At 50.5% G+C, this 265,839-nt stretch overlaps 5 protein-coding genes across 10 annotated transcripts; 4 read left to right on the top strand and 1 right to left on the bottom strand.

Moving 5' to 3' along the window:
• Positions 1 to 16,166: 16,166 nt before the first annotated feature.
• CSPG5 (chondroitin sulfate proteoglycan 5) lies at positions 16,167 to 54,103 on the top strand. 4 transcript variants are annotated; one of them, XM_053265138.1, is made up of 5 exons: positions 16,167 to 16,517; positions 18,621 to 20,235; positions 33,334 to 33,522; positions 47,938 to 48,091; positions 53,489 to 54,103. In XM_053265138.1, the coding sequence occupies exons 1-5, from the start codon at positions 16,454 to 16,456 to the stop codon at positions 53,648 to 53,650; spliced, it is 2,184 nt and encodes a 727-aa protein (XP_053121113.1). In that variant the 5' UTR covers positions 16,167 to 16,453; the 3' UTR covers positions 53,651 to 54,103. The 4 variants fall into 4 exon arrangements, with proteins under 4 accessions (XP_053121113.1, XP_053121114.1, XP_053121111.1 ...); XM_053265136.1 differs by lacking the exon at positions 16,167 to 16,517 and adding an exon at positions 17,014 to 17,375; XM_053265137.1 differs by lacking the exon at positions 16,167 to 16,517 and adding an exon at positions 17,016 to 17,375 and having other exon boundaries at positions 47,938 to 48,010.
• Positions 54,104 to 71,509: 17,406 nt separating this feature from the next.
• Positions 71,510 to 81,887, top strand: ELP6 (elongator acetyltransferase complex subunit 6). Its single transcript, XM_053258750.1, has 7 exons — positions 71,510 to 71,714; positions 73,193 to 73,271; positions 74,566 to 74,636; positions 76,531 to 76,658; positions 78,616 to 78,811; positions 80,735 to 80,881; positions 81,490 to 81,887. Exons 1-7 carry the CDS (start codon positions 71,661 to 71,663, stop codon positions 81,616 to 81,618), a joined length of 804 nt encoding a protein of 267 aa, XP_053114725.1. The 5' UTR covers positions 71,510 to 71,660; the 3' UTR covers positions 81,619 to 81,887.
• Positions 81,888 to 91,454: 9,567 nt separating this feature from the next.
• Positions 91,455 to 181,553, top strand: SCAP (SREBF chaperone). Its single transcript, XM_053260251.1, is given in 28 exon segments — positions 91,455 to 91,663; positions 102,170 to 102,263; positions 108,303 to 108,419; positions 109,943 to 110,054; positions 153,741 to 153,970; positions 154,545 to 154,674; positions 155,282 to 155,439; positions 158,011 to 158,231; positions 158,892 to 158,997; positions 159,723 to 159,895; positions 160,564 to 160,690; positions 162,416 to 162,528; positions 163,658 to 163,752; positions 167,050 to 167,148; positions 167,640 to 167,858; positions 168,398 to 168,813; positions 170,069 to 170,263; positions 170,915 to 171,116; positions 172,448 to 172,563; positions 173,161 to 173,482; positions 173,484 to 173,509; positions 173,578 to 173,734; positions 174,833 to 174,918; positions 175,610 to 175,692; positions 176,167 to 176,333; positions 177,517 to 177,597; positions 178,084 to 178,290; positions 179,595 to 181,553. Coding segments are annotated over 24 exon segments (3,867 nt in total). The 5' UTR covers positions 91,455 to 91,663; positions 102,170 to 102,263; positions 108,303 to 108,419; positions 109,943 to 110,054; positions 153,741 to 153,848; the 3' UTR covers positions 179,841 to 181,553.
• A 309-nt stretch (positions 181,554 to 181,862) lies between these two features.
• Positions 181,863 to 231,420, bottom strand: PTPN23 (protein tyrosine phosphatase non-receptor type 23). Of its 3 annotated transcripts, none has more exons than XM_053260248.1 (25): positions 231,132 to 231,420; positions 219,297 to 219,371; positions 218,025 to 218,152; positions 216,186 to 216,262; positions 213,563 to 213,612; positions 212,447 to 212,578; positions 211,570 to 211,650; positions 211,164 to 211,295; positions 210,530 to 210,577; positions 208,254 to 208,310; positions 207,068 to 207,126; positions 206,521 to 206,600; positions 202,171 to 202,285; positions 201,652 to 201,717; positions 200,251 to 200,396; positions 199,185 to 199,505; positions 197,988 to 198,142; positions 196,704 to 196,855; positions 196,077 to 196,256; positions 192,853 to 195,163; positions 191,821 to 192,005; positions 191,325 to 191,429; positions 190,745 to 190,883; positions 184,917 to 185,030; positions 181,863 to 184,436 (listed from the first exon to the last, which is right to left on the bottom strand). In XM_053260248.1, exons 1-25 carry the CDS (start codon positions 231,213 to 231,215, stop codon positions 183,831 to 183,833), a joined length of 5,598 nt encoding a protein of 1,865 aa, XP_053116223.1. In that variant the 5' UTR covers positions 231,216 to 231,420; the 3' UTR covers positions 181,863 to 183,830. The 3 variants fall into 3 exon arrangements, with proteins under 3 accessions (XP_053116223.1, XP_053116224.1, XP_053116225.1); XM_053260249.1 differs by lacking the exon at positions 231,132 to 231,420 and adding an exon at positions 230,067 to 230,695; XM_053260250.1 differs by lacking the exons at positions 218,025 to 218,152; positions 219,297 to 219,371; positions 231,132 to 231,420 and adding an exon at positions 217,747 to 218,018.
• Positions 231,421 to 246,368: 14,948 nt separating this feature from the next.
• Positions 246,369 to 253,514, top strand: LOC128330616 (cyclin-dependent kinase 5 activator 1-like). The gene has a single exon (XM_053263737.1). It carries the CDS (start codon positions 246,385 to 246,387, stop codon positions 247,342 to 247,344), a length of 960 nt encoding a protein of 319 aa, XP_053119712.1. The 5' UTR covers positions 246,369 to 246,384; the 3' UTR covers positions 247,345 to 253,514.
• Positions 253,515 to 265,839: the final 12,325 nt, after the last annotated feature.

The raw sequence follows: 265,839 nt of genomic DNA, 5'->3' as shown, positions 1-265,839 counted from the left end.
TGCACCTTTGAAGAGTGACCTACACCCTCTCTTATCCTGATACCTATCAAGCTGGACTTGGTCGAGAAGGAAGCCACTGCAAAGGGACACTTGGCAAAGAAGATGGAGCTTGGGAGGTGGAAGGGAGCCAGAAAGAGCATCCAGTGGGAGGGGGGAGGGAGAGGGGAGAGAAGGTCAGGTGAGGACGAGGAGCCCGACATTTCTGAAAGGAGAAAAGCCCGTGAAGAAAGGACGGGAAGGGTCTGGATACAGCCATGTGGGGAGGGGGGAGCTCAGAACAAGCACCCTGAACTGCTGGTGTGAAGGACCTGCAGTACGGAAGCTGCAGCAGGCCAGACATAACCCGACTCTGAATCAAGGCTTAGTTAGTGAGGCGTGTAGAAAGACTCTGTTTCGAAGCTGTTGAAAGGGAAGAAGCTACAGGACTTGGAGGTGGTCTGGATGTGTAAAGGAAATGAAAGATGGAGAAGAGTACTTATTGCCTCTTGCAATCCGAGGTGTTAGCAAGGGCCCAAAGCTTAGCGAGAAGTTTTACATGCAGAGGGTCCCAGGTTCAGTTCCTGATATTTAGGGTAGTCAGGCTAGAAATATCTGCACCCAGGTCTTGCTGGTAGAATGGCCACACTCACTCCACCAAACAGCAGTGGTTCGGTGCAGTGGCAGGCTGGCCCCGCCACTTTGGGAAACAGAGCGGGAACCTGCCACACACCTAAATTCATTTCCCAGATCTGTCTGTGCACTGCCAAAAGATTGCATGTAAAAAATACCACCCAATGAATAAAGCGTAAACTAATCCAAAAAAAACAATGTTGACCAGTATACATATCAAATATCCCTTCATTAATCACTTCATTTTTGACAAGGTTTCGCGATATATCCTTGTTTTACAATAAGCTTCATCAGAAGTACATGAACAATTAAATAATACAATTGCGATAAACTTCACAGCTGCTAAATATAAATCACTTCTCCCTGGTGTATGGAATTCTTCATTACTTCTTCCAAACACATTTCTCCAATTTCTCCAAAGGAGTGTGGATTATTTCCAAAAGTTATTAAATTCCTTCAGGAGAGTTTGAAAAAGTCCTTGCAGATGTGAATTGCTACAAAGCACAAACCACACACATTAAATAAAACCTTTTATACAAAATAATGCAAACGACATATATAAACATCAAAGATAATTACCCAATGAGTGCAACAATTCATAAAGCTGCTGCCGAAGCCTTAATCTGTAGCCCTCCACTTTTAGACTTTGTCTTTTACTTTTATCTGATAGATTTCTTAGTGTTTAGTTTTTAATTTATAACTTTTGATTTTCAATTTTCATTCTTTAAAACTTGTTTTAATTGTGGTTTTGGCCTAGTCTTAACTTTTTAACCTTATTAATTTTTATTCTATATTGTATTTTATATTGTATCTTCTTATTCTATATTGTATATATTTTATTCATGTGGTAAGCTGTCCTGAGCAGTAGTGCACTGAAGGGGCAGGGTGCCTGTTTTTAAGAATGATGATATCCAACATGCTGTCAAACCCTTTCCTCCAAGAAGTACTTCTGAGTCTGAGTGGATGCAGTTCTCGAATGTCTTGTCAGAGGAGATGGAGGCATACGGATTCTCTGAACTCTTGTGCTCTGGACATTTGACAGGGCAGTTTTCCTCTTAAGTCAGGTACCTGGCGAAGCTGATTTGTGCCCTACTCCTCAAAAGAGAAATTGACCAAATGACTCATCCTCAGGGAAGGAGCTATTTATTCCTGGTGGTCCTATTGTCCAGTCACACTAAGGCTGTCTGCGCATGCGCAGACCACACCTCGGAACCTTCCAGAACTAATCTAATTTTGGCAGAAACCCTGCCCCCACATAGTATCAGAAGCACTTACCCAACCATTCCTTCAGTCTCCCCCACACACACACACACCGACCGCTGCAGCAGTGACATTGGAGAACCTTCCTGTCACCAGTGCACATGAGAGAGCCTAGAATACCAGAAAAAGAGCTTTGCTTCTTCTAACCCCACTTATTATTATTTAGTGTATTCGGTCTTCCTGTCATCTCATTCTTCTGCCAGTCAGTTTTGCACTTGTTGCCGTTCCCCTTCATGGCCTACGGTTGCTAGGATCAGTTTTAAGCTCTGCAAATCCTGTTGGGGGAAGCTCCCATCCTTGGACGGCCATGCGGAGTGCCTCGCTGATTGATTGATTGATCGATTTTCAGGAGCTTTTTAGTTTAGAAAAAAGACTGCGTGGAGACATGATAGAAGTCTATAAAATCATGCATGGTGTGGAGAGAGAGAAATTCTTCTCCCTCTCAACACTAGAACCAGGGGTCATCCTATGAAATTGATGGCCAGGAAATCTAGGACAACAAACGGAAGTACTTTTTCACACAACACATAATCAGCTTGTGGAATTCTCTGCCACAAGATGTGGGGACAGCCAACAACCTGGATGGCTTTCAGAGGGGTTTGGATAACTTCATGGAGGAGAGGTCTATTGACGGCTACTAGTCAGAGGGCTGTAGACCACCTCCAGCCTCAAAGGCAGGATGCCTCTGAGTACCAGTTGCAGGAGAATAACAGCAGGAGAGAGGGCATGCCCTCAACTCCTACCTATAGGCTTCCCGTGGCATCTGGTGGGCCACTGTGCGAAACAGGATGCTGGACTGGATGGGCCTTGGGCCTGATCCAGCAGGGCTGTTCTGATGTTCTTGATTGACTGATTGAGTTGTCTTGGGGAAGCACGCAAAGTAGACCAGTGCAAGTTCTGCCTTGCCTTTACAAGACAGGTGCACAGAAACCGGGCCTCAAGACTCCCCGCGTCACTTTGGCAATGGACATTACAGGCAAACTCTGTCTTGCGAGACATGCTTGCCCAGCTCAGCACTAAGGAGCCCCTTGTTAGCTTCAGACATGCCAGAACTGCTTGTACCGCCCCAGCCAGTACCGAAGCCCCGCCCCACCCTCACTCCGCCGAAGGAGAAGTTAGAACTATCGATCCTGAGGCACATCAGGCCACTCAACTAAGCCCGGCCAACTAAGGCCATTGTGGCTGCGGATTATAGGAGTTGTAGTCCATCAACATCTGGGGGGCCCAAGGTTGACAATCCCTGCTGGAAGACATGGCCCTAAAGCTGCTGGGTCTGTTCCTGACACTTCCCTCAGCGCTGGTCTTGTGGTAGCAAGCATGACTTGTCCCCTTAGCTAAGTAGGGTCTGCCCTGGATTGCATTTGAATGGGAGACTAGAAGTGTGAGGACTGTAAGATATTCCCCTCAGGGGATGGAGCTGCTCTGGGAAGAGCATCTAGGTTCCAGGTTCCCTCCCTGGCAGCAGCTCCAAGATAGGGCTGAGAGAGATTCCTGCCTGCACCCCTGGAGAAGCCGCTGCCAGTCTGTGAAGACAATACTGAGCTAGGTGGACCAATGGTCTGACTCAGTATATGGCAGCTTCCTATGTTCCTCAGTGGAAGAGCTACTTCTCATCATCATCATCTCCCTGCTGTTTTCTTTATATCTGAAGAAGTGCTGAGCCTCAGTGCTGCTGCTGGGCTCTGCTGGGCTCCCACTCTGGACCTCCTAAGGGGGAGCCACTTGCTCAGGAGAGGAGTGAGCCGGAGCTCCCCCCCCGCCCCCCCTGCCAATATGCCTACCTCCGTGAGGCACTGAGGAGGGGGGGAAAGGCGCAGACAACTGCTAGTACTAATGCTGAGGTTTTAAGAAAAAATACCCTCAAAAAGGCAGGGGAGGGGAGAAGCTTCGTGGAGCCCTTTTGAGGGCAGGGCTTGTGGCGCCTTCTTGGCTGCTGTCCTGGCATCTGTGGGCTCGCTCTTGTGGCTGCCCAAGTGGATCCGGGCCCAGCAGCTGCCTTCCACACCGGCTCCTCCCCTGCCTGGAAGAAGGGAGGCAAAGGGAGCCGTGCCGGATTTAGACCCAAGCTAACGAAGCTCCAGCTTAGGCCCTCACATTATGAGGGGCCTCTGGATACCAGGACATGACTAAATATGTCAAATTGGTTGAAGAATGCAGAAGACGGGCTTGGGGGAGAGGCTCTAGGATTGGGTTCCCTGAGTCTTTAAAGCAGACACTCTTGTTCTGATAAGACCAAACAAGACTACACAAAGTTATCAAAACAGCTTACCTATGAAAATAAATCTCTGCTAACAATAAGACAAAAACCATTCATCAAAAGCCCAACTGCAATAAACCCAGCATAAAACAAGTTATAAACAGCAGGAAAAAAGATGTAAAATATCTTCTGGAATGAAGTGCTCAGCGTTCATCTGAAGAAGAAAAGGGAGGCAGCACTCTTCCCGCTTGACGGATGGGAAACGGAGGTTGTGCCTGAGTGGGTGAGAAGCCGCTGCCAGTCCGTGAAGACAATACTGAGCTAGATAGACCAATGGTCTGACTCAGTATATGGCTGCTTCCTATGTTCCTATGACTCCATGCGAGTGCTGTAAGATAGTCCCCTTAGGGGATGGGGCTGCAGTTCAGTGGTAAAACATCTGCTTGTGTGCAGAAGGTTCCCAATTCAATCCCTGGCAGCATCTCGAGGTAGGGCTGGGACAGACACCTGCCTGAAGCCTTGGAGAGCTGCTGCCAGACTGTGCTGACAATACTGAGCTAGATGGACCTGTGGTCAGATTCGGTATAAGGCAGCTCTCTATGTTCCCTTCTCAACTGTGCCCCCCACCCCAATCCAGATTGCCCTTTCCGGACAGGCTTCCCTAGTGCCCACGCTTGTTGCCTTTCCAGCCCTAAGCAAAGTCCTTTGGATTTCCCCAGCCCTTTCAGCATGTTAGCCAGCTGGCTGTAATTGCCGATTCTGCTGGTTTCATCAGTTTTATTAAGCCTTTATTGTTTCTCCTACATGATTGTTTTGGGGTTTTTACAATTGTTTTATGCTTGATTTTAGTGTTGGGTTTTATTATTAGCTGCTCTGGAAGCTTTCTAGCTGAAAAGTGGCATCAATATTCAAAATCAACCTTCTGCTTTTTGGTTATGGGGAGACTGGGGCAAGGAAGATGTGTGAGAGAGGACCGTCCCTGTTCTCTGCTTAAAACCTCTATTAAATAAAGAAGGCATGTAGAGAACAACATAAGGACAATTCAGCTGGATCAGGCCCAAGACCTATCTCGTCCAGCACCCTTTTTCACACAGTGGCCCACCAGATGTCTCTGAGAAGCCCACAGGCAAGAGTGGAGGAGGACATGCCCTCTCTCTTGTTTCTGCTCCCCTGCAACTGGTATTGAGAGGCATCCTGCCTCTGAGGCTGGAGGTGGCCTAGAGCCCTCACTAGTAGCCATTGATAGATCTGTCCTTCATGAATCTGACTAAGTCCCTTTTCAAAGCCAGTATAAAACCAATTTTTATTATTTCTTATTAATATTTATATTTATATGTAAATACCACTTTCCATTTAAAAGAAGTTTTCAAAACAGTTTCTCTAAAAAGAAGCACAAGGGAGACAAGCACAGCCCTGCAGGATCAGGCCCAAGGAGGCCCATCTAGTCCAGCATCCTGTTTCACACAGTGGCCCACCAGATGCCTCTCGGGAGCCCACAGGCAAGAGGTATGTTCATGCCCTCTCTCCTGCTGTTGCTCCCCTGCAACTGGTATTGAGACGCATCGAGTCTCTGAGGCTAGAGCTGGCCCACAGCCACCAGACTAGCAGCCATTGATAGGCCTGTCCGCCATAAATCTATCTAAGCCCCTCGTAAAGCCATCCAGGCTGTTGACTGTCACCACATCTTGTGGAAGATAATTCCATAGGTTGATTATGTGTTATGTCCTTCCTTTTGTCGATCCTACATTTCTTAGCAATCAGTTTCATGGGATGACCCCTGTTTCTAGCGTTAGAGAGAAAAGAAAATTTCTATCAACTTTCTCCGTACCATGCATGATTTTATAGACCTCTATCATGCCTCCCCTGTCTTTTTTCTAAACTAATAAGCCTCAGGTGTTGTAGCCTTGCTGCTCCTTGAGCCAACTCAAGGAGAGATGGTCTGGAGAGCAGAGCTGGTCTTGTGGTACTTTCCCCCTTAGCTAAGCAGGGTCCACCCTGGTTGCATATAAATGGGAGATCAGAAGTGTGAGCACTGTCAAAGATTCCCCTCAGGGGATGGAGCCGCTCTGGGAAGAGCAGAAGGTTCCCAGTTCCCTCCCTGGCAGTGTGTGTGTGTATGGACAAGATTTTTGTATTAAACCAACAAACTACCAAAGCATACAGTACGTATGGCAGCATCTCCAAGATAGGGCCAAGAGAGACTCCTGCCTGCAACCTTGGAGAAGCCGCTGCCAGTCTGTGAAGACAACACTGAGCTAGATAGACCAATGGTCTGATTCAGTATATGGCAGCTTCCTGTGTTCCTAACTGTTTTGGTCAGATCTTGCCATTGACCAAAGCTGAGCGCCCTGAGCTGTCAGAAGACGCCACTGTCCTCCTAAAGATTTTCTCTCCCTGGCCTAAGCCACTCTCTCTGGCGGCAGGAGAAGCAGAACATTGAAAGAGCCTAAGCTATCATAAGAACACTGTTGTTGTTGTAATTTATTTTATGTATTTATTTGATTTCTATACCGCCCTTCCAAAAATGGCTCAGGGTGGTTTACACAGAGAAATGATAAATAAATAATAAGATGGCTCCCTGTACCCAAACAGCTCACAATCTAAAAATAAACATAAGATGGACACTAGCAACAGTCACTGGAGGTACTGTGCTGAGGGTGGATAGAGCCAGTTACTCTCCCCCTGCTAAATAAAGAGAATAACCACATTAAAAGAGGCCTCTTTGCCAAGTTACCAGGACAAGGCCCATCCAGTCCAGCATCCTGTTTCCCACAGAGGCCCACCAGATACCTCTGAGAAGCCCACAGGCAAGAGGTCTGTGCATGCCCTCTCTCCTGCTGTTGCTCCCCTGCAACTGGTATTTAGAGGCATCCTGCCTTTGAGCCTGGAGGTGGCCCACAGCCCTCTGACTAGTAGCCGTTGATAGACCTCTCCTCCATGAAGTTATCCAAACCCCTCTTAAAGCCATCCAGGTTGTTGGAAGTCACCATATCTAAACTAAAAAGCCCCAGGTGTTGAAACCTTGCCTCATAAGGAAGGTGCTCTAGGCCCTTGATCATCTTGGTTGCCCTCTTCTGCACCTTCTCCACTTCAACAATGTCCTTTTTAAGATGTGGCGACCAGAATTGTACGCAGTACTCCAAGTGTGGTCGCACCATAGTTTTGTATAAGGGCATTAGAATATTAGCCGTTTTATTTTCAATCCCCTTCCTAATGATCCCTAGCATGGAATTGGCCTTTTCCCACAGCTTGCACACATTGAGTCAACACTTTCCATGAACTGTCCACCATGACCCCAAGATCCCTCTCCTGGTCAGTCACAAACAGATCAGACCTCATCAGTCTATGTGGTGAGGGTTCCCCCCCCTCCCGATATGCATCACTGTACACTTGCTAAAATGTAACCACAACTGCCATTTTGTTGCCCACTCACCCAGTTTGAAGATATCCTTTTGAAGGTCCTAACAATCTGTTGTGGATTCCACTATCCTAAATAGTTTGGTGTCATCTGCAAATGTGGCCACTTTGCTGTTTACCCCAACTGCTGGATCATTTATGAACAAGGTAAAGAGCACAGGTCCCAGAACCGATCCCTGGGGACACCACTTCTTACTTCCTTCCATTGTGAAAACTGTCCATTTATTCCCACCCTCTGTTTCCTGCCCTTCAACCAGTTACCGATCCACACATGAACCTGTCCCCTTATCCCATGACTGCTAAGTGTACTCAAGAGCCTTTGGTGGGGAACTTTGTCAAAAGCTTTTTGGAATATCCAAGTATACGATGTCAAGCGGATCACCTTGATCCACATGCCTGTTGAAACTCTCCAAGAACTCCAAAAGGTTCGTGAGGCAATCTTGCCCTTGCAGAAGCCTGGCTGGTTCTCCCTCAGCAGGTTCTCCATTCAGCAGGCAGGGCAGGATGGGAGCTGATGCTCGTGTGAACGAAGAGCACCGAGCACATGGCTGCCTTTCCTCTCTGTGTGAATGCTGAAACCAGCGAAGACTTGTGGTGCCGCCTGTCCATTCCTTCCTTGTTCCCTCCAGGCCTCCCGCATCAGCACTGCTCTCCCATTTTCTGCTTGGCAACGTCCTGTTTGCAGGAGCAAGAGGCCAGTTGGCATAGCCAGTCAATGAATCCCCAATCAGCACTCACCAAGGGGTCAGCAAGCGAGAGCCCACCTCCAGGCAGCCGCCGGGATGAGGGAGGATGGGAGGGCAGCGGCTGTCCCCGATTCAGGGAAAACAATCATGCTGACCTGTTTCCTCTGTCTGGGCAGAGCAAAGAGGCCCTTGTTCTGTGCAAACGGGCAGCAGAGGTGAGGTGGTGCAAAGCTGGCAGGCACACAGTGGGCATTTGGTTGTGCCACACGCTCCCACCGAGAAAAGGCCAGGCTGTGAAATGTGGAAGCCACGAAGCAGCTGCCTACTGAGTCAAGCTGCGGGTCCCTCGAGCTCAGTGTGGTCTACGCAACAGGGGTGCACAGCTCAGAAACAGCCAGGATTTGCTGCGTGGGGGCCAAGAGAAAGGCTCCACACATGAATGGTTAGAATAAAAGTCATCATTAAATATAAATGAAAGCAATTGCTAGTTACTTGCTGGGGTCGGGAGAGAAGAGGAGGCTGCTAGCAATCTTCCCTCTTCCCTGCCCCTCTTACACTTTCCAAGTCTGCAAAGGTGGATCTGCAAAGGGGGCTGACCCCCCACCAGGGCCATGGGGCGAGGCAGCATTTTGCACCTCGCCTCAAGCACCCCCAAACTCTGGGCCACCCCTGAGGCCAGCAAAAAAGTCCCTGCGAGCTGGATCCGGCCCCCAGGCCTTACGTTGTGCAGGCCTAGTCTATATTAACTAGCAGTGGCCTCTGGGATTTCAGAGAGGGCCCATTCCCAGCCTAAGCTTTCCCAGGGGGGTCTTCCCGATGCAAAGCCACTCAGCGAGAGCCCCTCCACATAGGTCCTGACTTGTGGCGTCGGGGCCTGTGGGAGAAATGCAGAGGAGGCGGCAGCTGTGCAGACCTGTTCTTCATGCTCACGTGTCATAGTTGCCGTCTGTCTCCTGTGTGAGCGGAGTGGAAGCTGATGGGCCTGTTCACATTTTCTGGTTAAAAGGCTACATAACCACTCTGGAGCACATGACATTGAGCATGATGGCTTTCCTATCCTGTATGCATGGCTGGGCCCAGGCACTTCCTTTAAGTGGCTTCGTTTTCCGAAATGGGCTCGCTGTGGAGCGCTTGCTCACTGGTGCTCTCTCTCTCGCTCTCGTATCTTATGGGACTATCTGACTCTGCCGCATCAGTTTCTACGATGCTGCTGTGTGGAGACACTCCAGCTTTTTATTCCCTCCCAGATCCAACTACCCATCCCTTTACATCTGGAGAGCTGGTCTTGTGGTAGCAGACATGAATGGTCCCCTTTGCTAAGCAAAGTCCTCCCTGCTTTGCATTTGAATGGGAGACTAGATGTGTGAGCTAGTCTCTTTGAGGGAGGGAGCTGCTCTGAGAAGAGCCCCTGCCTGCTTGCATGCAGAAGGTTCCCAGTTCGCTCCTCGGCCGCTCCAGATAGGGAGAGACTCTTGCTTGTAACCTTGGAGAAGCCGCTGCCAGCCTAGGTAGACCAGGGCTTCTTCCCAACCTGTGGTAGTCCAGATGTTGCTGAACTACAGCTCCCGTCATCCCCAGCCACAATAAATTGGAGCTGTGGATGATGGAAGTTGTAGTTCAGCAACATCTGGACTGCCACGGGTTGGGAAGAAGCCCGGCTATAGACAATACTGAGCTAGGTGGGCCCATGGTCTGACGCAGTATAAGGCAGCTTCCTGCGATTTCTAGACAGTTGGGGAAACTCGTGGTCCGAGAGCCTGAGCTTACAGCATCTCCTTCGGAAAGCGACACAGGGCGCAGACCAGGACATCTCATGACTGGGGAACCCCAAGCGGCACTTTGGACTCCTCAAACCCACAGCTCCAAAGGTGAAGGCCACTGCCGGGAATTGAACTCCCGAGCTGTGGGATGCTGCCGTCCTGTTGCATATACCAGCAGCTCCTCACCTTGCTCACCAGTCGTCCCTGAAACAGGCCTTACCATACGTTGACCACAACTCCCATAACCAACATTGGGGGATCCCTGCTCCAGGGGGCACTGCTACCGCCCACCCACAGGCCCCACAGGATGCAGAGGGAGGCTTGATCATGGCGCCACAGGTGCATGGCCTTTGAGGACCCATGTGTGGCCCTAGAGGGGCTCGCTGGGCTTCTGGCTGCCTTGAGAGCTCCCAGAGGTTCTGGACTTCCCGTGCTGCCCCTCTGCTGATCTTGCTCCAATCCATGGCCCAAGTCTTCAGCCTCCTCCAAGCGGCGTGTTTAACCCTCCTGCCTGCATCTTCTCTCTCTTGGTCTGCGATGCTGGCTCACACCAAGACTTCTTCCCAAGAAGGGCCCTGCTGTGGATGGGGGCTGAGCTCCCCACAGGGACCCTTCTGCCTTGCTTTCCCCTGGGCAGGGAACTCCCTCCTTGCAAGCTGCCTCCTCTCCCTTCCTTCAACCCCCCCCCCCGGCCAGCTCTTCCATATGGGCTTCTTTGGCTTATCCCCTTAATCCTCCTCCCCAACTGTAACCGAGCTGGACGACTGACATCGAGCTGCCTTACGCAGAGTCAGAGCCTTGGTCCTGCTAGGCCCGTCTCGCCTTCTGTGACTGGGAGCCACAGTCCAGGGTCTCAGCAGAGACGGGCAGCCTCTTTCTTGGGTGTATTTTCAACTGGAGGGGCTGGATTTGAACCAGGGGCCTTTGGCTCACAAAGCATGTGGTTGGCCACCAAACGATGGGCTGGTCCTCTTACGTAATGGCATTTGCCCCCATTTATGCTTCCCTCTGTGGGTTGTCCATCTATCTATCTATTTATTTACTTATTATTTTACATTTTATATCCCGCTCTTCCTCCAAGGAGCCCAGAGGGGTGTACTACATACTTAAGTTCCTCCTCACAACAACCCTGTGAAGTAGGTTAGGCTGAGAGAGAAGTGACTGGCCCAGAGTCACCCAGCAAGTCTCATGGCTGAAGGGGGATTTGAACTCGGGTCTCCCTGGTCCTAGTCCAGCACTCTTAACTACTACAGCACGCTGGCTCTTTTCAGAGCACATGCTCCTTGGAAACAGGGTCCTATCTATGCTGCTGATGCAACACTGTGAGGAGAGCTGGTCTTGCCACAGCAAGCACAAATTGTCCCTTTTGCTAAGCAGGATCCACCCTGGTTTGCAGTTGGATGGGAGACGACATGTGTGAACAATGTAAGATATTCTCCTTGGGGAACAGTGCCACTCTGGGAAGAGCACCTAGATGGTTCCAAGTTCCCTCCCTGGCAGCATCTCCAAGATTGGGCTGAGAGAGACTTCTGCCTGTATCCTTGGAGAAGGCTGCTGCCAGTCTGTGTATAGACAATCCTGAGCTGGACCAAGGGTCTGACTCAGTATATGGCAGCTTCCATGTCCCCTGGGAGTATGGCTGTGAAAAGTGGGCCATGTTGGCTCTAGCCAGAGACTCCCCCATGTCACTTATGGCAAAGGGCTCTTTCTTAACCCCACCATGCACCCTCTCTGATGCGAGGCTTTCCAGGACTTCTCCCCTTCAACTGCTTCTCTTAGGGTGTCATTGCTCTTGGCCTGGCATGGGTGGGGCTCCAGACCCTTTGCATGTGAGAAGCGGAGAGATGTCTCTGCCCCAGCTTCAGCTGCTGCTCTCTGCACCAGGCAGGAGGAGGCCCAAGGGACTTCTGACTGCCTTTGGAAGCAGCTGAGGTGCAAGGCAGGTGGAGGGTCCTTGGCATCAGGGGGCCAGGCAGGAGAGGACCACCAGCTGCCTCTCCCCACTCGATCCTTGCTCGACACATGCCACAACAGACTCTGGCTCTTGGTTCTTCACCTCTAGCCCTGTGGCCCTTGCCCTGCGATTAGGAGCCGGATGGGATAACATCCCTGTTCGTCTGGGGTAGGTCCATGAGCCACATTGCTCCCATGGTGGTATTTTTGCAACGGTTCCTCCAAGTTTCTGCCCTTCCTTCTCTGACGCAGGGCTCATCTTTCTTTCCTTGCTCAGCTTCCACATGTGCAGAGTCATGAGGGAAACCATCGCCAGCCCTGGGTACCAGCAGTCTCCATGGACAGGTGAGTGCAGCAATGCAGCAATAGTTGGGGGGGGGGGGGAACCGACAGTGGCAGCTGGGAATGTCGGCGTTGTGGAACAGGCACATGTGCACGGTCTGTATTGTGGGCAGGCATCGTGTGCACACACCACTTCAGCACCTCTGTGCATTTTCCCTGTGCCTGTGTGTACTTTTGCACACAGCAACCTCCACACAATGCCCACCCCACCTCGGGGGTCATGGCCACAAATCAATGGGTTCCTGTGGAGCTTGGGTCCCCCAATGCTGCTGGACTACAACTCCTATCATCCCCAGCCACTGTAGTCCAACAACATCTTGGAATCCAGCCTTGGGAACTCCTGCCACACGCCAAGAGCTGCCCTGGCATAACCGGAGACTCTGCAGGCAGCAAAGTGCCTCTGCGTGGATCCTCTCACAGGGGAAGCTCTTGGCCATCTCTGCTGCAGGAGCACATTGGGATGGGCAACCACAGTTACAGGTTGCCAGATGTCAACTCTGTGTGTGTGTGGGGGGGGGTGAATTCAAAATTCCTGGGTGGGTGGGGGGGGATGGCAGGAAGCCCCTCTTCTCAGTTTCCACGGAACTGCTCTTGGCCACCCATTGCAGGAAGAGCTGAACAAAAGGGCTACCATCTTCCAAGGTTGGCTTGGGACAGGGAAGAATGGGCAGCTGCGCCCCCCGCCCCCCGGGAAGGCTGGCTGGTGGCCTGTGGGGGCAAGGCATGGCTGCCCTCCTGCCAGGTGCGGCAGGGCTTGGCTCACTGGCTGGAGTCCTCCACGGCCCCGGCTCCAGTCCAGAGGGTGATCTGTCTGCAGGGCTGTCTGTGGACACAGTGAGGAAGCCTGTGATGATGAGATGCCACGGGGGGGGGGGGGGGCTGGCATGCCTTGGCTGGTGCCACCTCTCTTGCCCCCGGGGTGCCAAGCAAAGCCCTTGACTGCCCCCCCGGTGCCTTCTTGCCCAGTTGCCCTGCTGCCTGCCTGCCTGCCCGCCTCCTGGCCTCCCCCTCCCCCAGGGCCGGATTAGGGCAACTGATGCCCTCAGCACAGCCCACCAATGGTGCCCCCCCCTCAGCCCCCTCCATTGCTTAACTGACAGGACATTAAGACTCAAGCAAATTACTTATTGATACCTTAATGCTTATTTAAATTTTAAAGTTCTCTTCTAGATTTTTAAGGTAAACCAAAAGAGTTCCACTGTCTATAATTTCTTATAAATAGCCGCAACAGAACGAATGATTGAGAAAAAAATTCCATCTTCAGGGTCAGACATCATAACATACGACCATCTTTTACGTGAAGTTTTGTCAATATTTTGTACTGCTCTTTACAGTAATCTTTTGCAGATCAATGACTTTTTACTTCAGATACATCGTTTAGTAGTTTCTTGAAACTTTAGTCGCTCACTGAGCCAAAGAAAACATTTTTTTAGCAATGCAGAGTAAAGTCGAACACGGCAGATAAAAACAATTACAAAACATCGATTAAAGTTGAGTGTGGCAGTGAAATGCAAGATGACAAAAGAAGTGCAAGGTGACAAATAAGGGAGGCGAAAAGAGAGTTTGAGGAACATTTAGCCAAAAGTATCAAGGAGAATAACAAAAACTTCTTTAAGTACATCAGAAGCAGGAAACCTGCCAGGGAGGCAGTTGGACCATTAGACAATGAGGGAGTGAAAGGGATTATTAAGGAGGATATGGAGGTTGCAGAGAAGCTCAATGAGTTCTTTGCGTCCGTCTTCACGGCAGAGGATACAGAGCATATACCTGTTCCTGAAGCAGACTTTTTGGGGATTGTGGCTAAAGAACTGAGTCAGATAGAAGTGATGAGAGATGATGTTCTAAACTGTCTGGAAAAGCTGAGAACTAACAAATCACCAGGGCCGGATGGCATCCATCCAAGAGTCCTCAAAGAACTCAAATGTGAAATTGCCGACCTCTTTGCCAAAATATATAACTTATCCTTGCAATCAGGCTCTGTACCGGAGGACTGGAAAGTAGCAAATGTAACACTGATTTTCAAAAAGGGATGCAGAGGCGATCCGGGAAATTACAGGCTGGTTAGCTTAATGTCCGTTCCAGGCATATTGATGGAAAACATACTCAAGGAAAAAGTTGTAAAGCACATAGAAGAACAGGCCCTGCTGGGAGTGAGCCAGCATGGCTTCTGCAAAGGTAAATCTTGCCTCACCAACCTTTTGGACCTCTTTGAGAGTGTCAACGAGTGTGTGGATCAAGGTGATCCAGTTGACATTGTCGAAAGCTTTTTGGAAGTCCAGGTAGACTAAGTTCCTCATCAAAGACTCCTAAGAAAACTTAGTGGTCATGGGATAAGGAGACAAGTCCATGTATGGATTGAAAACTGGTTGAAAGACAGGAAACAGAGGGTAGGTATAAATGGAGAGTTTTAACAATGGAGGGAAGTAAGAAGTGTGGCCCCCCCAGGGATCTGTACTGGGACCGGTGCTTTTTAATTTATTCATAAATGATCTAGAAGCAAGGGTAAGCAGTGAGGTGGCCAAATTTGCAGATGGTACCAAACTCTTTTGGGTAGTGAAATCCATAACTGATTGTGAAGAGCTCCAAAAGGATCTCTCCAAACTGGGGGAGTGGGCGGCAAAATGGCAAATGCGGTTCAATGTTAGCAAGTGTAAAGTGATGCACATTGGGACAAAAAAACCCCAACTTCAAGTATATGCTGATGGGATCCGAGCTGTCGGTGACGGACCAGGAGAGGGATCTTGGGGTTGTGGTGGACAGCTCGTTGAAAGTGTCGACTCAATGTGCGGCAGCTGTGAAAAAGGCCAATTCCATGGTAGGGATCATTAGGAAGGGGATTGAAAATAAAATGGCTAATATTATAATGGCCATATACAAAACTATGGTGCAGCCATACCTGGAGTACTGCGTACAATTCTGGTAACCACATCTAAAAAAGGACATTGTAGAACTGGAAAAGGTGCAGAAGAAGGCAACCAAGATGATCAGGGGCCTTGAGCACCTTCCTTATGAGGCAAGGCTACAACACCTGGGCCTATTTAGTTTAGAAAAAAGACAACTGTGGGGAGACACGATAGAGGTCTATAAAATCATGCATGGTGCGGAGAAAGTGGATAGAGGGAAATTCTTCTCCTCTCACATAACTCTAGAACCAGGGGTCATCCCATGAAATTGATTGCCAGGAAATCTAGGACCAACAAAAGGAAGAACTTTTTCACACAATGCATAATCAGCTTGTGGAATTCTCTGTCACAAGATATGGTGACAGCCAACCACCTGGATGGCTTTAAGAGGTGTTTGGATAGCTTCATGGAGGAGAGGTCTATCAACGGCTACTAGTCAGAGGGCTGTGGGCCACCTCCAGCCGCAAAGGCAGGATGCTTCCAGTTGCAGGGGAGTAACAGTGGGAGAGAGGGCCTGCCCTCAGCTCCTGCCTGTGGCTTCCAGTGGCATCTGGTGGGCCATCTGTGAAACAGATGCTGGACTAGATGGGCTTCCTTGGGCCTGATCGCGCAGGGCTGTTCTGATGTTCAGTGAAAGAGTTAAGGGCATGATAGCCAAGGGGCAAACTCTGTGGTGCCCCCCTTCCCTTGATGCCCTAAGCAAGCGCTTGTTTTGCCTTCTGGTTAATCCAGGGCTGCCCTCCCCGCCGGCAGCAGCGCACCCCTCTGCTCTCTGGCGCCGCCCCCGCCCCCCTCCCTCTCCCCTTGCCTGGCCTGCCTTCCCCTAGCAAAGGTGCCAGCCCCTTTTCAAGACCCCCGCCCAGCAACCCGAGTCTAAACTGGGCGGGGGGGGGAGTGTGAGCAAGGAAAGAGCCCGCCCCCCCCCCACCCCAGTGCCAGCCGCCGCCGCGGCAAGCCAAGCAGCTGCAAGAGCGGGGCTGCAAGGGGAGGGGTCCTCTGGCGCGCCCCCCCCCCGCCCCGTTTCCCGCGGGCGCCGTAATCCTCGGCAGAGAAGCGCCTCCTCCTCCTCCTCCTCCTCCTCCCCCCCCCTCCTCGGGCTGGGCCGGGCCAGGCTGGCGCGGCGGGGCGGGCTCTGCTCGGGCTCTTGGCGGCTGGAGGCGGCGGCGGCGGCGGCAGGCGAGGATGGGGCGTCGGGCCGGAGCGGCGTCGGCGGGGCGCTGATCCCGGTCCCGATCCGGCGCAGGGCTTCTGGGCGCGCCATGCGGCGAGGCTGCCGCCGGGGCTGAGCGCGGAGGGGCGGGACGCGGCGGCGCCGATGGTGCAGTGATGGGGCGTCCGCTCGCTCCGGGGGTGGCCGCCTTCCTGCTGGCTCTTGCGGGGTTCCTCGCGGGTAGGTGGTGGCGAGGGAGGGAGGGAGGGGTGGGCTGCCTGCCCTGGAGATGGCGCCCCCCGCCCCAAGCCCCGCTGCTTCGGGTGCTGCTGCTGGCACGATGCCCTTGCCAGACTGAGGCGGGGAGGGGGCTGCAATGGGGGGGGGAGGAACGTGAAGGGGCGCAGTGGGGGGGGGAGATCATCGGTACCCGCCGCAGAAACAGCCCTGGCAGCGGCAACCCCCCCCCCCGCCCACTCCCTAGCAGCTTCGAGGCTGACTGTGACTGTCTGGTCCAAGGAGGGGTGGGGGGATTCCCCCTCTCTCTTTTTGCAAGAGACCAAAAACGCCGGGGAAGGGAGGGGTGGGGTGGGGTGGGGTGGGGGTCTGCTCTGGAAGATGGAAGGGGCGCCTGGCCGAGGGAGGGTCTCCTCTGTCTCCAGGCAGGTCTGGGTGGCAATGAGAGGGCACAGTCGGGGGCTTGGGGGAGGAAGAAGAGGCAGCCGCTTCTCCTTCTCGGGGGGGGGGGCGGCGGCAGGATGGACGGCTCGGAAGCGGGGGGTCCTCTGGCCGGAGTGGCTGGGTGGCTTTTTTCCGGCTAGGCGCTTGTGATGCAAGACACGTGTCTCCGAATCCACACACCCTCCGCTCTGTTCGAGAAGAGGCTCTTTCGAAGGAAGTGCCGGATGATCCCGGGCGCTGGGCTACAGGCAGGCTGCCGGCCACCCGAGGAGGCACGGCTGGCCGCTTCTGCCCTCACCCCTTCCAGCAAAGGGCAAGCGCCTCGGGAGAAGCAGCCTCCTTCCTTTCCACACACATCTGCGCTGCTGCTGCTGCTTTGGATGAAGGATGGCAGAAAATGTCTCTCTAGTCCCTATGGTGACAGTGCCGTAAATAAAGCTGGGGCTGTGTGTGTGTGTGGATCCCTCTGCCCGCTGCTGTCCCTTCCAGATGTGTCAGCCGGGAGCCCAGAGGAGGGGGGTGTGCCCCTGCAGGGAGGGATGCTCTTGGCTCTTGGCACGGCCTTGCTGGAGCCATCCAGCCCAGCACCCGGCGCTTCCCAGTGATGCTCAGCCCGCGAGCCCCCACCCCAGGGCAGGGGTCCCCAGATCTTGTGGCTGGGCTACGGGCCCCATCAGCCCCCAGCCTCAGCAGCCAAAGGGTGGGGCTGATGGTCGCCCCCGACGACAAAACCTAGGGACCCAAGGTTGGGACCCCCTGCCCTGGGGGGGGCTCCTAGGCAGGGTGTGGCGGTGCTGGTGGGCCACAGTGGCCCTCCCCTCCAACTGGGCTGGGTTCCCCTCCCCCTGTATAGACCCACTTCTGCCTGCCTGGTCTTTGGCTTGCACCGTCCAACTGACAGACAGAGGGACTCCCTGCTCCTTCAGCACCTGCGGCCCACCCACCTTGGCTCTGAGCATTTTAGACGCTCTCCCCCCCCCCAGCTTCCCACTTGGGATTTCTCTGGCGCAGTGTCCAGCCTTTGGTTTTGATTCCGTCTCCCTTTGTCAGGAGCCTGTGAAATGGTGTTTCTGGGAGAAGCCTAAGTTGAAATCCTCTGGGTGTGTTAACCAGCCCTTCCTTTGCTCAAGGATTTCTCCCAGACGTTGCAAATGCTGTTCCAGCAGCCAGCCATGCTGTGGAGAGGGAGGAGGCAGCCGGGCCAATTTGGGAAATAGCAGCCCCTCCTCCTTGGAGCCGCCAAGGCAGTTTCCCTGTATTTACACCTCAGTCACTACAACCAGCCACCCCCCCCTCCCCACAACCTCCCCGTGATTAATTCTGCTCTACTACACTTGAAATGAGGGGGAAGCAGAGGAGATGAATCAGAGTGAGAATGTGTGGGAATGAATTGGGAACCGATACCCGTGCTATTTTTGCCACAGTAGCGGTGGCAAAAATAAAACGAGATCTTTTTTGGGTGATAGACCATTTGGTTCCAAATGTCCCCAGGATTGTCAGCGGGGTGGGGGTGGTACGGCGGAGATTTTTGGACAGGCGTTTGGGGAGAGGTGAACTGGGCACAGATGATGTTTGTGTCGAGAAGGATGCCTCTCTGGGCTGGTGTGGCGTGCAGGTCTCCTGGCTAATGCATCCCCCTTGTTCTTGATTTCTTTCCTCCAGCCTCGGAGCCGTATCCGAGATCCCCCAACGCCACCGACGATGTCCGTGGAGCCATCAGGGAGGGGAGCCATCACCAGCAGCAGCAGCAACAGGCCGCTGCAGACAGAGAGTCGCTGGGGAAGCACCGTCCAGGGGGCCCCCCGAGGAATGGCCCCTGGCCAGGGAGAAACGCGTCCACAGCCGAAGCCTCTCAGGCCACTGGAGCAAAGGAATCCCAGCTCAGGACGCCTGCTGTTCTCCCAGATGGCGGCAGAGGAGGAGGAGGAGGCGGAGGCCCTGCCATGGCTGCTGACGGCCCAGCTGCCCGCGGTCCCCCTGCGGCAGGCGGCGTCTCTGTGAGATTCTTCTCCGGTGAAATGGATGAAATGAAAAACGAGTCTGCCCTCTGTTTGAGCTGCCCGGGAGGGACGGGCCAAGGGAGCCCTCAGCCGCAGAAGCCTTTGTTGGGCGACTCCTCCGACAAGGGCCCCATGGAAGCCTTGTCCGTTGTCACCAGCTTTGTTCGGCCCGTCCAGGGTCAGGATGGGACGTGGCAGGGATCTGAGGCAAAGGCAGGCCCGGGGAGCCCGCCCCCTACCCCAGAAGGCCAGGAGGAGGCCGGAAGTGGGGACCCGCGTGCCCAGGCCTCTCCAAAGCAGGGCAGCTTCGCCGAATGGACCGTGATCCCTCCCACCCTGTTGACCACAGAGACCAGCTCGCCAACAGGCCGAGGCCTCAGTTCCGATTCAGCCGAAACAGACCTTCTGCTCGACACCTTTGAGGTTGCTGTGCCGCCATCCCCCACTCTGGGTGCCCCCATTCAGACCTTGGACGAGGCCGGGAGGGTCCAGGACCAAGACTCCGCCCAGAAGGAGGAGCCTTTGGAGTTGTGGGTGGATGCCACTAGCAACTCACCGGCTGAGGGTGCCCAAGGCCTCACTGACCTGACCTGGCTCGATACGGAGGCACCCCAGTTGGGCACCACGCCTCCAGACAAGGCCATGCAGACCTCTAAGCCGTCGTTGGACCCACTGGCCTCTGAAATCATTGACATAGATTACTATGACCTGTATGAGCGGGAGAGTCTGGGTGGAGCCGGCTCTGATTCCACTAAGAGGAAACCTTCGGATGAGAAAGGGATGTCCTGGTCCCTCCACGACCTCTACGACGACTTTACACCCTTTGACGAGTCAGATTTCTACCCCACCACCTCCTTCTATACAGATGGCGACGAGGAGGACTTGGAGGAGCCGGAGGAGGACGAGGAGGAGGAAGAAGGTGGAGGTGGGTTGGCTAGGGAGCTGGAGGACGAGAACGACTATCGGATCCCCACTCCGGCCACCCCCAAAATCCAGACCATGGTCCAGGAAGCGGAATCCACAAGCCGTCGCTATGTGGTCCCCCCTCTGCAGACTTTCATTGTCTCCGGGGGGAACGGTGCAGCCACGCCCCGGCCCCGGCCTGCAGAAATGGGCAGAGACCTGAGCCTGTCTGGCAGCGGTGAGAACGGCACCGAATGCCGAAGCGGCTACATCCGGCACAACAATTCTTGCAAGTCTCTGTGTGACACCTTTCCCAGCTACTGCCACAATGGGGGACAGTGCTATCTGGTAGAGAACCTGGGAGCCTTCTGCAGGTGAGCTGCTACTGTGGGCCTTCCCTGGTAGGAAGGGGGGATGGCTAGTGGGGTCTGGGCCACTTAGGAAGGATGGCGAGGCCCCACGCTAAGTCTACACGTGGGTTCAGAGCAGGAATAGCTGGCGGGCATTGAGGCAGGGGAGAACCTAGTCGCCGAGGCAGAAGCCTATCCTCCCTTTCCTCCATGCCAGCGGGCTTGGGTATTTATTTATTTATTTATTCAATTTTTCTTATATACCGTCTCCTCCAAAGACTCCAGGCGGCAAAAAACAACAATACCAATAATTAATTTACAATTATTTACCCAAGCCTGGCAACATTGAGGAAACAGAAAGGGTGGGGGAGCAGAAAAGCAAGGGCAAAAGTAGAAAGGTTTGGGGGTGGAAGGGGAGAGAAGGCTAGTCTTGTGGGGGGAGAGAAGCGCTAGTCTTGTGGGAGCAAGCATGACTTGTCCCCTTAGCTAAGCAGGGTCCACCCTGGTTGCATATGAATGGGAGACTAGAAGTGTGAGCACTCTAAGATATTCCCTTCAGGGGATGGAGCCGCTCTGAGAAGAGCAGAAGGTTCCAAGTTCCCTCCCTGGCAGCATCACCAAGATAGGGCTGAGAGAGATTCCTGCCTGCAACCCTGGAGAAGCCGTTGCCAGTCTGTGAAGACAACACTGAACTAGATAGACCAATGGCCTGACTCAGTATATGGCAGCTTCCTCTGTTCCTAAGGCAGAAAGCAAAAAACGCCAGAGCAAAAAGCAGGGAGAAAGGCAGGAAGCAGAAAGGAAGGGCAACAGGCAGAAAGAGGGACAGAAGGGAGAAAACAGGGATTGCATCCCATCTGCCACCAAACAAACCAGCTAGTAAAAGATCAGACTTACCAGCAGCCAGGGAATCCTCCAGTGCAGGGAGCTTCCTCAAGCCCCTCCTCCCCTGCCTGCAACTGACTCTTTTGGCCTTCCTGGCTGGAACAGCTGCTACTCAAGCTGCTCCAGCCAATCTGATTCCTAGGGGGCTCCTCCTGGCACTGCCCCCAGGAAGAAGGGAAAAACATATTAAAAATATACTCCCTGAAGCAACCAGGCAGTGCATTTTTAACCCATTGTTTTAGTTTTTCCTGGGGGCAGTGCCAGGAGGAGCCCCCTAGGAATCGGATTGGCTGGAGCAGCTTGAGTAGCAGCTGTTCCAGCCAGGAAGACCAAAACAAGACGTTGCAGGCCGGGGAGGAGGGGCTGGAGGAAGCGCCCTGCTCTGGAGGTCTCCCTGGCTGCTGGTAAGTCCGATCCTTTATTAGCTTGTTTGTTTTTGTTGGGGGTGGGGTGCACTGCTCCTCCTGCCCTTACTGGCCAGCCAACACTGTTTCAGAGGGGGGGATGCTCCCACCCGGACTGTGCCAATGTGGGCCTCCCCTACGGGTGACGGAGGAGGTGCTGATTAGGGTGGATCACACCATTTCAAGCTGTAGGCAGGGGGTACCATTTTGGAACACTGCTTCATGTTTACAAACAAACAAACAACTCCAAACCCTGAAAGTAACGAAACTAGCACATCAAGGAGAAACGGTCCAAACCCAGTCCACTCCCTGCTAAGATTTCCTTCTACTTGCAGGGAGGTTTGGGAGGTTTTTATTTATTTTATTTTGTTTTGTTTTACTTTTTACAAGCAGGAGCATTAAGCATGTGATTCCCTCCCCCCTGCCGTCTGAAGTGGTCCAGTCCATTCCAACACCTCATTGGCAGAGACGGCTTCTGTGCTCATTCATGGTCACATATGTTCAGATACAGCAGATGGAAATTAGTGGAGTCGAGGAGTTCCACCCAGAATTTTAGCTTTTCAGCGATATATTCTCAGAATCCTGTCAAAAGAGGTGGGAGCAGTGTGGGTTTTCTAAAAAGAGGCCTGCAGACCTGCATTGGCTTGAAACACGTCAGGCCTGACAGACTATATTTCCAGAGCATTTTTGAGGTCTCCTTTCTCGCTGTTACAGTCAGGGAGCCCAGCCACCAGCCCTGTGATAAGAGCCTTGCTCCTTAATTCTAGGTGATTGGAGAAGATATTGCAGTGTTTGAGTGGCCAGGGAAATGCACTCTGTACATGCTCAAAGGTACTTTTCTGTGTTAGAGAATATTGCTTCATTTCTGTTTATTTGAGGAGAGTGTGTGGCCAAAGATGGAAAGGGGTGTAACTGAAAGAGAGAGCTGTAGCTAGAAAGAGAATCCAAAGCCAAGATTAACATTTCCTGCAAGGAGCCCGTGCAGGGTCATGGGTTTGGTTGGTTTTTTTGGCCTGTTCTGCTTATATCACTGGGATCCATCCTCTCAAATCAAGATTGCACCTTGAGAGCTGTGATGAGTGGTGAAGTATCACAAGGGTGTGAAATGTCAAGACAGCAGCCGGCGGTGGTGGTGGTAGTAGTAGCGTCTGGGGCCCGGTCTTGTGAGCAATCTCTTTTGTTGTCATAGCTGGGCTGATGGTCCATAAAGCTGCAGTTGCCAAACTTGTGTCCCCAGATGTTGAACTACAACTCCCATCATCCATCGCCAAATGACCTTATGGCAGGGGATGATGGAAGTTGTAGTCTGATAACATCTGGGGACCCAAGTTTGAGAAGCCTTAAGAGGACTGATTGGAGATACAGATTTGGACCACTTTTCTCCCAGCTGCATCATTCCTGCTCTTGAGGGTCAGAGGAATGTGGCACAGAGGGGAGAAACGCCACAAACTCCGTTCCCCTTCATATCGAGGGGGGAATCTTTCACCAAGCCAGACGCAGTCACACATTTTCACACATGCCCTTACATAATTGGTCAGTTAATACTCAATGGCTGGTGACTGAATGTGTGCATAAACTCCAGCTGAAGAGATTTGCTTTGCGGGGGTGATATGAAAGATCTCTCTGTAGAGCCGTATCTGCAATGGCCTATTCACACATGCAGGTCATCACTGGATGAATGTCTGTATGTGAACCAGGCCACAAAGGTATCATCAGCAAAAGGCAGACTCTCGTCATCAGACTCCAACAATGGTGTTGGTTCCTTTTCTCACAACAACCTGTGTCATTAGCATCACCCTGTCGCCTCCCTGCAGCCCTGCAAGGGAGATTTGGGAGGCACGGGTGGGTAAAGTAAAGTGTGCCGTCAAGTTGATTTCGACTCCTGGCGCCCACAAAGCCCTGTAGTTTTATTTTGGTAGAATACAGGAGGGGTTGACCATTGCCTCCTCCCACACAGTATGAGGTGAGGCCTTTCAGCACCTTCCTATATCGCTGCTGCCCACTATAGTACCAGCAGAGATTCGAATCAGCAACCTTCTGCTTGTTAGTCAAGCATTTCCCTGCTGTGCCACTTAAGGGGTATGCAATTTGATTCGACCTCAGATTGATCTGGGTCATAACATAAGAACAGCCCTGCTGGATCAGGCCCAAGGCCCACCCAGTCCAGCATCCTGTTTCACACAGTGGCCCACCAGATTCCTCTGAGAAGGCCACAGGCAAGAGGTGAGGGCATGCCCACTCTTCTGCTGGTGGTCCCCTGCAAGTGGGATTTAGAGGCATCTTGCCTCTGAGGTTGGAGGTGGCCTGTAGCTAGTGGACCTGCCCTCCATGAATTTGTCTAAGCCCCTTTTCAAGCCATCCAAGCTAGTGGCCATTACCACATTCTGTGGCAGAGAATTCCATAGATTGATTATGCACGGTGTGAAAAAGTACTTCCTTTTTTTGGTCCTAAATTTCCTGGCCTTCAGTTTCATGGGATGACCCCTGGTTCTACTGTTGTGAGAGAGGGAGACATATTTCTCTCTGTCCACTCTCTCTACCCAATGCATAATTTTTTACACCTCTATCATGCCTCCCTGTAGTCGCCTCTTTTCCAGACTACGAAGCCTCAGATGCCTTGCTGCATGGAAGGTGCTCCCGGCCCCTGATCATCTTGGTTGCTCTCTTCTGCAACTTTTCCAATGCTACAGTGTCCTTCTTAAGATATGGTGACCAGTGGTGGGGGGCGGCGGTAATTACTTATATGGCAGAGTATTTCAGGAGCTAACTCACTCCCATGACAGCAGAAGTTAACAGGGTCTTGCAAATGATACGCATGGAGACTCATGTGAGGTTAAACTGAACTACTTTATTCAGAAGTCCATGAAGATAGGAAAGACCTATATCCACTGGCTACATGGTGCTCAGTGAGAGATCTAGAAGCATTCTGGGAAGAAGAAGAAGTCAGTCACTCTCAGGAAGTTCCTGGGTGAATTCTATCAATAGAGGGGTCATAGAGGCAGAGATAAACAGGAAAGAGGAGGAGACCCTCACTATCTATCTCTACTCCCGATGCCCTAATTGGTCATTAGGGTTACTGGTGCAAAAGGTTGATGCCATCTGGAGCTCCAACAACCAGAACTGTATGCAGTACTCCAAATGTGGCCACACCATAGATTTGTATAAGGGCATTATAATATTAGCAGTTTCATTTTCATTCCCCTTCCTAATGATTCCAAGCATGGAATTGGCCTTTTTCACAGCTGCCGTGCACTGAGTCAACACTTTCAATGAGCTGTCCACCACAACCCCAAGATCTCTCTCCTGGTCAGTCACTGACAACTTAGACCTTATCAGTGTATATGTGAAGTTGGGTTTTTTTTGCCCCAATATGCATCACTTTACATTTGCTTACGTTGAACCGCATCTGTCATTTTGTCGCCCACACACCCAGTTTGGAGAGCTCTTTTTGGAGCGCCTCACAATCTGTTGTGGATTTCACTACCCTAAATACTTTAGTATCATCTGCAAATTTGGCCACCTCGCTGCTTACCTCAACTTCTAGATCATTTATGAATAAATTAAAAAGCACCAGTCCCAGTACAGATCCCTGGGGGACCCCACTTCTTACTTCCCCCCATTGTGAAAACTCTCTGTCTATCCCAACCCTCTGTTTCCTGTCTTTCAGCCAGTTAGCAATCCACACATGTACCTGTCCCCTTATTCCATGGCTGCTAAGTTTCCTCAGGAGTCTTTGATGAGGAACTTTGTCAAAAGCTTTTTGGAAGTCCAGGTATACGATGTCAACTGGATCACCTTGATCCACACACTCGTTGACACTCTCAAAGAAGTCCAAAAGGTTGGTGAGGCAAGATTTACCTTTGCAGAAGCCATGCTGATTCTTCTTCAGCAAGGCCTGTTTATTTTATTTTATTTATTTATTGTTCAATGTTTATACCGCCTTTCATAATGCATCTCAAGGCATTCTTCTATGTGTTTAGCAATTTTGCCCTTAAGTATGCTTTCCATCAATTTACCTGCCACAGAAGTTAGGCTAACCAGACTGTAGTTTCGCAGATCCCCCCTGGATCCCTTTTTGACATTAGCTACTTTCCAGTCCTCTGGTACAGAGCCTGATTGTAGGGACAAGTTGCATATTTTTGCTAGGAGATCAGCAGTTCCACATCTGAGTTTCTTCTGAACTCATGGGTGGATGTCATCTGACCCTGGCGATTTGTTAATTTTTAGTTTTTCAAGACAGTTTAGAATATCCTCTCTTGTCATCTCAAATTGTCTCATTTCTTCAGTCTGAGAAGATCAAGTCTGGAGCAGGTATATGGTCAGTTTCCTTTGTCATGAAGACAGATGCAAAGAACTCATTTAGCTTCTCTGCAATCTCCTTATCCTCCTTAACAATCCCTTTCATGCCTTCATCATCTAATGGGCCAATCGCCTCCCTGGAAGGTTTTCTGCTTCTGGTATATTTAAATATGTTTTTGTTATTCCCCTTGACACTTCTAGCTCTATGCTCCTCAAAGTCTCTTTTGCATCTTTTGTCTCCTTGCATTTATTTTGCCCAAGTTTATGTTTGTTTCTGTTTTCCTCATTTGGGCAGGCCTTCCAATTTCTGAAGGAAGTCTTCTTCCCTTTTATAGCTTCTCTGACTCTACTTGTATATAAATATTTGTTGTTGTTATGGTTAGCCACTCTGGCATCGTCCTGAACTTTGTCGTACCTTTCCGCTTTCTTGGTATACATTCCAACTGAGCTCCTATTATAGTGGCTTTAAATAACCTCCATGCTTTCTGATTTGACCCTCCTGACTTTCCCTTTCAGCTTCCTTTTAACCAGTCCCCTCATTTTTGAGACTTCCTTGACAATTCCGGGGCGGTCCATCTAACCCTTCCTTGACAATTCAAGGACAATTCAAGGACTTCCTTGACAATTCTCCACTCGCATGTAAGCTGAATTGGATCACACTATGGTCACTGTTCCCCAATGGTTCTACAACTTTGACATCTTGTACCAGGCCCCGGGCTCATTCAGGACAAGGTCACCTTCTCTCTGGTTTGTTCTGAGACCTAAGGCACAGTCATTTAGCATGTCTAGAAATTTGGCCTCCCTGTCAATACCTGCACTTGAATTTTCCCAGTCTGTGTGAGGGTAATTGAAGTCACCATTATTACAGCTCTGCCTCTCTTTGACGCCTCTTTGATTTGCTTCTCCAATTCCGTGTCACTCTCAGCACTTTGATCTGGAGAGCGATAGCACATCCCTAGTAACACATTTCCTTTCAGTCCTCATATTGTCACCCATAATGATTCTGTGGAGGACTCTGGTCTTCCTCGGTTTTCTAGCTTGTTGGACTCTATCCCTTCTTTAATATACTGTGCTACTCCACCTCAAATCCACCCCTCCCTGCCCCTTCGGTAGACTTTGTATCCAGGAATAATAGTGTCCCGCTATTATTGGAAATCCCACCAGGTTTCCATTATGCTCTTTATATCTATATTTTCATTAGCAACTAAGCACTCCTGCTCGCCTATCTTGGCTCGGAGGTTTCTTGCGTTGGTGTATAGATACCTATACATGGAGTCTCTTATCTGGCATGGGCATGTGCTGACTCCCTTACTGTCACTTGAACTTTTTGACCAGCTGTTGTCCTGTGTTTCCGTCTGCTCTGCGCCTGGTTCTGCTCTGTCCCCTTCCGGTTTATCTGAAACGTTTCCACCCTCTCACCTTAGGTGGTGTTGCTTGCCAAATCAGGTACCACCCAGTTCCTGTCAGCAATCCCCCAGGCATCATTTTCAATTTTTTCAATTTTAATGTTTTTTAAATCTATTATGGTTTTTATCTTTTCTATGATTTTTAAATGTTTTATATTTCATATTATTATGTTTTAATTCCATACACTGCCTAGAGATTTCTATATTAGGCGGTATATAAATCCAATCAATCAATCAATCAATCAATCAATCAAAGCTGCTCTGCCAACTTTTTTATTTGAAGCACTGTCTTGGTTCAAGTGGAACTTATATTCTGACTTATACCAAGTCAGAGCCTCGGTCTGTCTAGCTCAGTATTGTCTTCACAGACTGGCAGCGGCTTCTCCAAGGCTGCAGGCAGGAGTCTCTCCTAGCCCTATCTTGGAGACGCTGCCAGAGAAGGAACTTGGAACCTTCTGCGTGCAGATGCTCTTCCCAGAGTGGCCCAGCTCCTAAGGGGGATCCCATCTTACAGTGCTCACATGTGTAGTCGCCCATTCAAATGCAAACCAGGGCAGACCTTTGCAAAGCAGACAAACCATGCTTCCTTCCACAAGACCAGCTCTCCTCTGTATAGCCCCGCCAGAGGCATTTGCTGGATGAAAGAGCCTGTGGTCTGACTGAGCTGGGTACATCAGACTCTTTGGTAGTTCTCAGTTTTTAGCTTTTTCAATAACTTTTAATTTCATACTTTAAAAAAAGGTTATTTTAAAGGTGGTTCTAGCCTGATATTTTGTTCAGCTTTATTTCACACTAGCTGGGCCAGGTACAGAGCATCTGTGCCTCTAGTTCTCCCACCTCCTTCCCACTTGCCTGCCGCCACCGCCGTTTTCTTCCCCACTTGTCCACCGTCGCTGTTTTCTCCCCCCCACACACACACATCTCCCCCGCCTTGCCCGCAAGCCTGTCTGCTGCCACCGCTTTCCTCTTGCTGCCAGCAGCTCGCTTGCAAACTCTCGCGAGAGCAGCCACACATGGGATTAGCGACGGGTACGCCTTAGAATATGATAGACAGATAGATAGAATCTGTTGTATTAATGTTGTGAGCCTCCCCAAGCAGTAGTGGACTGGTGGGGCTAGATAGAAATATTTGAAATAAAAAACAAAGCTTTGGGCTTCCTGAATCACAGCTCAGTCTCTCCCCCCACTATGCTGCAGTTTTTCCAACTCTGACCAAGGTGAGGCAGAGCAAGGCTCTTCTCTCAGCCCCGTGGTGCTTGGGAATGGTGCTGCCATTGGGATGGCATCCTTGTGCTCTCTGGAAACTGGCTGCTTGCTGACCTGAAACACATTGACCCTGGGGGAAGCAGTGCCAACTGTATGCATGCCAGGTGCCAGTCCACCTAGCCACGTCCACCCTTGCCACCTGCCCAAAGAGGTGCAAAGCTGCTAGAGAGGCGGGCTGTGCCCTCCATGGGACCTCTCCCTCCCTGCCTGCCGCCCACTGGAGAAGTGCTCAGAACACGATTCGGCCTCCGAATCGCAGCACAACCCCTTTGAAACTGAGGGCTTCCGTAGCCCCTTTACCCCGAGGTGAGCAGCTCCAGCCCTGCTCCTCCTCCACGTGCTGCCACCACTGTATTCGTAGCACTTCCCACCAGCTCTCAGCCCACCCCGGGAGTGCTCTGCCCCTGCTGCCCCTGCATGACGCCGGCACGCACATGGCCTCCGTGCATGTGTGGCAACCCTGCTGACCACACAGATGGCTGCTGTGCATGTGCGGAGGCAGCTGGGCGGGCGCGCCGCTGGCGGGCGCTGATAGTTGGGTGGGGGGGGTTGCGGGTACGGCAGTGGTGGCAAGCGGAGGAGGAGCAGGGATGGAGCTGCTCTCCTTGGGGGGTTCAAAGGGGCTGTGGAAGCCCTCGGTTTTTAAGGGGTTGTGCTGCGATTCGGACGGCGAATTGCGTTTCGGCACATCCCTGCAGGCACACGAATGCTGCCGCTGCCGCCTGACCTTGTCTTGCTGGGAAAGGCCTTCGAAGGCTCGGCTCGTGTCCGTTGGGTGGGCAGAGGGAGATGTGGCGGGGGGGTGGATTTCCCAGCACCTCCCTGCCCCTCGCAGCACCACGCCAGCTCGGCGGAGCTGGAATTAGGTCAAAGCTCCCTGACAAGACGTGATTCCCAAGTCGCTAATCAGCTCTGGCAGGCCATTGGGGGCGGGGGGGGATCTTACACCAGCCAGTGACGGGCCAGGGCGTGTCCCAAATGCAGAGCACTCTGAAAGCCCCGTGTAGAGTTTCTTTCTGGTGGGAGATGCAGGGCTTGGGCCCCTGTGATCCAGCAAACAAAGGACTGAAGCCTGTGGACATGAGTTCAGATCCCGGCTCAGGAGCCTTGGACTCCTCCATGGCGCTGAAATGCATCTAGGCTTGGCCTGCACAAGCAGCACGACGAGGCGGCCTAGATCTGAGGTGGTGGGGTGGATGATGGAGCTCCTGCAGGCGGGTGGTCCGGTTTGGGCAAGCCCTGCCCAGGTTGCCATCGGCCTGCATGTCTAGCTCATTCCGGGAGAAATGTTTCCCCGATGTCGGTAGCAGCTGGTCCCAAAGAGCCATTGGGGGAGCAAACGGGATTCCGGCAGCCTCTCCTCCCTCCCATCCCTCCTCACCCCGGCATGAACCAGAGCTGTGCCTGACAAATGGCCAACCTGTAGGCAGCACAGCAGTCCTGGACGCTGAGGTAGGATGGGGGAGAGAGGCTACTGGTAGCCAGAGGCTGCTGAGCCTTGTGGACGTCCCCCTGGCTCAATACGACCAGCTGTGACTGCCTGGTGTGCTCCCCCCCCCTTTTTTCTTTTTCTTTTTTTAACTTGCAGGGAGTTTGTATCAGGGCGCTTTTCGAAACAGGACCCCACCAATGCAGGTTCATTGCATGGGGTCTGTGTGTGTGTCTTGGTCGCCCTGGGCTGGTTGCCGGCCATCCCCTCTTTATCTGTAGGGAAGAGATTGATTCAGGTCTAGGGTGCAGGGTCCCCCCACTGCCCATGGAAGATCCAACATGCAGACAGATATGAAGACAGACTCCAGACTTTATTTATTCTAAATAAAGTGTGGTTGTCTTTATTCAGAGGGCTCAAGTTGAAAGAAGGAGAAAGGAGCAAAGACCATCCTTTCTTACAGATTTCATACATTCTTGCAGGCAGATATATTGCATTATATCACACACATTAGCATTCAGCTTGCATATTAAAATGACATTCATGAGCTTGCAAGAAACAGTAACCAGCTCCGAGGACCATGATTAGCAAGTGGCGTAGAAGAAACCCTTTAAAGCAGGGTTTCTTAACCTTGGGCCCCCAGATGATGTTGGACTACAACTCCTATCATCCCCAGATATGGCCTTTGTGGCTGAGGATGATGGGAGTTGTAGTCCAACAACGTCTGGGGGCCCAAGGTTAAGAGACCCTGCTTTAAAGGTTTCTTTCAATTCTAACATTCTGTCATTATATTGAACAAGAAACTGACACATCCTCTGTTTACCAAATTATCTCTAAATTGAATTAAGGTTCCTAAATTGCGAGAAGTGGCTTCCTAACAATCCCAATTAATCCCATCAATAACGATTTATAATTCAATAGATTCCAAAGTACTTTTTGATTCTTGTACATTTTTGCAAGGAATAGAATAATCTTATCTCGACGTTTCCTTCATCCAGCAGTAAAATATTGTCTGATACAAGCTCAGGTTTAAGTAATCTTTCATGCATAATGTAACAGACATAAATGTCCAGCCTCTGGAAAGCCTGTCAGCAAACAAGACCCGAAATGTCTGGCTTTAGGTAACTATCAGAGCGGAAGTGCTTTTATATCACATACAGTTTGAATCCAGATGTGTCCTCCTGGAATGTGTTTGCACCAATTCTAGTGGGACAAGGATCCTATAGCCAGGAGAGAGGAATGGGTCTCGTGTGGGGTGATGTCTAGAGCCTTCCTATGATGATACAGAGGTTCTCAACCTTGAGTTCCCAGATGTTGTCAGACTGCAGTCATCCCCAGCCACCATGGCCAAAGACTCTTTATTGTTGCTGGGGGTCATGGGAGTTGTAGTCCAAAATAAACAAAAATCCGTTGCTTTGGGAGGTGAAAAAGCCTAGTTCACAGGCCTGCTTAGCCACAAAGCTCCACCGAGCCACTTGTATCTTCACCTAGCTTACCTTGCAGGGTTGTTGTGAGGCTCAAGTGAGATTGCTTCGTGTCTACCACCTAGGAGCAACCAGGCCAAATGGGATTTCCCTGCAGCGATGTTGCGGGCAGCACGCTGAGACCAGGCGAGATGCCCTCGGTAGCAGGCCCTGGCGGCATTTCCCGTTCAGCTCCTAAGAGGAACACTCACATTCTGCAGCTGGGAGCTCTGGCTGCATTAGCAACTTCAGAGCAAGCTGCAGAATTGCTGACTTCTTTTTCCCTAGCAAAGCTTCAACGCCCTCAGAATAGGCAGGAATTCAACAGGTGTAACTTTTCCCTAGGAAGCTTTGCCCCTTGGAGAGAGGATAGACCTATCGAACCATTGGTCATGATAGCTAAATAGAACTTGCATGTTCAGAAGCAGTCTACCTCTGCCAGAAACATACAGGGAAGGGGGCTTAACACAGGAAGAGCCTGCTAGAGCAGACCAGAGCGGGTCCATTGGTTAGCCTTTGTTAGGTTGTTTAAAAACTTTTATTATTGTTTGTTTTTAATTGTGCTGTTTTAATCCCATTGGTTGTTATTGTTTTTATTGTAAGCTGCCTCGAGCAGCAGTATGCTGGAGGAGCCGTGTAAAAATGTTCTAAAGGAGCTCCAGACCAGCTTCTTGCTTCTCACGGTGGCGAGCCAGATGACTGTGGGAAGCCCACAAGCACAAGGTCAGCAGCTCATCCCCATTGCTGCTTCCTACCAGCTCTATTCAGAGGTAGCCTGCCTTTGAATGTGGAGGCTCCACATCACCTCCATGACTACTCGCCATTGATAGACTTGCCCTCCATTAAATCTGTCTAATTGGTATGTAAATCCATCTAAGCGGGGGTGGAGGAGAAGCTGGAGGGGCACAGAAGGGGCAAAGTGCTTTTATAGGTATGTGAGCTGTATCCCACATATTTAGTTTCTGAAACAGAAATGGGGGGCAGGTGGAGGGGCAAGCTGCTTGTCGGGGGGGCCTTGCCCCCCCCATGAGTCACCCTTGCATCTAAGTCAATGAGCATCACCACATCTTGTGGCAGTGAGTCCCATAAGCCAGTGGACTCACACTGTGTGAAGAGGCCTTTTCTTGAGTCTGGAGATTGTCGATTGTTCATTGGAAGGCCCTGAGGCTCCTCTGTTGAGAGAAACAGAAAACCTCTCTCCCTCCCTCCACATATTAGTTTCATGTTTTGCTTCTGGCTTTCCTGGAGGCACCCAGTTGCCACTGTAGGAAAGAGGAAGCTGAGCTGCATAGACCTGTGTAGTCCATGGCTTTTCAGATGTCAAGGTAAAGTGTGTTGCCAATTCAGTGTCAACTCCTGGTGCCCACAGAGCCCTGTGGTTCTGTGCAGGAGGGGTTGACCATGGCCTCCTCCCACAGAGCATGAGATGATGATGCCTTTCAGCATCTTCCTATATCGCTGCTGCCCGATATAGTACCAGCAGGGATTTGAACTGGCAGCCTTCCACTTGTTAGTCAAGCATTTCCCTGCTGCGCCACTTAAGGTGACTTTCAGATGTGGATCCCCAGATGTTGTTGGACTGCAACTCCCCCCATCCACAATGGGGACGTTGCCCAGCAACATCTGGGGACCCAAGTCTGAGAGCCCCTGCTGATTAGGAGACACTCCGAGTCTTCGAAAGGTCCACCATCCTGCCTCTGACGATGGCCACCCAGATGTCCTGAGGAAGCAAGGAAGCAGGGCATGGATGCAATGTCTGTCCCTTGTGGTTTGCCTCCAGGGGTATACTGCCTCTGAACAGGGAGGTTCCATTGTTTGCTCTGATGGCTACCTATTTCCACTGGAAGGAGGAGGTTGTGGTGGTGAGGGGATGGGCTCAGGTTGGTCCACTGACAGGGGTCGGGGGAAGAATCCCTTTCGTTTTCCCAGCCTCCTGTTGCTGAGTGGGCCTCGCTTGTCTCCTGTTCCAGGTGCAACACCCAAGATTACATCTGGCACAAAGGGATCCGCTGTGAGTCCATCATCACCGACTTCCAGGTGATGTGTGTGGCTGTGGGCTCGGCTGCCCTGGTCGTCCTGCTGCTCTTCATGATGACCGTCTTTTTTGCCAAGAAACTCTACCTGCTCAAAACGGAGAACAACAAGCTCCGCAAGACCAAGTGAGTTGGGCGGGCTGGGAAGTGGGGCAGAGGCTGGTGGGGGTCCGGGAGAGACACCCCCCCCCATGGGATAGGCACGAGCAGTGGGCACGTGGGGGCAGGAGGCGGGGGAGGAGGCGGCGGGAAGAAGTCTGAGGTGGGGCAGTGGAGAGGAGGCAGGGGCCGCACTTGGGCTCCCACGGCCTTTCCGTTTTCAGGAAGCAGCCATGGGGAGGGCCCAGGGAACCTGGGTTCTAGTCAGTGTCCCCAGGGATCCCCAGGATATACTTGGGAAAGAATGTTTGCCAATACAGCAACAACCAATATTTATATACCACTTTTCAACAAAAGTTTCCAAAGCGGTTTACATCGGGTGATAATAAATAAACAGAACTAGCTGGGCTGGACGCAGAGCTCCTGTGCCTCCAGTTGCCCCGCCCCTGCCTGGCATGCCCGGCTTTCTGGCCAGCCAGCCGGCCACTTCTCACGCCCCCCCCCCCCGCTTTCTGTCAGGCCAGTGGGCCGGCCCGCTTCCTCGCCCCCACCCCACACTTTCTGGCTGGTGGGCCACCGCCTCCTCCCACCCGACCACCCACTCCCAGTAGTGGCCACCAACTCCTGCTGGCTGGGCCGAGTTGGCCCACTGCCTTCTCCCAGCAGCCGGCCTAGCCCGCCATCACCTTCTATTCCCACCGGCTGGCCCGGCCGGCATTCCTATTTCTCCCCCCCTCAATCCTTCCCCATCGCTAATCCTATCCAGAAGCAGCTTGTGAATTCTCGTGAGAGCTGCCACACATGGGATGAGCGACGGGTAGCCCTCGGAGAAATAAATATAGAGATGGCTCCCTGTCCCTGAATGGCTCACAGTCTAAAAAGAAATATAAGACGGATACCAGCAACAGCCACTGGAGGGATGCTGTGCTGGGGCTGGAGAGGGCCGTTTGCTCTCCCCCTGCTCAATAAAGCCACTGTTTAAAAGGTGCCTCTTTCCCCAGTTAGCAGGGCCAATGTGTTGATTATAATGGGAGAGAATATTCCGGAGAGTTATTCTGTCCATTCTGTTGGATGCATTGGCAAACATTCTTTTCCAACTAACCCTTTCTCTGCATGTTGCAGACATGATGCAAAATTGCCCCCCGCCCCCACAGAGGCAGATGGGCAGGGGGGCCCCTGAACCTTTCCCGAAAGCACACGAGGCAGCAATACAGCGACCTAGATATGAAATAGGCCCAGCATCTCATTGCTTTTCTTCAAGTGAAATTACGCACAAAAATAAATTTCTTAACACAGAGGTAGGCAAGCTGGGCTCTCCAGCGGTTGCTGAACTACAACTCCATCATCCCCAGCTTCAGCTGGGGGAGATGGGAGCCGTAGTTCAGCAACCGCTGGAGAGCCCAGCTTGCCTCCTCCCGTTTTAATTTCCTGATTAAAATTCACGCTGCCAGACAACGTGGCTGTGGGGCCCTGGTCTGACCCGCAGGTTTGGCCACCCACCCAAAGTGGGAAGGACCTTTTTCTTGGCCTCAAAGGAACACAAAGACTCCTCAAATTAAAGCACAGAACACCCCCCGCCCGGGGCGGGGGGTGTTCTGTGCTTTAATTTGAGGAGTCTTTGTGTTCCTTTGAGGCCAAGAAAAAGGTCCTTCCCACTTTGGGTGGGTGGCCAAACCTGCGGGTCAGACCAGGGCCCCACAGCCACGTTGTCTGGCAGCGTGAATTTTAATCAGGAAATTAAAACGGGAGGAGGCAAGCTGGGCTCTCCAGCGGTTGCTGAACTACGGCTCCCATCTCCCCCAGCTGAAGCTGGGGATGATGGGAGTTGTAGTTCAGCAACCGCTGGAGAGCCCAGCTTGCCTACCTCTGTGTTAAGAAATTTATTTTTGTGCGTAATTTCACTTGAAGAAAAGCAATGAGATGCTGGGCCTATTTCATATCTAGGTCGCTGTATTGCTGCCTCGTGTGCTTTCGGGAAAGGTTCAGGGGCCCCCTGCCCATCTGCCTCTGTGGGGGCGGGGGGCGGTCTCCCAGAAGGCACAGTCGTTGGGGCACATGAAGTCCCTGCGGCTAGGTGATGCCAGCTCCGTTACAGGGGCTGACCAGCTGTGCGGGGTCCACTCGATGTGGCAAAATACACACCCCGGCCCTGATGCCCAGTTCTGGATTCTCAGATGTGGTTGGACGTCAACTCCCACCACCCTCAGCCATGGGGACGTTTGGTTATTGGCTATTGGTTATTTGGTTATTGGTTTTGCTTTTCGTAAACAACCATCTTAAAAAAGTGTTCAGTGTTAATTTTAAGTGCTCTATGAAGATTTTCAAAGTTCTTCCAATAGCGAAGAGGATTTAAACTCAAACATTTGATTAGGAAGAAAATTCAGCCCTGCACACTTTTTGTGGTTTAGATGTACTCAAACACATTCAAATATTTACATGGCAATTACTTTTATTTTTTAATATATGGCAACCTAGCAGCATACCCATATTCTTACATTGTTGAAATTGAAAGAAAAAATGACCGTACTGAAAACTGTTAATGCATTCATTTTGCCTTCAGTTACTGTGGCTGGGAATGATGGGAGTTGTAGTCCAACAGCATCTGGGGACCGAAGGCTGGGAACCCCTGTCTTCAAGCATGGCTGCTGACCCACAGAAAGCCTAGCTGCCCCCCCCCCCAACACATCATAAGGTCTATCTCTGGTTGTTAGTTTTGATGGCCAAATTGAGCTTCTTTGTTCAGCAGCAGTCAGTCTGCTACTGAATACCAGTTATGGGCAGCAAGAACAGGGCAGACTGTGGCTTTCATCTCCTGCATGTCAACTTCCCAGAGATGCATCTGCTTGGCCCTTGTGGGAAACCGAATGCTCAGCTTGCTTTGGCCTCATCCAGTAGGGCGCTTGTTCTGTTCCCACATACAGCTTTTTCTGGAATCCCGGCTCTAAAACCGGATTGGGCATCTTGCTAGACTAGATGGATTTGGTTTGGTCTGAGCCAAAACTGTTGATAAGAACAGGATTGTCCACGTTTTTATGGACAGAAGCCTAGTACCTTTTACAGATGCGTGTTAGGCAGATATTCAACAGGGGAAGCCTCCACAGTCGCATTCAGCCCTTTACCCGCTGCAAACACACTCCTTTGCGCGCACAAGCACCGTGCGCAGAAGGTGGTGGGTCAAGTCCTTTGGGCATCTCTGCCTCCTAGCACCGTAGTCTGAGTGGGAGCCCTTCTCTGTGGAGGATTCCCTCTCCCTGCCCAAACTTGTGATTTACAGGGGAGCCTCCAGACTGGGAAAGATGCCAGGCGTGTGGGAAAAGATGGAACAGCTTCTGCCTGTCTCGGTGCCTCTCTCCAAGCCGTAAATTTCCTGGGAGCCGTCAGAGGCGGGCGAGAAAGAGGTGAAACAGAGTGGCAGGGCAGGGACGGCTGTATTACGGCGCTGTTCTGTAAATCACTGCAGACCATCCCTCTCACCAGAACGGATGTCAGCGCTGAAGCCAGTGCTAAAGCTAGTGGGCTCCTCGGAAGCCTTAGATGGCTTCTGAGGCAGAACATGTTAGATGCAATGGATTTATTTTTATTTATTTATTGTTAAATTTGTTTATTATTAAATTCATCATTTAAATTTACTTAAATTCATTATTAAATTTATTTGTTGTTAAAGATTTGGTTTGGTCTGAGCCGCCAAAGCTCCCTTTAACATTTTTCTTAGCCATAACAGTTGGTAATAAAACCTTCAGGTTCAGAGGCAGTATACCTTTGAATATCAAGTGCTAGGGACATTCAGTGGAGAATAGCCAGTGCTTCTGTGACCTGTTTGTGGACTTCCCAGAAGTATCTGGTTAGCCACTGTGGGAAGCAGGATGCTGGGTTAGATGGACTTTGGATCGATCTAGCATGGTTCCTCTTATGTTCTTGGTATAGTGGCGAAGCGTTCCCAGTTTAGTAGATCGTGGGAATGACATGGATCTTGATTTCAGCAAAGCGTTTGACAGAGTCTTCCATAATATCCCAGTCAGCCAATGAGTCCCTGGTTCAAATAGGCAGGCTGCGGTCCTTTTCGCCTCTGCAACATAGGGAAGATATTACTGCCCTGCCTTGATGTAAGATTTAGTGAGATAAAGTTTGTGGAACACTCGCTTGGAACACACTTGAGGGAGCCAGTGTGCAGAAGTGAGACTAATACCTGGGAGACCTGGTTCAAATCCCTACCCAGCCACGAAGCTCCAGGAGTGACCCTGGGCCATTTATCGCCTCTCAGCCTAACCTGCCTCACAGAGTTGTTGTGAGGATCAAACTGGAATAAGAAGAGAACCATGTTTACTGCCCTGAGCTCTTTGGTGGAAGGCTGAGATGAATATGTAATAAAGAAACAAATACTATACTAGCTGACCTGGCGCAGAGCATCTGCACCCCTAGTTCTCCCTGTCTCCCCCCCTTCAGCCCCAGTTCATTCCCCCCCTCAGCTAGTTTGCTCTTCGCGGGCAGCCAGCCTGGCTGCCGCTTGCCCTCTGGCGGCCACCTCCTTCCGGCCGCCGCCACTTGCCCTCTGGCGGCCGCCTCCTTTCAACTGCCACCGCTTGCCCTTCACCAGCTGGCCTCAACCCCTCCTGCCCACCCCCCGGCCAGCTGGCACTGCCACCATTTTCTTCCCCGTCCCTGCGGCTAATCGGCAGCTGCTTGCGAACTCTCGCGAGAGCTGCCACACATGGGATTAGCCACAGGTACGTCTTGGAGAAATAAATATATAGATAGATTCTTGCTGCTGCAACTTAGGGCTTCATTGTGTTCGTCCACCATTCAGAATAGCTCCAACGTGGTGACCTGCATGTGTCAAAGGCCTTCCCCTGCAGCAGAAGCAGGCGCCCCTGCAAGGTACCTGCACAAAGGTGCCAATTGTTCAGCTTCGGTGCCCACAAAGCACAGGCATAACACAAAGCTGGGGTTGGGTGGGTAGCCAGTTTCTGAAGAAAGAATGAAGATTTAAAACTATCTTGACCAGCTCAAAAGGCAGGCCAAAACTAACAAGATGAAGTTCGGCAGGGCCAAACACTACGTTCTACATTTGGGTAAGAAACACCCACTAGGATGAGTTTGACCCGGTTAAGCAGCAGTACAGGTGAAAAGAATCTAGGTGTCTTAGTTGGCCCGATGTTGATCATCAGCCAGCTTTGTGATGCAGCTGCTAAAAAGGCAAATGCAGTCCTGGGCTTCATTAACAGAAGCATCATGCCAAGGTCATGAGAAGTCCTAGTTCTGCTTTATTTTGTGTTGATCTTACTTGGAATCCTCTGTCCACTTCTTGACCCTGCATTTTAAGAAGGATGTTGATAAACTGGAATGGGTTCATTGGAGAGCAACTGAGATGGCAAGGGACCTTTCAACCAAGCCCCGTGAGGAACGGTTGAAGGAGCTGGGTCTGTTTAGCCTGGAGAAGAGAAGGCTAAGGGGAGACAAGATAGGAAGCTGCCATATACTGAGTCAGACTGTTGGTCTATCTAGCTCAGTGTTGTCTTCACAGACTGGCAGCGGCTTCTCCAAGGTTGCAGGCAGGAATCTCTCTCAGCCCTATCTTGGAGATGCTGCCAAGGAGGGAACTTGGAACCTTCTGCTCTCCCCAGAGTGGCTCCATCCCCTGAGGGGAATATCTTACAGGGCTCACACATCATGTCTCCCATTCAAATGCAACCAGGGCAGACCCTGCTTTGCTAAGGGGACAAGACCAGCTCTCCTCTTCAAGGACCAATCAAAGATCAATAACCATCTTCAAGTATCTGAAGAGCTGTCCCACTGGAGGAGGAGGAGGAGCGGGCTTGTTCTCTGTTGCAGGACTAGAACTGAGGAGGTATAAGCAATCAGATTTACGCTAGACATGAGGATGAGTTTCCTAACTGTAAGAGTGGTTTGGCAGGGAAGCAGCCTGCCTCACGCGGTGGTGGGCTCTCCTCCTTCACTGGACATCCGTCTTCCGGGGTGCTGCTGTAGCTGCTTCCGGCACTGAGCAGCGGGATTGGACTAGTAGATCTCCAAGGGTCTCTTCCCACTCGGATCTTGTACGATTCTATACGTTGAGTAATCAAGTGATGGGATAAACATGCATGTACGAATGGACCTTTAGTGTTTATGTTGCGTTTGCCAGAGCGCTGAAAGTGCTTTGCTGTATCCTGGCCGTGCCTACACCAGTCTTGTAAGGGAGGCCAGTGGTATTGGGCTGCACTTGGGCCCTCTCCTTCCCCTCCCCTCCCTGTTCTTTCTGGCTCCTGACCAGGCAACAGCAGCAAGGTTGCCCTGCTGAAGACATCCCTCCTTGCAGCTCAGCCGCAGCTCATTCTAGGGGGGGGGCGTGCCCAGAGGAGGGACAGCAGCGGCCTCTGGCTCCCAGCAGCTCCAGTGGCTGCTCCTCCCCCCCATCCCGCCCTGGATCCAGAGGCAGCTCCTGTGCCTCATCTGGCAGCACCTTCCTGGATCCTTCGTATGGGCGGCTGCTGCTGCTGACAGAGATCCCCTGTCATGGCTGGGGGTGGTGAGAGCCGGAGCCCAACAGCATCTGGGCCCCGAGATGGAGCCTCCCTGCCCGAGGGGGTGAGCGGTGCGTCCTCTTTGTGGAAGGAGAGTCCGAGTCGCCCGGGCTGGGCACACAAGGCGTGGCCCCTCCAAACCCTTTGCTTCTCCCCAAAGGCAAAGCGGAGGGGTTGCCTTGAAGGACGGCCCGGAGGAGCAGCGCACGGTGCAGCCAGGGTGCTGGGTGCAGCCCTTCTGCAGGAGGCCCCAGCGGCAGAGAGCCGCCTGCCGGTCAGCCCCACCCCTGCGATTACCAGCCTGGCAACCCCACGTAACCCCTCCGAGCATCTGGACGGGGCTGAGGCGAGAGAGCCTGCTCTGCTCTGCTCTGCTCTGCTCTGCAGCGCGAAATGGGAAAGCCCTCTTTGGATTCCCGCGCAGACAGCAGCCCCTCCTGGGCCCTCGCAGGCCAGGTCCCTAATGAGCAGTCAGTTCCTGTTTGCAAAGTGCCGCCCGTAATTACCAAGGAGTGTCTGGCTCTGCTTGCTCCCCAGCGTCCCCCAGCAAGGGCAAGCCCGGTTCCCAGGGCTCCAGCACCACGACAGGATGCCTCTGAGTCCCAGCAGCAGGAGGGAGGGCCGGCCCCTTTCCACTCCCGCCTGTAGGCTCCTTCCAGCGGCATCTGGTGGGCCACTGGGTGAAACGGGAGGCTGGACTGGATGGGCCGTAGTGGGCCTGATCCAGCAGGGCTGTGCTGATGTCTTTATGTCATGTTCCCCAGGCCTCCAGGGTGCCATCAGGCAGCTCAGGAAGGGCAGGCCCTTTCAGGGTGTGGGTGGCATCCTGGCAAAGACACTGAGCTGCCGCTGGGGAAGGCCTGGGCTGGAGCTTTCCCTCTGCCACAACCTCACGCAGGGGGAAGTCACTCCTCGCAGTGCCAAACCCACGTCTGCAATATGGGGATGAGGATACTTAGGGTTGTGCTCAGCAGGGGGCCCCAGATGCTGTTGGACTCCAACTCTCACCGGCCTCTGCCACAGCGGCTGGGGTGCTGGGCGTTGTAGTCCACCAGCATCGGGGGAATACAAGGCGGAGGTCCCCGGGCTTAGCATGCCTCCCTGCTTCCACTCCTTACAACAGCCCTGCGACGTAGGCTAGGCTGAGAGCGAGAGAGTGACTCGCTCTAGCTTCCTGCCTGGGCAGGGATTTGAATCCAGACCTCCGTCCAGCATTCTGTCTGCTACTCTACTCTGGTGCCCACCTTGCAGAACAAATGATGCACCGCAGATTTGCTCACTTGGCAGAACTGAAAGAGGATGCCCAGTGTTGCTTTTCTTGGCACATAATGTGGGCTGCTTGGGGTGGAATTGCCACTTGTCTGGCCGGGAGGCCCGCGAATTTGACTCACAGCCGTTGATAGGCCAAGCTGCTCCCAATTGGTCTAATCCCTGTTAATAGGCCTCTCTGCTCGTGCCTTCACTGCATCTTGTGGCCATGGAATCCCATAAGCTCATTACCTGCCTTGCGTGAGGACGGATTCCTTTGGTTGGTCCAACTCCTGTGCCAGCTGCTCGCCAAATCATGGGATGACCCTGAGCCAGATCTGAGCCTTTCTTGAGAAAGCCAGATGATAATCTTGCTTTATTCCCTGCTCTGCACCACTCAGCTTTCCGTAGACATCCATCATGTCAGGAGCAACCAAGCTCCAGGCAGGCCTGCTTTCCGTCACAGGGGCTCCAGCCCGCCACCCAGACGGAGCCCAGAAAGGTGCCCAGCTCCTCTGTCCACCCGGAGGGAGGCAGGCGTTGCCTTCCAGCTCAGCCACCCCTCCCTGCTCTCCTGGGCTCCACTCAGATCCTTGGAGTGTTTCCGCACGGATGGTTTCCTCCTGGGCAAGAGCCAGGGGTGTAGCTAGAGCAGAGGGGGCCCATGTTCATCCCTCTCTCTGGCAGCCCCCCAAAGTGAGGGAGATAATGAAGAAAATGGGGAGGGGTGGAGCTGGAGGGCCCTCAGGAGTTGGGGGCCTGTGTTCTTTGAACCCTTTCATACAATTATAGCTACGCCCCTGGCAAGAGCCCCTGGAATGGACGGCACAACCGTCTACGTCCCCCTGGGACGGGCACGAGATGGTGCTCATCAGTTGCAGCTTCCTGCCTCCCACCTTCCAGCCCTTCATGGCACCCCAAATGCAGCGCCTGAAGAAGTGACCGGCCCAACCGCCAGCTTCTTTTTCTCGAGCCTTGTCCCTTCCCGAGCAGCAGCAGCTTATTTCATTCATTCATTCAGTTTCTATACCGCCCTTCTCAAAAATGTCTCAGGGCAGTTTACACAGAGAAATAACAAATAAATTGCTTGTCCTAATGAGTCCAAGGGGGCGCCAAACGCGGCTGCTCCTCTCTCTCCCAGCCTGCCCGAGACTCACACTGCCTGCAGGCTGGCCATTTGTCAGAGCAGCTCTACCTGATGAATAGCCAGCCTGCAGGCAGCATGGCTCTTGGGCAGGGCAGAAGGAGAGCAGGGGCAGCTGCACTTCCTTTGGCATCTCCCCTCCCCGGGGGGCCATTAGGTGGAGCTGCTTCTGTTCCAGAGCATGTCCTTTGGAGCAACAACTTCTAGCTCATTTCTCTGGAGTAATCCTCCTCGGTCCTCCATCTCTTTTGCCCCGGATCATGTTGCCCAGCTCTGCATGCTCCTTGCCACCCAGCTGAATCCTCCCCACCCACCCCGGAACTCATCGTCCAAGTGGCAGGGAATCCAAGCTGCAGGGCTTTGGGGGCTGGCCATCCGAGCTGCAGAGAACTGCTCCCCAGCCATTTGGAAGCGGCGATGGGGAGGGAGGGAGGGAGGGAGGCCGCCCGGAGGCCTGGGATGCCCCACAGCCGCTCTTCCCAAGTGCCTGGAGCCCCTTTCTGCTGCCGGGGTCATGGGAGGAGGGCCCCCTGCCTGCCTCTCCGCCATTCTGGGCTGGCCCTCCCCCCCCCCCCCCCCGCCGCCTGCCAGCTGCTAAGAGATGCAAATGAGCTGGGCCCCAGAGCCCGCCTGAGTGGGCAGCCACAAAGCCCCCCCCCACTTCACCCCTTCGAGAGCTTTGTGGAGAAGAGACCTCAGCAGCTGCCTCTCCCCAGGGGGGCCCCTTCGCCTGGCAACAGCAGAGGGCTCATTGTCCTTGGGTGGGGGTGGGAGGCGTGGGGTGGGGGGTGGGAGGATTCCAGCACTTGGCATCTTCTGGGCCACAGGTCACGGGAGGGGAGGGGGCTGAAGCAGCCTGGCCCCCCAGCTCCTCAGAACTGCCTGGTTAGCTTTGACCAAAGGCCCCGCTAACCCAGCTTGCCTGTTTCTGGCAGTGCCAGGCAGCCCACAAGCAGAGCCACCTCAAATTCCATCACTGACATCCAGACTAACATTGCATGCCCTGAAAATATTCCCTGCATGCACCAGAGGTGGGGGTGGTTTTTGCTGACCTCGCCTTCCCTCCGCAGCTGCCGGTGCCTCCTGAAAATGTCTCTGAAGGTTCTGCAGCCAACTGCATACAATACACTGATTGATTGATTAATTAATCAAATGTGCATACCGTCCCAAACTTCCATCTCTGGGCAGTTTGCATCAACATTAAACACGTAAAAGAAAACACACACCACCTTAGGACAATTTAGAATCACAGTCAAATTAAAAGCTTGGGTGAAGAAATAAGTCTTTAGGGACTTCTAAAAAGTTTTCCGAGATGGGGAGGCTCTTATTTCAGCAGGGAGCGCATTCCAGAACTTTGGGGCAGCAGCGGAGAACACCCTTCCCTGTGTGGCCACCAGACGAGCCGGTGGCAACTGCAGACGAACCTCTCCGGATGATCTTAATGGGCGATGAGGCTCATAGTAAAGAAGGCATACTCTTAATTGCCCAGGGCCTAAGCTGTTTAGGGCTTTATGGGTTATAACCAGCACCTTGTATTTTGCCCGGGAACTTATCTGCAGCCAGTGTAGTTCTTTTAGTATAGGAGTAACATGGTTTCTCCAAGATGACGCAGAGACCAGCCTGGCTGCCGCATTCTGGACCAACTATGGTTTTTGGACTACATACAAAGGCAGCCCCTCAGAGCACATTGCAGTAGTCAAGTACGGAGGTTACCAGGATATATACCACTGTTCTGAGGTCGTTTATCTCAAGAAATGGATGCAGCTGGCATATTAGCCGAAGCTGATATAAAGCACTTCTGGCCACCACCTCAACCTGAGATACTAGGGAGAGGATCCAGAAGCACTCGCAGATTGTTTCTGGGGAAGTGTGACTCCATCCAGAACTGGCAGATCAAAATTGTCTCCTAAGTTCTGACCCCGCACAATAAGTACCTCCATCTTATCTGGATTCAGTCTCAGTTTATTATCCCTCATCCAGCCCATTACTGCCTCCAGGCAGGCATATAGGAAGGTTATACCTTCTCCTGATGATGTTGACATGGAAAAATAGATTTGGATGCCATCGACATACAACAACCTGCACCAAATCTGATGATCTCTCCCAGTGGTTTCATGTAGATGTTAAGAAGCACTGGAGACAGCATGAAGCCCTGGAGGATGCCATTCAAAAGTTCATATTTTGAACAACAGTCTCCAAGCATCACCATCTGGAATCTGCCCAAAAGGTAGGAGCAGAACCACTGCAAAGCAGTGCCTCCCACTCCTAACCCTCTCAGATTCTCCAGAAGGATACTATGATCGACAGTATTGAAAACCGCCGAGAGATCCAGAAGGGCCAACAATCTCACACTCCCTCTGTCCTTTCCTAATTGGAGATCATCCATCAGGCCGATCAAGGCAGACTCCACCCCATATCCCACCCGAAAGCCAGTTTGAAATGGGTCTAGATAATCAGTTTTCTCCCAAGACTGCCTGGAGCTGAGAGGCCACCACCCTCTCAATTACCTTGCCCAGCCATGGGAGGTTGGAGACAGGCCTGTAATTGCTCAACTCCGAGGGATTCAATGCAGGCTTCTTCAAAAGAGTAAGAAACATTCTTCTCACAACGGAATAAATGCTGCTGGCCTACCCACTCTTGGAGGGGGCTTCCTGAGAAGTTTGAGCCCCAGCATCTCTGGGAAGGGGTTTGAGAGAATCCCCTCCCCCCACAGAGTCAAGATACAAATGCCCAAGGTGGCTTCTGGAGTGATCAGTTTCTGGGCTGGGCTCAGGGGTTGGCATAGTTGGGCTACTGGCAAGGTGCACACCCCAGCTGGGGGTGCACTAGCTCCTCCTAGAGCGATGTGACCATCCATGCTCTGAGTTTCTGCCCATCTCCCTGGCCTCTCCAAGGGCACAGCCAGGAACAGGAAGACAGACCAGAAGGACCAACTGCCTGCACTCACCTTGAGTCCCGCTTTGGGTGATCGTGTGGATTGGGCCCAGCGGCAGCCGAGTGCCATCAAATGGTAGCAGAGACAGTGGCAAAGAGGATGTGGGCCATCTCAGGGAGAAGGGCAGCCCACCAAGGACATCTTTCCCAAGCCCCACCCCAAAATCTGCAGCCAGCACTCCCCAGTTTTGTGTTGGGTGCTTTGTCCACAAGGAAACATGTTATGGTTTAAAATGTCGGTGTTTCCCAGGCTTGTGAAGGTGGGGGACTTCAATGTTCACTTCGGGACCAATTTGCACAGGGCGGCTCAGGAGTTCACAGCAGCCATGACAACTATGGGCCTATCCCAAGCGGTCTTTCACTTTGATCAGGTGGGTGTTCCGTGAGTGGGAACTCCTGTGATTTCCCCATTGTCGTGGACAATCCGGTTAAGGTTGAACTCACAATCACGTTCCATCTCCACAGGGGTGAGGATGGTCCACCCGAAAAGGCTGTTGGATCCAATAGGATTCCAAGAAGTCTTGAAGGATTTAGTGTTGCCTCTGCCGGTGATCCTGATGATGCCCTGGTGGAGAATTGCAACAGCAAACTCACCAGGGCAGTAGACATGATCGCTCCTAAGTGTCCTCTTTGACCCACTTCGAAACTGGCCCCTTGGTATACAGAAGATCTACAGGGGCTGAAGCGGCAAGGTAGACTGGAGTGCAAATGGAGGAAGACTCAATTTGAATCCAAAAGATTATGACATACAGTAGAGTGCATTTAAAGACCTATGCTCTAGCAGTACATGTGGCAAAGAAGCGATTCTTTTCTGCCCGTATTGTGTCTGCAAGCTCACACCCAGAGGAGTTGTTTAGGGTTGTGAGAGGGCTAGTACATGACCTTCCTTGCTTGAATCAGAATTTGGAACCATCAATTACCCGCTGTGGCTTTTTCACAAATTCTTTGTGGACAAAATCCCTCGTATTTGGGCCGACTTGACTTGGAACCCACAATTACTGCAGTGTCTAATGTGAAGGTGTCCAGCAACAGCTCTTTTGTGGTTAGGCTGGATCTGTTTCAGTGTCTGACTCCTAAGGATGTGGATGAGCTGCTTGGAGCGGTGCGGCCGACCACCTGTTCTCTTGACCCTTGTCCGACATGGCTTGGCTTATACTATCTGGCAGGCAGCGGGGTTATTGTAGAAGGCCTGGCAGAGATTATAAGTGCTTCTCTAAGGGAGGGAAGGATGCCTCCTTATCTAGATGTGTACATGAAAGGCCTCTTCTGGTTTTTCTATGCTTGTGCCTCAGGGGTAGCCCACTGGGAGTAAATAATGCCAATACACACACACACACACACAGTATCACATTTCTTAAGGCAAGCTACGTTATTATCATTCCAAATTAAAACAAATTCTATTAAAATAAATTATAATTTTAATCAAAATTTTAATCAGAAAGAATAAAAGGATAACACACATGATTGATTTGGTAGATCAGAGCAAAAGGTTTGGCAGAGGCTTTCCCTAAAAGGCAGTTCTCCTGCACACACCCCACTGAAATAAAATTCATTGTTTGCTGGTAAGTGAGCGCTAGGCTCTCTGCACCTGCTCAGAGGCACTCTCCTCTGATTTCTTCACATATTCTGGCACTGGAAAGAGGTGGAACAGAGTTGGTCTTGTGGTAGCAAGCAAGCATAAATCCCCCCTTGGCTAAGCAGGGTCTGCCTTGGTTTGCATTTGGATGAGAGACTGCATGTGTGAATGCTGTAAAATATTCCCCTCTGGGGATGGGGACATAGCTCAGTGGAGAGCAGAAGGCTTTAGGTTCACTCCCTGGCAGCATCTCCAGGTAGGGCTGGGAAAGGCTCCTGCCTGAAACCTTGGGAGAGCCTCTGCCAGTCGGTGTAGAACAATACTGAGCTAGATGGACTAATAGTTTGTGGAAGGACCATAGCTCAGTAGTAGAACATCTGATTTGCATGCAGAAGGTGCCTGGCAGCATCTCCAGGTAGGACACGATTTTTTTTTATAGGAGAAGATTTTTTTTACTGAACCAACAAACTACCAAAGCATACAGTACGTTTCCAAAGCACAATTATATACAAAGTGGTTGTACATGATATATCTACAAAGATTTACACACAAGGATTTGGAAACCCACAAGGTTATGAAGTATATGCAGGTAGTAGTGTAACTCGGGGGTGGGGGATTTCAAGGCACATCAGGTAATCGGGGGGGGGGGTTACGTCCGACGTCCATTTCCACAATTTGTCCCCTTGCTGTTTAGAAGAGATACTCTTGTCTTTTTACACATAACCATACAAACTTTTCCTGAAGAGATTTACTGTCTCATCCGCGTGAAGCCCTGCCTTTAACCATGGAGAGCTGCTGCCAGTCAGTGTAGACCAATACTGAGCTTCCTCGGTTTTGCACGTCAAGCTCCAGGGAGTGCTGGCTCTTGTGGAGACGTGTGTAGTGTGTAGAAGGAATGGCTTGGTTGTGTTTCCCGTCAGCTTCTGATTGTGCTCTCTCTCTCTCTGTCTCTCTCTGTCTCTCTCTCTCTCCCCGCTCCCCACCTCTCCCGGTTTGTTGTCTCTTCTCCTCCCTGCCGGCAGATACCGAACTCCCTCCGAGCTCCACAATGACAACTTCTCGCTGTCCACCATTGCTGAGGGCTCCCACCCAAATGTAAGGAAATTTTGCGACACCCCGTGTAACCTCTCCCCTCATGCCCGTGCATTGGCTTACTATGATAACATTATCTGTCAGGTAACTCGTCTTCTTCACGTCTCCCCCTTCTGCATGCCTCAGCCTCCCCCCCCCGCCTCTCACCCATCCCTCCCTGCCTGCCTGCTTCTGAGCATGCGCGACCCGGTGCTTTGCTGATGCCCACCAGCCCTGGGGACTGAAAGAAGGGTGGGGGGGTCGGGTGGTCCAGGGCAGGGGCGCTGTGGGGGACCTGGAAGAGCTGCTGGGCTCACCCTCCCCTCTCGGTCAGGACATTCAGTTGCAAAATTCAATTGTTAAATTCCACCCAAGAATAATTACACAGGTTTTTATTTCTTTAAGACCTTCAAATTTATTGCATTAAAAACAGATGATAAAACTTGTCAAAACGTTGTTCGAAGCATAATAAAAACAGACGTTTCAGCATCAGACGCCAGCCTGAGTGTTGTTTCTACTTCTTCTTCATCCACCAAAGAAGTAGGAACAACACTCAGGCTGGTATCTGATGCCGAAACGTCTGCTTTTATTATGCTTCTAACAACGCTTTTACAAGTTTTATCATCTGTTTTTATGCAATAAATTTGAAGGTTTTAAAGAAAAACTTGGGAGTCCTTTTTAAATATGCATATTGCATCGTCAGCTTACCAATTTAGACATTTTATTATTACAACAAAATTATGTACCGCTCTTCAACAAAAAGGTTCTCAAAGTGGCTGACAGAGCAAAGAAATAAGCTGGTTGCCTGTCCCCAAAAGACCCGCCATCTGAAACGGAACATGAGGCAGAGGAGAGACAGCCGCAACGGCCCCTGGAGGGATAGTCTCTCAGGCAGCGGTTCCCAGCCGGTGGAGCTCCAGATGTTGCCGGACTACAACTCCCATCATCCTCAGCTCAGTGCATTGTGAGGGGGTGAGGGGAGTTGTAGTCCAGCAACATCTGGAGTGCCACCAGTTGGGAACCGCTGCTCTAGTATGATAATGCCGAAGGCAGAAGCAGCAGAGAGCCGGGTGAGGCCGGGCGCTCCCTCCCCATCATGCTCTGTGCTGGAAGAGGTTGTGGAGGAGGGAGGCACCTGACATGATGTGGGGCTCTGAGCCATTCACTGGGGGGGCCTGTGCTGCATGGGCCGCCCCCTGATGACACCCCTCACACAGGGCGACGTGGGAGCTGCCCGACTGAGTTGTCCCATTGAACCCCACCCGACCTGGTCTAGTCTGAGACTCCGCAGAGGTGGTGATGGTCTGCCTCCCAGTAAACCACAGGCTTTCCCCCATCTTTGGCGACACCAGTGCCCATGAAAGGGACCGTTTCTTCCCACCCTTCCTTCCAGGAGCTTGGGGGAGGTCATACTTGAGTAGGGTACCCTCCCATGCCGTTATCCTCCCAGCAACCCTGTGAGGTAGGCCAGGCTGGCCCAAGGTCCTCAGTGGGCTTCACTGCGTGGGCGTTGTTTCAAGCCTGGGTTTTCCTGTTCAGCAGCCTAACACGGGGGTCCTTGCAACTTTGGGTCCCCAGATGTTGTTGGACTCCAGCTCCCTTCAGCACCACCATCGCCAGCCACAACGGCCAAAAGGCATATGGTTCCTCTTCCTGTCAGAGCTTGCTGGATTCATAGCTGCTGAAATCGCTAGCGCGCTTCACGTGGATGACCCAGACCGAGACAGTGGTGGCAAAACAGGAGGACCTGAGAGGCCAGTTGGCTTCGTCTCTCTGTCTCCTGTACTGTTCTGAGGCTGCTCTTAGGAACAGAAACCAGGACGGCACTTTTGAGTAAGAGGCAGTTCGAGAAAAGCTCTTGGGCATCCCCGTGTCCTGAGGGTGTTCTGTGATGGCAAAGTGTACAACATTCAGAACCCAAAGTCTGGGGGTGATGCGAGTCCAACCGCATCCGGGCTGCAAGGTTGTGAGGACCTCTGATCTAAGCCCTGTCCCCCACGGGCTCTCTTCCACAACCCTGAAGAGCCCACAGCTTTAAATCTGTGGCCAACCCAAAAGTGGGCCAGTGGGAAGAAACCCTGGGTCCCAAGGAGAAGCCCCCAGCGCCAGTGGTCCTGGGCAGCCCCCTGCAAGAATGCTGCATGGCTCTGGAAGCAAGCCATCTTTTCCACCAGAGCTTGTTGGCTTGGCCCTCTGAGCAGAGGATGGGCTTGCCGTTGACCCAGGAGTGGGGAGGGGGTCTTAGCCCAGTACTCTGCTCCTTGCCGGAACAGCACGTGGGCAGCCAGGAGGCCGTTGAACTCCTTGTTTGGGGTTATGGCTTTGAGGATTTAGGAGGACCTAAGGATCTGGTCCATGGGAGGGGAGCTGGTCTTGTGGTAAGGGCAAAGTGTGCCGTCAAGTCAATCTCAACTCCTGGAGCCCATAGACTAGCCCTGTGGTTTTCTTTGGTAGAATACAGGAGGGGTTGACCATGGCCTCCTCCCATGGAGCATGAGATGATGCCTTTCAGCATCTTCCTATAGCGCTGCTGCCCAATATAGTACCAGTGGGGATTTGAACCGGCAACCTTCTGCTTGTTAATCAAGCATTTCCCCACTGCGCCACTTAAGTCTTGTGGTAGCAAGCATGAATTGTCCTGTTTGCTAAGCAGGGTCCATCCTGGTTTGCATTTGAATGGGAGACTACATGTGTGAGCACTGTAAAATATTCCTCTGAGGGGAGGGGGCTGCTTTGGGAAGCTTGCTTGCATGCAGAAGGTTCCAAGTCCCCTCCCTGGCAGCATCTCCAAGAGAGGACTGAGAGAGACTCCTGCCTGCAACTTTGGAGAAGCCGCTGCCAGTCTGTGCAGACAATACTGAGGTGGATTGATCAATGGCCTGACTCGGTATGAAGCAGCTTCCGATGCTCCTATGATGGCCCTGGGCAGCAGCAACTGCTGATTCTTGATTACATAAAGGCCCCTCTGGGGAGTCCCCACTGAGCTTTGTCTTTGTCCCCATCTAGGGCCTGAGCAGAGGGGCTGATCCTTGCTCTCCTGCCTAGATGTCCCTTGCTGAGCCAGGAAAGCTTGGGGAGGGACTGTGGGTCGCCCCATCAACCCCCCCTCCCTTGCCCGGCACTGCTGTTGCTTTGCGCTTGCCTGATCAATGTGTCCCACCCCCACCCCTCCTCCTCCCCCCGCTGGCCTCTCTCCCCACCCTGCTGTGTCCATCCTCACATGGGCCTCGCCCAGCTTGTCTGCCCTGGCGTTTGTCTGTCTGCGTGGGACCGTCCACTCACACGTCTGGCTTGCAGCGGCAGTGCTGATGGGGAATTGGGGGGGGAGGGTTGGAGCTGGAGGGGTGCTGGGCTGCCTTGCTGGCCCCCTGCTCCACTGCTGGGGAGGTGCTGGGGAGAACAACTGGAGAGTGCAAGAGCATGTGCAGAGTGCCAGTAACACTCTGGGGCATGAACAGGCCTCCCAGACTGTGGTCTGAGCCAGCCAGAGTTGTTTGTTTATCTTGTCTGGTCTGAATGTATCTATGGTCATCTCGGTCCACCCAATGCCCTCAGAGCAGTTGACAATGGAATACGAACCATACACATTTACAGTATCAAAATCAGCACCGGAAGCATCGTCAAGACCCCAGTTTTGATTATTAGGTGGACTTCTCTGGAAATGTTTATACATGAGTTTAATCCGTGCACAAATAAGTGCATCTCAGCCACCACAGAAATAAACTTCAGCAGCCCACTTGGTCTTCCAAGGGGTCTCTCTCCAAATCCCTTAAGAAACAAACAAAAAATGTCTTAACCCGGGGTTCCCGATTTTGGGTCCCCTGATGTTGTTGGACTACAACTCCCATCATCCACAGCCACAATGGCTAAAGGCCATGATGATGACTCCCAGCATCTAACATCTGGATATAATCCAACAGCATTTGGGCACACTAAGATATAGATGTTATAACTTTTTAAATTATTATTAGAATGGTTTTTAATAATAATAATAATAATAATAATAATAATAATAATAATAATAATAATAATAATAATAAATTAATAAAGTTCACAAAGTAGTTTACATAACAGAAGGAAGAAGAAACTGAGACAAGTGCCGGAGATCACAGGACTGATACATCAGGTGTTTGGGATTCTGGTTTGTGTCTGAGCCCAATTCAAGGAGCTGCTGATACCCTTCAGAATCCAAAATGATGTAGGATTCGGGTGTTTTAGGTCCCACATTCTCTTGCCTGGTCCTGCCTGGCCACTCAGACTTTCCAGGAAGGCCCTGCTCTGCATCCCACACTAGCTGAAGTTTGGTGAGTCCATGGAACGGAGTCTTCTCTGCTGTGGGGCCCTGCCTCTGGAACTCCCTGCCTCAAGAAGCTGGTTATGGTCCCCTCCCTGATGACATTCCAGCACCTGAGCCAAGGCCACAGCGCTGGGAATCGGAATGACTTCCCTAACAGCAATACTGAATTAGCCCTGCATTGTGTTCGTATCTTCTTACATTTTTGTACTTTTAGAATGTTTTCAAGTGATGTGGAAATGGATGCAGCTCAGAGATAGAGCTCCTGAGTTACGAGCAACTGATGGTCCCAGGTTCAAACCCTGGCAGCATCTCCAGGGAAGTCTGGGAAAGACCCTCCTCCGACTGTATCCCCGGAGAGCCACAGCCAATCTAGACGCCCCTGAGCTCAGCTGACCAAGTGTCTGGCTCAGTATAAGGCAGCTTCCTCTGTTCTGTGCTGGATCCAGTTAAGCAATTTTCTGCCCCGTTGGAATCTCTCTTTGCGGATGGGGCTGCAGCTTGAAGACAGAGCCCCTGGTTTGCTTGCAGAAGGTCCCAGGTTCATTCCCTGGCAGCATCTCCGGGAAGGACTGGGAGAGACTCCTGCCTGGAACCTTGGAGAGAGCAGCTGCCAGTCAGAGTAGACAGTCCTGAACCAGATGGCCCAAGGGAGTGACTCCGTAGAAGGCAGCCTCAAATGATTTATCATTGTTTTAGTGCAAATATTGCAAGCAGCTGTAAGTGCTTCTTAAAATGGAACAGAAAGTGCAGGGACATTAATTTTTAGTGGTATCGTTTGCTCATTTTAATATCCTTTCTTGATTGCATGCTATTTTGAAGGCTTTTGCTGGAAAGCAGCCTACAAATTTAAAATATATAAATTAATTAGCACACTGTTTTGATAAATAAAATAGGAATAACCATTGGGCCTTTTTGCCTGCCCCGTTTGGCAGCTTAATTTATGTGACCATTGCAGTCATACCAACCCTTCCTCCAAAGAGATTCCCGGGACATGTTACCCTCACAACAACCTTGCGAGGTAGGCTACACTGCCAAATGCCAGCTTGCCCAGGCCACCCAGCGCGCTTCAGGGCTTAGCAGGGATTTCGGCGCCGGCCGCCCCCGTCCCAGCCAGCCTTCTGCCGCTGCCCCACACGAGCTCTTTCCCTGCTCATCCTTGCCGCAAGCCTGACTCCTTTTCTCTCCCCAAACCTCCCCCCGTTTAGGACGACCCCAGTGCCCCTCACAAGCTCCAGGACCCCTTGAAATCCTGCCTCAAAGAAGAGGAGCCCTTTAACATCCAGAACTCCATGTCGCCCAAGCTGGACAACGGCAAAGGGGACCCCGAGGACGCCGAGGTGAATTGTCTGCAGAACAACCTGACATGAAGCACCAGGCGGCCGGGTGGTGGGGCGGTGGGGAGTGCCTGGAGAACATTCTCGCAAAAGAGCACGAGAGCCTTTTCCTATTGTACAACGCTCATTCCTTGTCATGGTTGGTTCTGTTTCCTTCCCCGACTTCATAGCATGCTATGGTGTGTTTTGTACAGAAAACAAAAACAAAAAGAAATAATAATCCACAAGAAGACGACTCCAAGTGTCCCTCGATGAATCGTGTGCGTTGGGTTGTTCGGTATGTCCCCGTCTGTATCTTGCCTGGGTTTGCCCCCTCCCCCTCCCCCTCCCCTCCCCTTTCACCACTGTTATTTCTAAACCTTTGCTGTTATTCAACTGACTTTTTGTTTTGGTACTTTTATCCTGCCTTTTTTGAGAAACAAGTTTAAAAATGTGAAAAAAATTAAAGACCTTGAAATTAAAGAAACAACATTTTTTTAAAGTTAAGCCACTGCAGTGTGTCTCTTGCTGGATGTCAGGGCTGCGGGTCAGGCGGGCAAAAGGCTCCCTGGTGCTGAACAGATGGGCCACGATGAGGGGGCCGAGAAAGGCAGGCCTGGAAAAGGATGCAGGTGAGGTGGCAGGTCAGCTGACGAACAGGTGCAGGCAGTCTGGAAACTGTTGGGTCTTCACATGGAAGACAAACTGGCCAGCCTGAGGAGCTGGTATGGCTGAGGAGGTGTATAGTGCCGGTTGAGACTCCCATTGGTCCCGTCTGTTATCTGACCACTGCCGAATCAGTAGCTGCAGTACCGCCTTTGGCCAGTGGCACCGGCGGTGCCCAAGTGCAGCAGGCAACAAAATCGGCCACCCCATTTGCAGGATGTAAAGTAGAGGAGAGGAATATGACATTGGTTGAGGGGGCTGAAGGGAGAAATATTTATTGGTGGCAACAGTGCTCTGGAAACAGTGGTATCCTGGCAGGCAGCTGCCATTTTTCTCCAGAATGCTGCTCAGGAGGGCCTTGTGCCATCACCTGAGATCATAGTTCTGGGAAGGCAATGACGATGGGCAGGCACTGGGCGGGGGGCGGGGGCGGGCGGGGAACACTGCCATGCCTGCAAACAGGTGGTAAGTAAAGTAAAGCGTGCTGTTGAGTCGGTGTCAACTCCTGGCGCCCACAGAGCCCTGTGGTTGTCTTGGGTAGAGTACAGGAGGGGTTGACCATGGCCTCCTCCCGTGTAGTATGAGATGATGATGCCTTTCAGCATCTTCCTGTATCGCTGCTGCCTGATATAGGTGTTTCCCTTAGTCTGGGAAACATGCCAGTGGGGATTTGAACCGGCAACCTTCTGCTTGTTAGTCAAGCCTTTCCCTGCTGTGCCACTTAAGGTGGTCGCCACATGAAATAAGGTGAAGTGGGGGAAATTTCAGAGTCCCAAGAGTTCAAACCAAACTCAGCCTGGAAAAGAGGGTACTAGGGTCTGGGGCTGACAGGTTCAAGACCCACCCACCCACCCTCATGTTTTCCACTACAACGTAGATTATTTTGCCTCTATGGCATTGTAAAGACCTGGAGGGGCCTGAGCCAGACAAAGTGAGGCACACATTGTGACTTGATGGCCCTGGCGTGGCCCTTGCTGAAGCAAAGAGGCTTCTTTTAAGTGGATGATACTCTTCTATTTAGTGTGGGGGCAGAGAGCTGGCCGTATCCATCCCTAGCACAGCATCTCTCTAGTGGCTGTTGCTGGTGTCTGCCTTATGTTTCTTTTCAGATTGTGGGCCCTTTTGGGAACCATCTTAATGAATTAAGCTGTAAACGGCTTTGAGAACGTTTGTTGAGAAGCTCTATAGAAATAGTGTCAGCAGCGCAGCATTTAAGTGGGGCTAACGTTCTCCGGATCCAGATGCCCCATCACAAAACACTTCCCTCTCCAACTGGAAGTGTAGACGTGCATTTCTGTCTTGCATTCTTTGTGTGAACAGAAGTGGCCTTGGGCTTCAGGTGTCGTCCTGTGCTCAAGCACATGCATTGCTATGCAGCTTCCTGAGACCCCCAGTGTCTGTCTGAAAAACCACCCCGCCCCAGGTGCTTGGCCCTTAAGGCTGCATGGAGAGGCTTGAGCCAGCTGTGCTTGGCATCTCGGAGCCAGGCGGACTGCTGAGCCTACTTGTCAGGGGGAGGGGGCTACGCGTCCCTCTTTGCCCCCCTTTCATTCCTAGAAAGACATTTTGCAACACCAGCAGTTTCCACAAATAGGTGTGATTTGCATAGTTTTATGCAGGTAATCTTATTCTGCCTTTCTTGCCGATATTTATTTTGCTTAGTATGGAATTTTGGGAGTGGGGGGGAGGGAAGAAAGGTACCCAGCATGGATGGCATGCTCCTGTGCTGAAACGGCTCGGGCTGAAGCACAGCACGGCTGCACTTCAACTTGCATCATTAAAGGGAAAAGATAAGAAGGCCAGGTGGCACAGACATCCCATAAACCAAAATAACATTTACTTCCATCCTTTGCACTTGCTGACCTCTAGGGAAGCGGGGGTGGGGGTGGGCTGCAGCTGTGGCTGGTCCTTTTCTCCCAGCGCCCTTTTCCTTGCTAATCATTTCTGCATTTGTGCTAAGGTAGCTGTGGTGGTTTCTGTGATGAGCAAGAGAGATGAGCGGATTGAATTGATACCTGGAATGCGTCTATCACAAATTGGGGTGGGGGAGGGAAACCCCTAGAGCATGTGGGACCTCCCAGTCATTGCCATATCCTCTACAGGCTTCCAGATAGCTCAACAGCGATCAGACACGAGATGCAATTTTAATACAGGGCAGCTGGAAGCTGCAGATAATGGGGTGCCAGTTCTTCATAAGCACCAGTTGCACTCACGTCAGGGAGCCAGACCGAAGTCTGTGTGACTCCAAAGCCTTGTTGCTGCTGACAACAAGGTCAGAGCTCATGCGATGGAACAGTCTTCCAAACAAACAAATCTCTTTCAAGCAGAAAGCTAGCCTCTCACGAAGAAAGCGAGTCCCTTTCTCCCGGATGTCTCGTTTTCTATGTGCAGAGAGCTAGAGAAGAGAGCTGGTCTTATGGTCGCAAGCATGAATTGTCCCCTTTGCTAGGCAGAGTCCATCCTGGTTTGCACTCCAATGGGAGGTGACATGTGTGAGCACGGTAAGGGAGGGGGCCGCTCTGGGAAGAGCACCTGCCTGCTTGCATGCAGAAGGTTCCAGGTTCCCTCCCTGGCAGCATCTCCAAGATAAGGCTGAGGGAGAACCTTGGAGAAGCCGCTGCCAGTCTGTGTGGACAATACTGAGCCAGATGGACCAAGGGTCTGACTCACTATAAGGCAGGCAGCTTCCGATGTTCCAAGGCCTAAGAGGAGCACTGGAATCAGGACTCTGGACAGCGCCCTTGTGCTGCTTTTTCTCCTTCTCCTGTCAAGCACCAAACCGGCTTGGCTTCTGCAAGTTGTTGGTGAGTCTACTGAAGCAGGGTCGGTATTTCCTGTTGTGTGTACAGACTAGAACGTGGGTGCAAGGACAAAGCCTTCCAAGCCGCTGGTGCTCCTTGGTGGTCCAATGCCTTTTGCTCAGTCCCCCTCCAGGCATTCACAGTCAGTCTTCTGGGCAGAAACCCAAGTCATCCCCGCTGTGTGCTGTGCAGCTCGAGGCAGACCATCTCCGTGCTGAAGAACGGTTGGAAATGCTGTGCAAGGTAAGTGCTGCTTTCAAGGTTCTTCTTCACACCAAGCAGCCAACCAGCACAACCATCTCCCAGAAGGGTGCCCATGATGTTGCAGGGGGAAACCATCACGGAGAGGCTTGTGGCATTTGGTGGCATCCGTTTCTGTGGGCCAGAGCCTCAAGGCCTCTGACCAGCTGGACCCTAGCCTGCAAATGCTTATGCCATCACAAATGTGTTAGTTTTAAAGATGCCAGAGGACTTTCTGGTGAGAACAATCAGTCCTACAGGGCAATTAAGAGACTAGCAGGATCCAGACAGCTCAAGCAAGTAAACCAAGGTACATATCAGGGTATTGTGAGCAACAGCGTTCCCTCTAAGAGGGAATTCCAGATGTGGTTGACTACAACTCCCATAATTCCCAGCCAAAGGTCATCACAGCTGGGGATGTTGGGAGTTGTCAACAACATCTGGAATTCCCTCTTAGAGGGAAAGGTGGTGAGCAGCCGCAAATTCCCTGTTCTCATAGCCAAGTTGCTGGGTTTCACACGGGTCCCTCATCTGCTTCAAACTGGCTGCAGCCAGCAACGCATCTTGAACCCGGGGTTGGGAAGGGTGTTGGAGAGGATCTAGCCTGCCCACCATCACCCGCCTCTGGCCAGAGGAGCAAATTGCAGACGACCATTCGAGGGCACTTCCTTGTACCAGAGTGGCAGCTTCCTGCCCCTACAAAAGCTCCTGGGCCAGGGCTGTTCACTGGTTTGATGGGCTATAGATTTCCGCCTCTCCCTCTGCCCAGCTGCACCCAACTCCCATCATCCCCAGGCCAAGTGGCGTGGTGATGGGAGTTGTAGGCCGACAGCGGCAAGGGGGCCGAAGTTGAGCAGTCTTGGTCTAACACAAAGAAACCTCAGGTAAAGGAATTCTCCTTTTGCTGAGCCTGCTTTATAGAAGTCATTCTTAGATTGCCAGCTCTTGCAGCCAGAACCCCAGGTCAGTCAAAATGGAGTGCTGGGTTAAAACCAGAATGTTGTGCACACCCTATATATAGTGTATCTGAAGCAGTTTTGAATTGGTTTAACTCCTGGGGTTGGCTTCCTCTCATGTAACTCTAGGAAGCTCGGTTCTGAGAAGCGATTAAACCACCACACCACAAAGGGATGGGGTGAAAATGTGCATCCTTTGCATGTGAGGGATGGAAAGAGGGTGGCAGTGGGTATGGCAGAGAAGCCCATGGTTTGATTGTCTTGCGGGTGATTCCAGCGGGCTAAACCCAGCCTAGCAACAACAACAGGCTTGTGACAAGGAGGTGAAGGATGTCGGGGGTCTCACAGCAGCACAGCTAGGAAGAGGCACATCTGGAATTCTTTGCCATGGGGTGTGGTGCTGGCCACCAGTGTGGATGTCTTTAAAAGGGGCTTAGACAGATTCATGGTGGACAGGTCTATCAATGGCTACTAGTCGGAGGGCTATAGGCCACTTCCAGCCTCTGAGTACCAGTTGCAGGGGAGTAACAGCAGGAGAGAGGGCATGCCCTGCATCTGGTGGGCCACTGTGTGAAACAGGGTGCTGGACTAGATGGGCTTCCTTGGGCCTGATCCAGCAGGGCCGTTCTGATGTTCTTATGAGGCAAACGGACCTTATGACTCTCCTTCTGCTTCCCATGTACAAGGCCAACATTTCTGCTACAGGCTGTCTGCGCTGCTGGTGATTGGAGAGGTACAGCCCCTACCTCTGCAAAAAGTGTGCAAGGGAGCCTACACACAGTTCTTGGGGTACATGTGCCGCTTCCACACAGGTACTTCCAAATGGGTCTGGGAGAGACCTTACTGAGAGACAAAAGGACTCCCCCCAACCCTGGTTGTGTTTGCTGAGAGCAGGCCGTCCGCCTGGGTGTGGGAACGCAAAGGCTGTTGCCTGGCCTTGCCATCCATCACTGCGCTCGCATCCCAGGATGAAGTAAGCCTGGCCTTGGTGAAGAAGGTGCCTCCTCCTCCTCCTCCTCCTCCTCCTGCTGCGAATGGCTCTCCAGGCCTTTGTGAGGCTTCCAGGCATTCCGGCAAGAAGCAACGGTGCGAGGGCAGACAGTTTGACCCATTTCTGTGGCTCCTTCTGGGTCTGGTTGCAGCTTTTTGCTTCTGGGAATCCCACGCCGGTGACTGTGCCAAGGAGGGAAAGCGGGTTGAACGGCCTAGCAGAGGAGGCAGGCACTGCCCTTCCAGTGTGTGTGTTCTCTCTCTCTCTCTCTCACACACACACACACACACAGGAGGGGAGAGAGCAGATTCAAAGGCTTTAGGACAGATTCTGAATCTCTTTCGGCAAAGCCAAATGCAGACCTTTAAGGTGAGCCGAAAGGAGCAGCTAGAGCTACGGTGGTGAGCTGATCCGCTAATTCAGGCAGGGGTTGCCAGTTGTTGGACTACAGTGCCTATCATCTCCAGCCACAATGGCCAAATGGGATGATGGGAGTTGTAATTCAGCAACATCTGGGGACCCTTATTGGCCAAGCCTGAGTTAAGGGGGTGGCGTCGTGTATGTGTTAGACATCGGAAGAGTCCTGCTGGATCAGGCTCAAGGCCTATGAAGTTCAGCATCTGTAAGTGCTATTGCTATATATGCTTCAGATCAGTCAGAAGACTTTTTCCAAACTATTATTTTTATTGTTAAATGTATATACTGCCTTTCATTAAAACAATCCCAAGGCAGTTTATAGCAGAATTTAAAAACAAGATTGTACTAATTTTTAATACAGGTATTTTTTGAAAACTGCAGGTGGTAAGAGCTGTTTTAAAAGAGGCCTGGCCTCTCCTGTCTGGAACAGAATGCCTCTCCTAAGAAGAAGAAAGCTGCTGATAGAGGCATCCTACTCACCGGCTGACAGCTCCTATGATGACATGGAGAATGAAGGTCTCAGGGAAGGAGGACGCTCCTTCCCTCCCTCCGTTATAGCGGCAGACTGCAGCCCCCCCAGCAGGCCTTCTCCCCCCTTCTCCTGCCTGCACAGTTGTGAGAGCTTGTCACAAGCCCGTGACATCTCCGGCTGTGCACTGAGTCGTTTCAATGAGCTGTCCCCCATGACCCCAAGAGTCACTGACAGCTCAGATCTTGGGGTCGTGCGGGACAGCTTGTTGAAAGAGTCCACTCAATGTGCAGCAGCTGTGAAAAAGGCCAATTCCATGCTAGGGATCATTAGGAAGGGGACTGAAAATAAAATAAAATATTATCATGCTCTTATACAAAACGATGGTGTGGCCACACCTGGAGTACTGTCTACAATTCTGGTCCCCACATCCAAAAAGGACATTGTAGAATTTGAAAAGGTGTAGAAGAGGGCAACCAAGATGATCAGGGGCCTGGAGCACCTTCCTTATGAAGCATTTTAGTTTGGAAAAGAGGCAACTACAGAGAGACATGATAGAGGTTTTATAAAATTATGCATTGAGTAGTGTGCACAGAGAGAAATTTTTCTCCCTCTCTCAGAACACTCAAACCAGGGGTTCATCTCATGAAACCTAGGTCATAAAATGTAGAACCAACAAAAGGAAGTGCTTTTTCACACAGTGCATAGATAAATCTACGGAATTCTCTTCCATGGGTTGTGGTGATGGCCACTTGCTTGAATGGCTTTAAGAGGAGCTTAGAGGGATTCATGGAGGACAAGTCTATCAATGGCTAGTAGTCTGAGGGCTATTGGCCACCTCTAGCCTCAGAGGCAAGGAGCATCTAAATACCAGTTGCAGGGAAGCAACAGCAGGAGAGAGGGCATGCCCACATCCACCGCTTCCCTGTGGGCTCCCCAGAGGCATCTGGTGGGCCACTGTGGGAAACAAGATGCTGAACTTCATAGGCCTTGAGCCTGATCCAGCAGGACTCTTCCGATGTCTAACACATACTCGACAGCACCCCCTTAACTCAGGCTTGGCCAATAATATTTTCTGGGTGGAGATGGCTTGGCGTGCCATCACTGCCCCAGACAATCCACGCCCCCGCCCCCTGTCCCACAGGGGCTGTTGAGTTTTTAAACAAGTCAGAGTCCAGATTTTTGGCATTGTGTCTGCTTTGGCCCGTCAATAGCTTTTTTAAAAAGGATGAGACACACTCGTGGAGGAGGATAGATCTGTCCATGTTTATTCACCATAATTGCGAGATGGAGCCTCCATGTACAGCAGAAGTATACCGTGGATGCTGGGAACAAGCGAGGCGGTGGCTGGCTATCTCCACCACACTCTCCTGCTGGAGAGCTTCGTCTGACTCAGCAGGGCTCTGCTTCTTTTCTGAAGCACAGGCTCTCTCTCTCTCCTATGTATGTGAGACCCCACGCCTGTCTTGGCAGCGTCTCGGGGGCTCCCGGGCACTGAGCAGGCCCTCCCCTGGTTCGCTTCAGCAGGGTGGCTGCATCTGGGTCCTCTGCTGGGGTCTGCTTCTCCCCATCTTGCCCACCCAGCTTCCAGGCCTCTCCCTGGGTCACGAAGGTGGCATCGAGCAACCGGCTGCATTTCCTGTTGGGGATGAGCAGAGCCAGACACTTCAGCAGCCCTCCCTCCCTCCCTCCCTCCCTGCATCTCTAGGCCCAGGGCCCCACACAGTGCTTTGGAGAGAGGGCAGCGGGGGAACCAAGGTGTCCCCTTTCCTTCCATTGTTCCCCAACAGAGCCACCAAAGCATGCGGTGTGTGCCTCCTTTGCTACCAGCAGCGGCCTGTCCAGGAGGGCTCCAATGAAGCGCAGAGGCCTTTCCTCCTCGGCAGCCCAACTGGGCCTATTCCCCCCCCCCGCCCCATGTCAACGAGAGCCACGCTGCCTGCAGGCTGGTCATTCATCAGGTGGAGCTGTGTTCCTGTTAATGCAAGGACAGGGCAGGATGGGAGAGGTGAAATCCAGCTGGTGGGAAACAGCGGTAGCTGTGCCTCGTTTGGCAGCCCTGGCTCGTTAGGGTGAGCTGCTGCGGTTCACGACACATTCGAGAAGAGCATGAGTCCGAACCTGCATGAGGATCAGCGGAGGGGAAGAATGTGGTGGCACCTTAGAGACCAGCTGGGTTACGAGGGGGTAGGCAGAAGCCTGCCGGGTCAGATGCAGAAGGCGGACAGATGTCGTGGATCCAGGGGTTTCTCACGTGCCTTGCCCCTCCAGAACGAAGCACTCCTGGCAGCTACTTCCATAGGTTTGCGGGGGGGGGGCAAACCCCCAAGAGAGCTTTGCAAGCACAGAGTGTGAGCGGGAAGCAGGCCCGGTGGGGGGTCCGGAGTGTCCCTCCATGTTTGCAGAAGCTCGCTCATCAGCTTCCTCTTGGCTAGTTTGCATGGGATGAATGGGCTGGCCAGTCAGCCTGGCAAGGCGTGCTTTGTGAGAAGGAAGTTGAATCGCTTTTCAATGGCAAGGCTATTAAATTCCAATGCTTGGTTAGCTGGCCAAGGAAGGGGGGGGGGGAGTTGTCTGTTTGTGTGAGAGGCCCACGGCTGGCAGAGAGAAGAAGGGTGGAGGGAGGGGAGGGGGTGGGGATCTGGCATACAAACCAGGTCTGCCTGTCTGTGTCGCTTTTCTCTCTGGCACACAGAGCCGGATCAAAGCCATCAGCCTCCAGACAAGAGGCCATTCTTCTCCCTGGCTGGTTCTTCTGGAGCTAAGCCCCAGGGAGGGGGGAGGGAAAGCAGCGAAAAGGAAGGGGAAGGGGTCAAAGGGTCAGCTCCCCTCCCTTCCTCCCTTCCATGGCATCAGGTGAGCAGAACGGAGGAATTCAAACCCCCCCCTCCCGCCCGCATGGCAGGCAGCCACTCCAGGGGAAGGCGCTCCATTTCGGATGCAAATGGACTTGCACTTTGTCAACAGGGCGATGACGAAGCATGTGGGAATTCTCCAGCATGAATGGTGAGAGCGGATGGACCACAGCTTCTCCTTTGTCACGAGTGGGGTGGGGGGGTTGCCATGTGGAGGCAAGTGGCGCCATTTTGGAGCGCACCTCTTGTGCAGGCAGATGAGTGACGCCAGGGATGCTGCTCCCCACGGTGACTGACTGGGTCATCACATCCTGGGCTCAAAAGCGTTGGGCTCAAAGACGCTTCTGGGGTGAGGGAGTATCTCTCGTGGCATCCCTAGGCTGTATGGCCTAGCAGAGGGGTTGCCCCCTTGGGTCCCCCTGATGAGACTGGACTACAACTCACAACGGCCAAAGGACTTCTTTGCATCTGGGGCGATGACCTGGTTTTGCAGTCAGGCCTGTGGGGATGGGAGCGACCCAAGTCCACATCTCTGCACAGCCATCGACATGCCCTGCAGCCCTGAGTGTGTGACCCAACTGCATAGTTTAAAAGCACTTCACATCACGAGTCAAGCTCTGGCAGGTACCGCGAGGCTTCACCTGCCCCTGGGACAATTGCAGCTGGCCCAGCACACACACAATCAAGCCTCACTTGCTGGGCAGATGGCAAGACCCACACAGGCCAGAGTCCTGGCCAGGGGTCCACAAACGTGTCCACCTGTGTGGCAACTATAACTCTGCTGACTTGAACTCTGCTGACCAACAGTATGCTTTTGAAATCTCCCCCCCCCCCACACACACAGCCTGCTGTTCCTCCTTCAGAAAATGAAATCAATGCATCTTGCAGGATAGCAGGTCCCCCAAAAGGAAGCTCTTATTATGCCTCTGTGGAGCAGGAAGTGGGGGGGGGGGTGGGGAGCTGAGCCTCTCTGGCCACTGGAAACAGAGCCTGGCTACCCAGCCTAGATGCCTGCTGCTGGCCATGCCAACTTTTCCCCCCAGACTGAGTGCTGGGCTCCTCTGCCTCCCTTCGCAGCAGCATCCCGGAAGAACAGCCTTGGGGTGTGTGCACAAGTTTAGGGTGAGAATCCTGCCCCACCTTTGGACACCATGACCCTGTACCTGGCTGTCCACCTTCCTCTGCTGCAGCTTCACCTCCCCAGGTGTCATTTTTGACAGCTTGGTTAGGGACTACCTCAAGCCTCTCTTGAAGTGCAAACACCATTCAAGACTGAACAGCCACCCCAGGGGAGAGGAAAGGCCTTCAGGCTTTTCTGGGCTATATGCGGAGAGGGGAAGGCCTTTTGTGTGAGCGTCCCTCCTGCAGCAGCAGAAGCAGCAGCAGCAGCCCTGCAGAAAGACCTCCTTCCCACTGCTTAGCATGCTCTTGCTGAGTGCTGGGCTTGGCCGTGACCCGCTGCCAGTGGGGAGATTTCTTTCAGTGGGCCCCTCCTCCACACGGTGCGCAGACTAAGGGGGTGTTGCTGGGTGGTTGCTGCTGGCCCACACACCTCAGCGGGAGCCTCAGTCTCAGCACAAGCCCCCTCTTTTCATAGACTTCTACTCACCGTTCTCACAGGTGACGTAGCAGCTCTCATGCAATGCAGCGCTTCAGCGGTGGTGTCTCCCCTAGCGAGGATGACATGACACTCACTGTCCTCCCTGGAGAGGCTCTTCTTGGTTTGTCTGAGTGTGGGGAGGAGAGCTGGTCTTGTGCTAGCCAGCATGGATGGTCCACTTTGCTAAGTAGGGTCCACCTTGGTTTGCATTTGGACGGGTGACCACACATGAGCTCTGCAAGATATTGCCCTTAAGAGATGGGGCTGCTCTGGGGAGAGCACCTGCCTGCTTGCATGCAGAAGGTCCCAAGTTCCCTCCCTGGCAGCATCTCCATGTAGGGCTGGGAAAGACCCCTGGAGGGGGAGGGGAAGAGCTAGCCTTGTGGTAGCAAGCATACATTGCTCCCTTTGCTAAGCAGGGTCTGATCTGGTTTGCATCTACAAATACGATGAATATTTATATATCCCTTTTCAACAAAAGTCCCCAAAGCGGTTTGTATAGATATAAATCAATTTGTTTAAATGGCTCCCTGCCCCATTTGAATGGGATACTACATGTGCGAGCCCTGTAAGATATAGGGGGCTGGGGCTGCTCCGAGAAGAGCATCTACATGCTTGCCTTTAGAAGGCTCCAAGTTCCCTCCCTGGCAGCATCTTCAACAAGACAGGGTTGAGAGAAGCTGCTGCCAGTCTGTGTAGACAATACTGAGCTGGATGGACCAAGGCTCTGACTCGGTAGAAGGCAGCTTCCTGCATCTCTTGTGGGAAGAGCATTTCTTAGCGCAATCTTCCTGGCTTTACAGAATCCCTGTGGTCTTAAATGCAGCTGGACTCAACTGCATTCACTAAGAACAAGCAGGATGGTTCTAGGTCCCGCCCCCCAAGAGAAATGGGACAGCATCCCACCACTACCCCACTTGGAGAGTCAAATATCATGTGAGTCTTGCCTGCCTGTCTGGGTCTCTTTCCTCCTCCTTGAATGTCCTCCCATTTCCAGCTCCCCAAACCATCTGTTGGCCTCTGGTGCCCCCTGGTGGAATACAAAAGCACAAGCCTTTCTAGACCAGGCCAAGGGTCAGCTCAGCCAGCCATGATCTTCTTCCCAGCAGCAGGGTCTGGCCAGCGGCTTCTTTGCATGGTGCAAAGTAGGGCATGGCAGCAAGAGCCCTCCCCTTTTGTTTGACTCAGGCATCTGCTGATCAGAGGTATACTGCCTCTGGATATGGAGGTTCCGTAAAGCCATTATGACTAATAGCCAATTGGTCTGTCCTCCTCAATGAATTTGATTAATTCCCTTTCAAAAGCCAGATGAGCCAGGATAGCTTGTGTCCCGCCCCCACTTTTTAAATCAGAGGTCCTTTTAAATATTTTAAAACTATCACCATCCCCCCCAGTTTAATTTTCTTTGTAGACAATGAGTTTCAACTGGAGGGAGTTACATCACACCAATCCCCAATAAAATAAAGACGATTGTAAAGCACATATTAACGCATCGCAGGCAAACGCTTGGAGCGTGGCCCTGCTTTGCACATAGAGGGCCAAGCTGGTTCAACTCCTCCTGGCAGCATTTCTAGGCAGGATGATCAAATTCCCTGCATGGGCTTCCGCAGGACTTTCCCTGGGGTGGGGTGAGGCCGGGCAAAGTCTGCTGCAGTCCTATACCCACCTCCCTGGGAGTACGCGGCAGTGAATTCAGTGGGCCTGGCTCAATGCAGGGGAGGGGCAATCCCCCCAGCCCTGGCCACTGCCCCGGACACCCACGAATGTGGAATTTTGTCCTCTTCCTCCAGCAGGTGGCTCGAAGAACTTCTGCTTGGAGTGTGTGGGGACTGTTTTGCTGTGCAAACGGAGCTTGTCTGACCCCAGGAGGCCCACACTGGCAGGACACCTTGCAAGTGCTTGAAGGGTGAGGAAGCGTTTGGCCGGACGAGGGCCCAAGCACAGGAGAGCAGCCGTCTCAGTGCCCTGGTTGCAGGCAATGCTCTGCCTAGCAGTCGGACTTTGGGATCTGCCTGATAATCCTGTGGGAGAGCAACGGTCAGGAAGGCAGAGCAGCTGAGCGGGTCTCCTCATGAGTCAGTGACAGGGGAGGCTGGGAAGAGAAGCAGGAGACAGGAAGGGAGGAGATGGTTCCTGATGCTCCCACTGCCTGCAGGCATAACAGGAAGGAAAAGGAAGAGGAGGGTTGGAGTCCTTCAGCTGTGGTGCCTGGTTTAGACTCCCCACCCCGCCCCGCTGCAGGAAACTCTGTTGGGGAAAGCCTCAGACAGAGCTAGCTGTCAGCACATGCAGCTGGTAAGACCAGAGCTTCATTGACTCTGGGCAGCAGATCCCATAACCAAGAATGCTGAGAGCAGGGCTGGGCAAACTTGGCCCTTCAGCTGTTGTGGAACTACAGTTCCCAACGTCCCCAGCCACAATTTATTGGCTTAGATAAAGGGCCTAGAGCAGGGCTGCTCAGCCTTGCCCCCCTCCTCCTGCAGAGGTTGGCCTACGATTCCCATAACCCCTGGCTATTGGCCAAGGTGGCTGGGGATGATGGGAGTTTTAGTTCAAATACAGCTGCGGGGCCCAAGCAGAGCAGGCCTCGCTTAGAGCACTGGGATAGTGACAAGTAGGGATGTGCCCGGGACCGGGCGGGGGGGAGTTGACTTTAAGGACAGGGGAGGGTGCACTTACCCCTCCCTCTGCTCCCCCCCCCGGTGCTCTGTTTGCAAAGAGACCGTCGGGGCAGCAGTGCACCTCCCTGCCGCCCCGTTGCCTTCTCAATGCCTACGTCACTGGAAGTACCCAACACGCCTGCGCCCATCGGGTAAGTGCACAGGTCCGCCGGGTACTTCTGGTGATGGAGGGACCAGGGAGGCAACAGGGCAGCACGGAGGTATGCTGCTGCCCATGGGGCACCAGTGGGGGGGGAGTGGAGGGAGGCGTCAGCGCACCCTCCCCCACCCTAAGAGTCAACCCCCAGCCTTCGAACCAGTGGAACCGCCAGTCGCCAAACTGGTTTGGGCCTCCAGAATGGTCCCATGCAGATCCCTAATTGATGGGACCTGAAGTCTGATATTCCGTTTGGGAACGGAGAATTCCTTGGGAGTAAGCAAGCTTCTGAGGCCACAAAAGCCTCTTCTCCCTCCCCACTCCCCCCCACCCAAGAAACCTCCTAAACTAAACGTTTGGAGTGTGGGAAATGTTGTGCTTGCATTTCTAAGTAGTCCTGAATTTTTAAATGGTTTTCAACTATTGTTAGGGGTCCTTTTTGAAATAAAGTGTGCAGAGGGGGGAACTACAGTAAACTCAGGGTTCCTCTTTTGTTGGAGGATAAAACCCATGCTGGATTGGGTGTATGGAGTTTCTTCTCTGCTGAGATCAGGTTGGATGGTAATGTTATCATTGTTATTGTTATGATTATTAATTCAATTTCTGTACCGCCCTTCCAAAAATGGCTCAGGGCAGTTTACAGAGAGAAATAATAAATAAATAAGATGGAACCCTGTCCCCAAAGGGTTCACATTCTAAAACGAAACATAAGATAGACACCAGCAACAGTCACTGGAGGGATGCTGTGCTGGGGGTGGACAGGGCCAGTTACTCTCCCCCTGCTAAATAAAGAGAATCCCCATGTTAAAAGGTGCCTCTTTGCCAAGTTAGCATGTTGATCTCTGGACACCAGGAGACAAGACAGAGAACTCGCTGCTTCCCCCGCGTTCTTTTCTCCTTGGAGCAAATGTTCCCTCCAGCTGAGGTTGTCTTTTTGTCCCCTTATTCAATGGCTGATTCTTGCAGGAGGGTTCCATAGCAGCCCTTTTCCAAACTTGTTTTCTTGCAGCCCACTTGAAGGCAATTGCTCATCCCCACAACCCCAAAGAATTGATTTTTGTAAGAATATTGGTAAAACTCTGAGAAGCCCACAGGCAAGAGGTGAGGGCAGGCTTTGTGAGCGTTCTCAAGTATGGCTCACAGTGGGACCTCTTCTGTCCACTAGAGGCATGATGAGATGTTAAAAGCTCTGTCTTCGTCGGTCTGAGTCAGTTAGACTTGTGCAGTTGCTGCTGAAGGCTGGTGCCTGTTGTTTGGGCATGCTGTTCTACATGTCAGCAGAGGCACTCTAACCCCCGGACCTTGGGGTGCTGGTTTGTGGCCTCCAAGGTCCAGGGGGGCCTTTAAATTTATTTTAAAATAAATTTTATTTTATTACATTTTATATCCCGCTCTTCCTCCAAGGAGCCCAGAGCGGTGTACTACATACTTCAGTTTCTCTTTCACAACAACCCTGTGAAGTAGGCTAGGCTGAGAGAGAAGTGACTGGCCCAGAGTCACCCAGCAAGTCTCATGGCTGAAGGGGGATTTGAACTCGGGTCTCCCCGGTCCTAGTCCAGCACTCTAACCACTATAGGGTGCATTCTCCTCCAGCGGCAGGCAACAGCTGGGACAAGGGGCAAAGGATGCACATTAGGACGTCCAGACAGGGAGGACGCTGAACGCTACGGAGGGCTTGACACAGGACTGCCGTTCGCAGCAGCTGCCTCCGTCCCATCAAGCGCAGTTCTGCTCTCGGTGGCCAAAGGCAGGCTCTTAAAAGTTATAAAAAGCTCCCAGGTCTGCCAGGCTGGTTGAATAAGAGGCCTCTCTTTTTAAGAATATTTGTCTACCTCCCCAAACTCGTGTCTCGGGATTCAGTTAAACCAAAATTAAAACATCAAACCCAGTTTCAAACCACAAGTCACGTTAAAAGGCTTGAGCAAAGAAGGGTGTCTTGGGTGTCTTTGAAAAAGTTATCAGAAATGAGGCGGCTCTTATTTCGGCAGGGAGCGCGTTCCAAAGCTGCAGGGCAGCAACAGAGGAGGCCCCTCCCTGAGTAACCCCCAGACAAGCCGGTGGCAACTGCAGCTGGAACTTCTCCAAAGGGTCTCAAATGGGAGGAGTGCCAAATGTGTCTCTTGCCACTGTGGCTAGAAATAACAGGTACGAAAGTGCCTAGGCAGCCACCTAATAGCACAGCAAGGAAACGACCTGATTATCAAGCCAGAGGTTGCCGGTTCGAATCCCCACTGGTATGTCTCCCAGACTATGGGAAACACCTATATCGGGCAGCAGTGGTAGCAGAAGATGCTGAAAGGCATCATCATCTCACACTGCGTGGGAAGAGGTAATGGTCAACCCCTCCTGTATTCTACCAAAGACAACCACGGGGCTCTGTGGGCACCAGGAATCAAAATCGACTTGAGGGCACACTTTGCCTTTATGTGCCTAGGCATAAGACCGTTAAGAACGTAAGAAGAGCCCTGCTGGATCAGGCCCAAGGAAGCCTTCTAGTCCAGCATCCTGTCTCCCACAGTGGCCCACCAGATGCCCCTGAGAAGCCCACAGGCAAGAGGCGAAGGCATGCCCTCTCTCCTATTGCTACCCCCCTGCAACTGGTATTTAGAGGCATCTTGCCTCTGATGCTGGAGGTGGCCTAGAGCCTCCAGACTCTAGTCGGGGGGAGACTGCCATCCTATACCCACTTACCTGGAAGTGAGCCCCATTGAATTAAATGGGACTGGCTCAGTCGGGGGGGGGAGTGCTCCCTCTTGCCCCCCCCCCCGAAGCCCATGGACCCTTTGTCTGGAAGTCTGGGGAGCTCCTGCCAACCAGTCTGGCCCGAGAGGGCCCCAGTTGCTGGACTACAACTCCCATCATTCTCAGTCACAATGGCCAAACAAGAGTTGTAGTCCAACCGCTGGTGATCCCAAGGTTGGGAACCCCAGCGTAGACAGTCCTGAGCTAGAAGGACCAATGGAAGAAGCAGCCAGCAACCAGTTCAGAAGCAGCCAGCTTCATATTTTCATGGGAGCTGGCTAGCTGGAGCATCACTCCTGCCCGTCCAAAGCCACTGGTGCATTTTAGTCTACGGAGGAGACCCTGTTCTGGGCTCCATCAGCACTGGAGGTGCAGCTGGTTGCCCGATAGGACGGAGCCCTTCTTGCTGCTGATGCCCACTCTGTGGAATTCTCCTGTGCAGGAGACCCAGCGGCCCCCGGTCCTTTGTGCCCTTGGGAGTGGGTTCAAAATGAGGTTGTGCTGAATGATTTTCAGGACGGCATCCTTGGATCATGCAGGTGGGCCAAGGAGAGAACTGATCTGCGAGGGGAGAGCTGGTCTTGTGGTAGCGAGCATGAATTTCCCCTCTATTAAGCAGGGTCCACCCTGGTTTGCATTTGAATGGGAGACGACGTGTGTGAGCACTGTGAGATATTCCCCTCAGGGGGTGGGGCCACTCTGGGAAGAGCTTCTGAGGTTCCAGGCCCCTTTCCTGACAGCATCTCCAAGAGAGGGCTGAGAAAGACTCCTGCCTGCAACCTTGGAGAAGCCGCTGCCAGTCTCTGCAGACAATGCTGAGCTAGATAGACCAAGAGTCTGACTCGGTATATGGCAGTTTCTTACGTTCCTATCAACAATGTTCATTGTTGCTGCTGCTTTGGTATCTTCTGATTACTGTTGTCATGATGGTGGTGACTGCATTGAAAGTCCTAGGAAAAAGCTGGATATAAATATCTGAATATCATAAATACATAAAGCAATGATTTAGCATTTCCTAAACATAATGCAGGTGGCTCAGAACACTAAACAGCTACAAAAATAATGCACTGAAACGGGTTCCCAGCCTTGGGTCCCCAGATGTTGTAGGACTACAACACCCATCATCCCCCGGGCTTCAGGGATTGTGGCTGGGGATGATGGGAGTTGCAGTCCGACGCCATCCGGGGATCTGGCTTAGGCTAATGGGCGAGCATTAAGCGCTGCGCGGCTACACTCCTCTGGTCTTAAGAAGACTCTTACAGCCTAATTTCCAGCCCGCCCACCTGTCTTTTCCACAGAGGTAAAATAACGATAGAGTTATGGCTTCTGCTAAGCGCTCGCCCGCACTGCTAACAAGTCAGCAGCGGGACGGACGCACAGCGCACGCGCAGTACGCCAACGCGCCTCTCTAGCCTTCTGTCTTCGCTAGCTGTTAAGATTCCGAAAGCCGCGCGCAAGCACTAAAGCGGCTTTTTTAAATGCCCCTCGGCGGACGCCGTAGCACCGAGAGATGTTTGCGGAGCTGAACGAACTGCTCGGCGACTCCATCGGCAAGCCCGAGGAGGTGAGGCAGCAGGGCGGATGCTGGAAGGCCGCGGCCTCCTTGGGCTCCGGTCCCGCGGAGGGAGGAAGCTGAGGAAGAGGCGGGCTGTGCCAGCCAAGAGGCAGCGCGCGTGCGCGTTGCATGCTGGGACTTACAGTGCTCGCTCTCGCGCGGGATGGAGATGAGTTGCATGCTGGGAGTTGTAGTTCGCCTGTACTCTGTGTGTGTGTGATAGAGTAGCGGTTGCACAAGCCAAAAAGAGACACATGGCAATGGCCACTGTTTGAAAAAGGGTTGCACAAAGACAGTGGGATGTATTCGAAGCACTGGAGGAAATGTGTGTGTGTGTGTGTGTGCTTGCGCATGCGGAATTCCCTGACCAAAGCTGCGGAATTCCCCGACCGAACCACGAACGATAAGGCCCATTCACGCGTTATGTTCCCGAACTTCCCTCCTACAAGAAGTGTTACAGTCATTCACGTGTTATGCTGAACGCAGGTACAGAAGTACACTTCCTATCTGTGCCACGCATCTGAAGGGCCTTCCTCCAAGTTCACTTTTAAAATGAACACAGGGACAGTCATTCACACAAACACGTGCATGAGTGAGTATACAGACATCTGTGCTTCGTACAGCATAATATCTGAATTGGGCGATAGAGACATGCCATTTTTAAAGATAGGTTCTGAACCTCTCCTACACTACCAGAAAAATAAAAAACCCTAGAAAACTCCTTTCATTTACCAGATAATGTGGGGGAAAACTCCCATTAGAAAAGCATGTGGAATGATGCCTTCCAACAAACTTTGGCAGTTTTATCGGGTACTCTTAGAGACAGAAAGTCTGGACTTTTACAGAATGATAAAGAACAAAACAAGCAATATTGTTTGGGTTCACTGCAGTGCATTTCAGTCCATGTTGGATTTCCATGAAACACGTTTCACAACTTGAAAAACACGAATTTCTCACTAGATATCTTTTATTTCATTCAGTCTCTTAGAATTTGTATTTTTAAGGATTCTTGGCAGCAACACTATTACATCCCAAAACAAAGTTATTCTGGTCATCAACTACCAAGGAGCGAAGGGAGTGTGCATGGTTGGTTTGTGGTACAGGAGGAATCCAATTAAAGCACTGAACAGGTAGCCACACAAGTCTTCTTTTGATCCTAGAAGGATGCAGTTAAAAGCAAAACAAAAAAATCCTTTATTTTTCATAGTTATTTAAATATTTAATTTTATGCAATGCATATGCAAAAAGAAGATCCAGGGGGAGGCAACCTAAGGTTCATCAGCTGATGGACTAAATTATGACTTGGGATGATGGAAGTTGTAGTCCAACCACAGCTGGAGAGTCTTGGGTCAACACCTTCTGGTCTGTTTTTGCATGAATTGTGGACATGCTGGGACTGCATCTGTTGAACTATATGTGGCACCTGCATTTGCTGACTTTGATTTTTCCATATCCTGCCTTCTTTCATCTTCCCTTTTGTCTCCCAGGGCCAGCTGACCCTGCTGTGTGCCACCAAGACAGATGCCAGCTTCCTGGTCCACCATTTCCTCTCTTTTTATTTGAAAGGTATGCATGGAGGCAGTACTTCCTTTTGTGTATTTCTTGGGTAGATTGCGCCAAGCTAGGGGAAAACAAGATCCAGATCCCTTTAAAAACAGCATCTGGCCTGTCTTGACTTGGCTGGGTGGCAGCGTGTGTTTGTGTGTCATCTGGATGCCAGCTTTGGAGAAGAATTGAGAGACGCTTCCGCTGGAGGGCGGGGCGGGGGGAAGCAAGCAAGGCAGAGCGGTTTAGTGCACAGGCAGCTGGGAGTCAGGCAGGAAGTTGGGAGGCGTTTCATGGGTCACTTTGCCTAGACCTGAGCTCTGTTGGGCCACAGTGTCCCCAGGGGTTCTTAACCTTGGGTCCCCAGATGTTGTTGGACTACAGTTCCCATTATCCCATGATGGGAGTTGCAGTCCAACAACATCTGGGGACCCAAGGTTAAGTACACCCAGTCGAGACATTTTAAAACACACAGGCCATGCCTGCAAGAGGCTACGGCATTTGAGCCAAGTTCCTCCTCTTCCTCCTCTTTGTGGTTTGCAGCCATGTTACTCTAGTTGTGGACTACTCTGCCCTCACTTACCCTTGGCTAGGACATAAGGAGCTGCACAGAGCACTGGTCTCTCGCTCTCATCCAGTATTTTGTGACTCACCTGCTAGCATCTCAGCATTGCCTCGAGCAGACGCCCCCCCCCCCCCCCCCCCCGCTGCTCCTGAACCACTGATATTTTAACTGGAGATGCCAGGGACAGCATATGGGACTCCTTGTATTCAAAGCATGGTCGGTTACCAAGAGCTGTGGCCCCTCCTTTGTTCCATGGCAGGAAAAAAAATAGTTCCAGATTTTAAACATTATTTTGGAACAGAGCATAAGGTTTGAGGAAAGAATAGGAATAAACTTGTCTTGCATTGAACTTGTGATGTGCTAAATAGAGAGTCAGTATGGTGTAGTGGTTAGGGCAGTGGGGACCAGGGAGATGCAAGTTTAAATCCATGCTCAGACAAGACGTTGACTGGGAGAGTGGTCCAAGAGAGAATGACTGGCCCAAGGTCAATTCCACAAGGGAATAATACTGCATTCTGCTCTGAGCTCCTTGGAGAAATGGTATGCTAAAAATGTAATAAATTTGAGTCTTTGCAAAGAGTGCGAGGAAACTTTGAATGTATTTGACAGTGAAAAAAGCAAAAAGATTCCAATTATTGGAGAGGATTTTCAAAGCATTGGTTTGCTTCTTGTTGCTTTTATATTGTAATTGCCCTTGATGATGGGAACACCTAATCAAAAGGAGATTTGTGTCTTTCTCCTTTTTCTCAGCTGGCTGTAAAGTCTGTTTTGTGGCCATTGTGCAGTCCTTCAGTCACTACAGCATCGTGGCCCAAAAGCTGGTAAGCCACCAAGATTATTAGAAGGGGAGTAGCTTTCTTCTTAGGAACATAGGAAGCTGCCATATACTGAGTCAGACCATTGGTCTATCTAGCTCAGTATTGTCTTCACAGACTGGCAGCGGCTTTTCCAAGGTTGCAGGCAGGAGTCACTCTCAGCCCTCTCTTGGAGATGCTGCCAGGGAGGGAACTTGAAGCCTTCTGCTCTTCCCAGAGTGGCTCCATCCCCTGAGGGGAATATCTTACAGTGCTCACACTTCTAGTCTCCCGTTCAAATGCAACCATTGTGGACCCTGCTTACTAGGGGGACAAGTCATGCTTGTAATGACAAGACCGGCTCTCCTCTTCTTGTTATACCTTCCTTCCCTACAAAGGGAAGAATTCTTGCCTTGATGTTATGGGATGGAAAGAGAAGTGCTGGATTTGATTGTTGCCTGTAGGCCCTCCAACAAGCCTAGAGAGGGTGATCTTGTGCTAGGTTTCTCTAAATGAGAAATCAGTGGAGTTTTGGCTGTGACTGCCTTCCATGTTAAGAGACAGGAATCTTTGTCTCCTGTGACTGTACGTGCAGTATGTCTATCATATCAGATGGCAATCTCTTTAAAAAACCAGACTTGATGTTTGCAAAAGAGGCTGGATTTCCTCTCCATGGCATGTCTTTCAATTCTAATCCCTTCTCTTATGCCCCTCGTAACATGATTTGTCTCTCTCCCTCCAAAACTATTGCCAGTTCTGCCACAACATGGAATAAAACCAGGAAATGAAGACCGATCATGAAAAGGCAGGACACATTTAAATCAATAAAACCAAAGGAATTGGCTTAAAATGCCCTGGTGTGATTTGTCTTCCTTTTTATGGGAAAAAAAAATCAAAATCAAATTTGTGGGGTGAGGGGGACTCCACTTGTCTGGTGTGAGCTTTCATGCAAAATGCTTTAAACGGCAGCCTGTATGGCTGTGTGAACACCCCAAAGAATTGCTATTGGCCGCTAGCTTGTATGGCTTTAAAAGGGGCTTAGATAAATTCATGGTGGGTAAGTCTATTCATGGCTACTAGCCTGGTGGCTATAGGCCAGCCTCGGAGGCAAGATGCCTCTAAATTCCAATTGCAGGGGAGCAACAGCAGGAGAGAGGGCATGCCCTCACCTCTCACCTGTGAGTTTCTCCTCAGAGGATTGGATGGACCTTGGGCCTGATCCAGCAGGGCTGGATCAGTTGAGTGCATTTCAGTTGAGTGCATTTCTAAAACATATTTTGTAATACACTGAAATTTCAACTGCTGCCTTAAGGTTTAAAAAGGGGCGTTAAGTAGAAATGTCACATTCCAAGTTTTGGCTTTTTAAAAAGTTAACAAAAACATCAGAACAGCCCTGCTGGATCAGGCCCAAGGCCCATCTAGTCCAGCATCCTGTTTCCTGCAGTGACTCACCAGATGCCTCTGAGAAGCCCATAGGCAAGCGGCAAGGACATGCCCTCTGTCCTGCTGTCGCTCCCTTGCAACTGGTATTCAGAGGCATCTTGCCTCTAAGGCTGGAGGCGGCTTATAGCCGTCAGAATAGTAGTCATCGATAGACCTGTCCTCTATGAAAGTGAAAATTGAAAGTGTTTTTCCTAAGCCCACTTTTAACTTTTAACAAAGCCAAAACAGTGTAAACATTTTTTGTAAAAAAGAAACTCCCCCCAGTGGCTATCCTTTGGGGCCTGTACATGGCCCCGCAGGGTGCTGTTCAGAGCACAACGCTGGTGTATTGTACTTGCACTCAACCCCTCCAGGTGGCCGGCACAGTGGTGGCGGATGGGGAAGGCAAGCCCAGCCAAGGAGGATTCCCTGGAGGCTCCTGAAATGGATGCTCTGCATTCCACAGAGGGCCGGATCTAACCCCCTCCTCTTTCCCCAGGGAGTTGGTCTGGCTGCAGCCAAAGAACGAGGGCAGCTTGTGTTCTTGGAAGGGCTGAAATCCTCCTGTGACCTCTTGATGAGTGGGCAGCAACAGCCAGCGGGACCCAGTCCTTTCCAGTTCATCAGGTAACCACACGGGGTGCCCCAGGGGTTGCTGTGCCTGAGGCGGGGTGCTAAGTGCTGCCTTGCCCCACAGCTGGTGTGGGCCAGCCCTCTTTCAGCACCAACCTTTGCAAGCGCTGGGAGTGGCACCGGGGGTGGGGAGGAGGGGAGGTTGCCAGCAGCCACCTCTTCTACACTCTTGTGACTTGCATGCTTTGCAGGGAGTGTGAAAAAAGGCATTCCTTGCAAGGCGCAGGTGAGTCCTAGAGAACTGCTCTGGTGGTGGGAGGGTGTGTGCGTGTGTGTGTGTGTGCGCGTGCGCGTGCGCGCGCATGCATGTGTATCCAGCTCGAGTCCCAATAATCCCTTTCTAGAGGCGACCACCTCACCCTTCCTCATAAAAGGGCCGCCCCGTAACAATATATGCTCCAGCTGTGCCTGTTTGCTAGGGACTATCTCTGTTGCCTTAATAAATTGCTGTCCCTAGATTTGCTTTTTTGGGACTGCCTTGACCAGCTGCAGGTGGTCCGTGAGATGGCTTAATTGGGGGTGATCAGGGGTGGGGCATTAAGGGCCTTTCTACTGCACTCCCATAATTCATGCACAAAGAACTTGTCGGACATGGTAAGTGGGAAGTCTGCTTATATCTACTTGGTTATCCTGTAACCTTGGGGTTCCCAACCTCAGGTCCCCAGGTATTGCTGGCATGCAAGCAGTGTTCCCTCTAACAGGGTTTCCCAGATGTTGTTGACTACAACTCCCATAATGCCCAAGCAAAAGCCATTGCAGCGGGGGATTCTGGGAGTTGTAGTCAACAAGATCTGGGTATCCCTGTTAGAGGGAACACTGCATACAAACCCCATCCCAAACCATAATCTTCAAAGGCCATTGCAGCTGGGGGTGATAGTTGTCGTTGTCCAACAACATCTGGGTACACATGGCTGTAAACCCCCGCTTTAAGCAGCTGTTTATGCTCTTAGTCAGGATGGTTAAGAGGCAGTGAAGGGGTGAATTTTTTGATGGAGCAATAATTCTGTGTTGTGTTGGTGGTTGTGAACACAGATCCACAGGATGGTAGGTTTTTATGGATTAACTGAACCTGACTAGAAGGCTGGGATCTTCTGCAATGAAAGTTATTGTACAATATCTTATAATCTGACATGCTCATAAACAAAATTATTTTGAAATGACATCAGTTGCAGGCCGACTAGCTCTCTGGCCTGTGATCTATTTCTGATGCAACTGTCGGTGAGAGCTAGTCTTGTGGTAGCAAACATGAGTTGTCCCCTCTGCTAAGCAGGGTCCACCTTGGTTTGTATTTGCATGGGAGGCTACATGTGAGTGCTGGATGGGGCTGCTCTGGGAAGAGCACCTGTATGCTTGGATGCAGAAGGCTCCAAGTTTCCTCCCTGGGATCTCCAGATAGGGCTAAGAGAGACTCCTGCCTGCAACCTGGGAGAAGCCGCTGCCAGCCAGTGTAGACAATACTGAGCTAGGATCCTAGGAAGCTGCCATATACCAAGTCAGACCATTCGTCCATCTAGCTCCGTATTGTCTGTGGTAGCAGTGGCTTCTCCGAGTTTGCAGGCAAGAGTCTCTCTCAGCCCTATCTTGGAGATGCTGCCAGGGAAGGAACTTGGAGCCTTCTAAAGGCAAGCACGTAGATGCTCTTCCCAGAGCGTTTCCATCCCCTCAGGGGAATATCTTACAGTGCTCACATATGTAGTTTCCTATTCATATGCAACCAGGGCAGACCCTGCTTAGCAAAGGGGACAAGTCATGCTGCCTACCACCAGACCAGCTAGATAGACCAAGGGTCTAACTCAGTATAAGGCAGCTTCCTGTGGTGGCTTAGGCTGCCTACTGTAGTACCTCCTGACAGTGGTGGGTCAAGAGCAAATCAACGGGCAGACCCTGGTCCCACCCCCAAACCTTGGACCTTAGCATGCTCACTTTGTCTCCCTCCCTCTGTTCCTTGCAGTGGCGATGGCTCCAACCTGAAGGCCCTGTACGAGTTCGTCCGGACAGCCCTGTGCCCTGCGGCTGGTGACAGCTCCTGGAAATGCCCTGTGCTTATTGTGGACAGCCTCAGTGTCTTGCTGAGCCTAGGGCTAAGGCCAGTGGATGTGCTGGATTTCATCCATTATTGCCGAGTCACGGTGAACTCGCAGCTGAAGGTATCGCAGCGGCAGCAGCAGCAGTTTGGTCGTTCTTTGGTCAGGTCTTGCTGATCTTCAACCGGTTCAACTGGTGTCCTTTGCCATTGTACTGCTGCCGTGCAAATATTTGAGCAGAATGTAGATTCCCCCGCTCCAAGCCGACACACGCATATGTGCACAGAAACAGGGCATGTGCTTCCACAGGGCCCTCTCTCTGGCTTCCTCCTGCTGGGATACTCCTCAGCCAACCCCTTGCTCCTGTCCAAGCCTTTCTTCCACCTATTATTGGGCCTTCCCACCTCCCCCTCTTTCCCACTCTGACCCAGCTCTCTCTCTTTGTTCCGTTTCCACCCAGCTGCACATATAGCTCTCCAGGGAGGAGAGCTGGTCTTGGGGTAGTGGGATTGAGTTGTCTCACTTGCTAAGCAGGGTCTGCCTTGGTTTGCATTTGGATGGGTGACTACATGTGAGGGCTGTAAGATATTCCCCCCGCTTTGGGTGATGGGGCCGTAGCTCCGTGGCAGAGCGCCTGCTTTGCATGCAGAAGGTCTCAGGTTCACTCCTTGGCAGGTAGGCTGGGAGAGACTATTGCCTGAAACCTTGGAGAGCTGCTGCCAGTCAGTGTAGACAAGACTGAGCTAGATGGACCGATGGTCTGACTCTGTAGGAGGCAGCTTCCTGGTCTCGAATGGTACTCTTTCATAAATTACTCTCTAGTGACATAGGTCTCCAGTGTGTCAGCACAGCTGCAGTGGTGCAACTTCGTACTTGTGCTAGGACTACTGTTGCAGCACCTTGTGCTTGGCCAGTCTTGCCGGTTCCCAAACCCAAGTGGGATGAGGTCTCTTCCAGGAACGCTGGCCCCAGTGCTGCTATCTGAGATGGGTTTCTGATGCCTCTGTGGTTTCACAGGCCTGGCACAGGTAAACTGGCACGTGTGGTGGTGAGGTAAGGACTAGTAGCATTGGTTGCCAAGTGGCTGTGAGTCCCACAGCATTGGTTTCTGCCATATGGGTCCCGCAGCAGAGAAAGACCTGATCCTCATAACCCCCAGTTTAATTTTAGGCAGCAAGGGAATATGGAGCAGGGAAGAGACAATATACCTCACGGGCCAAACCAGATGAGATGACAGTGTGACGATCAGATTTCCCGTCTCTTTAAATTTTGGCAAACAGCAGCAATGGGAGGCTCTGATCCAGACTGGGACTGCATTGCTGGGATATATTTCTATTAATGCTTTCTTCCACTACCGTGCTGTTTCCCCCCACCCCAATGGAAATTTCATCACAATCCATCGTTTGCTTTGTTAGGAAAAACTGCTGTGTGCAGCATCTGTTTATGTGTTATTCCTAATGAGGTAAATAGCAGCGGGCTGGGGCAGGATTCATCAGGAAGGGGTCCCCAACTTGTTTGTTTGTCGCTGGGAATGATGGGAGTTATAGTTCAGCAATGTCTGGAGCACCACAGTTTGGGAACCTCTGCAGTAGAGGAAGAAGGTTAAGCCCCCCTCGCCTAGTACATTCATCCGGACTTTGAACCCCACCCCTCGATAACTGCTATTTGCCAAAGTTTTTAAAAGATGGGAGATCTGGTGGCAGATCTGTCTCATCTAGTCCAGCTCTAAACTAGTAGTGTTAAAGTCTGTTAAAGGTGATAAGCTGGATAGATTCTTGACTTATCATCATGGAAAAACCCAGTAAACAGAGTGTGGTGCCACCAGTTAGAAGGGCTAAGAAACCATGTACAAGTAGCATTAGTGAATAAAATGAAGACACCTGGGCCTGGTGGCTTGTCTGTTAACTATTATAAACAATTTAGATCCCAGACAGAAACAGAAACTGCTAATTAGGGAACTGGGTGTCTTGCTGGCACCCTCAGATCTGCTCTGGAAGCAGGGCTGAACTGTCACCATGTCCCTAATTGTGGTACTTTTTGGCTTAGGGGAACATAGTGGTGATGGTGCACAGCAGCGATGATTCGGAGGACGCGGAAAACGAGCTGCTTGTGAAGTCGCTTCGTTACCAGAGCACCCGGATCCTGTGGGCAGAAGGACTGGTGACTGGGTTCTGTAAGGACATTCACGGGCAGGTGAGTAGCCTTGCTTCTCCTGGGGCATCTACATTGTGTTTCTATATTTCCATTTTGTATTTTTGTCTCGCTTTCCAGTCAATGGAATGAAAAACAATTAAAACCCTCAACATTAAAACCAGGTGTGTTATAGCAGTGTGTGGCAGTCACTGAAAATGGACACTTGTATGGCTTGCTTCGGATCTCTCTAGCTCAGGGGCCCTAGCGGCCGTTAGAGGCACGACAAGGGGGGTGGCAAATGAGCCTCAGATGTGGCTCGTTCCTGCTCTCCTCTCCTCTCTGGCTGCCATGTTCTGCCTTGTCTTGTCTGCCTTGGGGTTAACCCTTGACACGCACACTTGTGCACCCAGAGTTAACCTCATGACAGGCAAGACAAGGCAGAGTGTGGTAGCCAGTGTGGGGAGAGGAGAGCAGAAATGAGCTTCACATGCAGATCATTTAGCATCACACCCGTACCGGCTCCTGCTGCTCGGGGTTCTCGACCTTAGGTCCCTAGTGTTGTTGATGCCTGAGGTAGTGGGGGTGATTGCTGGTTGTATTTTCTCTCTCGTTAAGAGGAGAGCTAAAGTTTGAAAGTTGAAAGCACCCTTCTCCTTTCTTTGCTGTAGTTAACAATCATCCAGCAGAGCCCCGTGGAGAAGAAAGCTGAGAAGGACCGTCGGCGTGTTTTCCAGTACAAGATCCAGGACAAGAATGTCACGTTTTTTGCCAGGGGGATGTCAGCAGCTGTTTTGTGACATTTGAGGAGGGACAATCTTTCAAAAATGCTTGATCAGAGATGGACAAAGGAGCCTCTGGATGAAGCAAGCTTTTGCAGGGGTGATGTGATAACTGTACAGTTCTAACACAAACCAGGGCACCGATTCCCCGCTGCAGTCCTGTATCCAATCACAAGCAAATGATTTGATCTGAACTGTTTTGTGGGCAACCCAGGTAACAAAGAGATTTCTACAAATGTCTCAAATAAAAGTAGCTTATGATGAAACCAACATAGCTGACTTCCTGTGGTGGATGGTCCAGCACTCGATGATATTGGTAAGGTTGTTAGCTCTGCAATAACAGTTTTGGCATCTGGTCACTGGCTGAAGGTAGAGCTTGGTGGGTCAGGAAGTAGAATCTATACAATATGAATATGATGAATATTTATATATTGCTTTTCAGCAAAAGTTCCCAAAGCAGTTTTACATAGTTATAAAATAAATAAATATAATGTCTCCCTGTCCCCAAAGGGCTCATAATCTAAAAAAGAAACATAAGATAAACACCAGCTGTGCTGGAGGGATGCTATGCTGGGGATGGATAGGGCCAGTTGCTCTCCCCCTGCTAAATAAAAAGAATCAGCTCTTTTACAGTGACTCTCTACTAGCACCTTTTTACAGAAAGGTAAAACACTACCTTATGCATACAGTTGTTGAATGCCTCCAAGCTCACATGACTGCTTCCTTTCGTAGCATGAGATAAGCCGTCTAGGTGGAGTAAGTGATAATTCCAAATAACAGAACAGATATCGTTACCATCAGTCGGAAAACATTGTTGTCTGCAGAAAAATGCTTCCTGTTGCCAGTTTCCACCAAACCTTAACAGTCTTCCATCGCTGAGCAGTGTGCCATCTGCACATCATAGAAGACCGCTCAAGATCAGAACTCAGTCCAGCCTACAGATATGCCACAGCCATGCTTGGGCCAAGTTGCCCACATGCACTACACAGGCAAAGAATCAAGCATGTAGGGAACACGAGCACGCCCTCCCTTCTCATCATAACAAGGCTGGATTAGTTTCAGTCTGTTGCAGTAACAACACAATCTTGCAGCACCTTATAGCACAGACTGTGAACATTATAGCACAGGCTGTGAAAACAGACTGTGTTTGTGTAGAAATAACTCCCACCGTGTTCAGTGGGGCTTATTCCCAGGTAAGTGTGTTTAGGATACAGCCTGAAAGACTTAACATAATAAGCGCCTTGCGGGAGCCGGCCCAAGGCCTGTCGAGTCCAGTTCCATCCCTGGGGTTTCCAGCTTAAAAAGGCTGGGTAGAAGGCGATGGAAGAGGCTCTCCTGCCTGGGACCCAGGAGTAGCGACGACGAAGACAGGCCCGTGTAGGAGCTCAGATCTGGCAGGGCAGTGCCTGTCTGGAGTCTGAGGCCTCCCATCCATCTGACCTGCTTGAGAGGTACTGCCACGTCCCGTGTGTGAGAGGATTCAGCAAGGGGCAGAGCCCACTACAAACCTCTCTAGGTTGATATATGCTGATCTTGGGGATGGTGCCTCCCCCAACTCTTGCTCCTGCTGCTGGTGACTGGGTGGGGGCTCTTGCACTGCTCAGCTCTGGAAACCGACAACAGGAAGCATATTGTTCTGCAGATGAAGACGATTCTGGCTGCTAGTAATGTTCTGTTGCTCTTGCGTGAATTTGGAGGCAGGGGTGGTGTGGGCTGTGGATGCAAGCAGCACAAGGTTTGAGACTCAGATGCAACAATCATTATCTCATTTCTGTATCACTGGAACAATTATAGAGAGATTAGCAGTCTCTTTTATTCCCCAAAGAGGCCTAAGGCATTGCTGGTCTTGTGCAACTATTTCTTCAGGCTCCCTCACTCTGTGGGCAGCAGCTTCTCTTGACTATAATGAAATCCACCTTAACATAGGAAGCTGCTTTATACCGTGTCAGACCATTGGTCTATCTAGCTCAGTATTGTTTATACCCACCATCTTGCTTGTCATCCTTTGCTCTGTGCCAATTATCTCTCTCTCTCAGGTGTACTCGTCTCTAATCCCTTGTGAGAGTTTGCAAGCAGCTTCCAGATAGCGATGGGGATGGGTGGGAGGGGACAAAATGGTGGTGGTGGCGGCGGCGGCGGCAGCCAGCCGGCCAGCAAAAAACCCAATAGCGGCGGGCAGGCAAAGGCAGGCAGGGGGAAGATGACAACGGCAGCAGCGGGTGGGTGGGGGAAACAGCGGTGGGTGGGGGAATGGTGACAGCAGGTGGGGGGCAGCGAACTAGCACCGCAGATGCTCTGCACCCAGCCCAGCTAGTTTGATTTAAATTACCTCCTGAAGCTATTAACTGCAGAGGGGGAAACTTGATGTCCCTGAAATCACAACTTTGGGAGGCTGGGCTGTTTGGCTTAGAGCTGTGGCAGGAGGGGAAAGGGATAGACCACCCTGCTGCAGCCCTGATACAAATGGCCTCTTCCCACCCAGCGGGCTGCTTTTTGAAAAGGAAAATGTTGGTAGTTTCAGTCAAGGAACTCCCATGCCATGTCTAGGCTGACCCTTAAAGGACACCAGGGATTGGCAGCCTCAGGTCCCCAGATATGGCTGGGCTAGAACTTCCACTTTCCTCCACTCACTATGTCCAAAGGCTGGGGATGACAGGAAATGTAGTCCATCATCATTTGAGGACTCAGGGTTTCAAACCACTGAAGCAGAATTGCTGGCATAGATAATTAATAAGTTATAAACCGCTTTGTAACGCAGTTTGGAAACGTTTGTTAAAAAGCAGTATATAAGTTGTTGTTGTTATGATAGCTTCGATCAATCAATCAAGTGCCATCAAGTTGGTTTCGACTCCTAGTGACCACATAGATAGATTCTCTCCAGGATGATCTGTCTCCAACCTGGCCTTTAAAGCCATTCATTGCTGTTGTAATTGAGTCCATCCACCTTGCTGCTGGTCGTCCTCTTCTTCTCCTTCTTTCAACTTTTCCCAGCGTTATAGACTTCTCAAGGGAGCTGGGTTTTCGCATAATGTGTCCGAAGTATGGTAGTTTGAGCCTGGTCATTTGTGCCTCGAATGAAAAATCCTGGATTGATTCGTTCTGTGTTTGTTTGTTTTCCTGGCTGTCCATGGTATCCTCAAAAGTCTTCTCCAGCACAAAGTTCAAAAGTGTCAATGTTTTTTCTGTCTTGCTTCGAAGTCCAGCTTTCGCATCCATAGAGTGTCATGGGGAAAACCATTGTCCAAACTATTCTAATCTTTGTAGGTGTAGACACGTCACGACATCTAAATATCCTTTCCAACGTCTTCATTGCAGCCCTACCAAGTGCTAGTCTGCAGCATATTTCTTCAATGCTGGATCCTTTACTGTTGATGGTCAATCCTAAAAGGTTCATGTATGCTTATTTCCTGAAGCTCTTACTAGTAAGAAGGGCAGTGATGCTAAAGCTTCTTGCAGACAGAGAAGCTAGTTCAAAGCAGGAGCACAGATCTTCATCAGGTTAATATAGTCATAATATAACATGATACATATTTACTGAGTACAACAGGCATTGTACAGAAGGCATACGACAGCAGGCCCTGCTCCAAGAGACTTTCATCTAATATAGACAACGGATACAGAACATCTTTAAGAAATGGAGGGAGAAGAAGAGGATACTGCAGATGTGGCAGGCTTGGCAGGATGCAGAGGAGAGTCGAAGAAGGAATGTCCTCTGAATAGTCAGGATGCGGGCTTGCAGCCTGATCTTGTGCATGTGTTTTGGGAGTTGCCTCATGCAAACAGACTGAGTTTGCAGCTTCATTCAGTAGGAGTCTCATGCTGGGGTCTACACAGAGGTGCACCTAAATAATTTTGGAGCCTAGACCTAAAGGCCTGTTGCCCGCCCGTTCCCCCCGCCCCACCGCCCTGACACGTGAGTTCTTGAGGGCCCAAAGAGCAACTGAATTCACAAGAATGTAAAGAAGTAAAACAAGTATATTTATGCAAAGATGCATTAGCAGAAAAGTTTCAACATGCAACTTAACATAGTCCCATCCCACATATTTCTTCCCATCCCATATATTTATTTCTCCACTCCCCACTGTCTCTAAGGAGTACACTTTTTAAGTGATCCAGAAAGGGTGAATGAAGAGTGGGGGAGAGAAACTGACCAGCTTGAAACTCCTGCTTTCTGCATCTGCAGAGTTGATCCAGCAGAGCTCAGCTGATCCAGCTCTTCTGAGCTCTTTCTCACCCACCCCCCCGCCACTCCAAGACCCCAGCCAACAGCATAACATAGGAACATAGGAAGCTGCCATATACTGAGTCAGACCCTTGGTCTATCTAGCTCAGTATTGTCTACCCAGACTGGCAGCAGCTTCTCCAAGGCTGCAAACAGGAATCTCTCTCAGCCCTATCTTGGAGATGCCGGGGAGGGAACTTGGAACATGAGAACTCAGTACTTCAACACCCACCCACCCCCACACACAAAAAAAGCACCCAGAAAACAGACCCTAGCAGCAGAAGCAACAGAGCCCTCCCGGAGTTGCAGTTTGCTCTCCCTCTTTCTCCTCTCCCCGTACCCTCCATTCCAAGACTCCAACCAACAACAGCATAACATGTAGCCATGAGAACTGGCTGCAGGAGAATGTCCCTTCTCCAGGTCCTGAGAAGACAGGAGGGCAGGCAGCTTGAATTGTCATCTAGGATTGGTCACAATGTTCTCCTATATGAAGATGGCCATGCTGTTGTTGCTGATTTTGGAGAATCTAGATTTCTGCAGTCTCTGGATGAAGACAATATGACAAAACGACCTGGGGTTTGCTGTTTTCTTTTTGTTGTTCATTATTACTATCAAATTTATATGAAAATCCAGCCTCAGAAAAATTAGAAAGATTAGAATTTTCTTTTGCCAGAGTACTTGCTATTGTCTAATGACTGTTCAGCTTTGTTTCTTTTGTATGTCATGTTTTGGTAGACTGCTTGAGACAAGCAGTTCTAGCAACCAAGATTACTGGGTACAAATTGTTCTCTCTGCTTTACATTCGCAAATGCATTTCAAGTCTGCATCAGTAATTATTGTTTGTATTTGCTTCTCATGAGAACATTTGCAGTTCAGGATCGTCTGGTATCTGTTATGGGTGAACTCGCTCTTGCTTGCCTTGGAATTGGCTCCGTTTCCCCAACATTTCTAAGATTTTCAGAAAACTTCTTCCTTTTTACTGAGCATTCTGAGAAAGTTCAGAATGTTGTCAGACATAGGAGATCTTCCCCCAGCTCTCCTTGCTGGTCTTGCCCTTTCCCAAACAACTTATCCTTCTGAAGTGGGAAGGGAAGCAGCAGTAGGGAGAGCTGGCTTGCAAAGGTGAAGACCTTGGAAGCCTCATCCTTCATGACTGAATGCACGGGGCATCTATTGCCTCCACTAATGGTGCATGGGAACTGTAGTCCCTGATGTAACCTAGCCAATTCATTGAAGCAGGAGTAATTGGAAACTTAAAATTCCCATGCATCCTAGGCCATCCAGATCGTAAGGATAAAGCTATCATCACCAATGAGCTCTCCCATCACTGATTTCCTCTCCACATTTCTATGCAAGTTTAAGTTTGCTTGGTGAATTGGTGGAGTTGCCTGGATGGCTTGAGCCCATTACAAACTGGATCCAAATTTAAGTGGAGTTGTGGCCTAAGCTCACGAGGAGAAAACTTTTGAATTTGCCATTACAAGACAGTCCCTAGCATTCCAATCTACAGCACATCACTACATTCAGACTGTACATTTGGCCCTTTCTAGACAGAAATAGCCTGGCCACAGTGATCCCTGCTCTGGTAACCTCCAGACTGGGCTGTTGTAATGTGCTCTATGTGGGGCTGCCCCTGAAGACAGTTCGGAGGCTGCAACTAGTGCAGAATGCAGCAGCAAGTCTGCTGATGGGCACTTCTGGCCAGATGCACATCACGCTGGTCTTAAAGGAACTGCACGGGTTGCCAATTTGCCACTGAGCCCAATTCAAGGTTTTAACACTGACTTATAAAGCCCTGAACAACCTGGCCCCCAAATACCTGAAGGAATGCCTTCTCCCATATAGACCTGCCTGTCAGTTAAGATCTATAGGAGAGGACCTCTTGGTAGTGCCACCATTGTCAGCAGTTAAAGGGCACGTGAGAGGGCTTTCTCTGTGGTGGCCCCTCGGTTGCAGAATGCCCTCCCCTCTGAGGGGCGCCAAGCTCAGACATTGTGTACATTCAGGAGGATGGTGAAGACAGACCTCTTCACCCTGGCCTTTGACTAGAGATGCAGTGGTCCTTCCCCTCTCAGGCACTGTATTTTTTTTACTGTATTTTTGATTTGATAATGTTGTATTTTAATTATGTTTTATATTGGTTTTATTGTAGCCCGCTCTGAGACCTTTGGATATAGGGCAGGCTAGAAATGCAAATAACAACCACCACCCCTGCGCGGCCCCTTCGGGATCTACACTACGGCTGGTGCTGCGTTCGCGGTGCAGCCAAGAGCGGCTCTTCCAGGCCTAAGGCAAGGAGGAGCTGCTCCTGGCCACGTCGCAAACGCAGCGCTGACTATTTAACTCCTGAAGGGGCCATGCGGCCCCACGCAACCCCTTCAGGAGCTACTAGGCTGTCGCTGCGCTTGCTAAACTAAGGCTGGTGCTGCGTTTGTGGCACAGCCAGGAGCGGCTCTTCCCTGCCTTTAAGGCAAGGAGGAGCTGCTCCTGGCCACGCTGCGAATGCAGCAGCCACTTAACTCCCGGATGGGGGCCACACAGCCCCCGCTTGGGAGCTAAACCAGCACCCTTGCGTTTGATGTCAGATGCAGGGGGTGTGTCCGGGCCGGGCGAGGCGCGGCCCCTGATTGGGCATGGCCTGGGTTCTTTGAACCCGTTCACCCAATGGTAGCTCCACCCCTGCCTCTGTGCCTACAATCTTGAGGGGGAAAGGTGGCCACGAGAGGGAGAGAGACTAGAACCCCCTTTGATGTTTGTACTAGGAGGATGGAAATAGTTGTGTCTTAGCAACTACTTGTTTTTAACCATTTTAATCCTGATTTGCTTTCAAATCTCTTATTTATTTTTTCTCTGTAAACCACTTTGCGAACTTTTTTGTTGTTGAAAAGTGGTATTTAAATCTCAACAAAATAGTCCAGAACAGCATCTATAAAGCAGTGAACACACAAAGTTTATGTACTGATTGTTCTGGATTGGCTTCCACTTTAGAACACGCCAGAGGCCAGCTGATGCACAAGAAAAACACGGGGGCTCAAAAACCTGATTTGCAGCAGCTGCTTCCTGTGCATGTCCTAGGATCACTGATGGCTTCAGTATTTGTTCTTGCTGCTTTTATGCAGGTATTCTGTCTTCTTAACAGGCTGTTCTTTCTTGCCTCTTATCCACATGGTTCTTTGGCAGCAGTAAGGTTATATATATACATAAACACGCACACACACCCTGCAGGAGGACAAGTTGTTATTACAGTAAGTCCCTCGACCTACGAACTACTCGACAACCAACGTTTTCGACTTACGAACGACAAAAAAGACCGGAAGTAGTTGGCAGTTTAGATTTGGCTTCCTCGACTTATGAATTTTTAGATGCGGTTTCCTTGACTTACGAATGTTTCCAGACCTCCGTGGGTGTGCTTTTCGACCTACGAAAATTTCGACTTACGAACGTCCGTTCGGAACGGATTAACTACGTAAGTCGAGGGACCACTGTATTATGATGTTACTGTAGCTTTATTTATATAAACGGTTTACAAGCAGCAACAAGGCTGATGCAGTGAACCAACCAGTAACTTCCTGCAACTGATAACTGATAGCAATTGGATCAACCTAGTCTGTAAGGTCTCTCAGTGGTGCATTGACGGCTGTCGTAATTGAGTCCATCCATCTTGCTGCTGGTCGTCCTCTTCTTCTCTTGCCTTCCACTTTCCCCAGCTTTATGGACTTCTCAAGGGAGCTGGGTCTTCGCAGAATGTGTCCGAAGTAGGATAGTTTGAGCCTGGTCATTTGTGCCTCGAGTGGAAATTCTGGATTGATTTGTTCTATGATCCATTGGTTTGCTTTCCTGGCTGTCTACAGATTATGAAACCTCAATCAAAAAAACGGGTTGATAGAACAAGCGAATGCAGTGGAAAAGACTAGTACATGTACTCAATGAACAGTATAATCAGTCCATATATTCAAACATCACTATCACCTAGTTCAGGCTAGTGAGAACAGCCATATATATTGTTTTCAATTTCATAAAGTCACATCAAGTGACAAATAATCATAAGATATCACGGAGTGTAAATACAAAAATAAGGCAGGAGAAATACAATGTGGAAGAGTAGTAGTCAATATAGTACACTCATTCCAGATCCAGAAACTTGAACAGCTGACTCAGAAGGATGTATTCCAGATTCAAAACCTTGAACAAATGACTGAGATGAGTATGTTAAAATTTCCAGAATGCATGGGAATAGTCCTTGAAAATTGCCTAGGTATCAGTTTTGGGGTTTTTTGCCATTGTTTCCTCATGAAGGACTGAACATAATTCTTCAAGACTTTCCTCAAGGTTGAAACCTTATTCCAGTTTCTGGATCTGGAATGAGTGTACTATAACCCCTTCGTTACTTCAGTGACCCATGAGGATTATTATCAAGGATATCAAGGAAACTATCAAGGATACATCAGAAATTTTACCCTCTGGGTCTACATAGGAGCTTGGTTTCTCCCCTGTGTACATTTATTTTTTCTAGCCTATATTTGGCTCAATGTAATGGGTTATATTGACTACTACTCTTCCACATTGTATGTACTTCTGCCTTATTTTTGTATTTACACTTTGTGATATCTTATGATTATTTGTCTCGATGTGACTTTATGAAATTGAAAACAATATATGGCTGTTCTCACTAACCTGAACTAGGTGATAGTGATGTTTGAATATATGGACTGATTATACTGTTCATTGAGTACGTGTACTAGTCTTTTCCACTGCATTCGCTTGTTCTATCAACATGTTTTTTTGATTGAGGTTTCTTGATTTTACGTGTATCCCTTTTTGCATTGTGAATGTCCACAGATTATAGCAGATTTTCAAGACGTGCTGTCTACATCCACCAGGCTTGGCTAGCCTGAGGACCTCCAGATGTTACTGGACTACTGCTCCCATAATCCCTGGCTATATTGGCCATTGTGGCTGGGGGTGATGAGAGCTGTAATCCCTGTTGAGGAAAAAGGCACCTTTTAAAAGTGGTGATTCTCTTTGTTGAGTAGGAGGAGAGCAACTGGCCCTCTCCATCCCCAGCACAGCATCCCTCCAGTGGCTGTTGCTAGTGTCTTATGTTTCTTTTTTAGATTGTAAGCCCTTTGGGGACAGGGAGCCATGCTATTTATATCTATCTATGCAAACCGCTTTGGGAACTTTTGTTGAAAAGCCGTATAGAAATATTAGTCGTCGTCCAACGCTAAAGAGCAGGGGTGGCCAAGCTGAAGTTCTCCCGCAGTTACTGGACTACAACTCCCATCATCCCCAGTTGCAATAAATTGTGACAAGAGCGGGGCGATGGGAGTTGTAGTCCAACAAGAGCAGGCGCCCCTCAGCTTGGCCATCTCTCCCTCTCGCCCACCAACCACCTGGCAGCGGCGGCGGCGGCAGGTGGGCAGCGCCCCCCGCGGCGGCTGCTGAGGCAGGCGGCCTCCAGCGCGAGGCCAAAGCGGTGGGCGGCGGCGCCGCCAACCGGCTCAGCTTTGGAGACGCCCCCAAGTCGGCAGTGGCACAGGCTGTGTTTCTAGGGGGCCGGCCAGGTGGCGGGCGGGGAATTCCTAGGGCGCATGCGCACGGGGAAAAACCCACCCAGGAGGGGGCGTGGCTTGGCGCGGCCCGAGGGAGCACGCGAGCCGATGTGGGGTGCGCGCGCAGGGGAAAGGGGAAAGGGCGTTCGGGGCAGGCGCGAGGAAGAGGAGGAGCACGAGGCGGCACCACCGGTGGCGCGCCGGGCGGCCGGGCATCAAAACACACCACGCCGCCGCCACCACCACCGCGGAACACGGCCGCCGCCGCCGCCGCTTTCCCGTAGAGCAGGTGAGAGGCCCGCGCGGCGCGCCAGGGGAGGCCGGGGGTTGTCAGGGCCGGAGGGAGGAGGAGGAGGAGGAGGAGGAGAAGCCGCCCCGCCAGCAGCCGGTTCCTGTCAGGGAGCGGCCGGTCCGAAGGAGCCCGCAGCCGGCCACGACCGAGAGCTGCCCTGCCTGCAGGCTGGCCATTCGTCAGGCAGAGAGCGGCCGTGGCTAGCGGTTCACCTGCCGCAGGCTTGGCCAGTTGTCAGGCTGGCTCTTGCGGCCGAGAGGCGGCGCGGTCCACCTGCGGGCTGCCGGCGTCAGGCTGTCTGTCCGTCAGGTAGAGCTGCGCGGCTCTCGGGTGGGGGGGGCAGCAGCCCCCCTGAGCTGCCTCCTTGGGCTCCCCCTTCCTGGCTGGTGAGGGCCAGCCTGCCCGGGGTGCCCTGAGAGGAGGGGAGAGCGCGAGGGGCTGAGGCTGCCCGTCAGGCGACGCCTCCTGCTTCCTCCTCCTCGGGTGTTCGTGTCGCCCTTTCCGCGGCAGATCCCTCCGGCGAGCATCCCTGGAGGCCCCTTCCATCGTGCAGTGGGCTTAAGCAAGCCCATGGGGCCTGGAGGAGGAGGCCAGGATGTGGCTGCCCAGAGAAGGGAGGCGGCGGCGGCAGCAGCCACAGCCACATCCTGGAGGGCTCATTGATCAGCCCCCTTTCCCGCCTGCTCTTGCCTCTCGGGAGCGGAAGGCTGTGTCTGTGGCTCGTTCCCTGTTCCCTTCCCTGCAACAACCCTGTGTGGCAGCGGTGGCTGTTTTGGGACTACTGCTCCCATCATCCCCAGTCCCTGCAAATCAGGAGGTAGACAAATGGGAGCAGGTTCAGAGGAGGGCAGCGGACATGTTTGGGGGTCTGGAAAACAAGCCCTGCAAGGCAAAACTGAAGGCTAGCCATCTTTAGCCTGATGATAAATTGTGGCTGAGGATGATGGGAGTTATAGTCCAACAACACCTGGAGAGTCTCAAGTTGGCCACCCCGGTTATAGAGTATGGCTGTAGTCATTCGCCTTGTTCACACACTATGCTCAATACTTGTACAATTGGTGTGCAGTGTATACGGATATAGAGCTGTAAGTACAGTTATTCATGTATTAATGGTGAGTGCAGGTACAGCAGCACATTGTATCCTGTATTTCAGGGGGCCTGTATCTGGATCTATTTTTAAAACAAGTTGTTCTGGTAAGAACTAATCTGCCTAATTTCTTTTCACTATAATCTTAATTGATAATTACCATCCTCACAGGTTAGCCCACTTACACCTCAAATGTTCACACGTCCGCCATCTTGAATTGGGGTGTATGGGACCATCACAGATTACGCTGTTAAGGTGTCCCTACAGTGGTAGCAAATTTGGTTCAAATCAGTTAGGCAGTTTAAAAGGTGAAGTGTGCCGTCAAGTCGATTTCAACTCCTGGCGCCTACAGAGCCTTGTGGTTTTCTTTGGTAGAATACAGGAGGGGTTTACCATTGGCTCTTCCCGCACTGTATGAGATGATGCCTTTCAGCATCTTCCTGTATCACTGCTGCCCGATATAGTACCAGCGGGGATTTGAACTGGCAACCTTCCCTGCTGCACCACTTAAGGTAGCCTATAAGTAAGTAAGTTTATTTATTTATTTATTTAACACATTTCTATACCGCCCTAACCCAAGGTCTCAGGGCGGTTCACAACAACAAATACTAAAAACAATTTAAAACAAATAATAAACAATCAAAAGTTTTAAAAATTTAAAAGTTAAAAAGCTAAAAAGTTAAAAAGTTTGGGTAAAAAGATGAGTCTTTAAATCCCTTTTAAAAGCCACTAGAGATGGGGAGACTCTTATTCTCCCGGGAAGTGCATTCCAAAGTCTCGGGGCGACAACAGAGAAGGCCCGTCCCTGGGTGGCCACCAAACGACATGAAGGTAGCCACAGACGAGCCTCCCCTGATGAACGTAGTGGACGATGGGGATCATGCAGAAGAAGACGCTCTCTTAAATACCGTGGGCCTAAGCTGTTTAGGGCTTTATAGGTTATAACCAGCACTTTGTATTTTGCCCGGAAACCTATCGGCAGCCAGTGCAACTCCTGTAATATAGGAGTAATATGGTCTCTTCGAGATGACCCGGAGACCAACCTGGCTGCCGCATTTTGTTCTAATTGTAGTTTCTGGACTATGTACAAAGGCAGCCCCACATAGAGCGCATTGCAGTAATCAAGTCTGGAGGTTACCAGCAAGTGTACTACTGTTTTGAGATCATGAGCTTCAAGAAACGGACGCAGCTGGCGTATCAACCGAAGCTGATAGAAAGCGCTTCTGGCCACTGCCTCAACCTGGGAAACCAGGGAGAGGTGTGGATCCAGAAGCACTCCCAGACTGTGTACCTGTTCCTTCTGAGGAAGTGTGACCCCATCTAGAACAGGTAGATCAATATCGCTTAATAATAATAAACAACTATTTGTTAGCTGCCCCATAACAATTATTTTCTGAGCGGTTCAAGTACAGAATCTGACACCGTAGCTCACGTGAGTTCCAATTAGTGCAGAATAATTTTTCTCATGACTTGTAAGCAATAGTTCTATTCATGCAAATCCTAAAATCGCATTTGCCTTTTTTTTTTTGCAGCTGCATTTCTGTACTTAGTCATGTTCAGCTTGTGTGCTACTCCATTATATGTATCCCCCATTCCATATCTCTGCATTTTATTATATTGCCAGCGTATACAACTTTGTGTCTATTGAATTACATTTTGTTTTAGCCCAGTATTCTGTTCTATCAAGGTTACTTTGAATTTGATTTCTAAGGTGTTAGCCAAATGTGGTATAGTGGTTAGAGTGCTGGACCAGGACCCGGGGAGACTGGAGTTCAAATCTCCATTCAGCCATCATACTTGCTGGGGGACTCTGAGTCAGTCACCTCTCTCTCAGCCTAACCTACTTCACAGGGTTGTTGTGAGGAGAAACTCAAGTATGTAGTACAGCGCTCTGGGCTCCTTGGAGGAAGAGCCGAATATAAATGCTGGTGTTTTTTTGTTTTCTTTTTTTAAACCCTCTCCTTGTTTGGGGTCATCTGCATACTTTGGGTTAAGGCCCATTGAGCATAGTGGACTTTACTTCTGAGTTGTAAGAAGACTTAGGAAGAGGTGGAGAGATTATCTGTTGAGAGAATTTACAGAGTTTAGGTGGTCTCCTACCTCTTCTGGCTAATAGCTCCTTTGCCAAAGAGCTCAGGAGACTCCCCTCAAGCTTTCTGTGACTTTCCCCCCTGGAAGTGATATAAAGACACAAGCATCTTCATAGAGGTGCTGTTTATATCTAATAGGACACAAATTATTTCATTAAGCAGATGGAAAGTACATTTTGGGCTTTTTGGCAATACACCTCCACCCTTGCGTCATTGCAGGTTTCACCATCAGAGTTTCCTATTGCATGTGTGATTAAATACATTCCCTGTAACCATATGAGTCAGCCACCAATGAATAAGGAGAAACCTGGCTCTTCAGGAGTATTGGTGAGATGGGGGCGGGGAGGGGGAGAATCTACATGACATGATCACTGTCAGCTTTGAAAATAAAGAGTTGGGATTTCCCCTGAGCACTTGTTTTGTTTGTCATTTTATGCTTTCCTGTCTGATGTTGTTAAGATTAATCTGAGAGTGGCTCATAAAGTGATATTTGTACATTTTCTAAATTGATTTCGCTGTCTTGTATTTTTATGGGCTTTGAGAGGCATATTAGGCTTTTTGTTGGAGGAAAGACAACGAAGGAAAGAAGGTGGAGTCAGTATCTGCTGGATGTCGCTGATGGTATCCATAATTATGTTGCCCATTGAATAACATGCAAATGTTTGTCTTTGAAATACATTTGCATCATTTTGTCTTGAGGCAGACATTATAAAAGTACTGATAGTTCCTGTTCTGAGATATATATATTTATTTATTTATTATAACATTTCTATACTGCCCAAAACTTGTGTCTCTGGGTGGTTTACAATTATAATTTAAAACATCAAATCCCTTAACAATTAAAATCATTTAAAACATTAAAAATTTTAAAACATTTAAGACCCAGTATTTAAAAAGAAAAGAAAAAGGTTTTGTCTTTTCTTTTTAGAACCATAGATCTAATTAAAAGCCAGGGTGAATAAATGCGTCTTCAGTGCCTTTTTAAAAGTTGCCAGAGATGAGGAGGCTCTTATCTCAACAGGGAGCGCATTCCAAAGTCCAGGGGCTGCAATGGAGAAGGCCCCATTCCTGAGTAGCCGCCAGGCGTGTTGGTGGCACCTGCAGATGAACCTCTGCAGATGATCTTAACAGGCAGTGGGTCTCATGGCGAAGAGGACGCTATGAACCTGCAGCTTGTAGACATGCAAAATATTCTCAAGAAGTAGTAATACAAGTCTGAGCTGGTTTGTGGGCAAGAAGAGAAGTTAATGTTGGCCGAGTTTGTTAGTGGTTCTTTAGTAATTAAGAGAACGTAATGTATACCTTCTGGTATCTAGGGAGTATATATTTGGAGCTGTTGCACTGCTAACCAAGCTGCTAAACTCATGGAAGTTGAGTTGCATGTATTTATCATAGCTTTTAATGTGCAGTTGCTCCTTGTAGCTCCTAACTTGTTAAAACTTTATTTTGATTATCAGTCACATCAGATTTACAGGAATAAAAAGCTGAGAATTCTTAAACATCTCACTTTATAATCCACTATCAATTATACTCACCAGTTAATATATGTATAAAAAATGAGGATGATAATAAGTTCTAATAATGAACTTTGCTGTTTATCCATTTTATGATTTGTCCATATGCCTTATATATATTAGAATAATAGGGAATATTTTCCTGCCCAAGGAATATTGAATCAAATCTTTTGAGTCCTGAATATTTTGTTTAATTTATATACTGCCTGATTCCAAAGGCTCTAGAATATGGGAGTTTATTTGTCACTGAAGTTGAGGAAGGATAACCATCTCTCAAGAAAAAAACTTTATACGTTGAGTTCATGGCCCACAGCACCTTTCTTGTCAACCTGCTTCAGCCTCAGTCCCCTGTGAATTCCTGTCTTCTACCATGACAACACACTAACTTTATAAGTTAGGACTGATTGTAGAAAAGATTACCTGGTTCAGCAAGTGATACAGTTAGCTAGTTCCTTTGAAATTAGATAAATTAGTTTGTCTCTAGCATTTAGCTTGTTTCACTGAAAGCCTTTTAAACCACTGTTACTTTTTAGCTGGGCGGTTGATACCTAATCTTGTGTAAGACTTGGCTGTCTAGTACGGTGTTCACATCCAGGGTGGATTTGATTTAAATCAAACTGATTTAAATCATGATTTAAATCACTAGCAGGGTGGATAAAAATAAAAAAAATCCAATTTAAATCAAAATGGATTTTTTTTATTTAAATCATTTTTTAATTTAAATTGGGTTTTTTTGATTTAAATCGGATTTATTTTTATTTTTATCCACCCTGCTAGTGATTTAAATCGTGATTTAAATCGTGATTTAAATCAGTTTGATTTAAATCAGATCCACCCTGTTCACATCTAGTATTTTTCCGGTGGAACCCTGGAATAATTATACCGTATCTACCTGACAAGGGGAGGAGCCAAGATGGTGGCGGAGGTTTCAGAGCCTCAGTCTTAAATAACTAATTTTGTTTCCTGAGAAGCAATCGGTCTTTAAAAAGAATCTCCACTGCCTACTTGGGAGACTCCCGGCAGCCTCTGTGGTGATTATCCAGCTTTTGAAAGAGCAGAAAGTGGATAAGGGACTGTTATTCTCATGGAAATTGTAGCAAATCAATGTTAACAGCAAAAACATTGCTGTCTTTGAAGTTATCACTTCGGTGAATAGGAAAGTGGACCTATTAATGACATCTTTTGAAAATTTTACTCGGAAGTACTTGGCAGAGACAGACTCTGTAACTAAGTCTTCAGTTCCTAGTTTCAGCAAGGCAGCAGGCTCAGATAAGCAATGAAAACAATGGCTCTGACCTTGGATTTTGGCCAGCCTGGAGCTGGAAGAGCTGCAGCTACAAACTAATCAGACATTGCAGTTAAATCAGGTTATGCTTTATGTCTGAATAATATCAACAGAAATCGTTGGCATTCTCACAGAGAAATAATTGGTTCACTGAACCAGCTCTTGAGATGTGGGCCTCAATTTATTGATCTCATTGCCACCAATTGGCTACCTAGCCCTCCAGCAGCGAAGAGAGTTCTGTTAACTTTTAATCAAGCCACTATTCCACATATACTGTTAAAGATGCAATTCTTCTTGCATGCATTCCAAATTGCACCTGACCAAGTATTCCGCAACATGACTGTAAGGCCATTCTTCCATCAAGCCAGCTCAAATCCAATACCTGTGACTATAGATAAGCAGCCTGGTACGGACTCTGTTGCTATTTCTTATCAGTCCTCAGCCTTCTCAGAGGCTGGAGAAGAATAACATACTAAGAAATCAGCTCTGGCACACAGCCACCATAAAGGACTTGAATGTTTCAATGGAGGAACATCTGATTCCTCTGAAATATTGCCAAGAAATGAACAAGATGGGATTATAGGAATGCTTGAGAGCCTCAAGAATACACTGACCTCCCTACACTCTCAGCATGTGTCTCTTCTCGAGAATTAGTCAAAAGTGTGTTATTGATAACCTACAATTGATACAAGAACAAAGTGACTCTCGTGCTCTCTCCACTCAGAACCTTGAGTTTATCTAACTTAACAGCTCCTCAGCCCACTAGATGGCTTTGGTTCAACTAGCTGAACAATAGAGTATTAACCCTCTGGTAGCAAGTGCCCAAGAGCTGGAAGACCTGGTACAGTGGAAGACCTGGTACAGTGGAAGACCTGGTACAGTGGAAGACCTGGTACAGTGGAGCTCTCCACTTCTCCCAACAGGAAGATAGGCTGCCAGTATATCCTGTTGTAGAAAGAGGCACTTGCATGGAAGACCCCAACTTGCTAGCAGCTTCAAACCCTACTGATTGTCAGAAGATCCTGGTTCCATGAAAGCTGTCTCCTGGAATATTACTGGTTGGTGGAATAAGTTTGTGGATAATAATTTTGAACAATATCTGAAAAACTGTCAATCTGAAAAACATACGTCATCTTTTTGCAGGAGACATGGTGCCAGGATACTACTACATACTTACAGGGGTTCGGCAGTTTTGCTCTACTAGCTATCTATCAGACAGGGTTCCCATGGGAGAGAGCAAGTGGAGGGCTATTAACATTAATCTTAGTGGAGCTTGAGGGAGATGTTAACCAAAGGGATTGGTTTGCTAGTGAGTATATGCAGGCAGTTCATATAGCTAGCAAATACCTGGGATCCATTCTTTGCTTTTATGTATATTTCCCTCTGGGTTGGAATTCCAATTTGTGGCTCCAGGTCTGGTCCTCCTTACAAACTTTGTTGGGGAAAGTTGAGCAACTGCTGCCAGGTACTGACATTCTACTAGTTGGTGATTTCAATGCTCAGGTTGTCCAGAATATAAATAGTTTTATTAATAAGACACAGACTAGTTTAGCGGACGTGGTATCTCACCTGGGCCTCCTTAGATAAGTTGCTGAATAAGTATAGGTTTTCCCTCCTGAATCTGGCTTTCAGATTTGGACTTTACAGTCTTCATGGTACTGACTATGAAAACTCTCTTGGATTCTATGCTTTTTAAAGTGCTAATGGTGCCAGTGTTCTAGATGACATTTTGGAATCTGATATTCCATTCACAGGTTCACTATTTTGACATACGTAATAGATCAGAGAGTGGCCATCTGCCCTTGGACATGACCTTTTCTGCATGTACCGTGCCCCCGCCCTCTGTAACATACTATAAATTAGAGGGCCTTACCCAAGGTAAACACCTTAAATGGAGTACTGCTCTTAATGAGAAGATCAAAACTTTGTTAAACTCTCAGCAGTTGCTGAAGCAGAGTTAACTTGCAATACTATCCAACTCGGACCTTTGATATTTTTTTGGAAATGATTTCTATAATAAACCTCCAGTTGACCACAGTAGGTCAAACTCGGAGGGGCCATACAAGGAAGGGCTGGTTTACCAGGAATGTAGGCTTAAGAGACAAGCCTTGTGCCAACTCCAGACCAGAGTTAGGGTGGAAAGATCTGACCCTTCAATCCAATCATTAATACAGTTCCGCTCTCAAGACAAGCAGTTTTTGTATGATAAAGATCCATGGAGCGAGCTGAGTCTGTATAATCCAGAAAAATGATAGGAAGCTGAGAATTGGTGGCAATAGGCATTCAACCCTCTCAGATGCACATATCCCAGCTGAGACCTGGTTTCAGTACTTCGCTGCCATCTATGGTAGCACTCTAAATGAGACAAATTATGAGTACCCAGTTCCTGAATTTGGCCCCCTTCCAGAGCGGCTTGCAATCACAGCGCTAGAGTGCAAGCAGTTGATTGGCGCCTTGACTCTGGGGAAAGCCCCTGGAGAGGACTTGGTGTCTCCTGAGCAGGGTAGATTTGATTTAAATCAAACTGATTTAAATCACGATTTAAATCACGATTTAAATCACTAGCAGGGTGGATAAAAATAAAAAAAATCCAATTTAAATTAAAAAATCAGATTTTTTTGATTTAAATCAGATTTTTTTGATTTAAATTGGATTTTTTTTATTTTTATCCACCCTGCTAGTGATTTAAATTGTGATTTAAATCAGTTTGATTTAAATCAAATCCACCCTGCTCCTGAGGTATTTTAATTGAATGCCCACTGGTGGATTCCCATTTTAGTGAGGGTTTTCTCAAACTGATAACACCTTTGTGGTCTCCCAAACTGGAAACAGGTATTATTTATCCAATATACAAAAATGGTAATAAGCAGAAGCCTTCTAATTTCTGTCCAATCAGCCTCCTGGATGTATCCTCCAAATTATACACTTGGCACCTTTTAAACAAGTTGGAGGATTGAGCAGATATGACAAAATTGTTTCACCCAGAGCAGGCAGGCTTCCGTAGGGGTCACAACACAATAGATTATTGTATCACTTTGAAGACCTTGATCCAGAAATATGTTAATGGTCATAAAACAGCTTTATGTTGTGTGTGTTGACTTTTCGTCAGCTTTTGACTCTGTTGATCTAGATTGTGGGAAAAGTTTAGGAGGACTGACATTGACAGATGGCTCCTCAGGTTACTGATTGAACTGCACTCTAATCTGACGGCCAGGGTGAAAGTGGGCAGACAAGGATTGCTATCTGACCTCTTTTATTAAACAGAGGAGTCAAACAGGGCTACCTTTTAATTTTTTTATATCAATGATAGAGTACAGGCCATGGAGTCTCAGAAATTCTTCTCCCCCTCACTTAATGGGCACAAAGTCTCAATCTTGATGTATGCTGATGACATGGCACTTATATCTTGTGTCGAGATTGGGTTTTAAAGAATGCCGGTCTAAGAATGGAGGCAGGGCTGCCCTCAGTCTGTTAAGAGTCCATCTGATACTACCAAAATATTCTAAGAAACTTCACCTTCCAGAAGAGCAGCTAGTTAAATCATGCTAATGGCACTACCAAGAGGGGAATCAGTGGGCAGGTATGCTATCCCATATTCTGCAAATATATTCTCTGCTTCCACTTGGAGGAACTTAAGTCCAGGGGTAGAGAAAAACAATCTGTGATTGGCTCCTTGAGCCAGATTCCAACCAAGATGTGGTCCAACATTCAAGGTTCTGCCTATAGTATCCTCACTTCAAGAAAAACAGATCCACTTTGCAGTATCTACTCAACCTCACCAGCACACACTGCTAAGGACAGCATTTACCAGTTTAAATTTTCAAACCATGCCCTCAGCATATCTTGAGGGTAGATTTCACATCGTTCTTGTGGAACAGTGCCTCTCTCCCATGGCCAGGAGCAAGTGGAGGACATTGGACATTACCTCCTACAGAGCTCCTTTTATGGAACAAGAGAAAAACACACTAGGTCAGATCATGGATAAATTCACAGGTTCTGGAACATACAGGTGAAACTTGGAAAATTAGAATATCGTGCAAAAGTCCATTAATTTCAGTAATGCAAATTAAAAGGTGAAACTGATATATGAGACAGACGCATTACATGCAAAGCGAGAGAAGTCAAGCCTTAATTTGTTATAATTGTGATGATCATGGCCAATCAAGCACAGTACACTGTATACTTTTCAGAGGTCCGATATTGTTCTTTTCTTCAATCCTTGTCTTCTTGGTTCCATGTAATATTCTAATTTTCTGAGATTGTGGATTTGGGGTTTTCATGAGCTGTACGCCATGATCATCACAATTATAACAAATTAAGGCTTGACTTATCTCGCTTTGCATGTAATGCGTCTGTCTCATATATCAGTTTCACCTTTTAATTTGCATTGCTGAAATTAATGGACTTTTGCACGATATTCTAATTTTCCGAGTTTCACCTGTATGTTAATTACTTGCTGGCGAATGTGTTTCCTTATGTTAGTAGTTATCAAGCAGCCATTTTTGCTTTTTTGTCTTTTAAAATTAGGAAGAGAACTGTACCTGCTACTAGCCCTGCTACATGTATGGCTAAGTTGTCATCCCAGGACTGGCTCTCTTATTTGAGGTGTAACTACAGTTAGGTATTTAGGATTATATCTTTCTTTATTTTCATTCATATTGTTTAGCTAGTTATGTGTTTTACTGTCTTATGTCTTTCTTTAAGCATGGTGTATTGGCTATTATGTTTTATATTTTATTATGCTTTAATATAGAAAGTATAGAAATCAATCAATCAAACAAACAAATAAACAAAATATGTGTTATAACCCATGGTTAAAACAGTGAACTTGCTTACCCGAATCGAAGGAGACTCTGTATTTAAGATGACCCCCCTTAAAAAGTAGAGGTTAAATACAGGTTATACAGGAACAGGATTCTGAATTTAAGACCTGATTAAAAAAAAAAGTGAGGGAAAACCTAGTCTTGGATTCAGGTAAATACAGTACATGCTGATATCTGGGTTTTTTAGTGGTGGTGGACAAAACCTTTTCTTTCTTTTTAAAGTAAAGTGTTAGGTATTTAAACAATACTTTCAGAGTCTTTAAGACAGAGTGATATCTACATGTAATAAATATTAAAGTATGATGGGAATAAAAAGGCCCAAGGCCCAAAATGAAGTAGCTAGTTATGAGGTAGAATGATGTCTTGGGTTATGGAAAGGAGAGGTAGGGCTCTACAAATTCGTGTCACCAGCTCACCACGGTGCCTGGAAATTTAAGCATGGCACCTGAGCCACACAATAGGACACAAACGGGAGAAGGCAAGCAAGGAAGGGGTGGGTTGCTCTCTCCTTCTCCTACTTCTGCCTGTCCATTGCTTGGATGGCAGACAATGAACAAATGTGAACATGAGGAGGAGGAGGGGTCAAACAAGGCAGGGAGTTCATTTCCCCATGAACAAAGGACATTGTTGGGGGTAAGCAGTGAATCTGCTCCTACCTCCACAGAATGTGTGTGTGTGGGTGGTGTTGGCTGACTGGACACCATGCTGGTGTGACCACGAAAATAATGGAGCTGTAATGGACACACACAAAACTATGGAGGAGGGAGGAAGAGAGCTGGTCTCATGGTAGCAAGCATGAATTATCCCCTTTGCTAAGCAGGGTCTGCCCTAGTTTGTATCTGAATGGGACCACTCTGGGAAGAGCATCTGCATGCTTGCTTCATGCAGAAGATTCCAAGTTCCCTCCCTGGCACCTACAAGATAGGGCTGAGAGAGTCTCCTGCTTTGGAGAAGCTGCTGCCAGTCTGTGTAGACAGTACTGAACTAGAAGGACCCATTATATGGCAGCTTCCTATGTAAGGGATGTCTGTGGAATAAACACCTGAAATCTTGAAGTATGATGGCCCCTAAATTTTGTTACTGGCTCCTAGATCCGAAGAAAATGTGTTGAAGCCTGGGGAAAGCTACTGTATGTTATACTGTGAAATTGTGGAAAGTAATATAAAATGCAAATACATCTTGTATGAAATATATTTTTTAAAGCAATCAAGCAGTCCTTATCCTTGGATGCTTATTGCAAGCCAAATATGAATTGGCAGTAATGCAAGAAGAGCCAGCAGTGATTCCCACAGCTGCAGCAATACTTATCTTGTGGGCCACTGTGTGAAACAGAATGCTGGACTAGATGGGCCTTGGACCTGATCCAGCAGGACTGTTCTTATGGTCTTATACTTCAAGTACCTGCAACTGCAGGAGTTGCTGCTGGCCGTAACTTAGTTCACAAGTTGCATTTGTCTATGTCAGTGCAGGGCAATGGAAGGCTGGGACTGCAAAGTAGAAAACAACTATTGTGTGAGTGAATGAATGTAATGTAGAGGGGCAAATGAAAAGGCAGACCAACACTGAAATACTATATTCCTCTGTGTTCCTTTGGAGTCAATGAGGGAAGCCCCATTATTTGCTGGTCCAGAGGCCAATGTTGTCATTCCTTCTGATACAAATGACAAAGAACTTCTTCATCATTTTCAAGACTCTTGTCCAGTGAAATTCCCACCCAAATTAAAAACAAATCCCCCAGGCTTTATGCACATTGTTTTCTCTAACCGATACCTTCTTTACCATCTTTATGAGGCTAGGCTACAGCATCTGGTACTCTTTCCTTTGGAAAAGAGGTGACTAAGAGGAGACATGATAAAAGTGTATAAAATTATGCATGGAGTACAGAAATTGAACAGAGAAATTTTTCTCCCTCTCTCACACTAGAACCAGGGGTCATCCCATGAAACCAGGGTGGATTTGATTTAAATCAAACTGATTTAAATCACGATTTAAATCATGATTTAAATCACTAGCAGGGTGGATAAAAATAAAAAAAATCCGATTTAAATTAAAAAATCTGATTTTTTTGATTTAAATTGGATTTTTTTTAATTTTTATCCACCCTGCTAGTGATTTAAATCGTGATTTAAATCAGTTTGATTTAAATCAAATCCACCCTGGATGAAACTGAAAGTTGGGAAATTTAGGACTGACAAGAAGTACTTTTGCACATAGCACATAATTAATCTATTGAATTCTTCGCCATGGGATGTGGTGATGGCCATCAGCTTGGACAGTTTCAAAAGCTTAGACAAATTCATGGAGGACAGGTCTGTCAATGATTGCTAGTCTAGTGGCTGTGGGCCACCTCCAGCCTCAGAGGCATGATGCCTCTCAATACCAGTTGCAAGGGAGCAACAGCAAAAGAGAGTGCATTCCCTCACTTCTTTCCTGTGGGTTCCCCAAAGGCATCTGGTGGGCCACTGTGTGAAACAGGATGCTGAACTAGATAGGCCTTGGGCCTGATCCAGCAGGGTTGTTCTTATGTTCACTCCCATTGCTCTTGGACACAGGGTAGAAGTACACATTATTTTGACAAATGTCTGCTCTCAAACCTGCATTTGCCAAAGAAATGCAGTGGGAGAGGAGAACATTTGCTGGGGGAAATTTGTAGACAAAATGAGGGATGTTTAACCTCTTCTCATTCCTGCCGACTCTCCTCTAGATAGGCTTGCTTTCAATTTTGGAGCCAAATTGGGTTAAACACCCCACCCCAGTGCCCCTGCATTATGAGACAGATGGGGGGGTGGAGTCAGCATTCCCTCTAACAGGGATTCCCAGATGTTGTTCACTACAACTCCCAGCATCTCCAGCTGCAATGGCCTTTGGCTGGGGATTCTGGGAGTTGTAGTCAACAACATCTGGGAATCCCTGTTAGAAGGAAAAGTGGTTGGAATCCACATCATAAGAACAGCCCTGCTGGATCAGGCCCAAGGAAGCCCATCTAGTCCAGCATCCTGTTTCACACAGTGGCCTACCAGATGCCACAGGAACAAGCCTACAGGCAGGAGTTGAGGGCATGCCTTCTCTTCTGCTGTTACTCTCCTGCAGCTGGTACTCAGAGGCATCCTGCCTTTCAGGCTGGAGTTGGCCTATAGCCCTCCGACTAGTAGCCGTTGATAGACCTCTCCTCCATGAAGTTATTCAAACCCCTCTTAAAGCCATCCAGGGTGTTGGCTGTCACATTTTGTGGCAGAGAATTACTAGGCACATCAGCTTAGTAATATGTAGTTCTGCCTTGTAATGTAATTTTTTAGTTCATAATTTGATAGTAGGATGGCAGAAATACCTTAATTATGGGGGCTTTTAATGGGTGTTATGAAAGCTGATCCATAATATATGGGTCACACAGCAATTCAAACAGATCGCATTTACTTTAACTCTTATTTCTAGCCAAGATTGTACTCTCAGATTATATTTAGTATTAATTACTTCAAAAGTGAAATGTTTATATACAGGGTTCCATTAACAGGTAATTATTATTGTATCTCTGAGAAGTATTGTGGCTATTCCATGGCCTCTTGGCATGGAAAGGGTAGATATGGAGGATGTGGCAATTGAAAAGGGTGCTGTTAAAATACCCGTGGTGAGACACTTCCAGTTCTGGTTGTGCACCAGTGATAAAGAGCTGGTGTAAAGCATCCTGCCATGATGGTTCCTAGAATTCCTTGTTGCAGAGTTCATTTGCAGTCTTGCAAAGAGTCTAAGCAGAATAATGACATAATGAGACTTACTTTTCATCAAGGCTGTTCCCTTCAGTAATCACTTGAGCTCAAGAGTGAGGAGGAGAAGGGTGGCTTAGTATGGTGGCAGCTGAAGTTGTTGGGAGCTCTGGCATGGGCGACACTACCAGGAGATTTGCTTATGACTTCTAAGAACCAAGACTCTGTAGGAGATGCTGTAATATGCATGCTGAAATAATTAATTTTTATAAAGACAAATATCTGTTAGATTTGGTTGCTGAGCCAAGAGCATAATAAGGGAAATGAAAGGCAGGAAAGTCTGTAGTTTTTGTGTTTAGCTATTAAGCACAAATTTCATTATGAGCTTATTAAATGAGCTTGTACCTTGCCAGGTATCTTTCGCCTCCATCTGCTGTGTAAGTACTTGAATGTATGAAGCTTCTTATACACTCTATTCCTGCATGCCTTCTCCAGGCTGGCAGCAGCTCTCCAAGGGAAACACCAAAGGAGATCCATCCATTTTACTAAGTCCTTGGATGGAGTTCTATGGTTGATTATGGGCACATGTGCACATTTTCTTTATCATTCCATCACTTCATTGTATGTCTTTCCCCCTTCATAGTGGTGGAATTTAGGAACCTCGATTAGCTGTACTCATTAACATTATGAAAGCCTTTTCAGTATGGTATATTAAAATGTCATGTTATGAGAGCAAATTTCCACCCTTATCTGCTTCCACTCACAGCAAACTTCCACCCTTTCTTCAAGCATGACAAAAGTGGTATAGTTCAAATAATAAACAGCATGCAGTGAACTTAATTCATGGAAATGGAGATGTGCATGTTGTACAAATCTCTGTATCAGTTGCTTATCTAAAATATCATAAGAACAGCCTTGCTGGATCAGGCCCAAGGCTGATCTAGTCCAGCATCCTGTTTCACACAGTGGCCTACCAGATGCTGCTGGAAGCCTACAGGCAGGAGTTGAGGGCATGCCCTCTCTCCTGCTGTTACTCTCCTGCAACAGGTACTCAGAGGCATCCTGCATTTGAAGCCGGAGGTGTCCTATAGTCCTCTGACTAGTAGCCATTGATAGACCTCTCCTCCATGAAGTGATCCAAGCTATCCAGGTTGTTGGCTGTCACCACATCTTATGGCAGAGAATTCCACAAGTTGATTATGTAGTGTGAAAAAGTACCTCTGTTTTCTGGTCCTAAATTTCCTGGCAATCAGTTTCATGGGATGACCCCTGGTTCTAGTGTTATGGGAGAGGGAGAAGAATTTCTCTCTCCACTTTCTCCCCACCATGCATGAATTGATAGACCTCTATTATGTCTACCCACAGTCGTCTTTTTTCTAAACTAAATAACCCCAGGTATTGTAGCCTTGCCTCATAAGGAAGGTGCTCTAGGCCCCTGATCATCTTGGTTGCCCTCTTCTGCACATTTTCCAGTTCTACAATGTCTTTTTTTAGTTGTGGTGACCAGAATTGTACACAGTACTCCAGGTGTGGCCCCACCATAGTTTTGTATAAGAGCATTATAATATTAGCAGTTATAATGCTCTCATTCTCAACATCAGAATGAGTATGTTGGGATTGAGGAGTAAGTAGCTCTGTCAAACAGCTAGCATAGAGGATGCTGGTTCTTCCGAAACAACTGTGGTTCTGGCATGGAACTGATATAGCATCCCTTTGTCTTAGTTTACATGTCAAAAATGAAAACCCTTTGTGAAACCTCTTGGTGCCTGTTCCTGAGACTGTAGCAGCAAATGATGACATTAAAAGATGTGGGAGAAACATCTAGCTATCTGGAGTGAGTAGAATCAAGCCCCAGCAGCAATTAGCTGGGAATGCTTCCCTGTTGCTTCACTGGTGGCATTTTGTTAATCATGGACAGGACAGGCCTGACATCACTGGTAAGGTCTAAATTGGAGAAATTCTGCATAGGTCTGTACCCCCACCTTTGTCTAGTTAAAATATTGTAACTGGAAAATGTGGTTGTCAATAAAATATGCTATTTCCATCTGCCAAGTAGACTAAAGCTGTAGAAAATGTGTTCACTGTCAAAACTGTGTGGGTGTCTGCTATCCCAAGTAGTATTGTGTTTCTTTTTAGATGTTTGGCCATGACAGAAATGTAGCTGTAGGTCAACAAAAACTTGTTCAGTGCAATGGAGCTGCTCATCATCATGGGAAGGGTTGTTGATTAATCAGAGCATACATCTGAGATGAGGTGAGTGACTCAGAAAAGGCCTTTTCAGTCATGGTGCCTCATCTGTGGAATGTTCTTCCCCCTGAGGCTTGCCTTGAACTCTGATGCTCATGTCTTTACAGTGCCAGACCAAGGCCTTTTTTGTTTTCCCAGACTTTTAACATCTGATGAGTGCATTAACCTCTTCCCCCCCCCCCCCCGGTTTTTACTTGGCTGTGTTAATGCATGTTTCATGTGTTTTGAAAGATAGCTATATCCAAGTAATAGTAGTAGTAGTAGTAGTAAATGGAAAAAACTAATGCACACAAAAGCAGGCAAACAGTACTAGACCATGGCTTGCCTGTTCTGCATTGGTAAATCATGGCTTGGTGTGATGCTTGAATATAGCCAAGCTGAGTTCAGGGATTTCTGGAGTTCCTCAATGAGAAACTATAATGTGGATAAATTAAAGTGGATAAGCTTCTCTGGAAAGGGGTCAGTTTGCCCCTTAATTAAAAGTTTAATTAAGCTTGCCCACCACCAGCCCATTTCCCCTGCCATGAAAAATTGACGGAGACCGTTGAGTTGTTCTGAGGCATCTCTCCATTCAAGCAGAGAGATTATGAGGCCCAAAGGACCTGCAATGCAACCCCCCCCCCCCCCCCGTAATGCAGGAAGTCTCTGGCAGTCAAGGTAATCTAGAATGAGATCCTTGATTGTACCCTGAAAACCACTACTTTAAAGAAGTCAACAGCTATGCAGTTTGATAGGCATTAACCTTCAGCACAGGACAAGAGCTACTCTTACAGATACTGTGTTCTGTTACAGCTTGCTGATTTGGAGTGCATCATTGTGTGTGGCTGTGGTCTGGGGACTGTTGCTGCTTTAATTCAAGAAGTTCTCTTCTGAGAACTAAGATTGAAGGCTAGTTTCAATGCTGAATGGTAGTCTTGACTGACAAACCTCTCACTCATGTAGAGTCTACTTGCTAGCTACTAGCCCTTCTCCATAATCCTACATGGTCAGTGCAGCTGTACCGAAGGGCAAAAGGAGCTGAGTCTTCATGTGGAAACCTTTTAAGTAACCTCCCATATGCTGGGTTTAGTGCAAGAAAATGTGGTGGTTTGCAAAGAACAAGCACGCCATAACTGTAATTTGAGTACTGCACAAAAATGTTGGCTTTTGTTTTAAAAGTGTTCCTTGGCAGCGGTGTGTGTGTGTGTGTATGTGCAAAGCAAGCATTTCTTTGGAAGTAAACCCTTTCCCTTTGTGTGAGAGTGGGGTCTGGAACCTGCTGCTTATCTCGCCCATCCATGTTTGCTGCCAATACCTTTTAGCCTCTAGAACAGAGGATGTAATTTGAGGTGTCTTTTGCATCATCCTCAAGGTATAGGGAAGACTAATTCCCCAATGCTTGTTGTGCAATAGCTGAATTAATAAACCAGGAGAGGCTCAATATAGTAATTCAGATGTTGAGAACTTGACAGCTGCCTTTGTTTTTACAACAGTAGATGCAATGGGCAATGAATTCCTGCTGTTAATGATGTACCGCTGCTTTCCTGCAGAGACTACCCCTGGAAGTCTAAAGCAGTGCGAGTTTGGCATGAAGTCTTATTTGCTTAATGATAGAGGAATGCAAAATAGCTCAGAGCCTTCCAGGAAAGCCAGCATGAAAAGGTCAGTACAGGTGAGATTCAGCATATAACTGCTTCCCTTTGATCAATAAAAGAACTAGTGAGAATTTACTTTCCAATGTATGATTCATTCCTTATTGAAAGGGAGAGCCCCACCTTCTTTCTTCTCCCCTTTTTTATCCTGCAAGGCCAACCACCTGATATGTGCCAAGTGGGCCTTGCTTTCTCTTTGGGTGAAGACATTTATTTGCATGATTTTTTTCACATTCATGGAAATGGTAGGCTGTTTGTCCTTTTTAAAGACCTTTGGAACTTGAAGGATCTGGATGCTGCCAGAAGACAGTATTGCTCATAATCTGAATAGAAACAGGTGACTGGTTGAACAGTTAGCTAGCGTATGGCACAGTATAGCCTAAATGATCCTGTGCCCACTTACCTTCCCCCCACCACTTGGTTTAAAGTGCCCACTAAACCAGGGAAAACTCAAGAGAGCAGTTGGTTCAACTGTGTAAGTATTTTACCCTGTCAGTAAAGTAGTTAATGCCAAAGTGACGTTTGAACAGAATCTGATTTTTGAAAATGTGATTATTTAGTAAAACAAGGTCTATGGATTGTTCTCTTTGTGGAACTTTGGAATTTGGTTTGGTTTGCAATGAATAAACATCATTTAACTATTGATTGCTGTGGTAGAGGAGGTAATGGAACAGTTAACTGGAAAAAATTGAATAATTTTTCTATCAGAGGCAGATTCCTCCCCCCCCCGACCCAAATGGTGGTATTGCTTGAGCTCCTATAACTAATTACAATTGGTTCCTAATATTGCTTGCGCATAGAAAGGTTTCTCTTTTTGTATGGCGGCTTTTAAAAAATTTCCTCCGTTCTGCCTATAAGTAGTTGTTTTGTTTTGGGATTTAGTAAAGGTGCATTGTGGTGGTGTTGGGAATATCTGTGCAATCTCCATGTGTTACCTACAAATAACGCAATCTAGAAAAAAGTTCTTCGTAGAAGAGTTGGGGCTTGTTCATTTTCTGACTTGATGCATATGAATGCGCCATCACAGACTACCATTTTAATATCCTCTCAAACACAAATTCTTCTAAATTGAGTCAGCTCACATGTTCAGTACATGAGCGGTCCTGCTGAATAGGACCAGAGGTCCATCTAGTTGTGCATCCTGTTTCGCACAGTGGCCTCGCCACTGGAAGCCGCAGGCAGGAGTTGAGGGCATGCCTTCTCTCCTGCTGGTACTCAGAGGCATCCTGCGTTTCAGGCTGGAGGTGGCCCACAGGCCTCCGACTAGTAGCCGTTGACAGACCTCTCCTCCATGAAGTCATCCAAACCCTTCTTAAAGCCATCCAGGTTGTTGGCTGTCACCACATCTTGTGGCAGAGAATTCCACAAGTGGGTTATGCGTTGTGTATCTAGTTCAAAATGGTACTCTAGGTGTGTTTCATTGATAGAAATGAGTGGTTGTTGTGGGTGTTCTGTTGCAGGCAGCTTGCTAGGGCATTTTGAAAGTCAGTATTCCCCGAAGATGAGTAAAAATTCAAAATGCTTATGGTTATAATCAATTGGACAATAAATAGTCTGCACAGCTTCAGCTTTTTCCCTTTTTAAAGTTTTCATCTGCTTTCTTTCTCCTCTGCCTCTTAGGAACATAGGAACATAGGAAGCTGTCAGACCATTGGTCTATCTAGCTCAGTATTGTCTTCACAGACTGGCAGCGGCTTCTCCAAGGTTGCAGGCAGGAATCTCTCTCAGCCCTCTCTTGAAGAAGCCAGGGCGGGAACTTGGAATCTTCTGCTCTTCCCAGAGAGGCTCCAATCCCCTAAGAGGAATATCTCACAGTACTCACATTTCTAGTTTCCCATTCATATGCAACCAGGTGGACCCTGCTTACCTAAGGGGACAAGTCCTGCTTGCTATCACAACAAGACCAGCTCTTCTTTTCCTGTCCTCCTGACCTTCTAAACTATAACTAGAGACAGGGTATCCTGCAAAAAGCAAGCGACAGATCCCTGATTTTTTGCTAAGTCAGACTTTGCAGACTGCACTGGACCTCTAGTATAATTGCTTCATTCATGAGTTTCCTGTAGGAAGGATTCGGTCTTCAGTTGGCCTTTGTGTGTGTCTACGTTTTGCAAGGGCACAGTTCTTCCCATGGGAATATGGAAGGAGAACAGTAGCATGTTGGTGCTACTGAGTTCACTCTGTAATGGACTTAAAGGGGGGTTATTGTTCAATGAACATTCTTGCTTTCCAAAACAGAACATTTTCTCCAAGAAAGTGACCTGTTTAGCCATTTCCCATTGGAGCCAGTCTGAAGCTGAGTGTCCATGAACACCCCCTCCCCTGCCCAGCTATGCTAATTGGGATCTTGCTAGTTGCATTGCTTTTTATCACTTTCTGTTGGTGGCTTGGAGACCTCTTATGTGCTACAAGAGAAGCTGTTGCTGAAGATGATGCATCATTGGTCTAGTGTTGTAAACGAGGGGGAGTTTGGGTTTCTAAAAAATTATCTGAAACTTGTGTGGTTATTGTTCCACCAACGTGGGTTTAAACCATTCCCAGGTTGCTCTGAGACATGCAAGACGAGGAGCAAGGGATGCCTGTGCTAGAGGCTCTGATGCAGGGGATATGGGGAGAGTTGAATTTTTGGCTCTGATCTATGCTTTGATGGATATTTACCACTTTAAAGGTTTATCTGCAACTGCTAAGTAGTATTAACTACATTTTAGTAAAATAACGGCTTGCTTTTATAACTATAGTTAGAACTGCTTTTGTGAAAGAAGTTGAAACTACTTCAAAATAACTAATTACAAATTCCAATTATTTTGAAATCATTTTAACTATTCCTCCCTGTTGATGACTAAAATGTTTGCTGGGTCAAATAAAAGTTGAATGGGTCAAATAAAATAGTTTACTGAAATTTAAGTACTCTATAGACATCTACTCAAACTTTAGTCAGATAATTTACTCAGAGTAATCTTCTCTGAGAAAAATTTGTTATGGGGCGGCTAACAAGTAAAGTTTATCTTCTGTCTTGCTTAGTTGCTTTTCCTCCTGTAAGTAGTGAAAGCAAATTTATCAAATTTGTACACCACCCCAAACTTTCGTCTCTGGGTGGTTAACAATAGCATAAAACCAGTTAAAAACATATACAAAAAACTTAAAACAATTTAACAATTTAAAAAATAAACCAGAGATTAAAACCCCCAAAATCTAGGAAGCTGAGAAAGCTTGAGCAAAAAGATGGGTTTTCAGGTGTTTTTAAAAAATTGCCAGAGATGAGGAGGATCGTATCTCAGCAGGGAGCGCATTACACCATCTCGGGGCAGTGACCGAGAAGGCCTGTCTCTGTGTAGCCACCAAACGAGTTGGTGGTAACTGGAGACAGACCTCCTCAGATGACCTCAATGGGCGGTGGGGCTTGTAGTGAAGAAGACGCTCTCTTACATTTAATTATTATTTATTTATTCTATAGATACCCAGGGCCTAAGCCGTTTAGGGCTTTATAAGTTATAACTAGCACTTCGTATTTTGTCCGGAAACCTATTGGCAGCCAGTGTAACTCCATCAGTAAAGGAGTAACATGGTCTCTCCGAGATGACCCAGAGACCAACCTGGCTGCCGCATTCTGAACCAACTGAAGTTTCCGGACTATGTACAAAGGCAGCCCCATGTAGAGTGCATTACAGAAGTCAAGTCTGGAGGTTATCAACAGATGCACCACTGTTTTGAGGTTGTTGATCTCGAGAAACGGGCGCAGCTGGTGTATCAGCCGGAGCTGATAAAAAGCACCCCTGGCCACCGCCTCAACCTTAAAAACGAGGGAGAGGTGTGATTCCAGAAGTACCCCCAGACTGCGAACCTGTTCCTTTTGGGGAAGTGTGACCCTATCTAGAACAGGGAGATCAAAATTGTCTCTGGAGTTCTGACCATGCACAATAAGTATCTCCATCTTATCTGGATTCAGCTTCAGTTTATTCTCCCTCATCCAGCCCATTACTGCTTCCAGGAAGGCATTTAGAGAGGATATGCCAGCTCCTGAAGAAGTTGACATGGAGAAGTAGATTTGGGTGTCATTAGCGTACTGGTAACACCCAGCTCCAAATCCCCTGATGATCTCTCCCAGTGGTTTCATGTAGATGTTAAAAAGCATTGGAGAAAGTACGGAGCCTTGAGGGACACCATACTTAAGCTCAGATTTTGAAGAGCAACAGTCTCCAATCGACACCATCTGGAATCTATCCTAGAGGTAGGAGTGGAACCACTGTAAAACAGTGCCTCCCACCCCCAACACTCTCAGACGTTCCAGAAGGATACTATGGTCGATATTATCGAAAGCCGCCGAGAGATCCAAAAGGACCTATGGAGTCACACGTCCTCTGTCAATTGCCAGTTGGAGATCATCCATCAGGCCGACCAAGGCAGTCTCCACCCCATAGCCCGCCCAAAAACCAGTTTGAAATGGGTCTAGATAATGGTTTCCTCCAAGACCGCCTGGAGCTGAGAGGCCACCACCCTCTCAATTACCTTGCCCATCCATGGGAGGTTGGAAACAGGTCTATAGTTGCTCAACTCTGCGGGATCTAATTCAGACTTCTTTAGAAGAAGTCTAATGATTGCCTCCTTAAGACAAGGAGGCATCCTGCCCTCCCTTAGAGAAGCATTTATGATTTGCACCAGGTTGTGTACAACAACCTCCCTGCTAGATAGAACAAGCCATATCGGACAAGGGTCAAAAGAACAAGTGCAAGCCTCCCCCAAGCGCCCCCGTGCAACTGCTCTTCCTGGGCCAGCTAAACTATTCCAGCAGTGCCCTTAGAAATGCTACATATTGAGCATATACAAAACAAATAAGCAAATATATATTTATACCAATTTTGAAGGAAGTGTTCTGGCTTCCAGTTTACTTGCAGGTACAATTCAAGGTGCTGGTTGTTACCTTTAAAACTCTGAATGGTTTGGGCCTTAGATTCACTCATGTGAACCTGCAAGATCCATGTGTGGATGCTTGTGCAATTGTGCATGTGTGACCGGGCCTTTTCTGTGGCTGCCCCCAGATTGTAGAATTCCCCCCCTCGAGGAGCTGAACTGCATCCTCTCCTCCTGCAGGCTTTTGAAAACTCTCCTTTTTATTACACCTTTGGGCAGGGTGACTGATAGTTAATTACATCTTCTGTTTCATATCTGGTTTAATTTTAGTGGCTGCTGGTAATTTTAATTCTTGTGTGTTAATTGCTTTAACTTAATGTTTAATATGTTATGATGTTTGAAGATGCTGTACACTTCCTTGGAATGCCAGAGCAAAAGGCACTCCAATATTTTATTTATTGCAACAAGCACATAAATGCTTCTTTAGTGTTAATTTTTCCTTGTGGCTGAGTGAAATTTTTGATTAAGTGTCGTCAAGTTGGTGTTGACTCTTAGCGACCACATAGATAGATAGATTCTCTCCAGAATGATCTGTCTTCAACTTGGCCTTTAAGGTCTCTCAGTGGCAGGGTGGATTTGATTTAAATCAAACTGATTTAAATCACGATTTAAATCACGATTTAAATCACTAGCAGGGTGGATAAAAATCAAAAAAATCTGATTTAAATCGGATTTTTTTGATTTAAATCGGATTTTTTTATTTTTATCCACCCTGCTAGTGATTTAAATCATGATTTAAATCAGTTTGATTTAAATCAAATCCACCCTGCTCAGTGGTGCATTCATTGCTGTCGTAACCAAGTCGTAACCTTGCTGCTGTCGTAACCTTGCTGCTGGTCGTCCTCTTCTTCTCTTTCCTTCCACTTTTCCCAGCATTATGGACTTTTCAAGGGAGCTGGGTTTTCACATAATGTGTCCGTATGATAGTTTGAGCACGGTTTATTTGTGCCTCGAGAGAAAATTCTGGGTTGCTTTGTTCTATGATCCATTGGTCTGTTCTCCTGACTGTCCATGGTATCCTCAAAAGTCTTCTCCAGCACCCAAGTTCAAAAGCGCCAATACTTTTTCTGTCTTGCTTCTTCAAAGTCCAGCTTTCACATCTATAGTGTCTCACGGGAAAAACCATTGTCCAAATGATTCTAATCTTTGTAGGTATAGACATGTCACTGCATCTAAATATCCTTTCCAAGGCCTTCACTGCAACCCTACCAAGTGCTAGTCTGCAGCGTAGTTCTTGACTGCTGGATCCTTTACTGTTGATGGTCAATCCTAAAAAGTAGAAGCTATCCACCACTTCAGTGTCTTCATTGTCGATTCTGAGGTTGGTTGCTGTCCCTGTTGTCATTAGTTAATCATCTTTACATAAAGACATGAGTGAAATTACATGAATTTACATGAGTGAAATTAGTTAACTACTGTTTTGTCACCTCCATAATTTAACTTTGTTCTCCTTCACTGCCAGCTGCTTATCTTATTCAGTATTGTCCTATGTAGGTCTGCTCAGATGTAATCCCCATTTACTTCAACAGAACTTTGTCTTGTCTGGCCTGCTTTTGTGTCTGGCTAGTCTTGGTACTTTTCTACAGGATATGCTGTTTTATCTAGATTGGATTGAAACTCCAGTAGGTGCTATATTCCATGTAGGCAGAAACTTCCACTTGTATAAATCCCTGTCTTCTCTTGGTCTGGTGGGGTGTTGGACCTCACAACAGATTTATAAGTGGTTGGGCTATTTTAAAATTGCAACACCTGAGAAGGGCCTTCTGTAGTTTTTGTTTCCCAGTACACTTTAGTAAGGTAGTGTGTGTTCTAGTATTTGGCTGAAAACGGGTCTCGTATGTACTTGTATTTAATCTGTCTAAATGGTTGAGTTAGGGTGAGTATTCTCAAAGTTAAATGGCTTAATAAGGAGCTATGCTGGTCTAAAATAATTCTATCCATCTGTATGTCATGGACGTTCTTTGTGAGCAGTAGTAGAAACATTTTGAAAACTGGACAGTATGTGTGCTACTGGTGTGTTTGCAAATCAAACTGGGAAAAGATTTGAAGAAGTCATTGTATGCTCTGGAACTCCAGAATCCAAAAACAATGTTGTCTTCAAATAGAGCTGAACTAAGAGAGGTTTCCTGCTGGTCTTTACAAGACAGGGAATGATGGTTCTCTTTTAGAGAGTATTTGTTCAATGAACATTGCTACTGCATTAAGATGAATTGCTTTTTAAAAATCCTTGCCTCATGTTGGTTGATAACATTATGTGGTGGTATATAATGGCTGCTATGATGATTTTATTTTGAACTGTGCTGAGTGCAGCTGTGAAGCAGTATATAAATTAGATGAAGGATGTAAGACACTTTGCTCAAGTCTTCTGAAACGTTGTACCTTGTCTCACACATGTCAAACTGTCTCACACATGTCAAACTGTTCACATTCAGGCAGGTATTCAAGGTAGTCAGTCAGGTGGCCTTCTCCTTTGTCACTAATTGAAAGCTGAACATTCTACTCATCATTATATGCAGTGTTAAATCTTCATAACTGAGGAAAAATGAATTGTGAGAAACGTTAAAAGGAGCACACTATACAGTCCAGCAATGCCTGGCACATACAGGATTAAACCAGTATTGAATACAAGCCTGCACTCTATCTATCTATCTATTTATTTTTGCATTTATATACTGCCTTTCGTTAAAGACAACCCCAAGGCGGTTTACAAAAGTTAAAACATACAATAAAAACATCAAGCTAAAAAGTGTGTGTGTGTGTGTGTGTGTGTGTGTGTGTGTGTGTGTGTATATATATATATATACATATACATATACATATATATATATATATATATATATATATATATATATATATATGACGCCCTAATTTTTGTTTTGCTTATAGTCCCATTTAATATTTATAGGTTGTTGAAGTTGTACACCTTCCCTATTCCAGAGAATTTGCAGGTAAAATGTAAACCTGGTCTCGTCCTAGTTTCTCCCTCCAGGGTACTCTATTGAGGAGCAAGGGAGGAGATGTGGGCGTGGAGGTGTAGTGGCTGTGGTCTATAAGAACAGTATCTCCCTTGCCAGGATTCCTGTCAAAGTGTCTGACCATACTGAATATATGTACTTAAGTTTGGGGGCCAGGGATAGACTGGGACTTCTGTTGGTGTACCAATCGCCCTGCTGCCCAACAGAGTCCCTAACTGAGCTAATGGACTTGGTCTCGGGCTTGGCATTGGAGTCTCCCAGGCTTGTGCTGGGCAACTTTAATGTTCACTTTGGGACCAGTTTGTCTGGGGTGGCTCAGTTGTTCATAGCGGCCATGATGGCTATGGGCCTATCCCAAGTGGTCTCAGGACTGATGCATATTGCTTGTCACACGTTTGATCTGGTCTTTCATTCTGAACAGAGTGGTGTTCCATGGGTGAGGACTCCAGTGATTTCCCCATTGTCATGGATGGACCACCATCTGGTTAAGGTTGGACTCACAACCACATTCCACCTCTGCAGGGGTGGGGTGCCCATTAGGATGGTCTGCCCGAGAAGGTTATTGGATCCAATAGGATTCCGAGAAGCCTTGGAGGGATTTAATGTTGGCTCTGCTGGTGACCCTGTTGACACTCTCGTGGGGAATTGGAATAGTCAACTCACCAGGGCAGTGGACACGATCACTCATAAGCGTCTTCTCCGACCCGCTTTGAAACTGGTCCCTTGGTATATGGAAGAACTACAGGGGCTGAAGTGGCGAGGTATATGTCTAGAGCACAAGTGGAGAAAGACTCGATTCAAATCTGACAGATTATTACCAGGGTGGATTTGATTTAAATCACTAGCAGGGTGGATAAAAATTAAAAAAAATCCGATTTAAATAAAAAAAATCTGATTTAAATAAAAAAAATCTGATTTTTTTGATTTAAATCAGATTTTTTTGATTTAAATTGGATTTTTTTTATTTTTATCCACCCTGCTAGTGATTTAAATCGTGATTTAAATCGTGATTTAAATCAGTTTGATTTAAATCAAATCCACCCTGATTATTACATAAGAGTGCATCTATGCTCAGGTGATACATGTGGCAAAGAAGTGATTCTTTTCATCCCTTATCGTGTCCACAAGTTCACGTCCGGTGGGGTTGTGAAGGTGCTAATGTGTGCCCCTTCCCTCTTGAATCAGTACTTGGAACCAGCAATTACTCGCTGTGACGTTTTTAATGAGTTTTTTGTGGACAAAATCTCTTGTATTCAGGCCGACTTAGATTCAAACTCCACAATTGTTAGAGTCTGATGCCAAGGTGTCCAGCAGCTGCTCTTATGTGATGACCCTGGATCAATTTTAGTTTGTGACTTCTGAGGATGTGGACAAATTGCTTGGAATGGTGCAGCCTACCACCTGTCTTCTTGAACCTTGCCGAACATGGCTTATACTGTCTGGCAGGGAGGCTGTTGTAGAGGGCCTGGTAGAGATTATAAATGCTTCTCTGAGGGAAGGCAGGATGCCTCCTTGTCTGAAGGAGGCAATCATTAGACCACTTCTGAAGAAGCCTGCCTTGGATCCCTCAGAGTTAAGCAACTACAGGCCTGTTTCCAACCTTCCATGGCTGAGCAAGGTAATTGAAAAGCTGGTGGCCTCCCAGCTCCAGACGGTCTTGGAGGAAACTGATAATCTAGACCTATTTCAAACTGGCTTTCGGGATGGAGACTGGCCCTTGGTCGACCTGCTGATCTCCAATTGGGAATTGACAGAGGGAGTGTGACTCTGTTGGTCCTTTTGGATCTCTCGGCGGCTTTCAATACTGTCAACCACAGTATCCTTCTGGAACATCCAAGGGGATTGGGGGTGGGAGGTACTGCTTTACAGTGGTTCCACTCCTACCTCATTGGCAGATTCCAGATTGTGTCCTTTGGAGACTGTTGTTCTTCAAAATCTGAACTTTCCTGTGGTGTCCCTCAGGGCTCCATATTGTCTCCATTGTTGTTTAGCATCTACATGAAACCTCTGGGAGAGATCATCAGGAGATTTGGTGCAGGGTGTTATCATATCAGTATGCTGATGACATCCAAATCTACTTCTCCATGTCAACCTCATCGGTAGAAGGCATAACCTCCCTAAATGCCTTCTTAGAGACAGTAATGGTTTGGATGAGGGATAACAAACTGAGGTTGAATCCAGATAAGATGGAGGTACTTATTGTGCGGGGTTGGAACTCGGGAGACGATATTGATCTGCTGGTTCTGGATGGGGTCACGCTCCCCTGGAAGGAACAGGTACATAGTCTGGGGTTGCTTCTGGATCTGAACATTTCCCTGGTTTCTCAGGTTGAGGTGGTGGCCAGAGGTGCTTTTTATCAGCTTCGGCTGATACTCCAGCTGCGTCTGTTTGTTGAGATGAACAACCTCAAAATGGTGGTACATCTGCTGGTAACCTCTAGGCTGGATTACTGCAATGCACTCTGTGTGGGGCTGCCTTTGTACGTAGTCCGGAAACTGCAGTTGGTCCTGAATGTGGCAGCCAGGCTGGGCTCTGGATCATCTAGGAGCGACCATATCACTCGTGTGTTGAAAGAATTATACTGGCTGCCGATACGTTTCCAGGCAAATGTATCGGTTATTACCTATAAAGCCCCAAACAGCTTAGGCCCTGGGTATTTAAGAGAACATCTTCTTTACCAAGAGCCCCACCGAACATCTAGAGAGGTTCGCCTGCAGTTGCCGCCAACTCACTTGGTGGCTACTTGGTGCCTTCTCTGTAGCTGCCCCTGGACTTTGGAATGCGCTCCCTGTTAAGAGAGCCTCCTCATCTCTGGCAACTTTTTAAAAGGAGCTGATGACACACTTATTCACCTGGGCTTTTAATTAGATTCATCATTTAAATTTTAATGTTGGTTTTAAATGATTTTAATGTTGGTGTGTTTAATGTTTAAATGATTTTAATTGTTTAATTTGTTTAGTTTTGATTTTAACTGTTAATTGATTTTAATTGATTTTATTTGTTGTAAACTGCCCTGAGCCATTTTTGGAAGGGTGGTATATAAATAAATAAAAATAATATTATAGGTGCAGATTTCTCAAGTGTGAAACCGGAAGCATTCTGTGTTTAAGCTGTCAAGCGTATATATGCCAGAGTACATCCCTGTACATGCTGGCTTTCTGCACCTAATTGTGAATTATGAGCTACCTTAGAATGTTAACTTCTAAAATCTCTTGGGGACAGCTAGAAATATTCTTCTGTTTGTAGAGAAAGGGAAACATATCATACTGAAAACAAATAATTTAATTGTTATGACATGGAGCCTTATCTGGCCCTTGTTGATGTAAATAATTTTGGGTAATGCCCTTTATTACCAGCAAGGATAAGACAGACCAATATTTTGTTGATATTTGAACTATGGGATCTCCTGTATCCAGCTGCCATGCTTTCCCTCAGTAGACCATATTAGTTTAGTTGAGTTGGATAGCAAGGTAATTTAATTCATATGGAATAAAGCAGTATGTTGCTTGGTCAGCATTATTGTTGGCAGCATGTAGACTGCTAGCAAGCTAAAGAATTATGAAAAGCTGTAATTGTGATTAAAATGAAGTAGAAAAGTACACTCTTGGACTGTACTAGTTATAGTACTGTAGTTGTAGTACTGAAGCTTTTCCATGATGGTGCTAAAGTACACTTGGTATGTGCACACAGATAGTCAACTCTGTATAATGGGTTCGTTTCTTATCTGGTAAAATAAATTCATGTCCAAGCTATGCACCACCTCAAATCTGAAAGCGGGGAGGGAGAACATTGGTCAGTTCCTTGAACACCCCCCACCCCATCCTGAAGTTCTTTGGGTTGTCGCTGGAGAATGTGCTTTGTTGGTGGAAATGCTTGCTGACATTCAATAACTAACTAAACATATTAATCGTAAGGTTGATGACATTTGCTTATTTAGATATGCATTACATTTCCCATTTGGTCTCTTTGAGAGCTCAACAATCTTTTCAACATGAAGAATTTAACCAACAATCATGCTTTTTAGGCTGCCGTCTGAGCACTTTTACTAGGGAGAAAGTCCCAATGAACATTATGGACCTTCTAAGTAAGCATGCATATCAATCCTTTTAAGTAGTGTTGGTGAATTACTGCATGGAATTTTTGGCCAGGCATACATGCCTCCCCCACCCTTCGATGCCCCCAAAGATGTCCAAGTTGCTACCAGGTGAGCTGCTCTGGGGAGGGCATTCCAAATATAGGGGGTGCCTTGACCAAGAAGGCCCCCTCTCCAGGCATCTCGCCTGCCTAAGTTGAGGCATTAAGGAACACAGAGGAGGGCCTCTGATAAAGAATGTAAAGCTCAGGCAGGTTCCTGTGGGAGAAAGTAATAACCTGGCTCCAAACCATTTAGGGTCTTGTAATGACCAGAGCTTTGAATCTTGCCTGGAAATTGACCAGAAGCCAGTTTAGCTGTTTGAGCACTGATGAGATGTTTCCCAGTCTGTTATCTAGGAGCTGCGCTCTATATTTATGGAAGTTGTCAAAGGCACCTCAAGCAAAATGTTAGTGTTGCTTAGGCCTGAGGTTGCCAGAGCATGGATGACCTTGGCTAGGCTATGTTCCTCCCAGGAAAAGGTCACAGCTAGTGCACCAGCCTTAGCTGATAGAAGGTAAGGATGTGCCCAAACCAGTTCAGAGGTCCGGTGTTCAAGCCGGTTTGGTGGCGGGGGCGGGGGGGATTACCTTTAAGGGACTGGGAGGATGCTCTTAAACCCCCCCCCCCATGTTTTCCTCACCAGCACTCTCACCAAAATCACTGGTGTGTGGTGGCAGCATACCTCCTTGCCACCCCGACGTGCGTGTATTGGGCACTTCCAGTTTGACGCTGACCAGGGCGGCAAGGAGGTATGCTGCCGTGCCACATCAGCAGTTTTGGCGAGAATGCCGGTGGGGAAACACCAGTCTCTTCCTTTAGTCAGAATGAAACCCTGCCCCAAAGAAGTTAAGCCCCCATCTTCCTGGTCCAGCAAGCAGCCTACTAAAAGAACATCCATTTTAGCTGGATTGAGCTTCAGTTTCTTGGCATTCATTCCATTACTGTCAATTCCACATACTGTTCAGCACATCCACTCCCTCACCTGAATCCAGTGAAAAGAGAAGTAGAGTTGGGTGCCGTCAGCATAATGATGGCACCCCACTTCAGATTTCCAGATGACAATACTCAGTGGTTTCATGTATATGTTGAAAAGCATGGGAGTCAAGCTGGAAGCCTAAGAACAGAGATCTGTGCCATAAGGTTGTTAGTAAAATGTTTAAGCATATCTGGATGGTGCATGGTTTGGTTGATCACTCAGTCTCAACCATTGTGTATGATGTCTTTGTAGTGTTGGCACGCCTCTCCATCTGCAGCTAGAATTCAGGATTGTTGTGTTTTTCATCCCATCCATACTGGGTGATGCTAGCTACATAGAGGCCACTGAAAAGAACTCAGGATGAATAGAGTACAGAATCTGCAGCTGAAAGCACACTGTCGATTTACCCAGAAAGAGTTACTTGAGCTCAAAAGGTTGGGACCTTATCAGCCAGTGCTGAAACATGCCCGTTATCCAAGCAGCGAGAGTAAAAACCAGCTTTACCACACATACAGAACAATTGAGTGACTGTGTGGCTGCCCTTCCAAAAATGTACTGTTCTGCTTTCCATGTCTGATCTTTGGTGGGGAGACAGCTTGGATACACAATGGAGTGACTGATCTGATACACCAGGCTCACAAAATTAAAATATACGAGTCCTCTAGTCTCCACCTGGACAGTGCAGTGAATCTGACAATGCTGGAAGCAGTGAACGCTACAGTGATGCAGCTGGCAAAATGACAGTGCAGCAATAAGGAAGCACAATGAAGCAGCAGAAATGAATCGGTATGTCCTTTCAAGGTTGATCGATTGTATGCGTTTCTGTGGCCTGTCAGAACTTCCATTACAGGGACTTGACAAAATGCCTTCACCAGGAATGTTTCAGCAGGTAGTGAATTTTGTGTCCAATATGGATAGTGCTGTGCAGAAGCAATTGGAAATATCAACTTTGTTCAAAGATACTTTAGGACATTTACAAAATGAGCTTCTCGGTTGCATTCTGAAGGTAACAAGGAAAGCTATCATCGAGGAGCTGAGAACCACTGAGTTTGTAGCAATACAAGTCCATGATATGTCAGATGTGTCGAGTACTTGCCAGTTGGTGCTAGTTTTTCGATACATCAGTGAGGATTGCAAAGTTGTTGAACGATATTTCAGTTTTCTCCACTTGGCAGTTGCTTGTCCAGATTCCTTTGCGATTGCTGTGCTTCAGCAGTTACATGAGGTGTTCCCAGCTGTGAGTGACAAACAGAAAGTGATTTGCCTAAACTGTGATTGTGCTGGTGTGATGGGTGGAGAGACTGGAAGGGTCCAAAAGAAAGTAAAAGAAAACTACCCCAGTGCACACTTTTATGGCCACCACCTAAACAGAATAATACAACAAGCAGTTTGAAAAATACCAGGTGAGACTCTTTGCATATGTGTCTGCAGTTAAAGCATTTTCCTCTCAAAATCCAGAGGCGGTTGGAATTTTGGAGACTGTAATGCATAGCAGAGGACTGATACCTCCCTGTTAATAATGCTCATGAGTGGACAGCAGAAATGATCAGTCAGCACAAGGAGGATCTGTTGAAGTGTTTTGAGACCATTTCATATGAATGTGAATTTGACTCGGAACACAGTCAATACACTCAAAATACTTCAAGATTGTGATTTCCTTTGGTTTTTTTATGATATTATGCCTCACATTGATGTGCTATCTAAACAGCAATGGAATGTTGATGCATTGGACATTGAGAGAATGACTGCTGATTTCTTCTCCAATATCAATAACGTGCAGAAATGTATTAAAGACATACTCGTAAGGTTGCCCGAAGGACTGGAACTTTGAAAATGCAGAGGGGCCATACAGCCAGCCCTAGAAGCAGGAGCAAATGAAGTGTGTGGCATCATGTTAGCTCATGTTAAGGAACAATTTGCATTCACTCGCCATCTTTCCTACACAAGATTAATGCATAATGACCTGCTTGTCCAGTTGACTGTCAGTTTCCACAAGGACCTTTTACTGAGGTGGTGAACTCATATCCAGTGCTCAACAAAGAAAAATTGTGTGCTGAACTTACCGTTGTATATGGGGCAAAAATATTTCATTAACCTCATGGTGTGTTGCCACGGTTACGGTTGTTGATGGAGGAAAACATCCAGGATGTTTTGCCAGTGTGTTAGTAATATTGCAGATTCTCATAACTACTCCTATGGTGACAGCTGAGCCTGAGTGATGCTTCTCCACTATAAGCAGGATACAATCTTTTCTACAAGACAAAACGAGTGCAGAACAGCTTGGTGGTTTAGCTATGCTGTGCTTGGAGGGAGGAGTCATAAAGAATATTGAGGACTTGGATGATAAAACCATAGATGAGCTTGCTGCTCAGTAAGAAGGTCAGAAAACCTTGCTATACACAATCTAGACTAAAGTGGGTTATACTTCCACATTTTTGTTGACCAGGTTGTTAATCCTAGCAGGGTAGATTTGATTTAAATCAAATTGATTTAAATAACTAGTCAGTAAGACTATATTTAAATCGGGTTTTTTAAACATAAAGACTCATTCTTGCTGGTATAATCTTAATATCTACAACCATATGAAGGTTTCATTTTTAGTCCTCTTATAGATAGAAAAATTGCCCAAAATAATCTTACAGAAACCTCTGGAAGAGCATGACATTGTGAATGGATTAATGGAATTCATTTACCAAAAAATTTCATATATACAGCCTCATGCTACATAATTAAAAACTAATCCTTATTTTGTGATGAATAACCTGTGCACTATAATGTATCTTAAATAGAAATTTATCTTTAGATAGATTTTTCCTCTCAAAGCATTTTATTTAAAAAATCCGATTTAAATTAAAAAAACTGATTTTTAAATTTTTTTTATTCACCCTAGATCCTAGGCTTATGTGTCTTGTGACAGTAAGTATGATGATGTTTGGCAGGAAAGAGGTTGAGGCAGCTCTGGTGGTCTAGGACATCTGTATACAAGTAGACTTCCAAGGAGCTAGCCCACACAGGACAATATGCTGAAAATATAACATCTCAATCACCATGCCTTAGTTTGTCTAAAGTATTGGGTTTATTCTTAAAATATTGAAATTCAATATCTGCTGATATGCAATGATGGTTTTGAGTTATAGTGTATACAGGTTAGCAGAATTACTGAATGTAAGGGACTGATGCTCCCTCCTTACAAAACGTACCTCGTAAAAGACTAAAGAAAATGGGCAAAGGCAACTTCTACTGATATTGCTTGAATTCTTCATTCCCATTTGAAGCAAGACTCAGACAATGGTCCAAAGATATGATGTGATTCTGCTGCTGAAGCTAAGCTGTAAACAGTGTGCTGTTTGAATGAGAGACTGCCTAGAAACTGTATGTAAGCAGCTCTGAAAATCTCAGAGGAATAGCATCATATAAAAGCAGGGATCCATAATTCTCTTTGCCATGGTTAACCTAGTTTCTTCAGGGCAGGTACATGGTACTGCAGGAGGGCTAAAGTAACTTTGATATTTCTTTGGGCTAGTTATGAGTTAAACAGATCTGGACCAGTTACTCTCTATGTACTGTGCCAAGCTCAGAAGCATAGTGATACACAGCAGCCTTGTAACATCCCTAGCTTCTGTGAGCGTCCAAGATCTGTTGAACAGGCCATGATCCATGTTTCATCAGTTAAGGAGATTGTCCCAACAAGCAGTAGGGCCTCTTCAGTTCTGGCCCCTAAGCTGTGGAATTCCCTCTCTAGTTGCCATAGCTCTTATTTTCTGGAGGGGAGTAAAGGACTTATTCATTTCCCTGTGCAATCTGTTGGATTGCACTGTCAGTTTTGGAGTTTTGATACTGTACCATTGTTTATCTGCTATTTTTCTAGACTTTGTAGTTACTGGTCCAATTTTACGTAATTGTGTTTGATATTTTTAATTGTTAGTAAATTGCTCTGAGAACCATTATGATTGAAAAATGATGTGTTACTATTGTAAGCAAATAATTTTAAAACTGCTGCTATGACCACCATTAAAGGAATAAGAAGAAACTGGTGAGCCACTGTGTGAAACAGGATGAGAGCTTTGGGCCTGATCCAGCAGGGCTGTTCTTATGAATAGATCTTTAAGGGGTGACCACTTCTGTACATGGATATGATATAGTAATTGATCTGTAAATATCGTGGGCTGGTATGTTGTAATGGATTTGGATCTGGGAGACCCAAGTTCAAATATCACTTCTGTCTTGCACTGAGCTGTTGGGGAAATTCATCATCTCTTTGGCTTAGTTCGTCATCTGTACATCCTGGGTAATAGCAAGATAGTTGCAAGATAAATACTATAAATTGCCAAAAGAAGAAAAAGTACAGTATGAATTGGTAGCTTTTGTTCCATGTTCCTAGCATTCCATAGAAACTTGAGATTTCTCAGGGAAGGGTCTGTAAAAGTGGGCAAAGTCCCCTAAAAGGCAGCACATCCACCGCTACTGATCTTCCTCTATAGGGTTGTAGGGCTCATTCTTTGGTGCAATATCAGTCTATATGGGGCAGTTTGTACTGAGCCATATGCCCTAAAACTTCTGCCAGAAGTCTCTACTCCACCCAGGGGTCCTGTGGCCATTGTACAAGAGTCTCTATCAGCCCAAGTGTAGAGAGGGGAACTTGAGCATAGTAATTTTGAGAGATCTTTCAGATCTGTTAAAGTAGTAAAAGGAATGTATTTGTAAAAATCAGTACTTCTGTAAGTAAGCAAGTATAGCTTGGTTCATTCATAATATGCTGTGTTGTAGCCATATACTGAGTCAGACCATAGGTCTGTCTATCTCAGTATTTTCTACACAGACCGGCAGTGGCTTCTCCCAGGTTGCAGGCAGGATTCTCTCTCAGCTCTATCTTGGAGATGCTGCCAGGGAGAGAACTTGGAACCTAGATACTCTTCCTAGAGTGGCTCCATCCTCTAGGGGAGTGCTCACACTTCTAGTCTCCCATTCATATGCAACCAGGGTGGACTCTGTTTAGCTAAGGGGACAATGCATGCTTGCTACCACAAGACCAGCTCTCCTCTCCCTCCACATAAAAGGGAGTCCTCCGACTGTGTTTCCACATCAAAGGAATTTGTCTGGGATCTCACTTAGGCCAACTCACCGGATGCTTTGTGGAACTGGTCTGGCTGTTTAGACTATATCTTCTTACTAGTTGTGCCCACAGCACTGTGTAATAAAGTCTTAGACAGCTCAACAGTCAGCATCACAGCAATACTAAAAATTATCAAATTTTCATGAATTAAGTTTTCACTTGAGGCCTGAAATGGTTTAGTAGGGGCCTGCAGAGCCTCTCTCAAGAGGTTCTTATACAGCCAATTAAAGAATTCTATGTAAACCATGTCACAATTAAGTTAGCCCTGAGAGGAAGTATCTGGAATAAGATCCTTCCACCAGGTTTCAACATACACAGGATTTACATGTGGAATAATAGGCTCTAATCTCTGAAACATCAACTACAGTATAAATGTATTGCCAAAGCAGTTTCCCCCCACTAAGCATAGTGGCCTAGCCTGTTTATTCCCAGGCTTGCTGCTTGTGTACATTACATAATAAACACAGTGTAAATATGTTCTTGATTTGTATGTACTTCACTAAATGTCTTGTTCAAAGTCTTTCATATTTTGTGAAAAATGACTTAAGTCACTGTGGTCTCTTGGATGTCAAACTAGGAACATAGGAAGCTGCCTTCTGCCAACTCAGACCATTGGTCCATCTAGCTCAGTATTGTGTACACAAACTGGCAGTGGCTTCTCAAAGGTTACAGGCAGAAGTCTCTCTCAACCCTATCTGGAGATGCTAGGGAGGGAACTTGGAACCTTCTGCGTGCAGGTGTTCTTTCCAGAGTGTCCCCCTCCCCTAAGGGGAATATCTTACAGTGCTCACACATGTAGCCTCCCATTCAAATGAAAACCACAATGAAACCTGCTTAGAAAGGGGACAGCTCATGCTAGCTACCACAAGATCAGCTCTCTTCCCATTTGCAGTGGTGTTTGCTTAATCTGATAATGAATCAGTAACTTCCTAAAGAGTTAGAAGTAAGTGGACACTTCTTGCAGTGAAGAGAAGTCAGTAATGGGGCTTCTTCGACGTGGTCTCTGTGCTTTACACGAATGGGCTTTGCACCTGTGCAGAGACCACATCGGAGCTTCCAAGCTAGAGAACTGCTTTTTGGTGGTAGCCCCACCCCCTCGGTATATAGACGGCTGCGCGGGTTTCCCTCTCCAGTCTTTCTTCGTCCGCAATCGAAGACACATCGTGAGCTCTTCCTTGCTAGACGCTTTGCAAGTACTGCATTCTCCTTCCCTCTTTTCTCCTCATTTTTAGTTCAGTACTTCCCTTCTTTAGCGTTTTTATTTCACTTAGTTTCGTTTTCCACCTTGTTGTGGCCTTTGGGCCCGGCGTCCTGCGGATCCTATGCCTCCGCTTCTCTGCATTTACCTTCTTCAGCCTATGGCAAAAACTACAAAATTTAAGCAGTGTGGTCGCTGCAAATCCAAGATCCCTTCGACCGACGGCCACAAACTCTGCCTTTTTTGCCTTGGTGAGTCACATAAAGTTGGCTCTTGCATACACTCCGTGGCCTTTACCAAGTAGGCGCGCAAGAATCGGGCCTCTCGGCTTCATTCTTGGTTTTGGGAACAGTCGTTCCAACCTACGGGCTTGGACAAACTGTCAACCATGCAGGGTTTGTCCAACACCTCTCCTGCAGCCCTGGGCTTACAGTCCGTTTCTGTCCCTCCGGGAGACTCGGCAACTACCCCCAAGGTGAATGTGCCCGTCGATACCGAAGGGTTCGGTGGCAGTGTCGATCTCGACGGCGGCCTTGATTGAACCGCGTTCTGCCCAGCCGTCCAAAAAGGAAGTGAAAGAAGGACCATTGTGTCCCTTCTGAACCTCCAGCAAAAAAGCACAGGTTGATGCACGATACTGAACATCGATCCTGAACTCTACACACTGAAACGGTCTTAGATACCGAAATCGTTTACGACTCCAGCCCACACGATCCCGTGTACGAGTCCGACCATGACTCTCAGCCTGAGGAGCTCCCTCCCGAACAACCATGCCACTGGACCAACCGGGAGTTGGAAGCTGCTCTCGACGAGTGCTATGCCAGACAAGTCGAGGAAGAGGCTGACTACTTCTACGCTCATCAAGAGGTTCACCAACGCCATCGGGCCTCCACGGCTGCAGAGCTGCCCCTTCGACGTTCAGCCTTCCCTCGCTCCTCTATACTGACCTTCTCGGCCATGGCTCCGCTCCCGAACCCACCTTCGGGATCAACAACTTTGCCTCCTCCCCCCCCTCCCCGGACCACATCTCTTCTACCTCCATGGGTTCTACCCAGAAACTTGCTGGTGCAGGCAGCCATGGCTACTATTGCTCCCAACTCGAGGCCAATGCCTCAACTCCGGATTCGACCCCTTCAACCTCTGGTATCGACCGACTCGTCGGACTCGTCTTCGGACGAAGAGGGCCCCGAATCCTCCTCATCCGATCGGATATCTCTGGGCTCTTCACCCCCTTCTTTATTGTTGGACCCGAGACCCTGCTCCCCGTTGGAGGACTTCCGTGTTTATACAGACTTTGTCTCACGTATGGCAGCTTCCCTTGGAGTCCAGCTGGCTCAGGGAGACAAATCTGAGCCTGACCCTCATTTTCAATTAATCGAGGAGGACGCCCACCTGTCGGTATCGTTACCGTTGAACCCATCCATTCTTAAAGTTGCCAAAACCTGGTGGATCAAACCGTCCTCACTCCCACAGACTTCTAAACGGCTGGACTCTTTTTACAAGGTTCATGCCTCCATGGAACAAGATGATTCCTTCTTAAAACAGCATCCTTCTACGGATTCGATTGTGGTCGAATCCTCCCTTTCCAAATTCCGGGGCTATGCCTCTTCCACCCCACCCAACAGAGAGGAAAAGAAATTAGACGGGTTTGGAAGACGATTATACTCAATTGCTTCTTTATTGACCAGAATCACAAACTACCAGGCATACTATGCCAAGTATCAATCCTTTCTTTGGGACCATGTTGCTCCTTTCTTAGACCACTTTCTGGAAGAACGGGCCCCGGCCAAGGTCTTCCTTCGGGAGGCCACACAGGTCTCTAAACAAGAACTGCATGCAATCCGCCACTCCACGGAAGGGGCTGCCAAAGTAATGGCAACTTCTGCCACCATGCTTGGCTTAGATCTTCGGGTCTCACGCCCCATGCCAGGTCCAGAGTCGAGGATCTGCCCTTCGATGGCTCATCCCTATTTGGAGAGAAAACGGATGATACTCTTCAGAAGGTACAGAAACTGAGTAATACAGCCCGTTCCATGGGCCTTCAACATTCCTCAACCTGCCACTGTAAATCTCAAAAATGGCAACACCAATCATATACTCTAAACAACAGTACTATCAACCCCAGGACAAGTCCTTTTGCTCCAACAGATATCAACCTTACAGAAAGTGCTCCAACTTCACCTGATCCAAAATGCAGCTCCAGTCCAAAGGATCCTAACCCACAGGCAAGGGACAATGACTTGCACCCTCTGCCCCGCTGGGGAACCAGGCTCTCCCCCGTCATTGTAGTAAGGATGGGTTATGCCATAGAGTTTGCATCAACCCCTCCATACAACCCTCCATTGTCCACTCCACCCACCCTGGCTCTCCTGCAGGAGGTTGACTCTCTACTCTCCAAATCTGCAATAGAATTGGTTCACAATCCACACACCCCGGGATTCCATTCCCGATACTTTATTGTTCCCAAACCGGACGGCTCCCTTCGCCCTATCCTGGATCTCCGGGAACTCAACTCTTACATCACCTACCGCAGGTTCTGTATGGTCATGCTTCCTACAATCATCTCCCTTCTGCAAAAGAACCATTGGTTCGTTTCCATTGATCTCAAGGATGCATATTACCACATCGCTATCAGACCTCAGCATTGTCATTTCCTCCACTTTCAAATAGTGCACAACACTTACCAGTTCTGCGCACTCCCTTTCGGACTGGCATCTGCACCCCGGGTGTTCACCAAATGCATGGCGGCGGTGGTAGCAGCCCTGCAACTACAAAATATTCAAATTTTTCCATCACTCGACAATTGGCTCTTGGTGGCTCATGACCCACAATCCCTCCTCAGAGACCTTCACTCGGTCATCACCCTCCTCTCCAATCTGGGCCTGCAAGTGAACTACGACAAATCAAAGCTCACACCCTCCAAAACCATAGAATTCCTGGGGATCCTCTTCGACTCCGTGCAATCCAAGATCTTCCTTCCCCGACGCAGAACCCAGGCCATCCTGGACTTGTCGGCCCACCTACTCTACCACCCTACCCAATCAGCACGCACTGTGCAGTGCCTGCTAGGACATACAGCTTCCACCATCCATGTCCTCCCTCATGCCAGGCTACGAGCTAGATCTCTCCAGCACTGGTTTCTCTCCGTATTCTCTCCCCATGAGGACTCCCTCGCCGTCAAACTGTTGTTTCCGCCTCCGGTTCTGCGTTTCCTTCTATGGTGGACGGACAAGGCCAACCTCATCGTTGACTCCCCCTTCCATCCTCCCCGTCCGGCCCTCCTACTCACCATGGATGCATCCCTGGGCGGTTGGGGTGCCCATGCCAGCAATCACAACATCCACGACATCTGGACTCCGGCAGAAGCCTCCCATCATATCAGTTATCTTGAGCTCTTAGCGATATTCAAAGCCTTGAAGGCCTTCCTTCCCCTGATACGGGGCTCTCATGTCCTCGTCCAGACGGACAATACTACTGCCAAAGCTTACCTGAACAAGCAGGGCAGCATCTCTTCCACCTCCCTCCTGTTCCTGTCCATGGACCTATGGCTTTGGTGCATTCACCATGATATCACGCCCCTGGCGGTTCACATACAAGGACAGGACAATGTCACGGCAGACAGGCTCAACAGGACTCCAACAACGTCCCACAAGTGGCAGCGACACCCCCCCATGCTCCACTCCCTATTCCGCCGTTGGTTCCTCCCAGATATAGACCTCTTCGCATCAGAAGCAAATGCGCATTGCCGCCAGTATTGTTCCCTGGACCTCCCGCGATGCATCCTCATCGCCCCGTGGTGGCCCAGGCGACCCTGGTTTTCCCAACTCCTTCGTCTATCCAACCATCAATATCACCGCTTCCTGGACATCCCTCACCACCTCTTCATGCAGAACAGTCGCCTTCTCCATCCAGACCTGCAGCGTCTCCACCTCACAGCCTGGCACATAGTCTCGCCCTCCTGGCGGACCTGCTACGAATAGTCCAAGCCTCGCGCAAACCCTCCACAGTCTCCTCTTACTCTCACAAGTGGACCCGCTTTTTAGCCTATCTACAAGACAAAGGCATTCCCCTGCGCTCTGTTTCTGTGGAACATAGCTGTACCTACTTGTTTTCTCTCAAGCAAACCGGACCTAAAATCCCATCATTGAGGGTCCACCTGGCAGCCATAGTGGCTAACTCCCCTGCCTCCACACCCTTGTGGTTCCAGCACCCCACTGTCAAGCGTTTCCTTAAAGGTCTCACTCACCTTTATCCGGACCCTCCAGTCATGGCTCCAGCTTGGGACCTGACCTTGGTCCTCTCTTCACTGATGAACACTCCCTTCGAACCCATGGCTACAATTTCTCTCAACCTTCTTTCCTGTAAAGTGGGCTTCCTCACGGCTATCACCTTGGCCAGACGGGTCAGTGAACTCAGGGCTCTTAAAGTTGACCCCCCTTACCTCACTTTCCACAAGGAAAAGGTCATCCTACGGCTGGACATTGCCTTTCGTCCAAAAGTGGTCACTTCATTCCACTGCTCCCAACCCATCTTCTTACCTGCATTCTTCGCTGAGCCGACAACAGCGGCCGAATGCTGTCTCCACACCTTAGACGTCCGAAGGGCCCTTTTACGTCGACCGCACCTCTGCCTTCCGGACCTCCAATTCTCTCTTTGTGCTCCACTCTGGCCCTAACAAGGGCAAACAAGCCTCTGCACAGACTATATCCAGATGGGTGGTCCGCACCATCTCCCTGGCATACCTGATCGCCAAAAAGCCGCCTCTGCTCTCTCTTAAAGCACATTCGACAAGGGCGGTTGCAACATCTACTGCCTTTGACAGATCCATTCCTCTAGATGTCGTCTGCCAGGCGGCTACGTGGGCATCTAAGCACTCCTTCATACACCATTACGCCCTGGATGTCCAAGCCAGAAAAGACACGGCGTTTGGCAGGGTGGTGCTACAATCCATTTTTGCCTGATCCCGCCTCCAGGTGAGCGGGGCACGGGTGCAGCTTGCTATTCGCCCATTCGTGTAAAGCACAGAGACCATGTCGAAGAATGACAGGTTGCTTACCTGTAACTTGGGTTCTTCTAGTGGCCATCTGTGCTCTTACACGCCCACCCATCCTCCCCTCTTCTCATGTCTTTTCTGCTAGTCTCTTTCAGATTGCGGACTCAGAAGACTGGAGAGGGAAGACCGTGCAGCCGCCTATATACCAAGGGGGCAGGGCTACCGCCAAAAAGCAGTTCTTAAGCTTGGAAGCTCCGATGTGGTCTCTGTGCAGGCATAAAGCCCATTCGTGTAAGAGCACAGATGACCACTAGAACAACCCAAGCTACAGGTAAGCAACCTGTCGTTTTCAGGGCTCCACACTGGGGTCCAGCACCGTTTAACTCAGGGTGGATTTGATTTAAATCAAACTGATTTAAATCACTAGCAGGGTGGATAAAAATAAAAAAAATCCGATTTAAATTAAAAAATCCAATTTTTTTGATTTAAATCGGATTTTTTTGATTTAAATCAGATTTTTTTGATTTTTATTCACCCTGCTAGTGATTTAAATTGTGATTTAAATCGTGATTTAAATCACTTTGATTTAAATCAAATCCACCCTGGTTTAACTTCAGTGTGTTGGAATCAGGGTGAGTAGCCAAGTTAACAAGTGATGGTGAAAACCCAAGCAAACTCCTTGAAGAATTCCAAAAGAAGTTGTCTAAGCTGAGTGAATGGGCAGTAAAATAGAAAATGAATTTCAAGGTAAGGGGTTATCTGTATGCTATTTCTGAAAGAGCTTGGAACTTTATGATCCTTCTGTATGCATAACCAGAGCATCTGTGGATGAGTCGGAGGTACTAGCAGATTCATGATGACCTGCAGATATTTCAGTGTTTTTTTTAAAAATGCAGGGGGGAAAATATAAGAGAGCTAAAAAACCCAAACGGCTTCTATGAAAGTCAATTGGTTGGAATGTTTGTGTGCTCAGAGTGCAGTTAAGATGAACAGGTGGGCAGAGCTAATGGAACTCCATGGAAGAGTGCGGGGGTGAAGGAGGGTTTGAACAAAAAGAGTAGGGAACTTCTTGGCTGGAAGAACTGTCCATCAAGACCATTGCATCTGCTTCTGAGGAGGAAACGTTTCCTGAACAGAGAAATTCTTTTGTTTTCTTACCAGCCATTTCACAGCTTTATGTTTCTGAAGGGGAAGGGGTTTGACACACTTAAACTTTTTTTGTGTGTGTGGGGTTAACTTTCTGAAATAAAGTAAAAACTGTGAATGTATGAGCTCTCTTGAGGAAGTTGCTCACTGAATCTGTTAATCTGCTGCTCACTGTATACGCTCATGTGTGTACACATAGTCATATAATAAACTAATAATGTTCAGCATTAGGTCTAACCTATTCCCTCTTTCCCTTTTCCCTGTTCCCTTTCCCTCTTTACAACCTCAGCAAATATTGAAAACGCCCCCCCCATGGAGGTAGCTAATAACCTTTCAGTTTCTCTCTCCTGGGACAGATATTAAGGGGTATTCCAAAGATAATCTCTCTTTTCTATCAGCAGCTTAATTTCCAGGACAGGTAGTAAAAGCTGGAACAGAAAAGGCTGCAATTGATCTATCTATCTATATAATTCTCCTGGGTGTGCCTTTCGAACGTGCGTCCCGGCAGCCCAGCTGATTGGCTGGGCTGCAGGGGTGCCTGATTGGGTAAGGCGCACCCAGGAGAACCAGTGGGCCAGGCTGTGGGCGGCCATGGTGGCCGCGGAGCTGAGGTGGTGGCGGGCCCGGCCGGGCGAGGCGAAGCGACAGCGGCGGGCCCGGGCAAAGCCGCAGGCCTCGGCCGGCAGCCTGGGCAAGAGGGTGGGGGAGAGGAGGTCGGCTGCAGAGGCCAGCAAGCAGCGGCAGCGGCAACGGTGGGGGGGTGGGGTGGGGAGAGGTAGCTGGCTCCAAAGAGCGCACAGATGCTCTGTGTGGGGTTGGCTTGTTCTAAATAAAACTGAGACAAACCGTGAAAGGTGTTAGGAAAACTGAAAACATTTTAGATGCAAAATCCTTCTATTCTTCTTCTTCTATTAACCCCTTCCCAATCAGAATCTATTTGAAACAGAATGGGCTGTATTGTATCATTTTACAAATAATATTTGAAACAGAACAGGCTGTATTGTATCACTTTACAAATAATAATTATGCAAACTGTGTCATGTTTTAGAGACACAGAACAATAAAATGTTATTAACCCTTTCCCAGCCATAACCTTTTTTGCATTCCTAGCCAAACCCATGCTTTGACAAAACAGAGATCAGAATGACTGAGTCTAAGGCATCGGACACAGATTCGCATGCCACACAAGACTGGATGGGGTTGATGGAATGAGCCACAAAACTTCTACAAAATCTGTTTCCATATTTGTTCAGAGTGATTAGCTATATTGGGGTAGGGAGGAGAAGACTCATTCCATTTTTTCTCTCTCTCTCTCTGTGTTGGTGATGGTGGTTGTTAAAACTTTATTTTGGATGAGAAGGTATTAATCATGTTTTTTAAAATATATATTAAAACAAATTTACAATGCTAAATAATATTGATCCAAACAAAACATAAAGAGCAAAACATAATACAACAAAACCCAATTCATCAATCCATCCACACTCTCATATTGTCTAGGGTAGGAAAATAGCCATAATTTTCCAGATTAGTGTAAAGAATAAAATCTGATCAAATTAACATTAAAAATAATTATTTGTAGTCTGGTTTGAACAGGACCGAATAATATGGGCTAGCTTTTCTGAGATCACAATATGCCATAGGTTCTTGTTCCAGATGTCCAGCAACATAGTTTGATTTTTCCAATGTTTGGCTATAGCTTACCTGGTAGCAGTTGCCATCAACACTTCTTCTTCTTCTTTTTTTTTTTGATGTCACACCTGTATTGACTCCCAAAAATACATTTACTAATGCTAGCTGGGGGCATAATCCTGTTTTCTGGTTTGTAATCCTGCATATCTCTGTGAATACCTCTGTCCAAAAGCACACTAGGAGAGGTCGACCAAAGATGGAAATAGGTTCCCTGCATCCTGCAACCACTCCAGCAAAGCGGAGAGCAGTCTTTGGGGATGTATGCTATTTTTACTGGGGTCAGGTACTATCTATGGAAAACTTTGAGAAAGTTCTCCTTAATTTGAAGGCTGAAGAGGAAGTAACTGGCTTCCATTTCCATATGTTCATCCACTCCTGATCTTTGATTTCCTGTTGGAAGTCATTTTCCCAAGATGATTTAAGGCTAGGCAGTGGGTTAAATGTGTGCTTTATAATCAAATCATAATTTAAAAAGCATACTTTTTGAGAGTGTCCGGGACTTCCAAAAGCAGTACTTCAAATTTTGTTAGTTGTCTGTTAGTTTGTGCTGTTGTTTCTGGGGTGAATATAAAAGATCTGCACTGTAAAAGATGTATCCACGTACAGTGTAGAGGACTCAACATTTCCCCATAGCCTCTAGATAGATAGGTTTTCTCTGCTGGTAAAAGTTACTTAATCTGGCAACTTCTAAATCAGTAGCTTCTATCAGTCAAGGAAATGTAAACAAATCTAACACATATTGATTAAAACATTAAATTGACCCATTACCAGCTGTTAACTCGTGAAACTTTAAGGCTGAATGAAAAGGAGTTTTAGTGCTGCTATCCCCCGCCCCCCACTGCCACCGAACAATCCAGGAAAAGGGTTGGGGGTGGGGATTGCATATACAGTAAGATCCATGTTAGAGTAGGCACTCCTGTCTTTCACCATGCTCAGCCACTGGTTCAAATAACACATGCACACCAGGGATATACTGCAACGTTTTGTGGATTCAGACACAATGCTAAATCAGAACTTCTCAAACTTGGTTCTGCAGCTGATGATGGACTAAAACTGCCATCATGTGCTAAATGATGATCTAGCATTGCAAGAAAAATCAGGAACACACCTTGAGTTCACATGCTTTGCTTTTGTATCTGAGCCTGGCAAACCAGGATTCTAAACAATGGTTTGGTTCTGGTTGGTGGGCAAACTATAGTTTATGTAAGCCTTACAGTGGTACAGGGATCCTTCAGATGTTGCTGGACTATAACTCCCAGCATCCCCACTCACAATAAATTGTAGCTGGGGATGCTGGGAGTTGTAGTTCAACACCTGGAGGGCCCCAGGTTGGGAACCACTGATTAGGGGTGTGCCTGGATCCATTCCGCTGCTAGCGGGTGTGTTCCCTTAAGGGCGGGGGGGACGTACCCCGCCCGCCACATTTCTCCCACCACCGCTCTGTTATAGCAAAGCCCCTTGGGGTGGCAGTGTACATCTTTGCTTCCCCGTTGCCCTCATCAGCTGGAAGTGGCTGGAAGTACTGGGCATGCGTGTGTCCAGTGCGTGTGTACGCGACGGGTGCATGCGTGCCCAGTACTGCCAGCCCCTTCTGGCAGGGAGGTACGCTGCCGCCCTGAGGGGCTTTGCTACAATGAAGTGCCGGCGGGGGAAATGTAGCGGGAGGAGTAAGTGCACCCTCCCCTGTCCTCAAGGGAACGCCACTGCCACCAGAACACCGAAATGGCCCGGTGGCCGAAACACCTCGGAGGCCTCTATAATGGCCTCCAAAACGTTTCAGGCTCAAGTCTACCACTGATGAAAGCTATGGTATACCGGGTTCTGACAAAACAACAAACAGTTGTTAGCTGTGAACGAAGATTAGGGTTTTCTGATCTCTGCACTCAAGGGGGAAGGGGAGGAAGCTTGTGCCTGCTAGTTCTTGTCCTGTCTGAATAGCTTCTAAATGTAAATGAATGCAAGGTGGTGGTGGTGGTGGGGGACCCTAACTTTACATATGAATTGATGGGGTCTAAAGTGGCTGTGACTGATTAGGAAAGGGATCCTTGGGCTTGTTTGTGGTCACTTAGCTCAGTGAAAATGTCAACTTGATATGTGGCAACTGTGAAAAAGGCCTAAAGGTTAATAAGGAAGGGGCTGAAAATAAAATCATAGAATGCTTTTATGCTGGGCTGCATTTGGAAGATGGAGCAGTTCTGTTTTTTCCTTATCAAAAAGGGTGTGTGAGAATTGGAAAAGGTGTGGGAAAGAATAAATAAAACAACCAAGGAGTTGGAACACTTTCTCTACAAGGAAAGGAAGTAGCAGGAACATACCTTTATTTTTGTGTGGGTTTTAGGCATTTCAGAAATGTGAAAGGAACACATTCAGAATATTTCCTCTGCTAAAAATCTTGGAGTCACCTACTGTTTATTTCCTAAGCCTTTTTTTGAAAATGCTGAGAGAGTTCCTGGTGCTATTTCTGAAAACTGCTGGATTGCCTCTGTTGAGACTTTCCTTAATATAAACTTCCCTGGTCAGGAAGAAGAAGCACCCAGAGTGGAGGATCTATTGCCACCTTCTTGAGGGAGCCGAGTTATGTAGCAATATGGAAATCCGTGAAAGGCAGAGTCGCCTAAATGCCATGAGCTATAATAGAGCCCACTGGATTTATACAGATGGCTATCAGTGACTACACAGAAAAGATAAATTCTTGTGCACATGTGACTCCACACTCCAGGTCAGAAGGTTGCTTTCTTGGCCTTCAGACAAAAGTGGTCTGTGAAATTTCTATACTCCACTGAAACTACTATGCATTTATCTGTAGGACTGTCCCCCACCCCCATCCACTTCCTTTCCTAAGTTCTGTATACATTTTCTTCACATTTTCTTCACTCAGGCCCTATCTGTGCATTATGCTTAATAAAAATTTAATAAAAATATTAAGCAGTTCATTATGCTTAATAAAAAATATCTACTTTAAGTTCCGCTCAGGTGTGTGGGCCTTGGTAGACTTCCAAGGGATAGTAGCTGCAGAGCAGGCACTGAGAGCAACTCTCCGTGGCCTTACCATGTTTGTGTGGAAGGCACTACCCAGTGACTGCTCTTGGCTAGCCTTAGAGGCTGTGAGGGGAGGGTCTTTATCCCATTTTAGTTATGACTCCAAGCAGTCTTGCTTGGGAATGAGCTCCATTGTGAACTCAGTGGAACTTTGTTTCACTGAGTTGGTAGGTGCAAAGTTGGGCAGTGTGTTGTTGCTACTTCAGGTCTACTTCAGGCTCCCCCTTGTTCTCAGTCCTCATGTGTAGCCCATTCTCTCTCGGGGCGATAGCCCACCTGTCCTCACCACTTGTCTGGAACCGTGGTCGATAAGTTTTGCTAGCAGAAAATATAATCAGCTTTCCCTTATTAGGGAAATGTAATTGGGATAAGAATGACTGTGCAGGATGCTTTCTGGTCTCCATGGTTGTCTTTGCCCTTTCTGTTAACTTTGGGCTCCTAGGAGTTAGAACTGGGATATGGTGATGGCCAGTGGGACTCCCTAAGCTGCCTCAGCACTGGTATCACACTGGCTTGCCATGATGGTGAATCTTTGTTCCAATTCCTTTGGCTATAAGCCTTTTGTAAGCTGTTACGGCTCTGAGCCCTTTATGAGCCAAGTAAAAAGCTGCAAGCCGATACTGATTTATGACATAACAGCCTTGGAGTTTATCTTGTCTAAATGTGGACTAGAGCACAGCTGAAAAGGTCAGTGTCAATGTCTTCATGATCCAATCAAAAGTCTTAAACTGAGCTTCATCACTTCTGTTTTCTTGCCATTTTGCAAGATCTTATCCGAGTTTATGAGCTGCCCTTCAAAGCTACCCAAGGTGCATGTTATCTCCAATTTCCTAGTATTTCCCTAATCAGCATCTAAACTCTTGGTATTGAATATGACTTCATCAAGCTCTGGATGACCTTAGACATGTTACTGCAGGGTCTTTCAAATCTTCACAAATAATGTAGATCAATAGCAGATATGGTGTTAAGCGAGGGGGAGCTTTGCTTCTGAATTCCTTCCTGATTGGGCATCTACAAATACACTGGCCAGCTTGCCAATGGCAAGTGTCTCCAGCCCTCTGTCGAGCAGGACACCCAGCACCACACAGAGGTCTCTTTCCCACTGCCATTTTGGAGAAGATAAAAAATAGCAGGCATCCTTTCTGAGCAGTTGGAGAGGGCTTACCCTCTCCATCTCTCAGAGCAAAGGACAGAAGACTCGCCTTTCTCTCAAGCCCTCTGCCTGTGTGCCAGAAAAGGACCTGAGGGAAAGAGAGGGGATTGGTGGTGTCCACAAATAGTGGCTGTTCAGTGAGCTAAGCCTGCCTTTGTGGACCCCTATTCCTGATGCATTTTGTGTGACTGGATATGATTGTGATTCTGTGACATTACCTCATATGTATTTCCCCACACCTCCTTCAGTGAATCCATGGAAATCATGGATCGTTGCCAGATATAGCAATACTCCGCAATTTACTTCTGTGTGAAAAGAAGAGAGGCAGCTTTCTCAAGTGAGGGGGCTCTCTGACACTGAGCAGCTGGAGAGCAACTAGCCCTGTGCATCATCCCAGCACACCGTCCCTCCCAGTGGCTGTTGCTCCTGTGTTTCTTTTTGACTGGGACTTGCCCTTTTGAGACAGGGAGCATTTTTTGATTCCTTTTGCTTCTTTTTTGTTAAGCAGTTTATACATAGATAGTCGTAATAAAATATTGGAAAATTCAGTATGGGAGTGTTGATTTTTACAGAACAAATAGAGTTGTAGGAACATTTTTTTTTTAAAGGGAGGAGTATGTCTCCCTGCACTATGTTACTGATTCACTGTGGAGAAGCTTAGGAATAGTTTGTCCTACTCCTCCCTGATTGTCCTGGCACTCATATGAAGAAGCACAGCTTTGTGTGTCACAGCTCATTAATTTTTTGCTCTCCAACACTGGACTTTACATGCACACGCACATACAAGCCAGAAAAACCTCACCCCAACCATCCCTATATTATAGTCCTGGATTCCGTTCTCTGTAGAGTGATGATACCTGGATTAGGTAATTTGGAGGTGTGGACATCAGTTCCCTTGCAAATCCGTGTGCAGTCATGTACAAAAGCTAGGAGCTTTGGAACTTGCTCAGTGACTTCGCTTGTCGTCTGCACAGGCTGTGGCACGAGACAATGTGGATGACAACACTTATTTTCCCCTGAGTAGGAGATCCTCAGATAGGGTGATGTACTGCACATGCTCGAGACAGAACTGGAATCACGTGACTTGATTGAAGGCATGGTTACCACCCAGTCCCAGTTCCAGTTCTGTCTCGCTCGGGATAGGACCTGGTTGGAGAGAGCTCTGGTCATTAGGTATTTCCTTCTCTCTTTTTTGATCATTGTCTCACTCCTACTGCCTTATTTATCTCCTGTATTCTCTTCCCTGACTTGTGTGCAAGGGTGGGAAGTAAGCAGGTCTCTATTCAGTCTCCAAAAAACTTTTCCAAAGCAAACTTTTTTATTTCCAATTCTAATTGGGCTCCAAATTTACCTTTTTACTTTGCTATGGAGGCGTCTCACGCCGAGGACTTAATGCAGGGCTCCCTATCTGAGAGCTCTCAGCTACCGCGGCTGTTAGCTCACAGCGATTTGTTGGCTCAGCCTGCTGCTTCGGCAGTTTGTTCTGCAGCAACTACTTCCCCGCCTGCTGTGCTGCCGGGCATTGCGGCTCCGCCGCCATTTTCAGATGCTCCCGATCAGTCCCGCTCCTCAAAACCCGCCGAGCAATGGTCGGGTAAGGCTGTTAAGAAGTCTAAACACCTAAATGACCAGCCCTCCGTGCATAAAAAGAAGAAGGTTATTATTCCATCCTATTCCTGGTACCGAAGAAGGACAGCTCCTGGAGGGCGGTGCTAGATCTCAAGGCGTTCAACCACTTTGTGAAGAAAAAGAAATTCCGGATGGAATCTCTCCGTACTATAAAGGAAGCAGTGAGAGAGGGAGACTTTCTAGCCTCAGTGGATCTCTCGGAGGCATACTTACATGTCCTCATCAGTCCCTCAGACCGGAAATTTCTTCGCTTTCTATACAACGGGGACCACTATCAATATCGGGCCCTCCCCTTCGGCCTGGCATCGGCCCTGAGAGTCTTCACAAAGCTGATGATCTCCCTGATCTCCTCCCTTCGTCTCCAGGGGGTGGGGCTCCACCTGTACCTGGACGACATCCTACTCAGAGCGCCCTCCAAAGGTCAGGCGACCAGGGATGTTCAGACGACCCTCCAGACCCTGCGCGACCACGGGTTCATCATCAATCTACAGAAGAGTCACCTCGTTCCTTCGCAACAGCTGGTTCATTTAGGGGCACTCTTCAACACTGCTCAGAACACTATCTCCCTTCCACAGGAACGCAGGGCTCGCATTGTCAAACAGCCACGCCCTCTCCTAAACAAACAACGGGAAGACATCATGACGTTGGCCCAAGTCCTAGGCTCCATGAATGCCTGTATGGATTGCACCCCCTGGGCAAGGTGGCATTCCCGACCACTTCAATGGCTTCTCCTTCCATAGCAGGACCACATCATGGGGAGCCAGAAACAACTGATTCCTCTAACACAGGCCGTCAAGGACTCTTTCCTATGGTGGCTATCTCCTGCCCTCCACCGGGGAATGCATCTGACAGAGCCCAGCAGAATTGTGGTCACGACCGACGCCAGTCAGAGCGGATGGGGAGCACATTGCCGGGGTCAGGTCGTACAGGACTCGGGGACAGACTCAGAGAGAGTTCTCCCCATAAACTGGCTGGAGCTTCGAGCGGCCCCCCTGGCTCTGTACCACTTTCAACACATACTCCAAGGTCGTCACGTGTTGTTACAGACAGACAACATCACTGTGAAGGCGCACATCAATCGGCAAGGGGGGACCAGATCTCCCTCCCTGATGACAGAGGCCGACCTCCTACTCGCCTGGGCGGAACTCAATCTTCAATCTCTCATCGCCGAACACCTCAAGGGCGACCACAACGAAGTCGCGGATTGGCTCAGCAGGGAGGCATTGGATCTGGGGGAGTGGTCTCTACACCCGGAGGTCTTTCAGCAGATCTCCCGACTTCTGGGGGTTCCAGTAGTCGACCTTTTTACGGCTCCGGGCAACAACCAACTTCCCCGCTTCTTCGCAAGGTACCACTCTCCTCTCGCGGAAGCAATAGATGCCCTACACTCTCCCTGGCCGGAAGCCCTCCTTTACGCTTTTCCTCCCATTCCAATCATTATGAAGGTCCTCCACAAGCTCCGGCTAGAAAGGAAGGAGCTAATCCTAATAGCCCCTTACTGGCCCCGCCACCCGTGGTTTTCCGACCTTCTGAGTCTAGCAGCAGCCCCTCCGTGGCACCTACCCAACCGCCCGGACCTACTGCACCAAGGGCCGGTCCTCCATCCAGATCCAAACTGGCTATGTCTAACCGCATGGAAATTGAACGCACGAAGCTCGCGGCCATAGGTTACTCCAAGGACGTCCAGGACACCATCTTAGCCTCCAGAAGGCCTTCTATGATACGCATATACCAGTCCACCTGGTCAGCTTTTCTTCGCTGGTCTCTCGCCTGTGACAAGGATCCCATGGAAGCAGGGGTCTCAGAAGTCCTAGAGTTCTTACAGGCGGGCCTTCGCATGAAACTTCGTCCCAGTACCCTCAGAAGACAGGCTTCTGCGTTGGCATCTATCCTTCAGCTTTCTCAAAGCACAACGGGAACTACTCATCTGCACCCCCATTTATCCAGATTCCTGCGGGGAGCTACCAACCTGGGTCCTCCCCCCATCCGTCGCTTCCCCTCTTGGAGCTTGAATCGGACCCTCAACGCCCTCACCAAGGAACCATTCGAGCCAATCGTTTCAATTCCGTTAAGGACTCTCTCATTCAAAGTTGCCTTCTTGGTGGCCGTGACCTCGGACCGCAGGGTCTCAGAGCTGGCTGCTCTGTCGGTTCGCAAGGAATTCTGCACCTTCAGCACTGACTCAGTTATCCTCCGACCGGACCCCACCTTCCTCCCCAAAGTCAACTCCTCCTTTCATAGAGAACAGGTGTTGGTCCTCCCCTCCTTTTGTCCAAATCCAGTGCACCCTAAAGAGAAGCTCTGGCACAAACTTGACGTGCGCAGGGCATTACAAATGTACATTCAACGCACTCGAGACATTCGCCGGGCCGACACTCTTTTCATTTCTTTCCGTACTACCAATCTGGGTGACCGGGTCTCCAAATCCACTCTAGCCAGTTGGATTAGATCTTGTATTCACATGGTGTATACAGCCCTTCATCTCACTCCTCCTGGTGGGGTTACCGCCCACTCCACTAGAAGTGCCGCCACCTCATCTGCCTTTTCTGCTCATATCCCCCTCTCAGAAATCTGCAGAGCTGCCACTTGGTCCTCGTCCACTCCATTCATCAAACACTATAAAATTCCAGATTTTTCTCAGGACCAGGCGGCGTTTGGTCGCACCGTTCTCCAGCAAGTGGTGTAGACACATCCTCCCATCCCGGATCCTGGTAGCTGCTTGGACATGTCCCTATCTGAGGATCTCCTACTCAGGGGAAAAAGAGACATTGGTCTTAACGTGAAGGTTCTTTTTCCCTGAAGTAGGAGATCCTCAGCCCCGCCCGGATGTGTGTCTGGGTTGGGGCGTAGTCTGACTGGTGTATTCAATACCCTAATTCGTTCTCCATGGGAGGGGCCTCTCTGGGAATGTTGAAGAGCCTGCTCCCAGGGTTCCACAGCTCTTTCCTTTATCTAGCCCTCTCAGGGCACGCTGTTCATGTTTTTTCCTTCATTAGTGTCGCTACCTCTTTCTTGTGTATTCTTAAAGTTGCTTTTATTTAGATTGAGCTCTCTCCAACGAATCCATCATGCCTCGCTCATCAGTCCTGGAACTGGGACTGGGTGGTAACCACGCCTTCAATCAAGTCACGTGATTCCAGTTCTGTCTCGAGCATGTGCAGTACATCACCCTATCTGAGGATCTCCTACTTCAGGGAAAAGAACCTTCACGGTAAGACCAATGTCTCTTTTCCCAGCCTTCACTGCCTGGTATCTTTTAAATAAACTTGCTTAGCTTATTGATAATGAACATGGTGAGTGATCTGCCTCTGGTGCCAGGTGCACACAAGGGGTTGAAGCAATCTCCTGGAATCCTCAGCATGCGTTCCTTGGTTTTCCTGTAACTGCATGTATTTTTTCTCCTCCCCCTCCCCACCTCCTTGGTTGCCATCTCAAGGCTGCTTTTGTGTTACTGTTTGGGGTAAATTCCTTGCATTCAAGGTTGGGGATTATTTTGTTAAGATTTTAACACCCCATTTGGCATAACCTCCTCCCTGTTGTACTTTTATTGAGCCCTTCTCCTTACATGAAGTGTGAATATTTCAACTGACCCCAAGCCTCCTTTGTTTGCTATTCAAGGCCAGGCTGTTCAGTGTTACCTCTGCTGAAGTCAAGGAAATGGGCAGTGGGCCAGACAAGGTCTTTCCTCCTCCTGGGCTTGTTAACACTCTGTCTTGGGCTTTCCTCTTCTTGACAGGAGTGTCAGGTCCAGCTCGTGCACAGTTGAAGGCATGGCTCCACTAGGAAAGGGACTGAAGGCTTTTAAAATCATGCAAGGTGTGGAGAAAATGGAGGATTTCCTCCTTTCATGACACTAGAATCCAGAGTCACACCATGAATGGATTGTCAAGAAATTCTGAACAAAGAAAAGGAAGCTCTTCTTCACACAGGTCACAATCAATTTATGGAATTCATTGCCACAGGATGTGGTGGCAGTGGCTGCTGGCTTCAGAGTGGCTCTAAAGAGAATAAGGCAAATTCACGGAATCTAGGTCTAAATAGGAAGCTGCCTTCTTTGTGTGTGTGTGTGTGTGTGTGTGTGTGTGTGTGTGTGTACACTGTGTATATATATCGGTTACTGTAGACAGTGTTGTCTATTAATGACAATACCACGAGAGCATAATGGAACTTCGATGATCAGAAGCAGTATGCCCCTGAATGCCAGTTGCTGGGGAGCAAGACTGTGGGCTTCATGCCCTGCTTGTGGGCTTTCCAGAAGCATCTGGCTGGCAGCTGTGGGGCACAGGATGCTGGGCTAGATGGGTTTTTGGTTTGACCTGGTCGGGCTGCTCTTATGTTATGGGGTTGGAGGCAGGGAAGGCGAGGCTGAGACAGAGCAAGGCAGTTGCTAATGGCGGGCAGAGCAGAGTCCCTTCATTGCTTAGACTAGTGAGCTAGTTTGATCCAGAAGCTTTTACAGGTGGCCCTTGTTATCTGTGGTCCCAGCACCCACAGTTTTGTGTATCCCGTGGTCAGGTAATGTAGACCTGACCTTGCTATATAGAGTTTGAAAAATAGTAAAAAATTTGCTTATCCACGGTTCCTGGGTGGCCAGAAATGACCACTGGGGTTATTTCCGGCTCTGTTTGCTGAATGGAGCCATTTTGTGGCTTTCCCTTTGTTGTGAGCTATACCTGGTTTCGCACTCTGTACATGCTCAGAGGGAAAGAGGCAAAGTCACATCATACACAAACTGAATTGGTTCTTGGAGATGGTGACCATGTAGGATCTGGGCGCGCAAACAGACACACACTCAGAAAGTTCAATGGGCTTTATTATAAAAAGTTGCTCATCAGGATAAAATAATCCACATTAAAAACATGTTTCCGATTCAAAGTGTAGTGTAATGTGCCTAACTAACATATGTGTGTGCAATCAGTAATTACAGATATCTAATAATCTAACAAATCCTAAATAAAACATTTAGAGAGAAGCAGAGAAAGGAGGAGGAAGGGGGGGGCTTAGGAAGGGGGTAGCAGTGATTAGTAGGAAGGAGGGAAGAGGGATCCAAGGCTTGTGAAGGCAGCATATTACCAGGATCAGAGGCTTGAGAGTGGTGGGGCTTTCAGCTGAAGGAGAGAAGCTTTTGGCTGGAGACAGGAGCTCTTGGATCAAGCATGCAGTTTGCTCAGAGCACGGCTGAGAGTCAGAGCACCATGGCTGGGGAAGTCTTGACTTCTCACTGCGCAGCAGAAGTCACAAACAGTCCCTTCTCCCATGGAAAGAGTTCCTGCCTCTCACCCCGTGGCTTGGGCAGCAAACCCTTGGATTGTTCATGAGCAGATCTTGCTTGTAGGCACAAGATTGCTTGTAGGCAAGAGACTGCCACTTCTCTGTCCAGTAAGCTATTCTTTATAGTTGTATCTTCCTTTGATCTCCCATCACCTTTCCTGGGTTCCAAAAGGTGACAACTTGCTGTTACCTTCTGGATAATGTCTTTTTAATTATTCAGGCAGTCCAGGGAGATCTTAATCCCATCTTCTGTTAGCTGCTATCTTGAGGAGGGGACATTGCCCAAGGAAAATCTGCCTCTCTGAGCTGCAAATGGGCATCTTCTCTTGTCCCCAGATTTGGGCCTGGTCCCAGAAGGTGTTAGTAAAAGGACTAAATCTACAGGTGTTCTCCTAGGGTGGAATTTCTATAGATGGCAACTGAGTAATCCCCTTTGGGCATAGCAGAGCAATCATTGACAAAGATTAACATAGACTTCTTGCAACAGGAAAGGGGAGATCAGCCCCTGGCCTCTTCCACAGACATTATCTGATAGTGAGTTACATTTTAGCATATTGATTAGCTCAAGCCTAGCCCTTGTGTTTCTGTGAGTGCCCATTTCACAATACAATGCTCGATTGCCTCCTCCTTCACAGAGCAGTACATGAGGCAGGCAAGAGACCTGGGTGTCAGTTCACCTTGAGTTCAGGTATTTAATTGAACTCTTATAAAATGGAGTCAGACACAGGCCTGAATTCCATATAATATAATGGAGCCAGCGTGGTGTAGTGGTTAGAGTGCTGCACTAGGACCGGGGAGACCTGAGTTCAAATCCCCATTCAGCCATGAAACTTGCTGGGTGACTCTGGGCCAGTCACTTCTCTCTCAGCCTAACCTACTTCACAGGGTTGTTGGGAAAGAGAAACTCAAGTATGTAGTACACCGCTCTGGGCTCCTTGGAGGAAGAGCGGGATATAAATGCAGTAATAACAACAATAATAATAAATAATAGGTATGGTATCTCTGGGTCTAATGTTGGGGCGGCGGCGTCTCCAACACCTTCAAAACAAATCTCCCTCTGTGACTTTTTGTGGAAAATCTGCAAAATTGAGTGGGTTGGTGGGACATTGCTGGGCAGCTGGAGACTGGAGAACATGGTACAGCCATTTATTTCTCTTGTTTTTGCCTTTTAAAGCCCCCTTTTAGCCCTTTTCCCACCTCCAGGAACCTAACCACTCAATTCCCATTGCCTCAAGGTCTCATTATCTGCAGTTGTAGGTGAGAACGGAACCCCTGTGAATAATTAGGGCCACCTGTATACAGGCACTACCACATGATCCATTTTGGCCTGTTGCTGTGATGAGGCTTGCTTGCCCTTCTAAGTGGCTTACTGGTCCTCTCCTCTTGGAGCTTGGGGTTAGCACATGTGAATTTCTACCAAGCATCCTTTAAGAGCTACAAAAGGTCCTAAATCTTTTTCAAAGTATCATTCATAATTCCATAGACATGGTAAAGTCATGAGCTTGGGCCTATGGCTTAGCAATAGAGCATCTGCTTTGCACACAGAAGGTCCCAGGTTCAATCCCTGGTAGCATTCCCAAGTAGGGCTGGGAAAGGCTCCTGCCTTAAACCTTGGGAGAGCCACTGCCAGTCAGTGTAGACATCACTGAGCTAGATGGACCAGTGGTCTGATTTGGGTGTAAGGCATTTTCTTACGCACCTAACCAGGAAAATCCCAAATTTTGAAAGAGGAAGAGGAGAAAGAAGAAAGAGGAAGGAGGAAGAAGAAAGAAGGCTGAAGCGGAGCGTTTATAAGGAAGAAGGAAAAGAAGCAAAGCACCAAATGATCCTCAGTAAAGCTGCCTTTTTATGCTGCAAACTCCCCATATTTCTTTTGTCTCTGGAAAGGAGACAAAAGAAATATGTGGAAATTGCAGCATAAAAAGGCAGCTTTACTGAGGATCATTTGGTGCTTTGCTCTTTTTCTTTCTTCCTCATACCCTTTAAGAACCTTAATTTTTATATGCAACCTTTTCCTTGGCTGCTGTAGCTTTTATTAGGTTCACTAATCCTGGATAGATCCAGATATCTGTCTGGATTAACTGACTGAGAAATGTAAATGTGTTGCAATATCACTTCTTGTTCTAAAATTCAAATAAATGTATAGCCTGCTTTTATACATTAAGATGTACACAAAGTAGCTTACGCATATTTTGAAACCAGACATTAAAGTCACAGGAGCTCAGTGGGCAGTCATTTTTATGCCACGGTGTTTTCCACAGTTTTCTTGGATTCTGGGAAAGGGAGATGAGGTGTACAGACATTCCAGATTCTCAGTAGATCTCTGTCAAGTGTATACACCCTTTCTTTTAGGGTGCATTGAGGCGATCCAGGGGCGATCTGGGAAATTACAGGCCAGTTAGCATAATGTCTGTTCCAGGCAAATTGATGGAAAGCATTCTCAAGGATAAAATTGTAAAGCACATAGAACAGGCCCTGCCCTGAGTGAACCAGCATGGCTTCTGCAAAGGTAAATCTTGCCTCACCAACCTTTTGGACTTCTTTGAGAGTGTCAGCAAGTGTGTGGATCAAGGTGATCCAGTTGACATAGTATACCTGGACTTCCAAAAAGCTTTGGACAAAGTTCCTCATCAAAGACTCCTGAGGAAACTTGGCAGTCATGGGATAAGGGGTCAAGTACACGTGTGGATTGCTAAATGGTTGAAAGACAGGAAACAGAGGATAGGGATAAATGGAGAGTTTTCACAATGGAGAGAAGTAAGAAGTGGGATCCCCCAGGGATCTGTACTCGAACTGGTGCTTTTAAATTTATTCATAAATGATCTAGAGGTAGGGGTAAGCAGTGAGATGGCCAAATTTGCAGATGATACCAAACTCTTTTGGGTAGTGAAATCCAAAAAAGATTGTGAGCAGCTCCAAAAGGATCTCTCTAAAGTGGGTGAGTGGGCGACAAAATGGAAAATGTGTTTCAGTGTTGTCAAGTGTAAAGTGATGCACATTGGGATGAAAAACCCCAACTTCAAGTATATGCTGATGGGATCTGAGCTGTCAATGACTGACCAGGAGAGGGATCTTGGGGTTGTGGTGGACAGCTCGTTGAAAGTGTCGACTGACCAGGAGTGTTGACTGACCAGGAGTGTTGACTGACCAGGAGGGTTGACTGACCAGGAGAGGGATCTTGGGGTTGTGGTGGACAGCTCGTTGAAAGTGTCGACTCAATGTGTGGCAGCTATGAAAAAGGCCAATTCCATGCTAGAGATCATTAGGAAGGGCATTGAAAATAAAACGGCTAATATTATAATGCCCTTAAACAAAACTATGGTGTGGCCATACCTGGAGTACTGCGTACAATTCTGGTCACCACATCTAAAGAAGGACATTGTAGAACTGGAAAAGGTGCAGAAGAAGGCAACCAAGATGATTAGGGGCCTAGAGCACCTTCCTTATGAGGCTAGGCTACAACACATGGGGCTGTTTAGTAGGGGGAAAAGACGACTGCGGGGAGACATGATAGACATCTATAAGATCATGTATGGTGTGGAGAAATTCTTCTCCCTCTCACATAACACTAGAACCAGGAGTCATCCCATGAAATTGATTGCCAGGAAATCTAGGACTAACAAACGGAAGTACTTAGACAAATTGATGGAGGACAGGTCTATCAATGGCTACTAGTCTGATGGCTAAAGACTGCTCCTGGTTCTACTCTGTCTCTTTCTGGTTTGAAAAGTTTGCAGCCTTGCTCCATAAGGGGATTTGTTTGCCAAACCACATACCACTCAGTTCATGTTGGCAGTCCCCCAGGTATAATTCTAAAAGCTGCTCTGTGATCTTTTTGATTTTAAGTGCCAGAAGTCTGGCTCGGTCTTGGTTCAAGTGGAGCACATCCCTTTTGTACAGGCTTTGCTTCCCCAAAAATGTATCCCAGTGCCTAACAAATCTGAATCTCTCCTCCCAGCACCACAGTCTCATCCATGCATTGAGACCCCCTCAGCTCCACCTGTCTCGCTGGCCCTGCGTGTGGAACAGGTCACACTTCAGAGAATACTACCCTGGGGGTTCTGGACTTCAATGTGCTACTTAGCAGCCTACATTTGGCTTCCAGGACCTCCCGACTGCATTTCCCAACTATGCAGCTGACTCCTCCTCTAACATCTTGTGTAGATGCTGCGTGACACCTGCAACCTTTGCACCAGGCAGGCAAGTCACTGTGTGTTCGGCACGTGGGTTGCAACCCATCTCTCAGTGCTGCTAATGATTAAATCAGCCACTGCTAGGAGGCCCCCAACCCCCAGAGAAGTATCCTCTGAGCAAGAGGATATGCATGCATTAGTCAAGGAAGGGATCCCTTCTAAAAGAGCATTTCCCTCTTCCTCAACCTGATGCCATCCTTCCCTGCGACCTTCATTCTCCATTCTTCATTCTTTTACCACTGCGCCACCAGAGCCCCTGGTGGCGCAGTGGTAAAACTGCCGCCCTGTAACCAGAAGGTTACAAGTTCGATCCTGACCAGGGGCTCAAGGTTGACTCAGCCTTCCATCCTTCCGAGGTCGGTAAAATGAGTACCCAGAATGTTGGGGGCAATATGCTAAATCATTGTAAACCGCTTAGAGAGCTTCGGCTATAGAGCGGTATATAAATGTAAGTGCTATTGCTATTGCTATGACATCAGGGGAGCTGTAGGCCTGGGAGTGGGATGCCTCTATCACGCCCCTTAGGGGTGTGATCCATATACCTCTCTGCCTCCATGAACTTCTCCAGGTCAGCCATCTTGGCTTTGAGGGAACGAACTTGTTCCCTGAGAGCTAGGAGCTCTTTGCTCTGAGCTCACACCCCCAACTTCTGTCTCTCAAGCATATAGTTATACATGCAACACTCCCATGCAATACACTGGGAAGCACCCTCCCCTGCATTCTACTTTCATAACTGGTTTTATTGGCTATTTAGACTGTATGAAGCTTGTTTACTGAAAGCTAGGTCTTAGCTGCTGTTGTCAGCTAATTAAAGGTTTTAAGCTCTGTCCACCAAGAAAAGTACAGAAGTGGGGTAGTCCTCATCTTCTCATCATACTGGGTGTCTCCTTTGTGATAAAGCAGGAACACTTGTGTGCCTCCCCACACACTTCCTGGCCCCATGCTAAAAACCTTTGATATCAGTTCTCAAACTCCTGTTCACAAAGCTCTGGGTAGCAAAGTTCCCCTGTTCTGAGCCTTGTCTTCTCAAGAGCTGTTTCCAAACCAGATGCAAAGGAGCAACAGCAGGAGAGGGAATGCCCTCACCTCTTGCCTGTGGGCTTCCCAGAGGCATCTGGTGAGCCACTGTGGAACAGGATGCTGGACTAGATGGGCCTTGGGCCTGATCCAGCAGGGTTATTCTTATGTAATGGTACCGTATCTCGTGTAAAGCAGGTCTGCAGCAATTTGCCTGTTTCCATCATGTATTCATGTGCCATCTTTTCCCCCTTCCTCCAGACTTTTGTCTTGCAGATAGTGCCTTTTCTAATGTGCTGCTCATGATAGGCTCCCCTGAACCCCTGCTGACACATTCCGGGATGGCAGCTAGCTGATGGGCAGCTGAGGATGACCTTGACTGACAGACTGCGTGAGAAGATATCACGGGCGTTCTACAACCATGGGCTGTTGTGTGCTTCCTACCCTATTCCAATCATCCTCTTCACTGGCCTCTGTGTCCTGGCTTGCTGGTAAGGACTCCCTTGCAAAATGTCAGTTGGTATGTGGCTGGGCACAATGGCCTCATTGGGCCAGGGATGCGAGGAGATGGGGAAGAGTGTTAGGGAAGTCCAAATTCCTTGGGTTAATTCAGGCAAGGTTTTAGTCACATAAAGCTTTTGATTTTATGCCATGTCCCAATCTAGAAAAGTCCAGGACATTTCTCATTTGGCAAGGGCTAAACTAGAGTAGAAAAAGATATGATGGGCTGGAAATCAGGGATAACCTTTAGCTTAACAACCAAGAACTTTTCCTAACTGTAAGAGCTGTTTAGCAATGCTTTAAAGGGATTGTGGAATCTCTTTCCTTGGAGTTCTAAGTAAAGGAGATAAAGGTCTCTCAAAACAGCATGTACCACTTAAAAAAGAAGCAGCTATGGACCATTTATTTATGCACACATACATAATTGCCTTTTGCTGGGTGGTCCCAATACACCTTTGGTGTAAGATTTCCCATCATGAGGCAGCAGGAAGGACTAGGGGTTTTTTGGTCAACTGTAGTTGAGCCTACCTGAAAGGGTCATGTTCTCTGTTTTCTGCCTTGCAGCTATCCATTGCTGAAACTCCCCTTACCCGGCACTGGACCTGTGGAATATACCACCTCTGTGAAGGACTACTCTCAGCCTCCAGCCTCCCCTGCCCACCAGCAAGGAGAGCCAAACGAGAGGCCTGACTGGGTATGCCTTCCAAAAACACCTCAGACGGAAGGGTTTCTTTGAAACAAAGAGGGGCTTGATAGTATTTGGAGCTTGCTTGGCTGTTTTCAGTTGCAATGGCAGGAGAGAACTGACCACCATTCAGAGATTCGTACTCTTTTATTGCAAACACCCATGATAGCTCTTTAGTTTCCTACTCCTGCTTTTGGACTTTATGCTACACTGTTCCTGATGCCTGGAGCACTTCTGCCCCATTCGTTAAGCCATTTCTCTTTTCTCCTTTAAATCCCTCTTCAAAAACCCCTTCCATTTCCTGAGCTATCATGGCCCCCTCTTTTTCTCCTGTGCTGCTTGCTACCACTTAAATCTCCTCTGTGCTCTCTCTGCTGCATTTTGGAGAGATGAGTGCCTGTGCCATGGAGAACAGTGCTAGAGAATGTGTCACGTTGCAACCCCTTACAAGAAGGACAGGAGCCTTCAAGACTGAGAGGCTGGGATAAAGTTTTTTAAGCTATTAGCACATTGAAAATACTCTATGGAAAATCAAGCACTGCTACTTGCTGAAGAGCTCTGCTCTGTCCACTGAGATTTCAATCTTCCAACATGAATTTCTCTCTCCCTCTCCCAGTATACCGGTGCTCCTGTCGCCTACATCCAGCAGGTCTTAGTGAAAGCCACCGTCTCTCCATGGCCCAATAACTTCCTGGCTGTTGATGTGTTCCGGTCACCGCTCTCCCGCGTGTTCCAGCTAGTGGAGGAGATCAGAAATCACGTCCTGCGAGACGGGTAGGTTGACCTGAATCAGAGATGAAGATGGGCTAGCCAACCTTTGGCTTGGCTTGTTAATCTTTGCACCTAGTACTCCAGCAGGACTTCAGAACAGCATTCTCTGTTTAGAATGTGACTCTGTGTAGGTGGCTGCTTATATGCAGGATTGTACCTGTTCTGCATATGAAGAGCTTCACCATGCAAATAGAAAATCTAATATTAGGTGCAGATTCAGCATCCTGACACAGGTTTCCTGGTTCTTGGGGTGTCATCTTGGCTCTCTTGTCTTTGCCAAGAGCTTCCATTGGTCAGAGAGAGTGGCTTTGGTTCCCTGCCCTGCTCCCTTTCCCAAGGCTACTAATTTCAGATATGCTTGAGTCCCAGGCTTCTCTTCGTTCCAAATGTTGTTATGAAAACCTGGACTTTGGAAGTTGTATAAACAACACTTAATAACTGAATTTATTTAATCTGTGGGGATTTATTTAATACTTGGGGCAGGATTTGGAACATGCAGCCCAACATACGCCAGATAGAAATTGTTGACTGTGTGCCCATTATTGTTGACTGTGTGCCCATAAATGTTCTTATCAAATGTTATTGCTTTATACCTTTTTTGCTGAATGCAATGCATTTGCACCAATGCTTGTTCTGTAGGAAGAGCAGGCTGTACTTCCTCTGCCTGGAAGGCAGGAAAGTAGCTCAACTTTGTGCTAAATAAAACTGCTTGGGACATTGACAAGCTGTTGCATTGCAGAACCAGCCTTCATTCTGCAAAGCAACAACTATCAACGCCTTTGATTCAGAGCTGTGATAGCCTCTGGACTGTTGGCACCTCCAGGCCATGTCCTGGTGTCTGATCCATGTTCTGTATGGTCAGTCCACATGCCTTGTATCTGCGGTTGATGCAAAATCCTGCAGAGTGTACATGGTCATATGTATTTCATACACGATGAAAAAGGGCTTTTTCTTAGGTGCTGTCTTCATTGGGCTGTGTTTACAGACTTGCGAAGTGTTACAGACAGTTCCTGCAGCTGCTAGCAGACCCTGGGTTTATGCAGAAGTTGACTGTCCTGTGCCAGCATATGTCTGTCTCTACCTTTGACAGTCCATCGTCTTCCCCAGAAATCTTGGTAGCAGTTTTGCCTGTCTGCAGAGCAGAGTGGGCAAGAAAGGGAGAACCATGAGACATGGAAGAGGTGGTGCACCTAAAATGGAAAGGCTGGGAGTTTCAGGGAAATGTGGTTAGTGACGTAAAATGGGTTTTGTGAATGATGAGGGGTCAGGATATCACATCAGGACTGCAAATGAATTCAAGTTTTAAAGTGCCGGTTATTACCTTCAAAGCCCTGAATGGCTTAGGTCCGGGTTACCTGAGAGAGTGTCTTTCTCTACAAGATCCCTACTGCTCATTAAGATCATCGGGAGGAGTCTGTCTTCAGTTACCACTTGTTCATCTGGCGGCGACCTGGATTGGGCCTTCTCGGTTGTCGCCCCTAGGTTGTGGAACGGGCTCCCCAAGGACATGAGAGGGACTATCTGCCTTGGAGGCCTTCAAGAAAGCCTTAAAGAACCCCTTTTAGCCTGGCTTTTAATAATATCTAGTTTAATTTTAATCTGGTTTAATTTTTTTTTAATTTTAATTGTTCTATTAGTGTCTTTTATTTTAATGTAAACCACCCTGAGCCACTTTAGGAAGGGCAGTATATGAATGAATGAATGAAGACATTCTCTGCTGCTTCAGAGGTCAGACCTTGGTCTCATGGGCTGGCTATAGGAGGGTAGATTTCAGTTGAACATCAGAAACTTTTTAATGGTAAGAACAGTTCCTGGAACCAGTTCCCTGGGGTAGGAGTGGGCCCTCCTCCCTCACTGAATGTTTTCAAGCAGATGCTGGACAGCCATCTCTTGGGGATGCTCTGGTTCTTGATTTCCTGCGGGGCTGGACTCTGTGGTCTACAAGAGCCCCTCCCACTCTATGATTCTATGGTTGCAGCAAAATATGAGGAAAATCACTTTAGTGGAGGATTTTGAAATGGTCCTAGAGGAGAGAGAGGGCAGGAGGGGAAGGTCAGTGAGGGGGAATTGGCCAGAGCGTTGACATGGGTTTTTGGTAGTAGATATTGAGCTTATAAACTTTGCACAGGCCCTAAAGGGTGAGGATGAGTGGAAACCAAACTGGCAACTTGTCACTTAAAAGAGCTGACAGCTACTGATGAAAAATGGATGTCATGCCCTTGGTCGCTTGTTGAAAGGCTGGAGGCGTTGTGAATGGAATTCCAGTCTGTTCCATGGAGCTCAGTGATAAGAGTGTACACAAATGTGTACACCATGATAAGAGTGTGTGCAAAAGGTCCCTGGCATTTCCTGGCAGATCTCGGTTCAATCTGTGTCTGAAACCCAGAAACATTACTGCTAGTCAGTGTAGACAATACTGAGCTAGATGGGCCAATAGTCTGACTTCGTATAAAGCAGCTGCCTGACTGTGTTCACTTGATAGACTGAAGCTCTTGATTCTCTCTCCCTCTCTCTCTCTCTCTCTCTCTCTCTCTCTCTCTCTCTCTCTCTCTCTCTCTCTCTCTCATTTTTCAGCTCCAGTATCAAAAGTTTGGAAGAAATCTGCCTTCAGGTGACAGATCTCCTGCCCAACTTAAAGAAGCTTCGGGGCCTTCTTCCTGAACATGGTTGCCTGCTGTTGTCTCCAGGCAATTTCTGGCAGAATGACCGGGAGCGCTTCAGTGCTGACTCTGATATCATTAAAACCATCCACCAGCATGAACCAAAGACATTGCAGACATCAGCTACCCCCAAAGGTAGGAGGGCTTGAGTGGCAGGCAGTTAGCAGTGGCATTAGCTCTGAAATGTCGGGTGGTTCAACTCGGTGGCTCTCCTCACTACTTCTTAATAAGGCCAAACTGAAAAGGGATTAACTTGCTTTAGTGTGCCTGGACAGATCAACTCTCTACTGGCAATATTCTTCCCTGATCAAGTGAAAGAGGGTGATCTGAAAGAAGGGAAGCAGCTTTCTCTGGTGTCAAGAACAGGATCCTGACATCAGCTAGATGAAAGACCCCCCACAGTCTCCCAGTTATTTTTGTCTGCTGGGACAGAAAGTAGAATTCCAAGCCTGCTGGCTAGAGAGCCTCTTCTGGGTGAAGATAATGGCGTCTTGCTCCCATTTATCTGGCAATGTACAAATCCCTGCAGTGCTTTATTTACTCTCTCTCTTTAACAAGGGTACCTTGAAACTAAAATGGAACCAGATATGAAGACATGCTTAACCTAAATTCTTTTTACAAGCTTATTTTCTTATTGCAAGCTTTAAATGAGATTTTTTCTCATGGCTATAAAAATGCATTGGGGGTGGCGGGGTGGGGCAGATTGTTTCTCTTTTGTTCTTAGGTAAGAGCCATTATTTCCTCCCCAGCCATGTAACTTTCAGACCTCACCGTGTGCTCCTCCCATTTTCTCAGATCTGCTGTTTGGAGTCCCAGGGAAATACAGTGGGGTGAATTTGTACAACAGGAAGCGAGTGGTAACCTACACCATCACACTGGGTCTCCAGCACTATGATTCCAGGTAGGGTCTGAGGGAGATTCCGTTCAGATGCTCAGGATACATTGCCTGCGTCTCGGGGAAACGCTGCTTCCATTTTGGCTCTCCTTGTTCCTTCTCTGACCTCTCGTGCTGTGTTTTGGCACTCGGAGGGCTGCCAGAATCTTAACATCTGTCCAGTGTCACCACCACATAGTCAGGTGTGTGCCATGTTTAGGTCTTTTTTGAACAACATACCTGCAGAACCTGTTTGTGTGCATGCCTGCATTTTGAGGCACAACTGAAGACCAGGAACATTGAGCAGGAATCTAGTTGGGCAACACCAAACTTCTTCTGGCCGTTGCACCCCTCACAAAAAAAAAGCACATACACCATTGTACGCCACATTTACCCTGCAGTTTTTGAAAAAGTGAGCATTACTCTTTTATCTTCTCTTCTTTTTTCTGTTCTTTCCCAGGTGTACATTGCATGTACATGCTGGAGGAATGTGTGATTGGCTGGCCATGGTTCTCACATCATGCACCCATACTTGAAATAAAATGTTTGAGCATTATATTGTAATCTGTAGAGTCATGTAGTGTAATGTACCCATTGATTTTGTAATGTGTGAAGTGGCATTAGGTGTGTGGGGAAACCTGCTATCCAGACCTGCTTGGAAGCATCACTGGGGAGCTCTTTGTGGTTCCCAGTGTCCTGCTAGAGCTATGGAGCACTTTCCCTAGCAGGGCCTCCTTTGTTTTCCATGGTAGGCTCCTCTCCAGCCTCCGCTCCCGCCTCAAGCTGCTGCACCCCAGCCCCAACTGCACTCTGCGGGAGGAGCAGATTGTCCACGTCCACTTCAAGGAGGAGATTGGCATCGCTGAGCTGATCCCTCTCGTCACCACCTACATTATCCTCTTTGCCTACATCTACTTCTCCACGCGTAAGTTTGAGGGCCCGGCAAACTCCACCCGTGAGCTTCAGGCAGGGCTTGGGGTGAGGAGGGAGCCAGTTGGAAGTGTTGGATTAGGAAGGGGAAGACCTGGGTTCAAATCCCTCTTCACCTGCCAGTTCACTGGCTGACCCTGAGCCTGCCTCATGCTCTCGGCCCAGCCTACCTCACAGGGTTATTTTAAGATTGAAGTGGGTTGGGGAAGAGCCATGGAAGAGCCCTGAGCTCTTTGGAGGAAAGATGAGAGAAAGGAAATCAGTAAACAGTTTTTTGGGGAATGTTTCTTCCTAGCTGACACTGGAAGAGACACCGTTACTTTTAACCGGCAGGGCCACATTTGGAATGTCTGTGGCCATGTTCTGGAGCCTTGAAAAAGCTCCGCTCAGCTCTGGCATTGGAGAGGGGACACAAAGTCCTCCTTGTGCCCCATCTGGCAGAGGGGTGCACTGTGCATTCTAGGAATAACCGGCTCTTCTTCAGTCCTGAGTGTGCTGCTCTGGATACACAAACATGCATAGACATGCCCACGTGTGCCACTGCATGGCCTCTCGTTGCCTGCTCTCCTTGGCTGAGGAGGAGTGCAGGAGCTCTGCCTCTGTGGCTTTGGAGCTGTCTGCCTCCGTCTGATGGCAGCAAGGGCTTTGTTTTCTCTCCCATAGGCAAGATCGACATGGTGAAATCCAAGTGGGGCTTAGCGCTGGCTGCAGTTGTGACGGTCCTCAGCTCTCTGCTCATGTCGGTCGGCCTGTGCACGCTCTTTGGCCTGACACCGACTCTCAATGGCGGGTATGTCTTTAAAGCTGAGCTGACTGGCAGAAGGCTGTTCCGTGTGGCTTTCTCCTTCCTGTTCAGACTGTAGAAGCTGTCCCTCTTGATGCTGTCTTAATCACCTCCTTTCTGAACAGTCTCTATGTCTTCCTGGTGGGCCTGTCTTGTCCTTCCCCTGGGATGAATTTGAGCGCCCTCTTTAAGTTGAAAATCTTCATCCGTTGCATACATACGTCTCAAAATGGGAATGCAACAAACACATATGTAAGCACACGTAGCACACAGGCACATATTTACTTTTCATATTTGTATACCACCTGATATATACATCTCTAGATGGTGTACACAATCCAAATTCTAATATAAAAACAAAAACAATAAAACATTTTTACAGAATAACAACAGTTAAAATAATTTCACAGAATAAAAACATGTAAACAGTTTAAAATTTATTAAAAGCCTGAGAAAACAGGTGTGTCATAAGGGTCTTTTAAACAGCCACTAGAGATGAGGAAGCTCTTATTTTGACAGAGAGTGCATTCCAAAGCCCTGGGGCAGCCACAGAGAAGGCTGGTCCTGAGTCGCCACCAGACAATCCGGTGGCAACCATAACCGGACCTCCCCAGATGATCTTTATAGGCCCCAGAGTTCATGACAAAGAAGGCGGTCTCTTAAATAATCTGGATCTAAACCATTCAGAGCTTTAGATCCAGCACTTTGTATTTTGCTTGGAAACATATATACTGTAGTAGTCGTCGTAGTGGTCATCATATGGATCCTGGCTCTGCTTCCTTGAAAAATAGTGGTGACAAAGGGGTATACAGTGGGGTGGATGCCCTTCAGAGGCCCCCCTCCAGACCACGGAGCGTTCTTGCTGCCACTGCTGCTCTGAGTAGATAGGGGTCTGTGGCTCCCAGTGTTTGGAACTTTAGTGGCACTGGCTGTTAAGCATTGGGAGGACAATGATATATCCAGTTTTTAAAAATCAAATATAATGAAATATATGGCAAAGGATATTAACCCATATCCATCAATATCTATACTCGGAACCTGTTGAATTTGGCTTTCATTGCAGTAAACTCTGTTTCCACTAATTCTGAGCTTAAGCAGGAATTGTATTTTGAGAAGGAATCAGATCGTCATCGAGCTTAATGTAACTAAGGGGTGAAAGGAAGAGGAGGACCCACCTCAGGAACTAGCCAACAAGGTTTCTTCTAAGGGGCCCTCAGTTCTCTGCCCCCCCCCCCGCCCCCAGCCTGTCCTTCATCAAATCCTTGCAGCAGCATCTTGTGCAAGCAGCCAGGACAGTTATGCAAATGTAGGAGAGCTTTGCTGCTTCTCTCCCAGCGACCTTTCCTTTGTAGCAGCACAAGGCAGCCATCTCCAGGGTGAGGACTGGGTTTCCTTCACATGACTGGTGGGGCTGGGGCTCTTTGGGTCCATGCCCCATGGACTGGGAGCTCAGCTGCCTCCTTTGCTCTTCTGGCTGCTTGTGTGGGAATGGTGATGTCAGCAGCTGAAGTATGTCTTGACAGATTTACAAGTGTGCATGTCAGACCTGCCTTCTTTAAAATAGTTACTTTGCAATAAAACCAGTCATGACCTGAATTACTCTGTATTCTTTGGGAGGGGTTGCAACTAGATTCTGAGGCAGGTCACTTTCTGATGGGTTTGCCCTCCCAAGCAATTGCTGACCAGAGTTTCTCATGCTGGGCTTTGTTCTTGTTTCTGTTTTCCCCTCAGAGAGATTTTCCCTTACCTTGTGGTCGTAATTGGCCTGGAGAATGTGTTGGTTCTCACCAAATCTGTTGTTTCCACACCAGTTGACCTGGAAGTGAAGCTGAGGATTGCACAAGGTATGTGGAACCGGGGCTTGTGTTGGTCCACTTAGCCCAGTAGTGTCTGCTCTGACTGGCAGTGAACATAAGAACAGCCCTGCTGGATCAGGCCCAAGGAGGCGCATCTAGTCCAGCATCCTGTTTCACACAGTGACCCACCAGATGCCACTGGGGAGCCCACAGGCAAGAGCTGAGGGACATGCCCTCTCTCCTGCGGTTGCTCCCCTGCATCTGGTATTCAGAGGCATCCTGCCTCTGAGTCTGGAGGTGGCCTATAGCCACCAGACTAGTAGCCGTTGATAGCAGTCTTCCATGTGGGTTGCCAAGATCTTTCCCAGGCCTCCTGCCCAAGGTGCTTCTGACTGGGGATATCAGAGGTCATTTTCCACCATGCAAAGCAAGGACTCTGCCCCCTTCCTTGCTGTTGAGGACTCGTCTTCCAGTAATCGCTGTTGCTCTTAAGGGAGTGGTGTGACGGCTCCAGTGTGTGCTTTGGGTGGCCTGCTGGAAGGGGAAAACTGCTTCCTCATATTGACAGTAAACAGAAGAAGGAACATATTGAGTTCTCTATTGGGGTAATTTGAGGATGGGTGAGAAACATTGCCCAGTTCTGTCTCCTAGTCCAGTCAAGAGACACACTGGTGGAGACCAGAGACACCCTCATGGAATGCAGGCCCTTCAAGGAAGAAGCTTTGAGAAATGGGTCTGCAGTTTGAGTCTGGTTGGGGATGGGGCTGTAGCTCATTAGCAGAGTATGTGCTTTGAGTGCAGGAGGTCCCAGGTTCTGGCCTGGGTTCTTCCATGATGAGCTGGGAAAGACCCCTCTCTAAAACCTTGGCGAGTCAGTTTGTTTGTTTAAATTTTGTTTAACACATTTCTATACCGCCCAAAACTCACGTCTGAGTTTGGAGAGTCCTGAGCTAGCTGAATCAATGATCTGGCCTCAGTAGCATGCAGCTTTATGTGGATACAAACAAACAAGCCCCACCACTGCCACCTTTTAAACATGCTTGCGTGTTTGTTGGGCACCCAGCACTGCAGGTTGTTGCAGTGTAGTGGGGAAAGACCCAGCAGCCTTTGCCCTGATCACTGCCGGGGATCTCGCCTTAACTTTGCCTCTGTCCATGTCCCTCCTTGTTTCTTCCAGGCTTGAGCAATGAGAGCTGGTCCATTATGAAGAACATGGCCACGGAGCTGGGGATTATTCTGATTGGTTACTTCACCCTCGTCCCGGCCATCCAGGTACCTGGTGGAGTTGCATGCTGAGTTCTTGTGGAGCCAGAGTGGGGCTGGGCATGGATGCTTGGGGCCATGGATGGAAATGGCTCACCCCTCCCAAGGCATCTCACCTCACTTCCTGACTGTCCGCCCCCTATGCTGGCACCTCACTCACCCCCTCCCTCCTGCGATATGTTGCCAATAATTTTTTTGTTGGATTCAGATCTGGCAACGATCAGTCAAACACCTGCAGTCCTGAGAGGCCTTCCAGATGAGTTCCCCCTTAGAGACTGTCTGGAGGGGTGATGGCTGATGCAGAACGAGGCAGCCTTCCTTTGGCGGGAACTGGCCCTTGAAGTCAAGATCTTCAGGCCCAGATTGCTGCCTGCCCTGCCTTTACAGCGATAGCGCCTGCGACCTAAAACATGGCATAGTACAGGTTCCTGATCTGTGTGTTCCTCATCTGTGTCCTTGCTGGTGAATGGCACAGCAGAGATAATCAGCTGCCTGTCTGTTCCTGAGTCCTAGGGAGCAGCTCAGGACTGTGACCCTGGCCCACTGTGCTGCTGCAGCAGCAGCAGCAGCAGGTGCCAGTGGAATGGCCTGCCCTTCCCCAGCATTGCCTTGGGTCCTCTGTTCTTGATGCCCAGAAAGAGCTGGAGCCTGCAGAAAGCAGAAGCTCACTGTGCTTGTCAGAAGGCAAAGGAGCAGCTGAGCAGTGCTGCCGGTGGGGAAAGGGATTCCATGCCCTGCAGCGCTCCTTGCTCTTCCTCAGGACTCACTTACGCAGCTCAACTGTGGATCCATCCATCCATTCATTATTTACGTTTTTATGCTTCCTAACCCAGATGGTTCTCATCAATAAACACCAAATAACCCATTTAAAAATCAATGAAGGCCAGGCTTTTAAAAAGATGTCTTTAGGCTAGAAGAACATTTTCTGTAAAGGGGGGCAATGTCTACGTGTTTCCGAGCACTTACTGTCCACCCTTGACTCCACCGGTCTGTGTGGCCTTTGTGTGGTCTGTGTGGCAGAAGGCTTGGCAGTCGGAGCAATGCCCAGAAGAGCCCACGGCCTCTCTTGTCCCGCACTCCGTTTCTTGCCAGTGGTTGGCCTTGGGGGGCCCAGGCTCACATCTGTGTGGGTGACACTGCTTGGCCTTAGGCAGCCTGGTGCCTCTCAGCTTCCGCTTCCCATGGGCCAGATGCAAATTGTAATGGCCTGAAGCACAAATGTGAGGATCTGCAGAACTGAGCTTGAGAAGTACTTTGAATGTTTCGAGCGATGCATACATGCTTCGCTAAAACACGATCATGAATAAATAGCGGGTAGGCCAGGAGTCTCTCCAAACTGGAGAAGTTGGTGACAAAATGGCAAATGTGGTTCAATATCAGCAAGTGCAAAGTGGTGCATATTGGGGCAAAAAACCCCAACTCCCCATATATGCTGATGGGGTCTGAGCTGTCAGTGACTGACCAGGATTGATCTTGGGGTCATGGTGGACAGCTCGTTGAACGGGTCGACTCAGTGCGTGGCAGCTGTGAAGAAGGCCGACTCCATGCTAAGGATCATTGGGAAGGGGGTTGAAAATAAAAAGGCTAGTATTATAATGCCCTTATGCAAATCTATGGTGCGACCACATTTGGAGTATTGAGTACAGTTCTGGTCAACATACCTAAAAAGGGGCATTGTAGAATTGGAGAAGGTGCAGAAGAGGGTAACCAAGATGATTAGGGGCCTGGAGCACCTTCCTTATGAGGCAAGGCTATAACACCTGGGGCTTGTTAATTTGGGAAAGAGGCGACTATGGAGAGATATGATAGAGGTGTATAAAATTATGCATGGTGTGGAGAGAATGAATAGAGAATTTTTTCTCCGTCTCTTATAACACTAGAACCAGGGGTTATCCCATGAAACTGGTTGCCAAGAAATTTAGGACCAACAAAAGGAAGTGCTTTTTCACACAATGCATATTTAACCTTTGAGATTCTCTGCCACAAGATGTGGTGACAGCCACCAGCCTGGATGGCTTTAAAAAGGGCTTAGATAAATTTATGGAGGACAGGTCTATCAATGGCTACTAGTGTGGTGGCTATAGGGCACCTCCAGCCTCAGGGGCAAGATGCCTCTGAAAACCCATTGCAGGGGAGCAAAGCAGGGCCTGCCCTCACCTCTTGCCTGTGGGCTTCTCAGAGGCATCTGGTGGGCCCTTGTGTGAATCAAGATGCTGGACTAGAGAGGCTTCCTTGGGCCTGATCCAGCAGGGCTGTTGTGATGCAGGAGTCAGACCTATCTTCATTATGTGGGTTACGTAGGAAGCTGCCTTCTACCGAGTCAGACCCTTGGTCCATCTAGCTCAGCATTGTCTACACTGACTGGCAGCGACTCTCTGAGGTTTTCAGAGGAGCCTTTCTCAGCCCTCGCTGGAGGTGCTGCCAGTCCCAGCTCGACTGAACCCCCCAGGGCTTTCCTCCATGCGAGGCAGATGCTCTTCCATTGAGCTGCAGTCCTTCCCTGAGGTTCCTGGAAGTTCCACTTCAGTAAGAGCCGAGTTGGGACAGTGCAAGTGGCACTGACATAAGCCCTTTGTCCAACCTCTGCAGAGCAGGGCTTAATTAAAAGCAACATCATCTGTGGTCATGGAATGAATAATTGGGGAATACCTGCCTGGAGCAGCTGTCTAAGCACTCTCTTGTCTTGGTCCGGAAAAGACAAGGGCAGGATATTGAAGTCTGTTGAGGAGCTTGATGCTGAGCCCCAGAAGCACTCGGGAGAGCGCTCTGTGGGGAGGCTGGGGCCTCTGTCTCTGTGCCTCCCTTTTGCCAAAGTCATCAAGTGGATGCCGTGGGTCTTTGCAGGGTGCGTGGGCCTTTCTCACAGGCTGTGTTCCCCTGATGCCTAGCCTAGTTGTGCTCGCCAGCTAATGCTCAGAGTGCAGTCACTCACCCCACCCCCAGATCCCGGCAAAGGATGTTTCATGCCCACCCCCCTGGCCCCATAGATAGATGCTTCCTGCCAAGCCTCGGAGCTTGAGGGGGCCATCCAGTGATTGGCCTGCTGCTCTTGCCTGTATCAGGAAACAGCCCTCTCTTTCCCTCCTGCTGCTGCTGCTGCTGCTGCTGCTGCTGCTCTTAGTGGGTGAGACGCACTGAGCACCTTTGGAATGAATGCCTTCCAGTAGCCCCAAGCGGAGCAGTCCCCCCCCCCCCAAGACCAAGGGATTCTGTGTTGCCTGCTCTGGGGCGGCTCTTGCTGATAGGAGCGTGGTGGGACGGAGCCCTTCCCGTTCCAGCCCAACCCCCCCGTCTTGCCTCTTGCAGGAATTCTGCCTTTTTGCAGTGGTTGGCCTGGTGTCTGACTTCTTCCTCCAGATGCTCTTCTTCACCACCGTCCTGTCCATTGACATTCGCCGAATGGAGGTAAAAGGCAGGCTGGGCTGTTGAGCCAATGCGCAAGCCCTTGTACGCAGGGCTGGGTCGTCCTGGCTGGCACGAGCGGGCTGAGGAAGGAAGCGCTCGGGGCATCCGGTGCCCCCTGCTTCCGGGGGTGGGGGGTGTGCATCTTTGGGCTGGGGAGTGAGTGTTGTGGAGTCCATTGGGCTCAGAGGAGCAGGGGCTGGAAGAGACGGAGCTCTGAAGGCCAGGGCAGGGCCCCGTTGTGTGCCTGTGACCAAGACTGGCACCTGTCACTGGGAGCAGCGTGCCAAGCACAAGCTCTTTGGGCCTGGGGAGCCCGACTCAGCCTTGCAAGGTGGGAGGGCCGCCTCCAGAATCCTCTGGCTTCCCTGCCTCTAGGCATGGTGGAAAGAAGGCCCCTGTGGACTGCAGCTCTGGCCCCTGCCACGCGGGGCCTTCCCTCAGGAGTGGGGTCCTAAGCCCCCCCCCCCGCCCGGCTTTCCTTCTCTTGGCAGCTTGCTGACCTGAACAAGCGGCTCCCGGCTGAAGCCTGCATGCCTCCCACCAAGCCGGTGAGCCACTCCCAGCGGTATGAGCGCCAGCCGGCCATGCGGCCTGCCACCCCCCACACCATCACCCTTCAGCCCTCGTCCTTGAGGAATCTGCGCCTGCCCAAGCGCCTGCGGGTGATCTACTTCTTTGCCAGGACCCGGCTGGCACAGCGGCTCATCATGGTATGTTCTGAGAGTGTCGTGTTGTGAGGTTGCCTTTGGGCTTGCAAGCAGGTGGGAGATCATCCACCCTCTGCCTGGGAAATGGCTGCTGAGGAGGCGGCCTCTGCCTTCCCTCCTGCTGCTGCTGGTGCTTTTGCCAGCAGGAGGAGACAGAGCTGTCTAGCACGGGAAGAGGGTATCCGTTGCATGGCTTGCACCTCCCACTTGCTCCACGTAGACAGGGCTTGTGGCAATCCACTGTTTTCCAAGAATGCCGTGGGAGGTGGACTCTCACCCAGTTTTGCTCCTGCTAGCAGCTTGGCAAGAGTTCCTGCTCTCCTAGCACTCTCCTTCTCACCAGGAACGTGTGCATAATGGGCATCCTCCGTCCACTGTCTAGAAAGAACCCTTCGCGATCAGTTGAATGCTATTTTCTCTCCGGTATGAGGCTGAGAATTTCTGGTGTCCTTGAAGGCTCCTGGAGTTAGAATGTGATGATTTTCCACCTGGAGGCCTTGCGTGCTGGGGGAGTCTACATGTAACCTGCCTCTTCCTTGCAGACTGGAACAGTAGTTTGGATCGGCATCCTGGTCTACACGGACCCTGCAGGCCTCCGGCCCTACCTGGCCTCGCAAGTCACGGAGCAGAGCCCGCTGGGCGAGGCTGGGCTGCCGGCCATGCCTGTCCCCGGGGAGGTCCTTCCCACTGGCGACGCCAAGCTGTCCCTCTCGGTCTTCCCTTCGGACCCAGTGCAGCAGCTGTCGGAGAACCAGACGCTGGATTCTCTGAACAGGCAGGAGGTGGGGCACCATGCCAAGGCTGAGGAGCAAGAGAGGCGGGTAAGCAGCGGGCAGCCGGAGCTGGGCCCCAAGGCGGAAGTGACGTGGGGAACAGAGGACGAAGAAATCTGGAGGAAGCTCTCCTTCCGGCACTGGCCATCTCTCTTCAGCTACTACAACATCACTCTGGCCAAAAGGTTAGTTGGGTGGAGAGAGCGCTGGGGGTCTCCTCCACTGGTGGGGCAAACCTGTCTCTTGCTTTCTTGGGTGGGCTGCTTTGCCAAAAGAGGGGGCGGGATTGGAGTGGCCCAGATCTCCTCCTTGATGTCGTGTGTCTGTTTGGCCACTGGTTCCTCAAGCTTGCAAGGAGCTTTGCGGGCATTGTCAGGCCGTTGCAGCTGCTCCCTGTTCTAAGGACAGCAGACCTGGCTGTCATCACCCCTGTCTTGTTCACATCGAAGGCTGATGAACCGGGGGGGGGGGGCTCTGCGTGGGACTCTCCTTGAGAAGTGTCCAGAAGGCAGCAGCTGAGCTGCTCTCAGGAGCCCTCAACGCCCCTGTGGCACCACTTGCGTGAGCTCCTGGGTTGTTCCTGAGCGAGATGCCGGCTGTTCTGTGAGAGCCTGAAATGTTTTAGGACCAAGGCACTGCGGAAGGAGAGCCGGTCTTGTAGTAGCAAGAGAATTGTCCCCTTTGCAAAGCAGGGTCTTAGCAACATTTTAAAATAAAAGATATAAATGACGCTGGACCCCACCTTACTCTCTCTGTGAGCAAGCAAGGGCAGGCTGGAGCGAGTGTGGACAGCAGCTCCCATCATGACCTTCTGCCACTGTGGCTGGAGATGATAGGAGCTGTAGGCCAACCACATCTGGGACCCAAGGCTGAGAACCCTTGTGACAAGGGATGGCTTTTTCCAAGGGGATGTCAATCTTCAGTCAGCACCGTTGAGCACATCAACTAGCGTGAAGGCCTGTTGCCCCCCGCTTTCTGCCCTCCTCCAATGGGGAGGAGAGCTGGTCTTGTGGCAGCTAGCATGGATTGGACCCTTTGCTAAGCTGGGCCCACCCTGGTTTGCATTTGAATGGGAGAGTACATGTGTGAGCACTGTGAGATATTCCCGTTAGGGGAGGGGGCTGCTCTGGGAACGAGCACCTGCATGTAGAAGGTTCCCAGTTCCCTCCCTGGCAGCAGCTCCAAGATAGAACTGAGAGAGACTCCTGCCTGCAACCTTGGAGAAGCTGCTGCCAGTCTGGGTAGACCATGCTGAGCTAGATGGACCAAGGATCGCTACCCTTGCAAGCACAGACTCTGAAGCTTAGCTTGCTCCAGCTTGGCGTGGCTCCCTCTGTTTCCCCCCTCTGAAGGCGGTGCAGCAGGACGGTCTGATCAGGTGACCTCTTCCTCTGCCCAAGCTTTTTCTCGGCTTGCTCCTCATTGCCGTCCCCCCCCCAGGTACATCAGCATCCTCCCGGTGATCCCAGTCACTCTGTACCTGAATCCGCAAGAGGCCTTAGAAGCGCGCCACCCCCAGGAGGCCAGTCGCTACCACCCCTTCTTCCACCTGGGCGGTGGGAAATCGGAGCAGGCAGACCAGCTGGCAGAAGGGGCTGCCAGGTCCCAAGGACACCGGGACCTCACGCTCTACAAGTAAGAGACGATGCGGCTGATTGGTCGGGAGGGGCAGGGGACGGGAGTCGGGGGGGTTGGTGAGAGAGCAGCGAGGGGGGCCGCTAGCGCCCCCCGTGGCCTCTGAGCTTTGGCCAGGCACAGCATGTGTGCTTCCAAGTGGGGCTGCCCTGCCACAGCACCAGTGGAAAAAGTCCGCCTGCTGTGTTGTGGACTGGAGCGTGCCAGACCTCTGGGGTCACCACTGCACTGGCGGTTGAGGGAGCTGGAGTTGGGCAGAGACTGGGGCTGGCAGGTGGGCACCTCAGGATGGCAACGCAAGGCAGTTGGATCCTGGGACTGCAGGGGTAGAGCTCCGGCTTGGCTTGGCTTGGCACAGAGGAGGCTTCTGCTGTTGTCCTCTCAGTAGGGCTGCCAAGGGCCTTGGAGAGCCGCCACAGGCACAGAGGACGGGCAGCAGCACGGGACCAGCAGGACCCGTTTTCTTGACTCGGCAGCTCCGTCCAGCTCCTGCTCTCCTGGGCCCTCCATCCTCTGCTGGTGGGATTTCTGGACGCGCCAGCTGAGTGGCCCCACTCTGGCCACTGACCGCTCCTTGGAGCAGTGGTGCCTTAGGCCAGGGGGCTGGCCTGGGAGGTGTGGCAAGTGGCTGTCTCCTCTGCTTCCCACCAGGGTTGCTGCCTTGGGCTTGGCCTCTGGGATCCTTCTGGTCCTCTTGCTCTTCTGCCTCTACAAAGTCTTGTGCCCCAAAAACTACGGGCAGAACGGGCTCTCCCACAGCCGGAGGAGGAGGGGGGACCTGCCCTGCGATGACTACGGCTACTCCCCGCCTGAGACGGAGATCATTCCTCTGGTCCTCAGAGGCCACCTCATGGTAAGATCTCAGAGGGGAAGCCTGGTGGGGACAGAGCCTCTGTGTGCGAATGTGCAGGAAACCTTGGGACGCGCAGGACTGTCCGCCTCCTTCGCGCCTGGACTTCTGTGTCTCCCTCAGTCCCCTCACCTCTTTCCAGCTTGCTGCAGCAGCAAAAAAAAACCCTTCTCCCATTGCTCTGAACACGTGATGCCCCCTCCTGGATCCCTCCCCTGCCTTTCCGCCTGCTTTTGGATTCTGCACCGGCTCCCCTTCCTTGCCTTCTAGACCCTCTGTGGCCTCTCCCCCGCCCATTTTTCCTGATATATTTGTTCAGCTCCACCCCCCACCCCCCAGCCATCCAGAGGGATCCTGCTCCCTCAAACGACTCCATCCTTCCTGCCCCCTGTGCTTGGAACGGCTTCCAAGAAGATCTCTGAAATGCCACCTCTGATGGGCTTCAAGTCCCTCCTCTGGACTCACCTCTTCTGTGAAGCCTTTGGCCCATCCCCTGACGCAGGGCCTCTCAACCTTGCATCCCCAGATTTTAATGGACTACAACTCCCATCAACTGTGTGATGGGAGTTGTAGTCCATTAATGCCTGGGGGCCCGAGTTTGGGAATCTCTGCCTTTCTGTAACTAAGCCTGAGTGCATGTAGCTGAAGGAGTGGCATCTGCTTCCACTTCCCTGCTGCCTCCTGGTGTCTCTTTTTTTGACTGTGAACACTTTGCTGCAGTGACTCCTCATTTCTTGGGAAGTGCCTTGCACACACAAGGTGCTGTATGAATTATATGCTGTGCCCCATCTTCCGCAATCTGAATTTGGGTAAGAGAAATTATGCAGAGCAGATAACATCTGCATAAGATTCCATTATGTTGCTTAAGATTCAGAACTTCAGCTTTCAGAACGGACTCTTCTACCGTCTGTTTGCTTGCTTGCTTGCTTGCTTGCTTTTGGCAGCTGCCTTGGGCAACGTTTTTGTTGAGGTGGGGTGTATACTCACTAAATAAATGAGCATCCTAGAAGGGCCAGGCAAGGCTGGGGAAGGAACTTCATGGTGCCCTTGTGGGGCCCTTTGGCCCCTGGGAATCTTTCTTAATCCATGGTGGGGATTCTGAGCCTCCATGGGTTGCCGCCCACAAGCTTTTTCCACAGCCATCAGGATAAGAAATTTGGAAGACTTCTTGAAACAACAACCAAGCCTAATGCGGCGATGCCTGGATGGGCTGGTAGGCCTGCTGTGGGAGTTCCCTGCTGACTGACACCCGCTCTGCCCAGTCAGGGCCTCGTGCAGGACCCTCTCCAGGAGCTCCCATCGGCTGCTCACCGTGACCTCCTCTTCTTCCTCAGGACATTGAGTGCCTGGCTAGCGATGGGATGCTGCTTGTCAGCTGCTGCTTGGTGGGACAGATCCGGGTGTGGGACGCTCAGACCGGCGACTGCCTCACAGTCATCCCGAAGCAAGGGTAGGTACCCCCTCCCATTCCTCCCATGTGTGGGGCTGGCCTCAGGGGCTGGCCTTGGGAATGCGCAAGAGCCCCGGTGGAATTCCAGGCTCTTCTTGGCTTCAGACAAGGTTTCCCTCCCTTGCCATCTTGTTGCTGGGTCATACATCAGGCAGAATCGCTTAACGAACCCATTCCAGTGCTTGTGGTGAGCCCGGGTTCAAGTCCCTATGCTCAGAAGACCCCCCTGAGTAGCCCTGTAGAAGTTTCTCTCAGCCTCAGTTATCCTGCTTGTAGAATGGGAATATTGACCGTCCACTGACAAGCGCCTTGTCCAGCAGAATGGGCTCTAGAAATGTTGACTAATAAAAGGCTGCTCTGGACTGCCGGGAGGAGGTGTCTCCTCTGACTTCTGTGCAAGAGTAGCTGGTCCTTCCCTTGTGAAGTAATATTCCCTTGTGTCTAATATTCGCACGTGTGGCCACTAACTTGGGAAGAAGTTGTGAATGGCCGTGGCTCCTGGCAGAGCCCTGCTGCGTCCCAAGGGGACCTGCCTCCCCTGCCCTCTCCAGCCGAGGTGCTGGGCTCCGTCAGTCATGCTGTGCTGCTGCGTTTCAGGCTGCGCCGAGACAACAGCGGGCTCTTTGATTACCAGGACTGCAGGGATCCCGGCCCAGACGGCAGCAGCGGGCTGGACAACCCCTTCGAGGGCAGCCACCCCTTCAAGAGGGCCCGGAGCCCACCTCAGCCCCCGCTCTTCCTGGACCAGCCGGACCTCAGCTCCCTCATTGACACCAACTTCTCCGAGCAGGCCAAGGCGGCCGTCCCGGAGCCTCGCCACCGCTCCGCCTGCAGCCGGCAGAAGGAGTCGGGCTACGACTTCAGCAGCTTAGTGGAGAAGGTCTATGAAGAGCAGAGCGCCGCCAACTGCACGAACTTCTCCGGCTTCTCTGCCCCCCACGGACAGGTGGCCTTCGGCTCCAGGACTGGGGGGGCCAGGTCCCCCGGCTATGGGGGCGAGGAGATCCAGTGCAGCCCCCGCAGGAGCAGCCTGGGGGACGAGCCTTGTGTGGGGGGGCTGGACAAGAGCTCTCCTCTGCCCTCCTGGGGCGGCGACCTGGAAAGCTCCATCTGGAGCTTGGAGCTGCAGGGGAACCTCATCGCGGCTGGCCGGAGCAACGGGAGGCTGGAGGTGAGGAAGGGGGAGGCTCTGGGGCGGGCTCACCGGCTGAGCGGCCTCCTGGCTGCAGAGCCAAGGGTGGGGAAATGCTCTCCCCAAGCGAGTGGCTGGCATAGGCCAAGGCACAGGAGGAGCCACTCCAAAGAGCAAGGGAATGGGAAGCCAGCGCCGAAGGGAGGAAAGGACCACTGGCCCAGTTCCAGTCCCAGCCGAGGCACCATTTCTTTACTGGTCAGATTTCTATCCCGCCTGATATATGTCTCTTTAGGCGGTATACGTAATCCCAAATACAACAAATATAAAACAGAATAAAACCAAACAGTTCAGAATTAATTTTAATTAAGCCTGAGAAAATAGGTGCATTGTAAGGGTCTTCTTTTTAAAAGCAGTCGGAGGTGGAGAGGCTCTTATTGCAAAATGGTCTTTGGAAATGTGTCTTCAGTTCCTGCCCACCTCAGAGAAAAGGGGTGCAGAGAATCCCACAAAGACATTCCGTCCGCCTTGCAAAGGGACAAACGTGGATGTTTAGGAGCAAACCTGGGAACTTGTCGCAAACGCAGTTGCACAATCAGCTGTTGGAAATAACGCCACCAATGGCTCAGCTGCGTCTGTGCCAGTCCCCATATGTGCGCAAAAGCACTCTTGTGCAGCTGTCCGTTCTGTTTGTGCACAGCGTTCCGTCTGCCTCGTGTGTCAGCCAATAGTTTCAGGCCAAGAAAGTTTGGAGGAGGGCCCGGAGCTCTGATTGGTGGAGCCCCTGCTTTGTCTGCAGAAGTTCCCAAGGCCGCCAGTCAAAAAGGGTCTCTCGGAGTTGGGCTGGGGAGGGGCCTCTGGCTCACTCGGGCCTTGGGCGAGAGTGGAGGAGAAGAGCTCCCATGGCCTGACTCGGCGCAGAAGCCAGTTGAGTGAGGGCTGTGGCTTCGCGTCCGACCATCCTGTGGCAGCTCTCCCAGAAGAACACTTCTGAGGGACCCCATGACGCTGGGTCAGTTCTTGGCCCGGTCAAGCTGACGGGTCTCTAGGGAACTTCGGGAGACACACACACACACACACACCTACCTTTTGGGGAAAGAGACTTCACTTTGCCCTCCCCCCCTTTCTGTCCTCCAGGTGTGGGATGCCATCGAGGGCACCCTGAGGTGCAGCAGTGAAGATGGCCAGTCGGGCATCACCTCCCTTGTCTTCCTGAACAGCAGGTAAATTCCCCCCCACTGCCCCCCTCCAGGAGGTTTCTTTCCGGGCCGGGCCTTTCTGGCAGGGCAGCACAACTTCGGCCCTCCTGGGGGTGGTGCTGGGGGTTATGGGAGTTGTAGTCCAAGAGCAGCTGGAGGGCCACAGTGGGGCAGCCCTGCTTGAAAGGATGGCGTTGCCCGCAGCCGTGGGCCAGAGTAGGATCCCAGTTCCCTGGGCGGAGGAGGGGCTGCGGGCTCTCCTTCCTGCCTGCAGGCTGATGGGGGCCAGCAGTAGCTCCCTTCAGAGGTTGGCGAGAAGAGATGCCTGCCTGCCTGCCTGTACTGCTTTTGGCCCCCTCTCCAAGAAGGGTCTCCAGGTCCTCTCTGGCTCTCCACAAGGCCGCTCCTGATCTCAGAGCCCCACCTGTCTTGGCCAGGCAGCCCCACCTTCTCTACTGGGACTTTTCCTCCTCCCGAGACGGATTTGATTGCCCCACTGTGGGGATTCTAGGACAGTTTCTATAGTTGCCCGTTTCCTGGGTAGCCTGACCCCTCCCCAGTCTAAGGTGGATGGTGGGCCCCAGGCTGCGGGAGGAGGGGGATGTTTTGGTCCTCTCCCCTCTTTGGGCCATGTGGAAAAGGTGGGGCTGGGTGGGTCCACGCGAAGCACAAGTGATCACGTCTGTGTGTCTTCCTTCCTTCCCCGCTTGCCAAGGGTTGTGGTGGCCAGGCTAAACGGCTCCCTGGATTTCTACTCCTTGAAGACTCGGGCCTCCTTGGATCGCCTGCAGTTCCCAGGTGAGAGGGCAGCCCCCTGCCGGGTGCAGGCAGAAGCTCCTTGCTTGCACCCCTCCAAGACCAGACCCGGCTCTGCTCGGCCTCCCGTTCTCCTCCCTTTTGTGGTCCTGAGCTAGGCAGGGCTGAAGCACTTGGCTGGAAGGAGCTCCTGGCTGGCTCCCCCAGCCCTGGGCAGGCAGAGATGGGAGGGGCTTCTGGGGATGTGGCGGCAACAGGACCTGAGGAAGAAGCTTCTGCTCAGCCTCTTTGACCCACCAGCCTGCCTGCCTTTGAGCCTCCCCGGCGCTGCCCCCAGTCCTTGCCCCCCCCCCCCCCGCAATCAATCCATATTCTTGAAGTGGAAGTATTGCAGAGCAAGCCAGCGGGCAAAAGGGGGCACAGCCAGGTGTGTTCCTTGCATTTCGGAGTGCCCGGGCTTGCGGGGTCTGAGCTGCCATGTCTCCGCCCCCCCCCCCCACCTTGTTTCCTCCCCAGGAACTCCAGGCAGGAGTAGCCTCCCCTCCTCTCCCATGTACAGCAGCAATGATGTCATCACGTGTCAGCTGACCCACACGGTGACATGCGCTCATCAGAAGCCAATCACGGCCCTGAAGGCTGCAGCGGGCCGGCTGGTCACGGGGAGCCAGGACCACACGTTGCGAGTGAGTAAGGGAGAGAGGGACGGGTCCTGCACACTGCCCCCTCGCTCCCTCAGCCTGTGGGGCTGCCTCGGCCCGTGCCAGCCACCCTCAGCCCCATCCTGGCTTCACACTGGCCCTGCCCTGCTTGTGGGCTGGCCGCAGCTCCAGGTCTGTCAACCAGTGAGAGGGGCTGGCTCAAGAGGGCGTTGCCGTAGGAGGAACGGCCTGGCCTTGAGCGGGGCCTGGCTTGCTGAGGCCGAGCACGTGGGGAAGACGGAGACCACCTGTGTCCGAGGAGGAAGCTGCTGAAGGTAGACTGAGAGACTGGGGAGGTATGGGGGGAAGAGAGAGAAAAGGTGCTGTCCTGTGCAGGGGCAAAGGGGAACCCGAGCCCGACCTGTCTGTGTGCCCTTCCCGAGAGAGGTTTCCTCCAGCCCTCTCAAGGAGGGGTTCTCAAACCTGGGTCCCCAGATGTCTTTGGACTACAACTCCCATCATGCCCAGTCCCTTGCTGGCTCGGTATTCTGAGGGCCCTGGGCGCTTTTGTCTATCTAACGATCTGTCAGGGAACTTCTTCCTTGGAGATAAAGACTCTCTTACTCAGTGGCGAAATTCCGCTCCATTGCTGGTAGAATTTGGACCACTCGGCTGCGTGGCGGGACGGGGGGGATGGTTTGGATGTATTTTCTGATTGTGCTGCTGTTTGATGTATTTGTTTTGCTGGTCAGTTGACCGAATAAAGATAGAAGCAAAGTAAGTAAATCCTGCCCAGCCACAGTGGCCAAAGGTCTTGATGGAGTTGCCCAACAACATCTGGGGAGCCAGGATGGAGAATCCCTGCTGTCAAGCACAGCTGCTCACCCCCAGGCAGGCCCCGGAGCAAGCCCTCTGGGGAAGCCAAGAGCCTGGCCCTGGCCTCTGCCCGCCTGGCGCCACGGCTGCAGCCCCTCCTGAGCCCATGGAGGCCCTTTGCTTCTGCCGCCGCCGCCCCCATAGGGTCAAAGGCTCCCTCCAGCTCAGGAGCGGCTTGGGGCTGCTCTCCCAGCCCGGCCTGCCTGCCCGCCTGTCTCTGGGAGTCCTAGCCCTGGAGGGAGCTCCCTTGCGGGTGCTTCTCTCCACAGTGGAGGGAGGGAGCGAGGTTGTGTGCCGCCTTCTGCACAGACTCCTCTCTCACTGCTGGCCCTGCTGCCTCTTCCACACTCAGGTGTATCGCCTGGAAGATTCGTGCTGCCTCTTTACGCTGCAAGGCCATTCGGGAGCCATCACAGCAGTCTACGTTGACCAGGTAGGAGGTGGTCCAAGTGCCCACCAGGCTAACAAGAGGTACCCTGGATTAATAATCTGGCTGCTGTTCATTCCAGTCGGGCGTCTAAGATGGACTGGGCGTGGATTCCAGCCGAGCACTGACCATTCCCGTTGCTTCTGGCCCTTGGCGCCAAGCACCGAAGCAGCACTTCTGTGTTTGGAGAGCCAGTCTACAGGGCCCTGCACCGGGACGGAATTGCAGCCCCCACCGCTAACCGTGGATTCAAATGGGAGAGGAACGTCTCCTCAGTTCCCCTTTCCTCAGATTTGGCAGGGGGGACTGGAGGAACCCCTCCAGTGAGGGACCTGCCACCCAGCCTCCCTCTGTTTGTTCTCCACCGGTGTTGTTTGGCTGGCCTGTCCTTTTACATGGAGGCAAACATGTTCTGCCTTCCGTCCCGGCCCCCGTCCTCAGCAGAGCCACGCTGGGTCCTGGGATGCGAGCGACTTGCCCTTTGCCTTTCAGACCATGGCGCTCGCAAGTGGGGGCCAGGATGGGGCCATCTGCCTCTGGGACATGCTGACGGGGAGCAGAGTGAGCCACATGTACGCCCACCGTGGGGATGTCACCTCTTTGACCTGCACGACTACCTGCGTGATCAGCAGCGGCTTGGACGACGTCATCAGCATCTGGGACCGCAGCTCGGGGATCAAGCACTATTCCATTCAGCAGGTGCGTGGCCGGGAGCGCCTCCCTCCTCTGCTGGGCCTTTGGGGGCCCCTCTGTGGTCCTGCTGTGCGGGTGTCAGGAGAGGCAGCAGTGGCGGGGGGAGGGCGATGATGCAGGAGAGAAGTCGGGCTTGCTGTTGCTGCTGCGCATGCCCTGCGAGAGCCGCTCAGCTAGGCTGCTGTCATCTCCGGGGGGAGGGCTGGCCTTGGAGTGAGCGTGGAAGTTTCAGGTCATCCAGAAGGTGGCAGCTAGACGAGCTGCTGGCATGGACTGCTAGGAGAGGTCTTAAGGAAAGAGAGCTGGTCTGGTGGGAGCAAGCATGAATTGCCCACTTTGCTAAACAGGGTCTGCCCTGGTTTGCATTTGGAGGGGAGACTACACGTGAGCACTGCAAGGTATTCCCTTTAAGGGATGGGACCGCTCTGGGAAGAGCACCTGCCTGCTTGCTTGCAGAAGGCTCCAAGTTCCCTCCCTGGCATCATCTCCAGATAGGGCTGAGAGAGACTCCGGCCTGGAACCCTGCAGAAGCCACTGCCTGCCTGGGAAGACAATATGACCAGTGGTCTGACTCAGTATAAGGCAGCTTCCTATGTTCCCATGAGATTGTAGCCCCCATGTTGCAAGAGCTCAGCCTGTTACCCATTGGTTTCTCGGCCAAATTCAAGGTGCTGGTTCTTGCTTTTTCCGAAGCGGAGGGAGTGTCTCCTCCTCCTGGAGGTCCCCTCCCTGTTCCCTGAGGCCTAGCGACACAGGACTTGTTGCAAATGCCACCTTTGGCAGAGGTTGGGTCCGTTGCAATATTTGCTGGAGCTCCCTTCGGTAGCAGCACTGTGTGTCTAGAACGGAGCATCTGGAATTGAGCAGGCACCTCTCTTAGGCCTGTTTAAAACATTAGTTAGGATCTCCCTCTTTAAACAGGCTTGAATCTTAAGTTTTGGTGGTTTCTGCTTTGAAACATGAATTCTGTGTTTTAGGCCAGAAGTAACCACCCCTTCCCGTGGCCTGTGCTGTTGCCCCTCTCCCTACTCTGAATTTTATGCTAGGGAAGTGCTTTGCTAGTCTCTTGTTCTAATGTCTGACTCCTGTATTTGGAGAGCCAACTTAGAGGTACTTGATGGACTTGCATCTGCTGTGCTGTGCTGGTCTAGGACCGTAACAATCTACTTACTCAAACTTGAGGTGTGGTGTGTGTCAGGCAGACATGTGGGTGCAACCTGTGGCCTAGATGTCAGCCTGCTGTGACCCCCCAGGAAGAGGTGTGGTGCTCAGCTGTGTTCCTCCCCGCCCCCCTCTTGCTCTCCGCACAGGACATGGGCTGTGGGGCCAGCCTGGGCGTGATCTCTGATAACCTGCTGGTGACCGGAGGGCAGGGCTGCGTTTCCTTCTGGGACATCGGCTACGGTGACCTGCTGCAGACCGTTTACCTGGGCAAGAGCAACGAGTCGCAGCCTGCCCGGCAGATCCTGGTGCTGGAGAACGCGGCTATCGTCTGCAACTTTGGAAGCGAACTCAGCCTGGTCTATGTACCCTCTGTGCTGGAGAAGCGAGACTGAAGGGGTGGGGTTCTGGCGGCATGTGGGGCAAGGGCCCCCTCCCACCAGCTGCTTTTTCTAGTGGCACTGGGCAGGGGTCAGGCATCCTGGGTCTCTTGGCGTTGCAAGGAGTCTCCCACCCCAGGAGGAAAGCAGCCACCATCTCTCTCTCTCTCGCTCAGCAGTGCTTTTTCTCTTCCTTTGGGGTAAAGAGGGGTGTTGAAACTTCGAGGGCTGGCAGGAGTCTTGGGTTGGTCTCATTTCCCTCCTGCAGGGAAGGGACTTGAGCAGCAGGGGCTTCTGGGGGGAGAGGCGGGGAGCAAGGCTGGCCTCTTGGGTCTGGTCCAGTCCAGCTCTCCACTCACGCTTGGTTATTTTGAGGGGGGGGGGCAGCTGAGCTTAGAGGAAGGGGCTGCAGAGGGCGGCTGCATTGGAGCAGTTTGCTCTGGCTGTTCTCCTTGCAGGCGCTTCGTAAGCTGGTAGCCAGCGGGGATTGCCCTGGCCCTGGTGTGTGCGGGAGGGAGAGGCGATAGGCCCTGCCTGTGCTGAAGCTGGCCCTGCGCACCACCACGGGAAAGAGCTGCCGCTTCCACACACACGCGCGCACCGTGTCAGCCCCGCCTCTGCTCCATCCTGCGGTCCTGGACTGCACAGTTCTGAGGGAAGGGAAATGGGGAGACCTTGTGGCTTGAGCCTGTCGCTGGTGCAGATTCGACCCCAAGCAGCCTCCCGGGGGGTGAGGCGAGACGGCTGAGCTGGGCAAACGGCCCTGCAGCCTCTTCCCTCCTCGCCGGGAGCAGCGCCGGACTTCGGGCCGTCTGCCTAAGGCCCTGCTTCCTCCCTGCCCGCCCGCCCGCCGGCAGCCGGCCAGCCTGTTGTGCTCGCTGCCCTATTTATGTGTGTGCTGTGTACATAGTTATTTATTGAGACGTGTGAGCGGAGGGGCAGGGAGGGCTGGCAGCTGGGAACGCACCCCAGCTGTGGCCCAGAGCGGGGACCAAGAGAAGCCGGGAGCAAAGAAGAGGAGGGGGAGAGGCTCTGCTGCCGTGGCACAAGCAAGAGGCCCTGCAGCGCGGCAGCCCTTGAGTGCAGAGAGGGCCGGTCTGGTCCCCCTGCATGTTCGGGGCGGCAGGGGCGAGCGCCGCTGCCGCCTCTTGCTCAGGCCAGCTTTTCATACACTACACAGCTGCCAGGAGGCAGTGGCTTTGCCTGCCCTCTCTCAAGCAGTCAGGCGGGGAACAGAGATCTGCACCAGAGGGCTGGAAAGGGGAGATTTAACTGACAGAACAAAGCGGGGCGGGGGGGAGAGCAGCTAGAACAATTGGAAAGGTGGGGTTTTTTAAAATTTAAAGCCATTGACTATGTAGTTAATGTTTTGTGTTTAATTTAATGCCTTTTATTGTAGGGAGCACTGTAGCCTACTAAAGGATGCTTTGGGATTAACCTGCTGTATTCCCTGCCTCAGTTCCCCAAGTGGAGTAGTGCTCTGCTGCTCCGGGGTGGGGGCACACTACTGTATACAACGCTGGCCCGTGAATGCCCGCGGCTGGCCCTCAACCCCACCCCACCCCTTTCGGCTTGTTCGTGTCCACACCATGCCGCAGGTGGCCTTAGCTCTACTGTGCCCTTTGGATGGTGCGGTGGAAGCTGCTTTTGTACCAGATTGTGTTTTATATATCTATCTATATATATAATGCATACAGGGACAGAGGCATTAAAAGAGATCTAACGTGAGGCCTTGCTTGTGTTTCTGAGGGAAGGGGCCAATCCCTCCTGGCACCCAAGGGGGGCAGACAGCCCAACAGTGGACCCAGTGGCCTTGACCATGAATCCACGAATGAAACAGCTTCCACCGTCCTTACAAATCTGATTCTTTCTCCTGCCTGGTAATCCTGTGGGAGCTGTGGCAAAACACAAGACCAAGCCACCAGTGTGGTGGTGGTGGTGCTGTACTTCGCCTCCAGGGACCTGGCCCGTGGCCAAGAGGAACAGCAGCAAAGGAGCCGCAAACCCCCCTCCACGTTAAGAGAAATCCAGCAACCGTTCTGCTTCCAGTGCCCAGTTTATTTTAGTAGCAAAGAGCTGGAAAAAGTTGGCTCTGAATTAGAGTAAATCAACACACAGGAAGATAATGTTACACTTTTGTACAAAAAAAAGTAGAGCCCAGAAACCCACCAGGCGCTTCCTCCCCTACCCCCTCCTAAGGGCCAAGTGTTGTGTGGCTTTTCCTGCGGCGGGGGCGGGGAAGACCCCCCCAGGCCAGGTTCCGATCCTGTCAAGGAGAGAGATACCATAGTTTCAACTGTCTTTACCCAGCGGTGCTCATGGTGGCCGCCCTCTCCCTCCGTCACTGCTGCAGGCTCTGTACAGGGACGGTCCTGAGGCCTCCAGCTGCAGGGGGAGCACGGAGAGCCCCACCCCTTCGCTTGTCAGCACACAATATCCTTTTGTCCAGCACTTCTGGAAGAAGGACCAACCCCACTGGAGAGTCAGCTTGGCAACCAGAGAATCCTGCCACCAATTCTAGGGGGAATACGTAGGGCAACGCACGCACACCCCCTTGCTGTTAAAGGGTTGGATGCACAACTGCTGGGTGTCCCTCAACTAGCATCAGCTTGGAAGGCAAATCCATCACTGCAGCCCTTGAGCTAGCTCCACAACGGTGGGGCAGCAGCAGCTAAGTACAGCTCTGGCCAAGCTGAATGGGCACTGCGCAGCCAGCAAGATGGAGGCGCTGTGCCTTTGACCAGCAGCTAACACACTTGGCCCGCCAGCTGCTGCTGAACGACAACTCCCATCATTCCCAGCCACCACTTGTTGATGGATGATGGGCATTGTAGTCCAACAGCTGGAAGGCCACATGGTTCCCAGTTACCCCCGCCCCCAACACAGCACTTGGCCACCATTCGGTCATTTATCCAACAGCAGACACTGCAGCCGGGGGTCTGCCAACCCACCTCGGAGGCAGCAAACTCTCACAGAGCAGCAAGTGTGAGACATCAGGGCAGGCCCACGGTGCCCTGGCCCCAGAGGCAGCGCCAGTCTGCACAGCTCCCACACACCCAGGGCCAGGCGGGGAGCCTAAGTCCCATCATGCCTGCTCAGAACAGAAAGTAAAGGGGGGAGGTGACGACCCAACTCGTTCAGAAAAGGACCACCCCTTTGCCCAGTTCCCAGGTGTTATGAGGTGGCCGCGGTAGTCACCGCCTCCACCAGCAGCAAGTTCCTAAAGTGCAAGCACTTCATGCCTGAATGACCCCACCGCCTAGGGGGGCGGAAGAAAGGGGCCCAGGTGTGGGCCTTGGTGGGAGGAGGCCTGGGCCCAGAGCTAGGCTGGCAGAGTTCTGCTCCAAAACCCCTGCAGCAAAGGCCAGGATACAGGTCAGCCACATTAGGCTCTAACTCGGGGGTGTCCAACTGCAGCCTTCCAGCTGTCGTTGGCCTACAACTCCCATCATCCCTGGCTGCTGGCCACTGGGGTTAAGAAGAGTGGGGGTTGTGGGCCACCAACAGCTGGAGGGCTGCCGTCTGACACTCCTGCTCTAACCCTTCACTGTCCCAAGTAACCCTGGCTGTGAGCAAAAGAGGAGAGAGAGAGAGAGAGAGAAGAACGCGCCTCTCCAGCTTCCCTCAGCAAACCCATTTCCCATCCCATGAGGGAGAGAGCCGACCCTCCCCACCACAACCCTGCTGGCTTGACCAGGTCACAACTGGATGTGCTTAAAGGTGGGAGGGGAGAGAGCACAGCCGCCTGCCCAAAAGCCTCGTCACAGGCAACTAGGCAGCCCAAGCCTTTGGGGACCTGCTCAGAGCTGGGGGTGGGAGCTGTTCCTCATGCAGCAGAGGCATCTGGGCTGTGGTCCTATGGGGAAGGGGGGGGCTGCGTGCTGAGGAACGCGAGCCAGTCGCCTCCCCCAGCAAAGCTCTGGGCCTTGCAGTAGAGCGGGGGGGGGGGGGGGGGCTGGGGAGCGTCTGGAGAGTCCCAGGACCTCCATCCCTTGGCTGGTCTTCTCATGTCTTGTTGAGTGTCCAGAGCGGGTCGAGCATGCTCAGGGGGTCATCAGTGGGCCGGGCTCCCCGCAGGCCCTCCCCGTTCTGGGGATGCAGGAAGCTCTGCTTGCTGGTCTTGTGCCTGCCCTTGAGAGAGCTGTCCAGGGTGAAGGCCTCCGGCGTCATGGAAGCCAGGAGCTCCAGGGAGGACGAGGAAGGGGCCACGGTCAGGGCAGAGGGCTCTCCGCTGGGAAGTGGCTGAAGCCTCTGGCCTTCTTCTTCCACCTCCTCCTCCTCCACATGGTTGCTGCTCTCTGCCACGGAAGCAACTGCAGCCTCAGGCACTGGGGTGGCCGCTGGTGGGGAGAGGGGCTGGGGCGCCTCCTCGCTGGTGGGACAGCCGTGATCGGCAAAGGCAGGCTGAGGCAGGTTAGCGGGTGGTGCCTGAAACATGTGGGCATTGGCTGTGGTGCTCAGTGCTGGGAACTCCAGCTGCTGCCCATTCGCAGAGGACTCTGCACCTCCCACGGCCGGTCGGATGCTCAGCTTGGCAATGGTGGCCTGGATGGAGCTGATCGGCATGTCTCCTCCCAGGACCAGGTCCTGTGGGTCCTGATGGACATACGGCTGGAGAGGGAGGAAAGCAAGAGCAACTGAGCAGTCCCTGCCCACTCGACAAGATGCTTCTGCCTCACTGCTTCCCAGGGATGGAAGACCAAGGCCTCATTCTCCAAGCCCCTCCAACAGAACTGTCACAACAGAGCCAAGGGTTGGGGTGAAGCTCAGTGGGAGAGCCCAGGTTCACGCCCTGGCAGCAGCTCCAGCCAGCATGGGGGGGGGGGACGACCCCTTTCTTCCCGAAACCCCAGGGAGCCCTCACCAGCCAGTCTAGACCACCCTGAGCTAGATGGGCCAAGGCCCTGACCCAGCAGGAATCCGCCTTCTGCTCTCCTGTTCCCCCCACTAAACGGGGAGGTGGCAGAGGTCGCACCTCCTTGGAAACCACTCCCCAGAGGTGAGGGGTGGAAGAGGCCACCCAGCCACCCTTCTCCTCCCCAAACCCCCAATTATGATGGCTGCAGCCAGAAAGCTCCAAAGGTCCCCCACCTTCTGGGCAGTGATGCTGGCAGGTTTGCCGGCGGATGGTGCGGTGACCCCGTGTCTCTGCAGCACCTGCTTGGCGTGCTTGAGGACCGACTCGTAGCAGAACTTGAGGTGAAGCTGGAAGAGAAGCAGCCAGTGAGGGCCTCTGGCCCGGGGCCCGTGGACTTCTCCCCCCCCCATAGATGGAGGGCAAAGGGAGCATTGGTTACTCACTGTGAAGGCTACTTCTTACTGCTGCATCCAAGGGCGTCTCACGTGTGGGTTATGCTCCTCCATGTGACTCTAGAGGCAGGACTATGTCAATTAGCTTCGGCTTTTTAAGGCTGGGAGGAGCAGGACCCCTCCAGTTCTTTTAGGCCTAGAGGCAAAGAGTACCTCTACGAAGAAAAGCTATATACACGACTGGTAATTAAGTGCAAACGAACTAACTGGAACTACTTATGGAACAAGAGGGGAAATGTCCTCTTGCTTTAAAAAGACAACATGCAGGAGCAGGACAATAAAAAGAAGTGGTACCCTCAGCAGACCCCTGTAGGGCAGGTGCCGGTGCTGCAGGGCAGGTCGAGATGCCCTTGGATGCAGCAGCAAGAAGCCGACTTCACAGTGAGGAAGCAATGCTCCATTCTCGGCTGCTGCAGCCCAAAGGCGTCTCACGTGTGGGCACATACCACAGCCCTAGCCCAACCAGGGAGACTGCCCGCTGCCTACTCTGAAGGGAGAACCTGCTGGAGGACTCGCCTCCCAAAAGCTGCTTGGGCAGAGGCAAAGGCATCCAATTTGTAGTGCCTAGTAAAGGTAGACAGAGTTCACCAGGTGGCTGCCCTGCAAATGTCCTGTTCAGGGGCGTTCATAGAGAAAGCCGCGGACGTAGCTGCAGCCCTAGTTGGCAGGGCAAACACTTTAGTGGGTGGCCTGAGGTCCTGGGACTCCTAAGCTAGAGCTATGGATGCCTTGAGCCATCTAGACAAGATGGCGGGAGTGAGGGCACGGCCCATGGTTCGTGGTAAGGAGGAAACAAAAAGGGATTCCGTAGACCTAATGTGCTTAGTGCATTTTTTAACACTCACTCTCTCTCTCTCAGTCAAGCTGGTGCCGGGTGAACTGGCTTAGGGCACAAAGAGGGAAGAATAACGTCCTGAGACATGTGGAAGGGAGATGCTACTTTGGATGGGAAAAAGGGTCTGGGATAAGCTTAACTAAGTCCGCAGAAAAGACACACAAAGATGACAAGGCCCGGAGTTCAGAAACCCTACAGGCTGAGATAATAGAAGTGAGAAAAACTAGTTTGAAAGAGACTAGGCGTAGCGGATGGTAGCTACTGGTTCAAAGGGAGGACCCTGGGGTGCCTTCAGGACTGTCTGTAGGCATCACATAGAAAAGCAATGCATCACCAGAGGGGAGGGGAGAGTGGTGACTCTCAGGAAACATCTCGGGGGGGGGGAGGGGGGTAACGTTGAATGGATCGCTTAGAGGTCCCTGATATCAGCCCCACAAAGACGATGGCCTGGAGTTTCAAGGTGTTCACAGAGAGTCCTTGGTCTGAGCTGTCCTGAAGAAACTGTAGGGGGTGAGTCATGTGGCCATCCCCGTGGTATCCTGTGTTGTGTAGACCATCGCAGGAAGGCCCACCACATATATTGATAAATTCTGTTAGTGGAGGATCATCTGGCAGCGAGCATTGTGTTAAGCACCTTGGCCGAGTAGCCGTGTTGTTTCAAGATGTGCTGCTCAGTTTCCACATGGCTAGCCTTAACCAGCCTGGATCTGGGTGACACACTGGGCCCTGACGAAACAGGTCTGGTGAGGCTGGGAGCAGCAGGTGTGCTTCCGTGGCTAGGTTGGCAAGTTCTGCGAACCATGGTCTTCTTGGCCAGAACGGAGCAACTAAGATGATCTGTGCTTTGTGGAGCTTGACTTGGAGCACCCAAGCCAGGAGAGGCGTAGGAAGAAAGGTGTATAGGAGACCTGTTGGCCATGGCAATGATAGTGTGTCCACCTTCTCCACTTGTTGGCAGGGGAATCTGGAGAAGAAGCGAGAGAAGAAATATACACTGCATGGTGGTGTGAAGAGATCCACCACCGGCTGGCCGAAGTGAGTTATCAGATGGAACATTATTGGGTTCAATTGCCACTCTCCTGGAAGGAGATCCGATCAATTGAGCCAGTCTGCCACCGGACCATCTCCACCTGCAGAGATCTTGACCGGGTTCCCCCTTGACAATTTACATACGTCTTGGCCGTAGTGTTCGTGTGTATGAGGACATGGTGATGGAGAACGATGGACTGGAACTTCCAGAGCACCATGTGGATCGCCCTGAGCTCCAGCCAGTTGATGCTGTGTTGATGCTCTCCACTGACCACCTGCCTTGGGTCAACTGCTGGAGACAATGGAGAGGCTGGCGGCCATGGCCACAATGACCCTTGGCGATTCTAGGAATTATTTTCCTACTGAGGATGTGGGACAGTGACCCACCAATGCAGTGATTGTAGAACTGGTCGAGGCAGGGTCACCCGTCTGTTAGCCTTCACTGCAATCTCTGGGTGGAAGGGCAGGGGGAACCACTGGAGGGGCCTCAGGCGAAAGCGTGCCCATGGAACTTACTCCAGACTCGCCATCATCAGACCCAGAAGCCTGGAGAGAGAGAGAAGAGTAAGCGACCTCTTTACCAGAGCTTGGTGCATCTCGGCCTCCAGTGTGCATCTGCGTTCCACTAGCAGGAACAATTTGTCTTGTATGTCTGTGAGGACCCAGAGGGGAAGAAGTTGGTGTGCCGGGCTCAATTGGCTCTTTTCCCTGTTGATCAGGAAGCCATGATTCTCGAGCACCTGTAGAGTAGACTGTAGGTTTTGTTGGGCTGCCTGTGTTGACGGAGACTTTATGAGACGATCGTCTAGGTAAGCATAAATCCTCACACCTTGGAGGCGGAGATGCACAATCACCGGGGACAGGATCTTTGTGAATATGCGTGGGGCTGAAGACAGGCTGAATGGGAGAGCTCTGTACTGATAATGGACTCCTGTGTAGAGGAAATGGAACAAGTGGCGGCTGTTTTGGTGCATAGGTATGTGTAAGTACAGCTTCTTGAGGTCTAGAGGCGAGCAGGTCTAAGTGTTGTGGTGCTTCTGCAATCTACCTAACACAGAACTTCCTCCTGCGCACAAAGCAGTTTCGGTGTTTTAGGTCCAGCACCGCCCTCTGGGAGCCGTCCTTTTTGGGCACTGTGAAGATTATGGAGTAAATGCCTGTGCCTTGTTGTTCTAGTGGGACCAGCAATATGGCCCCGATTGCCAACAGGTGCTCCCTGCAAACCTAGGTGTTTCTGCTGACGGCGGGAGGTTGGAGTGGGAAGGAAACAGCGAGGGGAGACTTGGTCAGTTCTATGGAGTAGCCCTCCTTTACAGTGGTGAGATCCCAAAGGTCTGAGGTGGTGGCCTCTCAGACGTGCCAGTGTGAAGAGAGGCATGCCAGTTGTTTAGATTGCTTGGCTTGGGTATTGAAGGTTGCCCTGCTACCAAAACAATGCCTGAGCTGATCTAGATCTGGCCCAGTAGGAGTGCTGTGACCGGAAGGCCCTGCCCCCAAAGGGTGACCTAAAGGGATGAAAAGACTTGGGTGTGGTCTTGCTTCCGTGACAAGGATGACATGGCCTTTTTATCCCTTGACTCCACTAAGATGTCCTTTAGGGCCTCAATCCCAAACAATTTCCACCCATCAAAGGGGACAGCAGTAAGGTTGGTTTGGGAGGCCACATCCACATGCCAGCATTTCAGCCATAAACTGTGTCTGCCCACCACGGAGGCCGTGGCTGCCTGGGACGCAAATTGGAGCGAGTCCAGCGTAGCATCCGCCATAAACTTCAAAAGTGTTTTCCACAACCTCATTGGGTCAGAGGGAGGTTCCTGAATCAAGTCATCCAGCCAGATTAATGACGTTCTCGCTACCACAGAGGCAGCTGCAGCAGCTCTCGTTGACAATGCTGTGGAATCATGAGCCAGTGTCATGGCCCCTTCCATACGTCTGTCTGCGGGACCTTTTAGGGTAGACTCCCCGTCCCTAGTCAGGACCGAACCTGAGATAATAGCCATGACAGGGGCATCTGTGGGTGTGTGTGTTGAAAATCTCCCCCCCACTTCCTGTTGGAATGCATACAGCTTGTTTGCTATAGTATTAGCCATTTCTGAGGTAGTGGAAACTGTCCATTCACTTTTTGCTGCTTCCACAAATTGTTTAGGAATTGGCGGGGGCGTATTACTTGGCTTTGAACCAGGGAACACCAACACACTTTTACTCCGTGGTTCAGATTACTGAGATGCAGGGGGTTAAGCCCCAGGGTGTGCACCGTCTTTGCCATAAGCGGGGCCAAAGTCTATGGACTGAAAATGTCTCTGTGGTGCCTCTGAGCTCTCAGGTTCTTCCCCATCCGACCATCCTCCCTCTTCTCTTGGTTGATCAGAATCACCGCCCCCAAAAGGGTCTGCAGGGAGATCTGCAGTGTCTGGTGAGGTGGGTTCCTCATCAAGTGGAATCAGGGGATCAGATTGCCTGGGGTTTTTTTCTGGTGGTCTTGGGGGTGTGTGCAGTGGGGAGTTCGCCTGTCTCCCTCGGCAGTGGGCCTCTAGGTCTGGGGGAGCCTGGGTCAGAGTTCAGATGAAGGCACACTTTTATCCTTTTTCAACTTAGACTGTTGGCTTTCTTAACATGTTTAGCTTTTTCTTCCCTTTTTTAGAGGCTGGTGTCTCTGAGACTGAAGAAGAAGTGGCAGAGGGGAAGGAGGAAGCCCGCTTGGACCACTTGCTCTTTTTAGACCTTAGTTGGTCATATTTTTCACTCGCTGGGGTAGACTGAGTGTGGAAGCCCCTAAGGGACCCGGGGCAGGGGAAGAAACAGAACTGGAAGGCCCAACTTGGGCTGGGCTCACCAGTTAGGAAGATGCTGCCGTTGCTGTACTCCTGGTCACAACAGTGTGTGCTGCTGCCACTCTAGACGTCACTGGCCCACTCCTGCACCTTCGGGCACCGTGACTATCTTTTGAGCCCCCATTTTCCTCTGGGGCTGCTGCTGCAGGCCATAGCCAGATTTTTTTTTGGGGGGGGGGGCTTTGTCTGTGCACCCCGCAAGGCTTCTCAGAGCATGCGGGGATGCAGCCACGGATGGCGGGCTGCGCACAGAGCTGGCGGGAAGCAGCAGCGAGGTCAGTGCCTGGGTTGCTTCCCTGCCCTCCAAAATGGCGGCAATGGCTGCTTCTTGCTCTGGAACGCTACTCATCAGCTCAGTTTGGAGGGCGCTGAGTGTTCCAGGAACTCTGTTGTGCCACTGAGCAGACCAATGAATGGGAACTCGGGCGGGTTCCCGGCTGCTCAAATGGCCTTCGGAAGGCCCCGTTGCTCTTTGCCTTTTGGTACCCTGACGTGGAGTAGCCTGGCTGCTCTTTCCACGCAGCTAAAAGAGCAGGAAAAACAAGTGGTAGCAGAGTGGGGGAAACAAAAGTAGAAAGGCAAACTGGGGGGGGGTGGTGGTGGTTTGTTTTTTGTTTTTTAAGACTAAGAACTAATATAAAGAAGGGAAACAGAAGAGATAAAATTCAAGCTAGAAGCCGAGAAGAGAACAGTTAGAGCCACACAGGACTAGAAGAACTGGAAGAGTCCTGCCCCTCCCAGCCTTAAAAAGCCGAAGCTAATCTGCATAGTCCTGCCTCTAGAATCACGCGGAGGAGCATAAGCCACACGTGAGACGCCCTTGGACTGCAGCAGCAGCAGCAGCGGATACCAGGGGCTTCAGGCCCCTCCCACAACCTAGGGCTACCTCCCCCCCCCTCCGCCCCCAGCAGTACCTTCTCCTGCAGCATGTGCTTCCTCTGCTGCCGGATCCGCTTCACCAGCTGGGCCAGGTCTGGGATGCTGTTCCCGGCCTCCACCTCCTGCAGGGCTGCGTACAACAGGCAGAAAGCGCCCGTGCGGCCCACACCAGAGCTGTTGGGGAGGCAGAAGCCAGACAAGGAGCTGACGTCGTGTGTCGTGTGCGCCCTCGCGCTCTCTGCACGCACACGCAACCACCCACCTCACTCTGGTTCTTTGCCGTCACACAGCTACTTTATCAAACACACGGGCATGATATCCACTAGCTTGGAGGACTTGCGAAGGCATATCAATGGAGGAGAGATGTCTCCATCCCATATTGGCCCTAACAGTTAAGAATAAATCCTCCACACCCAGCAGCAGTGTGCCTGCAATTACCAGATGCTGGGGGCAACCACCACCCGGTCTGTCTTGGGGGCTTCCGGAGGCACCTGGTTTCCCACTTCTGGAGAGAAAGTGCTGCACCCAACGGGCTCTTGTCTGGCCCAGGAGAGTCCCGGAGCCCGCACTGACCCTTCGGGCGCAGCTGCTGAAGGGCCCTCCTGCTGGTGTTACCTGCAGTGGACAACGATGGGCGTGTGAAGAGGGCGCTGGTGGAGGTAGTGGCTGTGCACCTCTTGGATGAAGCGGAGCAGGTCCCCCTTGCTGTCAGGAAGGCCCCTGCAGGAAGGAAGGAACAGGGGGTGTCAGTGACTGTGTCTCCAAGGAGCTGCAGACAGCATGAGATCTGGCCAGGGTGTTCTACCTCAGGGCGAGCAGCTGCACTTGGGATGCCCTCAGCTAACTACTTCAGGGGTTCTCAGGCAGGGGATGACGGGAGTTGTAGTACAGCGACATCTGGGGACCCAAGTTGGAGAACCCCTGAGCTCCTCAGGCACCGGACCCAAGTGGCTGAAGAGGAACGAAGACTTTGCTCTGGTGCCATAAGCAGCTCCATCCCCCAATCCCAGCTGGCTTCACAGGGAGAGGGGCACAGCCAGGCCCCCCCCTCTCCCCCTGCCCCCCCCCCCGCCACCCTCTGTCCAGGGAGTCAAAAGAGAAAGCCACCTACAGCTCTGGCCAGGAGGAGAACTGCAGGTGGGTAATGGTGCGCTTCAAGCTCTGGTGGCGGAACTGCAGCGTGACGACCCTCTCCAGGTGGGTCGGGGTGGCCTTCAGGCTGGTGAGCACCAGGGTGATCGGGCCGTGGACCATGGGCTGGCCCCGCTCGGTGGGGAAGTAGCGGACTACCTTTTGCTGCACGAGACGTGGGGAGGAAGACACAGGAGGGTCAGGAGAGCCCAGGCAGGCCTGCAAGCTGAAGGGCAACAGGCAGCCAGGATTCCAGAGGACGAGCGGAGGCGGCCCAAGGCAGGAGGACCCTCCCCAGAAGAGCACCCTGCATCTGAGCATGCCCAGCCAGGCCTCCTGAGCCAAGGGGGAGAGCCCTGCCCTGGAGAGTCTCTGTGGGCGTTTCTCTAGCACATGGAAAGGCACCTGCACAAACCACAGATGGGACCTGCAGAAGGGTGTGCAGCTGCACAAGGCAAGGCGCAAGTCTTCCAGGGCTTTCTAGAAGGCCACACAGGAAGATGCACATCTGTGGGAATGCACAGACTACCCACCCCAAGAAGGGCTACAGGTTAAATGATGGCTGAGACTGCAGGAGCGGGTGCATCTCACGGGACCCTCCATGAATCTCACCTCGTGTTTTTCAAAGGGGTTAAGTTGCTAGGCCTTATGGCGGGGGTGGGGGGTGGGAGAAAACAAGAGGGGGTAAAGGCAACCGTCTATCTATGTGGTCGCTAAGAGTCGTCACTGACTTGGTGGCACCTAATCAAAGGCGGCATCTGCCAATAACAGCACAATCCCCCGGGAAGACCCTCAAGGCGAGTCCCCTGAAATGAAATGGATGGTCTCAAGAGCCTGTCCTTGCGTGACGACAGGCAAAGGACATGGCTTGTGCCTCAGACAAGGATGGTCCCCAGTAGCTTATGCCAAAGAAGAAAGACTCCTACAAACGGAAGGAGGCGAAGTTCAGGAAAGAGCCACCAAGACACGCGTGGCTCCTCGAGAGATCCGGCAGCTGCTCTGCCCTTCCTACCTTCTCCATCTCCTGCTCCGAGACCAGCATGACGATCACCGACACCTTCTGCTCGTAGATCATGAGCCAGAAGTCGGAGGCGGTGCCCACCAGCGGGGCCTGGGTGGCGATGATGGTGGGGCAGTAGGAGGAGAGGTCTTCGATCTGGCTGGCGTTGATGTAATCATCCTTGCCCGAATGCAGGACAATGCGGTTCTTGTCGTAGGGCATGAAGTCCTGGTGCCGGTTCTTCATGGAGTAGCAGCGGGCAATGGCGATGGAGAGCTGCCGGGCGTCCTTCTCCTGGGCCTCTTGCAGCTCCTTCCAGAGGCTGTCCAGCTCGCTGGCACCGCCTGCGCAGGCCGGCTTCTCCAGCCCGGCCACCACGTCCTGGAAGCGCCCCAGCTCCGAGAGCAGCCTCCGGAGGTGCTCCGGCTTCTCGTAGGGGTCGTTCTCAATCAGCTGCACCGCCTTGGGCTTGAGGCCGTCCTTGGCGTCGGCCTTGGTTGGCTGCAGGAGGGGCTGGCTGACCGAGGGCTTGGCCCCCCCGTGCTGGCTCTCGGGGCTCGAGGACAAGAGGTCGTCGGTGGAGGAGCTCTGCCGGTGGAACTGGGCCTCGGAGGAGCCCTGCCCGAGCGGGGGAGCAGAGCCGGGGGCCAAGGAGGCTGGCGGGAGCGGGCCCGCCGGGCAAGGCCCGGAGGAAGGCAGGAGCGAGGGAGGCGGGATGCTGAGCGACGGCTGAGGCGACGGGGCTGGGGAGGGCAAGGCCGCCCCCGGCACCCCCACCCCGCCTGGCAGCTGGGGCAGGGCCGGGCTGGGCGCGGGCGGGACGTGGTGAGGAATGGGCTGGCTCCCGGGGGGAGGCTGAGGGCCTCCCAGGCCCATGGGAGCCCCGGGAGGTATCTGGGTTGTAGCTGGGCCTGGGGGCCTGCCGGGGGGCACAGAGCCAAAGGCAACTTGGGCGGTGGGGGCGAGCGAGGGGTGCAGGGGCAGCGGCTGAGCTGGCCCCATCATGCCTACCGAGATGCTGGGCCCCCTAGCCCCCGTGGTGGGGAAGGCCAAGGCCCCGGAGTGTGGAGGGAGAGCCAGGTGGGGGGGCGTGTCCTGGACAGGCATGGGGTAGTGGGGGGCTCCAAGCTGACCAGCCAGCTGCCCTTGACCGGGGGGCTGAGCAGGAACTTGGCTAAGAACCGTCTGTGGGCCGGAAAGCTGGGCTGTGAAGTGGGGGGGCTGGAAGGTCGGCTGCTGAGGGATCTGGGCCTGGGAGAGGAAGCGAGGCGGGAAGGGCTGGGGGGCCGGCGGGGGCCGAACCTGCCTGTCCAGGGCCGGCTGGAGGTGCCCGTGCGGGGAGAAGCCCTGGGGGGGCTGAGCAGCTGAGAAAGGAGGCGTGGCCCCCCCCTGCGGCATGAAGGGACGGGCACCGCCTGCCTGGCTGTAGGGGAACTGGACCGTTGGCCCTTGGGGGCCCCCCAGGAAGCTTCCCTGAGGAGGAAGCGGCCCCGACCAGTGAGGGAGTGGGCTGGCCAGGCCTCTGGGGGCGCTGCAGCTGGAGATGGGGGCCTGGATGCTGTCCACAGTGGTGGTGGCTGGCCGGACTACTTGGGTGTGGGAAGGGAAGCTGCTGGTGCCAAACTGGTTGGGAGCCAGGGGAGGGGGCCGGACGTTCAGGGGGGCATGGGGGCCGACAGGCAGTGCCCCACTGGTAGGGGCCAGCTGCCCCATGCCATAAACGGCCCCTGGGGCGGAGATGGACATTGGGAGGTGTTGCGGGGAAGTTCTCTGCGGAGGCAATTGGGGCCTGGGGTAGGCAGGCTGCAGGGGGGCCACGCCGGGGCCCTGGAGGAGAGCCCCCGGAGGGTAGACCAGGGAAGGAGCCGAGCTGAGAGGAGGCATGGCCAGTTGAGGGGCGGACGCCGGAGGGGGCCCGGAGCCCACCGGGAAGGGGCCTGGTCCGGAGCTGCCGGGGAGTCTGGCTGGGGGGTAGTGCCTGGGCATGAAGGGGCCCGGGCCAAAGGGAGGCCTGGGCAGGCCCGCCATGGGCAGCTGCAGAGGGCTGCTCGCTGCGCCGCCAGCCTCGGGGCCTGGGGCTCCTCGCAGGCCAGGGCCGGCCAGGGCAGGGTCCATCCCGAGAGCGGCCAGGGCGTCGGCAGGCAGCTGGGCCAGGTGAGCGGCCAGCACCTCGGGCGGCAAGCTGCGCAGCTCCTCGGGCAGGTCGGCCAGGGAGAGGGCGCTGAGGGACAGCCGAGCGGCAGCCGGGTCCAGCTCCAGGGCCGTCTTAGGAAGCGCCGGCTTGGGGGTGGTGGGCCTGGGCGGGGGCCTCTTCTTCAGCTCCCTGCCAGGACAAGAGCAGAGCCAGCAGGCCTGTGAGCAGGAGGGCAGCCCGGGAGCTCACCCCCCCACCGGCAGGGACCCCGCCCCCAGCCCCCCTCCACAGGGCCTCCCTCGGGAGCCTCCTCATCCCCGACCCTCCCTGGCAAGGAGGGAGCCGCACCTGAGCGGCCAGCTGCTCTCCAGCCAAGGCAGCCTAGCGAGCGGGCGCAAGCCAATCACAGGCGCTTCTCCATTCAATCCCTAATCCATCCATACTGGCAGCCAGTGTAGCTGTTTTCAAAGAGGTATGATGATATGGTCTCTGCGAGAAGGCCCGGAGACCGAGCTGGCTGCTGCAGTGGAACGAACGGAAGTTTCCCAACCATTTACAAAGGCCTTGTCTTGAAGACCTTCATGGCCAACCCTTCCCCCAAAGAGATCGGGGCCGTGCACAGGTCTTCCCCACTTCATCTTGCAAGCAAGGTGGGGTGTGGTGGGGGGAGGCTTGCTCAAGGCTCTTGGTGAGTTCACAGCACAAGCGCGTTGAGCTTGTTGGTTTGTAGCTGCCTGAGCAGCCCCTCTCAGGGATGGGCCAACACGACTGTCTCCGGCTGGTCAATAGGGTACCTGGCTGCCATCATATTCTATCCGTAGGGGCCAATCTGAAGTGGTAGCTGAATGCCAGAGGTTCTCAAGCTTGGGTCTCCAGATGTTGTTGGACTGCAACTCCCAGCACCCCCAGCCTTTGGCCACTGCAGCTGGGAATGATGGGAGTTGCAGTCCAACTACATCTGGGGTCCCAAGCTTGAGGACCCCTGCTGTAAGCCGCTTAGGAGACTGTTGTTGAAACACACGACAGACCAGCAGAAACCCAGCCCGCCAGCTCTGAGCCCGCCCTCCTCCCCGATGCCCAGCCGCAGAGAGAGGCCACCTACTTCTCCAAAATCTGCTGCCTGGCTGCTTCTGCTCCTTGGGAGGCCCCCCGGGCTTTCTCCAGCAGCTTGGCCACTTTGTTCTCCAGGTCAGCGTAGAAATCCTTCCCTTCCTGGGACTTCTTCATCAGGTCCTCATACGCTTCGTAGGAAGCCACCAGGGTCTGCAAGGTGGTGTTCCACCTGAGGGAGGGAAGGCAGGCACGTCAGACAGGGAGGGGCTCACTGGGTGCATGGAGGCCACCCAGCCAGGAGACCTGGAGAGCTCAGCCAAGGAGGGACCTTGCTGCCTGAGGAGCTGCAGACTTTGTTGGCCTTTTCCCGGGGGCTGCCCAGGATGGTCCTCGGACACTGGCCAGTCCTGCTCCTAGAAATACCCCCCTCCCCCAAACACACTTCCTTGCAAAGGGGAGCAGTTCCTGGGGAGGGGGGAGCACATGCTGGAGAAAGGGGCTGATGGTTCTAGCCTGCTGGGCCAGCCCGAGAACCTGGCATTTTTGAGCCCAGGACTACTTTGGTGCCCTGCCCACCTCACGGAGTTCCACTGTTCGTTTAGTAACCCGCACACCCTTCAGTTAACAACCCCGTGGATGCTACAGATGCCTGAAGCCCTTCCCTGCTGCCACTCACTTGTGCTCCACCTCGGCCAGAATCTTGCGCACAGCCGCGTACTTGACATTGGCCTCCGTCAGGGCTTTGAGGATGTTCTCCTGGGCAGCCAGGTTCTGCTCCAGGTAGACCTTGATCTGGTCATACTTCTTCAGCTGCTCTTCAAAGAGTTTCTGCCACAATGAAGAGAAGCTTAAAAATGAATAAACCCAGCAGGGGGACCCGTGAGGAATTTCTGGGCACTGGGAGAAAGAGAGGCCAGCCGATCAGTAAGATGGACTGTTGGTAGCCATGTTGGCTATCTGAGGTTTCCCCCAAGAACAAGGAGGAACATTGGGTGTGTTTTTTATTCAGACCCTATCTACACTACAGACTTAAGTTGGGGCAACCATCTCAGCATCTTGCTCTGCAAGGAATCCTGGGAAATTGCAGTTGTGCAGAAGGGTCTGGTCTGAGAGAAGAGCAATGCCCTCCCGAGATTAGAGTTTCCCAGCGCTGTTTTTTGGTGTGGGAGCAGACTATATTATGCTAAAGCCAGCACACATTTGGAATGTAACTGTTTTCTTAAATGGCTTGCAGGTCCCTAGCATATGCTGATTATGTGGTCTGGAAGTGAGAACGGGGAGAAAAGGAGCATTTGGATCACTCGCCACTGTCTCCTCTCTCTGTCTGCGTAAGGTCACTGCAACCATGTGTCCATCCAACTGACAGAGAAAGGAAGCACACACCAACATTTGCTTGAACTGATGGTGAGTCTGCGAGAGTCAGCACAACTGCGACTAGAACCAGACCCAGAGATACTGCCGCTGGTTTGTTAACTGGATTTTGAAAACAGTGGACTCAAAAGACTCTCCAGGGCAGGGCCAGAAGGTGCCAAGATATGACTCAGCAGCCATTCCTTTATTCCCAGCATGCCTCAGGCAGCCACAAATGGAAGGAGGAGGAAGCCTTCCCAGCCCATTTTACTGTTGCTCCAATACACTCTCCTTGGGGATCGAAGACCATGACACTGAAAGAGCCAGCTGGTATGACAGAAGAAATAATCTGAGCTACCCCAGAGCCCTTGGTGGAAATACAAACGCACTGCTGATTATCCCCCCACTCCACACAGAGGCACTCTAGCCCCTGGACCTTGGGGAGCAAAATGCAGGGGGGGCCTCATGATGGGGTGGGTGGGTGTGTCTCGCAGCAAGGGCAGTCCAGGCACCAGTTTTGCCTAGGTGTGCCCCTGCCCCCTCCCATCAACTCTGTCCCACCACACCCCTCTCTCCAGATTGCAGGTAAAGGAAATCGCCAGTAGCTCACCTTCATCTCAGATCGGTCTGTTGTCACCAGGGAAGTGGTGATGTCATCCTTCTGGATCATCTCACGCAGCTGCTGCTCCAAGGACAGCCGCTGGTCCTTCATCTCCTGCACTTTGGCCAGGATGCGCTTCAGGTTCTGCAGCACCTGCTTGTCCTCTATGGGGCAAGACGCAGCTGGTCAATGGCAGCTGGAAACTCTCCCCAATACCCCCATTCCTAACATCAGGTGTACACAGCAAAAGCAACATGGGTAGAAACGATGGATTAGAGTCATGCCAGCTTGATACAGGGGCCAAAAGCGAAGGGACCCAAAACACACAGTGAAAGGATTCGGGAATCTTCCTGGCTAGCCATGCCTCCACAACACAAAAGCTAGAGCTTCCCATGGAACAGAGTGGAGGTAAAGTTTCATTTTAATGTGCTTTAAAGGGTGCTGGATGTGACTTTGTAGGGGCTCTGTGACCCCTGCTAACTGGGCAAAGAGGCGCCTTTTAACGTGGTGATTCTCTTTATTTAGCAGGGGGAGAGTAACTGGCCCGATCCACCCCCAGCACAGTACTTCCAGTGGCTGTTGCTGGTGGGTGTCTTATGTTTCTTTTTTGAATGTGAGCCCTTTGGGGACAGGGAGCCATCTTATTTGTTTGTTATCTCTCTTTGTAAGCCGCCCTGAGCCATTTTTGGAAGGGCGGTATAGAAATCGAATTAATAATAACAACAACAACACACAAACACAAGATTCTGCACCAAGGCCAGCTGAATCCTGCAACTTGCATAAATACACTGCGCACACAGACATAGGTTGATAATGTTTCCTGTTTTGCATAATATCTTCACTTCGGCTAGGAATGGGGAAGACAAGGAAACTTCTGAATCATCACCACCACCCTATGTGCCCGTGGACTTCACAACACAAAGCCTAGAAGCTTAAAACTGAAGGGAGTTGAGATTCTTAAGAAACTGTGCTCTGCATTCAGTGGCATATTATGGGCTCCCCCCTCCCCACACCCACACCCAAACTATAGCACGCACGCACGCACACCCCCACACACGCCACTCGTCATCACTAGAAGGGAAACAATCCTGTCAGGGGATTCTCCCAATTTAGAAGAACCACCACCACTGTGGAGCCTAACAAGGCCGAGAATCGGTGTGCCCGGGAATGAGAAGAGGAGGCAGCAGCGATGGGTGTGCGTCTCACCTTCTGTCAGGCTGGGGGCGGGGAGGGCGGCTCGCACTTGCTCCAAAGGCCCGCTGAGAAGCCTCAGGTTGCTGATGTGGAGGTTCATGGCCTTGTGCAGCTCCGTGTTGGTGAAGCTGGCCTTCTCGTGCACCTCCATGTACTTGGCCCACTCCTTGGCCACCTCCCCCAGGCCAGCGGAGGGGCTGGGAGGGGCCTCCTGCTGCAGGGGGAGCTTCCCCAGGGCCTCCTGCAGCTTCTGCTCCTGGGCTTTGTCTTCATCGAGGACTTCCTTGATCTCATTCAGAGACGCTTCCACATCTGTGAAGACTCCAGAAAGCACTGGATAGGGCGGGGTGGGGGGAGGAAGAGGTGTCAGGGTGGAGAGCCAATGGTGGCAGAGGCACGGCTGAGCTTCTGAGCAGCAGCGAGGGGACTGGAGAGGCTGCCAAGCAGCACAGGCGGGCTCCCCCTCCCTTCTGGGAAGCCCTCACACACACAGGAGGAGGAGGGGCTGGAATCAAGGCCTGTCTGGAAGCCCAGCCCCACGTTCAGGGAGCCCCCTTTTCTCCAGCCAGATGACACTTGCAGAGAGCAGCCCGTGCCAAACACAGGCCAAGTTTTGCAGCAACAGATTCTGCCCCCTCTGGCTAGAACCACAGAAAGGAAGGGACTCTTTTTCCTGGAATTCGGGTTCCCAATCTTGGGTCCCCAGAAGATGTTGGCATTGTATCTGGGGATGATGGGTGCTGTAGTCCAACATTTGGAGGCTCAAGGTTGGGAATCCTTCCTGCACACCACCACCATATTCACAAGTGTCATATATAAGCTATGGCATGACAAAAAATTGCTCAAAACCCAGAGGCTTTTAGACAGTTATATAAATCCCCACCCCCAAAGGAGGAGGAAGAGGAAGGGGGGGAGGGGGAGGAGGGTGCGGTTCTTCAATAACAAATTCTGTTATCAAAAATCTCCAAACTGCTTCCCTCATCAGCTTTCAGAGGTTCACTCTTAACATCTGAGAACTCTTAAGAAAAATATTGAACCCCAAACACCTCTGTTTGAGACCTGGACACTGACTGCTCACCCTGCATGGACTGGATGAGGTTTTTCACAGTCTCTGGGCGCACGCTGAGTGCTGCACATTTTTCCATCAAGATCGGGGGAATGTGGTTATACATGTCCAGGTTGTCAACCGTTTCAGGGTCCAGCTGCAGGGAGTCCATGAACTGCCTACAAACAGAGATAGTCATCAGGAGAGGGGCCACACCAGTCTGCAGGCTCCACCATCCATTGCCCAACCATTAATGGATATCCTGCACTGAATGTTTCAGCACCACGGACAGCATCAAATACCTACAGCAGGCTCTACTTAAGGATTCCAGCACTAGAGAAACCCGTAGAGACCCTGCAGAGCTGCATTTCCAATTCACACAGAACCAGATGGGATTCCCACCCTCTTGGCTGGTGAAAGCCAGGATATAACACTCCCTTGTTATTATATTCCCCCGGCCTAATTTTATGCAACACGTCTTCTGGCAGAAAAGAAATCTATCACACACAAGGTAACTAAATTTTGTGCAGCCGCTGATAAGATCCACCAACAATTAATTTCTACCCTTTAGATCTTGCCATGAAACATCTGCTCTGTTGGTGTACTGTATGATCGATTTCTTATCTGAATGTTGTATAATTGGTTGTGTTTATGTCTATGATCATATTAAAGCTTTCAAAGCCAGCCCAGTGACGTGGGCTCTTTCTCTAGCCGGAATCAGCAATAATACTCTTCCCTTTAATCCAGCAAATGCCAGCAAGCCAGGACTCTGCATCTCCCAAGGCTTCAGTGTGGCTTCCCCAGTCATCCAGCCCACCCTCTCTCTCCCCAGCACCTCTCTCCCACACACCCCCAACCACCTGATGGCTAGAACTTGGAAGCTTCGCATACATGTAGTTTATACGGAATGATGACCCATCCTCAAATACAAGTCAATCACTTGTGGCTGAAGTCATAATGTGACAAACATCCATGTACAAGTCAGCCCTTCCCTTTCGATGGAGTGGGATGATGCTCCCAGTCCTGGACATCCTTCATTTGGAAGAGAGCAGTGGGGCAGGAGCGTTTCCAATGAGCGCCCCCTGGTGCAAAGCAGGAGCCGCCTCCAGCAGATCAACCTGCACAAAGCACAGGCGCACCGCAGAGCCAAAGCCCCCCTGAGTGACTCATGCACACAAGTCAAAGCCCAGACGGCAAGAGGGAGGCAGGAGGCCTCCAGCGTCATGGCCAGCTTGATCCCAAAATACAGGAACCAGTCGTATGTGGAAAGACAGCTGAGCAGGACAAGTGCACTAAAGCTCCAGGTCCCCTGGCAGGCTACCACTTTCCTGGGGGTGCCATCAGAGGCAACTGAACACCCCATGAGACAACCATGACCTGTGAGCAAAGGCATAGCCCTTGACACCCCCAATCTGCCTCTCATTGCATACGTACTCCAGGACTTCGTTCTTTGAGTCGATCTTGGCCATTACTTCTCTCAGCAGCTTGGCCTTCTCTTCACTGAGAAAAGAAGGATGATGAACATTTTAGTATCAAGATACAGCTTCCGGAAAAGGCCCCTCCACACTAGAGGCCCCAAGCAGCTGTTGTAGCCCTCTGGTGTGGTGAGGCTCTGCTACTCCATCAGACCCAAGGATACCCACTTTCACGGCATGCCTCACCCATGTGGCATATCCCAGCTTCTGGACATCACGGCCTTGCTCCCACAAACATGAAACCAGTGCTGACCCAAAGCAACTCCTCCTCTCGAGAATGGTTTACCCAAACCCAGACTTGCCAAGGAATCTCCCTTCTCCCACCCTCTCACCACAACCAGTTCAACTGACCTCAGCACTTTGGCCAGTTCAACTGACCAAAAGGCAGCCACCCACCTTCTGCCCATCAGCTGGTCGGCCAAACAGCTTCCCAGCATGCAAAGCTGCCTGAGGTCAGGCAGTGTGATCGACAACTTGCCTGTAGAGAGAAGATGCCTCGTGAGCAGCCATGGGAACCAGCTTGGCAAAAATATCCGGGCCGGTCACGGCTGGGTCTGTGGGGTTGACGGGAAGGGCCTTGACCAGTGGGGCACCTGGGGGCAAGATGACAGCCTGTTAAGGAGACACTGAGAGGCCCCCCCAGAGGGCTCCTGGGACGAGCTTCCGAAACTGCTGTTGTGCCAGCAGGAAGACTGAAGTTGGACTAGGATGGGGAATCTTGCATTTTCTGAATCATTTTGAGTAACTTACTTTTCCTACTTTATTTTGAGGAAGGCACAACTTGCTAGCCTGGCATAATACTGAGAAGAGCTTTAGGGAAACATGAGCTGTTCTTGCAGAACAGTTTAAAATGGGAATAAGTCGAGATGCAGGAGTCCAGTTGTCATATCAGGCCCCAGAAGGCCCATCTAGTCCAGCATCCTGTGTCACACAGTGGCCTACCAGATGCCGCTGGAAGCCACAGGCAGGAGTTGAGGGCATGCCCTCCCTCCTACTTTTGCTCCCCTGCAACTGGTACTCAGAGGCATCCTGCCTTTGAGGCTGGAGGTGGCCTGTAGCCCTCAGACTAGTAGCCATTGATAGACCTCTCCTTCATGAAGTTACCCAAACCCTTCTTAAAGCCATCCAGGTTGTTGGATGTCACCACATCTTGTGGCAGAGAATTCCACAAGCGGGTTTTCAGTGGGATCCCCAGAAATGGTAAACACCGTTTCCTACCACATTTGAAAGAGCTCCAGTGACTGGCAAGGCTCTCATAAACATTTAGCTTTTCTGCTCTCGTCACCCCATCCCCCGCCCTGCTCATTCTTAAGGATATACTGCAACAATACTGTAGCCCACTTTTCCTACATGTTGCTATATTATTTATTTATTTATTATTTGATTTCTATACCACCCTTCCAAAAATGGCTCAGGGCAGTTTGCATTAAAACAAAAACAAATAAAATCAATTAACAGTTAAAATAAAAAACTATAAAAACAATATAAAACCAATTAGTGATTAAAATATTTAAAACAGTTTAAAAACCCTAGAAAACCAGGCAGAACATTTACAGTTTAAAAACCCTGGAGGGCCAGGCCAAACAGATTAAGGGCTTTCCTGAAGGCCAATATTGAATTAAGATTACGGATTTTTGCAGGAAGTACATATCACAACCCAGGAGCAGCTACAGAGAAGGCCCACCTTTGAGTTGCCACCAGATGTATTGGTGGTAACTGGAGACAGACCTCCTCAGATGACTCTAACGTGCAGTGGGGATCATACAGAAGGTGCTCTCTAAGGTAACCCTGACCCAAGCCGTCAGCAGCCAGCGTAACAGTTTTAAAACAGGCATAATATAGTCTCTCCCCTAGGTTGCCCCAGAGAACAATCTGGCTGCTGCATTTTGAACTAACTGAAGTTTCCGAACTACGTACAAAGGCAAGTCCCATGTGGAGCGCATTGCAGTAGTCAAGCCTGGAGGTTACCAGCTGATGCACCACTGTTTTGAGGCTATCCTCTTCAAGGAATGGATGCAGCTGTCGAATCAGCCAAAGCTGATAGAAAGCGCTCTTGGCCATAGCCTCCACCTGAGATACCAGAGTGAGGCCTGGGTCCAGGAGTACTCCCAAGCTGCGTGCCTGCTCCTTCTTGGGGAGTGCAACCCCATCCACCATAGGGAGATCTAACTCATCCCTCAAATTATGATTCCCCACAATGAGCACCTCCGTCTTGCTTGTATTCAGTTTCAATTTGTTATCCCTCATCCAGCCCATTTCTGCCTATAGGCAGGCATTTAGGGAGTGAATGCCATTTCCTGATGATGATGATGATGATGATGATGAAATGAAGAAGTAGATTTGGGTGTCATCAGCATACTGATAACACCCAGCACCAGAACTCCTGATGACCTCACCCAGCGATTTTATGTAGATATTAAAAATCATTGGTGGAATGGAGCCCTGAGGGACTCCATATAACAGCTTCTGTTTTGAGAAGCAACTGTCACCAAACTCCACCATCTCCAATCTACCCGAGAGATAGGAGTAGAACCACTGCAAAGCAGTGACCCCTATCCCCAACTCCCACAGGTGATCCAGAGGATACCATGATTGATGGTATCAAACACCGTTGAGAGATCCAGAAGAACCAGCAGAGTCTCACTCACTCTGTTGATTGCCCGGTAGAGGTCATCCATTCAGCCAACCAAGGCTGTCTCAACCCCATATCCAGCTCTAAAGCCAGTCTGAAATGGTTCTATACAATCAAGGCTGACACAAGTATTTAAACAAACAACTAAACGAGTGAGCAAAACATTTCCTAGTTGGGCAAGGACCTTGTCAACTGGACAGTCAATGCTTTTGGTAATTCTTCGTCCAATTTTTCAAAACTGGCATACAGAACAGGTGTGGCCACCCTACTGGCTTGCATGATCTACTTTACCTTTCACCAGAACCCCAAGAACCACCATCTGAGAGCTGGTCTTATGGTAGCAAGCATGAGTTGCTCCTTTTGCTAAGCAAGGTCTGCCTTGGTTTGCATTTGGATGGGTAATTACACGTGATCACTGTAAGATATTCCCCTTAGAGGATAGGGCCGCTCTGGGAAGAGCATCTGCATGCTTACATGCAGCAGGTCCCAGCCTCCCTCCCTGGCATCTCCGAGAGGGCTGAGAGAGATTCCTGTCTCTAACCTTGGAGAAGCCACTGCCAGTCTGTGTAGACAATACTGAGCTAGATGGACCATGGGTCTGACTCTGTATAAGGCAGCCTCCTATGTTCCTAGTAGCCAAGGCAGCAGGGAGCCAGGTGCAAAATGGAGGTGGATACAACTCTGAACCACATCTCAAGAGCCATACATTAGGATGACCTCATAAGAACAACCCTGCTGGATCAGGCCCAGGGCCCATCCAGTCCAGCATCCTTTTTTCACACAGTGGCCTGCCAGATGCCGCAGGAAGCCTACAGGCAAGAGGTGAGGGCATGCCCTCCTTCCTGCTGTTGTGCCCCTGCAACTGGTATTCAGAGGCATCTTGCCTCTGAGGCTAGAGGTGGCCTATATAGCCAGATTAGTAGCCACTGATAGATCTGTCCTCCATGAATTTGCCCAAGCTCCTCTTAAAAGCCTTCTAAGCTAGTGCCCATCACCATATCCCATGGCAGAGAGTTCTGTGGGATTACAATATCTTAGAGAGCAGCTTCTTCTACACAATCCACACTGCACATTAAGGTCATCTGAGGAGGTCCGCCTCCAGTTACCGCTGGTTCGTCTGGTGGCAACTCAGAGCTGGGCCTTCTCTGTAGCTGCCCCGTGGCTGTGGAATGCACTCCAGTAGAAATCAGGTGAGCCCTTAAAACCTATCTGTTTGACCTGGCCTTCCAGGGTTTCTAATTTGTTTAAATTGTTTTTAATTGCTGTAAATGTTCAGTCTGGTTCTCCAGGGTTTTTAACTGTTTTAATTGTTAATTTTATCAGGATGGGGTATGACCAAGCAATACGGGTCATCAAAGAGCATGCATTTGCTATAGACATGCAAGAAGAGTCAGCTAAGCTGCCCAGAGGGATTTATAAAGGTAATCAGTTTTCAGACGTAAAACCTGCTGAATACCTAATCAGCTTAACAGCAGCAAAATTCAGAAGAGCCATGACCCTTGCGCGGCTAAATGGACTCCCCACTGCAGATCTAGAGGAGAAGTTCAAGAAACTACCATACTCAGCCCACCTCTGCCCTTGCAGCTCGGGAGATATAGAAACAACTGCACACGTATTACTTTGCACATTCTACAAGGATGTTCGAATCAATTTTATTTCCTCGTTTTTAATGGAATTTCCTGGCCACACTGATGAGTTTTATTTAAATTACTTGCTGTCAAATTTTAAAGACACAGTGTCTTGGAATGTGGCCAGGTTTTGCTATGTAGTCTGTAAAATCCGTCAGGAACTCACAATTTGATTATTGTTGGCAGTTGCTGTTTGATTATTATTGCTGGTCAATGACCGAAATAAAGCTATCTATCTTAACTATTAATTAGTTTTAGGCTGTTTTTATAGTTTTGTTTTTAATTGTTAATTGAGTTTAATTGTTTTATTTTGATGTAAACCGCCCTGAGCCATTTTTGGAAGGGCAGTATATAAATCAAATCAATCAATAAAATTCCCATCACCCCAAGTCACAGTGGCCTTTAGGGAAAGATGAGGGTTTTCCAACATGGTCTGGGGACCCAACTTTGAGAACACCTGCACTATGCTGAAAAGGGCCTTCCATCTGCCTCTTGTAATGCTGCTCCCCTGCTCAAGACATGCAGGCAGAGAAGGCCCAGGGGTAGCTACAGAGTCCACCAACTTTACCTTTCACTGACTGCAAAGTATCCAGGGCAGGGACAGCTTCATGGTAGATGAAGTCATTGTCCTTTTTGGCAGAGCTGTACCTGAACAGTGAAAAGAAACCAAAAGGCCACAGCTGAGGGGAGACACCTTCAGCAGGCTGATGCACGACTTGGGTGGTCCAGAGAAAAAATTCACAACCATCAGCTTTACAGAAGGTTCAAACAGTCCATAGATACCAATGCTGCCCATTTTCTGGAAGGCAAGTTTAAGGATCCTGCACCCCTGGATCTAAAGGAATTGCAGCCACAATCAATACAATGGACAGAGTGCAAAGAGACTGCTGGATAAGACCTCAATGAAGCCAGACTTGGGGAGCAGGGTCAGCAAGCAGTACCCCCGAGCCCCAAATCATTTGGAATGACTTGAAAATTTTTACACATGGGAACAAAATAGATGGCGCCAGGCCCACAATTATCCTTGCTTGCAATGTGGGTTCTCTTGGTGCAGCATTAGGAAGTTGGGAAGGAGAAGCAAGAAGACAGAGCACAAGCAACCAGCACAGACTCACTTTCCTCCAATGACATCCATGGTAAACCTGAGAGCCTCCTGCACAGTTTCCGGCTGACCCTAAAAGAAGAAATGTTATATTTTTAAACACACACACACCCCTACCTACCTACTTTATTGAACAGAGATCCTTCTACAGATATCAGGCCTGGAGGGCAGATGGACAATCCCTGTGATTTGGTGAAAAAGGGCCCACACAATACTAGGAATTAGAAATCAGAAGTTGGTTCAGGACATTTAAAAAGTCCTTCTTCACCCAGCACATAATTAATCTATGGAATCTGCTGCCACAAGATGTGGTGATGAGGACCAGATGGCTTTAAAATGGGGTTGGACACATTCATGGAGAGGCTGGCTACCAACCACTACTAGCTCCAACAGTTAAATGGAACATTCAGCTGCAGGAGGCAGGACACCTCTGGGTTTGGGGAAGGACCATAGCTCAGTGGGAAAGCATCTGCTTTGCATGCAGTGGATCTCAGACAACATCTCCAGATAGAGCTGAGGAAGACCTGTCTGAAACCTGGAAAGTGGCTATTAATTGGTGTAGTGCTAGATGGACCAATGGCCTGACTCAATACGGCAACTTCCTATGTGAGGACACCAGCTGCTGGATGGCAGTAGGTGGAGAAGGCCCTTCCTACACTGCTTGTGGGCAGCCCAACATGGGGTTGGATCAGCATGCAGACAAAAATGGCCCAATCCCACATGCCCCCCACCTCTGCCTCCTCCCTGATCTGACATTTACAACTCAGTAATTTTTAAAATTAGTAGATTTGCATGTTTATCTGAGAGCCTGGAAGTGTTCACTGCAAATTCATTGTTAGTTCATTGGGCACTGCAATGTCATTACTAGTTTTAAGATTTCTCTTTGCAAAACACTGCTTTTTTGCTTCTCCCCCACTCTCAAGAGGGGTAGGTATGCCCAAATACAAAAAAATGTGTGTCAACTGAAGGTGGCGGGGAGGACAGAGCATTTCCCTAGTCTTCACAGTTATGAGGAAAAGCTTTGGTATTCGGAGTCAGTTCCCCAGGTCAGTTTGACAATGCAAGTTGTCACAATAAAAAGATTTATAAACATCCACTTGGCTTCTGCAAACTCTGGATGTTGTGGCCACAGAACCCAGGATTTCAGAAGTGCAGAATTCCATACGGACTACCTTTTAAAGTGAAAGAAAGAGCAGTACCTTGGCCAGTTTGATGGCTTCATTGAGTTTATCCAGAGCACTCTGAAAGTAGATGACCTGCAAGAGAGGTAGAGGTCAAACCTCTTTATTTAGCAAGGGGAGAACAACTGGCCATTTCCATCTCTAGCACAGAATCCCTCCAGCAGCTGTTGCTGGTGTCTACCTTTCTTTTTAAAATTGTGATATATAAATATTTGCCATATTCGTAAACCAACCAGAGACTTTTTCAAGCCACCTGGCTGAAAATGGAAAGTAATAGAATGGGCCAGGCAAATGCTCACACAAATAGCCCAAAATGCAGTGGGGCCTTCTAGGGAGAGAAAGCCAAGACTGCTTTTGCCAACCAGAGAGAAAACCACACTCCCTTACTCTCACTGGGACGCTGAACACAGGATTTATCAGTAATGAACAAAAAAACATTCCTCCAATTCAGTTAAAAGAAAGCCACGACTTTAGGAAAAAATACAGTAATTCTTTCAAGGCAAGAAAGGCCATTTTCTACAGCTGATATTACACTGTGGAGGAGAAACCTATATCCTTGGTTTGAACTGAACCAGGGTTTGCAGAGCTCAAGGAAGACCTTCCTGAAATAGTGAGTGGCTGCTTAGGGAAGAGCAAGGTCCACCTGGGTCAGTCTCAGCCAAGCCCACAATTTATTTCTTGGTAAGGCCAAAGAGGTAGAATGTTGGCAGTCCCCACCGCTCTTCCCCAATCACATTAGCTGTAGGAACCACAGGAATATCGGAAGCTGCCATATACTGAGTCAGACCACTGGTCTATCTAGCTCAGTATTGTCTTCACAGACTGGCAGCAGCATCTCCAAGGTTGCAGGCAGGAGTCTCTCTCAGCCCTATCTTGGAGATGCTGCCAGGGAGGGGACTTGGAACCTAGATACTCTTCCCAGAGCGGCTCAGTCTCCTGAGGGGGAATATCTTGCAGTGCTCACACTTCTAGCCTCCCATTCACTTGCAAACAAGGGTGGACCCTGCTTAGCTAAGGGGACAGGTCATGCTTGCGACCACAAGACCAGCTCTCTTCCCCAGCTCAGCCGTAGAGCATCTGCTTTGCATGCAGAAGGCCTCAGGTCAATCCCTCACAGCATCTCCTGCCAGGGCTGGGAGAGACTCCTGCCTGAAACCCTGGAGGGCTGCTGCCAGTCAGTGTGGACAGTACTGAGCTAGATAGACCAAGGGTCTGACTCAGTCTTAGGCAGCATCATCTCTGCTCACATGAACCCTCCCTCGCTATCTGAAGTGGGACAGCCCAGACATAGGCTTACATTTTCCTCCAACAAGCAGCATTTAAAAAAAAAGACTCCATACCAGAATAATGTTGCAAAAAGAGAGAATACATGCAATCAACTAATGTCTTACTGGAGACTCTCTCCTGGGCCTCACGTGAGTGGATCATTTGTGGTATAGAACTGACACAAGCCTGATTAATGGATATTCTGCACTAAATGGCTCAGCACCATGGACAGCATCCAGTACCCATCCCAGCCTCTCCCCTCCAGCCTCAATCAGGACACCTCCCATCGCCTCCGAATCCCTGTACAAAACTTCCTTTTCTTCCCATTAGAGCTTTCCTGAACAACGGTACCCTTGCTTGTTCTCACTGTCTGCCACCAACTCATGTTTGCCATCTCACGTTTTCTTCCCTTTGCAACACTAAAGCCTGCCCTCTTCCGTCAGCTGCCATACTTGAGACTGAAAGATAAAGAGCCCTGACTGCAAAGTTCCTAAAAAGGATGAGTGACTGGGCAGCTGGTCCTACAGGGGATCCATTTTTAAGTCCTAATTAAGCGACCTATTGAACATCACTTTTGCCAACAGCTAAAATCTCCTGAAGTGGAATGTACGCCCCTCTCCTCTTTGCAGAGCCCCCACCCCTTTGAGGATCCAAAGCTTCCCCTTCCTCCTCCTCCAGTATGCCCCCAATGGTGTCAACCAAGAGCAGGCCAAGTTTGGGGTGCTTTCAAAAGCAATGCATGACATGATTGTGCACAGCCAAAATTCCCCTGGGCACTTCCAAAGCCTTGGGCACACTCCGGAAGGAGCCCTTTGGATCTGGGCCAATTTCCCCAGCACCTCATCTCCTACACGGATTTTGTTCATGCCTCTTAAGTCAGTCTTGAGAATTCTCTCTCCTCCATGAAATCCGGCCAGACCTCAATGGCCAGGAGGCACGCCCTTCCCGGCATCAACGGCAGCCTGCAGAGTTGGTTCCCCACCCATTCCAGACAGACCTGGCCTTCAGAAGGCATCGGTTCTACTCACCCTTTCCCCGTACTTCTGCTGCTCCTCTGCCTGCTTACCCATGTGCAACTGTAGGGAAAGAAGAGCAGGGGCACAAATGGACAGAGTGGACTGATCCCAGTCATGTTCTGCCTTCTTTCTACTCTGCCTCCTTTCCTTTCTTGTCACTCTGCCTGAGAATTTTCACACTGCCACGCACTCCAACCTCTCCACTGAAATCACTGGAAGTGATCAGTGCCAAAAAGCAAGACTGAAGAAGTCTATGAAAGCATCCTCCCAGACATCTTTATAAGTTAGGGTGGGTTGGTGGAACTGGCGTTCCGAGGAAGGGCATGGCAAACACACCAACACACCTTATGCCTTGAACATCAGCAGAGCACCAAGCTGCACTCCATCCCAGCAAGAGCAGAGACAACCCAGACAATGGGGAGTCCCACCTTCGATGCTTCAGCACCAACCAAAAGGTCCGGGGGTGGGGTGGGAGCCTCGGAACAAGAACAGCCCGCCAGTGCAGGACCCAGCCACCATCCCTGGCAACCCCCTCTAGGTGAGGCTGGGAAAGACCCTGCTCTGTCTGAGAGCTGCTGTCAGTCAGTACTGACCGAGGTGGGCCAAGGGTCTGACTCCGCAGCAGGCAGCTTCATCGGACACTCACATGGGCCACAGCTGCAAAATAGTAGATCTTCATCTGCACCAGCTTCTTCCAGTCCTTCTGGATCTTCCCCAGCAGGGAGGCTGTTTCTGAGTTCTCCAAAGCCCGACAAGCTTCTTTGTAGTAATCCACCACCTTGAGAAGGGAGAGCAGAGTCAAATGGAAAGAATGCCTGAAGCCTTGCAGGTTTGGGAGAGGGGTGGTTGGTGTGTGTGTGTGTGTGTGTGTGTGACTCCGTGTGGGCAGAGCAAACTTGAGGAACAAATGTTAGGCCTTACTTGGGGCAGCAGTCGCCCAATCTGCTCACCACAAACAGTTGGAAGCCTTCAACCGTTGACCCATTCGAGCTACTGGAATATTTTCTCACTCCATTTTCAGACACTTCAATTGGGTTGCCTGAACTGCTTACCTGGGCACTGATTCTGGCCACAAGGAAGCTCTTTCGATTGTCCAGCATCGACTTCTCTAGGAGGCACTCCTGAGCTTGGCCCTTTGGGGATAAAGAAGAAAGGCAATGTGGACAGAGTTTGTCCACAGGACGACAAAGGGGGATTATGGGTTATTAAACCTAACCCAGCAGAAGGAATCCTTCCTAAAGCAATCCTTTTCCTAAAGCAGAAAAACTGCTCTCAGCTCCAGAGAGAACATTGATCCCAAGGTCTGATGTGACTCAGAGGTCACCCCCAACAACCCCACCTAAAAAGATCCCCTTCTTTCCATGGATAATGAAGATTCCACAGCACAGTTCTTCTGTCAACAGCTGTCTATACTGGTGGGACATGCATCCAGATGTTCACCCTAAACCCTTTTGGCTGCAGCTTCAACCACAGAAAACATCGAGGTCAACCAAATTCCCACCCTCCTTTGGATGACACTCGAATCTGAAGCACGTTCTCTGCCCCTCTTCACCTAACACTGCAGGACAAGTGACTTCAAAAGGAAGGAAAGCCCTTCCTCTTCATTCTACCCACCCAGCACTGTGTATACTGATGGCACTGGCTAAATGATCAATACCAGTATCTCACGCAGTTTGTAGTCTGCCCTTCTGCTAGCAATGACACCACTCAAAGATCCTCACTCGTGCAGGTTTGTTGACAGAAGGGGAAAAGCATTGTCCCACCTGAAAGCTTGCAGCTTCCCCTTCCACCAACAGAGAGGTCGCATGGCCTCTCTTGGATCTGGCTTCCAGAGGCAGGCAGGCAGGCAACAGGTCCGGAGGCCAGTTCCTGCTGCAGAGAGGGTGGGCTGTGCCCAGGGAAACCCCCTGCCCTCCCCCTTCTTCTTACCAGCATGAGGTTGATGTTGAGGTTAAGGATCTGGTGGCTCATGTCCACGCTGTAGGAATGAGGAAAATGGTCCCGCAGGTACGTGAACGCGCCGGCTGCACACTGGAAGTGGGTGCAGGAGACCTTCATGCCCTACAAGGCAACAGCTTATTTATTATTATTCACTTATTCATTCGATTTCTATGCCGCCCTTCCAAAAATGGCTCAGGGCGGTTTACACAGAGAAATAATAAACAAATAAGATGGCTCCCTGTCCCCAAAGGGCTCACAACCTAAAAAGAAAGAAAAGACAGACACCAGCAACAGTCGCTGGAAGTTCTGTGCTGGGGGTGGACAGGGCCAGTTACTCTCCCCCTGCTCAATAAAGAGAATCACCACCTTAAAAGGGGCCTCTTTGCCCAGTTAGCAGAGGTTGGGGGGTGGGGTGGGGGGAGAGCGGTTTTGGAAAAGAGAACCTTCAAAGGCCAGGCCAAGGGATCCTCGTGCATAAGAACCCTAACCCATGCCCACAGGCACGTGCCTGACTGGACACAAAGGGGTCCCTCCCAAGCCCAGTGCTCCAGCTGGCCCCCCTCCGGATCTCCCACACCAAACGGAGTGTGCCAGTCATGGGCAGCAGCGGCCCACTGGGGGACCGCTGGTTCCATGCGCATCCGTAGCCACTGGCTTGTTTGGTGGCAACTTGGGACTGGGCCTTCTCTGTGGCTGCCCCTTTGACGCTCCCTGTCAAAATAAGAGTTTCTCCATCTCTGGCTGCTTTTAAAAAGACCCTCAAGATGTACCGGCTTTCTCAGGCTTTTAGTCAAAATTAATTTAACACTATTTATTCTCTAGAACTGTTTTTGTTTTTATTCTGTTTTTATGCCTGTTGTACATAATTTCAAATACACCACCTAAGGATACACATCAGGTACTATATAAAGATGAATAAATAAAAATAGTCAGCCGACTCGCACTCCACTTGGCCTTTCCACAGGGCTGAACAGGAAGTGGCCGTGTCAAGCCTCCAGTCTTTTCTGCCAGCCTGGCCACCTCCTTGCCCACTCCTCCTCCTCCTCCTCCTCCTCCTCCTCGCTCTGCTGGCCTTTCCCTCCCAGCCCAAGACAGGTGCCTTACCTCCTCAGACACCCTTTTGTCCATCGCCCCGAGCATGGAGTGCAAGGCACCTGGGGAGCAGAAAGGAGGAAAGCGTGAGGGTCAGCAGCACCCCTCTGGCCTAGAGCTGGACGCCCCAGACCAATGGAAAGGACACCCCGTCACAGGGCTTCAGGCCCCCTTTGGGCACGCCGCACACCACACACCTTGGGGACATGCAAGCTGAGGGCAGGGGAGAGGGATGGCGGCGGCTGCTGCCGCCGCTGCCGCCGCCACCACCACCACCGGGCTCTTCCACAGCAGGCCCAACTCTGCAAGGCCCAAGAAGGCAGAAGGCAACGATACCACAGAGATGTTCTGAACCCTGGCTCTAATGTTCACTCTCCAACATTTGTGCTCTCAGAATTAGGAGAGGGATGGGAAGAGAACCAAGTACGTCGTTTGTGTTGTGATTACAGGCAAACCTCACTATTTGCGGACCCAACACCCATAGTTCCACGTATCCGCGATCGGGTAACTGACACCCGACCTCAGCATAAGGGGGGAGGGTTAATTTCCGTGAATCTGTGGTGTCCGGAAATGACCTCAGAGGTCATTTCTGACAACCATTTTCAGAAAAGGAGCCATTTTGCATAAAAATGTGGGAATTCAGGCCTGCGGGGTGGGGGTGGGGGGCATTCCTGGGCAGCTGGAGACCCACAGAGCATGGTAGGGCATTTCCCACCTATTTTTGCCCATTTCCCCAGCCTCCAGGAACCGAAACCACCCCATTCCCATTCCCTTAGTGCCCTGTTCTCTGTGGCTCTGCTGTCCGCGGTTGTAGTGGAGAAAATAATCCACGTGGATAACGGGGCTCACCTGCAAGGGGAGCAACAGCCGCTAGAAACATTTGGACCGGCGATTGGGGGAGCTGTGATTGGGGGGTTGCCCTCCTTTGTTCGCGCAAGCCACCCAGACTTAATGGCGAGTGTGAGCCTTGTGGGGACAGAGGTGGCTACTGAGGAAATGGCTGGAAGCGATCCAAACCTCCAAGGCATCAGCTGGCAAAAGCCTCCTCGTAACTCGAAAGCACGAATATGGTCCTACCCAACCAAAGCGGACGCAGGAAGGGTTATTCCCGTGCACTTGGTTGGTTTCGGGGGTGGCACAGAGAGGCTGGACCGCGTCCGGCCAGAGCCAGGCCTTTCCAGATTGGACCTCGAGGCCAAGCCTTCCTTCCAGGCAGACCCGCCGGGAGGCAGCTGCTCCTCCCGCTCCCCACAAAGCTTCCCCTCACAAGCACAGGCCCTCGAGGGAATGACTGCCCCCCCCCCCGGTCATGCTGAGGGCCCGGCCAAATCTGCAGCAGCCGGGAGAGACAGTGGCGCAATTGTCTCCGGTGTTGACACAAAGGGCTCCCTGCGGCCCAGTCGGCTCGGCCGTGGCTCCCCCAGCAGCAGGCTCAGAGCCAGCAAGGTCGGCTCTGACATCTCCTCCCCCGCACCATTTCTCTGTGGAAAGTCACAAGAAAGTAAATGTGTGCCTTTTCCAACTTGAAGGGTGAGGAGACGCAACAAGCTGTAACTGAAAAGCAAGCCAATTCCCCATCAGAGCCTCCGCAGCAGCAGCAGCAGCAGCAGAAGAAGAAATCTGCCTCAAGCACAGACAGGCCAGCTGAGGGCGGGTTCCTGGCCCTCAGTTAGTCGAGAACCCCACGTGGCTAAGCAGGGCAGTGGCCTTAGACAGCAGCAGTGGTGGTGGTGCTGGGTGTGCTGGGCGGCACTTTGGGGCACCTGCAAGACCTCAGGTAGTGACAGTCTTGCAGTTTAGCCATCTCAAAACAACACAGAGGCCCAAAGCCAGTCAGGGACTCGGCTAGAAAGACCGCTGCAGCTGGAAGGACAGGACGGCTTCTTGTAGCCAAGACTGTGCACACGAACATTCCTGTCTCTGACTTTCTGCCCTCTCCGACCCCGCCACTCGCATGCGCACACGCACACGCACACACCCCAGGGCAGCCAGGCTTTGTGGTCACCACCAGCTCTGCTGTATTTCAAATGCCCCCAAAGCACAGCACAAGGTCCATCTGTTGCTTTGTGGTGGAGCGGGGCGGGGGGAGCCCCCAGAATAAGATGACATTATAAATATTTACTTACTGCTTTTCAACAAGTTCACAAAGCTTGTAGAAAAAGAAATAAGATGGTTTCTTGTCCCCAAAGGGACAAAGGGGCCATTAAAAAAAAAAAAAGAACTGCATATCCCGGCACACAACAAGCTGCAGTCGAGTTGCTCCCCACAGCCCTCTGCACGGACCACAGGAAGTGGTACCACAGGAAGTTGACTTGGCCTGGTGACTGGCACCTCAGCCAAGTCAATATTGGTGGCCCCTGGCTGCAGCCTCCGGACAGCTTTTGAGGGTTGCTGCACTGAGAGCACAGAAGCGAAATCTAGCCTCATGGGCCACGGAAGCACCAATGATGGTCGCCCAGTCAGCTGAAGAGGCCTGCAGCCTCTTGGCTAAGCCAAAACAGGAAGAGGCCGCTCTCGCCATCAGTGCCAAAATACTTCCTGCTGAACAAACCTGTTTGGGTCCCATGTGCCACAGGATGCTTCCTCTAAAACCCCAGGGCACCTGTCTACCCCTAGATGGCTCAAAAGGCCTTACCTAGGTTATACAGGATGCAGGCCTGCTCATACTTGATGTCCTCGTGAGTCACGGTCTTGCCGGAGAAGATCTCAGTCCTGCAAACAGAGGGGGCCATTTTGGTGGCTGGCTGGAACGTGGCCCCTTTCCCAGGCAAGGCCCCCCAACACAGCCTGGATTTAAGCGCCAAATGTCTCCCATTCCAGGAACCTCTTGCCTGAGGCACAGGGAGCGTAACTACACTGGTGAAATCAAATCACAGAATTGCCTGTCTTGGATGATCACAACAGAAACATGCAGGTTTGCCCCCCTTGCAGATCTTGTGCCCACATGAAGCCTGGAAGAGGAAGCAGACAATGTGCTGCTTGTTTCCTCATTCACTCACTCTCAGTTTTCACTCAAGATGCCTTTCCCTCAAGCCTGCACATCTCAAAATCAGCTTCAAGTTGCTAGCCCTCACAGAGGCCTGCCCACTGCCTCCACCCCGACTACACGGCTCCTCCTCATCTCCGACGCCCTCCCCACTCCCTGCGCCAAGCACACTGGGCTGCCCCTGGCTGCCACACGGAGGCTGGCTGCTTCCTACCCGAGCGGCTCCTCAGCCCCATCTCGAGCCACGCAGCTTCCTCTCTTCCTCCAAGCCTCTTCTGAACACCCAGCTGCCCTGCAAAGCTTTTCTGGGATCCCCACAGGCTCAGTTTCCCCAGGCCTTTCCCAATGTGTTCGAAGTGGGGCTGTCCTTGGAATGCATGCGGAAATGATTGGGGGTGCAGAACGTGGCTGCCAGATTGATCTCTGGGACTGCTTGCAGCACACGTATTACTCCAGGCTTGTTTCCGGGTACGAGTCAAGGTGCTGGTTACTACCTTTAAAGCCCTCAATGGCTTGGGCCCCGGATACCTGAGGTACTGTCTGCTCCCAACTGGATCTGCTCACCTGACTAGATTGGCTGGGAGGGCCATGCTGCGTGTGCCAACACCTGCTGAGGCCCGTTTGTGGAACACATGGGACAGGGCCTTCTCAGTTGCTGCCCCCAGGATGTGGAACCCGCTCTCAGCTGGGATCTGCATGGCTCCCTTCTCCCCCAGCCTTTAGGGGGAAAGTGAAGACTGCCCTTTTTTATCCAGGCTTTTGGCCAGTCAGCTGTCCCTTGCTCTTTTTAAACTTTTAGCTGTACTGGTTCTGTTATGTTTTTATTAAATTGTTTTATCTTGTTGTTAACCGCCCTGGGGTCTTGGGACAAAGCGTGGCATATAGATATAAATAAAATATCCCTTCATCTTGCTATATCAGCTGCGGTGGCGCAGTGGGGAAGAAGCTTGCCTAGGGAGCAAGAGGCTGTTAGTTCAAATCCCCACTGGTGTGCTTCCCAAACTGTGCCTAGTAAATATATATTTGCAGTTGCCTATATCGGACAACAGCGATGGAGGAAGGTGCTGGAGGCGGATATGGCAAAGGCATCATCTCATACTGCGTGGGAGAAAGGCAATGGTCCACCCCTCCTGTATTCGACCCAGAAAACCACATGGCTCGACACCGACTCAAACACGGCACAATCTTTCCTTTTTCATTTGGCTGTTACTTTGTGAAGTCGTGTCTTCTCCATCCACCTCTGAGCGGTCTGCCTCTCTGGGCAGGGACGGCATCCCTCCTGCATTCTGGGCAGAATCCTAGCATACTGCAAGAGCTGGTGAAGCAGAAGGAGCGGGGCTCCGCCCCATCTCGTGGTGCAGGATGAGCCAGGCCCCCTTGGCCAATCCGACAGCCTGAAGGTCACCCAAAAGCTTCTGGGGAGAGGTGGAGGGCCAGGCTGGCCCCTCACTCCTCCGCCAGCCCTCCCCCCCCCGACTGCTCTCTTACCAGGTGATGGGGACAGCGGCCTCGTGCTCCGCCCCCATGGGGATGCGGCTCTGCAGGTAGTGAAGTTGGCCAAAGTACTTCCGCAAGATGCTGCAGCCTTCAAAGTCCCTGGGCACATTCACAGCATTCTAGAGGGAGAAAGGGAAGCCACGGCATGCAGCTGGTGCTGGGAAGGAACACCGCTCTGGACTGGGGGGCCAAGAGGGCTGGAGGAGGACATCCAGCCACTTAACAACACCCCCACGGTGGAAAGTGCTCCACTGCTCAGATCTAACATTGTCACAGACACTAGCCAATAGCAACCACACTCCACACAGCAATCCAAACATGGAGCCAGCGTGGTGTGGTGGCTAGAGTGCCGGACTAAGGCTGGGGAGACCCGAGTTCAAATCCCCATTCAGCCATGAAACTAGCTGGGTGACTCTGGGCCAGTCACTCCCTCTCAGCCTAACCTACTTCACAGGGTTGTTATTGTGAGGAGAAACCTAAGGATGTAGTACACCGCTCTGGGCTCCTTGGAGGAAGAGCGGGATATAAAATGTAAAAATAAATAAAATAAAAATAAACAAACATGAGTGCCGCTTGAGAAGTATTATAGTCTGCTAGATGCAAACTGCATGGAGAGAACCTGACTATTCCTTCCATCAAGGCCCACTTAATGGGCAGAGGTCAGGTTTGTGGGCCAGGCTCCTTTCTCTTGCAGTAGCTGGCCAACTACTGGCTTCTCCTTCCATGTCTCTGCATTAGGGATGTGCACGAACTGGTTCGGAGGCCATGTTAGAGGCCTCCGAACCGGTTCGGAACCGGACCAGTCCGGCACTGGGGGGGTCGGTCTACCTTTAAGGGCGGGAGGGGGGGTAGAATTTACCCTTTCTGCCGCTCTTCCCCCTCCGGCGCTGCATTTAAGTAAATGCGACCACGCATGCGCCCATCGCGGTGCGCACGCGCCTGCATGCATGCTTGGTCGCATTTACTCGACTTCTGGGCAACGACAGGGGCAGGGGCGGCAGGGAGGAACGCTGCCGCCCCCAAAACTTCAATCTTAAATGCAGCGCCAGAGGGGGAAGAGTGGTGGGCGGGGTACGTTCTACCCCCCGCCCTTAAAGGTAGAGCCCCCTCAGTGCCGGACCGCACCGCGGTGGTTCCGTGCACACCACTACTCTGCATCGCCCACCCTGCATGGTCTATTGTCAAGGCTCCCCTGGGCAGAGCCCCCCTTCATGCCAGGTGCTGAGGCTCAACTCCCACCAGGAGAACGGTGGAGATGCTCACCTGCCTGAGCTGCTCCAGCTTTTTCAGCTCCTCGTTGTAGTTCTCTGGGTTCTCACCATAGTTCTTCAGAACAAACTGGAGAAAGAAATGGGGAAAGGAAAAGTTACAGCTTACACCAGGAGAGTCACGTCTAGGAAACTGCTTTCTACCGAGTCAGACCCCTGGTCCACCTAGCTCAGGGCCGTCAGCACGGACTGGCAGCAGCTTTCCAGGGTTTCAGAGAGGGGTATTTCACAGCCCTATCTGGAGATGCTGCCAGGGAGAGAACCTGGGATCTTCTACACGCAAGGCATGTGCTCTAACACTGGCTCTTCCCCACCTATGACCTTGGAGGACAGCAGCTGCCAAGCATCTTATTTTGCTGGCAGAGAAGGGAGGTCCAGAATTCTCCTCTCCCTGCCCTGCATCTGGATTCAGATACAAGCAACTGTCCCAGCTTTGTATGGCATATCCAGAAATGTACAATGGCTGTGCTCCTCAGAAACACACATGCTACTAAAATATAGTAACTACACACCTGCCTGCCCACAACTAGCTTCAACACTGTTCCATGCAGCTTCATTTAGCAATTCTTGATCATTCTGGATCCAAGAATCGGCTCTCAGAGGAGAATGAGGGCCTTGCAGAATGAGGGCCTCACACCTTCATACAGAGCACCCATGGGGTGGTTTTGATAAGACTGCCTCTCCTCCCCCCCACCTCCCGCCATCTGAGCCTGTCCACAGTCCAAGATCATCTGAGGAAGCCCTCCTCAGAGGGATGCTTGAGGGACACGTGTGAGGGGACCTCCTTCTTCCTCGCTAGACCATGGCTAGGGGACTGCTGGACCTGAGAGATCCGTCTCACCTGCAGCGGCTGCTGCGGCTTCTGCCAAGATGCCTTTAAAACTGAGGTGGTTTTTGGTTTTTTGTGTATCACCTTGCTCATGTTACCTGCTGTCATTTCTCACTTGTTTTAGACTGTAATTTGGACCGTATTGTTTTATGCAATTTCCATATGGCCCTATCCAGCCCCAGCACAGCAGCCCTCTGGTGGCTGTTGCTACACAGGACTATGACCCAGTCCCAGCTCATCTCCTCCCACTGTGTGGGTGAGGCTTTATTACCTAGAGAATCCTCCCCATCCAGAGCTGAGAGCAGGATGCCTTTCAGCACTGACCAGCATAGGACTCTTTGTACCTGAAGGACAGGGACAGGACAGAACCTGCCAGCCAACACCAGAAGGATGCTGGGACAAGCACCTCTCCTTTCGGGACACAGCAATCCATAGTGGCAATCTAATTCCATTCTCTGGCCTTACTGTCTCCCTTCGAGAATAATTAGGATAATTATCACTCTCTGCCACTGATGGCTCAGGATGAAACAAACGGAGTCACTGCTGCTGGTCTTGTGGTAACAAGCATGAATTGTCTCCTTTGCTAAGCAGGGTCTGCCCTGGTTCACATTTGAATGGGAGACTGCATGTGTGAACACTGTAAGGTATTCCTCTTCAGGGATGGGGCCACCTGGGAAGAGCATCTGCATGCAGAAGGTTCCGAGTTCCCTCCCTGGCATAGGCCTGGGAGAGACTCTTGCCTGTAATCTTGGAGAAGCCGCTGCCAGTCTGTGAAGACAATACTGAGCTAGATGGACCAAGGGTCTGACTCGGTATATGGCAGCTTCCTATGTTCCTTCCTGTGCACGGGATTGGACATGCACCGAGAGTCAGGGCTCACCTGTAAGTAAACCCTGTAACAAGATTTCAGTTTCTGGGTGAGCTGAACTTTCTGATACTACAATTATTTATTTACTACAGATATTTATATACCACTTTTCAACAAAGGTTTCCAAAGCGGTTTACACAGAGAAATAAATGATGGGTCCCTGTCCCCAAATGGCTCACAGTCTAAAAAGAAACATAAAAGAGACCCCAGCAACTGCCACTGGAGGGATGCTGTGCTGGGGACGGAGAGGGCCAGTTGCTCTCCCCCTGCTCAATCAAGAGAATCACCATTTTAAAAAGGCTTCTCTTTGCCCAGTTAGCAGAGGATACATACCTGCTATCCCTGCTAACACGTACAGGTGATACCGGCATATTGTACAGTATGTACAGGTGAGACATACTTGTATGAGGCAGGGAGAGAGAGGCAATATTGCCTTAGTCACATGCCTTTGGAGGCCTAGGAATGCTCAGCCCCTTCTAGGGAGGGTTTTGCCACTTTACCCCCCAGGAATCCTATATAGGGAGAGTGGGTTGTCACACATTAAAATAAAGTGGATGGTGGCAGCCTACCTGGGAATCCCTTAAAGTCAAGGATTCACCCCAGTGAACACCCCCCTCCTCCTCCTCATGTTTCCATAAACTGACCAGCAAGGTGTTTCTCTGAGGGCTGAACACCTATGAGCTCTCAGAAGGAACCTTGGCTATTCTTCCCAAGCAGTCAACATCTACACCAGACTTGAGTTCTTGTTAGGGCAGCTACAGAAAATCAGCTCTGTATGTGCTCGTGCAGAGCATTTCCATCCTGGAGAGGCCCTAGCACCAAATGCGGCTGGGCTACTTAGCCAGGCACAGCCACAAGGCACGGGAACATAGCAAGAGGCAAGCCACAGGTAAGCTGGAGAAGGCTGTGGGGGTGGGGGTGTCCGGTCAGGTCCCTTTACTAAGCCTGCATGCCCAAGACCTTTCTAGAAGGTCTTGTCCAAGCCTGAACAGCTCTTATGGTCCCAGACACCATTTGAGGAAATGACCCTCCCCTCCTGTAGCTGGCACTCACCGCTTTCCATCCTTATGAATACTACAAGCAAATTCTAGGCCCAATTCAAAGCATGGCTGGTGACCTCCCGAGCCCTAAGTAACTGGGAACAAGGAGACCTGAAAGATCGCATCCTCCTGTATGGTCCTGGCCACCCAACAAGATCAGCTGAGGAGACTCTATCCTGCCCTCATCCAACACAAGGACAGTGAAGACACCAGAGAGGGCCTCTCTGCTACATCACCCCCGTTGAGGCACCCAGTTCACACATGTGTATTTCTGCAGGCCTTTGATTCAACTCATGACTGATTCACTCTGACTGTCGTCCCCCCGCCCCACCCCGGTTCTTTATATGCTGGGATTTCATCTGCAGTTGCTTTTTATGCTGTTTTTTAGCTTCTTGTTGTGCTTCTCTATTGTAAGCCGCCTCTGGGGGTGCATTTTCCTGACACCAATTTTATAAATGCATCCTCCCAACTCTTCCTCCTGAGCAGCCAAGTGTTGTCAAGCCCTACTCTTCTCCAAGGGAAAGCCTTTGCTCCTTGTGTGGCCTTCGAGGCTTTTCACCCCCCGGGTGGCTTCCTAGTGCAGCTTCCTCACTTTGCCAACATCCTCCAGGTGCTGGCAGGCTGGGCCGGAAAGGCCAGTCCTGCCTCATTCCTTGCTCAGAGCCAGACGCAGGTGTGTCGTGATCCAGAGAAGAGGCCTCATTCAAGGGAGAAAGAGCCCAACTCAGGCTTCCAGGGAAGCTGCCCGTTGCTTAGAGCGCACTTAAATTAGCAATGGACTCTGCAGTGCTTACTCTGATCACCTCGCAAAACAAGTCACTCCAGTGCCCTTTTCACAGATGGGAAACGGAGGCCGAAACATAACTGCATTGATTGGCAACGGAAGCAGAGCTTTAAGTGCAGAGCCAGCACTGACGCAGGACCACATCCGCACTGCAACGGAGCCCCACGGAGCTGGCTGGATGCGTCCTTTGGGGCACAGGGGGATCCACGCCCTGTTGCAGAGTGCACACAACTGGAGCGGGGCTGGGGAGAGCTGTATCCTCAAGAGCACCAGAAACCAACTGCAGCGATGGGGTACTAATCATCTGCACAACTCCACGCGCTTCAAAGCAATCTGTTGTCCAGCCATGCTGAAAACCAACCCTGCAAACACCCCAGTGGGCCAGCTGGGCCAGGCTCTGGCATGGACCTAGCATTTGTTTGCCACCTTGATCAATTGCATAAGAGGCAGGAGAGAAAAACGTTGGTATATGCAGACAGATGGAGGCGAGGACTGGACGGGCCGTACTTCGGGGGAAAGCACACACCTTGCATGGAGAAGATCCCCGTTTCAATCTCTGGCAGCATCTCCAGGTAGAGCTGGGAAAGACAAACCCCAGAGAGCCGCTGCCAATCGGGGCAGACAATACCGAGTGAGGGGGGCCAAGGCGCTGACTCACTAGAAGGCAGCTTCCAATTAGGGATGTGCACAAACGGGCTCGGTGCTCCTTTTCTGGTTCAAAAGTCTGGTGTTCAGCACCCTGCAGCCCCGGTCAGTGTTGTACCAGAGGTGGCCAACGTACATGCATGCCGTGTGCATGCACTCCACTTCTGGTATGATGCTGACCGGGGCTGCAGGGAGGTACGCTGTAGCCCCACACCAACGCTTTTGGGGAGAGCGCTGGCAGGGGAAACTGGTGGGGCAGATAAGGGCACCCTCCTTGCCCCTTAAAGGCCCCTGCCCGCCTCCCAGGAGTACACAAACTAGTCACTTTGCACAAGTTTGTGCACTAGTTGTGCACTAGTGTGTGCACATCCCTACATCCTATGTTCACTGAGCATCCCACACAATCAGTACCTAGGGGGGTTTATTATTAGTTAATATTTTAACTGTTTTTACTTTCAGCTATACAACCGGTACACACATCATTTAAACACTATGGAAATTAGGTCTGCCCCTTTCATCCATATCCTGCTTCAAAACCACTCCTATGTCCCATCTCCCTCCCCAGATGCAATTCTCTGCTCCTCCTTTCCCCACCCAATATAATGCCAACTAAGTTGTGTTTACAAAAAGAATAGAAATGAAGAGGCAGGGAGCAAGGACAGGGGAAAGGAAGGGACCTCCTGCAGCTGCTACACAGCAGCCAACAGGCATGATCCAAAAAAGTCCAGAATTTCAGCCCTAGTGAAACATCTGACCTTAGACTGGACTTGGGGGGACGGGGGACGACCCAACTAGGTCACTGTGGCACTCCCATGGCACTCCCGCCCGTGACCTTCACTCCTCCATTTCCACCACCCTCAGCTACTGGAGGAAGACCTCCTGCTCCCTCCAAGGACTCCACATTACCTGCCTCTCTCTCGCTCCCCCTTGCCTGCTGCCCCTTCCCAGAACACCTGCACGGAGCCTTCTCTGCCTTTCTTCCAAATCCCTGCTTAAAACCCAACTTCTCCATGAAGCCTTTGGCCCAACCCCGGAGTTTGTGCCCCCTGCCATTACCAAGCTGAAGGATGTGTACCTGAGACAACGGCCTGCTCTTCGCCTGCCTGCCCCCGTTCCCCTCCCCTTTCTCCCTGGTAGCTAGACTGCAGGCCCCTTGAGGCAGGGACAGTCACTTCCCCCCCAATTTACAGACACGCCACACTGATGGGAAAACTTCTGACAAGTGACTGAAAATGGCAGCAAGCGAGTCACCCTGGTATGCCGAGAGAAGCAGGGAAGCACATTCTCGCGCACACAGGCTCGTAACTCTTGTGGGCCTACCTGCAGATTTGCAAGGCTGAAGCTGCCACAGCCACGGAAACTGCCCAACCAGGAGCATCCAAGCCAAGATGCCGCCGGGGGACAAAAACAGAGAAGCAGCCAGCTTGCAGAGGCAGCTGCCCGGCCCGGAGAGGAAGGTCACCCGAGAGTGGGGTGATGTCATCCCCACAGAGTCCGCTTCTTGGGATTAAAGGAAAGCCTGTATTGCTGACCATCCCAGACTGAAGGCTGAGCTGGCAGCTTATGACAAGAGGCCTCTCCATGCCAAAGGGAAGCCGAGCGAGAGGGCCTCTGCCTGGCACCCCGCGGGCCAAGATGTGCTCCAGAAGGAAGCAACCTCCCAGCCCTCACACCAGGGCCCAGATTTCTTGCATATGGCCTGTTGATTTGTTAAAACCATGTGTGGGCTGCCTGTGTGGCACAGCCTCTGCCTGGCATGGAGAAGGTCCCAGGCTCACCCCCTGGCAGCATCTCCAGAGAGGGCTGGCAGACTCCCCTGCCTGAAACCTTGAAGAGCGGCTGCCAGCCAGTGCAGACAAGACTGAACCATATAAAGCAGCTTCTCCCTGTGTTCCAGCACTTAAGGAGACAGACAGACATGATCCAACAACAAAAACAATTAAACCAAGCCCCCGCCCCCAAGAACTCCCCAAACAATCAACTAGCCAGACATCCCGCAAGCCAAACAAGACACAAGCGTTTGGCCTCCCCTTTGGAGGGCTGGGAGACAAGGGGAATTATGGATGGGGACTGAGGAGGCGGGAGAAAGAACATTCCAGAGCTTTGGGGCAACCGAGGAGAAGGCCCTGCTTCTTGCCAGAAGGGTTCTCATTTCACCAGCAGTTAAAGTCCATGGGAGTTCTGTGACTCTTCACTATGCGGAGGTCATAAATCCTATGACTTGACAATTCCCAAGCGCCAGCTCACCCTGGCACCTGGAAATTTAAGTTTGGTATCTGAGCCAGGCAATGGACTGACATGATCAGGAGGAGGAGGAGTGAGCAAGCGGGCGGGGTGTGTGTGTGGCTGCTCCACCCTGTGGTCAGATCAGTCCATCACCTGCCTGAGCCAGACAGATGTGAACGGGAGCAGCAGAGAGCAAGCGGGGTGTGTGTGTCTGCCTGTCTCTCCTCCCCACCACATGCAGCAGAGGGCGTTGGGGGGGGTGAGCTGCAGGTCCACCCCATGGCTCTTAAATTCAGGGGCTGGCTCCCAGAGCTAGAGAAAATTTGTCAAGGCCTGCATGAAGCAGCTACGAGATACACGCAAATGCTATCTACAGATGTTAAGGAGCTCAGGAGCCAGGCTCTCCTTCAGCACTTCCAATCCCCGTCTCTCTCTTGGCCCACATGCTGTGCACCTACCTGCAGATTTTTGCAAAGTGGTTCCCAGGCTCGGGGACTTTGCAACCTGCACCACAGATGTCCCCCACCCCCACCCGGCCCGCACAAGTATGCAGGCTCTCCCCTCGTCCTTCCCGATCACTTCTTCTGGTAAGAAACAGAAACGAGCTCTTCTGTATTGATTCCTGCCACCTTGCCAGCCACCAGCAGCTGTGACTCAGCTCCTTTTTCCCAGCCAACACTGGTCATTAGAGATGTCTGGCATTTTGTTGCTTAAATCATTTTTAATTATTGGTTTTAGTATTGTGCAGCTTCTGTGCAAGCTCCTTTGAGTTGGCTTTTTAAGTAGAAAAACATGAAATAGCAGTATGTATGAATAAATACCTCCTAGAGCACTCCTAATAAAACAGAGAGAAGCTCAGCTTTTATAGCCCTCCTACAGGCTCCAACATTATACTGTGGTAGGGGGAGGGAGGGACCAAGGAACAACTTAGTAGGAACTTTTCCTGCTGTGGGCCTCTGAAAATAAATGAACAGAAGAAGCGCAAGAGGACTCCTGCACAGCTGCCAACCATTTCAATGAGGCTTGTGGAGGAGAAATTCCCAATGAGCTGTACTCCGGTCTAAAATTTTATATTTGTCTAAGACCCAATTCATGATGAGTCTGCCACGCCAAAACTGGAGACATTCATTCAACCCCACGACATCCAAAAATTTGGCAAGTGGAGACCAGCCTTCCCAAGCCCCCCTCTTTCCCCTCCCCTGGAATAAAGCAGAATCTTCACCCTCTTAAGCTAATGGCCTTGCTTGGATCCCAGGGTTAACCCCCCATTCAAATCCTTGCTGTAACAAGACACTAGTCAGTCCAATGGAGTCAAGACTCTTCCGCATTATAGGGGCTCCCAGACCCTTCCCAGCAGGACACAGGGAAGTTTTTCACAGCATGGAGAGGAAGGGGAAATCACACAGACATTACATGCACACAGACAGAAGCTGGCAAAGTGGGCAACCCTACTGGAGCAGACACATCCAAGACTGGAAAGAGGATTATGGGCTGGGGTGAAATCAGGCTACTGGGCTATAAGAGGGTGAAGAGACACGGAGTTAATGGTTCCTTTCCTGAAAGCCCCCCAATATTACTCCAAAACTTATTGGTGCCATTTTATAACACAGAAGGGCCAGTGCCCTTTGACAGACATGCAGGAGCTTAGGAGGGCATATCTACATGGCAAATATCTCCATTTTCTAGCACTTTATCTGCCAGCGTTTCCTCTAAAGAATTTCGTAGTTGGAGATCCCAAGCCCACCCTCACAAAACTATACAATCTCTGGGAAAAGAGAATGATTAAACCAGTTTAAGTCTGCAGTATCAAAATGCCCTCAGTCACTTCCAGGGAAAGAATGCTCGGCGTCCTTCCAGAGTGACAGTCTCCCAGGGAAATCCAAGAATCTTCCCGCAGAGGGAACTGCTTTGGGTCAGGCCAAAAGCTGGCCTGAGCAGCCTCAAAGCAAGGAGGAGGCAGTTAGCTAGAAGCAGCTTGTGTCCCAGAGGGAGGAGCCGGCCTCTGCTTAGGTCAGGCTTGGCAGAAAGTACCCTCTCCTCTGTGCATCTAGCTCTTTAAAAACCCTCATCCCTAACCCGACTTGCTCAATGAGCGAAGGACTGGCAGGAAGGAACTACCGTAATAAAACTGCTCTGTTACCAGGAAGCAAGGGGAACAAGGAAGGCGATTCACCCAGGGAACCGCCTAGAACTTGAACTTTATCCTTCTAGAGAGCCGTTTTCTTCCCATATCACATGTCTGAAGAGCAGTTTCTCCTCAAAGAAAATATGCTCTTCTGCTTTAAGACTTCTCTGACAGATGCTTAACCAGAGGGCTGGAAAAACCCCAAGCAATGTGCTCATGTGAAATATTTTCCCAGCCCTTCTCCTCCCCTTAAAAAAAATTCCAGTCTGGCAAGTCTCATCATCAGGAAGTTTTTCCTGGTCTCTGACCTAAATCTGCTCTGATGCAAGTTGAACCCTTTTATCATCCTTACTTTGCTGCCCAGTGAAAACAGCTTGTCGTCACAGAAGAGATTAAAGGGAGAAGGAAGCAAGAGAGGCCTCCTGTCTTCCCTACTTCTGAGCGGTTTGTTCATGTAAACCCTCCCAGAGTAGGGGCTCAGTCCACCCCTTCTCAGTGTGCCTCTGTCTACAAAAAAAGGGACCACTTGGTCTCCAGGAAAGAGGAGGCCTTCGCACAGCAGAGGAGAATTCTCCGATATTCCCAGTGAACATGGCTCTCCTTGTGAAAGAGCAGCAGATAATTCACCAGTAGCATATGGGAACCCACAAGACAAGGTACACTGAATAGGCGTGAATAGGCATCTACAAACCCACTTGCCAGCGGCAAGTTTTCCCAATCCTCTGGCGAGCAGGACACCCAGCACCGCACAGATCTCCTCACCAGAAGTCTTGTTTCCACGGCTATTTTTGGGAAGGCTTCCTTTCTGAGAAGTCGGAGGGGGCTTCCCCTGTTTCTTACCCTCTTCATCTCCCAATGCAAGTGGCAGAAGACTCACTTCTCTCCTGACTGCCTGTGTGCCGGAAAAGGATGTGAAGGAAGAGAAGGGCCTGGTGGCGGCCACAAATAATAGCTGGCTAGTGAGCCTAAATTGGTGGATCTCTGTACATGAAGCATTCTGAACACTCAAAAAGCACTACAGAAACACCACGTTTTATTACGCTCCTCCATACAGAAATACCTGATGTTTCCTTTTTGCCTTTGAATGCAGCCCTGATCCAATTTGTGTTTGCTCAGAATTAAATCCCTCTGATTTCAGTGGGACTTACTTGTGAACACAGGGCTGCTGCCTTTCTCTTTCTTTCCTCTGGTCCAAATATGCCCAGTTCCTTAAGGCATCCCTCCGGCATCAAGAACTCTAAACCATTTCTCAGCTTTGCAGCTCTCCTCCAAACGCTCTCCAGGTTGTTGGTTTTTTATCCACTTTCTTAAAATCTGACAACTAGGACTTGACACAATACTTCCAGCGGGCCCTCGGGACTGTCAAACCGCGTAAGATCACCACCTCTGTATCTTGCCTGCAACACTTCTGCTGATGTGAATACACCTTCCCAGACTCTCCCTCAAAGCCATCAAGCCACAGGAGCAGCACAACTTCTAGAGGAAGATGGTGATGACCGGAGCGTAGGCCTGGGGGAAGTGGCACACTGGGGGAGCAGAGGGCTTGCCAGAAGTTACGCAGCTGGAAACAGGGGACCTTGTGTGTGCTTCGCTTAGAACGCCTTTCCCTTCACAACCAAGGATGCTGCAAGAGGCTTTTCTTCCTTAAATACATCTTCCAAGGGCTCCACGGGCGGGAGTGGGGAGGGATTTCCATTCTGCAACGCGTATGAGGGAGGGCAACAGCATGACCCCACATTGGTCATGGGAATTGGCAAGGAAAGTGCACAAGGAAGAGAATTTAGATATATTTGAATCCAAGTAGGTATGAAATATAAGGAAGAGAATGAATGTGAAGGTGTGATGGGTGCAACAGCAGCACCCCCACCAGTGTTCCCTCTAACAGGGATTCTCAGATGCAACTCCCAGAATCAGTACCACTCCCAGAATCCTCAGCTATAACGGATTTTGCTTGGGGATTCTGAGAGTTGCAGTCAACAACATCCCTGTTAGAGGGAACACTGACACCCACCTCTCCACCGTCACTTCCAGTGACATGTCCCTTGAGCCTCACAAACTTCCCCATCTGCTGCCCAACAGAACTTCCACCACCACATTACCCTCCAGCACCTCTCCCTATCCCTGGCCCATCCCCGCACCCCCCAGAACCCATTACACACACTCACATCTCTTCAAGCAGAGACGTTCTCTCCTAACGCAGTGTCTCTCACGTTTTTTTCAGTCTGACACCCCCTCAAACTCATCTTACCTTCTGTCTCCCCACTGCAACACAACTCATGATCCTCAGCAGAGCATTCAGGAATCCCCACACGCAGTCTGTTTCTGCAAAGATTTGTGGCTAACACTGCCACGGAAGTGAGGCACAGGACAGGACCCCTCTACTCCACAAAGCAGAACCCCACAGCCAGATCAGGCGAGGGGGATGCAGCTAGTGGGGGAGCAATTCCCCCATCCCTGCAACCCACTGCACAGCAGTGAGGACACAACCCCACTCATGGACCCTGGCCAGTGATGGCAGGAAGTCTCCACTTGCCGCGGGATCTTATCCACTCCTGGAACTCTGTCTCAGCGGGCAAAACACCCTGTGGTGGTAACAACCGACCCGGGGGAGGCTCTTCGCATCCCTGCAAGGCAAGCTTATGGGTGAAGCCAGAGTCAGAGATCCAAAGATGGAACCAGAACACAGCAGCTCTTCCCGGGGAAGGCGAGGCCTCCAGGCACGACGTGCTGCGTGAGGCCTCAGGGGCAGAGCAACAAACATGCCCAGATTGCTGAGCTCACCTTTTCAGAGAGGCTTGAGCCACAAGGATCCAGTTCCTGCCACAACCCACAACCCACTCCCTTCTTTGCCCCATGTGGCACAGGCCAGCCCCGCAAGGCCCACTCACCCCCTCCACCCTCCCTGGAGATCTGCACTCCCCCCCCACACACACACTGTGTCCAAGCCCTCTTGCACCGGGGGGGGGGCGGCTCCCCCACTTGCCCCATCCTCCCAGCCTGATGTGGTTGCCTGGAGGAGGAGAGGTCCTCCTGGGGGAGGGAGGGGGGGGCCTCCGGCCAGGGCCCGCCTCCCTTGGCCTCGGCAGCAGCCCCCAGGGCCACGTCTTCCTCTGCCCCGCCCCCTCCCCGAGGAGCCCGGGCCCCGCCCCGCACTCCCCACCCGCTGCCCCGCCCCCTGCAGAGCCCCCGCCCTCGCCCTCCAGCTCCTTCGGGGGCTCCCCTCGCCCAGCACCCAGCCCCGCCCTCCCCCGGCCAGCCCCGCCCCCGCTACCTCTCAGCCAGCCCCCACCTCGGCCCCCTCCCCTCCCCTCACCTTCTTGACGGCCGGCTGGAAGGCGAATTCTCCGGCCTCCTTGAGGTCCAGCCAGATCATGGGCATGCGGGGCACGGCCTCCATCCCGCCCGCCCGCCCGCCGCCGGCCTCGGGCTCCCCTCACGCGGACGCAGCAGCAACGGGAGGTCGGGGAGGCGAAGCAGCCCCCTGGCTCGCGGCAGCGCTCGCAGGCCCCTCCGGGCGGAGCCGAACTCGAACCGAGGCCAGTCGAACTGCCTGCCTGGGCCTGCGCCCCGCCCACTCGCCCGCCGGAAGCCAGGGGGCCGCCCCCGCCGCGCGGCCTGATGGGAAGTGTAGTTCCTGGTGCTACCGCTGCTCGGAGGGAGGGGAGGGAGAGAGGATTTTGTTCTTTTGTCGCAAGGGCGGCCAAGCTGAAGCTCTCCTGCACTTGCTGGACCACAGACTCCCGTCATAGGAAGCCGCAGTTCGGGAAATGGGATGGATCTGGATGTTCTGACTGGATGGGGCTATCAGGGCTCCCTCTAAGGGGGATTCCCAGACGTTGTTCACTACAGCTCCCAGCATCCCCAGCTGCAGTGCCCTTTAGCTGGGAGGTCTGGGAGTTGTAGTCCACAACACCTGGGCATTCCTGTTGGAGGAAACACTTGCCCTCCCCCAGAAGGAACAGGCCCGCAGACAGTTTGGGAGGACTTTGCGCCCCAACCCTCCTTCTGATACCTCAGGTGGAGGTGGTGGCCAGGAGCGTTCTATCAGTTTCTTCTGGTTTGCCAACTGTGCCCATTAGTGACCTTAGGACGGTGGTGGTGCACACATGCTGGTCTCCTCCAGGCTTGACTACTGCAATGCACTCTACGTGGGGCTGCCTTTGTACGCAGTCTGGAAGCTGCATTTGGTTTCTGCTGCCAGATTGGTCTCCAGGATGTCCCAAAGAGACCATTTTACTCTGGTTTTACAAGAACTACACTGGCTACCAATAGGTTTCTGGGCAAATACAAAGTGCTGGTTATTACCTATAAAGCCCTTAACGGCTTGGGCCCAGGGTGTTAAAGAGAACGTCTTCTTTGTTATGAACCCCACCGGCTATTAAGATCTTCAGGGGAGGTTCTTCTGAGGGTGCTGTCGGCTTGTCTGGTGACGACTCAAAGGCAAGCCTTCTCTGCAGTTACCCCAGAGTGGTGGAATGTTCTTTCTGCTGAGATTAGACCTGCTCCATCCCTTTTAGGTTTTAGGAAACAACAAAAGACACATCTCTTCAGCCAAGCTTGTTAGCTATCTGGTAGTTTTTATGGGTATTTTAATTTAATATTTTTAATATTTTATTTATTTATTTATGCATTCTATTTATTCTATTTCTATACCACCCTTCAGAAAATGGCTCAACAATTTTAATTGTTACAAATTCTTTTGTTTTTATTGCTGTAGAGACTGGTAGTGGACGGTATACAAATATGTTAAATTATAAATAGATAGATAGATAGATTAGATTAGATTATGAGGAGCTCCAAAAGGATCTCTCCAAACTGGGGTAGTAGGCGACAAAATGGCAAATGTGGTTCAGTGTAAGCAAGTGTGAAATGATGCACATTGGGGCAAAGAAACCCAGCTTCACTTATACACTGATGGGGTCTGATGGGGTGGCTGACCAGGAGAGGGATTTGGGGGTCGTGATGGACAGCTCATTGAAAGTGTCCACTCAGTGCGTGGCTGCTGTGAAAAAGGCAAATTCCATGCTAGGGATCATTAGGAAGGAGATTGAAAATAAGAATGCTAGTATTATAATGCCCTTATTCAAATCTATGTGCGGCCACATTTGGAGTACTGTGGGCAGTTCTGGTCACCATACCTTAAGAAGGACATTGTAGAACTGGAGAAGGTGCAGAAGAGGGCAACCAAGATGATCAGGGGCCAGGAGCACCTTCCTTATGAGGCAAGACTACAGCACCTGGGGCTTTTTAGTTCAGGAAAGAGGCGACTAAGGGGAGACATGATAGAGGTGTATAAAATTATGCATGGAGTAGAGAGAGTGGACTGAGATAAGTTTTTCTCCCTCTCTCACTGCACTAGAACCAGGAAGTACTTTTTCCCACAGTGCATAATTAATCTGTGGAATTCTCTGCCACGGGATGTGGTGATGGCCACTAGATTGGATGGCTTCAAATGGGGCTTAGACAAATTCATGGAGGAGAGGTCTATAAATGGCACCTAGTCTGGTGGCTATCGGCCACCTCCAGCCTCAGAGGCAAGATGCCTCTCAATACCACTTATAGGGGATCAACAGCAAGGGCATGCTCTCTTGTCTCGCCTCTTGCCTGTGGGGTTCTCAGGGGCATCTGGTGGGTCATTGTGTGAAACAGGAAGCTGGACTAGATAGGCCTTGGGCCTGATCCAGCAGGGCTCTTCTTAACATAGGAATAGGCCTTATACCAGGGTTTCTTAACCTTGGGCCCCCATATGTTGTTGGACTACAACTCCCATCATCCTCAGACATGGTCTTTGTGGCTGAGGGTGATGGGAGTTGTAGTCCAACAACATCTAGGGGCCCAAGGTTAAGAAACCCTGCCTTATACTGTGTCAGACTTTGGTCCACCCAGGTCAGTGCTGTCTACACTGACTGGCAGCTACTTCTTCAGGGTTTCAGGCAGGAGCCTTTCCCAGCCCTACCTGGAGATGCTGCCAGGGACTGAACCTGGGAGCTTCTGCATGCAAAGCAGATGCTCAGCTACTGAGCTACTTCCCCATTTTTTCACAGTGGGGATGATGGGGGTTGTAGTTGAACAACAGCTGGAAAACCTCAGCTTGGCCACCTGTTTGTTTGTTTGAAGGCTTTTTAGGTGCTGCTTCCTGAATCTGACTGCTGTGATTTACTCTTCATTTATCTGATTGTCCTTAGACCAATATACAGTATGAATATGAAGAGAAAGGCGGAGTACAAATATGAGCAATCAACAACAAGAAGAAGACAGATCTTGATGCTACTTTAGGGGCTGGCGGCCAGGAAGGGGCAGTGGGGGAGAGACCCCACCCGGTCTCCTGACTTTTGACTTTTAGTGAAAGGGCTCCAGCCGCCTCAGGGTTTCCAGTGGAAGGACTAACGTATCAGAGTCAGAACCAAACAGGAAGGGTTTCTTTTTCTTTTTCTTTTTTTGCTTAACTTGACCAGAGCTTTTGCTAACAGCCATCAGGCTCCACCCCAGGCTCCGCCCCATCCCACAGGTTCCACCCCATTCTATGCAGATTATCCCTTAGTTCTCAGGCTCTGCCCCTTGAGTCTCAGAAGGTCTAAGGCATCCCTTAGACCTTTGCTAACAATCCTTGGTCCCTTTAGCCTACTGTAACTAAGCCTACACACATCTAATTCAGGGGTTCCTAGCCTTGGGTTCCCAGAAGTTGTTGGACTACCACTTCCATCAGCCATTGTGACTGGGCACGATGGGAGTTGTAGTCTAATAACATCAGGGGTCACAAGGTTAAGAACCCCTGCTACGTGCAAGAATAGCATTCCTTATAATCTACAAATATGTAATATGTTCATTGCTACACAGAAGTTCCATCCATGTGGAGGAGTTGAATAAAGTTGCCGACCTTTTATGGCATTTAATCTGAAATGAACAAATTGCTATTTTACATATTCTCAGTCACCAGCTCACTGAGGCCAATGCGGGTCAGAATAAAAATCCCAGAAATAAGTTAACAAATATAACATAAAGCACCTATTAACATTCCTTTATTCAATCATTCATTCATTTATTCATTCATTTAGCACATTTCCATACTGCCCCATATAAAAATCTCTGGGTGGTTTACAACTTAAAGAATAATAATGAAAACATTAACACAATTAAAACAGTATAAAATATAGATTAAAAACTTGATAACTTAAAACTTTAACACTAAAAGCCTCCTTAAACATCCCCCCCCCGGATTCCAGATAATTAAAAAAGACTATATCACACTTTCCTCATAACTGATCTGTGGTGGATCAGTGGTGTGGAAGGTGGGATATAATTTTTTAATTTTTATGCAAAGTGGAAGTAATTATGAGACAGGGGCAGTGTATATTAATTGGACCAGCTTCTTACTGAAGTAGCTTCCACATTAGAGAAACTTCCATATTATGTGGGGCTCTGTTCAGAAGGCTGTATTTCATACATGGTCTTTTCAGTCATTCAAGTTGCTCCTTTTAACTGCTATTTTTAAATCGGTTTTTGATTGTGCTATGAGTTTTAGGATATTGTGGTCTCGTTTGCTGTTTTCTTTTCTGAACCACCCAGAGGTGTTCTAACCCCTGGACCTTGGGGACCCGGTCCGGTCCTCCAAGGTCGGGGGGGTCCTCCAAATGGCCAGGGCCTCCGGTAGCCACCCTGCTCCCACCCCGCCAAACCTCCATGCTTTTAAAACAAATTATCATGACCACGTCTGAGGGGTGGCGGTGGGGGGAGCGGAGCAGTCCTTCTCCCCCTCCCCGCTCCCTCGGTGTGGGCCAGAGCAACACTGGGCCCGTCTGTTTGGGCTTGCGACCATCTCAACTGGGCAGGCCACCTCGCCGTTGGGAAAAGACACTGGCCCGAACAGACGGGCCCCGCGTGCTCTGACCCCCACCGAGGGAGGAGAGAGTGGGGAGAAGGACTGCTCTGCTTCCCCCTGCAGCCACCCCTCAGCCACGGTAATGATTAGATAGAGAGATAGATAGATAGATATAGATATAGATATTTAAAGCACAGAGGTTTTGAAGGGTGCGTGTGCTGCAGGCGCAGCTGTTTGGCAATGGGCCCCCCCAAAGGAGGTTTTGGGGGGCCTTGTGCAGGGGGGTCCCTTGTTCCTGAGTGGTCCAGGCGCCCAAACGGCCTGGGTGTGCCCCTGGAACCACACTGGGAACACTGTCAAAGGGCAGTGTAGAAACCAAGCAACTGAGAAATCAATTTTTAAACATTTGGAAGTGTTTTTATTGAGAAGTCTCCTTAAAGCCCTTCAATAAATTATGACTGGAGATTATGGGAGTTATAGTTCAACAACATTGTAGTTCAATGAGGGCCAAGTTTGCCCAGCTCTGCCTTATTTATGTATTTATATTTATAAACCCGCTCTTCCTCCAAGGAGCCCAGAACGGTGTACTACATTCTTAAGTTTCTCTTTCACAACAACCCTGTGAAGGAGGTTAGGCTGAGAGAGAAGTGACTGGCCCAGAGTCACCCAGCAAGTCTCATGGCTGAATGGGGATTTGAACTCGGGTCTCCCCAGTCCTAGTCCAGCACGCTAACCACTACACCGCGCTGGCTCTCCTTATGGCATTCCTCAGAGCACCTGCAGCACCGTCCTCATCTGTCCTCTGTGTGGAATTACCTCCAGCTCTCTTGATAGCCAAGTTGCCCTTGTCTTCCCCATTCCTTGCTCTCTTGCCTTGGCCTCAGAGAAATAGCTTTGCACTCCCAGAGCCCAGTCAAGGGGAGTGCCTAAACAAGGCACTTGCGAAGATCCCTGAGCTTGGATGCTTCTGTGAACTCCTTGTCTTCCGTCGGCCGGTGGGGTGGGAACTGAATTGCTCCCTCCCCTGCAAGTATCTGCTCCCGGCAATGTCATCTGAATACCTAGGCAACCAAGTGCTATCGGAGAGGCTTCCCATGGTGGAGGCTGGAGAGCAAGCCGTGGATCTCAGGAGTCCACTGCCTCTATGGTAAAGGGCTGTGAGGTGAACAAAATGTGATGGGGAACTCCTGCGTGTGGAGATGTGTGTACCCAAATGTAAACAGTCAGATGAGAACCAGCTCTTAGTAAGGCTTGATGGGTGATCATTACAGTGTTTCCATCAAGGCAGGACTGGAAAGGCAGGAAAGTCCATCCAGTAGGCCAAGATGCTAGACCCATTCACACTTGCACAATAAATGTACAGTGTGCCCAGGTACAGATCTGTATACAGGTATGGCCATTTACATGTTATGTTGAACAAAGGTACAGAAGCACACTTCCTATCTTGATCATGTATCCAGGTTCACTTTTAAAACGAACACAGGGACAGTCATTCACACAAGCAATGCCGACAGGAACTGGGTGGTGTCTGGTTCAGTAAGCAAAATCCCCTAAGGTATGTGGGTGCAAACCTTTCAGATGAAGCAGAAGGGGGCAGAGCAGAACCAGGAGTAGAGCAGACGGAAACACCTGACAACAGCTGGTGAAAAAGTTCAAGTGACAGGGAGTCAGCACATGCCAACACCAGGCAGGAGACTCAGTGTCTAGATGTTTATAGACCAAGGCCTGAAGCCTCCCAGCCAAGATGGGTAAGCTGGAGTTGCTAATGAATACAGAGACAGAGTGGGCATAACAGAAACCTGGTGGAATGGTGAAAACCAGTGGGGCACTGTTATTCCTGGGTACAAGTTCTACAAGGAGGACAGGGAGGGGAGGATTGAGTATGGAGTAGCACAGTATATTAAAGAAGATGTAGAATCCAACAAGCTAGAAAACCGAGGAAGACCAGAGTCCTCCACAGAATCATTATGGGTGACAATATGAGGACTGAAAGGAAATGTGTTACTAGGGATGTGCTATTGCCCTCCAGATCAAAACGCTGAGAGTGATCCGGAGTTGGAGAGGCAAATCAGAGAGGCATCTAAGAGGGACAGGGCAGTGATAAAGGGTGACTTCAACTACCCACACATAGACTGGTTAAATTCACATTCAGGTAATGAAAGAGAGGCCAAATTTCTAGACATCCTAAATGACTGTGCCTTAGAATAGTTAAGTCACGGAACCAACCAGAGAGATGGCAACCTTGGACTTAATCCTGAGTGGTACCCAGGACCTGGTGTGAGATGTCAGAGTTGCAGAACTATTGGGTAGCAGTGACCATAGTGTGATCCAATTCAGCAAATATGCAAGTGGAGAATTGTCAAGGAAGTCCAACACAGATGCACTGGACTTCAGAAAAGGAAACTTCTCAAAAATATGTGGACTGGTAAAAAGGAAGCTGAAAGGGAAAGTCAGGAGGGCCAAATCACTCCAGAAAGCATGGAACTTGTTTAAAACCACAGTACTAGAAGCACACTTGAAATGTATACCAAGAAGGAGGAAAGGTACCACCAAGTTCAGGAGGATGCCAGCGTGGCTAACAAGTAGAGTCAGGGAAGCTATAAAAGGGAAGAAGACTTCCTTCAGAAAATGGAAGTCCTGCCCAAATGAAGAGAACAGGAAGGAACATAAACTCTGGCAAAAGAAATGCAAGGAGACAATAAGGGTCGCAAAGAGAGAGTTTGAGGAGCACACAGCTAGAAGTGTCAAGGGGAATTACAAAAACTTCTTTAAATATATCAGAAGTAGAAAACCTGCCAGGGAGGCAGTTGGACCCTTAGATGATGAGGGTGTGAAAGGGATTACTAAGGAGGATATGGAGATTGCAGAGAAGCTGAATGAGTTCTTTGCATCTGTCTTCATGGCAGAAGATACTGACCATATACCCTCTGCCGAACTGAGCTTCTCAGGCTTGGACACTGAAGAACTGAGCCAATTTGAGATTATGAGAGAGGATGTTCTAAACTGACTTGGAAAAACTAGCAAATCACCAGGGCCAGATTGCATCCACCCAAGAGTTCTGAAGGAACTCCAATGTGAAATTGTTGCTCTCCTAGCAAAAATATGTAACTTGTCCCTACAATCGGGCTCTGTAACAGAGGACTGGAAAGTAGCTCAGTGCACAGCAGCTGTGAAAAAGGCCAATTCCATGCTAGAGATTATTAGAAAGAGGATTGAAAATAAAAATGCTAATATTATCATGCCCTTATACAAATCTGTCATGTCTACTTTTGGAGTACTGCTTACAGTTCTGGTCACCATATCTTAAGAAAGACATTGTAGAACAGAAGAAGGTGCAGAAGAGGGCAACCAAGATGATCAGGGACCTGGAGCAGCTTCCTTGTGACTGGGGGTGATGGGAGTTGTAGTCCAACATCTGGAGACCCAAGGTTCGGAACCCTTGATGTAGTAAAAGTGAAGTCCTTTGCAGAATGCTGCCTTGAGCAAATGCCTGGGTTTAATTCTAATTTGGGCAGTGGGCAGGGTTTCCTAGCAGTCAGAGAAATATATTTAAAAAGCACAGCCCCATTGCAGGAGATATGAGCAAGCTGAAAGCTGCTATAATGGAAATGGCCCTTAATTGTCTTACCAACGGCTGAAGCTATTTGAAGGCGGTTTAATAACTTGTCTGCCATTAATGGAGCTGTGAACTACCGTGACCAGCAGGTGGCATGAAAGATTCTCCACTTCTGCTGGGCTCCTCCTGAGGTTTGCGGAAGATCTGTGAGTTGCGGGAAATGCCAGATTGGCTCACAGCCAGGGGCGTAGCAAGGTTGGAGTGGGCCCAGAGACAAGATTTTAAAATGCCCCTCGCCCCGCTCACTGAAGCTCAGCTGGTGAAGTAAAGAAATCTTAAATGAGGCTGAATAGTGGTAACAAAAAGCATCTATCTATCTATCTATCTATCTATCTATCTATCTATCTATCTATCTATCTATCTCCTATGTGCCACAATAGAACATCATCCTACATTTTTTTAAGGTTTTGTAAATTGTGGACGATGCAAGTCATTTAATGGTACTAGAGAAAGACATGCTGTTCTGATAGCTTCAGGTCTCACATCAATTTCGGAGGATAGGATGAATACAACTGAAGGAAGCCAGGGCAGGTGTGTGTCTGGGGGAGTCAGGCATGTGACTTGCCTCTGGGGGTCCCCCAAGGCAGTGGGCCCCCAGACAACTGTCTCCCCTTGCCCGATGGTAGTTACGCCCCTGCTCACAGCCATAATACAAGCTGGCTATCTGAGAGAAATGACTTTCTGTTCTTTAAACAGAAAGGTGTTTTTTTTTTTTAATTAAAAATACAATCTATTTTAAAATGAAGGATATATAGAAAAGAATATAGAATAAGTTATTAAGAATAAGAAATAATATGGTAGATTTTGATTCTTCCTTGTGTGGTTCAAGATGGATCAGATTTTTTTTTTTTTTGTATAAAGCCTTAACATGTTGGCAGAAACGAAGCAAAATGGCTTAGTGACCATGGATGCCGCAGCCATTTCCTGTCCTGAGCCGGCAGCTGGACTAGAACATCATCAAGGGACCTTGCAGCTCCAGCACTCCAGGATTCTGTTGTCAACTGGTGGTACTCCAGATATTGATGAACTACAACTCCCATCATCCTCAACTTCAATTTATTGTGGCTGGGAATGATGGGCATTGTAGTATACAACAACATCTGGAGTTACCACCAGTTGGGAAGCCCTCCTGCAGTCGACCACCAGCAGGAGAGCCTCCAGTTAGCCTCCCTGAGCTTGGAGATCTTCCCCTCAGGGGATGGTGGAGCCGCTCTGGGAAGAGCATCTAGGTCCCAAGTCCCCTCCCTGGCAGCATCTCCAAGAGAGGGCTGAGAGAGATTCCTGCCTGCAACCTTGGAGAAGCCGCTGCCAGCCTGTGAAGACAATACTAAGCTGGATAGACCAAGGGTCTGACTCAGTATACGGCAGCTGCCTATCTTCCTAATCCCTTCCTCCAAAGGGAGCTCCTCCAGCCACTGGCTGCTCATTTCCATGGCTCTTTCTGGTGCCCATTCCAGCTCTGTGAAGTCTTCCCGGAGATGCTGCAGCCACCAGAACGGAAGGCATTTCTCTAAATATGGGCACACCTGTCATCGTGCAGAAGAGCATTCTCATCCTGGCCATTTTATTTCCAAACCCTTTTCTAAAAACCGGACACGGTTTGCATTTTAAGTGCTGCAGTAAACCAAGTGGGGGCTGGTTTCAGTGAGTGGTCTACCTCACGGAAGCAGCTTGCCCTCATGAGCCGGGACAGGGGGAGGCACCAGGGGAGGCACAGTGGCCTCTCCTTCCCAGAACTCCATTTACGGCCCCTGCCTCTCCCTCCTCACACTGCCCGCAGGCTGGACATTCAGAGCCGAGAGCCTGCACAGCTCTACCTGATGAATGGCCGTCTGCAAGCAGCATGACTAATTAACACTGGGGCGGGGTGGGGCAGGGCAGGGTGGGAGAGGAGCAAACGGAGCTCCAGGAAGGAGAAGCAACTGTGCCTCATTCGGCACACAGGCACACACAGACACATTGCGGGCTCATGAGGACAAGCCACTCCGGCTCCAAAGGACTAGATGACCTTTAGTTGTCCCTTCCAACCATGTGAGATTCTATCCTTGTTTTTCCCCCTGTTTATGCATGGAAAGATCCCCATCCTGCCCTTTCCCACTGTGGCCTCACCCACCAGGGCTCATGAGCAGCTGCTGGTACTGAGCGTTGCGATCCCTCTTTCTGGGGTGCAATTATCCCCCACACAGCCAGCCCCCAAACAATTATGTAACTCATTTCTGAGACTGAGGTGTCTTAATTTAGCTGCATGGTATTTTTGTTGTTCTTGTTTTGGGGTGGTTTTTTTGTTTTTTTTTAAACCAGTGTGTTTTCTTGTTTGTGCCACGAACTCCTTCCCTCCCCTTTCTTCTCTTGGCTGACAAAGGCACCACCAACATAGAAAGCAAGCAGAAGGCAGACGCCTATTTTTAACGCAGGTGAGACCAAAATGTTCATTGCCCTCAAATATCAGCTCCCTGGAGCAAATCCTTCTGGATCATCAAGGCTTGGGACGGAGTCTCGCGCTGGGAGGCTGCGGGAGAGATAAATGGCCGTGCCATTTATACTCTGCATCCGTTTGGGACTTGGCAATTAGGGTGCCTGGACTGGACCCCCTCCGCTGAAGCATTTCTGCCAGACTGGCAGGGGCACCATTGCACTCCTTTCACACAATGCATAATTAGTAACCTATGGAATTCTCTGCCACAGGATGTGGTGACAGCCACCAGCTTGGATGGCTTTAAGAGGGGCTTAGACGAAGTCATGGAGGACAGGTTGATCAACGGCTACTAGTCTGGTGGCTGTGGGCCACCTCTAGCCTCAGAGGCAAGATGCCCCTCAATACCAGTTGCAGGGGGGCAGCAGCAGGAGAGAGGGCAAGCCCTCACCCCCTGCCTGTGGGCTGCTCGGAGGCATCTGGTGGGCCACTGTGGGCAACGGGATGCTGGACTGGATGGGCCTCCTTGGGCCAGATCCAGCAGGGACAGTTCTCATGTTCCTAATCTCTCTTGCAGGCCCTACCACTGCTGTTCCCCAACTCTAACAGGAAACACTGAAAGCTGGTAAAACCACTCATGGAGAAAGCAGAGGGAGTTTCCCGCCCCCCACTCAGAATACTAGAATTTGGGGTCAGCCCATGAAACTGGTTGGCAGGATATTCAGGACAGACAATAGGGATCCTGTGCAGGATGAACATACCAAACCTGCTGCCAACGTAGATGGCTATAAAAGGGGATTCAGCAGGTATCATGGAAGAGATGGAGGAGAGGGCTGTCTGTGGCTATCAGGAAGGGCGCCCCAGTCTGTAACCCACCAAACTGAACGCAGCTCATCATCAGCCATGTACGGAGCCCCTCCAGTGGCTAGACACATCTCCAGTGCTTGTTACTAGCCTGGGTCTGCCAAACAGGAAGGGGGAAGGACATCAAGCATCTGGCAGGCCTCAATCTATCACTAGTAAGCTGAGTTCAGCGGGACGGGTCACAAGCCCTGCAGGGCTGCTAGAAACCATGTGAGCTAAACCATGGGGGTCCCAGCATTGGGCTCCCAGATGTTGTGGGACTACAATTCCCATCATGGCCTTCAGCCACTGGGGCTAATGGGAGCCAACAACATCCGGGGACCCAGAGCTGGAGACCCCTGAGCTACACAGACCCTCCATGTCTGAGGGCAGTCTCGTTCTGAGTTGCAGATGCTGAGAGGAAACCATAGCAGAAGGCCAGGCAGGGCTGGATTATGTCATGCAGAGGACCTAAACCATGCTAAGCTTCAAGCATCAAGCGGAATAACAAAAACTTCTTCAAATACATCAGAAGCAGGAAACCTGCCAGAGAGGCGGTTGGACTGTTGGACAATGAGGGAGTGAAAGGGATTATTAAGGAGGATATGGAGGTTGCAGAGAAGCTCAATGAGTTCTTTGCATCTATCTTCACAACAGAGGATACTGGGCATATACCTGTTCCTGAACCAGGCTTTTCAGGGATGGAGGCTAAAGAACTGAATCAGACAAGAGATTATGTTCTAAACTGTGTGTGGGGGGGGAGAAAAACTAGCAAATTGCAGGGGCCAGACGGCATCCATCCAAGAGTCCTTAAAGAACTCAAATGTGAAATTGCCGACCTCCTTGCTAAAATATATAACTTATCCCTGCAATCAGGCTCTGTACCGGAGGACTGGAAAGTAACCAATGTAACACCAATTTTCAAAAAGGGATCCAGGGACGATCCAGGAAATTGCAGGCTGGTTAGCTTAATGTCTGTTCCAGGCAATTTGATGGAAAGCACTCTCAAAGATAACATTGTAAGGTACATAGAAGAACAGGCCCTGCTGGGGGAGAACCAGCATGGCTTCTGCAAAGGTAAATCTGCTAATGTTATAATGCCCTTATACAAAACTATGGTGTGGCCATACCTGGAGTACTGCGTACAATTCTGGTTACCACATCTAAAGAAGGACATTGTAGAACTGGAAAAGGGCAGAAGAAGGCAACCAAGATGATCAGGGGCTTAGAGCACCTTCCTTATGAGGCAAGGCTACAACACCTGGGGCTATTTAGTTTAGAAAAAAGACGACTGCGGGGAGACATGATAGAGGTCTATAAAATCATGCATGGTGTGGAGAAAGTGGATAGAGAGAAATTATTCTCCTTCTCACATAACACTAAAACTAGGGGTCATCCCATGAAACTGATTGCCAGGAAATTTAGGACCAGCAAACAGTGGTACTTTTTCACACAACGCATAATCCACTTGTGGAATTCTCTGCCCCAAGATGTGGTGACAGCCAACAACCTGGATGGCTTCAAGAGGATCAACCTTGTTTCACTTCATGGAGGAGAGGTCTATTGTCAGAGGCCTATAGGCCACCTCCAGCCTCAAAGGCAGGATGCCTCTGAGTACCATTTGCAGGGGAGAAATAGCAGGAAAGAGGGCATGCCCTCAACCTCTGTCTGTAGGCTTCCAGTGGCATCTGGTGGGCCACTGTGGGAAGCAGGGTGCTGGACTAGATGGGCCATGGGCCTCATCCAGCAGGGCTGTTCTTATGTTCTCGAATACCTTTAAATGAAAATGCATTATGTCAACACTTGAAATTGAGTCCTCCTTTGTTTTCAAGGAGCCCTCATAATGTGAGGTCCTAAATTGTCGCTTACTTCGCTTGTGCCTAAATCAGGGTCTTTATGGCCCCAGCGTGGTATAGGGGTTAGAGTGCTGGACTAGGACAGGGGAGACCCGAGTTCAAATCCCCATTCAGCCATGAGACTAGCTGGGTGACTCTGGGCCAGTCACGCATCTCTCAGCCTAACCTACTTCACAGGGTTGTTGTGAAAGAGAAACTCAAGGATGTAGTACACCGCTCTGGGCTCCTTAGAGGAAGAGTGGGATATAAATGTAAAAAAAATAATAAAAATAATAATCTGTGGGCTGTAGCAGCAAAGAGAATGCCCTTTCTTGGACCCACCCAGCAAGGGAGCCGTTTTCAGCGCAGGTGGTGGGACAAAAACGTCACGGGCCCCCCAATATCGGAATCATAAAAGTGGGGGCGGGGCGGCAAAGGACTACTAAATGGACCGAGGCAGGCTCCCTCGGAACACTGGGTGGGGCGCCCAGACCTGGGACAAGACTCTCACCTGCTCCCCCCCCCGCCCCGGGAGTTTCTCTGCTGGGGCGGCACCTGCCTGGCTGCGCTGGGAAGCAGCAGGCAAGGCTGGATGGGCCGCGCTCTGATCAGCCAGGCGCATGTTCTGTTCGGGTGTTGAGACAAGACAAGAGGGGGAGCCCGAGAGGCCGCCGCCCGCCCGCCTCCCTCCCTCCCTCGCTGGGCTGTGTGAGCATCCCTCGCTCAGGGACCGTCCCTCCTCCTCCTCCTCCCGCCCGCGCCGTGTTGCCTTTCCTCGTCGCTTCATCCCCATCAGACGCTGTCAGCCAGGCGGCCACTCCAAAGGCAGCCGGGAGCGGAAAGAGGCGAGCAGCTCGGGCTCCGGCGCGCCGCCGGCAGAGGCAGGCTCCACAGCGGAGCGCGCGGCTGGAGCAGCCCGCCCGGGGTGTGGAGGCGCCCGGCTTTGCGCATCGGCGCCCTCCCCCCGCTGCCTCCCATTGCAGCTGCTGCGCTTTTGCGCATTTGCGCCCAGAAAGGCGGCCCCGGAGGAGCAGCTCGGTCGCCGCGGCTCGGCCTTCAGCTGCCTCGCCCGAGCAGAACCGCTCCCCGCAGCCCGCCTTGATTGCCTCCCTTGGGGTGAAGCAGCAGCAGCAGGAGGCGGGCGGGCGGGCGGGCGAGCGAGACCCGCCATCGCCGCCGCGGCTGGGGAAGATCGCAGAGCCGGCAGCGCGGCGGCGGCGGGAGGGAGCGGAGGGAGGCGAGCGGGTCCCCCGCGCGCTGGCCAGGAGGAAGATCGGCTCGGCGCTTGAAGGACCGACGGCAGGCAGGCAGGCAGGCAGAAGCGGCCCGGCTGCAGCGCCCTGGATGGGGCTACCTGGAGGAGGTGGGTAGGAGCCGCGCTGGCAGCAGGATGGCGCGCCCCGGCCGGGACCACCGAGGAGGCGATTAAGCGAAGCCGGCGCGGCGGGACCCTCGCGCCTCGCCACGGGGCCGCCTCCCGCTGCTGACCGGTTTCGGCGACCGCCGCCGCCGCCGCCTCCCAGAGCGAAGAGTCCCCGTGCCGGGCTCCTCTTTCCCGCCCACGCGACCCGGCCAACGCGTCTGGCACTGAAGGCGCCCGCCGCCAAGAAGGGGCAGGCAGCAGCCGGGCTAGCGGGGCTCGCCGGCCCATGCGACGCTGCGGGCGCGTTGGGACCCGGGCTGACACCGCCTGCTTGTGCGCGCTTGCCAGAGCGCGCCGCCGCTGCCACCTCCGGGGCTACCAGATGGGGGCCCGGGCGAGCACCTGGCTGCCAGGCTGCCTGTGAAGCCGCTGCCACCCAGCAGAGCAGGAAGGTGGCCTGGCCGGCCCTTGGCCATGCAACCCGAGTTGCTGGGGCCGAGGAGGAGGCCCCGTGAAGCTGCTCCCACTTGCCCGGCGGTGGACTTCGTGGCCCCCCCCGGACTGCCTTGACTGCCCACCGGCGCCTCTCTGCTCCCCTGCGCTGCCCGCCTGCTGGGTTCCTGGGGCTCCCCCTTCTGCCTCCTGGCCGCGGCCGCCTACTCCTCCTCTCGGCCACCATGGGCACGGTGCTGTCCCTCTCTCCGGGCTCCCGGAAGGCCAGCCTCTACGAGGACGGCTCCTCCAGCTCCCTGGCCCACTACCCGGGTGTGCCCAGCGCCAAGGGGGGCAGCAGTGGCGGGCAGAAGGCCGAGAAGCCCCTCAAGAGGCACTCCATGTTCATCCCGGCCTTGACGTGGAAGCGGCTGGTGGCCTCCACCAAGAAGAAGGGCTCGCGGGGGCCCGGGGGCAAAGGGCCGGCCAACAACAACAACAACAACTACCAGCAGCAGGCCAAGGAGATCGCCCACCTCAACCACGAGAACGTCAAGAAGTCCCTCTCCTGCGCCAACCTCGCCAGCTATGAGGGCAGCGGGCAGCCGCTGGCCCCACTGAGCTCCCAGCGCACCTCGGTGGTCGCCTCGCTCAAGCCAGGCAGTGTGGGGGGAGGCACCTCCGCCTCGTCCCCCCGGCGGGTGATCGTCCAGGCCTCCACCAGCGAGCTGCTCAAGTGTCTGGGCGTGTTCCTCTGCCGGCGCTGCTACCGGCTCAAGCACCTCTCGCCCACCGAGCCCATCCTGTGGCTGCGCAGCGTGGACCGCTCGCTGCTGCTGCAGGGCTGGCAGGACCAGGCCTTCGTCACGCCCGTCAACGTGGTCTTCGTCTACCTGCTGTGCCGCGAGGTGATTGACGGCGACGGGGTGGCCACTGAGCACGAGCTCCAGGCGGCCCTCCTCACCTGCCTCTACCTGTCCTACTCCTACATGGGCAACGAGATCTCCTACCCGCTGAAGCCCTTCCTGGTGGAAGCCTCCAAGGACGCCTTCTGGAACCGCTGCCTTCGCATCATCAACGCCATGAGTGCCAAGATGCTCCAGATCAACGCCGACCCACACTACTTCACGCAGATCTTTGCCGACCTCAAGAACGAGGGCAGCGGCAGCCACCACGAGGACTTTGCCCGGGTCTTGGACCGGTGACTGGCATTCCCGGCGAGGCCTGCAGAGCTGCTCTGCTAAGCCGGGCCCTCCTGCCTGCCACGATGGGCCCCTGGTGAGCAAAGGGTGCCCAGCTGTTCCTCTTAGGCTAGAGGTCTCCTCCTCCTCCGGAGGCCAGAAGGACTGGCCACTTCCTAGCCCAAACAGACAACTGCCTTGGCTGCAGGGACTCAGACCATAGTGATGTGACTCAGTAAAGGTGTTGGGCACTGGGCATGGGGGGGGGGCGGTGAGGGGACAGGGGCAAAGAGGCCCTCCTCCTTCTGGTGTGTGTTTTGTCGATGCCCCGAATCCAGCAGAAAGGATCCATCTTTTTGCTGGATTCAGGGAAAGGAGGAAGTTGGACTTCCCACCTCGTTTCTTAAAAGGCCAGCAGGGGCTGAAGGGGTTTCCTCCGTATGTTCTCTTCCTGAGACTGCCAAAAAGGCTTTCTGGAAAGAAACATACATCAAGGCAAGGGAGGAAATGTTGAGGATGGGGTTGGGTCTAAGAGGCAACCACGAAGGGGCACATGTTCGCAGAGCGCTGGCTTCGGCCTCTGAGCTGAGCGGTTGCGGGGGTGTGTGTGTGACTGTGTGTGTGTATGGAGGAGCGCTTTGTACCTGAGCCACTGGCAGCCCTGGCTCTTCCACTGTCAGGGCATCCTGCAATTAGCAGATGCTTGTGTGAGGCTCTGGGGTCCTGCTAGCATTGCTCAGTCAGATGCCACCCCCAGACTCAGCCCCACAAGCTTTCCTTCTTAGGCTGTGTCACTCAAGCACAGTTGAACTATGAAGGGTGTGCAAAAGAATCGCCATCCAGGGCATGAGCGGAAGGTGCTGAGAGCATCTTTGGGTTTGGGTAGTTCTGCCTAGGGCTTGTTTGCGTGCACAACTGAAGTGTTTGGGAATACAGGTGCCTGAATGAGGCTGTGAGTGTCACCTTCACAGAGTCTTCTGATTTCCCTCAGAATCCCTCAAAGGTTGCATTTGAGAAGGACCCTCCAAACTCACATCCAGTTCTGCTTCAGGCAAAATTTCTGTGGCAACTTTAGGCCAAGACAGTGGTAAATGCAGCAAGGATCAACCAGCCAAGGTGTGGCTAGTGTCTTGCCAGTCTGTAGGTGAGTGAGGGCCGCGGAACGGGGCAGCTAGTGTGGATCGGATTTGTTCATCCCACTTCCTGCGAGGGAGATCCATTTGGTAGAAAGATTCCTCTGGTGGGCCCCATTCATCCTCTTTCAACCCCAAATTGTGGTGCCCTTGAAGATGTTCCCTTGTGACTCCCTCCCTGTGCCTCTTTTTCATGTTGTGTGCTGGTTATCTTTTGCTTCCATGGAGTATTTTCCATTGTGTTCCAGTGGCCAAATCCCAAAGAGGGCAATGTCTGAAGCCTGGCTGGCTGCAGGGGACAGTGTGGGATCCTGGCCTCCTTGATCTGGATCCATTTCAGCCACAGGGAAATGTGACAACCGTGGGATCAGACCCTGCCTTGAGCTCACCAGTAGCTAGTGTGGTGGTGACCATGGGTCCGCGCCTCGCCAAATTCAGGGAAAGGAGGGAAACAAGGGATGCTAATAGGTGGGTGGGTGGACGAAAGGAGTCAGGGATCTGTGCCTTGACAAGGTTACATGTACAGCCACTTTGCATGACTGTGGGGAAGTGTGATGGTACCCCCTCTGCACATCACGGCCTCTAGATTTCCGTCCCCATCCTCAGGGCTGGCCCAGCCACACGAGAACTCCACCAAATGTTAGGCCCAGGCGGCGGCAGCATTGCCTGGCATGCCAAAGAAGCAGTATGGGTCCCAGCCATCTTTGTAGTGCCACAGAAGGGTGTTCCCAACCTTGCGTCCCCAGATGTTGTGGGCCTGCAACTCCCATAAGCACCCGGTGGAAGGAGAACTGAGGCGGGAACTGCTGCCAGAGAGAATGCACATGCGCAGCTATCAGGTAGCACACAGTACAACTGGAGAGTTGTGCGCCAGCAGCCATCCCCTGCAACAGTGCAAAGGAGCTGGGGTGGATTTGGGGGGTTGTGCAGAGCAGACACCCTGCTGCCCATGGCAATCCCACCCACCCCCTGGAAACATGGAGCCAATCAATTGTTCCAAATGGCCGGTGGCAGGGAGCGGGTGGTCAAAGGTGGGCAATGTCTAAAAAAATGATGGATTTTATCACAACAGCATTTGGAGTTAGAATTCCAGATTATCTGGGCACGTTACATGCCTGTGTCAGTTTTAGACTCATTATGCTGTCATTCATTGGCTGGGGATCTTTGTACCAGCATGGCGAATATATATGACAAGGAGGCAAAGAAGCTGGGATGTTCTCTTCTGGTGTAAAAATAGGGAGGCTGCACCAACTCCTAGTCAATTGCAACTGATTACCCTTGTCCATCTTCACCCCCACCCCACCCCTGCCCAGTTAATCCTGGGAATTGTAGTTCTGTGATGGGGGCAGGCCTCTATCAGAGGAGTCTCCGCATCTTCAGACTCCTACAATTCCCAGAGGCCTGTGGGGAAAACACCACCAGATGAAAACCATTTTAAGAAAGCCTCTCCCTTCCTCCTTTTATATGCAAATGCAGACACACACAGAGAGAAACGCTTATGCCTGAATTGGTTATATAGGGGTGACTGGAGAGAAAAACAAACCACCTTCTTTAAAATAAATATATATCTTTCAAATTTCCATGGTAACTGTCAAAAATGGAATATTACAGCCGAATCATCAGCAGCAGTGTGTGTCTCTCTGTGTGTGTGTGTGTGCGTTAGAATCTAGATTTTTAAACGGTTTGCTTTAACGCCTTCTCCATCCTGGCTTTTTCATGGTATGAAATATTATGCTAAAAGATCTCTTGCTGCCCCAGGAAACTTTTAAAAAGAAAGCAAGCAAACGTTCAGATATTTCTTTCACAATTAACATAACAAAAAGAGAGAAAGAAATCAGATGTTCTTGAACCACTCAGTTCTGTGCATATTTACTCGGAAGCAAGTCCCACTGTATTCAGGGGGCCTTACTCACAGGCAAGCATGCGGAGGACTGCAACCCAAATAACCTGCTTAAGTAGATCAGCACAACCAGGGGCAGATAAATCTTTTTGCCACCCATAGGCAAAAAGGCTTTTGCTGCCCTTTTATCTTAAACAAAAAAGGTTTGTCCTTTTTTAATAAGCTAAAGCGGGGCTTTTCCCCTGCCCCCCCCCTTGCTGCAGCTGCCACTGCCCACAGAGAGAGGTGGCAAAATTTGAGGAGGGGCAAAATTTGCTGCCCCTCAAATTTTGCCGCCGTAGGCAAATGCCTCCTCGGCCTCTCCGTTCATCCACCTCTGAGCACAACATGGTGTGAGAGAGACTGGGGCTCAAACCCTAGACCTTCAGGATCTAGTAAGAAGTGGGGGCTGCATTGATGAGCTGTGTGTGTGTTTTGGTCTCAGCGCCCTCTTCAGGCACACAAGGGAATAGGGGTTTGCAACATCCACCTTGTGATTGGTTGGCAGTATAAAGCTTCTGGATTGGTCAGGCTTTGTATAAATCCTGGGAGCCTCTGACCAGTTGCCTTTGCCTGGTCAACAGGACTGTGTTCCGCTGACTGTGCTGAAGGCTCCAACTAATTCAGAAAGATATATTGAACCTCTCCAGATCTAAACCCGTTTGTCTTAGTGTGTACTGGGGGTTAATTAAATTGAAAAATGAAATTTAAAAGGAAGTGTGTAGACGCGAGGAGGGTGTGAGCTGAAGATTCAGACCCACAGATCTGCCCTGCAGCTGTGCCACCCCTTTTCCTACACCCCAGTTCAGGCTGTTGATCATGCTGGCTCTCTAGAACCTCCATGTTCAGGAGCGGTCTACCTCAGAGGACCTCATGCTGGAGACAAACAAAGGGGACTGTTGCCCTCAGGTTCTGCTTAGAGGCTTCGGCCCCTGTGGGAAGCAGAATGCTGGACTAGATGGACCTCTGGGGTGCCATGGCCTCTTCGCTTCAGTCTCAGCAGGCCTCCGAGTCACCTGGGGTCAGATAGTGCTTAGGCAGCTGGCCTAGCAATACCCACCATCAGCACTGCTATTGGCTGCAATGGTCAATAGCTCCTGGCTGGGAAGAGGGAAGCATTGGCTACCATTGCATAGTCCCTGGGCTATGAAGTAGCTGGATCCCTGTTGCACCCGGGTGCTGTTTCCCCAACCAGGCTCAGAAGGGCTTCTCTGTTTGTGCAGCATGGGTGTACATTAGCTTTACGAATCCCCGGGTAAGGGCCGTCAGTCTGTTATGACTCAGTTTCCCCACCAGTCTTATTTCCATAAGCCTACTGGAAATGCTTGACCGTAATTCCCACACGATGGATTTGCCTTAGACCAGGAGTTCCCAAGACTGGGTCCCCAGATATCACTGAACTATACCTTCTACCATCCACAACCACATTGGCCTTGGGTTAGCGTATGGCCGTGGATGATGGGAGTCGTAATCCAAGGACATCTAAGGACCCATGCTTGGGAGCCCTGGCCTGAGACCATTGGTCCTCCAGTGGCTCTGGTATCAGCTCCCCAGGTCTCAGGGAGAGGCCCTCCCCTTCCCTCTTGCTCGAACCCTTATAAATGGGGATGCCAGGAATTGAAACGAGGGCCTTGCCCATGCAAAACGGGCAGACTGCTGCCACCACATTCTCTGTACAAGCTAGAAGCATTTAGATGCTGGATACAGAAAGTCACTTTACAGAGGCACCCACGTGCTGTATTATTAGTGTATGCATATATTTTTATACATAAGAGTATTGGTATCTGTAAAATGGGTTTCAGGCAATGACTTCTTTTTATAAAAGATCGAAACCCGGCAACTAGAAACTCATCTACATAGTGGCTTCTTGGTCCTCATGATCTAGAGCCGGAAAAGAAGAAGTGGCAGAAGCAGGACTCTCGTTCCTCCGGATAGCCCTGCAAGGAGCTTTGGAAGCGACCTAGTCAAACTGCACAGCCAGGGCTGTGTGTATTTCAAGACTGCACCACCCAAGCCCAGAAGGTGGTCCACCTGAGTACCAAATTCATCATCCTGAGAACCACAGTGGTTTGGTTTTTTTAAGCAAGTTGCTAGTCCTTATAGCTTTGGAGATAGGCTGGAAGCTATGTGAGCCAATCTGTGTGAGTTGTCCTAATCTGCATAAATTATATAAGTCACAGAATTTAGATGAATTTTTTTTTGGGGGGGGGTTATCTGAGCTACCCTGGCACAGAACTGTGAGGTCTTTGTCTTAATTAGGAATACATAGAGCCCTGTGCATGGCCCAGCAGGGGGTTAAGTGGTGGCAGGGGGACCAGCTGGGAATCTGGTCCACTGAAGCCTTGTTCTCCATCCTCCAAAGGAGAGCCATCCAGATGAGTCTGGAAAAACTACACACGCACACACAATGGAAGAGACTTCCTGGACCTCTGGGAGATTTCTGTCCTACCCAACTGCTGCTAAACCAGCATTTTCTCCTTGATGGGAATGCTGATGTGTACATAACGGTGTAAATAGGTTTCTTACAGGGAATGTGGATATTGTGCATGTCAAGAAAAAAAATCTATTTAATTTCTCTCTCCCTCTCCTTCTCCCCCCTCCCTCAATTCATGTAGTTCCTTTTTCTCAACTGTTTGCTTTGCAATTTTAAAATGTTCTGGAGCAGGGAACACTTGAGCATATTCGGCTCTCCAAAATACACTGGATTTCCCCCTCTGGCATGGGACAAGACAGCGTGATTGGAAGCGATCTGTTTCCCGGGGGAATGGACTGAACTCTTATTTTGAATAATACCTGGCACTTTTGTTCTTCTTTGGGTCTATTTATTTCTTCAGTTGGGTTTTCCCAGCAACTTCCTCTCCAGTAGGAACTGAGGAACAGTAGACGGCTGAGGAACAATCAGTCAGTAGAATCTCTGCCCCTCATGGACCCTGGGCAAAGGGACACTCCTGACACCTGGCGTGCCTACCAAGGCCAGTAGACTGGACTGCAAATCATGGCCTGCCAGTGCTATGGAGGCACTTAGCTGGGGGGGTGGGGGGGTGGCTTTGCTGCCCAGGGGGGCTTGGACCTGTGCTGAACGAGAAATCCAAAAGGTCATTACAATTTTTAAAAGGGGGACTCTCCCCCTCTTCGGGGTGTATATGTTTGAAATCTGTTTGTATAATATTTACTATCGGAGACTTGCCTGTCTGTTTTATTTCTACGTTGTATCGACTGGTATCATTACGAGGAGCAAAAGGGTCCCTCTTTCTAACAGGTGGGGAGGGAAATTACGTGGGGGGTGGGGGGTGAGGGGGCAGGGATCACTGACCATAGCACTTTATGCAAAATAAAATGGAAAGTGAAGAACTATTTGCCTTGCCTTAAAAAAAAAATCACGGGAAAATAAACAAAACCTGTAGATGTAAAAACTAGTTTTGACCCCTGATGCGGTGGGCACAGGGACGTCCCAATATGAAGGGCAGAGTGCGCCTGTGGAGGAGACCCCAGAAGCTGCCTCATGTGCCAAGTCAGAGGGCTGGTCCCTCAAGCCCAGGGGTTCTCTTCCCAAGCGTGGGTGCACAGATGTTGGACTGCAAAGACCTTTGTGGCTGGGAATGATGGGAACCGTAGTCCAACAACATCTGGGGGGACTCACCCTTGGGAATCCGTGGGCTAGCCTAAGATGGCCTACCCTGACAGTTCTCAGGCAGAGGACCCTGCTGGTACTATATTGGGCAGCAGCGATAGAGGAAGATGCTGAAAGGCATCGTCTCATACTGCGCAGGAGGAGGCCATGGTCAACCCCTCCTGTATTCTACCAAAGAAAACCACAGGACTCTTCGGGCAGCAGGAGTTGAAATCGACTCAACGGCACACTTTACCTTACCAGGATCTGAACTGGGTCCTTCTGCATGCAGAGCGTGTCCCTGAGCGACGGCTTCTGCCCTACACACAAGCCACGCCTGCAGGGAACGCGAGTGGGGCCAAGGTGGGGCCAGTCTAGGAGGAACCACTGCTAGGGTCCTCTGGCCTTTGCTTCTCTCAGGCCCACAGGACTGCGAGGTGTGTGTGACGGAAGACTCCTGGGACCTGATCACTGGTAAGCCGCTGAAGGGAGCAGGCGGCCTGAGAGCTCATTTGTTCAACCACCGCTGCCTCTCCTGAGTGCTGGGTTGGTGCATGTGCAGAGCGAAGAGACTGAGCTTTGAATCAGGGCAGATCCCTTCCTCTGACATATTTACTTAAAGAGAATTCATAGCCTGCTCTTCCACTCAAAGGAACGTTCAAAGCGGCTCCCAGCCAAGGTCAAAAACACTCAAGCCCCACAGGCTGAATCTATCTATCTATCTAGCTGTCTATCTATCTGCAATATTTATACCCTGTCCCTCCAGTACACTACTGCTCGGGGAGGCTCACAACAATAAAATAAAAGTAATAAAAAATAACCAAATTGAGTAAACAAGTTTAAAAGTCAGGTTAAAAACCATAATCAGTATTAAGTTCAAAGTAAAAGTTATTTTAAAAGCTAAAAACTAAGAATTATAAAAACTAAAGAGCCTACCAGATATAACCAAACATGGAGCATTAAAAAGCCTCCTTAAAAAGGTGTGGTTTTAGTTGTTTTTTAAAAACACTGAGGGAGGGAGCAACTCTTCAGGGAGGGCGTTCCAAAGCTGAGGGGCCACAACTGAAAAGGCCCTGTCTCTAGTCCCCGCCAAGCGGATCTCTGTTAGTGGCGGGGCCATGAGCAGGGCCTGAGATGAAAAAACAGAGGGCCCTGGCAGGTTCATATGGGCGAATGCGGTCCGACAGGCACCCCGGCCCCAAGCTGTGTAGAGCTTTAAAGGTCAAGACCAGTACCTTAAATCTAGTCCAGAAGCGGACCGGAAACCAATGAAGCTGCCGAAGGATGGGTGTGATACTCATGAAATGACTTGCACCCACGAGCATCCTTGTAGCAGCATTCTGAACCAGCCACCGAACAGTCTTCAAGGGCAGCCCCACATAGAGCTCATTGCAGTAGTCCAATCTGGATGTTACCAATACATGACTGACTGAGGTTAGGTCCAACTTCTCCAAGTAGGGTTGCAGCTGGCATACTAGCCATAGCTGGTAAAAGGTGCTCCTGCACATCACTGCCACCTGCGTCTCCAAGGACAAGAGCACCCCCAAGCTGTGGACTTTGTCTTTCAGAGGGAGTGTGACCCCCTCCCCCATTACCTAGATTTACCTCATTACTCGGATGATCAGTTCTACCAACCCAGAGCACCTCCGTCTTATCTGGATTAAGTTTCAGCTTGTTTGCCCCCATCCAGTCCAGAACAGCCTCCAAGCCTTGGTTCAGAGCATCCACTGTCTCCCTGGTGTCTGCTGACTTGAAAGATGGGTCATGCTGGGTGTCATCAGCATACTGATGGCCCCGCAGCAGCCCATACCGACAGATGGCTTCTCCCAGAGGTTTTATGTAGATGTCAAACAGCATGGGGGACAGAATCCAAAGGCCAAGGGGTGGAACAAACACCCCCCACACCACCTTCTGAGTATGACCCTCTAGGTTGGAGTGGAGCCACCGTTTAACTGTGCCCCCAAGTCCCAACCCAGAGAGATGCCCCAGGAGGATGCCATGGTCGATGGTATTGAAAGCCGCTGAGAGATCCAGGAGGTCGCAGAGTCACACTCCCTGGCCAGCTCCAGCCTCAGAGGCACGATGCCTCTCAATCCCAGTTGCAGGGGAGCAACAGCAGGAGAGAGGGCCTGCACAGACCTCTTGCCTGTGGGCTCCTCTGAGGCATCTGGTGGGCCACTGTGTGAAACAGGATGCTGGACTAGATGGGCCTCCTTGGGCCTGATCCAGCAGGGCTGTGCTTATGTTCTTAGGTTTCCTCTGTCTATCTCCTGGTGTAGGTCATCTACCAAGGCGACCAAGGCAGTTTCAGTCCCATATCCAGGTTGGAGCCAGACTGGAAAGGATCTAAGTAATCAGATTCGTCCAGGACTGCCTGGAGCTCATTCTGCATTCTCACAATCAGAGCAATCACAGTTGAAGAGTTAACCAGGATTGCTGAGGCCCACTGAGCTGGTTCTGAGAACACAGATTCCTCAGGCAATCCTGGTCAAACCGGTGTGGTTAAGTCACATGTAACCAGGAAGGATAACTGGTTATTTATCCTGGTTAAATGTGGGTTGACCAGAGCAGTTCAGCCAGGATTGCAAGGGAAATCTGCATTCTCACAACCAGCTGTGTGGCACTCAGCAATCCTGATTAACTGTTAACCAGGATCACTGTGACTGTCAGAATGCAGCCACAGAAAGGAACCACCAAACACAGAGACCAGCAGAAGCAACCAAAAGCAAAGCTAGTTCAGGGCCCACTGAACAAGGCGAGTCTTCAGGTCTGCACAAGACTACACAACTAGCTGAAGGGGCCTGAACAGCATAGGGCCGAGGGGCTGGCTGTGGGTCTCTCCCTATTTTGAGCCCCCAGAGGAAGTTTCAGACACCCACTGCTTGTGGCTCTTTCCCATCTCTGCAAGATTGTTTTTAAAAACCCACCTCTCTGAGTCGGATGGTTTTTTGTCCATTCTTGGTAAAATTCTGCTGAGAGATCCTGGGTAAGGCACACCCATCTACGCAGTTCCCACCTCCCACACAATCACTCTCCTCCTCTCCATTGCTTTTCGAGTTCACATGGCCACAGACTGGGAGTGCGCGCCGCCCAGCTCTCCTGCCCTTGGTGGGTGCTCGTCCTACCCAGGAGAAGCCCGTGGTCTGCAGAGGGCCTATTCAGATGCACACAAAGATACATCGTAGGCTGTTTGTGTAGCCTGTATATGGACCTCGCCAGAAGGTGCTTTGAGTCATATGTGGCAAAGCAGGATATTTAAAACACGTTACAGTAAAGGCTAGTTCACACAATTGTCAAATGGCATCCTACCCAGCTTTGAGAGATGTCTATACTCCTGATTTTCAATTGTGTGCTTGTAACTGCCCAGAGACATAAGTTTTGAGCGGTATATACGCTTAGTTAAATAAAATACATACATACATAATAACTTAGGTGTGGGGTGGGTGGGTAGTGATTGTGTGGGAGCCTCGCACTGGGATAGGACAGCTTTTCCACCCACCTCAGCTTTTCCTCCTATACGCAGCAGCTGGGTTCAGGTGCTGGATAGGACGGTGCTGTGAACTATTGTGTGAACCGGCTGTCTGCTTGAGTCCTGATACCTTTTTGGTCATTTTGATCAGCCAAGATGATCAGGAGCCTGGAGCACCTTCCTTACGAGGCAGGGCTACAGCACCTGGGGCTTTTTAGTTTGGAAAAGAGGTGACTACGGGGCGGCATGATAGCGGTGTATAAAATTGTGCATGGAGTAGAAGGCGTGGACAGAGAGAATTTTTTCTCCCTCTCTCACCACACTAGAATCAGGAAATACTTTTTTCACACGGTGCATAGATAAATCTATGGAATTCTCTGCCATGGGATGTGGTGATGGCCACTAGTTTGGATGGCTATAAAAGTAGACAAATTCACGGAGGACAGGTCTATCGATGGCTACTAGTCTGGTGGCTGTGGGCCACCTCCAGCCTCAGAGGCCTCTGAATCCCAGTTGCAGGGGAGCAGCAGCAGCAGCAGGAGAGAGGGCATGCACATACCTCTTGCCTGTGGGCTCCCCAGAGGCATCTGGTGGGCCAGTGTGTGAAACAGGATGCTGGACTAGATGGGCCTTCTCGGGCCTGATCCAGCAGGGCTGCTCTTATGTAGCAAAATGAGTATACAAGCTCAACACAAAGTGGTGATTCTAGGACTGGGGCGAGAGAGGACCCCCCCCCCCCCGATTCTTCCTAGTCTGCTGTGCTTGTCCTTTGAAGCCCCAACCAGTTGCTGTGCAGATTTCAGAAAAGGAAGCAGAATCTCAGCTCCAGGAGGTATTTTCAGCATCAGGCCAGTCAGACTGACCCTGGAAACTTTCCATGTGCCAAGCAAGCTGTGTGCAACATGGGGGGTGAATGGGGGGTGGGGAAGCTACCCAGCTTCGTAAAGCCAGGTGGATTTTGGACTCACAGAAAAGGTGGTTTCCAAGAATATGTTCAGCAGAAGGGCCCTTCGCAATGATCCAGTGGGGGCACACTCGAGGAGTGGGAGGTGCCGGAGGCCAGCTTGACAGAATGTATCTCGCCGAGCACACAGAAGCCGGCTTCTGGGGATGTGTGTGGGACTGACGGATGGTTGCCATGAAGATGGAGCCCTCTAGGTCCACCATGTGTGGAAATTGCACACGCTCAGCTGTTCGCCCTGCCTTCTCTTCTCAGAGGCATGTGGGCAGGCTGTGGTTAACAGCAATGAGGGAAACGCATTCTGCATCTTCTCAGAGGCACTCTTCCTCTGCTTACAACTTCCAGAGCTAAGCCCCAGGACTGAAAGTAGATTCCAAGAAGGAGACCTAGCTGGGGCATCTTATGGTCTAGGCTGAAAGGGCTGGGAATGAGATGTACATGAAAGCACTGGTGCTGATGCTTTACCTTGGGGGATCCACAGATGGAATTTTGATTATCTAGAATTCAGAATCATCCCATTGACTTGTTTGCCAGTAGCCTCTGGACAAATAAAAGGGAGTCTTTTGGCATTCCATGCATAACATTGTATAACATGGTGACCTTCCAAGCTAAAACAGCAACAACAACAACAATTTGTTGGATAACAACAAAAAGTGCTGGGAATTAGACAGATATGCAAGCTTTGATGGGTATCACACCATCATAACCAATGCTCTTTAAGGCATATACAATTGGGGGGCTCCACAGACAAAATTTTAGTTTTTTAGAATTCAGAATCATCCCACTAAAATTGATTCCCAATAGGTTCTGGATAAATAAAAGGGAGTCTTTCTTCTTGCCATGCATCACTGACTTGAGGAATAGATGACAACGCTGCTCAGTTTTAGGCAAGCTGGTGAGCCCACAGAACGTTAAACCAGGCTGGGAGGGGACTGACCTTGAGCCGAAATAACCCAACTGCAAAAAGAAGAAGAAGAAGAAGAAGAAGAAGAAGAAGAAGAAGAAGAATGCCCCAGGTTCTAGAGGCAGGCTCTGAACTGAGCTCCCAGAGAAAGCCGGTGGTCTCCAGACAAGATCCACGCCGCAACTGAGCTCTTCTATCACCCAGGAGGGTCAGGTGACAGCCACAGAGGTTGCTCCAGCTTGGGGCTGCTCACTGCACACTGGCCTTGGCGTATGCCCCCGGCTGGGAGCAACCACGATGGCGGATGTGCCAGTGGTGAGTGTCAGTGGCTCACGGTCTCAGCTTTGGAAAGGGGGCAGCAGCCGGTGTCTGGAGGAAGAACAACAACGGAGGAAGTAGCAGCAGCATCAACAGCAGCATATTCTCCGCTGGAAGGGTCAAGGGCCAAGCGCCAGGACTGGAGGGAAGGGGTTGGCCACTGGTCCAAGCAGGTCAGTGGGAGGGGGTGGCCCCCAACAGGCAGGGGCCAGATAGACAAGTAGTAGAGGGGGCATACAAATACTCCCTTGGGCTGAAGGGTCCCAGGCAGGAGGTAACAATACAAGGCAGCAATCAGGGGAAGGCAGCAGAACTTGTGGCCGGTCTTCAGGACCTCAGAGAGCGCCAAGGGAGGAAGCGGATCCAGCAGAGTCCCAGCTCCAACCGAGCCTTTTAATGCCTTTCATGATGTCTCTTGTGGGACTGAGCTGGTCTTGTGGTAGCAAGCATGAATTGCCCCCCCTTGCCAAGCAGGTTTCACCTTGGTTTGCATTTGGATGGTGCTTGCATGTGTGATACTCCTCTTAGGGGCCGGGGCCGTCGCCCGGCGAGCCGTAGAGCATCCGCTTGGCCCGCTGAAGGGCCTGGCTCCAGTCCCTGGCAGCATCTCCAGGTAAGGCTGTGAGGGGTTCCAGCCTGAAGCCTTCTGCGTGGAAAGCAGATGTTCTCCCGGTGAGCCATAGCTTTGTTCCCTGGCCCCAGTGGGGACGGTGGTGGCAGTTCACTCCCTGGCCCCACCAGTTGATGTTGACCATTTCTCCATCTTCTTTGGACGGCCCTCTCTGGCGAGCCATTGTTCCTCCGGGCCACAGACAGGAGTCTCTCCTGGCCTTGCTCCCAGGAGATGCTGCCGCCTGGGATGGAACCTGGGGCCTTCAGCAGGCAAAGCAGGGGACCCCCCTCCGAGCTAAGGCCTCCCCCCTGCCTTCCCCTCCGCTGAAGGGCCCCCTTGGGCTGTGGTCTGTTGAGTTCTGAGGACACTCCTGGGGGCTCTCATCTGCCTTCCTTGCTGCCGCTTGTCACAGCCTGAGCGCGCGACCTCAGCTGACTCACACCTAGAATGAGTCTCATCTTCCCATCATGGGCTGACGTATTTTGCCAGGCAGTTGTCATTTCCAAACGAGGAGGCCAGCTCAGCACCAAAGGGAGGATTCTAGGAAATATGCTCCGGCACGGACAGTCATCCAACAGGTGTGTCCCCGCCCCCGCATCCTCTGCCTGCTATTCTTTACCACAGAAGAGCTACCTAAGCTCACCCCCTTCCTTCCACGTGGCATTTTCATGATTTTTGCCATTAATGGCAATTTCCACTTCCCTGTGATTCACTTCGCCTTGAGTGATTAAAGGCAGGAATTCTAGATTTGTTTAGAACGAACACACACACACAGAGACACACACGCTCATACTGCTGTGGTTTTTTTTGTGCTGTTAAAATCTTTTGTTGTTAAATGTACAGGAAGGAAGAGTGTAGAAGGGAGCGTGTGAGGCAAGATCATCTACCTGCTTCTCTACATCAGTTTCAGCTCCCAGACACTGGGCCCAATCCACCAGAAACATGCCCTGCACAAGCCTCATGGGAATAAATGTGAGCGGGGCCATTCCAGTATGGCGCACAGAAAGTCTTCCTGCAGAGAGGTTTACATCAGCCACTGGAAGCCTATGGGCCCAAACTGGCCCCCAGAAGCAGAGCCAAGTGGGGAGGAAGAGAAGGAAAAAGCCACAATGAGATGAGATGGGGTGGGGAAGGAGGAGGCAGCAGAGCCCGTGGCAAGGAGCGAGGAGGGCCATCCTTCCCAGCACCTCCGGAAAATGGTTCCCGGTACATCTAATTGCCAACAAAAGCCGGTTACCTAGAAGAGGGAGGGAGGGAGGAGGGAGGGGGAGAGGTCGGGTGATGATGAATGAGGAGTGAGACGGAGGTCAGAGGGCATGGAGTGCCAGCAGAGGCAGGCGTAAGAGAGAGCTTCTGAAATCTCAGCATTACTAACATGTTTCCAAGCCCACCCCCCTCCAGCCTTAAGGGCTAGAAACTTGCTTATTTAAAAAATGAAAGTTGAGATTCTCAGGATGCAGAATTTCTGTGCCCAATACCCACTTCTGAGTTGCAGAGTGCACGGTCGGAGTCAGCGAGTGCCCTGCTGCTGCTGCTGGCCGGGAGGACGTAGCCAGGAGCAGAGAGGTTGAGGACTTGGAAAGGAAGGAGACAACTGGAAGCTGAAGGAAGGAAGGAAGGAAAATAAGGAGGGAAAGAAGGAAGGAAGGAAGCAAGAAAGGAAGAAGGGAAAAGAAGGAAGGAAAAGAAGGAAGGAAGGAGGGAGGGAGGGAAAGAAGGAAAAGAAGGAAGGAGGGGAGGAAGGAAAAGAAGGAAGCAAGGAAGGAAGGAAGGAAGGAAGGAAGGATTTAGGTGTGCTGAGCTGACTACAGAGTGGAGATGAACTCCTACAAGCTTCCAAAGTGCACGGTCTTTCTTCAGGATGGGTCACCCTCCTTTCCCCGGAGGCAAAGCAGCTCTCTCGCCCCATAGCTGTAGGCTGGCTCCCAACCCTATCGCCACTGTGTTGATAACGGGGGCCTAAGTTGAACTGGACAATATTCTGGCACATTTCGAAATGATCATCAAAGACTGAATGAGAAGTGATCCAAGCAGGCAGCCGAAGTGCCCACAGGCAAGCCCCGACTGCTGAATGAAATGGGAGTTTAATTCCTGATGAGCAAATAGATCCCCCTCCCCACCTTTGTATGCAGAACTGCCACCCGTTTGGATGGGGTGAGGTCTGGGCTTTCCCAAAAGGGTTGCTCACTGACACTTTCCACACTCTAACCACCTTTTGTTACCTTGGCCTTCTGGCCACATTGGAGCCGGGGTTAATACCACCTGCCCCAGGGGCTGCAAACATTCATGAGCCCCCCCTCATTGTCTTTGGACTGGTAATGCATCCACCCAGGACAAAGCGAGACCACAATAAGCTCTAGTGAAAGGCATCTGGGGGTAATTCCAGCACCGGCCACAACACCCGTTTCTCCAGAGCTGTCAGCTGAGAACCGGCTGCCAGCAGAGAGGAATTGGGCTGGGTGGGAGGAGGGAGGATCAACTGAAGCCCCCACCCCACCCCGAAGCAGGACTGCTGTGTTATATTTCTTTCTTTCATTCATTCAGTTTATATACCGCCCTTCCTAAAGTGGCTCAGGGTGGTTTACATTAAAATAAAAAAACACATAATAAAACAATTAAAATCAGAAAACATTAAAAACCAGATGAAAAAACAGAGCAAAACTAGTTATCACGAAAAGCCAGGCTTAAAAAGGTGGGTTTTTAAGGCTATCCTGAAGGCCTCCAAGGAAGATAATCCTCTGATATCCACGGGGAGTGAATTCCACATCCCAGGGGCGACACCCTAGAAGGCCCGATCCCAGGTCGCCACCAGATGAACGGGTGGCACCCCAAGATGGACCCCCCTCCTGATGATCTCAAGGAGCAGTGGGGATCTTGTGGAGAAAGGAGAGGAGAGCTGGTCTTGTGGTAGAAAACATGACTTGTCCCCTTAGCTAAGCAGGGTCCACCCTAGGTTGCATATGAATGGGAGACTAGAAGTGTGAGCACTGTCAGATATTCCCCTTCTTAGGGGATGGAGCCACTCTGGGAAGAGCAGAAGGTTCCAAGTTCCCTCCCTAGCAGCATCTCCAAGATAGGGCTGAGAGAGATTCCTGCCTGCAACCTTGGAGACGCTGCTGCCAGTCTGTGAAGACAATACTGAGCTAGATAGACCAATGGGCTGACTCAGTATATGGCAGCTTCCAATGTGCCTATGTTCTCAGGCACCCCAGACCTAAGCCGTTCAGGGCTTCAAAGGTAATCGACAGCAAGTGCAACTGTTTAAGGACAGGCATCATGTGGTCTCTCCAGGATACCCCAGAGACCAATCTGGCTGCCGCATTTTGAACTAACTGGTTTCCAAACGGAGGTACAGAGGCAGCTCTACACAGAGTGCATTGCAGTACTCCAGCCTGGAGGTAACCAGCTGGTGTACCACTCTTGGCATTGTCAACAGGGCCTGACATTTGAGCCTGCTGGATCAGCACCCATGGTGGCTGGCCCATGTCACGTTTTCAAAAAATTGTAAACCATTTGGAGAACTTGGGTTGAAAAGTGGCGGGTAAATATGGATGAGGATGAGGATGATGAAGAAGTAGTGTGCTTGGCTGTGCTCCTGTCATAGCAAACACCCAAGGGGGGGGTCAGCTGTGCTACGGTGGCCCAAAACATGGGAGGCAAGGCACCCATGCCGCCCTGTAGGTTGAAGAGGTGGCTCAGAGAATGGCCCCCACACACTTGTCCATCACTGGATGACGACAACCTGCCTGTTGCCTGCCCTGCTGCTTAACTGAGGGTGGGTGGGTGCTAAATCTGTGACGAAGGCTTGAACTGATCACTCCCACTGATCAAGCCCTCAAAGCATGCCACTGTAGTGACAGATCCATGCCAAGGATGCTCCTGATCCTTTGCACCGCTGCTGTCTCCACCACAGCCAGAGCTGGTGGCATTCCCAAGCGCTGCTGAGTCTGGAGCATGATGCGGAGGCCTGCTGTTTCAAGCACCCTCCGACGCTGTCAGCTGTCACAGCCAGTTGTCTTTCTCACAAACACACCCGTCTCCTCTTCGCAGTGGCTGCATATTCTTGCAGGTCGGCTGCAGCTTCAGGGGGCCTGTAGTGTCCGATCTGTTGATTAGACGAGGCAGAGCACAAGCACGAGTCCAGCTCGCTGATGACCCTTCTTTGCATGTGCTCCTGGGTCGCCAAACTGGGTCGCCAAACTCCATTGAGTGGCTGCTGCTGCGTCAAGGCCATCCAAATCCAGACCTCGGGTGGGTGTTTTCCAGCCCAGGATCCCAACTGCCTGTTGATCTAGGGCAGGGGGTCCCCACCTGGTGGACTTCAACTCCCATCATCCCCCTTGGCCATTACGGCTGGGGGTGATCGGAGTTCTAGTCCATCAACATCTGGGGGCCTAAGGCTGGGAATCCCTGGGCTAGCTAGATCCCTGTGGGATGGGAAGAGAGAGAGCGCCTTCTTCTGCATGATCCTCACTGCACGTTAAGGTCATCTGAGGTCCGTCTCCAGTCACCACCAGTGCATCCGGGGGTGACTCAAGAGGCAAGCCTTCTCTGTAGCTGCTCCTGGGCTGTGGAAGGCACTCCCGGCAGAAATCCGCAATTTGAATTCTTTACTGGCCTTCAGGAGAGCTCTTAAGACCTCTCTGCTTGGCCTGGCCTTCCAGGGTTTTTTAATGGCTGCAAAACGGGTGTTAACATCCTAACCTGGTTTTTCAGGGTTCTAAAGCTGTTTTCAATGTTTTAACTGTTATTGTTTTATGGCGTTTTACAACCTCTTTTTAAAACTGCTAATTGATTTTCATTGCTTTGTTTTAATGTCAACTGCCCGGAGCCATTTGGGCAGGGCGGTATAGAAATCAAATGGATGAATAAATGAATGACATCTGGGGACCGAAGGCAGGGAATCCTTGGGCTAGCCAGATCCCTGTGGGCCAGGAAGAGTTCAGAGGCTGTGAACCAGAACGCCCCCACCCTCCAAGCCTGCGGAACGCGGCCTGTCTAGGGAGGCAGCCGGATCGTGCCACCACGAGGCGCCATGCCCAGCCCGCCCCCCCCCCGCCTCTGGGCTTGCAGGGCCTTCCTAGTTCTTGTGTGCTACCGATTCGGAGAACGGCAGCCATCAGCAATGGGGGCAGCCACGGGGGATGGGGACGGGGTGCTCTTAACGCCTCTCTGCTGGGCAGGCGTGGAAGACCTTCCAGGGAGGAGCAGCCCAGCCCTGCCGGCGGGCACTGAGAGCCCCAGAGGTGGTGCTTCCTTGGCAGGCCTACCCAGTGGCGGCTCTTGGGCACGGAATGCTGCCCTCGCTGGGCCCCTCGCCCACCTGCGTTGCCCACCGAAGGTCCCCGGTCCAGGGCAGGCCTGTCAGGAGGGCTGCCTGGAACCCTGCATGGCTGCAGCCTGCCAGCACCGGCAGCCCTGAGCGGATGGAGCAACGGACTCCGTCTCGAGCAGCTTCGTTCGCTGCCCGGACCCAACAGGGCCATCCTTGTGCCCAGCAGCACCTGCATATATAAGGGCGCAAGAGACGGCAGAAACCCACTCCCTTGTCTGCTGCTGTGCAGTTTGGAATCCTTGCGGAGCAAGATCCAGAGGAGGCGGAGGCCAGGCGGCACAACCTGTGAACAAGACC

The sequence above is a fragment of the Hemicordylus capensis genome, chromosome 6 (assembly GCF_027244095.1).
Source record: "Hemicordylus capensis ecotype Gifberg chromosome 6, rHemCap1.1.pri, whole genome shotgun sequence".
Classification (NCBI taxonomy): Eukaryota; Metazoa; Chordata; class Lepidosauria; order Squamata; family Cordylidae; genus Hemicordylus; species Hemicordylus capensis.
Note: the sequence above shows the minus strand (reverse complement) of the source record. Positions and strands in the feature narration are given on the sequence as shown.

Coding starts and splice junctions, on each gene's coding strand:
- PTPN23 (XM_053260248.1), bottom strand. CDS start 231,215: ATGGAGGCCGTGCCCCGCATGCCCATGATCTGGCTGGACCTCAAGGAG. Junction 211,651..212,446: donor TCAACATCAACCTCATGCTG/GTAAGAAGAAGG, acceptor TTATCCCCAAAG/GGCCAAGCTCAGGAGTGCCT. Junction 196,257..196,703: donor CTGGCCGAGGTGGAGCACAA/GTGAGTGGCAGC, acceptor TCCCTCCCTCAG/GTGGAACACCACCTTGCAGA.
- LOC128330616 (XM_053263737.1), top strand. CDS start 246,385: ATGGGCACGGTGCTGTCCCTCTCTCCGGGCTCCCGGAAGGCCAGCCTC.
- ELP6 (XM_053258750.1), top strand. CDS start 71,661: ATGTTTGCGGAGCTGAACGAACTGCTCGGCGACTCCATCGGCAAGCCC. Junction 74,637..76,530: donor GCATCGTGGCCCAAAAGCTG/GTAAGCCACCAA, acceptor CTCTTTCCCCAG/GGAGTTGGTCTGGCTGCAGC. Junction 76,659..78,615: donor AGTCCTTTCCAGTTCATCAG/GTAACCACACGG, acceptor TGTTCCTTGCAG/TGGCGATGGCTCCAACCTGA.
- CSPG5 (XM_053265136.1), top strand. CDS start 17,108: ATGCAAGACACGTGTCTCCGAATCCACACACCCTCCGCTCTGTTCGAG. Junction 17,376..18,620: donor ATGTCTCTCTAGTCCCTATG/GTGACAGTGCCG, acceptor TCTTTCCTCCAG/CCTCGGAGCCGTATCCGAGA. Junction 20,236..33,333: donor AACCTGGGAGCCTTCTGCAG/GTGAGCTGCTAC, acceptor CTCCTGTTCCAG/GTGCAACACCCAAGATTACA.